Source organism: Coregonus lavaretus (assembly GCF_964263955.1).
Source record: "Coregonus lavaretus genome assembly, chromosome: 26".
Classification (NCBI taxonomy): domain Eukaryota; kingdom Metazoa; phylum Chordata; class Actinopteri; order Salmoniformes; family Salmonidae; genus Coregonus; species Coregonus lavaretus.
In genome coordinates this window covers 44987262-45275619 of record NC_140013.1, presented here as the reverse complement: position 1 = coordinate 45275619, position 288358 = coordinate 44987262, and the positions used below count along the sequence as shown (strand labels likewise).

At 40.6% G+C, this 288358-nt stretch overlaps 1 pseudogene across 1 annotated transcript in view; it reads right to left on the bottom strand.

Moving 5' to 3' along the window:
• Window positions 1-6686, bottom strand: part of LOC311102057 (F-box only protein 40-like) — a 16025-nt pseudogene extending 9339 nt beyond the window's left edge. The window contains exons 1-5 of the transcript in view: window positions 6444-6686; window positions 6005-6107; window positions 5453-5809; window positions 1265-1314; window positions 608-931 (exon numbers count right to left, since the gene is read on the bottom strand). The product of the transcript in view is annotated as an F-box only protein 40-like (transcript). The remainder of the gene's footprint in view (window positions 1-607; window positions 932-1264; window positions 1315-5452; window positions 5810-6004; window positions 6108-6443) is intronic.
• Between the last annotated feature and the right edge of the window lie 281672 nt (window positions 6687-288358).

Sequence of the window (288358 nt, the reverse complement as noted above, 5' to 3'; positions counted from 1 at the left end):
GGATTATGGAACAGCGGGGACTGTGAAGCAACACAAACATAGACACATGCACACACACACAATAACATACGCACTATACACACATGTACACATGGATTTTGTGTTGTAGATATGTGGTAGTAGAGTAGAGGCCTGAGGGCACACACTTGGTGTGTTTTGAAATCTGTTGTGAACTTAAAGTAATGTATTTTAAAACTGCCTTAATTTTGCTGGACCCCTGGAAGAGTAGCTGCTGCCTTGGCAGGAACTATTGGGGCTCCATAATAAATACAAATACAAATACACCACACCACAACACAGAACACCACAACACACCACAGCCACCACACCACACCACAACACAGAACACCACACCACACCACACCACAACACAGAACACCACACCACAACACAGAACACCACACCACACCACAACACACCACAACACAGAACACCACACCACAACACAGAACACCACACCACACCACAACACACCACAACACAGAACACCACACCACAACACAGAACACCACAACACACCACAACACAGAACACCACACCACACCACAACACAGCCACCACAACACACCACAACACACCACAGCCACCACAAAACACCACAACATACCTGTAGATACAAGACTCTGTGTCTGACACTGGGAAGCGGATCCATTGCTGGAGCAGATGACGGTGCTGGCGGGCAGACCTCCAGGTGCTCGGCTAGCTGTTGGCGGAGCATGGTGTGGGACAGCCGTAGTCAACGTTGAGGCAGGGGACCATCTCATTGGGACACAGTAACTGGTGCTCCTTCTCCTTACACGTATGGGAAGGCAGCGCCACAATGCAGACGGCACGTAATGACCAGGCAGGAGACAGAGGGGGCATGGCAGTGCAGGCTGAAACAGCTCTCACAGTGCTGATGGAGCCCCTCGGGGGGCATACTGCCATTCACCTACGGAGGGAGAGAGAGGTGATGTATCAGGCTCGGGGGGCATACTGCCATTCACCTACGGAGGAGAGAGAGGTGATGTATCAGGCTCGGGGGGCATACTGCCATTCACCTACGGAGGGAGAGAGAGGTGATGTATCAGGCTCGGGGGGCATACTGCCATTCACCTACGGAGGGAGAGAGAGGTGATGTATCAGGCTCGGGGGGCATACTGCCATTCACCTACGGAGGGAGAGAGAGGTGATGTATCAGGCTCGGGGGGCATACAGCCATTCACCTACGGAGGGAGAGAGAGGTGATGTATCAGGCTCGGGGGGCATACTGCCATTCACCTACGGAGGGAGAGAGAGGTGATGTATCAGGCTCGGGGGCATACTGCCATTCACCTACGGAGGGAGAGAGAGGTGATGTATCAGGCTCGGGGGGCATACTGCCATTCACCTACGGAGGGAGAGAGAGGTGATGTATCAGGCTCGGGGGGCATACTGCCATTCACCTACGGAGGGAGAGAGAGGTGATGTATCAGGCTCGGGGGCATACTGCCATTCACCTACGGAGGGAGAGAGAGGTGATGTATCAGGCTCGGGGGGGCATACTGCCATTCACCTACGGAGGGAGAGAGAGGTGATGTATCAGGCTCGGGGGGCATACTGCCATTCACCTACGGAGGGAGAGAGAGGTGATGTATCAGGCTCGGGGGGCATACTGCCATTCACCTACGGAGGGAGAGAGAGGTGATGTATCAGGCTCGGGGGCATACTGCCATTCACCTACGGAGGGAGAGAGAGAGTGATGTATCGGCTCGGGGGGCATACTGCATTCACCTACGGAGGGGAGAGAGAGGTGATGTATCAGGCTCGGGGGGCATACTGCCATTCACCTACGGAGGGAGAGAGAGGTGATGTATCAGGCTCGGGGGGCATACTGCCATTCACCTACGGAGGAGAGAGAGGTGATGTATCAGGCTCGGGGGGCATACTGCCATTCACCTACGGAGGGAGAGAGAGGTGATGTATCAGGCTCGGGGGGCATACTGCCATTCACCTACGGAGGGAGAGAGAGGTGATGTATCAGTGTCAGGAATACTGTTTTTTTCGGGGGGGGGGGGGGTTAGGGTTATGTTGTGGGGGGGGGGTTGTGTAATATTTGATAATCATGTTGAATATCCTACAGTGTGGGATTGGTGAACTTTGTAGTTTGATGATGAACTTTGTAGTTTGACACCGAGATCTTATCAAATACACTCACCATATCGACAAATTGTATCAGTTCAGAAGAATTTCACCATCTGAAAAAGTAAATCAATGAAAATAGATCAATGGGAACGTATACTTGGAACCAAAGGCAGAGACCACAGGAGGCTGGTGGCACATTCATTGGGGAGGAGGGGCACGTGGTAATGGGAGGAGCGGAATAGGTGGGAAAGGTATGAACAACATCAAACTCATGGTTTCCATGGTTTCCATGTGTTGGATGCCATTCCATTTGATCCGTTCCAGCCATTATTATGGCCGTCCTCCCCTCAGCAGCCTCCACTGGCAGAGACAATAACAAGCGTTACATTGTATATCCTCACAGAAAACATAAAGTTGCAAACTCTTAATTAAGGCCATAGGCATGACTTTACATCTCCTGAAATAATCCTATTATTCTGTCCACATCTCTTGTGTCCTTGACCACTTTAAACAGTATTAATCTAACTCATAGACATAAACACACATGTTCTTATCATAGTAGCGCAGCAAAAGTACCAAAATACATCCCAGTAATATTTCATATAAAACTGAAACAGATACATAAGCAGAATCACCCCCCACTCACCCTCTGGTTCTCTTTGTGTCCCTCTGTCTCTGTCAGTCTGTGCTACGTTAGTAAGCGCATCTGACTACTGTCTTACCGTTCTGATCAGCTTCTGCAGTGTGTCTGTGTGTTATAAATAGCCGTGCAGAGAGGTTGACAGGCCAGTGTGACAGACAAGGTCAGGTTACTGGCTCCATTACCACCAGACTAGTGTCTGTAGGGTGTTAATTGACCACATATTCTAATCAACAGTCTGTTGAATGGCCTGTTTTAAGCCTTGGTGACGTCAGATTAACTGATTATCAAATGCAGTAGTATCTGTATGCAATAAGTCAGATAAGATTCATTCTCTGTATCAACTTTGAAGTGGTCTTGTATTGTCTTCTTGTTTCATTGTGGAATAAAGTATTTTTGTTTGAGGTCACATGTATTTATACTGTACTTGCTAAATGGACTGATCTCCTACAGCAGTACACCAGCAGATGTCACTAGTGGTGTTTGAATTAGTTGGAACAAGCTGTAATATCCATCCACTAGATGTTCTCACATTCAAACCAAAGCACCTCAACATTATGTCTTTGTGTGGACTTTTTAACACTATGGAAGAGAATGCCAGCTACATACTAAACCGGTCATCAGTGTTTCTAATCTAACTGGGTCACATTCAAACCAAAGCACCTCAACATTATGTCTTTGTGTGGACTTTTTAACACTATGGAAGAGAATGCCAGCTACATACTAAACCGGTCATCAGTGTTTCTAATCTAACTGGGGACATTGTCAGAAATCATTCCCAGAGTCAAGCTGTAAATGGTACAGGAATAATTACATCCTATGAAATATATGAAATAAATATGGGAATCTCAATCATCTGAGACAATATGAGCCCCTCTCTAAATCAGGACGGTATTGCTTCCTTGCCTTATGTACTGTCACAGTAATTTTAAGATAGGGTGAATGGGACAGATAAAATATTGAAGTATTCCTAATGTTTTGTACACAGTATACTGATTCAACTATTCGTTTTCAGTTTCCAATAGCTTTAACCTGTTGCAAAACCTTTATTAGTACATTGGGCCCACGCCAGAGGCAGCTGGTTGAGTCTCTTCTGCAATCAGTATTATGATCTCATCATAATGAGAGTGATTTGTGATTGAAGATAATCTCACTTATATCTCCAAATATCCCATTTTTACAACAATTGAATAGCTGAGACTGGTTGAATTAAAACACATTTTGGGGGAAATTGGTCATACAGATTCAAACGCAATCATTTCTGTCTGGAGCCATATACAGTGGCTTGTGAAAGTATTCACCCCCCTTGGCATTTGTCCTATTTTGTTGCCTTACAACCTGAAATTACAATGGATTTTGGGGGGGTTTGTAGCATTTGATTTATACAACATGCCTACCACTTTGAAGATGCAAACAAGAAATAAGACAAAAAAACAGAAAACTTGAGCGTGCATAACTATTCAGGTTATGGTTGGATGGTTTATATTACAGTCAAGAGAGCCATTGAGATGACTGTCTGTATGCCTCTGGTAGGTCCAGTCCCAGTAGGAAGCCTATAATCTGCAGCACACCCTTTCCCTCTGAGCTCCATGTCCCTCTCACCACTACTGAGAAATCCTGTAACGGCTTGTTATAATGGAGCTGATGAGGGAGAAAAATACTGCTGTTCCCTGCATGCAAGATGTTTATGGACGTATGCATTTAGCTGGCAACATGCAGATGTTTATGGATGTATGCATTTAGCTGGCAACATGCAGATGTTTATGGACGTATGCATTTAGCTGGCAACACGCAGATGTTTATGGACGTATGCATTTAGCTGGCAACATGCAGATGTTTATGGATGTATGCATTTAGCTGGCAACACGCAGATGTTTATGGACGTATGCATTTAGCTGGCAACATGCAGATGTTTATGGACGTATGCATTTAGCTGGCAACACGCAGATGTTTATGGACGTATGCATTTAGCTGGCAACATGCAGATGTTTATGGATGTATGCATTTAGCTGGCAACATGCAGATGTTTATGGACGTATGCATTTAGCTGGCAACACGCAGATGTTTATGGACGTATGCATTTAGCTGGCAACATGCAGATGTTTATGGACGTATGCATTTAGCTGGCAACATGCAGATGTTTATGGACGTATGCATTTAGCTGGCAACATGCAGATGTTTATGGACGTATGCATTTAGCTGGCAACACGCAGATGTTTATGGACGTATGCATTTAGCTGGCAACACGCAGATGTTTATGGACGTATGCATTTAGCTGGCAACATGGAGATGTTTATGGACGTATGCATTTAGCTGGCAACATGCCGATGTTTATGGACTAATGCATTTAGCTGGCAACATGTAGATGTTTTTGGTCATATGCTTTTAGCTGGGAACATGCAGATGTTTATGTAGGCATGCATTTAGCTGGCAACATGCAAATGTTTATGTATGTATGCATTTAGCTGGCAACATGCAGATGTTGATGGGCATATGCATTTAGCTAGAAACACGCAGATGTTTATGGACGTATGCATTTAGCTGGCAACATGCCGGTGTTTATGGACTAATGCATTTAGCTGGCAACATGTAGATGTTTTTGGTCATATGCTTTTAGCTGGGAACATGTAGATGTTTATGGACGTATTTATTTAGCTGGAAACATGCAGATGTTTATGAACATAGTCATCATCTGCAGAAACTGCTCACCCTCTGGTGAGTGAGTCTGGCCATCCATGTTGTTGACTAGCTTCCAGTATTCATCAGTGCCCTTCATCTCATGCAATAGATGCTTAATGACGTTCGATCCCAGGATAAGATCATCACGCTGTCCAGGAACAACTAGGGTGGGCACTTTAACATCAATCCCATAGATCTGCATCTCCAAGTCATAGAAACACTTTGGTGAGGCCTTCTTCCCCCCACAACCCACTAACAGTAACTCTTTAGGAGGCTGATATTGCTGAGGAAGGGCACCTGCTTCCAAAAGTCTCTGCTCAGTAGGTTCACTCAATGTACAGGCCATAGACCCAGTGTCAAGCATGCCCTTAAGCTGCACTTTCCCATCTACAGACACAGAGGTGGAAAACACATCTGAAAAAGCCTCAACCTCTTGTGAACCTAACATAACAATTTTCTCTCCTTCTTTCGCATCAGAGCACAACATCTCATATGTTTTCTCGAGATCATCAGATTTTTCCTGGGGGTAGACAGTTGAACTCCCACATTTCCCCCCTTCACCTGTGGGCGTGTCCGTTTAACGGTTGCTGCTGTGGTGGGTTTCTCTGCTGCTGTGTTGGGCGTCTCTCACCGCCGGGATTGGCATAGCGTTCCCCCTGTTTTGGACAATTTCACTTCCAATGATCTGGGGGAAAAGCACCAGAAGCACAGGGTTCTCATGTCTACAGTACATCACAGTGGAGTGATCTGTTGAGCCACAAACCCTGCATTCCCTACGCCTGAAGGGCTGGGGCGGGGAAAGACGAAGGGCTGGGCGGGGAAAGATGGCGCCCTGGTCTGTGTCTGTGAAACCATAACAGGTGGTATGCTCTTCTCTAAGGTACGTTCAAGCAGGTGAATGAGCCTCTCGATACCTGCACTCTGCCCGTCTTGTTTGGCGCTTGACGTGAGAGAAGTGTCACTGCACGCACCAGCATCGGCCCCGCCTTCAAACAGAGTTGTCTGGGGGATGTACTGTTACTTGCTTTGAGGATACAGCGGTAGAATGACACACGGTGGCCTTTCTGCGGCGTTCATGTTCATAGATTCTCTCCTGTACTTCACTCGCAGTCCATTTCTCAGCAGAGTTGTAGCTGTCAATCTTCTTACATTGTCTCTTAAGACCCTCGTCAGTGACATCTACAGCCTTGTTCAATCGAACCCAATACTCAATAACATCCTCTCCGGGTACAGGTTTAGTATTGTAAAACTCAGCTAAAGGCATGCATGAGTAGGCCAATTCACTGAAATTCTGTTTCAGAATGTAAAATACAATCTCTGGCTTCTCTTTAGGATCAACAGTTGTCTCATTGCGTAAATGTATCTTTACCATGTCTCTTGCTTTGCCAGATAGTCGACTAATCATCTCATCTGATTGTTCCCCCAACAGGACATCCCTTCCTCCTCAAGTATATTCTCATCAACTCCTCCCTATTCATGAATGGAGCATCTCCTCTATATGTCTGATTGCATGATGAACTTCATTTTACTGAGGTCTACATATCCTGCTGACTCTGAGTGATGATCACTTATCTTCTCTGTACCGGTGGCTCGTGAGAGCTGGACCTGCCACTCTGCATTTCCTCCCTAATGGAGCTCCCTGTTTCCAGGGCTAGCTGAGTGACCAGCTCAGCTAAACCATCCACGGGGGCATTTTGATTAACACTAGATGAAGGGCTTTCATCAGTATTTTTTGTGGAGCAAAACATGGGGGAACCTACTGCACCTACATGCTTTACAGGGGTTTGATCAGGGTATGAGAAAAACCTCCCCCTCCCAGCAGTGCATTTGGGTTCATCATCACCATTATAAGATGCCATGTCACTAAACCACTAATGTTATGTTAAAATTTCTGTTGATGAACACACTTCTATATTAGTTAACCATAAACAGCACTCTCAATACATCGTTTTCAGAAAAGAAATAAACAGGAGAGAAAATAGACTGCAGATCCGCTTTTCGCCACAAGGAGGCAGGAGTACCTCGATGTAAACAGTGTCTCTAGAGCAGCAGGACTGCGGTGATTGAGCTGACGTCGATCGACGATGAATCCGGGTCTAGAAGGCCCCAATGTAACCGGCGCTGTACTGCCCCGCTGTAGCTCTGCGTTGTGTGTGATTGATTGGGACTATAGACGTGGACTTCGATGATCAGGCTGTTTTCAATGAATCAGAATTCTCTCTGCATCCAAAGGAAAAGACAAAACATTTGTAGAGCACAAACATGTTCTGTCCATTGTCGCCTCTTTCTACAACACAGACGCACAATACAAATACATCGTTCACACATACAATACCTTAGCTAGCTAGTAACCACATGTTGAATAGAACTGGGATCAGTGGAGGAGCCTAGCCACCCTTCACACATACAATACCTTAGCTAGCTAGTAACCACATGTTGAATTCAGAATGTTAATATCTTCCTAAAAAGTACAATTACAATTGCATCTTAACAATACCATCCACTCGTGAGTAAACTCTAAATATACAACATTATTCATGAACAAAACACTGTGTGTACGACTTTGTGCTTGAAGGAATCTAACTTTTCTGAAGACGACAGAAAAAGCGAGCCTACCTCATAGTGCATCAAAATGATTTGAGGAGGAGCACGCAGGGCAAAACGTAAGGACACACTCTCCTATTCCCAGGATGCAGGCATGCATAATAACACATCAACATGCTATATTAATATATCAACCTGGTGAAATTCACAAAGTACTTTAACAACTGTTACATATGCATTTAGCTGGCAACATGCAGATGTTTATGGACGTACGCTTTTAGCTGGCAACATGCAGATGTTTTTGGACGAATGCATTTAGCTGGCAACTTTTTTATTTTTCATAAATTTCTTTACTTTAGTTTATTTAGTAAATATTTTCTTGACTCTATTTCTTGAACTGCATTGTTGGTTAAGGGATTGTAAGTAAGCATTTCACGGTGAGGTCTACACCTGTTGTATTAGGCGCATGTGACAAATAATATTTGATTTGATTTGTAAACTCATCTCATCATCAAACAAAGTAATTGATAGTACAATGACAGAAAACACAATATTTGTCTTCAGTGATCTTTTAAATCACTAGCCAATACAATCTCCTCCTGTCATTTCTTGTCTGGTTAACTCTAAAAAACATTTTTCAAGTTGCCACCACCCTGTGAAGTTCATCATAATTTATTTAATCTGTAGGCTAATAAACTGCATGGTTTCCCGAGTCGTAGTGGGAGGTCCACACTACATATCGCATGACTCCAAGTTTACTCCGATATGATGGTTGTTATATCAATAATTTGATTCCACCGCCATTCCTTGCATAATTAATTTTACCAACACAAAATGATCCCACCATGCCGAACAAACAAATTATCAGGGGTGCGTGCTTAGTCCCCTCCTGTACTCCCTATTGGCATTCATAAAATTGTACCGAAACTTCCTGTTTCCATCACAGCTGTCGTATGGTTTACTCGCATAAAAAACATTGTCCTAGCTAGTTAAAGATGGAAGATATTACGGTACAGGATATATCTGAATACCGTAGCTAGCTAACCACTGAAAAAGTTGTTACCGTAGAGGAGATATCTGAATACTGTAACTAACTAACCACTGAAACAGTTGTTGCTGTATTAGATATATGAATACTGTAGATCGCTACCATTGTTCTCAAGGACCTATAGTTGTTCTAGCTACCCCTTAATCTCTGTTAACCCAGAACTAAAATCTTGAGTAATTTGGTCAGATGCTCGATACAAAGTCCGTCCACGAGAAATTAGAAAACCCCTGCAGCTGAATCACCAACGTTGGAAAGAATGATTTGCTAGTTGGGGGATCGGCTGAATGATTTGCTAGTTGGGGGACTGTTGGGCTGAATGATTTGCTAGTTGGGGGACCGGCTGAATGATTTGCTAGTTGGGGGACCGGCTGAATGATTTGCTAGTTGGGGGACCGGCTGAATGATTTGCTAGTTGGGGGACTGTTGGGCTGAATGATTTGCTAGTTGGGGGACCGGCTGAATGATTTGCTAGTTGGGGGACTGTTGGGCTGAATGATTTGCTAGTTGGGGGACTGTTGGGCTGAATGATTTGCTAGTTGGGGGACCGGCTGAATGATTTGCTAGTTGCGGGACCGGCTGAATGATTTGGGCTGAATCAGTAGATGAAAACGTAGAGCTCAATAGAAAAAAAAGCTTATGTGTCTAAAATGCTACAGTCATTAGATAAGATTACTTTACATTACATTACATTACGTTACATTACATTAAATTACATTAGAGCACTCAGACAAATCATTGTACAGCCAGGAGGCTGGCTGGTGTTAACTATGATATCAGCCAGGAGGCTGGCTGGTGTTAACTATGATATCAGCAAGAGGCTGGCTGGTGTTAACTATGATATCAGCCAGGAGGCTGGCTGGTGTTAACTATGATATCAGCCAGGAGGCTGGCTGGTGTTAACTATGATATCAGCCAGGAGGCTGGCTGGTGTTAACTATGATATCAGCAAGAGGCTGTCTGGTGTTAACTATGATATCAGCAAGAGGCTGGCTGGTGTTAACTATGATATCAGCCAGGAGGCTGGCTGGTGTTAACTATGATATCAGCCAGGAGGCTGGCTGGTGTTAACTATGATATCAGCCAGGAGGCTGGCTGGTGTTAACTATGATATCAGCCAGGAGGCTGGCTGGTGTTAACTATGATATCAGCAAGAGGCTGGCTGGTGTTAACTATGATATCAGCCAGGAGGCTGGCTGGTGTTAACTATGATATCAGCAAGAGGCTGGCTGGTGTTAACTATGATATCAGCCAGGAGGCTGGTTGGTGTTAACTATGATATCAGCAAGAGGCTGGCTGGTGTTAACTATGATATCAGCAAGAGGCTGGCTGGTGTTAACTATGATATCAGCAGGAGGCTGGCTGGTGTTAACTATGATATCAGCAGGAGGCTGGCTGGTGTTAACTATGATATCAGCAAGAGGCTGGCTGGTGTTAACTATGATATCAGCCAGGAGGCTGGCTGGTGTTAACTATGATATCAGCCAGGAGGCTGGCTGGTGTTAACTATGATATCAGCAAGAGGCTGGCTGGTGTTAACTATGATATCAGCAGGAGGCTGGCTGGTGTTAACTATGATATCAGCCAGGAGGCTGGTTGGTGTTAACTATGATATCAGCCAGGAGGCTGGCTGGTGTTAACTATGATATCAGCAAGAGGCTGGCTGGTGTTAACTATGATATCAGCAAGAGGCTGGCTGGTGTTAACTATGATATCAGCAGGAGGCTGGCTGGTGTTAACTATGATATCAGCAAGAGGCTGGCTGGTGTTAACTATGATATCAGCAAGAGGCTGGCTGGTGTTAACTATGATATCAGCAAGAGGCTGGCTGGTGTTAACTATGATATCAGCCAGGAGGCTGGCTGGTGTTAACTATGATATCAGCCAGGAGGCTGGCTGGTGTTAACTATGATATCAGCAAGAGGCTGGCTGGTGTTAACTATGATATCAGCCAGGAGGCTGGCTGGTGTTAACTATGATATCAGCAAGAGGCTGGCTGGTGTTAACTATGATATCAGCCAGGAGGCTGGCTGGTGTTAACTATGATATCAGCAAGAGGCTGGCTGGTGTTAACTATGATATCAGCAAGAGGCTGGCTGGTGTTAACTATGATATCAGCAAGAGGCTGGCTGGTGTTAACTATGATATCAGCCAGGAGGCTGGCTGGTGTTAACTATGATATCAGCAAGAGGCTGTCTGGTGTTAACTATGATATCAGCCAGGAGGCTGGCTGGTGTTAACTATGATATCAGCAAGAGGCTGGCTGGTGTTAACTATGATATCAGCAAGAGGCTGGCTGGTGTTAACTATGATATCAGCAAGAGGCTGGCTGGTGTTAACTATGATATCAGCAGGAGGCTGGCTGGTGTTAACTATGATATCAGCCAGGAGGCTGGCTGGTGTTAACTATGATATCAGCAAGAGGCTGGCTGGTGTTAACTATGATATCAGCCAGGAGGCTGGCTGGTGTTAACTATGATATCAGCCAGGAGGCTGGCTGGTGTTAACTATGATATCAGCAAGAGGCTGTCTGGTGTTAACTATGATATCAGCCAGGAGGCTGGCTTGTGTTAACTATGATATCAGCAAGAGGATGGCTGGTGTTAACTATGATATCAGCAAGAGGCTGGCTGGTGTTAACTATGATATCAGCCAGGAGGCTGGCTGGTGTTAACTATGATATCAGCCAGGAGGCTGGCTGGTGTTAACTATGATATCAGCAAGAGGCTGGCTGGTGTTAACTATGATATCAGCAAGAGGCTGGCTGGTGTTAACTATGATATCAGCCAGGAGGCTGGCTGGTGTTAACTATGATATCAGCCAGGAGGCTGGCTGGTGTTAACTATGATATCAGCAAGAGGCTGGCTGGTGTTAACTATGATATCAGCAAGAGGCTGGCTGGTGTTAACTATGATATCAGCAAGAGGCTGGCTGGTGTTAACTATGATATCAGCAGGAGGCTGGCTGGTGTTAACTATGATATCAGCCAGGAGGCTGGCTGGTGTTAACTATGATATCAGCAAGAGGCTGGCTGGTGTTAACTATGATATCAGCCAGGAGGCTGGCTGGTGTTAACTATGATATCAGCCAGGAGGCTGGCTGGTGTTAACTATGATATCAGCAGGAGGCTGGCTGGTGTTAACTATGATATCAGCCAGGAGGCTGGCTGGTGTTAACTATGATATCAGCAAGAGGCTGTCTGGTGTTAACTATGATATCAGCAAGAGGCTGGCTGGTGTTAACTATGATATCAACCAGGAGGCTGGCTGGTGTTAACTATGATATCAGCCAGGAGGCTGGCTGGTGTTAACTATGATATCAGCCAGGAGGCTGGCTGGTGTTAACTATGATATCAGCCAGGAGGCTGGCTGGTGTTAACTATGATATCAGCAAGAGGCTGGCTGGTGTTAACTATGATATCAGCCAGGAGGCTGGCTGGTGTTAACTATGATATCAGCAAGAGGCTGGCTGGTGTTAACTATGATATCAGCCAGGAGGCTGGCTGGTGTTAACTATGATATCAGCCAGGAGGCTGGCTGGTGTTAACTATGATATCAGCAAGAGGCTGGCTGGTGTTAACTATGATATCAGCAGGAGGCTGGCTGGTGTTAACTATGATATCAGCAAGAGGCTGGCTGGTGTTAACTATGATATCAGCAAGAGGCTGGCTGGTGTTAACTATGATATCAGCAAGAGGCTGGCTGGTGTTAACTATGATATCAGCCAGGAGGCTGGCTGGTGTTAACTATGATATCAGCCAGGAGGCTGGCTGGTGTTAACTATGATATCAGCAAGAGGCTGGCTGGTGTTAACTATGATATCAGCCAGGAGGCTGGCTGGTGTTAACTATGATATCAGCAAGAGGCTGGCTGGTGTTAACTATGATATCAGCCAGGAGGCTGGCTGGTGTTAACTATGATATCAGCAAGAGGCTGGCTGGTGTTAACTATGATATCAGCAAGAGGCTGGCTGGTGTTAACTATGATATCAGCAAGAGGCTGGCTGGTGTTAACTATGATATCAGCCAGGAGGCTGGCTGGTGTTAACTATGATATCAGCAAGAGGCTGTCTGGTGTTAACTATGATATCAGCCAGGAGGCTGGCTGGTGTTAACTATGATATCAGCAAGAGGCTGGCTGGTGTTAACTATGATATCAGCAAGAGGCTGGCTGGTGTTAACTATGATATCAGCAAGAGGCTGGCTGGTGTTAACTATGATATCAGCAGGAGGCTGGCTGGTGTTAACTATGATATCAGCCAGGAGGCTGGCTGGTGTTAACTATGATATCAGCAAGACGCTGGCTGGTGTTAACTATGATATCAGCCAGGAGGCTGGCTGGTGTTAACTATGATATCAGCCAGGAGGCTGGCTGGTGTTAACTATGATATCAGCAAGAGGCTGTCTGGTGTTAACTATGATATCAGCCAGGAGGCTGGCTTGTGTTAACTATGATATCAGCAAGAGGATGGCTGGTGTTAACTATGATATCAGCAAGAGGCTGGCTGGTGTTAACTATGATATCAGCCAGGAGGCTGGCTGGTGTTAACTATGATATCAGCCAGGAGGCTGGCTGGTGTTAACTATGATATCAGCAAGAGGCTGGCTGGTGTTAACTATGATATCAGCAAGAGGCTGGCTGGTGTTAACTATGATATCAGCCAGGAGGCTGGCTGGTGTTAACTATGATATCAGCCAGGAGGCTGGCTGGTGTTAACTATGATATCAGCAAGAGGCTGGCTGGTGTTAACTATGATATCAGCAAGAGGCTGGCTGGTGTTAACTATGATATCAGCAAGAGGCTGGCTGGTGTTAACTATGATATCAGCAGGAGGCTGGCTGGTGTTAACTATGATATCAGCCAGGAGGCTGGCTGGTGTTAACTATGATATCAGCAAGAGGCTGGCTGGTGTTAACTATGATATCAGCCAGGAGGCTGGCTGGTGTTAACTATGATATCAGCCAGGAGGCTGGCTGGTGTTAACTATGATATCAGCAGGAGGCTGGCTGGTGTTAACTATGATATCAGCCAGGAGGCTGGCTGGTGTTAACTATGATATCAGCAAGAGGCTGTCTGGTGTTAACTATGATATCAGCAAGAGGCTGGCTGGTGTTAACTATGATATCAACCAGGAGGCTGGCTGGTGTTAACTATGATATCAGCCAGGAGGCTGGCTGGTGTTAACTATGATATCAGCCAGGAGGCTGGCTGGTGTTAACTATGATATCAGCCAGGAGGCTGGCTGGTGTTAACTATGATATCAGCAAGAGGCTGGCTGGTGTTAACTATGATATCAGCCAGGAGGCTGGCTGGTGTTAACTATGATATCAGCAAGAGGCTGGCTGGTGTTAACTATGATATCAGCCAGGAGGCTGGTTGGTGTTAACTATGATATCAGCAAGAGGCTGGCTGGTGTTAACTATGATATCAGCAAGAGGCTGGCTGGTGTTAACTATGATATCAGCAGGAGGCTGGCTGGTGTTAACTATGATATCAGCAGGAGGCTGGCTGGTGTTAACTATGATATCAGCAAGAGGCTGGCTGGTGTTAACTATGATATCAGCCAGGAGGCTGGCTGGTGTTAACTATGATATCAGCCAGGAGGCTGGCTGGTGTTAACTATGATATCAGCAAGAGGCTGGCTGGTGTTAACTATGATATCAGCAGGAGGCTGGCTGGTGTTAACTATGATATCAGCCAGGAGGCTGGTTGGTGTTAACTATGATATCAGCCAGGAGGCTGGCTGGTGTTAACTATGATATCAGCAAGAGGCTGGCTGGTGTTAACTATGATATCAGCAAGAGGCTGGCTGGTGTTAACTATGATATCAGCAGGAGGCTGGCTGGTGTTAACTATGATATCAGCAAGAGGCTGGCTGGTGTTAACTATGATATCAGCAAGAGGCTGGCTGGTGTTAACTATGATATCAGCAAGAGGCTGGCTGGTGTTAACTATGATATCAGCCAGGAGGCTGGCTGGTGTTAACTATGATATCAGCCAGGAGGCTGGCTGGTGTTAACTATGATTTCAGCAAGAGGCTGGCTGGTGTTAACTATGATATCAGCCAGGAGGCTGGCTGGTGTTAACTATGATATCAGCAAGAGGCTGGCTGGTGTTAACTATGATATCAGCCAGGAGGCTGGCTGGTGTTAACTATGATATCAGCAAGAGGCTGGCTGGTGTTAACTATGATATCAGCAAGAGGCTGGCTGGTGTTAACTATGATATCAGCAAGAGGCTGGCTGGTGTTAACTATGATATCAGCCAGGAGGCTGGCTGGTGTTAACTATGATATCAGCAAGATGCTGTCTGGTGTTAACTATGATATCAGCCAGGAGGCTGGCTGGTGTTAACTATGATATCAGCAAGAGGCTGGCTGGTGTTAACTATGATATCAGCAAGAGGCTGGCTGGTGTTAACTATGATATCAGCAAGAGGCTGGCTGGTGTTAACTATGATATCAGCAGGAGGCTGGCTGGTGTTAACTATGATATCAGCCAGGAGGCTGGCTGGTGTTAACTATGATATCAGCAAGAGGCTGGCTGGTGTTAACTATGATATCAGCCAGGAGGCTGGCTGGTGTTAACTATGATATCAGCCAGGAGGCTGGCTGGTGTTAACTATGATATCAGCAAGAGGCTGTCTAGTGTTAACTATGATATCAGCCAGGAGGCTGGCTGGTGTTAACTATGATATCAGCAAGAGGCTGGCTGGTGTTAACTATGATATCAGCAAGAGGCTGGCTGGTGTTAACTATGATATCAGCCAGGAGGCTGGCTGGTGTTAACTATGATATCAGCCAGGAGGCTGGCTGGTGTTAACTATGATATCAGCAAGAGGCTGGCTGGTGTTAACTATGATATCAGCAAGAGGCTGGCTGGTGTTAACTATGATATCAGCCAGGAGGCTGGCTGGTGTTAACTATGATATCAGCCAGGAGGCTGGCTGGTGTTAACTATGATATCAGCAAGAGGCTGGCTGGTGTTAACTATGATATCAGCAAGAGGCTGGCTGGTGTTAACTATGATATCAGCAAGAGGCTGGCTGGTGTTAACTATGATATCAGCAGGAGGCTGGCTGGTGTTAACTATGATATCAGCCAGGAGGCTGGCTGGTGTTAACTATGATATCAGCAAGAGGCTGGCTGGTGTTAACTATGATATCAGCCAGGAGGCTGGCTGGTGTTAACTATGATATCAGCCAGGAGGCTGGCTGGTGTTAACTATGATATCAGCAGGAGGCTGGCTGGTGTTAACTATGATATCAGCCAGGAGGCTGGCTGGTGTTAACTATGATATCAGCCAGGAGGCTGGCTGGTGTTAACTATGATATCAGCAAGAGGCTGGCTGGTGTTAACTATGATATCAGCCAGGAGGCTGGCTGGTGTTAACTATGATATCAGCCAGGAGGCTGGCTGGTGTTAACTATGATATCAGCAAGAGGCTGGCTGGTGTTAACTATGATATCAGCAAGAGGCTGGCTGGTGTTAACTATGATATCAGCCAGGAGGCTGGCTGGTGTTAACTATGATATCAGCCAGGAGGCTGGCTGGTGTTAACTATGATATCAGCAAGAGGCTGTCTGGTGTTAACTATGATATCAGCCAGGAGGCTGGCTGGTGTTAACTATGATATCAGCAAGAGGCTGGCTGGTGTTAACTATGATATCAGCAAGAGGCTGGCTGGTGTTAACTATGATATCAGCCAGGAGGCTGGCTGGTGTTAACTATGATATCAGCCAGGAGGCTGGCTGGTGTTAACTATGATATCAGCAAGAGGCTGGCTGGTGTTAACTATGATATCAGCAAGAGGCTGGCTGGTGTTAACTATGATATCAGCCAGGAGGCTGGCTGGTGTTAACTATGATATCAGCCAGGAGGCTGGCTGGTGTTAACTATGATATCAGCAAGAGGCTGGCTGGTGTTAACTATGATATCAGCAAGAGGCTGGCTGGTGTTAACTATGATATCAGCAAGAGGCTGGCTGGTGTTAACTATGATATCAGCAGGAGGCTGGCTGGTGTTAACTATGATATCAGCCAGGAGGCTGGCTGGTGTTAACTATGATATCAGCAAGAGGCTGGCTGGTGTTAACTATGATATCAGCCAGGAGGCTGGCTGGTGTTAACTATGATATCAGCCAGGAGGCTGGCTGGTGTTAACTATGATATCAGCAGGAGGCTGGCTGGTGTTAACTATGATATCAGCCAGGAGGCTGGCTGGTGTTAACTATGATATCAGCCAGGAGGCTGGCTGGTGTTAACTATGATATCAGCAAGAGGCTGGCTGGTGTTAACTATGATATCAGCCAGGAGGCTGGCTGGTGTTAACTATGATATCAGCCAGGAGGCTGGATGGTGTTAACTATGATATCAGCCAGGAGGCTGGCTGGTGTTAACTATAATATCAGCAAGAGGCTGGCTGGTGTTAACTATGATATCAGCCAGGAGGCTGGCTGGTGTTAACTATGATATCAGCAAGAGGCTGGCTGGTGTTAACTATGATATCAGCAGGAGGCTGGCTGGTGTTAACTATGATATCAGCAGGAGGCTGGCTGGTGTTAACTATGATATCAGCAAGAGGCTGGCTGGTGTTAACTATGATATCAGCCAGGAGGCTGGCTGGTGTTAACTATGATATCAGCAAGAGGCTGGCTGGTGTTAACTATGATATCAGCAAGAGGCTGGCTGGTGTTAACTATGATATCAGCCAGGAGGCTGGTTGGTGTTAACTATGATATCAGCCAGGAGGCTGGCTGGTGTTAACTATGATATCAGCAGGAGGCTGGCTGGTGTTAACTATGATATCAGCAAGAGGCTGGCTGGTGTTAACTATGATATCAGCAAGAGGCTGGCTGGTGTTAACTATGATATCAGCAAGAGGCTGGCTGGTGTTAACTATGATATCAGCCAGGAGGCTGGCTGGTGTTAACTATGATATCAGCAGGAGGCTGGCTGGTGTTAACTATGATATCAGCAAGAGGCTGGCTGGTGTTAACTATGATATCAGCAAGAGGCTGGCTGGTGTTAACTATGATATCAGCCAGGAGGCTGGCTGGTGTTAACTATGATATCAGCAGGAGGCTGGCTGGTGTTAACTATGATATCAGCCAGGAGGCTGGCTGGTGTTAACTATGATATCAGCAGGAGGCTGGCTGGTGTTAACTATGATATCAGCAAGAGGCTGGCTGGTGTTAACTATGATATCAGCCAGGAGGCTGGCTGGTGTTAACTATGATATCAGCAAGAGGCTGGCTGGTGTTAACTATGATATCAGCAAGAGGCTGGCTGGTGTTAACTATGATATCAGCAAGAGGCTGGCTGGTGTTAACTATAATATCAGCCAGGAGGCTGGTTGGTGTTAACTATGATATCAGCCAGGAGGCTGGCTGGTGTTAACTATGATATCAGCAGGAGGCTGGCTGGTGTTAACTATGATATCAGCAAGAGGCTGGCTGGTGTTAACTATGATATCAGCAAGAGGCTGGCTGGTGTTAACTATGATATCAGCAAGAGGCTGGCTGGTGTTAACTATGATATCAGCCAGGAGGCTGGCTGGTGTTAACTATGATATCAGCAGGAGGCTGGCTGGTGTTAACTATGATATCAGCAAGAGGCTGGCTGGTGTTAACTATGATATCAGCAAGAGGCTGGCTGGTGTTAACTATGATATCAGCCAGGAGGCTGGCTGGTGTTAACTATGATATCAGCAGGAGGCTGGCTGGTGTTAACTATGATATCAGCCAGGAGGCTGGCTGGTGTTAACTATGATATCAGCAGGAGGCTGGCTGGTGTTAACTATGATATCAGCAAGAGGCTGGCTGGTGTTAACTATGATATCAGCCAGGAGGCTGGCTGGTGTTAACTATGATATCAGCAAGAGGCTGGCTGGTGTTAACTACGATATCAGCAAGAGGCTGGCTGGTGTTAACTATGATATCAGCAAGAGGCTGGCTGGTGTTAACTATGATATCGGTGTACATCGAGATGTGGAGAGAGAGAGGGAGGAAGAGCCCAGCACAGTAAAACCCTGCGGATCACTGTGTTTGTGTCCCAAATTGCACCCTATTCCCTATATAGATACTTTTGATCAGAAGTAGTGCACTATATAGGGTATAGGGTTCGATTTGGGATGCCTTCATTGTGTGTGAGTCCTGTGGGAAATCATGCTGTTGACTCTCCGACAGACAGCAGGGTCTGTTCTTCCAAATGGGTTGAATCAGAATGCAGACACTCAGGTCACTGCTGCAGTATTGATTACCAACGGAAGATCAGACCACTCACTTTCATTCTTTATGTCCCTCCTTCCTTCCCCCTTCCTGTCTCTCTGTCTTTCTCTCTCTCGCACGCACACATGCACACACACACACATGCACACACACACACACACACACACACACACACACACACACACACACACACACACACACACACACACACAAAGCTGACAAGCTTGCAAACACAGTCATGTGTCATCATCTACAAGACATATTAGCACATTAACAGGTTAATGGTTGGCTAGCTTAGCATGTTATCAACATATTAGCACATTAACAGGTTAATGGTTGGCTAGCTTAGCATGTTATCAACATATTAGCACATTAACAGGTCAATGGTTGGCTAGCTTAGCATGTTATCAACATATTAGCACATTAACAGGTTAATGGTTGGCTAGCTTAGCATGTTATCAACATATTAGCACATTAACAGGTTAATGGTTGGCTAGCTTAGCATGTTATCAACATAGTAGCACATGGGCAGGTTACTTGTTGGATAGCCTGGTATGTTTTCAGCATGCTTATTCTGCCCCATAATACAGATTAACAAATACATATTTAAATGACTCTCTGTCAGCATGTTCTTTGCTGACTCTCTCATTAGAGAAAAACAACCACATAGCAACCACATAGCAATAGATTTGAACCAAAGCAGAGGTTATCTAATTTGCCTGACTATAGCTCTGTCTAAACCCTCATTTATGAAGCCTGTATTTTGGGGGCTTGTCTGGTGCTTGGCGCTGTTTGGGACAAAACGCGGTGGGGTGTTTATTGAAGTCCTGAACCCGTTCTCCTCTCATTAAATTGATTTATAAGCTCAATAAGCCGAGCACCGGGGCAGTGTGAAGAACTGAGCTCAATGACATCCATCAACTTAAGCAGGAGCAGCCCAGCCATCCTCCTCCTCAACCCCACCAGATGTAGCCTGGTTCAGTCCCAGGGCTGGTTGACCAGCTGCTCTCACCTCTGGAACTCTGAGTCTCACCTCTGGAACTCTGAGTCTCACCTCTGGAACTCTGAATCTCACCTCTGGAACTCTGAGTCTCACCTCTGGAACTCTGAGTCTCACCTCTGGAACTCTGAGTCTCACCTCTGGAACTCTGAATCTCACCTCTGGAACTCTGAGTCTCACCTCTGGAACTCTGAGTCTCACCTCTGGAACTCTGAGTCTCACCTCTGGAACTCTGAGTCTCACCTCTGGAACTCTGAGTCTCACCTCTGGAACTCTGAGTCTCACCTCTGGAACTCTGAGTCTCACCTCTGGAACTCTGAGTCTCACCTCTGGAACTCTGAATCTCACCTCTGGAATTCTGAGTCTCACCTCTGGAACTCTGAGTCTCACCTCTGGAACTCTGAGTCTCACCTCTGGAACTCTGAGTCTCACCTCTGGAACTCTGAGTCTCACCTCTGGAACTCTGAATCTCACCTCTGGAACTCTGAGTCTCACCTCTGGAACTCTGAGTCTCACCTCTGGAACTCTGAGTCTCACCTCTGGAACTCTGAGTCTCACCTCTGGAACTCTGAGTCTCACCTCTGGAACTCTGAGTCTCACCTCTGGAACTCTGAGTCTCACCTCTGGAACTCTGAATCTCACCTCTGGAATTCTGAGTCTCACCTCTGGAACTCTGAGTCTCACCTCTGGAACTCTGAGTCTCACCTCTGGAACTCTGAGTCTCACCTCTGGAACTCTGAGTCTCACCTCTGGAACTCTGAGTCTCACCTCTGGAACTCCAGAACTCTGGAACCCTTCCACACTGTTCCAGCCATGGAAGTTTGGAATATTTGTGCATCGGAGCATGATGTTTATGGTATATAATCTTCTTAAATTATTTTGGGAGGGGGGAGGGGTAGATCAGATTTAATACTGCAGATAGATTGTGGCTTCCATCAATGCAGTTGTCTGCATCATTTCCAATCCCCCATATATTTGTTTTATTAATATACAGTGTGTATTCAGAAAGTATTCAGACCCCTTGACTTTTTCCACATTTTGATATGTTACAGCCTTATTCTAAAATGGATTAAATAGATTTTTTCCCTTCATCAATCGACACACAATACTCCCTAATGACAGAGCGAAAACAAGTTTCTAGAATTTTTAGCAAATTTAGTAGAAATAAAAAACAGAAATATCTTATTTACATAAGTATTCAGACCCTATGCTATGAGCTCAGGTGCATCCTGTTTCCATTGATCATCCTTGAGATGTTTCTACAACTTGATTGTAGTCCATCTGTGGTAAATTCAATTGATTAGATATGATTGCGAAAGGCACACAACTGTCTATATAAGGTCCCACAGTTGACAATGCATGTCAGAGCAAAAACCAAGCCGTGAGGTTGAAGGAATTGTCCGTAGAGCTCCGAGACAGGATTGTGTCGAGGCACAGATCTTGGGAAGTGTACCAAAAAATGTCTGCAGCATTGAAGGTCCCCAGGAACACAGTGGCCTCCATCATTATTAAATGGAAGAAGTTTGGAACCACCAAGACTCTTCCTAGAGCTGGCCGCCCAGCCAAACTGAGCAGAGGTGAAGGGCCTTGGTCAGGGAGGTGACCAAGAACCTGATGGTCACTCTGACAGAGCTCCAGAGTTCCTCTGTGGAGATCGGAGAACCTTCCAGAAGGACAACCATTACTGCAGCACGCCACCAATCAGGCCTTTATGGTAGAGTGGCCAGACGGAAGCCACACCTCAGTAAAAAGCACATGACAGCCCGCTTGGAGTTTGCCAAAAGGCACCTAAAGACTCTCAGACCATGACAAACAAGATTCTCTGGTCTGATGAAACCAAGATTGAACTCTTTGGCCTGAATACCAAGCGTCACGTCTGGAGGAAACCTGGCACCATCCCTACAGTGAAGCATGGTGGTGGCAGCATCATGCTGTGGGGATGCTTTTCAGCGGCAGGGACTGGGAGACTAGTCAGGATCGAGGCAAAGATGAACGGAGCAAAGTACAGAGACATTCTTGATGAAAACCTGCTCCAGAGCGCTCAGGACCTCAGACTGGGGCGAAGGTTCACCTTCCAACAGGACAACGACCCTAAACACACAGCCAAGATAAGGCAGGAATGGCTTTGGGACAAGTCTCTGAATGTCCTTTGAGTGGCCCAGCCAGAGAACCTGATCGAACATCTCTGGAGAGTCCTGAAAATAGCTGTGCAGCGACGTTCCTCATCCAACCTGACAGAGCTTGAGAGGATCTGCAGAGAAGAATGGGAGAAACTCCCCAAATACAGGTGTGCCAAGCTTGTAGCGTCATACCCAAGAAGGCTCGAGGCTGTAATCGCTGCCAAAGGGGCTTCAACAAAGTACTGACTAAATGGTCTGAATACTAATGTAAATGTGATATTTCAGTTGTCTATTATACATTTGCTAACATTTCTACAAATCTGTTTTCGCTTTGTCATTATGGGATATTGTGTGTAGATTGATGAGGGATATAAACTATTTAATCCATTTTATAATAAGGCTGTAACGTAACAAAATGTGGAAAAAGTCAAGGGATCTGAATACTTTCCGAATGCACTGTATGTATATAAAATATATATATTTAAAAAATATATTTTCATTTATTATTTACCCCTAACCCTACCACCCCTCCCCTAATTGGAGTAAACTAATGGACAACAACACTTAGGCTTCTACTTCCAGCTTATACATACTATATACATTTTACTGACACAGTATATTTTACAATACTTATATTTTGTTTGTTTTTAGTCCCATCCTTCAGCTCCACTCAACCCCTCCCATCTATCTCTGAACACCATCCAGTTTTGATTTATAATTGCCATATATTTTTCAACTGTGCTGTGATGTTTCACAAAAGTTCTGAACCTTTCTATTCTCATAGTTTCTACAGGTTGTAAATTCAAGATACCATTTTTTGCGAAGAGTATTAATGTATTATTGATCGATTGACTATGACATTTTAAATCACACAGCAGTGCTATTTGTAGCATTAGCGCCAGGTAAATGTTGCAATTCTTCAGCCATTCCTGAACCTGTGACCAAAAACAAGCTAAATATGGACAGTACCAAAACAAACGACCAAATGATTCTGTCTCTTCGCAGCGAAATCTGCAGAGCTGGGATGGTTGTATCCCCATATACACTACCGTTAAAAAGTTTGGGGTCACTTAGAAATGTCCTTGTTATCGGAAGAAAAAGCAATTTTTTTGTCCATTAAAATAACATCAAATTGATCAGAAATACAGTGTAGACATTATTAATGTTGTAAATGGCTATTGTAGCTGGAAATTGCAGATTTTTTATGGAATATCTACATAGGCGTACAGAGGCCCATTTTCAGCAACCATTTGTCCTGTGTTCCAATGGCACGTTGTGTTTGCTAATCCAAATGTATCATTTTAAAATGCTTATTGATCATTAGAAAACCCTTTTGCAATTATGTTAGCACAGCTGAAAACTGTTGTGCTGATTAAAGAAGCAATAAAACTGTCCTTCTTGAGACTAGTTGAGTATCTGGTGCATCTGTGATGAGGTGATGTCGAAGGAGTCAGGCGCAGGTAAATCACAGAATAACAGGCTTTATTCCGCAAATACAGAGTTACGTCACAGAGTTGCGTCAAAAACACTCCAGTGCGCAAAACAGGCGCACTGGAAAATACAAGGCACACAGGGAAATATCCCGGCGATACAAAATACACGGAGCTCCACCGAGCTTCACTATCCTCCACAATAAACAATCACACACAAAGACAAGGGGGCAGAGGGAACACTTATACAGGTACTGATGAGGGGATATGAACCAGGTGTGTGTAATAGACAAGACAAAACCAATGGAATGATGAGTTGAGGAGCGGCAGTGGCTAGAAGGCCGGTGACGACGACCGCCGAAGCCTGCCCAAACAAGGAGAGGTGGCAGCTTCGGAGGAAGTCGTGACAGCATCAGCAATTGTGGGTTCGATTACAGTCTCAAAATGGCCAGAAACAAATAACTTTCTTCTGAAATTCGTCAGTCTATTCTTGTTCTGAGAAAATAAAGGCTAATCCATGTGAGAAATTGCCAAGAAACTGAAGATCTCGTACAACACTGTGTACTACTCCCTTCACAGAATAGCGCTAACTGGCTGAAACCAGAATGGAAAGAGGAGTGGGAGGCCCCGGTGCACAACTGAGCAAGAGGACAAATACATTAGAGTGTCTAGTTTGAGAAACAGGCACCTCACAGGTCCTCAACTGGCAGCTTCATTAAATAGTACCCGCAAAACACAAGTCTCAACGTCAACAGTGAAGAGGCGACTCCGGGATGCTGACCTTCTAGGCAGAGTTGCAAAGAAAAAGCCATATCTCAGACTGGCCAAAAAAAATAAAAGATTAAGATGGGCAGTCTGAGATATGTTTTTTTTACTGGTGTATAATCTGACCTGACCAGAACCAAAAGCACAGAATTATAGCCACATTAAAGGAAGCTGCATTCATTACATTTTACATTTTATCCAGAGCGACTTACAAATTGGTGCATTCACCTTATGATAGCCAGTGGGATAACCACTTTACTTTTTTTTTTTTTTGGGAGGGTGGGGTAAGCGGGGGTAGAAGGATTACTTTATCCTATCCCAGGTATTCCTTAAAGAGGTGGGGTTTCAAGTGTCTCTGGAAGGTGGTGAGTGACTCAGCCGTCCTGGCGTCGTGAGGGAGCTTGTTCCACCATTGGGGAGCCTGAGCAGCGAACAGTTTTGACTGGGCTGAGCGGGAACTGTGCTTCCGCAGAGGTAGGGGGAGCCAGCAAGTTGCTTGACTTTTCCAAATAATAATTGTTTCAATTGATATACTTTGCAAAGTATTGCCTCAACATGTACCGCATTGTAACTTTATTAAATACTATACATTAGAGCTTCACAAAATATCATTACGGTTGTATCACATAGTGTATCTAGCCATTACCAGAGGAATCTCTGTAGCAAAGGGTCATGTAATAGTGTCTTCGACATTTGGTTGAGTGATGATATCTTTAAGGTTCCACATAGGGAATTCCTTCTGTCATCAGTTCAAATGGCATTTCTACCATTACACAGTCCTCTCCTCTCCTCCAGACCTCAGTTTTGTAGCTGAAAGATTATTAAAGATACATTTGCCATGGACACAATTATAATTACTTTTCACACGTACAGTACTTTCAGTATTATATATTTATATTTATATTATTTATTTTATATACTGTGTATGATAGTATGAAAATGTATGCACTCACTAACTGTAAGTCGCTCTGGATAAGAGTGTCTGCTAAAATGACTAAAATGTAAATGTAATACTCTGGACAACAGATTTATTTTCACCTCCCAGTGTCAAGCCTGCTGGAAAACAGATGTATTTCCCAGTGTCAAGCCTGCTGGATAACAGATGTATTTCCCAGTGTCAAGCCTGCTGGATAACAGATGTATTTCCCAGTGTCAATCCTACTGGAAAACTGATTATACCACGGTTGCCAAAGAAAACAAGCACACATTTACTGCTAAAAATGACATGTTTTCATTGAGATTTTAATTTTGATGAGTAAATTCATACTATTTTATCCTTCCACTAAACCTGGTTATCAGTTTTATCGGTTAGGTTGCTAGAGAAGCTGACTTGTTGTTCGTTATATTTATTTGATTGCAATGCAGGCTGGCAACGTTCTTATCCCTTATTTGCTAGCTAGCTAGCCAACTATGGCTAACACAGTCGCCTCAACTCTGCAGATAGAACAACATCAAAGTAGCTGAATTTGCGTTTGTTTAAGATGTATTCTAGTGACATTTATTAGGATACATCCATGCTACTATACATACAGTACGTAGTGTCTGTAGAAGGATGACACCCACACAAAGTCAATTTCATTGAGACCCCTTCCCTTTTTCCACATCTTGTTACTTTACAGCCTTATTCTAAAATGGATTAAATAAACTTCATTTCCTCATCAATCTACACACAATACCCCATGATGACAAATAGAAAACAGGTTTTTAGAAAAGTTTCTTATTTACATAAGTATTCAGACCATTTGCTACGAGACACGAAATTGAGCTCAGGTGCATCCTGTTTCCATTGATCATCCTTGAGATGTTCCTACAACTTGATTGGAGTCCACCTGCGGTAAATTTAATTGATTGGACATGATTTGGAAAGGCACACACCTGTCTATATAAGGTCCCACAGTTGAAAGTGCATGTCAGAGCAAAAACCAAGCCATGAGGTCGAAGGAATTGTCCATAGAGCTCCGAGACAGGATTGTGTCGAGGCACAGATCAGGGAAGGGTACCAAAACATTTCTGCAGCATTGAAGGTCCCCAAGAACACAGTGGCCTCCATCATTCTTAAATGGAAGAAGTTTGGAACCACCAAGACTCTTCCTAGAGCTGGCCGCCCAGCCAAACTGAGCAATCGGGGGAGAAGGGCCTTGGTCAGGGAGGTGACCAAGAACCTGATGGTCACTCTGACAGAGCTCCAGAGTTCCTCTGTGGAGAAGGGAGAACCTTCCAGAAGGACAACCATCTCTGCATCGCTCCACCAATCAGGCCTTTATGGTAGAGTGGCCAGACGGAAGCCACACCTCAGTAAAAGGCACATGACAGCCCTCTTGGAGTTTGCCAAAAGGCACCTAAAGGACTCTCAGGCCATGAGAAACAAGATTCTCTGGTCTGATGAAACCAAGATTGAACTCTTTGGCCTGAATGCCAAGCGTCACATCTGGAGGAAACCTGGCACCATCCCTACAGTGAAGCATGGTGGTTCAGCATCATGCTGTTGGGATGTATTTCAGCGGCAGGGACTGGGAGACTAGTCAGGATCGAGGGAAAGATGAAAAGAGCAAAGTACAGAGAGATCCTTGATGACCTGCTCCAGAGCGCTCAGGACCTCAGACTGGGGCGAAGGTTCACCAACAGGACAACGACCCTAAGCACACAGCCAAGACAACGCAGGAGTGGCTTCGGGACAAGTCTCTGAATGTCCTTGAGTGGCCCAGCCAGAGCCCGGACCTGAACCCGATCGAACATCTCTGGAGAGACCTGAAAATAGCTGTGCAGCAACGCTCCCCATCCAACCTGACAGAGCTTGAGAGGATCTGCAGAGAAGAATGGGAGAAACTCCCCAAATACAGGTGTGCCAAGCTTGTAGCGTCATACCCAAGAAGACTCGAGGCTGTAATCGCTGCCAAAGGTGCTTCAACAAAGTACTGATTAAAGTGTCTGAATACTTATCTAAATGTAATATTTGAGTTTATTTTTATTTTTATAAATGTGCAAATAATTCTAAAAACCTGTTTTTGCTTCATCATTATGGGGTATTGTGTGTAGATTGATGAGAAAAAAAACAATTTCATCAATTTTACAATAAGGCTGTGACATAACAAATGTGGAAAAAGTCACGGGGTCTGAATACTTTACGAATGCACTGTATGTATATAAAATGCACTGTGTTTAAAGAAAAGTTTTAAAATGAGACAATGTCATGTTTTATGTTGTTTATAGTTCTGTTGATTGCTGCAATATTACAACCTACATTTAATACAATATTACGACCTACATTTAATACAATATTACTACCTACATTTAATACAATATTACTACCTACATTTAATATAATATTACTACCTACATTTAATACAATATTACTACCTACATTTAATATAATATTACGACCTACATTTAATACAATATTACGACCTACATTTAATATAATATTACTACCTACATTTAATACAATATTACTACCTACATTTAATACAATATTACTACCTACATTTAATATAATATTACTACCTACATTTAATATAATATTACTACCTACATTTAATACAATATTACTACCTACATTTAATATAATATTACTACCTACATTTAATACAATATTACTACCTACATTTAATATAATATTACTACCTACATTTAATATAATATTACTACCTACATTTAATATAATATTACTACCTACATTTAATATAATATTACTACCTACATTTAATACAATATTACTACCTACATTTAATATAATATTACTACCTACATTTAATACAATATTACTACCTACATTTAATATAATATTACTACCTACATTTAATACAATATTACTACCTACATTTAATATAATATTACTACCTACATTTAATACAATATTACTACCTACATTTAATATAATATTACTACCTACATTTAATATAATATTACTACCTACATTTAATATAATATTACTACCTACATTTAATATAATATTACTATCTACATTTAATATAATATTACTACCTACATTTAATACAATATTACTATCTACATTTAATATAATATTACTACCTACATTTAATATAATATTACTACCTACATTTAATATAATATTACTACCTACATTTAATATAATATTACTATCTACATTTAATATAATATTACTACCTACATTTAATATAATATTACTATCTACATTTAATATAATATTACTACCTACATTTAATATAATATTACTACCTATATTTAATATAATATTACTACCTACATTTAATATAATATTACTACCTACATTTAATATAATATTACTATCTACATTTAATATAATATTACTACCTACATTTAATATAATATTACTACCTATATTTAATATAATATTACTATCTACATTTAATATAATATTACTACCTATATTTAATATAATATTACTATCTACATTTAATATAATATTACTACCTATATTTAATATAATATTACTATCTACATTTAATATAATATTACTACCTACATTTAATATAATATTACTACCTACATTTAATATAATATTACTACCTACATTTAATATAATATTACTATCTACATTTAAGATTATATTTTTGTTTGTGGTGGGGTTCAGGCTGCCAGATCTGGGCCAAATGACTCGGGCCTAGTCTGTACCGCCATTCATTTCGGACTCGGGCCGGATCCGGCTGCCAGGGCCAGCAGTTTGAGAATCAGGCCAGATCGTTTGTGCTACCTGGGAAGGACTAACCTAAATATTGACTGTTATAAGACAAAAAACAACAACATTTTAATCAATACCCAGCAGCAGAGTACTATATTTAATATAATGTGAACCTTCTGACTGTCCATGGTTAATTGCATTACTTTGTTTGAACTACTTTGATCTTTGCTTGTGTTTTTCTAACACCACAATCTTACAATTCTAGGAAAACAACTGTCTAGAATGATTTTATATTAGGATGCTCAACAACAACCTTTTGGGCTGTGTTCCAAACGGCACCATATTCCCTTTTATACCATGTACTGCCATTTGGGACACAGACAGGAAGCAGCCTGTTTACAAAACAAAAAGATATTGAGAGCACAATGTCCAAACCAGAATAAAACGGCATGAAACCAGTAAATTATTCTCTGTAGAGAACATGAAAGATGTTCAGAGCATGATGTCCTAACCAGAATAAAACGTCATGAAACTGATTCTCTGTAGAGAACTTGAAAGCAACAGACCCATTAAAAGGTATTGGAAGCCAGAATAGCTCGCCCCCTCTCTCTGAACAGCACATTTTATAACACCATATTTTATTCAAACAAAGCTATTGAAAGCTCAGTGGTAAGATTGAACATTTTGATTTTTATGATCCAATTATATTCCTATGAATTCTAATAGGATTTTTATGATGATTGTCTAATGATACTTATAATGAATATATAAACGGTACATTTCTTAATGAATATAAAACCATAAAGATAACTACGCATACCAAATGGTAAACCTGTTAAAGTAAGAGTGTCCTTTGTCACATGCTCCTCATCTGTTTGACCATCAGGGTTATTGATGGTTAGGATGGAGGTCAGTATACACACTGTGGGCAGCATATGCTCTTCCAGTGCTCTTCAACAGTGGTGGTTGGAGAACCAAATCCCAGAAGGATCTACTTTCATATGGATGTGTCCCAAATGCCACCCTATTCCCCTGTATCCCTCAAACTCAACTCTGGACCTCCAAGCCAGTTCCACTGCATGTCTTTAATTGTTCCCCACTAATCAGGGACTGATTTAGACCTGGGACACCAGGTGGGTGCAATTAATTATCAGGTAGAACAGAAAACCAGCAGGCTCCGGACCTCTTAGGGATAGAGTTGAATAACCCTGACCTACAGTGGGCCATGGTCAGAAGTAGAGCACTATATAGAGAATAGGTTGTGATTTGGGGCACATTAAATCTCTTCTTCTATAGCTCTTCTTTTACATGTTTATATGGTCTATGGTTATATAGTCTAGTGTCTATGGTATATAGTCTAGTGTCTATGGTATATAGTCTAGTGTCTATGGTATATAGTCTAGTGTCTATGGTTATATAGTCTAGTGTCTATGGTATATAGTCTAGTGTCTATGGTATATAGTCTAGTGTCTATGGTATATAGTCTAGTGTCTATGGTATATAGTCTAGTGTCTATGGTATATAGTCTAGTGTCTATGGTTATATAGTCTAGTGTCTATGGTATATGGTCTAGTGTCTATGGTATATAGTCTAGTGTCTATGGTATATAGTCTAGTGTCTATGGTATATAGTCTAGTGTCTATGGTATATAGTCTAGTGTCTATGGTTATATAGTCTAGTGTCTATGGTATATAGTCTAGTGTCTATGGTATATAGTCTAGTGTCTATGGTATATAGTCTAATGTCTATGGTATATAGTCTAGTGTCTATGGTTATATAGTCTAGTGTCTATGGTATATAGTCTAGTGTCTATGGTTATATAGTCTAGTGTCTATGGTGTATAGTCTAGTGTCTATGGTTATATAGTCTAGTGTCTATGGTATATAGTCTAGTGTCTATGGTATATAGTCTAGTGTCTATGGTATATAGTCTAGTGTCTATGGTATATAGTCTAGTGTCTATAGTTATATAGTCTAGTGTCTATGGTATATAGTCTAGTGTCTATGGTTATATAGTCTAGTGTCTATGGTATATAGTCTAGTGTCTATGGTATATAGTCTAGTGTCTATGGTGTATAGTCTAGTGTCTATGGTTATATAGTCTAGTGTCTATGGGTATATAGTCTAGTGTCTATGGGTATATAGTCTAGTGTCTATGGTGTATAGTCTAGTGTCTATGGTATATAGTCTAGTGTCTATGGAATATAGTCTAGTGTCTATGGTATATAATCTAGTGTCTATGGTTATATAGTCTAGTGTCTATGGTATATAGTCTAGTGTCTATGGTTATACAGTCTAGTGTCTATGGTTATATAGTCTAGTGTCTATGGTTATATAGTCTAGTGTCTATGGTATGTAGTCTAGTGTCTATGGTATATAGTCTAGTGTCTATGGTATATAGTCTAGTGTCTATGGTTATATAGTCTAGTGTCTATGGTTATATAGTCTAGTGTCTATGGTTATATAGTCTAGTGTCTATGGTTATATAGTCTAGTGTCTATGGTATGTAGTCTAGTGTCTATGGTATATGGTCTAGTGTCTATGGTATATAGTCTAGTGTCTATGGTATATAGTCTAGTGTCTATGGTATATAGACTAGTGTCTATGGTATATAGTCTAGTGTCTATGGTTATATAGTCTAGTGTCTATGGTATATAGTCTAGTGTCTATGGTATATAGTCTAGTGTCTATGGTATATAGTCTAGTGTCTATGGTATATAGTCTAGTGTCTATGGTATATAGTCTAGTGTCTATGGTATATAGTCTAGTGTCTATGGTATATAGTCTAGTGTCTATGGTATATAGTCTAGTGTCTATGGTTATATAGTCTAGTGTCTATGGTATATAGTCTAGTGTCTATGGTATATAGTCTAGTGTCTATGGTATATAGTCTAGTGTCTATGGTATATAGTCTAGTGTCTATGGTATATAGTCTAGTGTCTATGGTATATAGTCTAGTGTCTATGGTTATATATTCTAGTGTCTATGGTATATAGTCTAGTGTCTATGGTTATATAGTCTAGTGTCTATGGTATATAGTCTAGTGTCTATGGTATATAGTCTAGTGTCTATGGTATATAGTCTAGTGTCTATGGTATATAGTCTAGTGTCTATGGTTATATAGTCTAGTGTCTATGGTATATAGTCTAGTGTCTATGGTATATGGTCTAGTGTCTATGGTATATAGTCTAGTGTCTATGGTATATAGTCTAGTGTCTATAGTTATATAGTCTAGTGTCTATGGTATATAGTCTAGTGTCTATAGTTATATAGTCTAGTGTCTATAGTTATATAGTCTAGTGTCTATGGTTATATAGTCTAGTGTCTATGGTATATAGTCTAGTGTCTATGGTATATAGTCTAGTGTCTATGGTATATAGTCTAGTGTCTATGGTATATAGTCTAGTGTCTATGGTTATATAGTCTAGTGTCTATAGTTATATAGTCTAGTGTCTATGGTATATAGTCTAGTGTCTATGGTTATATAGTCTAGTGTCTATAGTTATATAGTCTAGTGTCTATGGTTATATAGTCTAGTGTCTATGGTATATAGTCTAGTGTCTATGGTTATATAGTCTAGTGTCTATGGTATATGGTCTAGTGTCTATGGTATATAGTCTAGTGTCTATGGTATATAGTCTAGTGTCTATGGTTATATAGTCTAGTGTCTATGGTATATAGTCTAGTGTCTATGGTATATAGTCTAGTGTCTATGGTATATAGTCTAGTGTCTATGGTATATAGTTTAGTGTCTATGGTATATAGTCTAGTGTCTATGGTTATATAGTCTAGTGTCTATGGTTATATAGTCTAGTGTCTATGGTTATATAGTCTAGTGTCTATGGTATATAGTCTAGTGTCTATGGTATATAGTCTAGTGTCTATGGTATATAGTCTAGTGTCTATGGTATATAGTCTAGTGTCTATGGTATATAGTCTAGTGTCTTTGGTATATAGTCTAGTGTCTATGGTATATAGTCTAGTGTCTATGGTATATAGTCTAGTGTCTATGGTATATAGTCTAGTGTCTATGGTTATATAGTCTAGTGTCTATGGTATATAGTCTAGTGTCTATGGTATATAGTCTAGTGTCTATGGTATATAGTCTAGTGTCAATGGTATATAGTCTAGTGTCTATGGTATATAGTCTAGTGTCTATGGTATATAGTCTAGTGTCTATGGTATATAGTCTAGTGTCTATGGTTATATAGTCTAATGTCTATGGTATATAGTCTAGTGTATATGGTATATAGTCTAGTGTCTATGGTATATAGTCTAGTGTCTATGGTATATAGTCTAGTGTCTATAGTTATATAGTCTAGTGTCTATGGTTATATAGTCTAGTGTCTATGGTATATAGTCTAGTGTCTATGGTATATAGTCTAGTGTCTATGGTTATATAGTCTAGTGTCTATAGTTATATAGTCTAGTGTCTATGGTATATAGTCTAGTGTCTATGGTTATATAGTCTAGTGTCTATAGTTATATAGTCTAGTGTCTATGGTTATATAGTCTAGTGTCTATGGTATATAGTCTAGTGTCTATGGTTATATAGTCTAGTGTCTATGGTATATGGTCTAGTGTCTAAGGTATATAGTCTAGTGTCTATGGTATATAGTCTAGTGTCTATGGTTATATAGTCTAGTGTCTATGGTATATAGTCTAGTGTCTATGGTATATAGTCTAGTGTCTATGGTATATAGTCTAGTGTCTATGGTATATAGTTTAGTGTCTATGGTATATAGTCTAGTGTCTATGGTTATATAGTCTAGTGTCTATGGTTATATAGTCTAGTGTCTATGGTTATATAGTCTAGTGTCTATGGTATATAGTCTAGTGTCTATGGTATATAGTCTAGTGTCTATGGTATATAGTCTAGTGTCTATGGTATATAGTCTAGTGTCTATGGTATATAGTCTAGTGTCTTTGGTATATAGTCTAGTGTCTATGGTATATAGTCTAGTGTCTATGGTATATAGTCTAGTGTCTATGGTATATAGTCTAGTGTCTATGGTTATATAGTCTAGTGTCTATGGTATATAGTCTAGTGTCTATGGTATATAGTCTAGTGTCTATGGTATATAGTCTAGTGTCTATGGTATATAGTCTAGTGTCTATGGTATATAGTCTAGTGTCTATGGTATATAGTCTAGTGTCTATGGTATATAGTCTAGTGTCTATGGTTATATAGTCTAGTGTCTATGGTATATAGTCTAGTGTCTATGGTTATATAGTCTAGTGTCTATAGTTATATAGTCTAGTGTCTATGGTATATAGTCTAGTGTCTATGGTTATATAGTCTAGTGTCTATAGTTATATAGTCTAGTGTCTATGGTTATATAGTCTAGTGTCTATGGTATATAGTCTAGTGTCTATGGTTATATAGTCTAGTGTCTATGTTATATGGTCTAGTGTCTAAGGTATATAGTCTAGTGTCTATGGTATATAGTCTAGTGTCTATGGTTATATAGTCTAGTGTCTATGGTATATAGTCTAGTGTCTATGGTATATAGTCTAGTGTCTATGGTATATAGTCTAGTGTCTATGGTATATAGTTTAGTGTCTATGGTATATAGTCTAGTGTCTATGGTTATATAGTCTAGTGTCTATGGTTATATAGTCTAGTGTCTATGGTTATATAGTCTAGTGTCTATGGTATATAGTCTAGTGTCTATGGTATATAGTCTAGTGTCTATGGTATATAGTCTAGTGTCTATGGTATATAGTCTAGTGTCTATGGTATATAGTCTAGTGTCTTTGGTATATAGTCTAGTGTCTATGGTATATAGTCTAGTGTCTATGGTATATAGTCTAGTGTCTATGGTATATAGTCTAGTGTCTATGGTTATATAGTCTAGTGTCTATGGTATATAGTCTAGTGTCTATGGTATATAGTCTAGTGTCTATGGTATATAGTCTAGTGTCTATGGTATATAGTCTAGTGTCTATGGTATATAGTCTAGTGTCTATGGTATATAGTCTAGTGTCTATGGTATATAGTCTAGTGTCTATGGTTATATAGTCTAGTGTCTATGGTATATAGTCTAGTGTCTATGGTATATAGTCTAGTGTCTATGGTATATAGTCTAGTGTCTATGGTATATAGTCTAGTGTCTATGGTATATCGTCTAGTGTGTATGGTTATATAGTCTAGTGTCTATGGTTATATAGTCTAGTGTCTATGGTATATAGTCTAGTGTCTATGGTATATAGTCTAGTGTCTATGGTATATAGTCTAGTGTCTATGGTATATAGTCTAGTGTCTATGGTATATAGTCTAGTGTCTATTGTATATAGTCTAGTGTCTATGGTATATAGTCTAGTGTCTATGGTATATAGTCTAGTGTCTATGGTTATATAGTCTAGTGTCTATGGTATATAGTCTAGTGTCTATGGTTATATAGTCTAGTGTCTATGGTATATAGTCTAGTGTCTATGGTCTATAGTCTAGTGTCTATGGTATATAGTCTAGTGTCTATGGTTATATAGTCTAGTGTCTATGGTATATAGTCTAGTGTCTATGGTATATAGTCTAGTGTCTATGGTATATAGTCTAGTGTCTATGGTATATAGTCTAGTGTCTATGGTTATATAGTCTAGTGTCTATGGCATATAGTCTAGTGTCTATGGTATATAGTCTAGTGTCTATGGTATATAGTCTATTGTCTATGGTATATAGTCTAGTGTCTATGGTTATATAGTCTAGTGTCTATGGTATATAGTCTAGTGTCTATGGTATATAGTCTAGTGTCTATGGTATATAGTCTAGTGTCTATGGTATATAGTCTAGTGTCTATGGTATATAGTCTAGTGTCTATGGTATATAGTCTAGTGTCTATGGTATATAGTCTAGTGTCTATGGTTATATAGTCTAGTGTCTATGGTATATAGTCTAGTGTCTATGGTATATAGTCTAGTGTCTATGGTTATATAGTCTAGTGTCTATAGTTATATAGTCTAGTGTCTATGGTATATAGTCTAGTGTCTATGGTTATATAGTCTAGTGTCTATAGTTATATAGTCTAGTGTCTATGGTTATATAGTCTAGTGTCTATGGTATATAGTCTAGTGTCTATGGTTATATAGTCTAGTGTCTATGGTATATGGTCTAGTGTCTAAGGTATATAGTCTAGTGTCTATGGTATATAGTCTAGTGTCTATGGTTATATAGTCTAGTGTCTATGGTATATAGTCTAGTGTCTATGGTATATAGTCTAGTGTCTATGGTATATAGTCTAGTGTCTATGGTATATAGTTTAGTGTCTATGGTATATAGTCTAGTGTCTATGGTTATATAGTCTAGTGTCTATGGTTATATAGTCTAGTGTCTATGGTTATATAGTCTAGTGTCTATGGTATATAGTCTAGTGTCTATGGTATATAGTCTAGTGTCTATGGTATATAGTCTAGTGTCTATGGTATATAGTCTAGTGTCTATGGTATATAGTCTAGTGTCTTTGGTATATAGTCTAGTGTCTATGGTATATAGTCTAGTGTCTATGGTATATAGTCTAGTGTCTATGGTATATAGTCTAGTGTCTATGGTTATATAGTCTAGTGTCTATGGTATATAGTCTAGTGTCTATGGTATATAGTCTAGTGTCTATGGTATATAGTCTAGTGTCTATGGTATATAGTCTAGTGTCTATGGTATATAGTCTAGTGTCTATGGTATATAGTCTAGTGTCTATGGTATATAGTCTAGTGTCTATGGTTATATAGTCTAGTGTCTATGGTATATAGTCTAGTGTCTATGGTATATAGTCTAGTGTCTATGGTATATAGTCTAGTGTCTATGGTATATAGTCTAGTGTCTATGGTATATCGTCTAGTGTGTATGGTTATATAGTCTAGTGTCTATGGTTATATAGTCTAGTGTCTATGGTATATAGTCTAGTGTCTATGGTATATAGTCTAGTGTCTATGGTATATAGTCTAGTGTCTATGTTATATAGTCTAGTGTCTATGGTATATAGTCTAGTGTCTATTGTATATAGTCTAGTGTCTATGGTATATAGTCTAGTGTCTATGGTATATAGTCTAGTGTCTATGGTTATATAGTCTAGTGTCTATGGTATATAGTCTAGTGTCTATGGTTATATAGTCTAGTGTCTATGGTATATAGTCTAGTGTCTATGGTCTATAGTCTAGTGTCTATGGTATATAGTCTAGTGTCTATGGTTATATAGTCTAGTGTCTATGGTATATAGTCTAGTGTCTATGGTATATAGTCTAGTGTCTATGGTATATAGTCTAGTGTCTATGGTATATAGTCTAGTGTCTATGGTTATATAGTCTAGTGTCTATGGCATATAGTCTAGTGTCTATGGTATATAGTCTAGTGTCTATGGTATATAGTCTATTGTCTATGGTATATAGTCTAGTGTCTATGGTTATATAGTCTAGTGTCTATGGTATATAGTCTAGTGTCTATGGTATATAGTCTAGTGTCTATGGTATATAGTCTAGTGTCTATGGTATATAGTCTAGTGTCTATGGTATATAGTCTAGTGTCTATGGTATATAGTCTAGTGTCTATGGTATATAGTCTAGTGTCTATGGTTATATAGTCTAGTGTCTATGGTATATAGTCTAGTGTCTATGGTATATAGTCTAGTGTCTATGGTATATAGTCTAGTGTCTATGGTTATATAGTCTAGTGTCTATGGTATATAGTCTAGTGTCTATGGTTATATAGTCTAGTGTCTATGGTTATATAGTCTAGTGTCTATGGTATATAGTCTAGTGTCTATGGTTATATAGTCTAGTGTCTATGGTATATAGTCTAGTGTCTATGGTTATATAGTCTAGTGTCTATGGTATATAGTCTAGTGTCTATGGTATATAGTCTAGTGTCTATGGTATATAGTCTAGTGTCTATGGTTATATAGTCTAGTGTCTATGGTATATAGTCTAGTGTCTATGGTATATAGTCTAGTGTCTATGGTATATAGTCTAGTGTCTATGGTATACAGTCTAGTGTCTATGGTTATATAGTCTAGTGTCTATGGTATATAGTCTAGTGTCTATGGTATATAGTCTAGTGTCAATGGTTATATAGTCTAGTGTCTATAGTTATATAGTCTAGTGTCTATGGTTATATAGTCTAGTGTCTATGGTATATAGTCTAGTGTCTATGGTTATATAGTCTAGTGTCTATGGTATATAGTCTAGTGTCTATGGTATATAGTCTAGTGTCTATGGTATATAGTCTAGTGTCTATGGTTATATAGTCTAGTGTCTATGGTATATAGTCTAGTGTCTATGGTATATAGTCTAGTGTCTATGGTATATAGTCTAGTGTCTATGGTATATAGTCTAGTGTCTATGGTTATATAGTCTAGTGTCTATGGTATATAGTCTAGTGTCTATGGTATATAGTCTAGTGTCTATGGTATATAGTCTAGTGTCTATGGTATATAGTCTAGTGTCTATGGTATATAGTCTAGTGTCTATGGTATATAGTCTAGTGTCTATGGTTATATATTCTAGTGTCTATGGTATATAGTCTAGTGTCTATGGTTATATAGTCTAGTGTCTATGGTATATAGTCTAGTGTCTATGGTATATAGTCTAGTGTCTATGGTATATAGTCTAGTGTCTATGGTATATAGTCTAGTGTCTATGGTTATATAGTCTAGTGTCTATGGTATATAGTCTAGTGTCTATGGTATATGGTCTAGTGTCTATGGTATATAGTCTAGTGTCTATGGTATATAGTCTAGTGTCTATAGTTATATAGTCTAGTGTCTATGGTATATAGTCTAGTGTCTATAGTTATATAGTCTAGTGTCTATAGTTATATAGTCTAGTGTCTATGGTTATATAGTCTAGTGTCTATGGTATATAGTCTAGTGTCTATGGTATATAGTCTAGTGTCTATGGTATATAGTCTAGTGTCTATGGTATATAGTCTAGTGTCTATGGTTATATAGTCTAGTGTCTATAGTTATATAGTCTAGTGTCTATGGTATATAGTCTAGTGTCTATGGTTATATAGTCTAGTGTCTATAGTTATATAGTCTAGTGTCTATGGTTATATAGTCTAGTGTCTATGGTATATAGTCTAGTGTCTATGGTTATATAGTCTAGTGTCTATGGTATATGGTCTAGTGTCTATGGTATATAGTCTAGTGTCTATGGTATATAGTCTAGTGTCTATGGTTATATAGTCTAGTGTCTATGGTATATAGTCTAGTGTCTATGGTATATAGTCTAGTGTCTATGGTATATAGTCTAGTGTCTATGGTATATAGTTTAGTGTCTATGGTATATAGTCTAGTGTCTATGGTTATATAGTCTAGTGTCTATGGTTATATAGTCTAGTGTCTATGGTTATATAGTCTAGTGTCTATGGTATATAGTCTAGTGTCTATGGTATATAGTCTAGTGTCTATGGTATATAGTCTAGTGTCTATGGTATATAGTCTAGTGTCTATGGTATATAGTCTAGTGTCTTTGGTATATAGTCTAGTGTCTATGGTATATAGTCTAGTGTCTATGGTATATAGTCTAGTGTCTATGGTATATAGTCTAGTGTCTATGGTTATATAGTCTAGTGTCTATGGTATATAGTCTAGTGTCTATGGTATATAGTCTAGTGTCTATGGTATATAGTCTAGTGTCTATGGTATATAGTCTAGTGTCTATGGTATATAGTCTAGTGTCTATGGTATATAGTCTAGTGTCTATGGTATATAGTCTAGTGTCTATGGTTATATAGTCTAATGTATATGGTATATAGTCTAGTGTCTATGGTATATAGTCTAGTGTCTATGGTATATAGTCTAGTGTCTATGGTATATAGTCTAGTGTCTATAGTTATATAGTCTAGTGTCTATGGTTATATAGTCTAGTGTCTATGGTATATAGTCTAGTGTCTATGGTATATAGTCTAGTGTCTATGGTTATATAGTCTAGTGTCTATAGTTATATAGTCTAGTGTCTATGGTATATAGTCTAGTGTCTATGGTTATATAGTCTAGTGTCTATAGTTATATAGTCTAGTGTCTATGGTTATATAGTCTAGTGTCTATGGTATATAGTCTAGTGTCTATGGTTATATAGTCTAGTGTCTATGGTATATGGTCTAGTGTCTAAGGTATATAGTCTAGTGTCTATGGTATATAGTCTAGTGTCTATGGTTATATAGTCTAGTGTCTATGGTATATAGTCTAGTGTCTATGGTATATAGTCTAGTGTCTATGGTATATAGTCTAGTGTCTATGGTATATAGTTTAGTGTCTATGGTATATAGTCTAGTGTCTATGGTTATATAGTCTAGTGTCTATGGTTATATAGTCTAGTGTCTATGGTTATATAGTCTAGTGTCTATGGTATATAGTCTAGTGTCTATGGTATATAGTCTAGTGTCTATGGTATATAGTCTAGTGTCTATGGTATATAGTCTAGTGTCTATGGTATATAGTCTAGTGTCTTTGGTATATAGTCTAGTGTCTATGGTATATAGTCTAGTGTCTATGGTATATAGTCTAGTGTCTATGGTATATAGTCTAGTGTCTATGGTTATATAGTCTAGTGTCTATGGTATATAGTCTAGTGTCTATGGTATATAGTCTAGTGTCTATGGTATATAGTCTAGTGTCTATGGTATATAGTCTAGTGTCTATGGTATATAGTCTAGTGTCTATGGTATATAGTCTAGTGTCTATGGTATATAGTCTAGTGTCTATGGTTATATAGTCTAGTGTCTATGGTATATAGTCTAGTGTCTATGGTATATAGTCTAGTGTCTATGGTATATAGTCTAGTGTCTATGGTATATAGTCTAGTGTCTATGGTATATCGTCTAGTGTGTATGGTTATATAGTCTAGTGTCTATGGTTATATAGTCTAGTGTCTATGGTATATAGTCTAGTGTCTATGGTATATAGTCTAGTGTCTATGGTATATAGTCTAGTGTCTATGGTATATAGTCTAGTGTCTATGGTATATAGTCTAGTGTCTATTGTATATAGTCTAGTGTCTATGGTATATAGTCTAGTGTCTATGGTATATAGTCTAGTGTCTATGGTTATATAGTCTAGTGTCTATGGTATATAGTCTAGTGTCTATGGTTATATAGTCTAGTGTCTATGGTATATAGTCTAGTGTCTATGGTCTATAGTCTAGTGTCTATGGTATATAGTCTAGTGTCTATGGTTATATAGTCTAGTGTCTATGGTATATAGTCTAGTGTCTATGGTATATAGTCTAGTGTCTATGGTATATAGTCTAGTGTCTATGGTATATAGTCTAGTGTCTATGGTTATATAGTCTAGTGTCTATGGCATATAGTCTAGTGTCTATGGTATATAGTCTAGTGTCTATGGTATATAGTCTATTGTCTATGGTATATAGTCTAGTGTCTATGGTTATATAGTCTAGTGTCTATGGTATATAGTCTAGTGTCTATGGTATATAGTCTAGTGTCTATGGTATATAGTCTAGTGTCTATGGTATATAGTCTAGTGTCTATGGTATATAGTCTAGTGTCTATGGTATATAGTCTAGTGTCTATGGTATATAGTCTAGTGTCTATGGTTATATAGTCTAGTGTCTATGGTATATAGTCTAGTGTCTATGGTATATAGTCTAGTGTCTATGGTATATAGTCTAGTGTCTATGGTTATATAGTCTAGTGTCTATGGTATATAGTCTAGTGTCTATGGTTCTATAGTCTAGTGTCTATGGTTATATAGTCTAGTGTCTATGGTATATAGTCTAGTGTCTATGGTTATATAGTCTAGTGTCTATGGTATATAGTCTAGTGTCTATGGTTATATAGTCTAGTGTCTATGGTATATAGTCTAGTGTCTATGGTATATAGTCTAGTGTCTATGGTATATAGTCTAGTGTCTATGGTTATATAGTCTAGTGTCTATGGTATATAGTCTAGTGTCTATGGTATATAGTCTAGTGTCTATGGTATATTGTCTAGTGTCTATGGTATACAGTCTAGTGTCTATGGTTATATAGTCTAGTGTCTATGGTATATAGTCTAGTGTCTATGGTATATAGTCTAGTGTCAATGGTTATATAGTCTAGTGTCTATAGTTATATAGTCTAGTGTCTATGGTTATATAGTCTAGTGTCTATGGTATATAGTCTAGTGTCTATGGTTATATAGTCTAGTGTCTATGGTATATGGTCTAGTGTCTATGGTATATAGTCTAGTGTCTATGGTATATAGTCTAGTGTCTATGGTTATATAGTCTAGTGTCTATGGTATATAGTCTAGTGTCTATGGTATATAGTCTAGTGTCTATGGTATATAGTCTAGTGTCTATGGTATATAGTCTAGTGTCTATGGTTATATAGTCTAGTGTCTATGGTATATGGTCTAGTGTCTATGGTTATATAGTCTAGTGTCTATGGTTATATAGTCTAGTGTCTATGGTATATAGTCTAGTGTCTATGGTATATAGTCTAGTGTCTATGGTATAGTCTAGTGTCTATGGTATATAGTCTAGTGTCTATGGTGTATAGTCTAGTGTCTATGGTATATAGTCTAGTGTCTATGGTATATAGTCTAGTGTCTATGGTTATATAGTCTAGTGTCTATGGTATATAGTCTAGTGTCTATGGTATATAGTCTAGTGTCTATGGTATATAGTCTAGTGTCTATGGTATATAGTCTAGTGTCTATGGTATATAGTCTAGTGTCTATGGTATATAGTCTAGTGTCTATGGTATATAGTCTAGTGTCTATGGTTATATAGTCTAGTGTCTATGGTATATAGTCTAGTGTCTATGGTTATATAGTCTAGTGTCTATGGTATATAGTCAAGTGTCTATGGTATATAGTCTAGTGTCTATGGTATATAGTCTAGTGTCTATGGTTATATAGTCTAGTGTCTATGTGTATGGTCTAGTGTCTATGGTTATATAGTCTAGTGTCTATGGTTATATAGTCTAGTGTCTATGGTATATAGTCTAGTGTCTATGGTATTTAGTCTAGTGTCTATGGTATATAGTCTAGTGTCTATGGTATATAGTCTAGTGTCTATGGTGTATAGTCTAGTGTCTATGGTATATAGTCTAGTGTCTATGGTATATAGTCTAGTGTCTATGGTATATAGTCTAGTGTCTATGGTTATATAGTCTAGTGTCTATGGTATATAGTCTAGTGTCTATGGTATATAGTCTAGTGTCTATGGTATATAGTCTAGTGTCTATGGTATATAGTCTAGTGTCTATGGTATATAGTCTAGTGTCTATGGTATATAGTCTAGTGTCTATGGTATATGGTCTAGTGTCTATGGTTATATAGTCTAGTGTCTATGGTTATATAGTCTAGTGTCTATGGTATATAGTCTAGTGTCTATGGTATATAGTCTAGTGTCTAATGTATATAGTCTATTGTCTATGGTATATAGTCTAGTGTCTATGGTTATATAGTCTAGTGTCTATGGTATATAGTCTAGTGTCTATGGTATATAGTCTAGTGTCTATGGTATATAGTCTAGTGTCTATGGTATATAGTCTAGTGTCTATGGTATATAGTCTAGTGTCTATGGTATATAGTCTAGTGTCTATGGTTATATAGTCTAGTGTCTATGGTATATAGTCTAGTGTCTATGGTATATAGTCTAGTGTCTATGGTATATAGTCTAGTGTCTATGGTTATATAGTCTAGTGTCTATGGTATATAGTCTAGTGTCTATGGTATATAGTCTAGTGTCTATGGTATATAGTCTAGTGTCTATGGTATATAGTCTAGTGTCTATTGTATATAGTCTAGTGTCTATGGTATATAGTCTAGTGTCTATGGTATATAGTCTAGTGTCTATGGTTATATAGTCTAGTGTCTATGGTATATAGTCTAGTGTCTATGGTTATATAGTCTAGTGTCTATGGTATATAGTCTAGTGTCTATGGTATATAGTCTAGTGTCTATGGTATATAGTCTAGTGTCTATGGTTATATAGTCTAGTGTCTATGGTATATAGTCTAGTGTCTATGGTATATAGTCTAGTGTCTATGGTATATAGTCTAGTGTCTATGGTATATAGTCTAGTGTCTATGGTTATATAGTCTAGTGTCTATGGCATATAGTCTAGTGTCTATGGTATATAGTCTAGTGTCTATGGTATATAGTCTATTGTCTATGGTATATAGTCTAGTGTCTATGGTTATATAGTCTAGTGTCTATGGTATATAGTCTAGTGTCTATGGTATATAGTCTAGTGTCTATGGTATATAGTCTAGTGTCTATGGTATATAGTCTAGTGTCTATGGTATATAGTCTAGTGTCTATGGTATATAGTCTAGTGTCTATGGTATATAGTCTAGTGTCTATGGTTATATAGTCTAGTGTCTATGGTATATAGTCTAGTGTCTATGGTATATAGTCTAGTGTCTATGGTATATAGTCTAGTGTCTATGGTTATATAGTCTAGTGTCTATGGTATATAGTCTAGTGTCTATGGTTATATAGTATATAGTCTAGTGTCTATGGTATATAGTCTAGTGTCTATGGTATATAGTCTAGTGTCTATGGTATATAGTCTAGTGTCTATGGTATATAGTCTAGTGTCTATGGTATATAGTCTAGTGTCTATGGTATATAGTCTAGTGTCTATGGTATATAGTCTAGTGTCTATGGTATATAGTCTAGTGTCTATGGTATATAGTCTAGTGTCTATGGTATATAGTCTAGTGTCTATGGTTATATAGTCTAGTGTCTATGGTATATAGTCTAGTGTCTATGGTATATAGTCTAGTGTCTATGGTATATAGTCTATTGTCTATGGTATATAGTCTAGTGTCTATGGTTATATAGTCTAGTGTCTATGGTATATAGTCTAGTGTCTATGGTATATAGTCTAGTGTCTATGGTATATAGTCTAGTGTCTATGGTATATAGTCTAGTGTCTATGGTATATAGTCTAGTGTCTATGGTATATAGTCTAGTGTCTATGGTATATAGTCTAGTGTCTATGGTATATAGTCTAGTGTCTATGGTATATAGTCTAGTGTCTATGGTATATAGTCTAGTGTCTATGGTATATAGTCTAGTGTCTATGGTATATAGTCTAGTGTCTATGGTATATAGTCTAGTGTCTATGGTATATAGTCTAGTGTCTATGGTATATAGTCTAGTGTCTATGGTTATATAGTCTAGTGTCTATGGTATATAGTCTAGTGTCTATGGTATATAGTCTAGTGTCTATGGTATATAGTCTAGTGTCTATGGTATATAGTCTAGTGTCTATGGTATATAGTCTAGTGTCTATGGTATATAGTCTAGTGTCTATGGTATATAGTCTAGTGTCTATGGTATATAGTCTAGTGTCTATGGTATATAGTCTAGTGTCTATGGTATATAGTCTAGTGTCTATGGTTATATAGTCTAGTGTCTATGGTATATAGTCTAGTGTCTATGGTATATAGTCTAGTGTCTATGGTATATAGTCTAGTGTCTATGGTATATAGTCTAGTGTCTATGGTATATAGTCTAGTGTCTATGGTATATAGTCTAGTGTCTATGGTATATAGTCTAGTGTCTATGGTATATAGTCTAGTGTCTATGGTATATAGTCTAGTGTCTATGGTATATAGTCTAGTGTCTATGGTATATAGTCTAGTGTCTATGGTATATAGTCTAGTGTCTATGGTATATAGTCTAGTGTCTATGGTATATAGTCTAGTGTCTATGGTATATAGTCTAGTGTCTATGGTATATAGTCTAGTGTCTATGGTATATAGTCTAGTGTCTATGGTATATAGTCTAGTGTCTATGGTATATAGTCTAGTGTCTATGGTATATAGTCTAGTGTCTATGGTATATAGTCTAGTGTCTATGGTATATAGTCTAGTGTCTATGGTATATAGTCTAGTGTCTATGGTATATAGTCTAGTGTCTATGGTATATAGTCTAGTGTCTATGGTATATAGTCTAGTGTCTATGGTATATAGTCTAGTGTCTATGGTATATAGTCTAGTGTCTATGGTATATAGTCTAGTGTCTATGGTATATAGTCTAGTGTCTATGGTATATAGTCTAGTGTCTATGGTATATAGTCTAGTGTCTATGGTATATAGTCTAGTGTCTATGGTATATAGTCTAGTGTCTATGGTATATAGTCTAGTGTCTATGGTATATAGTCTAGTGTCTATGGTATATAGTCTAGTGTCTATGGTATATAGTCTAGTGTCTATGGTATATAGTCTAGTGTCTATGGTATATAGTCTAGTGTCTATGGTATATAGTCTAGTGTCTATGGTATATAGTCTAGTGTCTATGGTATATAGTCTAGTGTCTATGGTATATAGTCTAGTGTCTATGGTATATAGTCTAGTGTCTATGGTATATAGTCTAGTGTCTATGGTATATAGTCTAGTGTCTATGGTTATATAGTCTAGTGTCTATGGTATATAGTCTAGTGTCTATGGTATATAGTCTAGTGTCTATGGTATATAGTCTAGTGTCTATGGTATATAGTCTAGTGTCTATGGTATATAGTCTAGTGTCTATGGTATATAGTCTAGTGTCTATGGTATATAGTCTAGTGTCTATGGTATATAGTCTAGTGTCTATGGTATATAGTCTAGTGTCTATGGTATATAGTCTAGTGTCTATGGTATATAGTCTAGTGTCTATGGTATATAGTCTAGTGTCTATGGTATATAGTCTAGTGTCTATGGTATATAGTCTAGTGTCTATGGTATATAGTCTAGTGTCTATGGTATATAGTCTAGTGTCTATGGTATATAGTCTAGTGTCTATGGTATATAGTCTAGTGTCTATGGTATATAGTCTAGTGTCTATGGTATATAGTCTAGTGTCTATGGTATATAGTCTAGTGTCTATGGTATATAGTCTAGTGTCTATGGTATATAGTCTAGTGTCTATGGTATATAGTCTAGTGTCTATGGTATATAGTCTAGTGTCTATGGTATATAGTCTAGTGTCTATGGTATATAGTCTAGTGTCTATGGTATATAGTCTAGTGTCTATGGTATATAGTCTAGTGTCTATGGTATATAGTCTAGTGTCTATGGTATATAGTCTAGTGTCTATGGTATATAGTCTAGTGTCTATGGTATATAGTCTAGTGTCTATGGTATATAGTCTAGTGTCTATGGTATATAGTCTAGTGTCTATGGTATATAGTCTAGTGTCTATGGTATATAGTCTAGTGTCTATGGTATATAGTCTAGTGTCTATGGTATATAGTCTAGTGTCTATGGTATATAGTCTAGTGTCTATGGTATATAGTCTAGTGTCTATGGTATATAGTCTAGTGTCTATGGTATATAGTCTAGTGTCTATGGTATATAGTCTAGTGTCTATGGTATATAGTCTAGTGTCTATGGTATATAGTCTAGTGTCTATGGTATATAGTCTAGTGTCTATGGTATATAGTCTAGTGTCTATGGTATATAGTCTAGTGTCTATGGTATATAGTCTAGTGTCTATGGTATATAGTCTAGTGTCTATGGTATATAGTCTAGTGTCTATGGTATATAGTCTAGTGTCTATGGTATATAGTCTAGTGTCTATGGTATATAGTCTAGTGTCTATGGTATATAGTCTAGTGTCTATGGTATATAGTCTAGTGTCTATGGTATATAGTCTAGTGTCTATGGTATATAGTCTAGTGTCTATGGTATATAGTCTAGTGTCTATGGTTATATAGTCTAGTGTCTATGGTATATAGTCTAGTGTCTATGGTATATAGTCTAGTGTCTATGGTATATAGTCTAGTGTCTATGGTATATAGTCTAGTGTCTATGGTATATAGTCTAGTGTCTATGGTATATAGTCTAGTGTCTATGGTATATAGTCTAGTGTCTATGGTATATAGTCTAGTGTCTATGGTATATAGTCTAGTGTCTATGGTATATAGTCTAGTGTCTATGGTATATAGTCTAGTGTCTATGGTATATAGTCTAGTGTCTATGGTATATAGTCTAGTGTCTATGGTATATAGTCTAGTGTCTATGGTATATAGTCTAGTGTCTATGGTATATAGTCTAGTGTCTATGGTATATAGTCTAGTGTCTATGGTATATAGTCTAGTGTCTATGGTATATAGTCTAGTGTCTATGGTATATAGTCTAGTGTCTATGGTATATAGTCTAGTGTCTATGGTATATAGTCTAGTGTCTATGGTATATAGTCTAGTGTCTATGGTATATAGTCTAGTGTCTATGGTATATAGTCTAGTGTCTATGGTATATAGTCTAGTGTCTATGGTATATAGTCTAGTGTCTATGGTATATAGTCTAGTGTCTATGGTATATAGTCTAGTGTCTATGGTATATAGTCTAGTGTCTATGGTATATAGTCTAGTGTCTATGGTATATAGTCTAGTGTCTATGGTATATAGTCTAGTGTCTATGGTATATAGTCTAGTGTCTATGGTATATAGTCTAGTGTCTATGGTATATAGTCTAGTGTCTATGGTATATAGTCTAGTGTCTATGGTATATAGTCTAGTGTCTATGGTATATAGTCTAGTGTCTATGGTATATAGTCTAGTGTCTATGGTATATAGTCTAGTGTCTATGGTATATAGTCTAGTGTCTATGGTATATAGTCTAGTGTCTATGGTATATAGTCTAGTGTCTATGGTATATAGTCTAGTGTCTATGGTTATATAGTCTAGTGTCTATGGTATATAGTCTAGTGTCTATGGTATATAGTCTAGTGTCTATGGTATATAGTCTAGTGTCTATGGTATATAGTCTAGTGTCTATGGTATATAGTCTAGTGTCTATGGTATATAGTCTAGTGTCTATGGTATATAGTCTAGTGTCTATGGTATATAGTCTAGTGTCTATGGTATATAGTCTAGTGTCTATGGTATATAGTCTAGTGTCTATGGTATATAGTCTAGTGTCTATGGTATATAGTCTAGTGTCTATGGTATATAGTCTAGTGTCTATGGTATATAGTCTAGTGTCTATGGTATATAGTCTAGTGTCTATGGTATATAGTCTAGTGTCTATGGTATATAGTCTAGTGTCTATGGTATATAGTCTAGTGTCTATGGTATATAGTCTAGTGTCTATGGTATATAGTCTAGTGTCTATGGTATATAGTCTAGTGTCTATGGTATATAGTCTAGTGTCTATGGTATATAGTCTAGTGTCTATGGTATATAGTCTAGTGTCTATGGTATATAGTCTAGTGTCTATGGTATATAGTCTAGTGTCTATGGTATATAGTCTAGTGTCTATGGTATATAGTCTAGTGTCTATGGTATATAGTCTAGTGTCTATGGTATATAGTCTAGTGTCTATGGTATATAGTCTAGTGTCTATGGTATATAGTCTAGTGTCTATGGTATATAGTCTAGTGTCTATGGTATATAGTCTAGTGTCTATGGTATATAGTCTAGTGTCTATGGTATATAGTCTAGTGTCTATGGTATATAGTCTAGTGTCTATGGTATATAGTCTAGTGTCTATGGTATATAGTCTAGTGTCTATGGTATATAGTCTAGTGTCTATGGTATATAGTCTAGTGTCTATGGTATATAGTCTAGTGTCTATGGTATATAGTCTAGTGTCTATGGTATATAGTCTAGTGTCTATGGTATATAGTCTAGTGTCTATGGTATATAGTCTAGTGTCTATGGTATATAGTCTAGTGTCTATGGTATATAGTCTAGTGTCTATGGTATATAGTCTAGTGTCTATGGTATATAGTCTAGTGTCTATGGTATATAGTCTAGTGTCTATGGTATATAGTCTAGTGTCTATGGTATATAGTCTAGTGTCTATGGTATATAGTCTAGTGTCTATGGTATATAGTCTAGTGTCTATGGTATATAGTCTAGTGTCTATGGTATATAGTCTAGTGTCTATGGTATATAGTCTAGTGTCTATGGTATATAGTCTAGTGTCTATGGTATATAGTCTAGTGTCTATGGTATATAGTCTAGTGTCTATGGTATATAGTCTAGTGTCTATGGTATATAGTCTAGTGTCTATGGTATATAGTCTAGTGTCTATGGTATATAGTCTAGTGTCTATGGTATATAGTCTAGTGTCTATGGTATATAGTCTAGTGTCTATGGTATATAGTCTAGTGTCTATGGTATATAGTCTAGTGTCTATGGTATATAGTCTAGTGTCTATGGTATATAGTCTAGTGTCTATGGTATATAGTCTAGTGTCTATGGTATATAGTCTAGTGTCTATGGTATATAGTCTAGTGTCTATGGTATATAGTCTAGTGTCTATGGTATATAGTCTAGTGTCTATGGTATATAGTCTAGTGTCTATGGTATATAGTCTAGTGTCTATGGTTATATAGTCTAGTGTCTATGGTATATAGTCTAGTGTCTATGGTATATAGTCTAGTGTCTATGGTATATAGTCTAGTGTCTATGGTATATAGTCTAGTGTCTATGGTATATAGTCTAGTGTCTATGGTATATAGTCTAGTGTCTATGGTTATATAGTCTAGTGTCTATGGTATATAGTCTAGTGTCTATGGTATATAGTCTAGTGTCTATGGTATATAGTCTAGTGTCTATGGTATATAGTCTAGTGTCTATGGTATATAGTCTAGTGTCTATGGTATATAGTCTAGTGTCTATGGTATATAGTCTAGTGTCTATGGTATATAGTCTAGTGTCTATGGTATATAGTCTAGTGTCTATGGTATATAGTCTAGTGTCTATGGTATATAGTCTAGTGTCTATGGTTATATAGTCTAGTGTCTATGGTTATATAGTCTAGTGTCTATGGTATATAGTCTAGTGTCTATGGTTATATAGTCTAGTGTCTATGGTATATAGTCTAGTGTCTATGGTTATATAGTCTAGTGTCTATGGTATATAGTCTAGTGTCTATGGTTATATAGTCTAGTGTCTATGGTATATAGTCTAGTGTCTATGGTATATAGTCTAGTGTCTATGGTATATAGTCTAGTGTCTATGGTATATAGTCTAGTGTCTATGGTTATATAGTCTAGTGTCTATGGTATATAGTCTAGTGTCTATGGTATATAGTCTAGTGTCTATGGTATATAGTCTAGTGTCTATGGTATATAGTCTAGTGTCTATGGTTATATAGTCTAGTGTCTATGGTATATAGTCTAGTGTCTATGGTATATAGTCTAGTGTCTATGGTATATAGTCTAGTGTCTATGGTATATAGTCTAGTGTCTATGGTATATAGTCTAGTGTCTATGGTATATAGTCTAGTGTCTATGGTTATATAGTCTAGTGTCTATGGTTATATAGTCTAGTGTCTATGGTATATAGTCTAGTGTCTATGGTTATATAGTCTAGTGTCTATGGTATATAGTCTAGTGTCTATGGTTATATAGTCTAGTGTCTATGGTATATAGTCTAGTGTCTATGGTTATATAGTCTAGTGTCTATGGTTATATAGTCTAGTGTCTATGGTATATAGTCTAGTGTCTATGGTTATATAGTCTAGTGTCTATGGTATATAGTCTAGTGTCTATGGTATATAGTCTAGTATCTATGGTTATATAGTCTAGTGTCTATGGTTATATAGTCTAGTGTCTATGGTATATAGTCTAGTGTCTATGGTTATATAGTCTAGTGTCTATGGTATATAGTCTAGTGTCTATGGTTATATAGTCTAGTGTCTATGGTATATAGTCTAGTGTCTATGGTATATAGTCTAGTGTCTATGGTATATAGTCTAGTGTCTATGGTATATAGTCTAGTGTCTATGGTTATATAGTCTAGTGTCTATGGTATATAGTCTAGTGTCTATGGTTATATAGTCTAGTGTCTATGGTATATAGTCTAGTGTCTATGGAGTGTCTTTGTTTGTAGGCGGGTAGATGGAGTCATGGTCGGATTTTTCGAAAGGAGGGCGGGAGAGGGCCTTATACCTGTGTCGAAAAGGCGTGTAGCAGTGATCAAGAGTTGAATTTCCGCGAGTTAGACAGTCGATGTGTTGGTAATAATTTGGGTGCACGGTTCCCAAATTACTTTTGTTGTTGCATTGTCGAGAAGGAACCTGCAAGTAAACATTTTGTTGGACGGTGTACAACATGTGTATCCTGTACATACGTGCTTCATTCTATAGCTAGAGGATTCCTGATATCTCCAGGAGTGATAAGTATATATTTTTTGTCTTTATCTGTTCTGATCTAGTGCTGTCTTGTTGCATGGGCCAGCTACTTTAAGTGCTTCCTGTCTTCCCAGTGGTCTACTTGGTGTGTGAACTGCTGACTGCCATTAACTAGCAGATGATTGTTGACACATCAACCAGGATCAAGGGGCGGGGCAATTTGTGACTGTTGTTCGTTTGGTAATCGGTGGCTGTAATGGAGGGGGAGTGGTTTCCCCTCTCCAATCAGCAATTAGTATTAGTACTTCAGCCTCCCCTGGTTTCTCAGCGGTTTTCTGTAAGCGGTGGTCTCGTCACAAAACTAAGGCCGTCGCCGAAACAAAAAACGGTTCTGCAGAGTTGTTCTGAAGAAGGAAAGAGAGGAAGGCTCCACATCTCTCACTTTAGCATCTTATCTAGTTATTTTCACATCTCATTTTGCTCATCTGTAGCTTTTCAGATTCAGATTCAGAGATTCAGAGTGTTTAATAGTCACATGTACAGGGTTGCAGGTGTGATTGCAGGGTACAGTGAAAATCTTAGGCTCTGAGCTTTCCAACTCTCTCTTTCCATTCCTTGCCTCTTTTGACCTCACCCTTTCCAAGTCCCCTCCAACTCACAAGGCTAGGAATCTGCTTGACCTGTTCGCCTACTAATCTCACTGCAACCCCCCTCCCTCCTTTCAAATCCTTCTCCCTCCTGCCTCCTGATTCTGCCTCTTCGACCTTACTCTCTTCCCTTCCCACATCCTATGACGCGCACTGTCCCCTTTCCCCCTGGCCGGCACGGCCCTCCCCTCCAGCTCCGTAGCTGAGTGACTCATTCAGAGCTTAAACAACAGGGCTGCGGGCAGCAGAGCGAAAATTGAGAAAAATGAAACATCTGGAGGACCTATCATCCTTTCATTCCCTCCTCGCTACCTTTTCTTCCTCTGTATTCACTGCTAAAGCCACTTTCTATCATTCTACATTTCAAGCTTCTGCCTCTAACTCCCCGGCTGATGCTATTTGTTGACTGGCAGCTTTTCCTTAGTAATAAAGGCTAAATCAAGCTACATCCTAAGTCCTAAGTTCTATCGCTGATTCTGCTGGTGATCATCTACATTTTGGAAAACAGTTAAGGCGATAAAGTGTGGAAATTCCTCTCCTACCCAAGCAAGTTATACTGAACTCTGACATCATTATTGAAAAAAATTTGATAGGTCATGCTTTTAATCAACATTTTATGTCCGCCGGTTTTTTGTTTGAAAGAAATCTTGGTTTAATAGACCCGGGTCGGTCAGTATACTGCTCGTCTCTCTCCTTCCGCTAGTCGACTTGATAGAGGACCAGACAACCCCCAGTGAATCCTTGTAATCTCTGGAGCCACTGTCTGCTTCTGATGTAATGGAACAACTACTAATGATTGATGTAAAAACATCTTCTGGGGCTGATATGCTTGATCCCTTCTCATTACAGCTTTCTGCTCCATTGATTGCGGAAGCATTAACACATATTTTTAACTGGACAATTATATTGAGTACTATCCCTAGAGTTTGGAAGGCGGCCCATCTGCTTCCTCTACATAAAGGTGGCAACCCGAGTGAAGTAAATAATTATCGTCCCAGGGTTCAGGGTTCAGACCAGATCATTGTACCATCTCTGCTATGTCTATGGTTTTAAATAATGTCATAAATTGTTTAGATACGAAGAAACACTGTGCGGCCCTCTTCATTGACCTGTCCAAGGCATTCGACACTGTGGATCACACCTTACTTATTCAGAAACTCTCAACGATTGGCTTAGATCACGCTGCTTGTAGCTGGTTTGAGAATTATTTAAAAGACAGAACGCAGTGTGCATTTATTGATGGCGTTAAATCAGGATTTTTAGACATAACAAAAGGTGTCCCACAGAATTCGATTCTTGGTCAAGTTCTTTTCACTATTTATATTAACAGCATTGGTCTATCTGTACAAACCTGTAACTTCCATCTGTATGCAGATGACCCTGTTGTATACGCTACTGCCCCTACGGCAGCTCAGACTCTGCTGACTCTTCAGTCTGCTTTTACTACCTTGCAGAAAGCCTCGGTTGACCTGAAGTTGGGACTAAATGCTGGTAAAACCAAGTACATGTTTTTTTCCAAATCATGTAATAATGTAACTGATGATTTGTGCATAAGTACGTTAGATGGCGGCCCCCATTGATCGTGTCCCCGCCTATAAATATCTGGGCATCTGGATTGATGAAAACCTGTCTTTTAAAAACCATGTTGATGAGTTAGTCAAGAAATTAAGAATTAAGTTGGGCTTCTTCTATAGTGATAGGGCTTTCCTTTCATTAAATAGTAGACAACAGATCATTCAGTCAACATTCATTCCTGTTATAGATTATGCCGATATTATATATATATATATATATACATGAATGCAGCTCACCCTGACGACTGGCTGTATCCCCTCTTACTCCAAAATGGCCCGAGTCACTCCCCTCCTCAAGAAACCAACACTCAACTTTTCTGATGTCAAAAACTACTGACCGGTATCCCTTCTTTCTTTTTTTTCCCAAAACACTTGAGCGTGCTGTCTCTGACCAACTCTCTCGCTATCTCTTAGAATTACTTTCTTGACTCTAACCAGTCAGGTTTCAAGACAGGTCACTCAACCGAGACTGCTCTTCTCTGTGTCACGGAGGATCTCCGCGCTGCCAAAGCTGACTCTCTCTCCTCTGTTCTCACCTAGATCTATCCGCTGCATTCGACACCGTGAACCATCAGATTCTTCTCTCCACCCTCTCAGACCTGGGCGTCTCAGGCTCTGCACACTCTTGGATTGCATCTTACCTGGCAGGTCGCTCCTACCAGGTGACGTGGAGAGGATCTGTGTCTGCACCACGTACTCTCACTACTAGTTTCCCCCAGGGCTCAGTTCTAGGCCCTCTCCTATTTCTCTCTATACACCAAGTCACTCGGCTCTGTCATATCCTCACATGGTCTCTCCTATCATTGCTATGCGGATGACACTCATCTCCTCCACTCCACTGGCTTCCAGTCGAAGCTCGCATCCACTACAAGACCATGGTACTTGCCTTCGGAGCAGCAAGAGGAACTGCTATCTTCAGGCTATCCTCAAACCCTAAACCCCAACACGAGTACTCTGTTCTGCCACCTCTGATCTCTTGGCCCATCTTCCGAAAACATCTGAAACCCTCTTCAAAGAGTATCTTAAACTATTGTTTTCTTACCAGCTCTAACCTTGCTGATAGCTACTTTATTGAGAAAAACATTTACTTACTATGACTGTGATACAGTGTTTTCATAAAGTATTCAGACCCCTTGACTTTTCCCACATTTTGTTACAGCCTTATTGTAAACTGGATTAAATTGTTTTTCCCCCTCATCAATCTACACACAATATCCCATAATGAAGAAGTGAAAACAGGTTTTTAGAAATATTAGCAAATTTATAAAATAAACGGAAAAATCACATTTACATAACTATTCAGACCCTTTACTCAGTACTTTGTTGAAGCACCTTTGGCAGCGATTACAGCCTCGAGTCTTCTTGGGTATGAAGTGTTCTAGGCTACTATGACGCTACAAGCTTGGCACACCTGTATTTGGGGAGTTTCTCCCATTCTTCTCTGCAGCTCCTCTCAAGCTCTGTCAGGTTGGATGTGAAGAATACTGCAAAGCTGTTTTCAGGTCTCTCCAGAGATGTTCGATCGTGTTCAAGTCCGGGCTCTGGCTGAGCCACTCAAGGACATTCAGAGACTTGTCCCGAAGCCACTCCTGCATTGTCTTGACTGTGTGCTTAGGGTCGTTGTCCTGTTGGAAGGTGAACCTTCGCCCCAGTCTGAGGTCCTGAGCGCTGTGGAGCAGGTTTTCATCAAGTATCTCTTTGTACTTTGCTCCGTTCATCTTTCTCTCGATTCTGACTAGTCTCCCAGTCCCTGCCACCTAAAAACATCCCCACAGCATGATGCTGCCACCACCATGCTTCACCGTAGGGATGGTGCCAGGTTTCCTCCAGATGTGACGCTTGGCATTCACGCCAAAGAGTTCTTGTTTCTCATGGTCTGATAGTCCTTTAGGTGCCTTTTGCCAACTCCAAGCGGGCTGTCATGTGCCTTTTACTGAGGAGTGGCTTCCGTCTCACCACTCTACCATAAAGGCCTGATTGGTGGAGTGCTGCAGAGATGATTGTCCTTCCGGAAGGTTCTCCCATCTCCACAGAGGAACTCTGGAGCTCTGTCAGAGTGACCATCGGGTTCTTGGTCACCTCCGTGACCAAGGTCCTTCTCTCCCGATTGCTCAGTTTGGCCGGGCGGCCAGCTCTAGGAAGAGACTTGATGGTTCCAAACTTCTTCCATTTAAGAATGATGGAGGCCACTGTGTTCTTGGGGACCTTTAATGCTGCAGACCTTTTTTGGTACCCTTCCCCAGATCTGTGCCTCGACACAATCCTGTCTCGGAGCTCTACGGACAATTCCTTTGACCTCATGGCTTGGTTTTTGCTCTGACATGCACTGTCGACTGTGGGACCTTATATAGACAGGTGTGTGCCTTTCCAAATCATGTCCAATCAATTTAATGTACCACAGGTGGTCTCCAATCAAGTTGTAGAAACGTCTCAAGGATGATCAATGGAAACAGGATGCACCTGAGCTTAATTTCTAGTCTTATTGCGAAGGGTCTGAATACTTATGTAAATAAGCTATTTCAGTTATTTATTTTTAATACATTTGCCAACATTTCGAAAAACCTGTTTTCACTTTGTAATTATGGGGTATTGTGTGTAGATTTATGATTTTTATTTATTTAATCAATTTTAGAATAAGGCTGTAACGTAACAAAATGTTGAAAAAGTAAAGGGGGTCTGAATACTATTCCGAATGCACAGTTTGTGGTTGTCCCACCTAGTTATATATGCACTAACTGCAAGTCGCTCTGGATAAGAGCGTCTGCTAAAATGTAAATGTATACGACTAATGACACTTGAAAACTAGAATATTTCTGCCTTTTGGTATTCACATAAAGAATACAAATGATAAAATAGAGAAAACATTATTGGAAGTTCAAGTTTTATTGTACAATTTACAGGTAGCCTATAGGAATGAATACATATAAATATGTTTGGTAAGAGCTCTCAACCATCGCAACATAAAAAGAACCGCAAGACATTCAATTTAAAATGCAGCCAGAAGCATGAATTAACATGTGGTAAAAACTAGGTTTACATCTAGAATACTATTACTTTACCATCCAGATGGTGTAACCTCACTGCTAGTGATAATGGCCTCCTATTGACCGGCTTTCTGCGTCAGCTACCTGAGACACTGTTACTGTTACTGGTCTGATGGTTACAGGTTTATAGGTTACTAAAGATAGATCTGGGATTATAGATCTGGGATTATAGGTTACTAAAGATAGATCTGGAATTATAGGTTACTAAAGATAGATCTGGGATTATAGATCTGGGATTATAGGTTACTAAAGATAGATCTGGGATTATAGATCTGGGATTATAGGTTACTAAAGATAGATGTGGGATTATAGGTTACTAAAGATAGATATGGGATTATAGGTTACTAAAGATAGATGTGGGATTATAGGTTACTAAAGATAGATGTGGGATTATAGGTTACTAAAGATAGATGTGGGATTGTATTATGCAATGTTTCCAGTTATTCATTCTGTTCTGCCCTCTGCAAGGACTCGAAGGAGTGAAGATTGATTTGATAAATGGCCACGCTGCATTTAAACAGTTGTTGTAGATCAAACATTAAATATGATTTATGAATCATGTCTTTTTTTCAAAGAAAGGGAGAGAGTCGGTGATCCTAATCGCTGTGTATTTACATGGAGTGAAAAACAGAAAAACATGAAGTTATTATTTAATATTGGGTCACTGCAAAACTAAATGTGTTTGACTTGGCTACTGGTCTCCAAACACTTGTTCCTCACATGAAAAAGAAACAGCTCCATTTAACTGCACTGACTTAGAATGGCTGCCGTGTTCTTGTGAGTGAGGGCTGATTAAAGAGGGTTGATGGAACCTGAGCATAGGTGCTTTCTCAGGTGGATTTATTTCCCTCTGATTGAGACGTCAAAGGTGAAGGACCCAGACTAATGGATACAGCTGGTTTGGACATAACACACACACACACACACACACACACACACACACACACACACACACACACACACACAGAGGAATGAACACACACACACACACAGGCATGAACACACATGAACAAACACATACACGCACACACACTCACACAACTGAACACACACACAAAATGGCGGGGGAAATCTGAAAAGTGAGTGGAAAGGAAACATGTTTCACAGCACTAGCAGTCTCCCAAACGTGTGTGTTTGTTTTGTTTTTCTTTAAGCAATGGCTTTTTTCTGGCCACTCTTCCATTGTGACCTGTATGCGCTCGTTGTAAACAGCCCATCTGTAATTAGCCCAGCCAAGTACCTCATCCCCATCTTGTTTTTTACATTGTTATTTATTTTGCTAATTTGAACATCATCTTCTGCACATCTATCACTCCAGTGTTAATACTAAATTGTAAATATTTTGCACTATGGCCTATTTATTGCCTTACCTCCATAACTTACTACATTTGCACACACTGTATATATATTGTCTATTGTGTTATTGACTGTACGTTTTGTTTACTCCATATGTAACTCTGTGTTTATTTTTATTTTTTTTGCACTGCTTTGCTTTATCTTGGCCAGGTCGCAGTTGTAAATGAGAACTTGTTCTCAACTGGCTTACCTGGTTAAATAAAGGTGAAATAAATAAATAAAATAATAATAACAATTAAAATAAAAGCCCAGCTCTGTGGAGTGTACGGCTTAAAGTGGTCCTATTGACAGATTCTCCAATCTCCGCTGTGGTGCTTTGCAGCTCTTTCAGGGTCATCTTTGGACTCTTTGTTGCCACTCTGATTAACGCCCTCCTTGTCTGACCGTGAGTTTTGGTGGGCGGCCCTCTCTTGGCAGGTTTGTTGTGGTGCCATATTCTTTCAATTTTTTTATAATGGATTTAATGGTGCTCCGTGGGATGTTCAAAGTTTCAGATATTTTTTTATAACCCAACCCTGATCTGTACTTCTCCACAACTTTGTCCCTGACCTGTTTGGAATGCTCCTTGGTCTTCATGGTGCCGCTTGCTTGGTGGTGCCCCTTGCTTAGTGGTGTTGCAGACTCTGGGGCCTTTCAGAACAGGTGTATATTTACTGAGATCATGTGACAGATCATGTGACACTTAGATTGCACACAGGTGGACTTTATTTAACTAATTATGTGACTTCTGAAGGTAATTGGTTGCACCAGATCTTATTTAGGGGCTTCATAGCAAAGGGGGTGAATACATAGGCACGCACCATTTTTCCATGAATTATTTGTAATAATTCTTTGAAACAAGTTATTTTTTTCATTTCACTGCACAAATTTGGACTATTTTGTGTATGTCCATTACATGAAATCCAAATAAAAATCAATTTAAATTACAGGTTGTAATGCAACAAAAAAGGAAAAACGCCAAGGGTGATGTACAGTTGAAGTCGGAGGTTTACATACACCTTTGCCAAAAACATTTAAACTCAGTTTTTCACAATTCCTGACATTTAATCCTTGTAAGAATTCCCTGTCTTAGGTCAGTTAGGATCACCACTTTATTTTAAGAATGTGAAATGTCAGAATAATATTAGAGAGAATGATTTATTTCAGCTTTTATTTCTTTCATCACATTCCCAGTGGGTCAGAAGTTTACATACACTCAGTTAGTATTTGGTAGCATTGCTTTTAAATTGTTTAACTTAGGTCAAACGTTTCGGGTAGCCTTCCACAAGCTTCCCACAATAAGTTGGGTGAATTTTGGCCCATTCCTCCTGACAGAGCTGGTGTAACTGAATCACGTTTGTAGGCCTCCTTGCTCACACACACTTTTTCAGTTCTGCCCACAAATGTTCAATAGGATTGAGGTCAGGGCTTTGTGATGGCCACTCCAAAACCTTGACTTTGTTGTCCTTAAGACATTTTGCCACAACTTTGGAAGTATGCTTGGGGTCATTGTCCATTTGGAAGACTCATTTGCGACCAAGCTTTAACTTCATGACTGATGTCTTGAGATGTTGCTTCAATATATCCACATCATTTTCCTTCCTCATGATGCCATCTATTTTGTGAAGTGCACCAGTCCCTCCTGCAGCAAAGCACCCCCACAGCATGATGCTGCCACACCCGTGCTTCACGGTTGGGATGGTGTTCTTCGGCTTGCAAGGTCCCCCTTTTTCCTCCAAACATAACGATGGTCCTTATGGCCAAACAGTTCTATTTTTGTTTCATCAGACCAGAGGACATTTCTCCAAAAAGTATGATCTTTGTCCCCATGTGCAGTTGCAAACCGTAGTCTGGCTTTTTTATGGCGGTTTTGGAGCAGTGGCTTCTTCCTTGCTGAGTGGCCTTTCAGGTTATGTCGATATAGGACTCGTTTACTGTGGATATAGATACTTTTGTACCTGTTTCCACCAGCATCTTCACAAGGTCCTTTGCTGTTGTTCTGGGATTGATTTGCAATTTTCGCAAGTACGTTCATCTCTAGGAGACAGAATGTGTCTCCTTCCTGAGCGGTATGACGGCTGCGTGGTCCCATGGTGTTTATACTTGCGTACTATTGTTTGTACAGATGAACGTGGTACCTTCAGGCGTTTGGAAATTGCTCCCAAGGATGAACCAGACTTGTGGAGGTCTACAATTATTTTTCTGAGGTCTTGGCTGATTTCTTTTGATTTTCCCATGATGTCAAGCAAAGAGGCCCTGAGTTTGAAGGTAGGCCTTGAAATACATCCACAGGTACACCTCCAATTGACTCAAATGATGTCAATTAGCCTATCAGAAGCTTCTAAAGCCATGACATAATTTTCTGGAATTTTCCAAGCTGTTTAAAGGCACAGTCAACTTTGTGTATGTAAACTTGTGACCCACTGGAATTGTGATACAGGGAATTATAAGTGAAATAATCTGTCATTAAATGTTGGAAAAATTACTTTTGTCATGCACAGAGTAGAATTCCTAACCGACTTGCCAAAACTATAGTTTGTTAACACGAAATATCTGGAGTGGTTGAAAAATGAGTTTTAATGACTCCAACCTAAGTGTATGTAAACTTCCGACTTCAACTGTATACTTTTGCAAGGCACTGTATAAATATATATATATATATATATATATATATATATATATATATATATATATATATATATAAATTGATTTTTTTTTAGTTTTTTTTTTACATTTCAGTCATTTAGCAGACGCTCTTAAGTGCATACATTTCCATATATATACATGCACACATATATATATATATAAACACTACCATTCAAAAGTTTGGGGTCACTTAGAAATGTCCTTGTTTTCGAGAGAAAAACTATTTTTTGCTCCATTAAAGTAATACAGTAAATGGCTATTGTAGCTGGAAACAGCTGATTTTTTATGGAATATCTACATAGGCGTACAGAGGCCCATTATCAGCAATCATCAGTCCTGTGTTCCAATGGCACGTTGTGTTTGCTAATCCAAGTTTATCATTTTAAAAGGTTAATTGATCATTAGAAAACATTTACATTTTTGTAGACACTCTTATCCAGAGCGACTTACATGAGCAATTAGGGTTAAGTGCCTTGCTTAAGGGCACATTGACAGAATTTTCACCTAGTCGGTTCGGGGTTTAGAACCAGCAACCTTTCGGTTACTGGCACAACGCTCTTACCCACTAAGCTACCTGCCGCCCCGGAAAACCCTTTTGCAATTATGTTAGCACAGCTGAAAAATGTTGTATATCAGAAATGCAGAAATTGTGGGTTTGATTACAGGCTCAAAATGGCCAGAAAAAAATAACTTTCTTCTGAAACTCATCAGTTTCTTCTTGTTCTGAGAAATGAAGGCTATTCCATGCGAGAAATTGCCAAGAAACTGAAGATCTCATACAACGCTGGGTACTACTCCCTTCACAGAACAGCGCAAACTGTCTGTAACCAGAATAGAAAGCGGAGTGGGAGGCCCCGGTGCACAACTGAGCAAGAGAACAAATACATTAGAGTGTCTAGTTTGAGAAACAGACGCCTCACAAGTCCTCAACTGGCAGCTTCATTAAATAGTACCCGCAAAACACCAGTCTCAACATCAACAGCGAAGCGGCGACTCCGGGATGCTGACCTTCTAGGCAGAGTTGAAAAGAAAAAGCCATATCTCAGACTGGCCAATAAAAATAAAAGATTAAGATGGGCAGTCTGAGATATGACTTTCTCTTTGCAGCTCTGCCTAGAAGCTTTAGACGTTGTGTACGATGCTAAATGGGTGTAAACAAATCAATTCAATGTAAAAAGTTATTTGTTATATAACAGTCAATGTAATACCGTAAATCAGGGGTGTCAAACACATTCCATGGAGGGCCTAGTGTCTGCTAGTTTTTGATTTTTCCTTTCAATTTAGACCTAGTGATATAGAAATTAAAATATATACAGGTTAAAAGTAATGACTAAATGTTCCACCCTTAAATATAGTTGTGAAATGTTATTGTTTTAAGTATGATTAGTACTTTCTTAGTAGTGACTAATTATTACACTCCGAAACTGTGTGAGATGTGTTAGAATCTACTACCTAGTAATGTGTGAGTGTAGGACCAGTAAAGATTATGACATTGTGCTACTATTTAGCAATGTGAGTAAGAGTTAGGCCAGACATCAAAGGACAAGGAGAACTGTCTACAGGCAATTTTCAAGTGGAAAACTACAAGGGAGTTTTGTATGACGTGTGAATAATCCAGGATAAAGAAACACAGTGAAAGAGTGAAGTGAAGAGAGGGTTAATATAATTGAGTAAATTTGGATGGTTAAGATCACTAGGAGAGGGAGAACCCATTTCTGTTGCATGAGACTGTCAGATTACATTTGAGGGGATAAATTCCCCTGTAACGGTATGAGATAATTCTGGGGGACTAGTCAAGACTACCTATACAGGGAGGGGTTATTCCAGGTGTTGTGTGAAACTGTTTTGAATTACTTGTTATATAGAAGAGGTGGCTAAGGGATTTTTAACAGTACCAACCATGGGGGGCAAATCCTCACGAGGTCCCAGAATTTACTGGGGACGAGAAATATATGGAAATACGAGACAAACGGAATGTGTATTATGGACCTAATTGGAGAAAAAAATATGGCTTTACTGGGCGACTTGATGTAATTAAACTGGAATCCATGATTAAACAAATGCATGTAAATTGTGGTACTCAGAAAATGAAAGAAGGGAGAATAATAGACAGGACCGAGTAAGAAAAGAACAGAAGGGAGCAGAGTATTTAACAGCCACACTAGGCGAGATAACGGGTAAGGGTAGAATCCCAGGAAAGAGTGAAGGCTACAACGGGGGGATTAAGTGCTTTAACTGTAACAAGGGGGGTCATTTTGCAAGAGAGTGTAAGGCACCTTGTACTTACTGTAATAAGACAGGGCATCAATCCCGACACTGCAGAAACATAGGAAAAAGCAGACAAGGGGAAGGAAAAAAAAAAGAATAGGAGGGATATGAGAAATCTGGTTGGAGAAAAAGGTCACGTGTACGGGGTTGAGCATATGACGTCAACACATTGTATTTCGGTCAAGCTTCAAGGGGGTAATTAGATTTGAGAAATGTTGAAAAGTAATAATAATAATAATAATAATAATATGCCATTTAGCAGACGCTTTTATCCAAAGCGACTTACAGTCATTATGTTAGATGGAAAGTCAGCAATAGAGGATAGAGATTGTACAGGGTTTCCTGTGTGAAAAAAGTAATATAAATTGGGTGATGAGTAATGTTGAATTGCATTGTTTAAGCAAGAATGGTATTAAATTCATGCTTTCTAGTTATGTGTATGCAAATATGTTATTTGTTTTTGGTGGTGTGTGGATAGAATTTACTAATGCCAGGATTTAGTAAACGAAGCAGAGAGATGTAGTGAGAGCAGTGGAAGGGATACCCCACCCTAAGACGGGGGTACACCAGTTAAGAAGAGATATGGAAGGGCTGACCGCCAGATTTAAGCTGAATACAGGGGAACTAGAGAGGGCAGTCAGACAGATAGTGTTGAAGGACTGGGCGGCAGTAAGGGGAAACTGGGTTCCCGGAAATGGGAACGCGCCGGTGTTAGAGTGGGAAGAGGGAGGGGCTTATGGAGATATATTGGCACAACTCTGTGATAATCTGAGAGAATATTGTCACAGACATGTCGACTTCTCCAAAGTCCACGAGTGTAAGCAGGGAGACAGTGAGACTATTAGTCAATACCTAGAGAGACTGAGAGATGTGTTCAATGCAAACAGTGGATTTATTAAACCATAGGTTTATATTTAACCTCTTAAGGCCCAAGCTGTTTTTTTACATGCATTTTTTATTTCTCTTTGCTATTTGGGCTTATTGGAACCTAATTAGAATAAAAACTAAGTATCATCTTTTGATATGTTGTACTTTTAGAGAAAAATGATGTCCACATATGTGGATTCATGGTCCGAATTGCATTAGGCTAACATTTTCAACACAACTAATTTAAGTATGTATGTATGTATTTAGTGATTTAATTGTTATTTATTTCATTGGGACCATGTACAGCTTTTTAGCTGCATCAGAGCTAGCTTTTTTCCCATTTTACGTGTGTGCATGTTTACAAGCATATTAGCTGTTTCGAGGAGCCTCAGTCCATAAGTACACTTACGTGTACTTCATGTTTAGCGACCTACAAAGTTGCTAGTTTTACACTTTTTTTTTCAAATTTGCATGTCATGACAAATATACAAGGCTTTTATAAATATCTAAATCAGAATAAGCCATGAAATATGACAGAACTTCTACACAATTGTGGACATAAGAGCTAAAAAGTGCTGTCCACGTATGTGACCACTAAGCCCTAGGAGGATAAATAAATGAATGCAACAGGTTTAAATCACTAGATTACCGGAAGGTGGTTATGGGCTTGTTATTTATAGGTTTAGTGAATTTAATGAAACATGGAGTTATCCGATGTGTTCTGAGGGGGGATTTTTTTTTTTTTTTTTTCAGGACTGAGGAAAATCCCCTACAGTATATGTTAAGGGACAGTAGGAGACAACGTATCAATTATTATTTTTTAAAATAGATACCTGGAATAAAATATCACTGCTTACTTATATGAAGTAAGGGATTATATTGACAAATGAGTAAAATATGACATTAAGAAGGGTGACAGGAACACCTAGACAACCAGGTGAGGGGAGTTCCTTACTAATTCAGTTACCTTAATTAATCAATCAAGGACAAGGGAGGAGTGAAATCCCGCAGACACTCGGCCCTCCGAGGAATGAGTTGGACACATGCTGTAAATAATAATAATATGCCAGTTAGCAGACACTTTTATCCAAAGCGACTTACAGTCACATGTACATACATTTTTACATATGGGTGGTCGCAGGGATCGAACCCACTACCCTGGCGTTACAAGTGCCATGCTCTACCAATTGAGCTACAGAGGACCACAAATGGTTTGCCCAATGGGGTAACTTGTTGAGAATGTTCAGAGAATCCATTTTGGCAATGTGTTGGAAGTATTCAATCATGTTGCTGTTTTTCTTCTCCTAAATGGGATTATAAATGTATAGTTTAAAGCAGCATTACTTCCCAATGTTTCCTCCAACTAGTGTATGATGCCGTTTTGAAGCTCTGAGGCTGTACTTTTATCCAATGTAAGAAACACAATTTCAAATTTTGAAACATAAGACAAAAGAGTTGGTGAGTCACAATTAGCAACCTGGTCTCGGAGCATTTCATATTATTCAATATGTAAATCCTTGACTCAACTTAGTATAATATGTTACGTTTGGCATGGTTACGTAAGACAGACGGTTACTTAAAGTGAAAGGAGGGTGGTTGAATGGGTGGGCGTATAACACCAACATCTAGCAACCCAAAGGTTGTGCGTTCAAGTCTCATCACAGATAACATTAGTATTTTAGCAACTTGTCAACTACTTACTACTTATTAGATTCTTTGCAACTACTTAGCATGTTATCTAACCCTTCCCCTAACCCTTTTATCTAACTCTTCAGCTAACCTTAACCCTTTTAGCTAACTCTTCCCCTAACCCTTTAACCTAACTCCTAAACTTAACCCTAACCCCTAGCCTAGCTAACATTAGCGAGCTAGCTATCTTTAGCCACCTAGCTAGAATTTGTAACATATCATACATTTCGCAAAATTCTCAACATGATGTACGTTTTGCAAAATTCGTAAATATTGTACATTTTCAAATTCGTAACACATATGAATTGAAATTTGTAACATATACGAAAAAGGTGATGCATGGCCACAAATGAATACATACCGTACGAAACGTAACATATTATACTAAATGGAGTGTCTTGGGTTTGAGTACAGAATAATAAGAAATGTTCTGAGACAAGGTTGCAAATAATTACTTATTTGCCCTAATATTAGCATATTAGCATATTTTATTGGCGTTGATGAAATACCATCGTTATCGACTACAAGCCAGCTATTCGTATTTTTTGTAACACACAGATATACAAAACATGTGTACAAAACATTAGGAACATGCTCTTTCCTTGACATAGACTAACCAGGTGGATCCAGGTGAAAGCTATAATGCCTTATTGATGTCACTTGTTAAATCAATTTCAATCAGTGTAGATAAAGGGGAGGAGGCAGGTTAAAGAAGGCTTTGTAAGCCGTGAGACATGGATTGTGTAAATGTCAGAGGGTGAATGGGCAAGACAAAGTATTTAAGGTCCTTTGAAATGGGTATGGTAGTAGTATTGAGTGTGTCAAGAACTGCAACGCTGCTGGGTTTTTCACGCTCAATAGTTTCCTGTGTGTATCAAGAATTGTCCACCACCCAAAGGAGATCCAGCCAACTTGACACAACTGTTGGAATCATTGGAGACAACATGGGCCAGCATCCCTGTGGAACGCTTTCGACACCTTGTAGAGTCCATGTAAAGGTAAGACTATCTGGATTAACTATTTCATGCTGACTAAATTGGCTACATTTGTTTAAATTGACAATTCTGTGAACTGTCTTGGGCAAGTTTTACATTTAAACAATGCATGTTATCTTGCTAGCTCATGGTTAAGTTAGCAACATGTACCTGGCTAGGTAGCTATATTAGCCTAGGCATTTAAATGCACGAGAAATTCATAATACAAGTTTAGCATTCTTTGGCTTTTACAAAACAACAGTCTAGTTTGCTAGTTAATTAGCAGCTAACTTAGATGGTGAAGCTAGGCGTTCTTGATAATGTTTGTTTATCTGTGGGTGAGGGGTGCGTAGTCTACTTCAAATATTACTTGACTTGTAGCTAACTTGGTTAGCTGTCTTATTTTGGTCTGGATTTTGAGAGGTTTCAGTGATGGACTGATTTAGCGTCCTCTCTTGAGTCAACAGTGTGCTTACTTTACTGTGTTACTAGTCTCTGGACAGCAGATCATTAGTATAGTTACTAGGCAAGGTTATGGAACCTTTTTTAGTCCTACCTGCTATGGTGGCTTTAAAATTAATTGACATTCACATATTTTGTTTTTGAGGTAGAACTGTCATGTTAACTTATTTGCACCTTCTCTGTTCCAGAACCAATGGGTGTGCCTGAGTCTTATCACCTCTCAACTAGGCTGTTTCGACCTGGAACACTATGTCTGAGTCTCATCACCTCTCAACTAGGCTGTTTCGACCTGGAACACTATGTCTGAGTCTCATCACCTCTCAACTAGGCTGTTTCGACCTGGAACACTATGTCTGAGTCTCATCACCTCTCAACTAGGCTGTTTCAACCTGGAACACTGTTCTGAGTCTCATCACCTCTCCACTAGGTCAGCTGTTTCAACCTGGAACACTATTCTGAGTCTCATCACCTCTCAACTAGGTCAGCTGTTTCAACCTGGAACACTATTCTGAGTCTCATCACCTCTCAACTAGGTCAGCTGTTTCAACCTGGAACACTGTTCTGAGTCTCATCACCTCTCAACCAGGTCAGCTGTTTCAACCTGGAACACTGTTCTGAGTCTCATCACCTCTCAACTAGGTCAGCTGTTTCAACCTGGAACACTGTTCTGAGTCTCATCACCTCTCCACTAGGTCAGCTGTTTCAACCTGGAACACTGTTCTGAGTCTCATCACCTCTCAACTAGGTCAGCTGTTTCAACCTGGAACACTGTTCTGAGTCTCATCACCTCTCAACTAGGTCAGCTGTTTCAACCTGGAACACTGTTCTGAGTCTCATCACCTCTCAACTAGGTCAGCTGTTTCAACCTGGAACACTGTTCTGAGTCTCATCACCTCTCCACTAGGTCAGCTGTTTCAACCTGGAACACTGTTCTGAGTCTCATCACCTCTCAACTAGGTCAGCTGTTTCAACCTGGAACACTGTTCTGAGTCTCATCACCTCTCCACTAGGTCAGCTGTTTCAACCTGGAACACTGTTCTGAGTCTCATCACCTCTCAACCAGGTCAGCTGTTTCAACCTGGAACACTGTTCTGAGTCTCATCACCTCTCAACCAGGTCAGCTGTTTCGACCTGGAACACTATTCTCCTGCTTTGGTCTGGTTCTGTCGTTCCAGGAAGTCCTGAAGAGCAAGAATGTGAAGGGGTTTGTCCCAGCCCAGCTCTATCACCTGACTTAATCAAGTCAGCATGTTAATCAACATAACGAATCACGGCGATAGGGTATGATTTGTAGTCAGATATGAGTGGCACAGTGGGCTAATGCACTGCATAGCTGTGCCTGGTTCGAATCCAGGCTCTGTTGTAGCTGGCCGTGACCGGGAGACCAATGGGGCGGCGCACAATTGGCCCAGCGTCGTGGAGGGAATGGCCGGCAGGGATGTAGCTCAGTTGGTAGAGCATGGTGTTTGCAACGCCAGGGTTGCGGGTTCGATTCCCACGGGGGGCCAGTATTTAAAAAATATTAGTAAGTTGCTCTGGATAAGAGCGTCTGCTAAATGACTAAAATGTAAATGAAGAAAAGCTTCTACACACTCCTCAGATCTGGAGCTGTCCACCCGTTAAGTCATTATTCTGTACTATGGGTACAAGGGGGCAGGATTTCACTTATATATGCATCTGTTGGTCACAGACACCTTAAAAGAGAACCAGTCAGACCACCTTTTATTTATTTATTATTTACCACCTTTTGTCTCATGCAGTGCAACATCTCCTTCGCATAGAGTTGGTCAGGCTGATGGCTGTGGCCTGTGGAATGTTGTCCCACTCCTCTCCAATGGCTGTGGCCTGTGGAATGTTGTCCCACTCCTCTCCAATGGCTGTGGCCTGTGGAATGTTGTCCCACTCCTCTCCAATGGCTGTGGCCTGTGGAATGTTGTCCCACTCCTCTCCAATGGCTGTGGCCTGTGGAATGTTGTCCCACTCCTCTCCAATGGCTGTGGCCTGTGGAATGTTGTCCCACTCCTCTCCAATGGCTGTGGCCTGTGGAATGTTGTCCCACTCCTCTCCAATGGCTGTGGCCTGTGGAATGTTGTCCCACTCCTCTCCAATGGCTGTGTGAAGTTGCTGGCTATAGGCAGGAACTGAAACGCGCTGTCGATCCAGACCATCCCAGATATGTTCAACAGGTGACATGTCTGGTGAGTATACAGACCATGGAAGAAATGGGACATTTTCAGCTTCCATGAATTGTGTACATATCCTTGCGACATGGGGCCATGCATTATATATCTTTTTTTGGGGGGGGTTGCCTGTTTTGCATGTTATTTTGGCATTAATATGTGTCACATATGAGTTTGCAAACAATGTAAAAAAAAATATTATTTTTTTTTTTTATAATTATTGAGTTAATAAAGCCGCATACAAACATGGACTCTTTTTTGCTTTCTTGAGTAAAGCAGCTCCAAAATGCAGGTGTTTCAGCCTAGCTCAGTGCTTTCTGTGGTGGTGGGGCAGCCAGCTCAGTGCTTTATGTGGTGGGTTCAGCCTAGCTCAGTGCTTTCTGTGGTGGTGGGGCAGCCAGCTCAGTGCTTTCTGTGGTGGTTTCAGCCTAGCTCAGTGCTTTCTGTGGTGGTGGGGCAGCCAGCTCAGTGCTTTCTGTGGTGGTGGGGCAGCCAGCTCAGTGCTTTCTGTGGTGGTGGGGCAGCAAGCTCAGTGCTTTCTGTGGTGGTAGGGCAGCCAGCTCAGTGCTTTCTGTGGTGGTTTTTCAGCCTAGCTCAGTGCTTTCTGTGGTGGAGGGGCAGCCAGCGGAACATACAGAGCGTAGGGGTTGGTCATGTTCTCTAGTTGCACCGTGATTGGATGCAAATAGTCCGGGTAGCCATGATTAGCTGTTCAGGAGTCTCATGGCATGGGGGTAGAAGCTGTTGAGAAGCCTTTTGGACCTAGACTTGGTGCTCCGGTACCGCTTGCCGTGCGGTAGCAGAGAGAACAGTCTATGACTAGGGTGGCTGGAGTCTTTGACAATAGAGGCCGAGCAGTTGCCATACCAGGCAGTGATGCAACCAGTTAGGATGCTCTCGATGGTGCAGCTGTAGAACTTTTTGAGGATCTGAGGACCAATGCCAAATCTTTTCAGTCTCCTGAGGGGGAATAGGCTTTGTCGTGCCCTCTTCATGACTGTCTTGTTGTGTTTGGACCATTATAGTTCGTTGGTGATGTGGACACCAAGGAACTTGAAGCTCTCAACCTGTTCCACTACAGCCCCGTTGATGAGAATATGGGCGTGCTCACTCCTATTTGCACTTACCCACCACCCCCACCGCCTTTTTACGCTGCTGCTACTCTGTTAATTATTTATGCATAGTCACTTTAACTCTACCCACATGTACATATTACCTCAACTACCTCAACTAGCCGGTGCCCCCTCACATTGACTCTGCACCGGTACCCCCCTGTATACAGTGGGGGAAAAAAGTATTTAGTCAGCTACCAATTGTGCAAGTTCTCCCAATTAAAAAGATGAGAGAGGCCTGTAATTTTCATCATAGGTACACGTCAACTATGACAGACAAAATGAGAAAAAAAATCCAGAAAATCACATTGTAGGATATTTAATGAATTTATTTGCAAATTATGGTGGAAAATAAGTATTTGGTCAATAACAAAAGTTTCTCAATACTTTGTTATATACCCTTTGTTGGCAATGACACAGGTCAAACGTTTTCTGCAAGTCTTCACAAGGTTTTCACACACTGTTGCTGGTATTTTGGCCCATTCCTCCATGCAGATCTCCTCTAGAGCAGTGATGTTTTGGGGCTGTCGCTGGGCAACACGGACTTTCAACTCCCTCCAAAGATTTTCTATGGGGTTGAGATCTGGAGACTGGCTAGGCCACTCCAGGACCTTGAAATGCTTCTTACGAAGCCACTCCTTCGTTGCCCGGGCGGTGTGTTTGGGATCATTGTCATGCTGAAAGACCCAGCCACGTTTCATCTTCAATGCCCTTGCTGATGGAAGGAGGTTTTCACTCAAAATCTCACGATACATGGCCCCATTCATTCTTTCCTTTACACGGATCAGTCGTCCTGGTCCCTTTGCAGAAAAACAGCCCCAAAGCATGATGTTTCCACCCCCATGCTTCACAGTAGGTATGGTGTTCTTTGGATGCAACTCAGCATTCTTTGTCCTCCAAACACGACGAGTTGAGTTTTTACCAAAAAGTTCTATTTTGGTTTCATCTGACCATATGACATTCTCCCAATCCTCTTCTGGATCATCCAAATGCACTCTAGCAAACTTCAGACGGGCCTGGACATGTACTGGCTTAAGCAGGGGGACACGTCTGGCACTGCAGGATTTGAGTCCCTGGCGGCGTAGTGTGTTACTGATGGTAGGCTTTGTTACTTTGGTCCCAGCTCTCTGCAGGTCATTCACTAGGTCCCCCCGTGTGGTTCTGGGATTTTTGCTCACCGTTCTTGTGATCATTTTGAGCCCCAGATCGAGGGAGATTATCAGTGGTCTTGTATATCTTCCATTTCCTAATAATTGCTCCCACAGTTGATTTCTTCAAACCAAGCTTCTTACCTATTGCAGATTCAGTCTTCCCAGCCTGGTGCAGGTCTACAATTTTGTTTCTGGTGTCCTTTGACAGCTCTTTGGTCTTGGCCATAGTGGAGTTTGGAGTGTGACTGTTTGAGGTTGTGGACAGGTGTCTTTTATACTGATAACAAGTTCAAACAGGTGCCATTAATACAGGTAACGAGTGGAGGACAGAGGAGCCTCTTAAAGAAGAAGTTATAGGTCTGTGAGAGCCAGAAATCTTGCTTGTTTGTAGGTGACCAAATACTTATTTTTCACCATAATTTGCAAATAAATTCATAAAAAATCCTACAATGTGATATTCTGGATTTTTTTTCCTCAATTTGTCTGTCATAGTTGACTTGTACCTATGATGAAAATTACAGGCCTCATCTTTTTAAGTGGGAGAACTTGCACAATTGGTGGCTGACTAAATACTTTTTTTCCCCACTGTATATAGCCTCCCTACTGTTATTTTATTTTACTTCTGCTCTTTTTTTCTCAACACTTTTGTTGTTGTTGTTGTTTTATTAGACTTTTTATAAAAAAATTAATGCATTGTTGGTTAAGGGCTGTAAGTAAGCATTTCACGGTAATGTTCACACCTGTTGTATTCGGCGCATGTGGCAAATCAAATTTGATTCGATTCGACCTTGTTTCTTTCAGAGTTCCCAGTTGTCTTGAAATCACCATAAATCCAGAGAATGCCAGACTTTGATGACAAATTTTGCCCACGAAGGACCGCCGGACCGCCGGACCGCCACGCCACCCTGTTCAAATGAGCACAGCATAACAAGGTGAGTCCAAAAATGCATGCTGGGATAAGGAGATCTGTAAACTCTAGCTAAAAATGTAATACTAAGTGTATGTTGTGTAGTAAGCTGTTAGTAGCCCATGTGCCTCACTCCAATAATTTGGTCTATTTTCCCCTCTTAATTTTGCCTACTGTTCTGACTTGGTGGTGCACATGCAGCCTATAACCTGTTTTAGAGAAATGTAATCATTGAATATTGTAAGAGCTTTCATCGTCTGCTTATATGCCCCCTTTATTTATCCTACGGTTCTGACTTGGTGTACAGGGAGAATACTGTAAGAACGGCCCATGTTCTGAATTCTGTCGCTGTACATTTCAAAAGTGCTGAACAAATAGTTATATTGACTACGTCCGTCCTAGCTCGCTCATTAATGTCTTAATCGAAATTACGGATTTCCTCTTATCCGCTCGTCGTCCCCTTATGCCATAGTTTGTACATCTCAATTGTCAGTAGAAACCACATTTGTTTAAGCAAGTCAGCCATATCAGCTATGTTTTTTTAAAAGGCAGTAAATGAGGCTGAATGAACTGTTTCGCTGCCAGATAAGGCTCCGCTGATAGCCAGGTGTAGCAGTGGTAAGGTGTTGGGACTGCTGTTGGGAAAGCGTTATGTAGGCTCTAACAGTTTGTGGACACCGTTGTCACCGTTCTAGTTCAATGAATGTATTGTTTAGTGTTGCATCCCCCCCAATAGTTTTTTGTTTGCCCCACCAATATTTACATGCTAAAATCGCCACTGCATAGGCGCAGCACACCAGTTACATGTGATTGGAGGAATATCGCTGGGGTTGGGTAAAGACAGCGAGACTGACGAGGACTAGCTAACAAGCCGAGTGTTGCCAGCAAAGCCATTGTCACAAGGATCGACGGCCATCTTCACCGGCTAACGTCACCTAGCTAAATACAGTACAGTCAACTATAGCTAATTGTTTTGTTTTTTTTGCTAGCAAGGTACTGACAAAATGGTCGGAAAATCCTTGCTAGCTAGCTAGATACCGTTGCCTCATCTGACGATGTTGAAATGCACCCTGTAAATAGTTAGCTATCTCCAATCTAGCTGTCTTATTTTCTGGCTATGATGACGGATGATTGATTGTATTGTAACGAACCTGTACGGCCACCGAAACTCACACATAGTTTGTTAACTAGCATAAACCATCCAGGAAGATAATCACGTTGTCATTATTTGGATGAACAAAGTGCACACCGGCATCAACCCGACGCAGACAGGCGCTTCTCCAAACTGACTCACCCAGCATTCCCCAGAATCATCACATACAGCAACACATTTGCATAACACCGTGTGATAGGCTGAAATACATTCAAATGTGTACACACATCACAGTATGCTACAAGAAGCAAAATAAAGATGTCCTTTCATTGAATTGGCCCCATACTAACAGAGTATATTATTAATGTGTCTTGTGTTATGTAGAATCTATCTGTGAAAATCTAAAGAAACTAACAGTAACTATGGTGAAATAAGGAAGAAATTCATGGTAATTGACACGGTAACTGGGGGACAGAGCATTGCTTTCAATTACAGTGCCAAGGCATCATAGGTACACATGAACTATGGTGACGCTACACATGAAATAACAGGTAGGGTACATCAGTTCTATTTAAGTACAGTGCTGAAATAACTGGGTAATGGAAACTAGACGGAAACAAGACAGCAACGAAAAGGTAACTTCCCAGCTACAAGCAACAACCCAAAAGGTAGGTTTTTATATAGCATAAAATGATTTACACTACTGGTCAAAAGTTTTAGAACACCTACTCATTCAAGGGTTTTTCTTTATTTTTACTATTTTCTACATTATAGAATAATATTGAAGTCATCAACACTATGAATTAACACATATAGAATCATGTAGTAACTAACAAAGTGTTAAACAAATCAAAATATATTTTATATTTTATTATTCAAATAGCCACCCTTTGCCTTGATGACAGCTTTGGACACTCTTGGCATTCTCTCAAGCAGCTTGACCTGGAATGCTTTTGGAATACTCTGCGGTCCGACTCATCCCAAACCATCTCAATTTGGTTGAGGTCGGGGGATTGTGGAGGCCATGTCATCTGATGCAGCATTCCATCACTCTCCTTCTTGGTCAAATAGCCCTTAGACAGTCTGGAGGTGTGTTGGGTCATTGTCCTGTTGAAAAACAAATGATAGTCCCACTAAGCCCAAACCAGATGGGATGGCGTATCGCTGCAGAATGCTGTGGTAGCCATGCTGGTTAAGTGTGCCTTGAATTCTAAATCAATCACAGACAGTATCACCAGCAAAGCACTCCCACACATAACACCTCCTCCATGCTTTACGGTGGGAAATACACATGCAGAGATCATCCATTCACCCACACCGCGTCTCACAAAGAAATCTCCAATTTGGACTCCAGACCAAAGGACAAATTTCCCTCTGTCTAATGTTCATTGCTCTTCTTCCTATTCGTGTCCTTTAGTAGTGGTTTCTTTGCAGCAATTTGACCATGAAGCCCTGATTCACACAGTCTCGTCTGAACAGTTGATGTTGAGATGTGTCTGTTACTTGAATTCTGTGAAGCATTTATTTGGGCTGCAATTTCAAAGGCTGGTAACCTCTGCAGCAGAGGTAACTCTGGGTCTTCCATTCCTGTGGCAGTCCTCATGAGAGCCAGTTTCATCATAGCGCTTTATGTTTTTTGCGACTGCAGTTGAAGAAACGTTCACAGTTCTTGACATTTTCCGTATTGACTGACCTTCATGTCTTAAAGTAATGACGGACTGTTGTATTTCTTTGCTTATTTGAGCTGTTCTTGTTATCTTCTGTATACCTTGTCACAACACAACTGATTGTCTCAAACGCATTAAGAAGGAAAGAAATTCCACAAATTAACTTTTAACAAGGCCCACTTGTTAATTGAAATGCATTCCATGTGACTACCTCATGAAGCTGGTTGAGAGAATGCCAAGAGTGTGCAAAGCTGTCATCAAGGCAAAGGGTGGCTATTTGAAGAATCTCAAAATTAAAACATATATTTTTAAATATATACCAACACTTTGTTGGTTTCTACACTTTGTTGGTTACTATATGTGTTATTTCATAGTTTTGATGTCTTCACTATTATTCTACAATGTAGGAAATAGTATAAATGTGTCCAAACTTTTGACTGGTACTGTATACAGTACAATAAATGTCAATAGAAAAACAGGACAAACGAAACAAAATGCAGATAATTTGCTGTTTTTCCAGCTTCAGTTTGAAGTGATTGTGTTAGCTGTGTAGTTGGCAAGCTACTCTGAACAGTGTCCTGACGAGAGAGCACATTTTCTTTGACTGTGACGAGGTGTGAATGAAGGAGTCAGGCACAGGGGGTAAAATACCGAAGTCCAGAGTTTATTCTGTTTACATAAATCAAACGCCCCAAGTGTCAAACGAAACAATTACAAGGGAAAACATCCACCTTGGCATAAACACAGTGAATAGTAGCTCCACCGAGCCACACGCTCTCACAACAAAACAATCACTCACAAAGACAAGGGGAACAGAGGGAACACTTATACGCATACTAATTAGAGGAATGAGCACCAGGTGTGTGTGATTGACAAGACATGACAAGTGGAGTGATGAGAATGGGATCGGCAGTAGCTAGTACTCCGGTGACGACGAACGCCAAAGCCTGCCCAAACCAGGAGGGGGGGGGGGCAGCCTCAGCGGAAGTCGTGACAGTAACCCCCCCCCCGACGTGCGGCTCGGGGACGGCCAGGAGGACGCGGAGCAGGGCGAGTCGGATGGCGACGGTGGTAATCCCTCAACAGGGAGGTGTTCTAAAACCTTTGACCATTAGTGTAGTTTATCTTAAATGAAACTATTTCCATGAATGTTCAAAGTACATTATTATATTATTATTTATAATAGCTTCTATTATTGTTATTTATCCTCAGTAACGAATATAGTTTTATATTGTTCCTACATAACAACCAGATCATTCATCAATCTGTATATACAGTGCATTTAGAAAGTATTCAGACCCTTTGACCTTATTCTAAAATGGATAAAATCCATTTTTCCTCATCAATCTAAACACAATACCTCATAATGACAAAGTGAAAACAGGTTTTTAGAATTTTTGCATGTAAATTGTATAAAACATTTAAAACAGAGATACCTTATTTACAAAAGTATTCAGACCCTTTGCTATGAGGAGCATCCTGTGTTTCCATTGATCATCCTTGAGATGTTTCTACAACTTGATTGGAGTCTACCTGTGATAGATTTAATTGATTGGACATATTTGGAAAGGCACACGCCTGTCTATATAAGGTCCCACAGTTGACATTGCATGGCAAAAACCAAGTCATGAGGTCGAAGGAATTGTCCGTAGAGCTCCGAGACAGGATTGTGTCGAGGCACAGACCTGGGGAAGGGTACCAAAACATTTCTGCAGCACCTGTTTTGGCTTTGTCACTATGGGGTAATTGTATGTAGATTGATGAGTAAAAAGTTGTGGAAAAAGTCAAGGGGGTCTGAATACTTTCCGAATGCACTGTACCTATCAGGTGCTCTTACTGGGTAATTACTGTGTTCTTACCTAGTTGTTGACATTATTTACATGATAATTCACAGCTACAAACTTAACTATTACGCGTTCTTACACATTATGTTCTGTCACAGCTTTATTCATTATGTTCTGTCACAGCTTTATTCATTATGTTCTGTCACAGCTTTATTCATTATGTTATGTCACAGCTTTATTCATTATGTTCTGTTACAGCTTTATTCATTATGTTCTGTCACAGCTTTATTCATTATGTTATGTCACAGCTTTATTCATTATGTTCTGTTACAGCTTTATTCATTATGTTATGTTACAGCCTTATTCATTATGTTCTGTTACAGCTTTATTCATTATGTTATGTTACAGCTTTATTCATTATGTTATGTCACAGCTTTATTCATTATGTTCTGTTACAGCCGTATTCATTGCAGTTATTACCGCGTTCTAACACATTATGTTCTGTTACAGCTTTATTCATTATGTTCTGTTACAGCTTTATTCATTATGTTCTGTTACAGCTTTATTCATTATGTTCTGTTACAGCTTTATTCATTATGTTCTGTTACAGCTTTATTCATTATGTTATGTTACAGCTTTATTCATTATGTTCTGTCACAGCTTTATTCATTATGTTCTGTTACAGCTTTATTCATTATGTTCTGTTACAGCTTTATTCATTATGTTCTGTTACAGCTTTATTCATTATGTTATGTCACAGCTTTATTCATTATGTTATGTCACAGCTTTATTCATTATGTTCTGTTACAGCCTTATTCATTATGTTCTGTTACAGCTTTATTCATTATGTTCTGTTACAGCTTTATTCATTATGTTCTGTTACAGCTTTATTCATTATGTTCTGTTACAGCTTTATTCATTATGTTCTGTTACAGCTTTATTCATTATGTTCTGTTACAGCTTTATTCATTGCAGTTATTATTTCCCTGATGGTTCGCTGGTGTTTCTATGTAATTTCCGAATATTACCCCCTTATTTCGACACTGTCAACTACAGTGCTACCGCGGTTAGGGCCCCCAGACACTAGGGGAATTTACTATTGACAGTAAGAATAGTGGAATTCACCAGGTGCCCAATGCTACCGCGGTTAGGGCCCCCAGACACTAGGGGAATTTACTATTGACAGTTAGAATAGTAGAATTCACCAGGTGCCCAGTGCTACCGCGGTTAGGGCCCCCAGACACTAGGGGAATTTACTATTGACAGTAAGAATAGTGGAATTCACCAGGTGCCCAGTGCTACCGCGGTTAGGGCCCCCAGACACTAGGGGAATTTACTATTGACAGTTAGAATAGTAGAATTCACCAGGTGCCCAGTGCTACCGCGGTTAGGGCCCCCAGACACTAGGGGAATTTACTATTGACAGTTAGAATAGTAGAATTCACCAGGTGCCCAGTGCTACCGCGGTTAGGGCCCCCCAGACACTAGGGGAATTTACTATTGACAGTAAGAATAGTAGAATTCACCAGGTGCAATTTTGAAATTTGGTTGTGCATCAGCAGTTTGTCTCTTGTTATGTCAGTCACTGACAGTCACTCAAGTAGCCATGTCAGCTAACAATTTTTTGATTGGTAGTTAGTCTAGCCAACTATCTAAACTACATTGTAGTAATCATGGCCGAATACTGACCGGGCACGCAGGAAATGAGCAAATGTGCTAATTTTTTCTCTCTGCCCCATTGCAAAATGTGTAGAATAGCAGAAAACTTTATTTAAAAACTGCAACATTTTCTCTACACCCAATGTCAAAATGTGTAGAATTTCATGAAATTAACTTTAAAACGTAATTTTTTCTCTCCACCATCAAGATGGGGGGGGGGGGACTAAAATGTATGGCCGAGAGGTGGGGCCCCCCAAAAGGCTAGAGCCGGTCCTGGCTGTGTGCTATGAAAGGGACACATCTGCAGGCTTCCATACATTTCTAGAACCTTTTTAGAATTCTAAAGAACTGTAGATGCCACGTCCAGAACCCCACATTTACCCCAAATGTTCTTTATCGGGCAAGAGTTCTCCATGGAAACTTAAGAGCTGAGTTAGAACAATTTAAGAACCTTCATTATTTCTGTGTATGCATAATACATGGTTCATACATTGCAGCCACATCCAAGGTGTCATTGCTTGGAGTATAGAAAGGTATTTCAGAGTAGTGCTGTCTTGGAGTATAGAAGGGTATTTCAGCGTTGTGCTGTCTTGGAGTATAGAAGGGTATTTCAGGATAGTGCTGTCTTGGAGTATAGAAAGGTATTTCAGGGTAGTGCTGTCTTGGAGTATAGAAGGGTATTTCAGCGTTGTGCTGTCTTGGAGTATAGAAGGGTATTTCAGGATAGTGCTGTCTTGGAGTATAGAAAGGTATTTCAGCGTTGTGCTGTCTTGGAGTATAGAAGGGTATTCCAGCGTTGTGCTGTCTTGGAATATTGAAGGGTATTTCAGCGCTGTGCTGTCTTGGAGTATAGAAGGGTATTTCAGCGTTGTGCTGTCTTGGAGTATAGAAGGGTATTTCAGCGCTGTGCTGTCTTGGAGTATAGAAGGGTATTTCAGCGTTGTGCTGTCTTGGAGTATAGAAGGGTATTTCAGCGTTGTGCTGTCTTGGAGTATAGAAGGGTATTTCAGCGTTGTGCTGTCTTGGAGTATAGAAGGGTATTTCAGCGTTGTGCTGTCTTGGAGTATAGAAGGGTATTTCAGCGTTGTGCTGTCTTGGAGTATAGAAGGGTATTTCAGCGTTGTGCTGTCTTGGAGTATAGAAGGGTATTTCAGGGTAGTGCTGTCTTTGAGTATAGAAAGGTATTTCAGCGTTGTGCTGTCTTGGAGTATAGAAAGGTATTTCAGGGTAGTGCTGTCTTTGAGTATAGAAGGGTATTTCAGGATAGTGCTGTCTTGGAGTATAGACGGGTATTTCAGGGTAGTGCTCTCTTGGAGTATAGAGTACAATAGCGTGCAGATTAGGGCTGTCTAAGAGATTTCAAAGCCAGGTTTTACACTGTGGTAACAACAGAGAGACTTCACATGGATGACAAGCTTGGAGTTTGCTTCACGTCATATTGGCCGCCATTTTGTTTTTTATTCTTGAGTTCTCTTTCGTTTCTTTACTTCTCTAGAAGTTAACGGACGTGTTACTTCCATGATATAGAAGTCTTCTTCTCTTCTGTTAACGTTACTTCCATGATATAGAAGTTAACGATCGTGTTACTTCCATGGGTAGAGTTAAAGTGACTATGCATAAATAATTAACAGAGTAGCAGCAGCGTAAAAGAGGGGGATGGGGTGGGGGGTGTTGGCAGCGCTCCTAGTGGCCGGGGACTTTAATGCAGGGAAACTTAAATCCGTTCTACCTCATTTCTACCAGCATGTTAAATGTGCAACCAGAGGAAAAAAAACTCTAGACCACATTTACTCCACACACAGAGACGCGTACAAAGCTCTCCCTCGCCCTCCATTTGGCAATTCTGACCATAACTCTATCCTCCTGATTCCTGCTTATAAGCAAAAACTACCCGCCCTCCAAGACACCTACAGCACCCGGCTATGACAGAGCCTGATCACCGACAACGATGAGACACCCTATAGGGAGGAGGTCAGAGACCTGGCCGTGTGGTGCCAGGATAACAACCTCTCCCTCAACGTGATCAAGACAAAGGAGCTGATTGTGGACTACAGGAAAAAGAAGAGGACTGAGCACGCCCCCAATCTCATCGACGGGGCTGTAGTGGAACAGGTTGAGAGCCTCAAGTTCCTTGGTGTCCACATTACCAACAATCTATCATGGTCCAAACACACCAAGACAGTCGTGAAGAGTGCACGGCAAAGCCTATTCCCCCTCAGGAGACTAAAAAGATTTGGCATGGGTCGTCAGATCCTCGAAAAGTTCTACAGCTGCACCATCAAGAGCATCCTGACTGGTTGCATCACCGCCTGGTATGGCAACTGCTCGGCCTCCGACCGTAAGGCACTACGGGACCGCAGGGGAGAAGGTGGAATGCTTCAAATTCCGTAGCGTACACATCACCGACAAACTGAAATGGTCCACCCACGCAGACAGTGTGGTGAAGAAGGCGCAACAGAGCCTCTTCAACCTCAGGAGGCTGAAGAAATGTGGCTTATCACCTAAAACCCTCACAAACTTTTACAGATGCACAATTGAGAGCATCCTGTCGGGCTGTATCACCGCCTGGTACGGCAACTGCACCGCCCACAACTGCAGGGGTGGACCATAGTCTGCCGAACGCATTACCGGGGGCAAACTACCCGCCCTCCAAGACACATACAGCACCCGATGTCACAGGAAGGCCAAAAAGATCATCAAGGACATCAACCACCCGAGCCACTGCCTGTTCACCCCGCTATCATCCAGAAGGCGAGGTCAGTACAGGTGCATCAAAGCTGGGACCGAGAGAATGAAAAACAGCTTCTATCTCAAGGCCATCAGACTGTTAAATAGCCATCACTGGCACATTAGAGGCTGCTGCTGCCTATTGAAATCACTGGCCACTTTAAGAAATGCAACACTAGTCACTTTAATAATGTTTACATATCTTGCACTACTCATCTCATATGTATATACTGTATTCTATAATATTCTTCTGTATCTTAGTCCATGCTGCTCTGTCATTGCTTGTCCATATCTGTATATATTCTTAAATTCCATTCCTTACTAGATTTGTGTGTATTGGGTATATGTTGTGACATTGTTAGATATTACTTGTTAGATATTACTGCACTGTCAGAGCTAGAAGAACAAGCATTTCACTACACCCACAATAACATCTGCTAAACACGTGTATGTGACAAATAAAATTTGATTTGATTTGATTTAAAGCAGGATGCACCAGTGACTCTGTTAATATGGAAGTGGTCTGCTAGCACAGACTGGAATATGTTCCGGATTCTTCCGATAGCATTGAGGCCGCAGGGCCAGACGGATTACCAGGATGTGTACTCCAAGCATGTGCTGACCAACTGGCAAGTGTCTTCACTGACATTTTCAACCTCTCCCTGACTGAGTCTGTAATACCACCATGTTTAAAGCAGACCACCATAGTCCCCGTGCCCAAGAACACTAAGATATCCTGCCTAAATGACTACCGCCCCGTAGCACTCACGTCTGTATCCATGAAGTGCTTTAAAAGGCAGGTCATGGCTCACATCAACACCATTATCCCAGAAACCCTAGACCCCACTCCAATTTGAATACCGCCCCAACAGATCCACAGATGATGCAATCTCTATTGCACTCCATACTGCCCTTTCCCACCTGGACAAGAGGAACACCTACGTGAGAATGCTATTCATTGACTACAGCTCAGCATTCAACACCATAGTGCCCACAAAGCTCATCACTAAGCTCAGGACCCTGGGACTAAACACCTCCCTCTGCAACTGGACCCTGGACTTCCTGACGGGCCGCCCCCAGGTGGTAAGGGTACGTAAAAACACATCTGCTACGCTGATCCTCAACACGGGGGCCCCTCAGGGGTGCGTAATCAGTACCCTCCTGTACTCCCTGTTCACTAATGACTGCATGGCCAGGCACAACTCAAACACCATCATTAAGTTTGCTGACGACAGAACAGTCGTAGGCCTGATCACCGACAATGTTGAGATTGCCTATAGGGAGGAGGTCAGAGACCTGGCCGTGTGGTGCCAGGATAACAACCTCTCCCTCAACGTGATCAAGACAAAGGAGATGATCGTGGACTACAGAAAAAAAAAAGAGGACAGAGCACGCCCCCATTCTCATCGACGGGGCTGTAGTGGAACAGGTTGAGAGCTTCAAGTTCCTTGGTGTCCACATCACCAGCAATTTATCTATCATTGATGAAGACAATTACATTGATGGAAGTTACAATCTATCTGCAATATTAAGCTGATCTACCCCCAAAGAAAAAAGAAAAAAAGAAAAATCTATTACGGTCCAAACACACCAAGACAGTCGTGAAGAGTGCACGACAAAGCCTATTCCCCCTCAGGAGACTGAAAATGTTTTGCATTGGTCCTCAGATCCTCAAAAATGTCTACAGCTGCACCATCGAGAGCATCCTGACTGGTTGCATCACCGCCTGGTATGGCAACTGCTCGGCCTCCGACCGCAAGGCACTACAGAGGGAAGTGCGTACGCCCCAGTATATCACTGGGGCCAAGCTTTCTGCCATCCAGGACCTCTATACCAGGCGGTGTCAGAGGAAGGCCGTAAAAATTGTCAAAGACTCCAGCCACCCTAGTCATAGACTGTTCTCTCTGCTACCGCATGGCAAGCGGTACCGGAGCCCCAAGTCTAGGTCCAAAAGGCTTCTTAACAGCTTCTACCCCCAAGCCATAAGACTCCCGAACAGCTAATCATGACTATTTGCATTGCCCCCCCACCCCCTCTTTTACGCTGCTGCTACTCTGTTAATTATCTATGCATAGTCACTTTAACTCTACCCACATGTACATATTACCTCAATTACCTTGACTAACCAGTGCCCCCGCACATTGACTCTGTACCGGTACCCCCTGTATCCAGGCTCTGTCATAGCCGGCCGCGACCGGGAGACCCATGGGGTGGCGCACAATTGGCCCAGCGTCGTCCAGGGTAGGGGAGGGAATGGCCGGCAGGGATGTAGCTCAGTTGGTAGAGCATGGCGTTTGCAACGCCAGGGTTGTGGGTTCGATTCCCACGGGGGGCCAGTATGAAAAGTAAAATAAAAAAAGATAATGTAAGTCGCTCTGGATAAGAGCATCTGCTAAAAATGTAAAAGAAGAAGAAGAAAATATATAGCCTCCCTACTGTTATTTCACATCTGTCAGGTCTCTGTCAGGTCTCAGTCAAATGTACCGTCCTGGTCAACAGTTGAAGGGTGTCAAACCACCACACGCTGTTAACAGATCATGAAGGTTGAAGAAGATGGTCAAGATCTTGTACAATGCATTAGTAACACTATTGGCAACGTTTTAGGGTAACACTCAGCATGACATTCACTTTTATATTACATTATTCCAGGCTAAGTACAAAGGAATAACCTCTGTAAGTACGGTACTGTACGGTAACTCCCATGCTAACTATCCAGGGATGACTTTATACCATCTGACTTTCCCTGGTTAAATAAAGGAGAAAAAAACAACACAAAAACAAAGGTCTCACTTTCTCAAACTGAACATAGAAGTGATATTTCCTCCATGGTGTTAGATAGTGCTGTAGTCTAGCTCCATTAGCACTGCTCCTCTGGGGTCTAGGCTTTATTCCTCCCCAGAAAGACATGCTGCGTCCCAAATCCTGGAGCGCCAAGCCTAGGTCCAAAAGGCTTCCCAACAGCTTCTACCTCCAAGCCATAAGACTCCTGAACAGCTAATCATTGCTACCCGGACTATTTGCACTGCCCCCCCCACCCCATCCCCCTCTTTTACGCAGCTGCTACTCTGTTTATTATCTATGCATAGTCACTTTAACTCTACCCACATGTACATATTACCTCAATTACCTCGACTAGCCGGTGCCCCCGCACATTGACTCTGTACCGGTACCCCCCCTGTATATATAGCCTCCCTACTGTTATTTCCCATTGACTCTGTACCGGTACCCCCTGTATATAGCCTCCCTACTGTTATTTCACATTGACTCTGTACCGGTACCCCCTGTATAGAGCCTCCCTACTGTTATTTTATTTTACTGCTGCTCTTTAAATATTTGCTATTTTTATTTTTTACTTATCTATTTTTTGTTTTTCTTAAAACTTCATTGTTGGTTAAGGGCTTGTAAGTAAGCATTTCACTGTTGTATTCGGCGCATGTGGCAAATAAAATTTGATTTGATTTGATATTGTTATTTAAATAAGTTATGAGTGCATATTTATTTCCCTGTATGTATGAATAATTTATCAGTAGAATAGCATCATTATAAAACAGGAATGTTTATGACAGCTGCAGACAGGGCTATTGACAGCTCTGAGAGAAGGTGATCCATCAAAAGTCTCTTTATTGTCATCTACAGGGATGGTAACACGGAGGAGAGGAAGCTGATTTGTGATGGCTTCCTTGCCGATTTATCTGGCCATGGATGCCAGCATAACTGAGTGTCCCAAATGGTGTCCTATTCCCTATATAGTGCACTACTTTTGACAAGAGCCATGTGGGTCACAGTAGTGCACTGTTAAGGGAACTATTTTCTTGCTCATTGAAGTGGCACCAACAGATTGTCTGCAAACACAATTAAAGCGCTGCTTGTTTAGTATTGTGGCGTATATCTGATTAATGTATGAATTGGAGAGGCAGCACTGCACTACAGAGGTGCTAACGGTGCTGTCTTAAAGGGTATAGAGGAGACACGTGTGCGTCTGTGTGTAAGGAGAAGTCTGTGTGTAAGGAGACGTATGTATGTGTGTGTTTGTGTGTAATACATGCTTATACACGTTTGCGTGGTGTGTTTTATGAAACCAACTATACCTGGGTCTTATTCCTAGCTACATGATCTGGAACCTGACTCATCATGTCTAGGGGTCTGGAACCTGACTCATCATGTCTAGGGGTCTGGAACCTGACTCATTATGTCTAGGGGTCTGGAACCTGACTCATTATGTCTAGGGGTCTGGAACCTGACTCATTATGTCTAGGGGTCTGGAACCTGACTCATCATGTCTAGGGGTCTGGAACCTGACTCATTATGTCTAGGGGTCTGGAACCTGACTCATTATGTCTAGGGGTCTGGAACCTGACTCATCATGTCTAGGGGTCTGGAACCTGACTCATTATGTCTAGGGGTCTGGAACCTGACTCATTATGTCTAGGGGTCTGGAACCTGACTCATTATGTCTAGGGGTCTGGAACCTGACTCATTATGTCTAGGGGTCTGGAACCTGACTCATTATGTCTAGGGGTCTGGAACCTGACTCATCATGTCTAGGGGTCTGGAACCTGACTCATTATGTCTAGGGGTCTGGAACCTGACTCATTATGTCTAGGGGTCTGGAACCTGACTCATCATGTCTAGGGGTCTGGAACCTGACTCATTATGTCTAGGGGTCTGGAACCTGACTCATTATGTCTAGGGGTCTGGAACCTGACTCATTATGTCTAGGGGTCTGGAACCTGACTCATTATGTCTAGGGGTCTGGAACCTGACTCATTATGTCTAGGGGTCTGGAACCTGACTCATCATGTCTAGGGGTCTGGAACCTGACTCATTATGTCTAGGGGTCTGGAACCTGACTCATCATGTCTAGGGGTCTGGAACCTGACTCATTATGTCTAGGGGTCTGGAACCTGACTCATCATGTCTAGGGGTCTGGAACCTGACTCATTATGTCTAGGGGTCTGGAACCTGACTCATTATGTCTAGGGGTCTGGAACCGGACTCATCATGTCTAGGGGTCTGGAACCTGACTCATTATGTCTAGGGGTCTGGAACCTGACTCATTATGTCTAGGGGTCTGGAACCTGACTCATCATGTCTAGGGGTCTGGAACCTGACTCATTATGTCTAGGGGTCTGGAACCTGACTCATTATGTCTAGGGGTCTGGAACCGGACTCATCATGTCTAGGGGTCTGGAACCTGACTCATCATGTCTAGGGGTCTGGAACCTGACTCATCATGTCTAGGGGTCTGGAACCTGACTCATTATGTCTAGGGGTCTGTAACCTGACTCATTATGTCTAGGGGTCTGGAACCTGACTCATTATGTCTAGGGGTCTGGAACCTGACTCATCATGTCTAGGGGTCTGGAACCTGACTCATTATGTCTAGGGTTCTGTAACCTGACTCATTATGTCTAGGGGTCTGGAACCTGACTCATTATGTCTAGGGGTCTGGAACCTGACTCATCATGTCTAGGGGTCTGGAACCTGACTCATCATGTCTAGGGGTCTGTAACCTGACTCATTATGTCTAGGGGTCTGGAACCTGACTCATTATGTCTAGGGGTCTGGAACCTGACTCATAATGTCTAGGGGTCTGGAACCTGACTCATTATGTCTAGGGGTCTGTAACCTGACTCATTATGTCTAGGGGTCTGGAACCTGACTCATTATGTCTAGGGGTCTGGAACCTGACTCATTATGTCTAGGGGTCTGGAACCTGACTCATTATGTCTAGGGGTCTGGAACCTGACTCATTATGTCTAGGGGTCTGGAACCTGACTCATTATGTCTAGGGGTCTGGAACCTGACTCATTATGTCTAGGGGTCTGGAACCTGACTCATTATGTCTAGGGGTCTGGAACCTGTTTCATTATGTCTAGGGGTCTGGAACCTGACTCATCATGTCTAGGGGTCTGGAACCTGACTCATTATGTCTAGGGGTCTGGAACCTGACTCATTATGTCTAGGGGTCTGGAACCTGACTCATTATGTCTAGGGGTCTGGAACCTGACTCATTATGTCTAGGGGTCTGGAACCTGACTCATTATGTCTAGGGGTCTGGAACCTGACTCATTATGTCTAGGGGTCTGGAACCTGACTCATTATGTCTAGGGGTCTGGAACCTGACTCATTATTTCTAGGGGTCTGGAACCTGACTCATCATGTCTAGGGGTCTGGAACCTGACTCATTATGTCTAGGGGTCTGGAACCTGACTCATCATGTCTAGGGGTCTGAAACCTGACTCATTATGTCTAGGGGTCTGGAACCTGACTCATTATGTCTAGGGGTCTGGAACCTGACTCATTATGTCTAGGGGTCTGGAACCTGACTCATTATGTCTAGGGGTCTGGAACCTGACTCATCATGTCTAGGGGTCTGGAACCTGACTCATTATGTCTAGGGGTCTGGAACCTGACTCATTATGTCTAGGGGTCTGGAACCTGACTCATTATGTCTAGGGGTCTGGAACCTGACTCATTATGTCTAGGGGTCTGGAACCTGACTCATTATGTCTAGGGGTCTGGAACCTGACTCATCATGTCTAGGGGTCTGGAACCTGACTCATTATGTCTAGGGGTCTGGAACCTGACTCATTATGTCTAGGGATCTGGAACCTGACTCATTATGTCTAGGGGTCTGTAACCTGACTCATTATGTCTAGGGGTCTGGAACCTGACTCATTATGTCTAGGGGTCTGGAACCTGACTCATTATGTCTAGGGGTCTGTAACCTGACTCATTATGTCTAGGGGTCTGGAACCTGACTCATTATGTCTAGGGGTCTGGAACCTGACTCATTATGTCTAGGGGTCTGGAACCTGACTCATTATGTCTAGGGGTCTGGAACCTGACTCATTATGTCTAGGGGTCTGGAACCGGACTCATTATGTCTAGGGGTCTGGAACCTGACTCATCATGTCTAGGGGTCTGGAACCTGACTCATCATGTCTAGGGGTCTGGAACCTGACTCATTATGTCTAGGGGTCTGGAACCTGACTCATTATGTCTAGGGGTCTGGAACCTGACTCATTATGTCTAGGGGTCTGGAACCTGACTCATTATGTCTAGGGGTCTGGAACCTGACTCATTATGTCTAGGGGTCTGGAACCTGTTTCATTATGTCTAGGGGTCTGGAACCTGACTCATCATGTCTAGGGGTCTGGAACCTGACTCATTATGTCTAGGGGTCTGGAACCTGACTCATTATGTCTAGGGGTCTGGAACCTGACTCATTATGTCTAGGGGTCTGGAACCTGACTCATTATGTCTAGGGGTCTGGAACCTGACTCATTATGTCTAGGGGTCTGGAACCTGACTCATTATGTCTAGGGGTCTGGAACCTGACTCATTATGTCTAGGGGTCTGGAACCTGACTCATTATTTCTAGGGGTCTGGAACCTGACTCATCATGTCTAGGGGTCTGGAACCTGACTCATTATGTCTAGGGGTCTGGAACCTGACTCATCATGTCTAGGGGTCTGAAACCTGACTCATTATGTCTAGGGGTCTGGAACCTGACTCATTATGTCTAGGGGTCTGGAACCTGACTCATTATGTCTAGGGGTCTGGAACCTGACTCATTATGTCTAGGGGTCTGGAACCTGACTCATCATGTCTAAGGGTCTGGAACCTGACTCATTATGTCTAGGGGTCTGGAACCTGACTCATTATGTCTAGGGGTCTGGAACCTGACTCATTATGTCTAGGGGTCTGGAACCTGACTCATTATGTCTAGGGGTCTGGAACCTGACTCATTATGTCTAGGGGTCTGGAACCTGACTCATCATGTCTAGGGGTCTGGAACCTGACTCATTATGTCTAGGGGTCTGGAACCTGACTCATTATGTCTAGGGATCTGGAACCTGACTCATTATGTCTAGGGGTCTGTAACCTGACTCATTATGTCTAGGGGTCTGGAACCTGACTCATTATGTCTAGGGGTCTGGAACCTGACTCATTATGTCTAGGGGTCTGTAACCTGACTCATTATGTCTAGGGGTCTGGAACCTGACTCATTATGTCTAGGGGTCTGGAACCTGACTCATTATGTCTAGGGGTCTGGAACCTGACTCATTATGTCTAGGGGTCTGGAACCTGACTCATTATGTCTAGGGGTCTGGAACCGGACTCATTATGTCTAGGGGTCTGGAACCTGACTCATCATGTCTAGGGGTCTGGAACCTGACTCATCATGTCTAGGGGTCTGGAACCTGACTCATTATGTCTAGGGGTCTGGAACCTGACTCATTATGTCTAGGGGTCTGGAACCTGACTCATTATGTCTAGGGGTCTGGAACCTGACTCATTATGTCTAGGGGTCTGGAACCTGTTTCATTATGTCTAGGGGTCTGGAACCTGACTCATCATGTCTAGGGGTCTGGAACCTGACTCATTATGTCTAGGGGTCTGGAACCTGACTCATTATGTCTAGGGGTCTGGAACCTGACTCATTATGTCTAGGGGTCATGAACCTGACTCATTATGTCTAGGGGTCTGGAACCTGACTCATTATGTCTAGGGGTCTGGAACCTGACTCATTATTTCTAGGGGTCTGGAACCTGACTCATCATGTCTAGGGGTCTGGAACCTGACTCATTATGTCTAGGGGTCTTAGTCCTGGTTACATGGTCTGGAACCTGACTTTTGTTCCACTCCTCTTTGCAGATCTTCTCCAAGTCATTAAGGTTTCGAGCCTGATGTTTGGCAACTCGAACCTTCAGCTCCCTCCACAACTGTTCAATGGGATTAAGGTCTGGAGACTGGCTAGGCCACTCCAGGACCTTAATGTGCCTCTCCTTTGTTGCCTTGGCTGTGTTTTTTGGGTCATTGTCATGCTGGAATACCCATCCACGACCCATTTTCAATGCCCTGGCTGAGAGAAGGAGGTTCTCACCCAAGATTTGACGGTACATGGCCCCGTCCATCGTCCCTTTGATGTGGTGAAGTTGTCGTGTCCCCTTAGCAGAAAAACACCCCCAAAGCATAATGTTTCCACCTCCATGTTTGACGGTGGGGATGGTGTTCTTGGGGTCATAGGCAGCATTCCTCCTCCTCCAAACACGGCGAGTTGAGTTGATGCCAAAGAGCTCCATTTTGGTCTCATCTGACCACAACACTTTCACCCAGTTCTCCTCTGAATCATTCAGATGTTCATTGGCAAACTTCAGACGGGCCTGTACATGTGCTTTCTTGAGCAGGGGGACCTTGCGGGCGCTGCAGGATTTCAGTCCTTCACGGCGTAGTGTGTTATCAATTGTTTTCTTGGTGACTATGGTCCCAGCTGCCTTGAGATCATTGACAAGATCCTCCTGTGTAGTTCTGGGCTGATTCCTCACCATTCTTATGATCATTGCAACTCCAGAACCAGCAGGGGATCAAATACTTTTTTCCCTCACTGTATTCATGGTGACAAAATAAATACATACAAAAACCACACTACAAAAAGGCATGCCTAACTAAAGAGGTTAGGTCAAACAAACGGCTGGCTGAGAGGCCTCTCACACTGAGTCACAATCATCTTGATCGCTCGGACATGAGGAATTATCAAGGCTTCCTGGCAGAACACAGCTCTTGACACGGTTGGTGCTGCCGTCTGGGGTGGAGTGTGAAAGTGTCTAGGGTGTTTGTCTGTCCTCACACTAACCTTCCCCCCACATACAGTATAACACATATACAGCGCTAATGTTGAATAAAACAGTGCTTTATTACTGTTAAACCTTCCTCTGTGTTCAGTGTTCCTGGTTATCACCATGTTACTGTTAAACCTTCCTCTGTGTTCGTCTTCCTGGAGAAAACTGAGGATGGATCAACAACATTGTAGTTACTCCACAACACTAAACTAAATGACAGAGTGAAAAGAAGCTTGTACAGAATTAAAATGTTCAAAAACATGCATCCTGTTTGCAACAAGGCACGTAAGTAATATTGCAAAACGTGTCAAAGAAATTAACTTTTTGTCCTGGATACACAGTGTTATGTTTGGGGCAAACACAACACATCACTGAGAACCACTCTCCATATTTTCTAGCATAGTGGTGGCTGCATCATGTTATGGGTATGCTTGTCATCGGCAAGGACTAGGGAATTTTTTAGGATAAACAGAATAGAGGCAAAATCCTAGAGGAAAACCTGGTTCAATCTGCTTTCCAACAGACCCTGGGAGACTAATCACCTAAAACACAAGGCCAAATCTACACTGAAGTTGCTTACCAAGACAACATTGAATGTTCCTGAGTGGCCTAGTTGCAGTTTTGTCTTAAATCAGCTTGAAAATCAATGGCAAGACTTGAAAATGGCTGTCTAGCAATGATCAACAACCAACTTGACAGAGCTTGAAGAATTATAAAAAGAATAATGTGCAAATATTGTACAGTCCAGGTGTGTAAAGCTCTTAGAGACTTAATCAGAAAGACTCACAGCTGTAGTTGCTGCCAAAGGTGCTTCTACAAAGTATTGACTCAGGGGTGTGAATACTTACTGTATGTAAATTAGATATTTCTGTTTCTGAAGGCTCTGTATATGTGACATTTGGTCTGGTAAGGCCTTTCTGTTTGCCCTTGACCTACATTCTGGTCGTATTCATACACTGCACACTCGCACTCAAACAGTTATACTTAGTTTTGAAACAGAAAGAAGAATGTGAATTTCTTAATGTGTTTCATGCACATCTTCTCTCTCAGTAGTTTCTCTGGGATGTGAGTGTGCATGGGACAGAGAGACAAGGAGAGATAAAGAATCCCACAGTGCTTCTCTTTGATGTCTGTCAGCAATTTGGGTGTACTGACACATATATTGACCGCCTGAGCACCTGCAAGTTTCTCTCTCTCCCTCCTTCTCTCCCTCCTGCTGTTCTGCATTTCATTTCTTCCCTGTGGTTTCCATTCCATCTATTGATCAGAGTGAGAGGAACTGGCAGTGCTACAGGTTACAGAGAGCTCCATTCCATCTATTGATCAGAGCGAGAGGAACTGGCAGTGCTACAGGTTACAGAGAGCTCCATTCCATCTATTGATCAGAGCGAGAGGAACTGGCAGTGCTACAGGTTACAGAGAGCTCCATTCCATCTATTGATCAGAGTGAGAGGAACTGGCAGTGCTACAGGTTACAGAGAGCTCCATTCCATCTATTGATCAGAGTGAGAGGAACTGGCAGTGCTACAGGTTACAGAGAGCTCCATTCCATCTATTGATCAGAGTGAGAGGAACTGGCAGTGCTACAGGTTACAGAGAGCTCCATTCCATCTATTGATCAGAGCGAGAGGAGCTGGCAGTGCTACAGGTTACAGAGAGCTCCATTCCATCTATTGATCAGAGCGAGAGGAGCTGGCAGTGCTACAGGTTACAGAGAGCTCCATTCCATCTATTGATCAGAGCGAGAGGAACTGGCAGTGCTACAGGTTACAGAGAGCTCCATTCCATCTATTGATCAGAGCGAGAGGAGCTGGCAGTGCTACAGGTTACAGAGAGCTCCATTCCATCTATTGATCAGAGCGAGAGGAGCTGGCAGTGCTACAGGTTACAGAGAGCTCCATTCCATCTATTGATCAGAGCGAGAGGAACTGGCAGTGCTACAGGTTACAGAGAGCTCCATTCCATCTATTGATCAGAGCGAGAGGAGCTGGCAGTGCTACAGGTTACAGAGAGCTCCATTCCATCTATTGATCAGAGCGAGAGGAGCTGGCAGTGCTACAGGTTACAGAGAGCTCCATTAAAAACAACACACATTATGGTGTGTAATCTACTGTATGGACTGGTTGTGTTTGATGATTACAGCACTGATACTCTATACTGGAACATGTATCGCCCTCCAGGTTCCCTTGGAGAGTTCATCAATGAGCTTGACGCCTTGATAAGTTCCTTTCAAATCAAATCAAATTTTATTGGTCACATGCGCCGAATACAACAGGTGCAGACATTACAGTGAAATGCTTACTTACAGCCCTTAACCAACAGTGCATTTATTTTAAACAAAAAAAGTAAGAATAAAACAACAACAAAAAAAGTGTTGAGAAAAAAAGAGCAGAAGTAAAATAAAGTGACAGTAGGGAGGCTATATATATACAGGGGGGGTACCGTTGCAGAGTCAATGTGCGGGGGCACCGGCTAGTTGAGGTAGTTGAGGTAATATGTAGTTACTTTCCTGAGGATGGCTCACCCCTCACAGTTCTGGGTGACTTCAACCTCCCTACGTCTGCCTTTGACTCATTTATCTCTGCCTCCTTCTTTCCACTCCTCTCCTCTTTTGACCTCACCCTCTCACCGTCCCCCCCTACTCACAAGGCAGGCAATACGCTTGACCTAGATGCTGTTCTTCTACTAATCTCACTGCAACTCCCCTCCATGTCTCCGACCACTACTTTGTATCTTTTTCTCTCTCGCTCTCCTCCAACACTACTCACTCTGCCCCTACTCAGATGGTAATGCGCCGTCGCAACCTTCGTTCTCTCTCTCCCGCTACTCTCTCCTCTTCCATTCTATCATCTCTTCCCTCTGCTAAATCCTTCTCCCTCCAATCTCCTGATTCTGCCTCCTCAACCCTCCTCTCCTCCCTTTCTGCATCCTTTGACTCTCTATGTCCCCTATCCTCCCGGCCGGCTCGGTCCTCCCCTCCTGCTCCGTGGCTTGACGACTCATTGCGAGCTCACAGAACAGGGCTCCAGGCAGCCGAGCGGAAATGGAGGAAAACTAGAATCTGTCTCCGCTCCACGTGCTCTCACCACTGGTGTCCCCCAGGGCTCAGTTCTAGGCCCTCTCCTATTCTCGCTATACACCAAGTCACTTGGCTCTATCATATCCTCACATGGCCTCTCCTATCATTGCTACGCAGACGACATACAACTAATCTTCTCCTTTCCCCCTTCTGATAACCAGGTGGTGAATCGCATCTCTGCATGTCTGGCAGACATATCAGTGTGGATGTCGGATCACCACCTCAAGCTGAACCTCGGCAAGAAGGAGCTGCTCTTCCTCCCGGGGAAGGACTGCCCGCTCCATGATCTCGCCATCACGGTTGACAACTCCGTTGTGTCCTCCTCCCAGAGTGCGAAGAGCCTTGGCGTGACCCTGGACAACACCCTGTCATTCTCCGCTAACATCAAGGTGGTGACCCGATCCTGTAGGTTCATGCTCTACAACATTCGGAGAGTACGACCCTGCCTTACACAGGAAGCGGCACAGGTCCTAATCCAGGCACTTGTCATCTCCCGTCTGGATTACTGCAACTCGCTGTTGTCTGGGCTCCCTGCCTGTGCCATTAAACCCCTACAACTCATCCAGAATGCCGCAGCCCGTCTGGTGTTCAACCTTCCCAAGTTCTCTCACGTCACCCCGCTTCTCCGCACACTCCACTGGCTTCCAGTTGAAGCTTGCATATGCTACAATACCATGGTGCTTGCCTACGGAGCTGTGAGGGGAACGGCACCTCCGTACCTTCAGGCTCTGATCAGTCCCTACACCCAAACGAGGGCATTGCGTTCATCCACCTCTGGCCTGCTGGCCCCCCTACCTCTGCGGAAGCATAGTTCTCGCTCAGCCCAGTCAAAACTGTTCACTGCTCTGGCACCCCAATGGTGGAACAAGCTCCCTCAATACGCCAGGACAGCGGAGTCACTCACCACCTTCCGGAGACACTTGAAACCCCACCTCTTTAAGGAATACCTGGGATAGGATGAAGTAATCCTTCTACCCCCCCTTACCCCACCCCAAAGAAAAATTTTTTAAAAAATGTGTAAAGTGGTTATCCCACTGGCTATAAGGTGAATGCACCAATTTGTAAGTCGCTCTGGATAAGAGCGTCTGCAAAATGGCGTAAATGTAATGTAATGGATTATTACTGTTGGAGACAAATTCCCATTGTCTTTATATGTGCTATGTTTATAATTTTGCTCCATTTAGATGGTATTATTATGAAATATTATCTATGATAATGTGATTATGAATTCACTATGAAAGTAAAGAATTAATAACTTATGAATTGATGTATTATGTTTACGTGCGGAAGTGGCAGCATGGTTGCTCACCTAGGCACACACCCCTTTTTCCCAGGTACCCTTTCCCTGGGTATGGGCATGGTAACCCCTGGGAGCTGTTAGTATGGGCATGGTAACCCCTGGGGGCTGTTAGTATGGGCATGGTAACCCCTGGGGGCTGTTAGTATGGGCATGGTAACCCCTGGGAGCTGTTAGTATGGGCATGGTAACCCCTGGGGGTGTTAGTATGGGCATGGTAACCCCTGGGGGCTGTTAGTATGGGCATGGTAACCCCTGGGGGCTGTTAGTATGGGCATGGTAACCCCTGGGGGCTGTTAGTATGGGCATGGTAACCCCTGGGGGTGTTAGTATGGGCATGGTAACCCCTGGGGGTGTTAGTATGGGCATGGTAACCCCTGGGGGCTGTTAGTATGGGCATGGTAAACCCTGGGAGCTGTTAGTATGGGCATGGTAACCCCTGGGAGCTGTTAGTATGGGCATGGTAACCCCTGGGAGCTGTTAGTATGGGCATGGTAACCCCTGGGAGCTGTTAGTATGGGCATGGTAACCCCTGGGGGCTGTTAGTATGGGCATGGTAACCCCGGGGGGCTGTTAGTATGGGCATGGTAACCCCTGGGAGCTGTTAGTATGGGCATGGTAACCCCGGGGGGCTCTTAGTATGGGCATGGTAACCCCTGGGAGCTGTTAGTATGGGCATGGTAACCCCTGGGAGCTGTTAGTATGGGCATGGTAACCCCTGGGAGCTGTTAGTATGGGCATGGTAACCCCTGGGGGTGTTAGTATGGGCATGGTAAGCCCTGGGAGCTGTTATTATGGGCATGGTAACCCCTGGGGGCTGTTAGTATGGGCATGGTAAACCCTGGGAGCTGTTAGTATGGGCATGGTAACCCCTGGGGGTGTTAGTATGGGCATGGTAACCCCTGGGAGCTGTTAGTATGGGCATGGTAACCCCTGGGGGTGTTAGTATGGGCATGGTAAACCCTGGGAGCTGTTAGTATGGGCATGGTAACCCCTGGGGGCTGTTAGTATGGGCATGGTAACCCCTGGGAGCTGTTAGTATGGGCATGGTAACCCCTGGGGGCTGTTAGTATGGGCATGGTAACCCCTGGGGGTGTTAGTATGGGCATGGTAACCCCTGGGGTTGTTAGTATGGGCATGGTAACCCCTGGGGGCTGTTAGTATGGGCATGGTAACCCCTGGGGGTGTTAGTATGGGCATGGTAACCCCTGGGAGCTGTTAGTATGGGCATGGTAACCCCTGGGAGCCTTTAGTATGGGCATGGTAACCCCTGGGAGCTGTTAGTATGGGCATGGTAACCCCTGGGGGCTGTTAGTATGGGCATGGTAACCCCGGGGGGCTGTTAGTATGGGCATGGTAACCCCTGGGAGCTGTTAGTATTGGGCATGGTAACCCCTGGGAGCTGTTAGTATGGGCATGGTAACCCCTGGGAGCTGTTAATATGGGCATGGTAACCCCTGGGGGTGTTAGTATGGGCATGGTAAGCCCTGGGAGCTGTTATTATGGGCATGGTAACCCCTGGGGACTGTTAGTATGGGCATGGTAAACCCTGGGAGCTGTTAGTATGGGCATGGTAACCCCTGGGGGTGTTAGTATGGGCATGGTAACCCCTGGGAGCTGTTAGTATGGGCATGGTAACCCCTGGGGGTGTTAGTATGGGCATGGTAACCTCTGGGAGCTGTTAGTATGGGCATGGTAACCCCTGGGAGCCTTTAGTATGGGCATGGTAACCCCTGGGAGCTGTTAGTATGGGCATGGTAACCCCTGGGGGCTGTTAGTATGGGCATGGTAACCCCGGGGGGCTGTTAGTATGGGCATGGTAACCCCTGGGAGCTGTTAGTATTGGGCATGGTAACCCCTGGGAGCTGTTAGTATGGGCATGGTAACCCCTGGGAGCTGTTAGTATGGGCATGGTAACCCCTGGGGGTGTTAGTATGGGCATGGTAAGCCCTGGGAGCTGTTATTATGGGCATGGTAACCCCTGGGGGCTGTTAGTATGGGCATGGTAAACCCTGGGAGCTGTTAGTATGGGCATGGTAACCCCTGGGGGTGTTAGTATGGGCATGGTAACCCCTGGGAGCTGTTAGTATGGGCATGGTAACCCCTGGGGGTGTTAGTATGGGCATGGTAACCCCTGGGGGTGTTAGTATGGGCATGGTAAACCCTGGGGGCTGTTAGTATGGGCATGGTAACCCCTGGGGGTGTTAGTATGGGCATGGTAACCCCTGGGGGTGTTAGTATGGGCATGGTAAACCCTGGGAATAGTGGCAAACAGTTTTTGACCGCACCCGTATTTGATGCATTTGCCACCTGATTGCTTTTTTTTATCTAAATCTCAGTTTTATTTTAATAAATGTTTATTATGAGTTTTTCACAGGAGGAGCTTCGGATTATTTTTGACGTCTTATTGGTGGATATCAGTGAGGGTGTGTCTGATATTAAAGACAGTGTTTATACCCCTAACATGTATTATGGCCATTTAAAACAACACACTGTATCATTTGGGGTACTGTACTTAATGGACTGCGTGTGTTTGATGATTTTAGCACAGCTGATCTTCATGGTTAGCTCTGTATATGTGGCACAGCTGATCTTCATGGTTAGCTCTGTATATGTGATCCTCATGGTTAGCTCTGTATATGTGGCACAGCTGATCCTCATGGTTAGCTCTGTATATGTGGTACAGCTGATCCTCATGGTTAGCTCTGTATATGTGGCACAGCTGATCCTCATGGTTAGCTCTGTATATGTGGTACAGCTGATCCTCATGGTTAGCTCTGTATATGTGATCCTCATGGTTAGCTCTGTATATGTGGCACAGCTGATCCTCATGGTTAGCTCTGTATATGTGGTACAGCTGATCCTTATGGTTAGCTCTGTATATGTGGCACAGCTGATCCTCATGGTTAGCTCTGTATATGTGGTACAGCTGATCCTCACGGTTAGCTCTGTATATGTGGCACAGCTGATCCTCATGGTTAGCTCTGTATATGTGGCACAGCTGATCCTCATGGTTAGCTCTGTATATGTGGCACAGCTGATCCTCATGGTTAGCTCTGTATATGTGGCACAGCTGATCCTTATGGTTAGCTCTGTATATGTGGCACAGCTGATCCTCATGGTTAGCTCTGTATATGTGGCACAGCTGATCCTCATGGTTAGCTCTGTATATGTGGCACAGCTGATCCTTATGGTTAGCTCTGTATATGTGGCACAGCTGATCCTCATGGTTAGATCTGTATATGTGGCACAGCTGATCCTTATGGTTAGCTCTGTATATGTGGCACAGCTGATCCTCATGGTTAGCTCTGTATATGTGGCACAGCTGATCCTCATGGTTAGCTCTGTATATGTGATCCTCATGGTTAGCTCTGTATATGTGGCACAGCTGATCCTCATGGTTAGCTCTGTATATGTGGCACAGCTGATCCTCATGGTTAGCTCTGTATATGTGGTACAGCTGATCCTCATGGTTAGCTCTGTATATGTGATCCTCATGGTTAGCTCTGTATATGTGGCACAGCTGATCCTTATGGTTAGCTCTGTATATGTGGCACAGCTGATCCTCATGGTTAGCTCTGTATATGTGGCACAGCTGATCCTCATGGTTAGCTCTGTATATGTGGCACAGCTGATCCTTATGGTTAGCTCTGTATATGTGATCCTCATGGTTAGCTCTGTATATGTGGCACAGCTGATCCTCATGGTTAGCTCTGTATATGTGGTACAGCTGATCCTCATAGTTAGCTCTGTATATGTGGCACAGCTGATCCTCATGGTTAGCTCTGTATATGTGATCCTCATGGTTAGCTCTGTATATGTGATCCTCATGGTTAGCTCTGTATATGTGGCACAGCTGATCCTCATGGTTAGCTCTGTATATGTGGCACAGCTGATCCTCATGGTTAGCTCTGTATATGTGGCACAGCTGATCCTCATGGTTAGCTCTGTATATGTGGCACAGCTGATCCTCATGGTTAGCTCTGTATATGTGGTACAGCTGATCCTCATGGTTAGCTCTGTATATGTGGCACAGCTGATCCTCATGGTTAGCTCTGTATATGTGGTACAGCTGATCCTCATGGTTAGCTCTGTATATGTGGCACAGCTGATCCTCATGGTTAGCTCTGTATATGTGGCACAGCTGATCCTCATGGTTAGCTCTGTATATGTGATCCTCATGGTTAGCTCTGTATATGTGGTACAGCTGATCCTCATGGTTAGCTCCTTATGGTTAGCTCTGTATATGTGGCACAGCTGATCCTCATGGTTAGCTCTGTATATGTGGCACAGCTGATCCTCATGGTTAGCTCTGTATATGTGATCCTCATGGTTAGCTCTGTATATGTGGTACAGCTGATCCTCATGGTTAGCTCCTTATGGTTAGCTCTGTATATGTGGCACAGCTGATCCTCATGGTTAGCTCTGTATATGTGGCACAGCTGATCCTCATGGTTAGCTCTGTATATGTGGCACAGCTGATCCTTATGGTTAGCTCCTTATGGTTAGCTCTGTATATGTGGCACAGCTGATCCTCATGGTTAGCTCTGTATATGTGGCACAGCTGATCCTCATGGTTAGCTCTGTATATGTGGCACAGCTGATCCTCATGGTTAGCTCTGTATATGTGATCCTCATGGTTAGCTCTGTATATGTGGCACAGCTGATCCTCATGGTTAGCTCTGTATATGTGGCACAGCTGATCCTCATGGTTAGCTCTGTATATGTGGCACAGCTGATCCTCATGGTTAGCTCTGTATATGTGGTACAGCTGATCCTCATGGTTAGCTCTGTATATGTGGCACAGCTGATCCTCATGGTTAGCTCTGTATATGTGGCACAGCTGATCCTCGTGGTTAGCTCTGTATATGTGGCACAGCTGATCCTCATGGTTAGCTCTGTATATGAGGCACAGCTGATCCTCATGGTTAGCTCTGTATATGTGGCACAGCTGATCCTCATGGTTAGCTCCTTATGGTTAGCTCTGTATATGTGGTACAGCTGATCCTCATGGTTAGCTCTGTATATGTGGTACAGCTGATCCTCATGGTTAGCTCTGTATATGTGATCCTCATGGTTAGCTCTGTATATGTGGCACAGCTGATCCTTATGGTTAGCTCTGTATATGTGGCACAGCTGATCCTCATGGTTAGCTCTGTATATGTGGCACAGCTGATCCTCATGGTTAGCTCTGTATATGTGGCACAGCTGATCCTTATGGTTAGCTCTGTATATGTGATCCTCATGGTTAGCTCTGTATATGTGGCACAGCTGATCCTCATGGTTAGCTCTGTATATGTGGTACAGCTGATCCTCATAGTTAGCTCTGTATATGTGGCACAGCTGATCCTCATGGTTAGCTCTGTATATGTGATCCTCATGGTTAGCTCTGTATATGTGATCCTCATGGTTAGCTCTGTATATGTGGCACAGCTGATCCTCATGGTTAGCTCTGTATATGTGGTACAGCTGATCCTCATGGTTAGCTCTGTATATGTGGCACAGCTGATCCTTATGGTTAGCTCCTTATGGTTAGCTCTGTATATGTGGTACAGCTGATCCTCATGGTTAGCTCTGTATATGTGGCACAGCTGATCCTCATGGTTAGCTCTGTATATGTGGTACAGCTGATCCTCATGGTTAGCTCTGTATATGTGGCACAGCTGATCCTCATGGTTAGCTCTGTATATGTGATCCTCATGGTTAGCTCTGTATATGTGGCACAGCTGATCCTCATGGTTAGCTCTGTATATGTGGCACAGCTGATCCTCATGGTTAGCTCTGTATATGTGGCACAGCTGATCCTCATGGTTAGCTCTGTATATGTGGCACAGCTGATCCTCATGGTTAGCTCTGTATATGTGGCACAGCTGATCCTCATGGTTAGCTCTGTATATGTGATCCTCATGGTTAGCTCTGTATATGTGGTACAGCTGATCCTCATGGTTAGCTCTGTATATGTGGCACAGCTGATCCTCATGGTTAGCTCTGTATATGTGGCACAGCTGATCCTCATGGTTAGCTCTGTATATGTGGCACAGCTGATCCTCATGGTTAGCTCTGTATATGTGGTACAGCTGATCCTCATGGTTAGCTCTGTATATGTGGCACAGCTGATCCTCATGGTTAGCTCTGTATATGTGGTACAGCTGATCCTCATGGTTAGCTCTGTATATGTGGCACAGCTGATCCTCATGGTTAGCTCTGTATATGTGGCACAGCTGATCCTCATGGTTAGCTCTGTATATGTGATCCTCATGGTTAGCTCTGTATATGTGGTACAGCTGATCCTCATGGTTAGCTCCTTATGGTTAGCTCTGTATATGTGGCACAGCTGATCCTCATGGTTAGCTCTGTATATGTGGCACAGCTGATCCTCATGGTTAGCTCTGTATATGTGATCCTCATGGTTAGCTCTGTATATGTGGTACAGCTGATCCTCATGGTTAGCTCCTTATGGTTAGCTCTGTATATGTGGCACAGCTGATCCTCATGGTTAGCTCTGTATATGTGGCACAGCTGATCCTCATGGTTAGCTCTGTATATGTGGCACAGCTGATCCTTATGGTTAGCTCCTTATGGTTAGCTCTGTATATGTGGCACAGCTGATCCTCATGGTTAGCTCTGTATATGTGGCACAGCTGATCCTCATGGTTAGCTCTGTATATGTGGCACAGCTGATCCTCATGGTTAGCTCTGTATATGTGATCCTCATGGTTAGCTCTGTATATGTGGCACAGCTGATCCTCATGGTTAGCTCTGTATATGTGGCACAGCTGATCCTCATGGTTAGCTCTGTATATGTGGCACAGCTGATCCTCATGGTTAGCTCTGTATATGTGGTACAGCTGATCCTCATGGTTAGCTCTGTATATGTGGCACAGCTGATCCTCATGGTTAGCTCTGTATATGTGGCACAGCTGATCCTCGTGGTTAGCTCTGTATATGTGGCACAGCTGATCCTCATGGTTAGCTCTGTATATGTGGCACAGCTGATCCTCATGGTTAGCTCTGTATATGTGGCACAGCTGATCCTCATGGTTAGCTCCTTATGGTTAGCTCTGTATATGTGGTACAGCTGATCCTCATGGTTAGCTCTGTATATGTGGTACAGCTGATCCTCATGGTTAGCTCTGTATATGTGGTACAGCTGATCCTTATGGTTAGCTCTGTATATGTGGCACAGCTGATCCTCATGGTTAGCTCCTTATGGTTAGCTCTGTATATGTGGCACAGCTGATCCTCATGGTTAGCTCCTTATGGTTAGCTCTGTATATGTGATCCTCATGGTTAGCTCTGTATATGTGGCACAGCTGATCCTCATGGTTAGCTCTGTATATGTGGCACAGCTGATCCTCATGGTTAGCTCTGTATATGTGGCACAGCTGATCCTCATGGTTAGCTCTGTATATGTGATCCTCATGGTTAGCTCTGTATATGTGGCACAGCTGATCCTCATGGTTAGCTCTGTATATGTGGTACAGCTGATCCTCATGGTTAGCTCTGTATATGTGATCCTCATGGTTAGCTCTGTATATGTGGCACAGCTGATCCTCATGGTTAGCTCTGTATATGTGGCACAGCTGATCCTCATGGTTAGCTCTGTATATGTGATCCTCATGGTTAGCTCTGTATATGTGATCCTCATGGTTAGCTCTGTATATGTGGCACAGCTGATCCTCATGGTTAGCTCTGTATATGTGGCACAGCTGATCCTCATGGTTAGCTCTGTATATGTGGCACAGCTGATCCTCATGGTTAGCTCTGTATATGTGGCACAGCTGATCCTCATGGTTAGCTCTGTATATGTGGCACAGCTGATCCTCATGGTTAGCTCTGTATATGTGGCACAGCTGATCCTCATGGTTAGCTCTGTATATGTGGCACAGCTGATCCTCATGGTTAGCTCTGTATATGTGGCACAGCTGATCCTCTTGGTTAGCTCTGTATATGTGGCACAGCTGATCCTCATGGTTAGCTCTGTATATGTGGCACAGCTGATCCTCATGGTTAGCTCTGTATATGTGGTACAGCTGATCCTCATGGTTAGCTCTGTATATGTGGCACAGCTGATCCTTTTGGTTAGCTCTGTATATGTGGCACAGCTGATCCTCATGGTTAGCTCTGTATATGTGGCACAGCTGATCCTCATGGTTAGCTCTGTATATGTGGTACAGCTGATCCACATGGTTAGCTCTGTATATGTGGCACAGCTGATCCTCATGGTTAGCTCTGTATATGTGGCACAGCTGATCCTCATGGTTAGCTCTGTATATGTGATCCTCATGGTTAGCTCTGTATATGTGGCACAGCTGATCCTCATGGTTAGCTCTATATATGTGGCACAGCTGATTCTCATGGTTAGCTCCTTATGGTTAGCTCTGTATATGTGGTACAGCTGATTCTCATGGTTAGCTCCTTATGGTTAGCTCTGTATATGTGGCACAGCTGATCCTCATGGTTAGCTCTGTATATGTGGCACAGCTGATCCTCATGGTTAGCTCTGTATATGTGGTACAGCTGATCCACATGGTTAGCTCTGTATATGTGGCACAGCTGATCCACATGGTTAGATCTGTATATGTGGCACAGCTGATCCTCATGGTTAGCTCTGTATATGTGGCACAGCTGATCCTCATGGTTAGCTCTGTATATGTGGCACAGCTGATCCTCATGGTTAGCTCTGTATATGTGATCCTCATGGTTAGCTCTGTATATGTGGCACAGCTGATCCTCATGGTTAGCTCTGTATATGTGGCACAGCTGATCCACATGGTTAGCTCTGTATATGTGGCACAGCTGATCCTCATGGTTAGCTCTGTATATGTGGCACAGCTGATCCTTATGGTTAGCTCCTTATGGTTAGCTCTGTATATGTGGCACAGCTGATCCTCATGGTTAGCTCTGTATATGTGGCACAGCTGATCCTTATGGTTAGCTCCTTATGGTTAGCTCTGTATATGTGGCACAGCTGATCCTCATGGTTAGCTCTGTATATGTGGCACAGCTGATCCTCATGGTTAGCTCTGTATATGTGATCCTCATGGTTAGCTCTGTATATGTGGCACAGCTGATCCTCATGGTTAGCTCTGTATATGTGGTACAGCTGATCCTCATGGTTAGCTCTGTATATGTGGCACAGATGATCCTCATGGTTAGCTCTGTATATGTGATCCTCATGGTTAGCTCTGTATATGTGGCACAGCTGATCCTCATGGTTAGCTCTGTATATGTGGCACAGCTGATCCTTATGGTTAGCTCCTTAAGGTTAGCTCTGTATATGTGGCACAGCTGATCCTCATGGTTAGCTCTGTATATGTGGCACAGCTGATCCTCATGGTTAGCTCTGTATATGTGGTACAGCTGATCCTCATGGTTAGCTCTGTATATGTGGCACAGCTGATCCTCATGGTTAGCTCTGTATATGTGGTACAGCTGATCCTCATGGTTAGCTCTGTATATGTGGCACAGCTGATCCTTATGGTTAGCTCTGTATATGTGATCCTCATGGTTAGCTCTGTATATGTGGCACAGCTGATCCTCATGGTTAGCTCTGTATATGTGGCACAGCTGATCCTTATGGTTAGCTCTGTATATGTGGCACAGCTGATCCTCATGGTTAGCTCTGTATATGTGGCACAGCTGATCCACATGGTTAGCTCTGTATATGTGGCACAGCTGATCCTTATGGTTAGCTCTGTATATGTGGCACAGCTGATCCTCACGGTTAGCTCTGTATATGTGGCACAGCTGATCGTTATGGTTAGCTCCTTATGGTTAGCTCTGTATATGTGGCACAGCTGATCGTTATGGTTAGCTCCTTATGGTTAGCTCTGTATATGTGGCACAGCTGATCCTCATGGTTAGCTCTGTATATGTGGTACAGCTGATCCTCATGGTTAGCTCTGTATATGTGATCCTCATGGTTAGCTCTGTATATGTGGCACAGCTGATCCTCATGGTTAGCTCTGTATATGTGGCACAGCTGATCCTTATGGTTAGCTCCTTATGGTTAGCTCTGTATATGTGGCACAGCTGATCCTCATGGTTAGCTCTGTATATGTGGCACATCTGATCCTCATGGTTAGCTCTGTATATGTGGCACAGCTGATCCTTATGGTTAGCTCGTTATGGTTAGCTCTGTATATGTGGCACAGCTGATCCTCATGGTTAGCTCTGTATATGTGGCACAGCTGATCCTCATGGTTAGCTCTGTATATGTGGCACAGCTGATCCTCATGGTTAGCTCTGTATATGTGGCACAGCTGATCCACATGGTTAGCTCTGTATATGTGGCACAGCTGATCCTTATGGTTAGCTCTGTATATGTGGCACAGCTGATCCTCATGGTTAGCTCTGTATATGTGGCACAGCTGATCCTCATGGTTAGCTCTGTATATGTGGCACAGCTGATCCTCATGGTTAGCTCTGTATATGTGGCACAGCTGATCCTTATGGTTAGCTCCTTATGGTTAGCTCTGTATATGTGGCACAGCTGATCCTCATGGTTAGCTCTGTATATGTGGCACAGCTGATCCTCATGGTTAGCTCTGTATATGTGGCACAGCTGATCCTTATGGTTAGCTCCTTATGGTTAGCTCTGTATATGTGGCACAGCTGATCCTCATGGTTAGCTCTGTATATGTGGTACAGCTGATCCTCATGGTTAGCTCTGTATATGTGGCACAGCTGATCCTCATGGTTAGCTCTGTATATGTGGCACAGCTGATCCTCATGGTTAGCTCTGTATATGTGATCCTCATGGTTAGCTCTGTATATGTGGCACAGCTGATCCTCATGGTTAGCTCTGTATATGTGGCACAGCTGATCCACATGGTTAGCTCTGTATATGTGGCACAGCTGATCCTTATGGTTAGCTCCTTATGGTTAGCTCTGTATATGTGGCACAGCTGATCCTCATGGTTAGCTCTGTATATGTGGCACAGCTGATCCTCATGGTTAGCTCCTTATGGTTAGCTCTGTATATGTGGCACAGCTGATCCTCATGGTTAGCTCTGTATATGTGGCACAGCTGATCCTCATGGTTAGCTCTGTATATGTGGCACAGCTGATCCTCATGGTTAGCTCTGTATATGTGGCACAGCTGATCCTCATGGTTAGCTCTGTATATGTGGTACAGCTGATCCTCATGGTTAGCTCTGTATATGTGGCACAGCTGATCCTCATGGTTAGCTCTGTATATGTGGCACAGCTGATCCTCATGGTTAGCTCTGTATATGTGGCACAGCTGATCCTCATGGTTAGCTCTGTATATGTGGTACAGCTGATCCTCATGGTTAGCTCTGTATATGTGGTACAGCTGATCCTCATGGTTAGCTCTGTATATGTGGCACAGCTGATCCTCGTGGTTAGCTCTGTATATGTGGCACAGCTGATCCTCATGGTTAGCTCTGTATATGTGGCACAGCTGATCCTCATGGTTAGCTCTGTATATGTGGCACAGCTGATCCTCATGGTTAGCTCTGTATATGTGATCCTCATGGTTAGCTCTGTATATGTGGCACAGCTGATCCTCATGGTTAGCTCTGTATATGTGGCACAGCTGATCCTCATGGTTAGCTCTGTATATGTGGCACAGCTGATCCTCATGGTTAGCTCTGTATATGTGGCACAGCTGATCCTCATGGTTAGCTCTGTATATGTGGCACAGCTGATCCTCATGGTTAGCTCTGTATATGTGATCCTCATGGTTAGCTCTGTATATGTGGCACAGCTGATCCTCATGGTTAGCTCTGTATATGTGGCACAGCTGATCCTCATGGTTAGCTCTGTATATGTGATCCTCATGGTTAGCTCTGTATATGTGGCACAGCTGATCCTCATGGTTAGCTCTGTATATGTGGTACAGCTGATCCTCATGGTTAGCTCTGTATATGTGGCACAGCTGATCCTCATGGTTAGCTCTGTATATGTGGCACAGCTGATCCTTATGGTTAGCTCTGTATATGTGATCCTCATGGTTAGCTCTGTGTATGTGATCCTCATGGTTAGCTCTGTATATGTGGCACAGCTGATCCTCATGGTTAGCTCTGTATATGTGGCACAGCTGATCCTCATGGTTAGCTCTGTATATGTGATCCTCATGGTTAGCTCTGTATATGTGATCCTCATGGTTAGCTCTGTATATGTGGCACAGCTGATCCTCATGGTTAGCTCTGTATATGTGGCACAGCTGATCCTCATGGTTAGCTCTGTATATGTGGCACAGCTGATCCTCATGGTTAGCTCTGTATATGTGGCACAGCTGATCCTCATGGTTAGCTCTGTATATGTGATCCTCATGGTTAGCTCTGTATATGTGGCACAGCTGATCCTCATGGTTAGCTCTGTATATGTGGCACAGCTGATCCTCATGGTTAGCTCTGTATATGTGGCACAGCTGATCCTCATGGTTAGCTCTGTATATGTGGCACAGCTGATCCTCATGGTTAGCTCTGTATATGTGGTACAGCTGATCCTCATGGTTAGCTCTGTATATGTGATCCTCATGGTTAGCTCTGTATATGTTGCACAGCTGATCCTCATGGTTAGCTCTGTATATGTGGCACAGCTGATCCTCATAGTTAGCTCTGTATATGTGGCACAGCTGATCCTCATGGTTAGCTCTGTATATGTGGTACAGCTGATCCTCATGGTTAGATCTGTGTATGTGGTACAGCTGATCCTCATGGTTAGCTCTGTATATGTGATCCTCATGGTTAGCTCTGTATATGTGGCACAGCTGATCCTCATGGTTAGCTCTGTATATGTGATCCTCATGGTTAGCTCTGTATATGTGGTACAGCTGATCCTCATGGTTAGCTCTGTATATGTGGCACAGCTGATCCTCATGGTTAGCTCTGTATATGTGATCCTCATGGTTAGCTCTGTATATGTGATCCTCATGGTTAGCTCTGTATATGTGATCCTCATGGTTAGCTCTGTATATGTGGTACAGCTGATCCTCATGGTTAGCTCTGTATATGTGGTACAGCTGATCCTCATGGTTAGCTCTGTATATGTGGTACAGCTGATCCTCATGGTTAGCTCTGTATATGTGGTACAGCTGATCCTCATGGTTAGCTCTGTATATGTGGTACAGCTGATCCTCATGGTTAGCTCTGTATATGTGGCACAGCTGATCCTCATGGTTAGCTCTGTGTATGTGGTACAGCTGATCCTCATGGTTAGCTCTGTATATGTGGTACAGCTGATCCTCATGGTTAGCTCTGTATATGTGGCACAGCTGATCCTCATGGTTAGCTCTGTATATGTGGCACAGCTGATCCTCATGGTTAGCTCTGTATATGTGGTACAGCTGATCCTCATGGTTAGCTCTGTATATGTGATCCTCATGGTTAGCTCTGTATATGTGGCACAGCTGATCCTCATGGTTAGCTCTGTATATTGGACTTTACATTTGAGTCATTTAGCAGATGCTCTTATCCTTATCCCCAGATGTTGTGTTAAATGCTCTACAACAACGCTTTCTTAGTGTCCAACAAGCTTTCTCTGCCCTTAACCTTGTTCTGAACACCTCCAAAACAAAGGTAATGTGGTTTGATAAGAAGAATGCCCCTCTCCCCACCGGTGTGATCACTACCTCTGAGGGTTTAGAGCTTGAGGTAGTCACCTCATACAAATACTTGGGAGTATGGCTAGACGGTACACTGTCCTTCTCGCAGCACATATCAAAGCTGCAGGCTAAGGTTAAATCTAGACTTGGTTTCCTTTGTCGTCATCTCTCCTCTTTCACCCCAGCTGCCAAACTAACCCTGAATCAGATGACTATCCTACCTATGCTAGATTACGGAGACGTAATTTATAGATCGGCAGGTAACATTTATTTAACTAGGCAAGTCAGTTAAGAACAAATTCTTATTTACAATGACGGCCTACCAAAAGGCAAAAGGCCTCCTGCGGGGACGTCCTATATATAGGACAAAACACACATCACGACAAGAGAGAGACACCACAACACTACATAAAGAGAGACACCACAACACTACATAAAGAGAGACACCACAACACTACATAAAGAGAGACACCACAACACTACATAAAGAGAGACACCACAACACTACATAAAGAGAGACACCACAACACTACATAAAGAGAGACACCACAACACTACATAAAGAGAGACACCACAACACTACATAAATAGAGACACCACAACACTACATAAATAGAGACACCACAACACTACATAAAGAGAGACACCACAACACTACATAAAGAGAGACACCACAAAACTACATAAAGAGAGACACCACAACACTACATAAAGAGAGACACCACAACACGACATAGAGAGAGACACCACAACACTACATAAAGAGAGACACCACAACACTACATAAAGAGAGACACCACAACACTACATAAAGAGAGACACCACAACACTACATAAAGAGAGACACCACAACACTACATAAAGAGAGACACCACAACACTACATAAAGAGAGACGCCACAACACTACATAAAGAGAGACACCACAACACTACATAAAGAGAGACACCACAACACTACATAAAGAGAGACACCACAACACTACATCAAGAGAGACACCACAACACTACATAAAGAGAGACACCACAACACTACATAAAGAGAGACACCACAACACTACATAAAGAGAGACACCACAACACTACATAAAGAGAGACACCACAACACTACATAAAGAGAGACGCCACAACACTACATAAAGAGAGACGCCACAACACTACATAAAGAGAGACACCACAACACTACATAAAGAGAGACACCACAACACTACATAAAGAGAGACACAACAACACTACATAAAGAGAGACACCACAACACTACATAAAGAGAGACACCACAACACTACATAAAGAGAGACACCACAACACTACAGAAAGAGAGACACCACAACACTACATAAAGAGAGACACCACAACACTACATAAAGAGAGACACCACAACACTACATAAAGAGAGACACCACAACACTACATAAAGAGAGACACAACAACACTACATAAAGAGAGACACCACAACACTACATAAAGAGAGACACCACAACACTACATAAAGAGAGACACCACAACACTACATAAAGAGAGACACCACAACACTACATAAAGAGAGACACCACAACACTACATAAAGAGAGACACCACAACACTACATAAAGAGAGACACCACAACACTACATAAAGAGAGACACCACAACACTACATAAAGAGAGACACAACAACACTACATAAAGAGAGACACCACAACACTACATAAAGAGAGACACCACAACACTACATAAAGAGAGACACCACAACACTACATAAAGAGAGACACCACAACACTACATAAAGAGAGACACCACAACACTACATAAAGAGAGACACCACAACACTACATAAAGAGAGACACCACAACACTACATAAAGAGAGACACCACAACACTACATAAAGAGAGACACCACAACACTACATAAAGAGAGACACCACAACACTACATAAAGAGAGACACCACAACACTACATAAAGAGAGACACTACAACACTACATAAAGAGAGACACCACAACACTACATAAAGAGAGACACCACAACACTACATAAAGAGAGACACCACAACACTACATAAAGAGAGACACCACAACACTACATAAAGAGAGACGCCACAACACTACATAAAGAGAGACGCCACAACAATACATAAAGAGAGACACCACAACACTACATAAATAGAGACACCACAACACTACATAAAGAGAGACACCACAACACTACATAAAGAGAGACACCACAACACTACATAAAGAGAGACGCCACAACACTACATAAAGAGAGACACCACAACACTACATAAATAGAGACACCACAACACTACATAAAGAGAGACACCACAACACTACATAAAGAGAGACACCACAACACTACATAAAGAGAGACGCCACAACACTACATAAAGAGATACACCACAACACTACATAAAGAGAGACACCACAACACTACATAAAGAGAGACACCACAACACTACATAAAGAGAGACGCCACAACACTACATAAAGAGAGACACCACAACACTACATAAAGAGAGACACCACAACACTACATAAAGAGAGACGCCACAACACTACATAAAGAGAGACACCACAACACTACATAAAGAGAGACACCACAACACTACATAAAGAGAGACACCACAACACTACATAAAGAGAGACACCACAACACTACATAAAGAGACACCACAACACTACATAAAGAGAGACACCACAACACTACATAAAGAGAGACACCACAACACTACATAAAGAGAGACACCACAACACTACATAAAGAGAGACACCACAACACTACATAAAGAGAGACACCACAACACTACATAAAGAGAGACGCCACAACACTACATAAAGAGAGACACCACAACACTACATAAATAGAGACACCACAACACTACATAAAGAGAGACACCACAACACTACATAAAGAGAGACACCACAACACTACATAAAGAGAGACGCCACAACACTACATAAAGAGATACACCACAACACTACATAAAGAGAGACACCACAACACTACATAAAGAGAGACGCCACAACACTACATAAAGAGAGACACCACAACACTACATAAAGAGAGACACCACAACACTACATAAAGAGAGACGCCACAACACTACATAAATAAGAGACGCCAAAACACTACATAAAGAGAGACACCACAACACTACATAAAGAGAGACACCACAACACTACATAAAGAGAGACACCACAACACTACATAAAGAGAGACACCACAACACTACATAAAGAGAGACACCACACCACTACATAAAGAGAGACACCACAACACTACATAAAGAGAGACACCACAACACTACATAAAGAGACACCACAACACTACATAAAGAGAGACACCACAACACTACATAAAGAGAGACGCCACAACACTACATAAAGAGAGACACCACAACACTACATAAAGAGAGACACCACAACACTACATAAAGAGAGACACCACAACACTACATAAAGAGACACCACAACACTACATAAAGAGAGACACCACAACACTACATAAAGAGAGACACCACAACACTACATAAAGACAGACACCACAACACTACATAAAGAGAGACACCACAACACTACATAAAGAGAGACACCACAACACTACATAAAGAGAGACACCACAACACTACATAAAGAGAGACACCACAACACTACATAAATAGAGACACCACAACACTACATAAAGAGACACCACAACACTACATAAAGAGAGACACCACAACACTACATAAAGAGACTCCACAACACTACATAAAGAGAGATGCCACAACACTACATAAAGAGAGACACCACAACACTACATAAAGAGAGACACCACAACACTACATAAAGAGAGACGCCACAACACTACATAAAGAGAGACACCACAACACTACATAAAGAGAGACACCACAACACTACATAAAGAGAGAGACCACAACACTACATAAAGAGAGACCACAACACTACATAAAGAGAGACACCACACCACTACATAAAGAGAGACACCACAACACTACACAAAGAGAGACACCACAACACTACATAAAGAGAGACACCACAACACTACATAAAGAGAGACACCACAACACTACATAAAGAGAGACACCACAACACTACATAAAGAGAGACACCACAACACTACATAAAGAGAGACATCACAACACTACATAAAGAGAGACACCACAACACTACATAAAGAGAGACACCACAACACTACATAAAGAGAGACACCACAACACTACATAAAGAGAGACACCACAACACTACATAAAGAGAGACACCACAACACTACATAAAGAGAGACACCACAACACTACATAAAGAGAGACACCACAACACTACATAAAGAGAGACGCCACAACACTACATAAAGAGAGACGCCACAACAATACATAAAGAGAGACACCACAACACTACATAAATAGAGACACCACAACACTACATAAAGAGAGACACCACAACACTACATAAAGAGAGACACCACAACACTACATAAAGAGAGACGCCAAAACACTACATAAAGAGAGACACCACAACACTACATAAATAGAGACACCACAACACTACATAAAGAGAGACACCACAACACTACATAAAGAGAGACACCACAACACTACATAAAGAGAGACGCCACAACACTACATAAAGAGATACACCACAACACTCCATAAAGAGAGACACCACAACACTACATAAAGAGAGACGCCACAACACTACATAAAGAGAGACACCACAACACTACATAAAGAGAGACACCACAACACTACATAAAGAGAGACGCCACAACACTACATAAAGAGAGACACCACAACACTACATAAAGAGAGACACCACACCACTACATAAAGAGAGACACCACAACACTACATAAAGAGAGACACCACAACACTACATAAAGAGACACCACAACACTACATAAAGAGAGACACCACAACACTACATAAAGAGAGACGCCACAACACTACATAAAGAGAGACACCACAACACTACATAAAGAGAGACACCACAACACTACATAAAGAGAGACACCACAACACTACATAAAGAGACACCACAACACTACATAAAGAGAGACACCACAACACTACATAAAGAGAGACACCACAACACTACATAAAGAGAGACACCACAACACTACATAAAGAGAGACACCACAACACTACATAAAGAGAGACGCCACAACACTACATAAAGAGAGACACCACAACACTACATAAATAGAGACACCACAACACTACATAAAGAGAGACACCACAACACTACATAAAGAGAGACACCACAACACTACATAAAGAGAGACGCCACAACACTACATAAAGAGATACACCACAACACTACATAAAGAGAGACACCACAACACTACATAAAGAGAGACACCACAACACTACATAAAGAGACACCACAACACTACATGAAGAGAGACACCACAACACTACATAAAGAGAGACGCCACAACACTACATAAAGAGAGACACCACAACACTACATAAAGAGAGACACCACAACACTACATAAAGAGAGACACCACAACACTACATAAAGAGACACCACAACACTACATAAAGAGAGACACCACAACACTACATAAAGAGAGACACCACAACACTACATAAAGAGAGACACCACAACACTACATAAAGAGAGACACCACAACACTACATAAAGAGAGACACCACAACACTACATAAAGAGAGACACCACAACACTACATAAAGAGAGACACCACAACACTACATAAATAGAGACACCACAACACTACATAAAGAGACACCACAACACTACATAAAGAGACTCCACAACACTACATAAAGAGAGAGACCACAACACTACATAAAGAGAGACCACAACACTACATAAAGAGAGACACCACACCACTACATAAAGAGAGACACCACAACACTACACAAAGAGAGACACCACAACACTACATAAAGAGAGACACCACAACACTACATAAAGAGAGAGACCACAACACTACATAAAGAGAGACACCACAACACTACATAAAGAGAGACACCACAACACTACATAAAGAGAGACATCACAACACTACATAAAGAGAGACACCACAACACTACATAAAGAGAGACACCACAACACTACATAAAGAGAGACACCACAACACTACATAAAGAGAGACACCACAACACTACATAAAGAGAGACACCACAACACTACATAAAGAGAGACACCACAACACTACATAAAGAGAGACACCACAACACTACATAAAGAGAGACGCCACAACACTACATAAAGAGAGACGCCACAACAATACATAAAGAGAGACACCACAACACTACATAAATAGAGACACCACAACACTACATAAAGAGAGACACCACAACACTACATAAAGAGAGACACCACAACACTACATAAAGAGAGACGCCAAAACACTACATAAAGAGAGACACCACAACACTACATAAATAGAGACACCACAACACTACATAAAGAGAGACACCACAACACTACATAAAGAGAGACACCACAACACTACATAAAGAGAGACGCCACAACACTACATAAAGAGATACACCACAACACTACATAAAGAGAGACACCACAACACTACATAAAGAGAGACGCCACAACACTACATAAAGAGAGACACCACAACACTACATAAAGAGAGACACCACAACACTACATAAAGAGACACCACAACACTACATAAAGAGAGACACCACAACACTACATAAAGAGAGACGCCACAACACTACATAAAGAGAGACACCACAACACTACATAAAGAGAGACACCACAACACTACATAAAGAGAGACACCACAACACTACATAAAGAGACACCACAACACTACATAAAGAGAGACACCACAACACTACATAAAGAGAGACACCACAACACTACATAAAGAGAGACACCACAACACTACATAAAGAGAGACACCACAACACTACATAAAGAGAGACGCCACAACACTACATAAAGAGAGACACCACAACACTACATAAATAGAGACACCACAACACTACATAAAGAGAGACACCACAACACTACATAAAGAGAGACACCACAACACTACATAAAGAGAGACGCCACAACACTACATAAAGAGATACACCACAACACTACATAAAGAGAGACACCACAACACTACATAAAGAGAGACACCACAACACTACATAAAGAGACACCACAACACTACATGAAGAGAGACACCACAACACTACATAAAGAGAGACGCCACAACACTACATAAAGAGAGACACCACAACACTACATAAAGAGAGACACCACAACACTACATAAAGAGAGACACCACAACACTACATAAAGAGACACCACAACACTACATAAAGAGAGACACCACAACACTACATAAAGAGAGACACCACAACACTACATAAAGAGAGACACCACAACACTACATAAAGAGAGACACCACAACACTACATAAAGAGAGACACCACAACACTACATAAAGAGAGACACCACAACACTACATAAAGAGAGACACCACAACACTACATAAAGAGAGACACCACAACACTACATAAAGAGAGACACCACAACACTACATAAAGAGAGACGCCACAACACTACATAAAGAGAGACGCCACAACAATACATAAAGAGAGACACCACAACACTACATAAATAGAGACACCACAACACTACATAAAGAGAGACACCACAACACTACATAAAGAGAGACACCACAACACTACATAAAGAGAGACGCCAAAACACTACATAAAGAGAGACACCACAACACTACATAAATAGAGACACCACAACACTACATAAAGAGAGACACCACAACACTACATAAAGAGAGACACCACAACACTACATAAAGAGAGACGCCACAACACTACATAAAGAGATACACCACAACACTCCATAAAGAGAGACACCACAACACTACATAAAGAGAGACGCCACAACACTACATAAAGAGAGACACCACAACACTACATAAAGAGAGACACCACAACACTACATAAAGAGAGACGCCACAACACTACATAAAGAGAGACACCACAACACTACATAAAGAGAGACACCACACCACTACATAAAGAGAGACACCACAACACTACATAAAGAGAGACACCACAACACTACATAAAGAGACACCACAACACTACATAAAGAGAGACACCACAACACTACATAAAGAGAGACGCCACAACACTACATAAAGAGAGACACCACAACACTACATAAAGAGAGACACCACAACACTACATAAAGAGAGACACCACAACACTACATAAAGAGACACCACAATACTACATAAAGAGAGACACCACAACACTACATAAAGAGAGACACCACAACACTACATAAAGAGAGACACCACAACACTACATAAAGAGAGACACCACAACACTACATAAAGAGAGACGCCACAACACTACATAAAGAGAGACACCACAACACTACATAAATAGAGACACCACAACACTACATAAAGAGAGACACCACAACACTACATAAAGAGAGACACCACAACACTACATAAAGAGAGACGCCACAACACTACATAAAGAGATACACCACAACACTACATAAAGAGAGACACCACAACACTACATAAAGAGAGACACCACAACACTACATAAAGAGACACCACAACACTACATGAAGAGAGACACCACAACACTACATAAAGAGAGACGCCACAACACTACATAAAGAGAGACACCACAACACTACATAAAGAGAGACACCACAACACTACATAAAGAGAGACACCACAACACTACATAAAGAGACACCACAACACTACATAAAGAGAGACACCACAACACTACATAAAGAGAGACACCACAACACTACATAAAGAGAGACACCACAACACTACATAAAGAGAGACACCACAACACTACATAAAGAGAGACACCACAACACTACATAAAGAGAGACACCACAACACTACATAAAGAGAGACACCACAACACTACATAAATAGAGACACCACAACACTACATAAAGAGACACCACAACACTACATAAAGAGACTCCACAACACTACATAAAGAGAGAGACCACAACACTACATAAAGAGAGACCACAACACTACATAAAGAGAGACACCACACCACTACATAAAGAGAGACACCACAACACTACACAAAGAGAGACACCACAACACTACATAAAGAGAGACACCACAACACTACATAAAGAGAGAGACCACAACACTACATAAAGAGAGACACCACAACACTACATAAAGAGAGACACCACAACACTACATAAAGAGAGACATCACAACACTACATAAAGAGAGACACCACAACACTACATAAAGAGAGACACCACAACACTACATAAAGAGAGACACCACAACACTACATAAAGAGAGACACCACAACACTACATAAAGAGAGACACCACAACACTACATAAAGAGAGACACCACAACACTACATAAAGAGAGACACCACAACACTACATAAAGAGAGACGCCACAACACTACATAAAGAGAGACGCCACAACAATACATAAAGAGAGACACCACAACACTACATAAATAGAGACACCACAACACTACATAAAGAGAGACACCACAACACTACATAAAGAGAGACACCACAACACTACATAAAGAGAGACGCCAAAACACTACATAAAGAGAGACACCACAACACTACATAAATAGAGACACCACAACACTACATAAAGAGAGACACCACAACACTACATAAAGAGAGACACCACAACACTACATAAAGAGAGACGCCACAACACTACATAAAGAGATACACCACAACACTACATAAAGAGAGACACCACAACACTACATAAAGAGAGACGCCACAACACTACATAAAGAGAGACACCACAACACTACATAAAGAGAGACACCACAACACTACATAAAGAGACACCACAACACTACATAAAGAGAGACACCACAACACTACATAAAGAGAGACGCCACAACACTACATAAAGAGAGACACCACAACACTACATAAAGAGAGACACCACAACACTACATAAAGAGAGACACCACAACACTACATAAAGAGACACCACAACACTACATAAAGAGAGACACCACAACACTACATAAAGAGAGACACCACAACACTACATAAAGAGAGACACCACAACACTACATAAAGAGAGACACCACAACACTACATAAAGAGAGACGCCACAACACTACATAAAGAGAGACACCACAACACTACATAAATAGAGACACCACAACACTACATAAAGAGAGACACCACAACACTACATAAAGAGAGACACCACAACACTACATAAAGAGAGACGCCACAACACTACATAAAGAGATACACCACAACACTACATAAAGAGAGACACCACAACACTACATAAAGAGAGACACCACAACACTACATAAAGAGACACCACAACACTACATGAAGAGAGACACCACAACACTACATAAAGAGAGACGCCACAACACTACATAAAGAGAGACACCACAACACTACATAAAGAGAGACACCACAACACTACATAAAGAGAGACACCACAACACTACATAAAGAGACACCACAACACTACATAAAGAGAGACACCACAACACTACATAAAGAGAGACACCACAACACTACATAAAGAGAGACACCACAACACTACATAAAGAGAGACACCACAACACTACATAAAGAGAGACACCACAACACTACATAAAGAGAGACACCACAACACTACATAAAGAGACACCACAACACTACATAAAGAGAGACACCACAACACTACATAAAGAGAGACACCACAACACTACATAAAGAGAGACACCACAACACTACATAAAGAGAGACACCACAACACTACATAAAGAGAGACACCACAACACTACATAAAGAGAGACACCACAACACTACATAAAGAGAGACGCCACAACACTACATAAAGAGAGACACCACAACACTACATAAATAGAGACACCACAACACTACATAAAGAGAGACGCCACAACACTACATAAAGAGATACACCACAACACTACATAAAGAGAGACACCACAACACTTCATAAAGAGAGACACCACAACACTACATAAAGAGAGACACCACAGCACTACATAAAGAGAGACGCCAAAACACTACATAAAGAGAGACACCACAACACTACATAAAGAGAGACGCCAAAACACTACATAAAGAGAGACACCACAACACTACATAAAGAGAGACACCACAACACTACATAAAGAGAGACACCACAACACTACATAAAGAGAGACACCACAACACTACATAAAGAGAGACACCACACCACTACATAAAGAGAGACACCACAACACTACATAAAGAGAGACACCACAACACTACATAAAGAGACACCACAACACTACATAAAGAGAGACACCACAACACTACATAAAGAGAGACGCCACAACACTACATAAAGAGAGACACCACAACACTACATAAAGAGAGACACCACAACACTACATAAAGAGAGACACCACAACACTACATAAAGAGACACCACAACACTACATAAAGAGAGACACCACAACACTACATAAAGAGAGACACCACAACACTACATAAAGAGAGACACCACAACACTACATAAAGAGAGACACCACAACACTACATAAAGAGAGACACCACAACACTACATAAAGAGAGACACCACAACACTACATAAAGAGAGACACCACAACACTACATAAATAGAGACACCACAACACTACATAAAGAGACACCACAACACTACATAAAGAGAGACACCACAACACTACATAAAGAGACTCCACAACACTACATAAAGAGAGACGCCACAACACTACATAAAGTGAGACACCACAACACTACATAAAGAGACACCACAACACTACATAAAGAGAGACACCACAACACTACATAAAGAGAGACACCACAACACTACATAAAGAGAGACACCACAACACTACATAAAGAGAGACACAACAACACTACATAAAGAGAGACACCACAACACTACATAAAGAGAGACACCACAACACTACATAAAGAGAGACACCACAACACTACATAAAGAGAGACACCACAACACTACATAAAGAGAGACACCACAACACTACATAAAGAGAGACACCACAACACTACATAAAGAGAGACACCACAACACTACATAAAGAGAGACACCACAACACTACATAAAGAGAGACCTAAGACAACAACACAGCAAGGCAGCAACACCACATGACAACATCATGGTAGCAACACCACATGACAACATCATGGTAGCAACACCACATGACAACATCATGGTAGCAACACAACATGACAACACAGCATGGTAGGAGCACAAGACATGGTACAGACATTATTGGGCACAGACAACAGCACAAAGGGCAAGAAGGTAGAGACAACAATACATCACGTGAAGCAGCCACAACTGGCAGTAAGAGTATCCATGATTGAGTCATTGAATGAAGAGATGGAGATGAAACTGTCCAGTTTGAGTGTTTTTTGCAGCTCGTTCCAGTCGCTAGCTGCAGCGAACTGAAAAGAGGAGCGACCCAGGGATGTATGTGCTTTGGGGACCTTTAACAGAATGTGACTGGCAGAACGGGTGTTGTATGTGGAGGATGAGGGCTGCAGTAGGTATCTCAGATAGGGGGGAGTGAGGCCTAAGAGGGTTTTGTAAATAAGCATCAACCAGTGGGTCTTGCGACGGGTGTACAGAGATGACCAGTTTACAGAGGAGTATAGAGTGCAGTTATGTGTCCTATAAGGAGCATTGGTGACAAATCTGATGGCTTTAGACCATATGGTTCGAGAGAAAATAGCTTAATTAATGAAAAAAGCATCTAATAAACAATTTGTTTATTTTCAATTAAATCTAAAACTCTTCCAACTATTTTTTATTTTTTTGTACAACTGCCACCAGTTTGGCCCCAAAACATTGAAAAAATTTAAAAAGTAACATATATATACAGTGGGGAGAACAAGTATTTGATACACTGCCGATTTTGCAGGTTTTCCTACTTACAAAGTATGTAGAGGTCTGTACTTTTTATCATAGGTACACTTCAACTGTGAGAGACGGAATCTAAAACAAAAATCCAGAAAATCACATTGTATGATTTTTAAGTAATTAATTTGCATTTTATTACATGACATAAGTATTTGATCACCTACCAACCAGTAAGAATTCCGGCTCTCACAGACCTGTTAGTTTTTCTTTAAGAAGCCCTCCTGTTCTCCACTCATTACCTGTATTAACTGCACCTGTTTGAACTTGTTACCTGTATAAAAGACACCTGTCCACACACTCAATCAAACAGACTCCAACCTCTCCACAATGGCCAAGACCATAGAGCTGTGTAAGGACATCAGGGATAAAATTGTAGACCTGCACAAGGCTGGGATGGGCTACAGGACAATCGGAAGCAGCTTGGTGAGAAGGCAACAACTGTTGGCGCAATTATTAGAAAATGGAAGAAGTTCAAGATGACGGTCAATCACCCTCGGTCTGGGGCTCCATGCAAGATCTCACCTCGTGGGGCATCAATGATCATGAGGAAGGTGAGGGATCAGCCCAGAACTACACGGCAGGACCTGGTCAATGACCTGAAGAGAGCTGGGACCACAGTCTGAAAGAAAACCTTTAGTAACACACTACGCCGTCATGGAATAAAATCCTGCAGTGCACACAAGGTCCCCCTGCTCAAGCCAGCGCATGTCCAGGCCCGTCTGAAGTTTGCCAATGACCATCTGGATGATCCAGAGGAGGAATGGGAGAAGGTCATGTGGTCTGATGAGACAAAAATAGAGCTTTTTGGTCTAAACTTCACTCGCCGTGTTTGGAGGAAGAAGAAGGATGAGTACAACCCCAAGAACAACATCCCAACCGTGAAGCATGGAGGTGAAAACATCATTCTTTGGGGATGCTTTTCTGCAAAGGGGACAGGACGACTGCACCGTATTGAGGGGAGGATGGATGGGGCCATGTATCGCGAGATCTTGGCATTGAAGAGCATTGAAGATGGGTCGTGGCTGGGTCTTCCAGCATGACAACGACCCGAAACACACAGCCAGGGCAACGAAGGAGTGGCTCCGTAAGAAGTATCTCAAGGTCCTGGAGTGGCCTAGCCAGTCTCCAGACCTGAACCCAATAGAAAATCTTTGGAGGGAGCTGAAAGTTGGTATTGCCCAGCGACAGCCCCGAAACCTGAAGGATCTGGAGAAGGTCTGTATGGAGGAGTGGGCCAAAATCCCTGCTGCAGTGTGTGCAAACCTGGTCAAGACCTACAGGAAACGTATGATCTCTGTAATTGCAAACAAAGGTTTCTGTACCAAATATTAAGTTCTGCTTTTTCTGATGTATCAAATACTTATGTCATGCAATAAAATGCAAATTAATTACTTAAAAATCATACAATGTGATTTTCGGGATTTTTGTTTTAGATTCCGTCTCTCACAGTTGAAGTGTACCTACGATAAAAATGACAGACCTCTACATGCTTTGTAAGTAAAAGTTTGTGAGAGTTTTAGGTGCCAAGCAACATTTCTTCAGCCTCCTGAGGTTGAAGAGGCCTTCTTCACCACACTGTCTGTGTGGGTGGACCATTTAATTTTGTCAGTGATGTGTACGCCAAGGAACTTGAAGCTTTCCACCTTCTCCACTGCGGTCCCGTCGATGTGGATAGGGGGGTGCACCCTCTGCTGTTTCCTGAAATCCACAATCATCTCCTTTATTTTGTTGACGTTGAGTGAGAGGTTATTTTCCTGGCACCACACTCCCAGAGCCCTCACCTCCTCCCTGTAGGCTGTCTTGTCATTGTTGGTAATCAAGCCTACTACTGTTGTGTCGTCTGCAAACTTGATGATTGAGTTGGAGGCGTGCATGGCCACGCAGTCATGGTTGAACAGGGAGTACAGGAGGGGGCTGAGCATGCACCCAGTGTTGAGGATCAGTGAAGTGGAGGTGTTGTTTCCTACCTTCACCACCTGGGGGCGGCCCGTCAGGAAGTCCAGGACCCAGTTGCACAGGGCGGGGTTCAAACCCAGGGCCCCAAGCTTATTGATGAGCTTGGAGGGTACTATGGTGTTGAATGCTGAGCTATAGTCAATGAACAGCATTCTTACATTGGTATTCCTCTTGTCCAGATGGGATAGGGCAGTGTGCAGTGTGATGGCGATTGAATCTTCTGTGGATCTATTGGGGCGGTAAGCAGATTAAAGTGGGTCAAGGGTGACAGGTAAGGTAGAGGTGATATGATCCTTGACTAGTCTCTCAAAGCACTTCATGATGACAGAAGTTAGTGCTACGGGGCGATAGTCATTTGATGGTTTATATTTAATATAATGTTTTACAGCTTTGTCATTCTATTTCTTATTTGATTGTTTTATAAATTGTACATGTGATAAGGCCACAAAGAGGGCCAGAGATAATTAGACACCAATGATAATCTGAAGTACCCTAAAAGGCCACTAGATGTCATCTGATAAAAATCCTACATATTCCTTGAAAGTTACCAACATTCTGGTAGTTTACTCGTAAACTTCGAACGTTTCCAGTAATATACCCTCCCTTTGCAACCCTAATCGTCACTAAGACTATGGTTGTGTCAAAAAAGTCACCACTTTTGTGGAAATTGGGTATTATTTCGGACACCTTCTGCTGTGACAGCTATATTTGTCTACAACCTCTAGTGAATAGCATGGTTTGGTTACCATGGTTACCACCTTGGATTCCAGCAATAAATACTGTACCTTATTTCTGTAAATAAAAATGTCAAACCATGGTTACCGCCTTGGATTCCAGCAATAAATACTGTACCTTATTTCTGTAAATAAAAATGTTACGGCAAGTTGGAAATAAATACAAATAAATGCCTTGTTTCACTAAGGAAATGCTTTACACTTGGGGGACAAAGTAGATCTCTCATTGTTATTTCAATGACACTATATTAAAAAAAGGTCAAATTTAAACCCACCTATGTTAATAGGTGTTCTGCATGAGCTAACCTGGGATGTATTGGGTTGGAGGCGAGCTGCGAGCGATTCAGGGGCTGGATTGAATGGAAACGTATCATGTTTTGGATGCGTCCCTTTTATTGTGATGCCTAACAAAGCCTGCAGAATAAAACTATTACTTTCGGTGTTTTCTGAAGTTGTAAAAAAACTTGGTGGTGAGACTTTCCTCGAAGTAGCTTCTTACATTAAGGGCAAAAGGAAAATAATATGACATGTTATTGATTCATCAATGGCCTGTGAATTCACCTATAAGGTACTAAATGTACAAATGCAATCTTGGGACAATAGAAATCAAATCAAATCAAATGTTATTGGTCACATACACGTGTTTAGCAGATGTTATAGCGGGTGTAGCGAAATGCTTGTGCTTCTAGCTCCGACAGTGCAGTAATATCTAACAATTTCACAACATATACCCAATACACACAAATCTAAGTAAGGAATGAATTAAGAATATATACATATATGGATGCACGATGTCACTTCCTAAGAAGTTTATGCAAGTAAAGTAAGTCAACCAATAGGTTCATTCAATAAGGAATCATAGCTTTTACTTCACCTGGTCAGTCTATAACATGGAAAGAGCAGGTGATCCTAATGTTTTGTACACTCAGTGTACTTCCTGTTCTGTACAGGAGAGAAGAACATCACCTTTGCTGAGACACGCTACATCGATCAAACGGCATCCTGTTCCCTTCATGGTGCAATGCTTTGACCAGAGCTCTGGGTCTAAAGGGAACAGGGTGCTATTTGAGACGTTACTTTGACCAGAGCTCTGCCTGCTAAAGGGAACAGGGTGCTATTTGAGACGTTACTTTGACCAGAGCTCTGCCTGCTAAAGGGAACAGGGTGCTATTTGAGACGTTACTTTGACCAGAGCTCTGGGGCCAAAGGGAACAGGGTGCTATTTGAGACGTTACTTTGACCAGAGCTCTGCCTGCTAAAGGGAACAGGGTGCTATTTGAGACGTTACTTTGACCAGAGCTCTGGGGCCAAAGGGAACTGGGTGCTTTTAGAGACGCAGCCTTATTGATATGACCCCATGTTTCTTGTAGTATCCCAAGTCTTCCTGCCCCAAATTCAACAACAATGGAGAAGGAGACGGGATTACCCCACGGGATTATAATGAAATGACATGTGAAAAGATACATTTATAACTGTATGATGTATGACATTGTGGTGTAGTTTAGTGTCTGTTCTAACAAACCTCATTCCCATGTTACTATTACTGCTGACCCACGTAGGGATGATTTGATCCTCATGGGGATTCCATCAGTCTGGAAGGAGAGTCAGACCACACAACCTGGGCATCATTGACAGGAGTTTATAATGGTTGACACTTCCTTCTGCACTATGACATATTGAGATAGCAAGACATTGATGGATGTTGACAACATGCTATACATTTTTTAAGTAGTTTATACTAGCAACTAATTCAACACAATTATCAAGCAGTCAGCGTTCAAGATGCAGATTTAGAATCAATGCGTTTTCAATTTAGTATTGACTTTATCTGCAAAAGGGGAAGAGGAAAAATGTGAATTCAGAAGCTAGAACTAGTACAGCCAAACTCCATAGCCTAATCCCACAGGTAAACTCCACAGCCTAATCCCACAGGTAAACTCCACAGTTTATCCCCAGAGGTAAACTCCACAGCCTAATCCCACAGGGACTCCACAGTTTAACCCCACAGGTAAACTCCACAGCCTAACCCCACAGGTAAACTCCACAGCCTAACAACACAAGTAAACTCCATAGCCTAATCCCACATGTAAACTCCACAGTTTAATCCCACAGGTAAACTCCACAGCCTAATCCCACAGGGACTCCACAGCCTAACCCCACAGGTAAACTCCACAGCCTAACCCCACAGGTAAACTCCACAGCTTAACCTCACAGGTAAACTCCACAGCCTAACAACACAAGTAAACTCCATAGCCTAACAACACAAGTAAACTCCATAGCCTAACAACACAAGTAAACTCCATAGCCTAATCCCACAGGTAAACTCCAGAGCCTAATCCCACATGTAAACTCCACAGCTTAATCCCACAGGTAAACTCATCATCGACGTCTTGCTGCCAGACAAGCTAAACAAGTTCTTTGCCCGCTTTGAGGATAACACAGTGCCACCGACGCAGCCAGCTACCACGTACTGTGGGCTCTCCTTCTCTGTGGCCGACGTGAGTAAGACATTTAAACGTGTTAACCCTCGCAAGGCTGCCGGCCCTGATGGTATTCCTAGCCGCGTCCTCAGAGAATGCGCAGACCAGCTGGCTGGTGTGTTTACGGACATATTCAATCTCTCCCTTTCCCAGTCTGCTGTCCCCACATGCTTCCTGTACCCAAGAATGCAAAGATAACTGAAATAAATTACTATTTATTTTATTTCATTTTTATTTAACCTTTATTTAATCAGGTAAGCAAGTTGAGAACAAGTTCTCATTTAGAACTGTGACCTGGCCAAGATAAAGCAAAGCAGTGCTGTAAAAACAACAACACAGAGTTAGGCCACTTACAATATTGATTGTGATAAACTCATGAGGAAAAAAGGGACCCTTACACTCACAAGTCGAACACTGTGGATAGACCAAGCTACACCGATCACGCTAGCTGTGGCTGTAAGACAGTGTGGTCCTCTGTGGCTGTGAGACAGTGTGGTCCTCTGTGGCTGTGAGACAGTGTGGTCCTCTGTGGCTGTAAGACAGTGTGGTCCTCTGTGGCTGTGAGACAGTGTGGTCCTCTGTGGCTGTGAGACAGTGTGGTCCTCTGTGGCTGTAAGACAGTGTGGTCCTCTGTGGCTGTGAGACAGTGTGGTCCTCTGTGGCTGTGAGACAGTGTGGTCCTCTGTGGCTGTAAGACAGTGTGGTCCTCTGTGGCTGTAAGACAGTGTGGTCCTCTGTGGCTGTGAGACAGTGTGGTCCTCTGTGGCTGTGAGACAGTGTGGTCCTCTGTGGCTGTAAGACAGTGTGGTCCTCTGTGGCTGTGAGACAGTGTGGTCCTCTGTGGCTGTGAGACAGTGTGGTCCTCTGTGGCTTTAAGACAGTGTGGTCCTCTGTGGCTGTAAGACAGTGTGGTCCTCTGTGTCTGTGAGACAGTGTGGTCCTCTGTGGCTGTAAGACAGTGTGGTCCTCTGTGGCTGTAAGACAGTGTGGTCCTCTGTGGCTGTGAGACAGTGTGGTCCTCTGTGGCTGTAAGACAGTGTCGTCCTCTGTGGCTGTGAGACAGTGTGGTCCTCTGTGGCTGTGAGACAGTGTGGTCCTCTGTGGCTGTGAGACAGTGTGGTCCTCTGTGGCTGTGAGACAGTGTGGTCCTCTGTGGCTGTGAGACAGTGTGGTCCTCTGTGGCTGTGAGACAGTGTGGTCCTCTGTGGCTGTAAGACAGTGTGGTCCTCTGTGGCTGTAAGACAGTGTGGTCCTCTGTGGCTGTGAGACAGTGTGGTCCTCTGTGGCTGTGAGACAGTGTGGTCCTCTGTGGCTGTGAGACAGTGTGGTCCTCTGTGGCTGTAAGACAGTGTGGTCCTCTGTGGCTGTAAGACAGTGTGGTCCTCTGTGGCTGTGAGACAGTGTGGTCCTCTGTGGCTGTGAGACAGTGTGGTCCTCTGTGGCTGTGAGACAGTGTGGACCTCTGTGGCTGTAAGACAGTGTGGTCCTCTGTGGCTGTAAGACAGTGTGGTCCTCTGTGTCTGTAAGACAGTGTGGTCCTCTGTGGCTGTAAGACAGTGTGGTCCTCTGTGGCTGTGAGACAGTGTGGTCCTCTGTGGCTTTAAGACCATTTCTCTGCCTTTTACTCAACCTGTTTCCTTTCCTTAAACGTGTTGCTACAATGTGGCTGTTTGTGGCTGGTTGTTGCTACAATGTGGCTTTCTGTGGCTGGTTGTTGCTACAATGTGGCTGTCTGTGGCTGGTTGTTGCTACAATGTGGCTGTCTGTGGCTGGTTGTTGCTACAATGTGGCTGTCTGTGGCTGGTTGTTGCTACAATGTGGCTTTCTGTGGCTGGTTGTTGCTACAATGTGGCTTTCTGTGGCTGGTTGTTGCTACAATGTGGCTGTCTGTGGCTGGTTGTTGCTACAATGTGGCTGTCTGTGGCTGGTTGTTGCTACAATGTGGCTGTCTGTGGCTGGTTGTTGCTACAATGTGGCTGTCTGTGGCTGGTTGTTGCTACAATGTGGCTTTCTGTGGCTGGTTGTTGCTACAATGTGGCTTTCTGTGGCTGGTTGTTGCTACAATGTGGCTGTCTGTGGCTGGTTGTTGCTACAATGTGGCTTTCTGTGGCTGGTTGTTGCTACAATGTGGCTGTCTGTGGCTGGTTGTTGCTACAATGTGGCTGTCTGTGGCTGGTTGTCCTAGGGGAGTTGGGCAGAAAAGTTTCCAATTAGTTTTTGCCCAGCAGGCATAGTAAACACTGCTCCTTGGGGACTGTCTAGAGACAGATTATTTGTGGAGCAGCACATATGATGTGTATTCTGTGTTATCTGAGTCTATGCCTGTGTACCACATGGCACCCTGTTCCCTATACAGTGCACTACTTTTCAACAAGGCCCTGGCTAAAAGTAGTGCACTGTATAGGGAACAGGGTGCCAATTGGGACGCAACATCTGTATTTAGCACCTTATTCCCTCAACACTAAACGCCACTGTCCCTCAGATAAAACCACCCCTGATGGGAGCGGGTTGCCATGCTGCTGCTGCGGAGGAGGAGGAGGAGGAGGAGGAGGAGGAGGAGGAGGAGGGGGAGGAGGAGGAGGAGGGGGGGAGGAGGGGGAGGAGGAGGAGGAGGGGGGGAGGAGGAGGAGGAGGGGGAGGAGGAGGAGGAGGGGGGAGGAGGAGGAGGAGGAGGGGGAGGAGGAGGAGAGGAGGGGGAGGAGGAGGCGGAGGAGGAGGAGGAGGAGGAGGAGGGGGAGGAGGAGGAGGAGGAGGAGGAGGAGGAGGGGGAGGAGGAGGAGGAGGGGGGGAGGAGGGGGAGGAGGAGGAGGAGGGGGGAGGAGGAGGAGGAGGAGGAGGAGGAGGGGGAGGAGGAGGAGGAGGGGGGAGGAGGAGGAGGAGGAGGGGGAGGAGGAGGAGGAGGAGGGGGGAGGAGGAGGAGAGGAGGAGGAGGGGGAGGAGGAGGAGGAGGAGGGGGAGGAGGAGGAGGAGGAGGAGGAGGAGGGGGAGGAGGAGGAGGAGGGGGGGAGGAGGGGGAGGAGGAGGAGGAGGGGGAGGAGGAGGAGGAGGGGGGAGGAGGAGGAGGAGGAGGAGGAGGAGGGGGAGGAGGAGGAGAGGAGGAGGAGGGGGAGGAGGAGGCGGAGGAGGGGGAGGAGGAGGAGGAGGGGGGAGGAGGAGGAGGAGGAGGAGGAGGGGGAGGAGGAGGAGAGGAGGAGGAGGGGGAGGAGGAGGGGGAGGAGGAGGCGGAGGAGGAGGAGGGGGAGGAGGAGGAGGAGGAGGAGGGGGAGGAGGGGGAGGAGGAGGAGGAGGAGGAGGAGGAGGAGGAGGACGATGAGGAGCTGCTCTATACTGCAGGGACAACACATCATGTTTCACAGCTTTGATGAACGACCTCTGACAAGATAGTGGAACGTCACCATGTCTTCTCCCACAATGAGCACAGCATTCAGTCAGATTTACCCAGACTAGTCATGTGAAAGGTTATGTGAGTTCCATTGAAGTCCAACAGTCTCTTTCTGGAAAACCTTGTCTGAAGTCCATCAGTCTCTGCTTGTAATAACAGTATGGGGGGTGCTTATATTTCTCCTGTTAAACACAAGTTTGTAATGGGAACGTGTTTCATGCATGTCCCAACTCCAGATGACCCACCCGCAGGGAGTGGGGTCACCGACATGGTCACCATTGTCCAGCCCCAACTTGGGGTTAAGTGCCTTGTTCAAGGGCACAGCGACATATTTTTCGCCTCAAACCAGCAATTAAGAGCTTCATGTTGACGTCCATGTCACGGCGCTGAGGCCACTTAGAAACTCACGAGGAAGAAAGGGACCCTTAAACTCACAAGTCGAACACTGTGGATAGACCAAGCTACACTGATCACGCTACAGTTCTGTTCCACCAATGGCTACAGGATATTGATGCGTTTGCACACACCATTCTGTATTGGATTTTTAAGGACAGGTGTTTTAGATAAAGAACAGATAATAAGGACAGGTGTTTTAGATAAAGAACAGATATTAAGGGCATGATATACAGTGGGGGAAAAAAGTATTTAGTCAGCCACCAATTGTGCAAGTTCTCCCACTTAAAAAGATGAGAGAGGCCTGTAATTTTCATCATAGGTACACGTCAACTATGACAGACAAATTGAGGAAATAAAATCCAGAAAATCCCATTGTAGGATTTTTAATGAATTTATTTGCAAATTATGGTGGAAAATAAGTATTTGGTCACCTACAAACAAGCAAGATTTCTGGCTCTCACAGACCTGTAACTTCTTCTTTCAGAGGCTCCTCTGTCCTCCACTCGTTACCTGTATTAATGGCACCTGTTTGAACTTGTTATCAGTATAAAATACACCTGTCCACAACCTCAAACAGTCACACTCCAAACTTCACAATGGCCAAGACCAAAGAGCTGTCAAAGGACACCAAAAACAAAATTGTAGACCTGCACCAGGCTGGGAAGACTGAATCTGCAATAGGTAAGCAGCTTGGTTTGAAGAAATCAACTGTGGGAGCAATTATTAGGAAATGGAAGACATACAAGACCACTGATAATCTCCCTCGATCTGGGGCTCCACGCAAGATCTCACCCCGTGGGGTCAAAATGATCACAAGAACGGTGAGCAAAAATCCCAGAACCACACGGGGGGACCTAGTGAATGACCTGCAGAGAGCTGGGACCAAAGTAACAAAGCCAACCATCAGTAACACACTACGCCGCCAGGGACTCAAATCCTGCAGTGCGAGACGTGTCCCCCTGCTTAAGCCAGTACATGTCCAGGCCCGTCTGAAGTGCATTTGGATGATCCAGAAGAGGATTGGGAGAATGTCATATGGTCAGATGAAACCAAAATATAACTTTTTGGTAAAAACTCAACTCGTCATGTTTGGAGGACAAAGAATGCTGAGTTGCATCCAAAGAACACCATACCTACTGTGAAGCATGGGGTTGGAAACATCATGCTTTGGGGCTGTTTTTCTGCAAAGGGACCAGGACGACTGATCCGTGTAAAAGGAAAGAATGAATGGGGCCATGTATCGTGAGATTTTGAGTGAAACCCTCCTTCCATCAGCAAGGGCATTGAAGATGAAACGTGGCTGGGTCTTTCAGCATGACAATGATCCCAAACACACCGCCCGGGCAACGAAGGAGTGGCTTCGTAAGAAGCATTTCAAGGTCCTGGAGTGGCCTAGCCAGTCTCCAGATCTCAACCCCATAGAAAATCTTTGGAGGGAGTTGAAAGTCTGTGTTGCCCAGCGACAGCCCCAAAACATCACTGCTCTAGAGGAGATCTGCATGGAGGAATGGGCCAAAATACCAGCAACAGTGTGTGAAAACCTTGTGAAGACTTACAGAAAACGTTTGACCTGTGTCATTGCCAACAAAGGGTATATAACAAAGTATTGAGAAACTTTTGTTATTGACCAAATACTTATTTTCCACCATCATATGCCAATAAATTCATTAAAAATCCTACAATGTGATTTTCTGGAATTTTTTTTCTCATTTTGTCTGTCATAGTTGACGTGTACCTATGATGACAATTACAGGCCTCTCTCATCTTTTTAAGTGGGAGAACTTGCACAATTGGTGGCTGACTAAATACTTTTTTTCCCCACTGTATATGTAGTGTAGATATAATATAAGACAGTAATACAGATATGTAGCGTAGATATACAGTACCAGTCAAAAGTTTGGACACACCTACTCATTCAAGGCTTTTTCTTTATTTTTACTATTTTCTACATTGTAGAATAATAGTGAAGACATCAAAACTATGCAATAACACATATGGAATCATGTAGTAACCAAAGAAGTGTTAAACAAATATTTGAGATTTGAGATTTTTCAAAGTAGCCACCATTTGCCTTGATGACAGCTTTGCACACTCTTGGCATTCTCTCAACCAGGTGTGCCTTGTTAAAAGTTAATTTGTGGAATTTCTTTCCTTCTTAATGTGTTTGAGCCAATCAGTTGTGTTGTGACAAGGTAGAAGATAGCCCTATTTGGTAAAAGACCAAGTCCATATTATGGCAAGAACAGCTCAAATAAGCAAAGAGAAACAGTCCATCAGTACTTTAAGACATGAAGGTCAGTCAATCCGAAAAATGTCAAGAACTTTGAACGTTAATTAAAGTGCAGTCGCAAAAACCATCAAGCGCTATGATGAAACTGGCTCTCATGAGGACCGCCACAGGAAAGGAAGACCCAGAGTTACCTCTGCTGCAGAGGATAAGTTCATTAGAGTTACCAGCCTCAGAAATTGCAGTCCAAATAAATGTTTCACAGAGTTCAAGTAACAGACACATCTCAACATCAACTGTTCAGAGGGCACTGCGTGAATCAGGCCTTCATAGTCGAATTGCTGCAAAGAAACCACTACTAAAGGACACCAATAAGAAGAAGAGACTTGCTTGGGCCAAGAAACACGAGCAATGGACATTAGACCTGTGGAAATCTGTCCTTTGGTCTGATGAGTCCAAATGTGAGATTTTGGGTTCCAACCGCCGTATCTTTGTGAGATGTAGAGTAGGTGAACAGATGATCTCTGCATGTGTGGTTATTTTCCCCCAACCCCACCACCCCTCCCCCAACCCCACCACCCCTCCCCTAACCCCACCATCCCTCCCCTAATTGGAGTAAACTAATGGACAACAACACTTTGGCCTCTACTTGCAGCTTATACATACTATATGCATTTTACGGATACAGTATATTTGAATTTATTATGGATCCCCATTAGCTGATGCACTCTTCCTGGAGTCCAGCAAAAGAAATGCAGTTCATGCAATTTTATAAAACATTACAATACATTCACAGATTTCACAACACACTGTGTGCCCTCAGGCCCCTACTCCACTACCACCACATATCTACAGTACAAACTCCATGTGTGTGTATAGTGCGTATGTTATTGTGTGTGTATGTGTGTGTCTGTGCCTATGTTTGTGTTGCTTCACAGTCCCCGCTGTTCCATAAGGTGTATTTATATCTGTTTTTTAAATCTAATTTTACTGCTTGCATCAGTTACCTGATGTGGAATAGAGTTTCATGTAGTCATGGCTCTATGTAGTACTGTGCGCCTCCCATAGTCTGTTCTGGACTTGGGGACTGTGAAGAGACCTCTGGTGGCATGTCTTGTGGGGTATGCATGGGTGTCTGAGCTGTGTGCCAGTAGTTCAAACAGACAGCTTGGTGCATTCAGAATGTAAATACCTCTCACAAATAGAGTGATGAAGTCAATCTCTCCTCCACTTTGAGCCAGGAGACATGCATATTATTAATATTATCTCTCTGTGTACATCCAAGGGCCAGCCGTGCTGCCCTGTTCTGAGCCAATTGTTGACATTCATTATCTTTTGTTTGTTTTTAGTCCCATCCTTCAGCTACCTTCAACCCCTCCCATCTATCTCTGACGACCATCCAGTTTTGATTTCTATTTGCCACATATTTTTCAACTGTGCTGTGATTTTTGACAAAAGTTCTGAACCTATATACATTTTACGGACACAGTATATTTGACATTAGATATCTTATTTTTTTGTTAGTTTTAGTCCCACCCTTCAGCTCCCCTCAACCCCTCCCATCTACTGTATCTCTGAACACCATCCAGTTCTGTAGAGTAGCCTTTGTAGCAGGATTAATGCTTTAACAAAAGTGATTTAAAAATGAAAGGTTTCCAAACACCATTCTATATTAGATTTCTATTCTCAATGATTTCATAGGGTTCTGTGCAGTAGACAATAAGGAAGGAGAGGTGTATGGAGTAAAGATAGCCCATTGAATAGTGGAGCAGCAGACAGTCCAAGTCCATCTCAAAGCCATTATGGTACTGCGGTGTAGACTTCATAGCAGGGATGGGATTATTGCTTTCAACTCTGTGCTCCAGAGAGACAAAACAGTAGGCAAGAAATGAGCTTCCAACCATTAGCTAAATCATTCATGAAGCCAGACCACTACATTTAGAGATAGAGCATAAGATCAGTCCCCATCCCATCCCTCAATCACACACACAAAACATGTTTCCATCTACAGTTTTTACGCGAGTAAAGTCATACCGTATGACATATTTCTTTTTTTACGACAGCTGTAATGGAAAGTGTCGGTAAAATGATATAAACGTTGACAGATAATTTGTTCGTTCAACATGGTGGGATCGTTTTGTGTAGTTAAAATTTATTATGGCACAGTAGTTGTGGAAACAATTTCTTGTGCAATTGCTGATAGAATCATTTCCACCAGATGCATCAAACTCTATGCGTTCTGGTGGAGGTCATTCATTGCCAATGGAGCAGTCCGCAACGCTATGTTGCACTAGGCAGCGGTACGTTCAGTGTACCGCATGCATTCAATATTTTCAGATTAATCTTGAGAGGCTTCCTAGAGAAAAACATGTAGATGTTCATGAGAGTCTCATCTTTCCGTAGACGGGTTATATTAGTGTTTGGGCCAAACCGTTCGCGTGGCCAGCTTCCACCGCAAATGTGTAAGGCGGCCATTGGCGGATGCAATGGATTGAAAACATATCTCTAGCTTAAAGGGATACTGGATTTTGCCAATGAGGCACTTTATCTACTTCCCCAGAGTCAGATGAACTCGTGGACACCATTTTTATGTCTCTGTGTCCAGTATGAAGGAAGTTAAAGGTAGTTTTGCCAGCCAATGCTAACTAGTGTTAGGTAGTTTCGCCAAGTTTTAGCCCCTTTCTATTTCAGGGGAGTTTGCTCATTCATTTTTATTTCCATGATGTTCTAATGTTGTTTCCAGAGCTAACTTGACATCAAATCCTTTAGGTATGTCCAGTGATGTTTTGTTGTTGCCTCCAGAGCTAACTTGATGTCAAATCCTTCAGGAATGTCCAGTGATGTTTTGTTGTTGCCTCCAGAGCTAACTTGACATCAAATCCTTTAGGTATGTCCAGTGATGTTTTGTTGTTGCCTCCAGAGCTAACTTGACATCAAATCCTTTAGGTATGTCCAGTGATGTTTTGTTGTTGCCTCTAGAGCTAACTTGACATCAAATCCTTTAGGTATGTATGTTCAGTGATGTTTTGTTGTTGCCTCCAGAGCTAACTTGACATCAAATATTTTAGGTATGTCCAGTGATGTTTTGTTGTTGCCTCCAGAGCTAACTTGACATCAAATCCTTTAGGTATGTATGTTCAGTGATGTTTTGTTGCTGCCTCCAGAGCTAAATTGAAATCAAATCATTTAGGTATGTCCAGTGAGGTTTTGTTTTCTCCATAGCTAACTTGACATCAAATCCTTTAGGTATGTCCAGTGATGTTTTGTTGTTGCCTCCAGAGCTAACTTGATGTCAAATCCTTCAGGAATGTCCAGTAATGTTTTGTTGTTGCCTCCAGAGCTAACTTGACATCAAATCCTTTAGGTAAGTCCAGTGATGTTTTGTTGTTCCCTCCAGAGCTAACTTGACGTCAAATCCTTCAGGAATGTCCAGTGATGTTTTGTTGTTGCCTCCATAGCTAACTTGACATCAAATCCTTTAGGTATGTCCAGTGATGTTTTGTTGTTGCCTCCAGAGCTAACTTGACGTCAAATCCTTCAGGAATGTCCAGTGATGTTTTGTTGTTGCCTCCAGAGCTAACTTGAAATCAAATATTTTAGGTATGTCCAGTGATGTTTTGTTGTTGCCTCCAGAGCTTACTTGACATCAAATATTTTAGGTATGTCCAGTGATGTTTTGTTGTTGCCTCCAGAGCTAACTTGACGTCAAATCCTTCAGGAATGTCCAGTGATGTTTTGTTGTTGCCTCCATAGCTAACTAGACATCAAATCCTTTAGGTATGTCCAGTGATGTTTTGTTGTTGCCTCCATAGCTAACTTGACATCAAATATTTTAGGTATGTCCAGTGATGTTTTGTTGTTGCCTCCAGAGCTAACTTGACATCAAATCCTTTAGGTATGTATGTTCAGTGATGTTTTGTTGCTGCCTCCAGAGCTAAATTGAAATCAAATCATTTAGGTATGTCCAGTGAGGTTTTGTTTTCTCCATAGCTAACTTGACATCAAATCCTTTAGGTATGTCCAGTGATGTTTTGTTGTTGCCTCCAGAGCTAACTTGACGTCAAATCCTTTAGGTATGTCCAGTGATGTTTTGTTGTTGCCTCCAGAGTTAACTTGATGTCAAATCCTTCAGGAATGTCCAGTGATGTTTTGTTGTTGCCTCCAGAGCTAACTTGACATCAAATCCTTTAGGTAAGTCCAGTGATGTTTTGTTGTTCCCTCCAGAGCTAACTTGACGTCAAATCCTTCAGGAATGTCCAATGATGTTTTGTTGTTGCCTCCATAGCTAACTTGACATCAAATCCTTTAGGTATGTCCAGTGATGTTTTGTTGTTGCCTCCAGAGCTAACTTGACGTCAAATCCTTCAGGAATGTCCAGTGATGTTTTGTTGTTGCCTCCATAGCTAACTAGACATCAAATCCTTTAGGTATGTCCAGTGATGTTTTGTTGTTGCCTCCAGAGCTTACTTGACATCAAATATTTTAGGTATGTCCAGTGATGTTTTGTTGTTGCCTCCAGAGCTAACTTGACTTCAAATCCTTCAGGAATGTCCAGTGATGTTTTGTTGTTGCCTCCAGAGCTAACTTGACATCAAATATTTTAGGTATGTCCAGTGATGTTTTGTTGTTGCCTCCAGAGCTAACCTGACGTCAAATCCTTCAGGAATGTCCAAATGTTTTGTTGTTGCCTCCATAGCTAACTTGACATCAAATATTTTAGATATGTCCAGTGATGTTTTGTTGTTGCCTCCATAGCTAACTTGACATCAAATATTTTAGGTATGTCCAGTGATGTTTTGTTGTTGCCTCCAGAGCTAACTTGACATCAAATCCTTTAGGTATGTCCAGTGATGTTTTGTTGTTGCCTCCAGAGCTAACTTGACATCAAATCCTTCAGGAATGTCCAGTGATGTTTTGTTGTTGCCTCCAGAGCTAACTTGACATCAAATATTTTAGGTATGTCCAGTGATGTTTTGTTGTTGCCTCCAGAGCTAACTTGACATCAAAACCTTTAGGTATGTCCAGTGATGTTTTGTTGTTGCCTCCAGAGCTAACTTGACATCAAATATTTTAGGTATGTCCAGTGATGTTTTGTTGTTGCCTCCAGAGCTAACTTGACATCAAAACCTTTAGGTATGTCCAGTGATGTTTTGTTGTTCCCTCCAGAGCTAACTTGACATCAAATCCTTTAGGTATATCCAGTGATGTTTTGTTGTTGCCTCCAGAGCTAACTTGACATCAAATCCTTCATGAATGTCCAGTGATGTTTTGTTGTTGCCTCCATAGCTAACTTGACGTCAAATCCTTCAGGAATGTCCAGTGATGTTTTGTTGTTGCCTCCAGAGCTAACTTGACATCAAATCCTTTAGGTATATCCAGTGATGTTTTGTTGTTGCCTCCAGAGCTAACTTGACGTCAAATCCTTCAGGAATGTCCAGTGATGTTTTGTTGTTGCCTCCATAGCTAACTTGATGTCAAATCCTTCAGGAATGTCCAGTGATGTTTTGTTGTTGCCTCCAGAGCTAACTTGACGTCAAATCCTTTAGGTATGTCCAGTGATGTTTTGTTGTTGCCTCCAGAGCTAACTTGACGTCAAATCCTTTAGGTATGTCCAGTGATGTTTTGTTGTTGCCTCCAGAGTTAACTTGATGTCAAATCCTTCAGGAATGTCCAGTGATGTTTTGTTGTTGCCTCCAGAGCTAACTTGACATCAAATCCTTTAGGTAAGTCCAGTGATGTTTTGTTGTTCCCTCCAGAGCTAACTTGACGTCAAATCCTTCAGGAATGTCCAATGATGTTTTGTTGTTGCCTCCATAGCTAACTTGACATCAAATCCTTTAGGTATGTCCAGTGATGTTTTGTTGTTGCCTCCAGAGCTAACTTGACGTCAAATCCTTCAGGAATGTCCAGTGATGTTTTGTTGTTGCCTCCATAGCTAACTAGACATCAAATCCTTTAGGTATGTCCAGTGATGTTTTGTTGTTGCCTCCAGAGCTTACTTGACATCAAATATTTTAGGTATGTCCAGTGATGTTTTGTTGTTGCCTCCAGAGCTAACTTGACTTCAAATCCTTCAGGAATGTCCAGTGATGTTTTGTTGTTGCCTCCAGAGCTAACTTGACATCAAATATTTTAGGTATGTCCAGTGATGTTTTGTTGTTGCCTCCAGAGCTAACCTGACGTCAAATCCTTCAGGAATGTCCAAATGTTTTGTTGTTGCCTCCATAGCTAACTTGACATCAAATATTTTAGATATGTCCAGTGATGTTTTGTTGTTGCCTCCATAGCTAACTTGACATCAAATATTTTAGGTATGTCCAGTGATGTTTTGTTGTTGCCTCCAGAGCTAACTTGACATCAAATCCTTTAGGTATGTCCAGTGATGTTTTGTTGTTGCCTCCAGAGCTAACTTGACATCAAATCCTTCAGGAATGTCCAGTGATGTTTTGTTGTTGCCTCCAGAGCTAACTTGACATCAAATATTTTAGGTATGTCCAGTGATGTTTTGTTGTTGCCTCCAGAGCTAACTTGACATCAAAACCTTTAGGTATGTCCAGTGATGTTTTGTTGTTGCCTCCAGAGCTAACTTGACATCAAATATTTTAGGTATGTCCAGTGATGTTTTGTTGTTGCCTCCAGAGCTAACTTGACATCAAAACCTTTAGGTATGTCCAGTGATGTTTTGTTGTTCCCTCCAGAGCTAACTTGACATCAAATCCTTTAGGTATATCCAGTGATGTTTTGTTGTTGCCTCCAGAGCTAACTTGACATCAAATCCTTCATGAATGTCCAGTGATGTTTTGTTGTTGCCTCCATAGCTAACTTGACGTCAAATCCTTCAGGAATGTCCAGTGATGTTTTGTTGTTGCCTCCAGAGCTAACTTGACATCAAATCCTTTAGGTATATCCAGTGATGTTTTGTTGTTGCCTCCAGAGCTAACTTGACGTCAAATCCTTCAGGAATGTCCAGTGATGTTTTGTTGTTGCCTCCATAGCTAACTTGATGTCAAATCCTTCAGGAATGTCCAGTGATGTTTTGTTGTTGCCTCCAGAGCTAACTTGACGTCAAATCCTTTAGGTATGTCCAGTGATGTTTTGTTGTTGCCTCCAGAGCTAAGTTGACATCAACACCTTTAGGTATTTCCAGTGATGTTTTTTTGTTGCCTCCAGAGCTAACTTGACATCAAATCCTTTAGGTATGTCCAGTGATAACTCCCGAGTGGCGCAGTGGTCTAAGGCACTGCATAGCAGTGCTAGCTGTGCCACTAGAGATCCTGGTTTGAATCCAGGCTCTGTCGTAGCCGACCGGGAGACCCATGGGGCGGCGCACAATTGTCCTAGCGTCGTCCAGGGTAGGGGAGTGAATGGCCGGCAGGGATGTAGCTCAGTTGGTAGAGCATGGCATTTGCAACGCCAGGGTTGTGGGTTTGATTCCCATGGGGGGCCAGTATGAAAAAATAAAATACAATTGTATGCACTCACTAACTGTAAGTCGCTCTGGAGAAGAGCGTTTGCTAAATGACTGTAATGTAAATGATGTTTTTTTTGTTGCCTCCGGAGCTAACTTGACATCAAATAATTTAGGTATGTCAAGTGATGTTTTGTTGCTGCCTCCAGAGCTAACATGAATTCAAATCATTAAGGTATGTCCAGTGATGTTTTGTTGTTGCCTCTTGAGCTAACTTGACATCAAATCCTTTAGGTATGTCCAGTGATGTTCTGTTGTTGCCTCCAGAGCTAACTTGACATCAAATCCTTTAGGTATGTCCAGTGATGTTTTGTTGTTGCCTCCAGAGCTAACTTGACATCAAAACCTTTAGGTATGTCCAGTGATGGTTTGTTTTCTCCAGAGCTAACTTGACATCAAATCCTTTAGGTATGTATGTTCAGTGATGTTTTGTAGCTGCCTCCAGATCTAACTTGAAATCAAATCATTTAGGTATGTCCAGTGATGTTTTGTTTTCACCAGAGCTAACTTGACATCAAATCCTTTAGGTATGTCCAGTGATGTTTTGTTGTTGCCTCCAGTGCTAACTTGACATCAAATCCTTTAGGTATGTCCAGTGATGTTTTGTTGTTGCCTCCAGAGCTTACTTGACATCAAATATTTTAGGTATGTCCAGTGATGTTTTGTTGTTGCCTCCAGTGCTAACTTGACATCAAATCCTTTAGGAATGTCCAGTGATGTTTTGTTGTTGCCTCCAGAGCTAACTTGACATCAAATATTTTAGGTATGTCCAGTGATGTTTTGTTGTTGCCTCCAGAGCTAACCTGACGTCAAATCCTTCAGGAATGTCCAAATGTTTTGTTGTTGCCTCCATAGCTAACTTGACATCAAATATTTTAGATATGTCCAGTGATGTTTTGTTGTTGCCTCCATAGCTAACTTGACATCAAATATTTTAGGTATGTCCAGTGATGTTTTGTTGTTGCCTCCAGAGCTAACTTGACATCAAATCCTTTAGGTATGTCCAGTGATGTTTTGTTGTTGCCTCCAGAGCTAACTTGACATCAAATCCTTCAGGAATGTCCAGTGATGTTTTGTTGTTGCCTCCAGAGCTAACTTGACATCAAATATTTTAGGTATGTCCAGTGATGTTTTGTTGTTGCCTCCAGAGCTAACTTGACATCAAAACCTTTAGGTATGTCCAGTGATGTTTTGTTGTTGCCTCCAGAGCTAACTTGACATCAAATATTTTAGGTATGTCCAGTGATGTTTTGTTGTTGCCTCCAGAGCTAACTTGACATCAAAACCTTTAGGTATGTCCAGTGATGTTTTGTTGTTCCCTCCAGAGCTAACTTGACATCAAATCCTTTAGGTATATCCAGTGATGTTTTGTTGTTGCCTCCAGAGCTAACTTGACATCAAATCCTTCATGAATGTCCAGTGATGTTTTGTTGTTGCCTCCATAGCTAACTTGACGTCAAATCCTTCAGGAATGTCCAGTGATGTTTTGTTGTTGCCTCCAGAGCTAACTTGACATCAAATCCTTTAGGTATATCCAGTGATGTTTTGTTGTTGCCTCCAGAGCTAACTTGACGTCAAATCCTTCAGGAATGTCCAGTGATGTTTTGTTGTTGCCTCCATAGCTAACTTGATGTCAAATCCTTCAGGAATGTCCAGTGATGTTTTGTTGTTGCCTCCAGAGCTAACTTGACGTCAAATCCTTTAGGTATGTCCAGTGATGTTTTGTTGTTGCCTCCAGAGCTAAGTTGACATCAACACCTTTAGGTATTTCCAGTGATGTTTTTTTGTTGCCTCCAGAGCTAACTTGACATCAAATCCTTTAGGTATGTCCAGTGATAACTCCCGAGTGGCGCAGTGGTCTAAGGCACTGCATAGCAGTGCTAGCTGTGCCACTAGAGATCCTGGTTTGAATCCAGGCTCTGTCGTAGCCGACCGGGAGACCCATGGGGCGGCGCACAATTGTCCTAGCGTCGTCCAGGGTAGGGGAGTGAATGGCCGGCAGGGATGTAGCTCAGTTGGTAGAGCATGGCATTTGCAACGCCAGGGTTGTGGGTTTGATTCCCATGGGGGGCCAGTATGAAAAAATAAAATACAATTGTATGCACTCACTAACTGTAAGTCGCTCTGGAGAAGAGCATTTGCTAAATGACTGTAATGTAAATGATGTTTTTTTTGTTGCCTCCGGAGCTAACTTGACATCAAATAATTTAGGTATGTCAAGTGATGTTTTGTTGCTGCCTCCAGAGCTAACATGAATTCAAATCATTAAGGTATGTCCAGTGATGTTTTGTTGTTGCCTCCAGAGCTAACCTGACGTCAAATCCTTCAGGAATGTCCAAATGTTTTGTTGTTGCCTCCATAGCTAACTTGACATCAAATATTTTAGATATGTCCAGTGATGTTTTGTTGTTGCCTCCATAGCTAACTTGACATCAAATATTTTAGGTATGTCCAGTGATGTTTTGTTGTTGCCTCCAGAGCTAACTTGACATCAAATCCTTTAGGTATGTCCAGTGATGTTTTGTTGTTGCCTCCAGAGCTAACTTGACATCAAATCCTTCAGGAATGTCCAGTGATGTTTTGTTGTTGCCTCCAGAGCTAACTTGACATCAAATATTTTAGGTATGTCCAGTGATGTTTTGTTGTTGCCTCCAGAGCTAACTTGACATCAAAACCTTTAGGTATGTCCAGTGATGTTTTGTTGTTGCCTCCAGAGCTAACTTGACATCAAATATTTTAGGTATGTCCAGTGATGTTTTGTTGTTGCCTCCAGAGCTAACTTGACATCAAAACCTTTAGGTATGTCCAGTGATGTTTTGTTGTTCCCTCCAGAGCTAACTTGACATCAAATCCTTTAGGTATATCCAGTGATGTTTTGTTGTTGCCTCCAGAGCTAACTTGACATCAAATCCTTCATGAATGTCCAGTGATGTTTTGTTGTTGCCTCCATAGCTAACTTGACGTCAAATCCTTCAGGAATGTCCAGTGATGTTTTGTTGTTGCCTCCAGAGCTAACTTGACATCAAATCCTTTAGGTATATCCAGTGATGTTTTGTTGTTGCCTCCAGAGCTAACTTGACGTCAAATCCTTCAGGAATGTCCAGTGATGTTTTGTTGTTGCCTCCATAGCTAACTTGATGTCAAATCCTTCAGGAATGTCCAGTGATGTTTTGTTGTTGCCTCCAGAGCTAACTTGACGTCAAATCCTTTAGGTATGTCCAGTGATGTTTTGTTGTTGCCTCCAGAGCTAAGTTGACATCAACACCTTTAGGTATTTCCAGTGATGTTTTTTTGTTGCCTCCAGAGCTAACTTGACATCAAATCCTTTAGGTATGTCCAGTGATAACTCCCGAGTGGCGCAGTGGTCTAAGGCACTGCATAGCAGTGCTAGCTGTGCCACTAGAGATCCTGGTTTGAATCCAGGCTCTGTCGTAGCCGACCGGGAGACCCATGGGGCGGCGCACAATTGTCCTAGCGTCGTCCAGGGTAGGGGAGTGAATGGCCGGCAGGGATGTAGCTCAGTTGGTAGAGCATGGCATTTGCAACGCCAGGGTTGTGGGTTTGATTCCCATGGGGGGCCAGTATGAAAAAATAAAATACAATTGTATGCACTCACTAACTGTAAGTCGCTCTGGAGAAGAGCGTTTGCTAAATGACTGTAATGTAAATGATGTTTTTTTTGTTGCCTCCGGAGCTAACTTGACATCAAATAATTTAGGTATGTCAAGTGATGTTTTGTTGCTGCCTCCAGAGCTAACATGAATTCAAATCATTAAGGTATGTCCAGTGATGTTTTGTTGTTGCCTCTTGAGCTAACTTGACATCAAATCCTTTAGGTATGTCCAGTGATGTTCTGTTGTTGCCTCCAGAGCTAACTTGACATCAAATCCTTTAGGTATGTCCAGTGATGTTTTGTTGTTGCCTCCAGAGCTAACTTGACATCAAAACCTTTAGGTATGTCCAGTGATGGTTTGTTTTCTCCAGAGCTAACTTGACATCAAATCCTTTAGGTATGTATGTTCAGTGATGTTTTGTAGCTGCCTCCAGATCTAACTTGAAATCAAATCATTTAGGTATGTCCAGTGATGTTTTGTTTTCACCAGAGCTAACTTGACATCAAATCCTTTAGGTATGTCCAGTGATGTTTTGTTGTTGCCTCCAGTGCTAACTTGACATCAAATCCTTTAGGTATGTCCAGTGATGTTTTGTTGTTGCCTCCAGAGCTTACTTGACATCAAATATTTTAGGTATGTCCAGTGATGTTTTGTTGTTGCCTCCAGTGCTAACTTGACATCAAATCCTTTAGGAATGTCCAGTGATGTTTTGTTGTTGCCTCCAGAGCTAACTTGACATCAAATATTTTAGGTATGTCCAGTGATGTTTTGTTGTTGCCTCCAGAGCTAACCTGACGTCAAATCCTTCAGGAATGTCCAAATGTTTTGTTGTTGCCTCCATAGCTAACTTGACATCAAATATTTTAGATATGTCCAGTGATGTTTTGTTGTTGCCTCCATAGCTAACTTGACATCAAATATTTTAGGTATGTCCAGTGATGTTTTGTTGTTGCCTCCAGAGCTAACTTGACATCAAATCCTTTAGGTATGTCCAGTGATGTTTTGTTGTTGCCTCCAGAGCTAACTTGACATCAAATCCTTCAGGAATGTCCAGTGATGTTTTGTTGTTGCCTCCAGAGCTAACTTGACATCAAATATTTTAGGTATGTCCAGTGATGTTTTGTTGTTGCCTCCAGAGCTAACTTGACATCAAAACCTTTAGGTATGTCCAGTGATGTTTTGTTGTTGCCTCCAGAGCTAACTTGACATCAAATATTTTAGGTATGTCCAGTGATGTTTTGTTGTTGCCTCCAGAGCTAACTTGACATCAAAACCTTTAGGTATGTCCAGTGATGTTTTGTTGTTCCCTCCAGAGCTAACTTGACATCAAATCCTTTAGGTATATCCAGTGATGTTTTGTTGTTGCCTCCAGAGCTAACTTGACATCAAATCCTTCATGAATGTCCAGTGATGTTTTGTTGTTGCCTCCATAGCTAACTTGACGTCAAATCCTTCAGGAATGTCCAGTGATGTTTTGTTGTTGCCTCCAGAGCTAACTTGACATCAAATCCTTTAGGTATATCCAGTGATGTTTTGTTGTTGCCTCCAGAGCTAACTTGACGTCAAATCCTTCAGGAATGTCCAGTGATGTTTTGTTGTTGCCTCCATAGCTAACTTGATGTCAAATCCTTCAGGAATGTCCAGTGATGTTTTGTTGTTGCCTCCAGAGCTAACTTGACGTCAAATCCTTTAGGTATGTCCAGTGATGTTTTGTTGTTGCCTCCAGAGCTAAGTTGACATCAACACCTTTAGGTATTTCCAGTGATGTTTTTTTGTTGCCTCCAGAGCTAACTTGACATCAAATCCTTTAGGTATGTCCAGTGATAACTCCCGAGTGGCGCAGTGGTCTAAGGCACTGCATAGCAGTGCTAGCTGTGCCACTAGAGATCCTGGTTTGAATCCAGGCTCTGTCGTAGCCGACCGGGAGACCCATGGGGCGGCGCACAATTGTCCTAGCGTCGTCCAGGGTAGGGGAGTGAATGGCCGGCAGGGATGTAGCTCAGTTGGTAGAGCATGGCATTTGCAACGCCAGGGTTGTGGGTTTGATTCCCATGGGGGGCCAGTATGAAAAAATAAAATACAATTGTATGCACTCACTAACTGTAAGTCGCTCTGGAGAAGAGCGTTTGCTAAATGACTGTAATGTAAATGATGTTTTTTTTGTTGCCTCCGGAGCTAACTTGACATCAAATAATTTAGGTATGTCAAGTGATGTTTTGTTGCTGCCTCCAGAGCTAACATGAATTCAAATCATTAAGGTATGTCCAGTGATGTTTTGTTGTTGCCTCTTGAGCTAACTTGACATCAAATCCTTTAGGTATGTCCAGTGATGTTCTGTTGTTGCCTCCAGAGCTAACTTGACATCAAATCCTTTAGGTATGTCCAGTGATGTTTTGTTGTTGCCTCCAGAGCTAACTTGACATCAAAACCTTTAGGTATGTCCAGTGATGGTTTGTTTTCTCCAGAGCTAACTTGACATCAAATCCTTTAGGTATGTATGTTCAGTGATGTTTTGTAGCTGCCTCCAGATCTAACTTGAAATCAAATCATTTAGGTATGTCCAGTGATGTTTTGTTTTCACCAGAGCTAACTTGACATCAAATCCTTTAGGTATGTCCAGTGATGTTTTGTTGTTGCCTCCAGTGCTAACTTGACATCAAATCCTTTAGGTATGTCCAGTGATGTTTTGTTGTTGCCTCCAGAGCTAACTTGACGTCAAATCCTTCAGGAATGTCCAGTGATGTTTTGTTGTTGCCTCCAGAGCTAACTTGACATCAAATCCTTTAGGTATGTCCAGTGATGTTTTGTTGTTGCCTCCATAGCTAACTTGACATCAAATATTTTAGGTATGTCCAGTGATGTTTTGTTGTTGCCTCCAGAGCTAACTTGACATCAAATCCTTTAGGTATGTCCAGTGATGTTTTGTTGTTGCCTCCAGAGCTAACTTGACGTCAAATCCTTCAGGAATGTCCAGTGATGTTTTATTGTTGCCTCCAGAGCTAACTTGACATCAAATATTTTAGGTATGTGCAGTGATGTTTTGTTGTTGCCTCCAGAGCTAACTTGACATCAAAACCTTTAGGTATGTCCAGAGCTAACTTGACATCAAAACCTTTAGGAATGTCCATTTATGTTTTGTTGTTGCCTCCAGAGCTAACTTGACGTCAAATCCTTCAGGAATGTCCAGTGATGTTTTGTTGTTGCCTCCAGAGCTAACTTGACGTCAAATCCTTCAGGAATGTCCAGTGATGTTTTATTTTTGCCTCCATAGACATTTACATTTTAGTCATTTAGCAGATGCTCTTATCCAGAGCGACTTACAGTTAGTGAATACATATTATTATGATTTTTTATACTGGCCCCCCTTGGGAATCAAACCCACAACCCTGGCATTGCAAACGCCATGCTCTATCAACTGAGCTACATCCCTGCCGGCCATTCCCTCCCCTACCCTGGGCCAATTGTGCGCCGCCCATGAGTCTCCCGGTCTCGGCCGGCTGCGACAGAGCCTGGATTCGAACCAGGATTTCTAGTGGCACAGTTAGCACTGCGATGCAGTGCCTTAGACCACTGCGCCACTCAGGAGTACTCAGGAATGTCCAGTGATGTTTTGTTGTTGCCTCCATAGCTAACTTGACTTCAAATATTTTAGGTATGTCCATTGTGCCCTGGTACTCCTCATTTGGCCTTGTAAGGGTGAGTGACTGAAGGAAACAGGGAGTGAGTGATTGAGTGAGTGAAGGAAAGAGGGAGTGAGTGATTGAATGAGTGAGTGAGTGAAGGAAAGAGGGAGTGAGTGATTGAATGAGTGAGTGAGTGAGTGAAAGACAGAGGGAGTGAGTTATTGAGTGAGTGAAGGAAAGAGGGAATGTATGAGAATATAATAAGGGATATATTGATTAGGGTGCCAGCTTCCGGCAGGGCAGGCGGAGGGGCTCAGCTTCCGGCAGGGCAGGCGGATGGGCAGATTCCAGGTCCAGAGCCAGACCCCATCACCCGGTACAAAAACCGGGGCCTCACTGCGGAGGAGGTCAGCGTTGGCCTTCTGGTGACGCACGGCGTGATGGAGGTGAACGTGAGCAGCGTTCCACGTCTCCTCCGCACGCCGAAACCAGTCATCCACCGCAGGAGCTTCGGTCTGGCTCTGATGCCATGGTGCCAGAACCGGCTGATAACCTAAAACACATTGAAATGGTGTTAGGTTAGTGGAGTTCTGGGCATATTCCGCCCATTACAAGAACACCGACCACTCCCCCGGCCGGTCCTGGCAGTAGGACCGCAGGACCCTACCCCCATCTTGATTCACCCGTTCCACCTGCCCATCAGACTCGGGGTGAAACCCAGAGGTCAGGCTGACCGAGACATCCAGACGTTCCATGAACGCCTTCAGTGAGGAAGTCAATACTCAGGTGGGACCATGGCCGTTGTGGAACTGGTAAGGGCTGTAACTTACCCGTTGGGAGGTGCCTAGGTGCCTTACTCTGGGCGCACACCGAGCAGGAGGAGACATACACCCTCACGTCCTTAGCAATGCAGGAGGCCGGGAGTATGGGGGCGTTGTCTCTGGGCCTCTCCTCTGTGTTGTACAGCTGTGACAGTGCATCTGCCTTTATGTTCTTCGTACCCGGGATGTAGGACAGTGTAAAATCGAACCAGGTGAAGAATAGGGCCCACCTGGCCTGGCGATGGTTCAGCCTCCTCGCTGCCTGGATGTACTCATCCGTCCAGATGAGGAAAAGGTGTTTCGCCCCCTCGAGCCAATGCCTCCACACTGTCAGGGCTCTGACTACAGCCAACAGCTCCCGATCACCAACACCGTAGTTCTGCTCCGCCGACTGAGCTTCTTGGAGAAGAAGGCACAGGGGCGGAGCTTGGGTGGTGTAACCGAGCGTTGAGACAGGACAGCGCCTATGCCTACCTCGTACGCATCCACCTCCACTACAAACGGTAGTGATGGATCGGAATGGGCCAGTACCGGGGCTGAGGTGAACAGAACCCTCAATTTACTGAAAGCCCTGTCAGCCTCAGCAGACCAGCGGAGCCGAGACGACCCACCCTTCAACAGAGAGGTGATGGGAGCTGCGACCTTGCCAAAGCCCCGGATAAACCTCCGATAGTAGTTGGCAAAGCCAATAAAGCACTGCACCTCCTTAACCGTGGTTGGAGTCGGCCAATTACACACTGATGAAATGTGATCTCCCTCCATCTCCACACCTGAGGTGGTAATGCGGTATCCGAGGAAGGAGACGGACTGTTGAAAAGCAGACACTTCTCTGCCTTGGCATAAAGGTCAAAGTGCTGGGCCAACAGTCGGGCCAGTACTTTGCGAACCAGGGACACATGCTCGGCGCACTTAGCGGAAATACACCAGAATGTCATCGATGTAGACCACTACACAGTGACCAACTATGTCCCGAAACATCTCGTTCACAAAGGACTGGAAAACTGAGGGAGCATTCATCATGTGGTCCTCTGTAGCTCAGCTGGTAGAGCACGGCGCTTGTAACGCTAAGGTAGTGGGTTCGATCCCCGGGACCACCCATACACAAAAAAATGTATGCACGCATGACTGTAAGTCGCTTTGGATAAAAGCGTCTGCTAAATGGCATATTATTATTATTATTATTATTATTATCAAACCGTAGGGCCTCATCAGGTTATCGTAATGCCCCGTGGCTGTGCTGAATGCTGTCTTCCACTTGTCCCCCTCTCGGATACGCACCAGGTTGTACGCACTCCGGAGATCTAATTTAGTGAAAAAGCGTACCCTATGCATTGACTCGATCACAGATGTAATGAGGGGTAGAGGATAACTATAACGTATTGTCCCCTTGTTCAGTGCTCGGTAATCAATGCACGGGCGCAGACCTCCGTCTTTCTTCTTCACAAAAAAGAAACTTGAGGAGGCAGGCGAAGTGGAGGGACGTATGAACCCCTGGCACAGGGACTCGGAGACGTATGTCTCCATCGCCTCCGTTTCAGCCTGCGACCCGGGATATACATGACTGCTGGGAGGCACAGCGTCTACCCGGAGGTTTATCGTGCAATCCCCCGCCCGATGAGGTGGTATTTTGGTCACCTGCATTTTGGAAAACGCGTGCACCAAATCGAGGTATTCGGAGGGAATGCACACGGTGGAGGTAGTGTCTGGACTTTCCACCTTATGCCTTGGCATAAAGGTCAAAGTGCTGGGCCAACAGTCGGGCCAGTACTTTGCGAACCAGGGACACATGCTCGGCGCACTTAGCGGAAATACACCAGAATGTCATCGATGTAGACCACTACACAGTGACCAACTATGTCCCGAAACATCTCGTTCACAAAGGACTGGAAAACTGAGGGAGCATTCATCATGTGGTCCTCTGTAGCTCAGCTGGTAGAGCACGGCGCTTGTAACGCTAAGGTAGTGGGTTCGATCCCCGGGACCACCCATACACAAAAAAATGTATGCACGCATGACTGTAAGTCGCTTTGGATAAAAGCGTCTGCTAAATGGCATATTATTATTATTATTATTATTATTATCAAACCGTAGGGCCTCATCAGGTTATCGTAATGCCCCGTGGCTGTGCTGAATGCTGTCTTCCACTTGTCCCCCTCTCGGATACGCACCAGGTTGTACGCACTCCGGAGATCTAATTTAGTGAAAAAGCGTACCCTATGCATTGACTCGATCACAGATGTAATGAGGGGTAGAGGATAACTATAACGTATTGTCCCCTTGTTCAGTGCTCGGTAATCAATGCACGGGCGCAGACCTCCGTCTTTCTTCTTCACAAAAAAGAAACTTGAGGAGGCAGGCGAAGTGGAGGGACGTATGAACCCCTGGCACAGGGACTCGGAGACGTATGTCTCCATCGCCTCCGTTTCAGCCTGCGACCCGGGATATACATGACTGCTGGGAGGCACAGCGTCTACCCGGAGGTTTATCGTGCAATCCCCCGCCCGATGAGGTGGTATTTTGGTCACCTGCATTTTGGAAAACGCGTGCACCAAATCGAGGTATTCGGAGGGAATGCACACGGTGGAGGTAGTGTCTGGACTTTCCACCGTGGTTGCACCAACGTAAACAGCCAGACACCTCCCCTGACACTCTCGCAACCACCCTGTGAGAACCCTCTGTGGCCATGAAAAGTTGAGGTTGTGTAGTGCTAACCAGGGAAGACCCAACTCAACAGGGAAATCGGGGGACAAAATAATACAAAATGTGACGTGCTCTCTATGGGTCTTGTGCGTAACCATGGTGACTGGTGCTGTAACCTCCCTAGCGAACCCTGACCCTAATGGTCGACTGTCAATACTTTGATGGGCAGTGGAGTGGATAGGGGAACTAATGGAATACCTAGACTATGCGCTAACGACCTATCCATAAAGTTCCCAGCTGCGCCTGAATCGACCAGCGCCTTGCACTGGGGAACTACTGTGTGTTCAGGGAAGGTGACGTGTATGGTGCAGTGTGCAGCAGAGGGCTCTGACCGAGTGTGGGTTTGCCCTACCTGGGGTGACGTGAGAGTGCCCTGCCTGCCACCTCCAGACCCGGAAGAACCCTGACGACAGTGTGCAGCAGAGGGCTCTGACCGAGTCTGGGTTTGCCCTACCTGGGGAGACGCGAGAGTGCCCTGCCTGCCGCCTCCAGACCCGGAAGAACCCTGACGACAGTGTGCAGCAGAGGGCTCTGACCGAGTCTGGGTTTGCCCTACCTGGGGAGACGCGAGAGTGCCCTGCCTGCCGCCTCCAGACCCGGAAGAACCCTGATGACAGCGTGCAGTATAATTTTCCCTTACGAAAACCCCCTACAAAAATGTCCATGAATTATCATCCGCATAAAAATGCAATTTACCTGTTGCTGCAGGATTATTTTGCTTGCTGTACAAAACTGCCTCAAATGAAGATCAAATATCTGTATGTGTGTAATGTGTATAATATTTAAGGTTTCCTTCCTCAGTAGCCTTTATAATCAGAGAGAGTGAGGAGATAGACAGATATTATGTTGATTTAATAAATGTTATATTGATTTAATAGATATTATATTGATTTAATAGATATTATATTGATTTAATTGATATTATATTGATTTAATTGACATTATATTGATAATAATATATATTGTTTTATGGGCTCTTGCTGCACTCCTCCTCTATTCATCACTATGGCCCTGTGCACCCAGCCATCACCCTCATCTCCCCCCTGCCTCCGCCGCCAGGGAGACCCTTCCCTCCTCTCCTCTCCTCTCCTCTCTCCCACTCCTCTTCTCTTCCCCCTCCCCTCCCCTCCCCTCTCCTCTCCTCTCCTCTCCTCTCCTCTCCTCTCCTCTCCTCTCCTCTCCTCTCCTCTCCTCTCCTCTCCTCTCCTCTCCTCTCCTCTCCTCTCCTCTCCTCTCCTCTCCTCTCCTCTCCTCTCCTCTCCTCTCCTCTCCTCTCCTCTCCTCTCCTCTCCTCTCCTCTCTCTCCCCCCAGCAGCAGAAGCCCTACAGCCATTCAGCCTCACATGTCTGAATAACAAGCTGTCTGCTCCACTCAGAACCCAGCAAACAGATACCATACTTACACACACACATATACACACACGCCAAAGACACACACACATGCACAACAACCCCACACACGAGTACACAGACACTTGTGTGATCACATACACAAAAACGTATGCACGCACACCAACACACACACACACACACACACACACACACACACACACACACACACACACCCACTAGAGCGTGCATTTATTCTCTCACGCACGCGCACACACAGCTCGGTCACAGCTCATGCTCAACCACATGCACTAGTCAGTATTACTCACCAGAAGGAAATATGGGGAAGACGGATAACTCTAGTCAGTACACTGGCCATATCTCAACAGGCAGTCATTACACTGGCCATATCTCAACAGGCAGTCATTACACTGGCCATATCTCAACAGGCAGTCATTACACTGGCCTTATCTCAACAGGCAGTCATTACACTGGCCTTATCTCAACAGGCAGTCAGTACACTGGCCATATCTCAACAGGCAGTCATTACACTGGCCTTATCTCAACAGGCAGTCATTACACTGGCCATATCTCAACAGGCAGTTATTACACTGGCCATATCTCAACAGGCAGTCAGTACACTGGCCATATCTCAACAGACAGTCATTACACTGGCCTTATCTCAACAGGCAGTCAGTACACTGGCCATATCTCAACAGGCAGTCAGTACACTGGCCATATCTCAACAGGCAGTCATTACACTGGCCTTATCTCAACAGGCAGTCAGTACACTGGCCATATCTCAACAGGCAGTTATTAATCAATCAATCAATTTTATTTTATATAGCCTTTCGTACATCAGCTAATATCTCGAAGTGCTGTACAGAAACCCAGCCTAAAACCCCAAACAGCTAGTAATGCAGGTGTAGAAGCACGGTGGCTAGGAAAAACTCCCTAGAAAGGCCAAAACCTAGGAAGAAACCTAGAGAGGAACCAGGCTATGAGGGGTGGCCAGTCCTCTTCTGGCTGTGCCGGGTGGAGATTATAACAGAACCATGCCAAGATGTTCAAAAATGTTCATAAGTGACAAGCATGGTCAAATAATAATCAGGAATAAATCTCAGTTGGCTTTTCATAGCCGATCATTAAGAGTTGAAAACAGCAGGTCTGGGACAGGTAGGGGTTCCATAACCGCAGGCAGAACAGTTGAAACTGGAATAGCAGCAAGGCCAGGCGGACTGGGGACAGCAAGGAGTCACCACGGCCGGTAGTCCCGACGTATGGTCCTAGGGCTCAGGTCTCTCAGTTGGCTTTTCATAGCCGATCATTAAGAGTTGAAAACAGCAGGTCTGGGACAGGTAGGGGTTTCGTAACCGCAGGCAGAACAGTTGAAACTGGAATAGCAGCAAGGCCAGGCGGACTGGGGACAGCAAGGTGTCAGCATGCCCGGTAGTCCTGACGTATGGTCCTAGGGCTCAGGTTCTCAGAGAGAAAGAGAGAACGAGAGAATTAGAGAGAGCATACTTAAATTCACACAGGACACTGGATAAGACAGGAGAAGTACTCCAGGTATAACCAACTAACCCCAGCCCCCCGACACATAAACTACTGCAGCATAAATACTGGAGGCTGAGACAGGAGCGGTCCGGAGACACTGTGGCCCCATCCGAAGAAACCCCCGGACAGGGCCAAACAGGAAGGATATAACCCCACCCACTCTGCCAAAGCACAGCCCCCGCACCACTAGAGGGATATCCTCAACCACCAACTTACAATCCTGAGACAAGGCCGAGTATAGCCCACAGAGGTCTCCACCACAGCACAAACCAAGGGGGGGCGCCAACCCAGACAGGAAGATCACGTCAGTAACTCAACCCACTCAAGTGACGCACCCCTCCTAGGGACGGCATGAAAGAGCACCAGCAAGCCAGTGACTCAGCCCCTGTAACAGGGTTAGAGGCAGAGAACCCCAGTGGAGAGAGGGGAACCGGCCTGGCAGAGACAGCAAGGGCTGTTCGTTGCTCCAGAGCCTTTCCGTTCACCTTCACACTCCTGGGCCAGACTACACTCAATCATATGACCTACTGAAGAGATAAGTCTTCAGTAAAGACTTAAAGGTTGAGACCGAGTCTGCGTCTCTCACATGGGTAGGCAGACTGTTCCATAAAAATGGAGATCTATAGGAGAAAGCCCTGCCTCCCGCTGTTTGCTTAGAAATTCTAGGGACAATTAGGAGGCCTGCGTCTTGTGACCGTAGCGTACGTATTGGTATGTACGGCAGGACCAACTCGGAAAGATAGGTAGGAGCAAGCCCATGTAACGCTTTATAGGTTAACAGTAAAACCTTGAAATCAGCCCTTGCCTTAACAGGAAGCCAGTGTAGGGAAGCTAGCACTGGAGTAATATGATCAAATTTCTTGGTTCTAGTCAGGATTCTAGCAGCCGTATTTAGCACTAACTGAAGTTTATTTAGTGCTTTATCCGGGTAGCCGGAAAGTAGAGCATTGCAGTAGTCTAACCTAGAAGTAACAAATGCATGGATTAATTTTTCTGCATCATTTTTGGACAGAAATTTTCTGATTTTTGCAATGTTACGTAGATGGAAAAAAGCTGTCCTTGAAACAGTCTTGATATGTTCGTCAAAAGAGAGATCAGGGTCAAGAGTAACGCCGAGGTCCTTCACAGTTTTATTTGAGACGACTTTACAACCATCAAGATGAATTGTCAGATTTAACAGAAGATCTCTTTGTTTCTTGGGACCTAGAACAAGCATCTCTGTTTTGTCCGAGTTTAAAAGTAGAAAGTTTTCAGCCATCCACTTCCTTATGTCTGAAACACAGGCTTCTAGCGAGGGCAATTTTGGGGCTTCACCATGTTTCATTGAAATGTACAGCTGTGTGTCATCCGCATAGCAGTGAAAGTTAACATTATGTTTTCGAATAACATCCCCAAGAGGTAAAATATATAGTGAAAACAATAGTGGTCCTAAAACGGAACCTTGAGGAACACCGAAATGTACAGTTGATTTGTCGGAGGACAGACCATTCACAGAGACAAACTGATATCTTTCCGACAGGTAAGATCTAAACCAGGCCAGAACTTGTCCGTGTAGACCAATTTGGGTTTCCAGTCTCCAAAAGAATGTGGTGATCGATGGTGTCAAAGGCAGCACTAAGGTCTAGTAGCACGAGGACAGATGCAGAGCCTCGGTCTGACGCCATTAAAAGGTCATTTACCACCTTCACAAGTGCAGTCTCAGTGCTATGATGGGGTCTAAAACCAGACTGAAGCATTTCGTATACATTGTTTGTCTTCAGAAAGGCAGTGAGTTGCTGCGCAACAGCTTTTTCTAAAATTTTTGAGAGGAATGGAAGATTCGATATAGGCCGATAGTTTTTTATATTTTCCGGGTCAAGGTTTGGCTTTTTCAAGAGAGGCTTTATCACTGCCACTTTTAGTGAGTTTGGTACACATCCGGTGGATAGAGAGCTGTTTATTATGTTCAACATAGGAGGGCCAAGCACAGGAAGCAGCTCCTTCAGCAGTTTAGTAGGAATAGGATCCAGTATGCAGCTTGAAGGTTTAGAGGCCATGATTATTTATCCCAGGCCCTCGCAGAGCTGTGCAGATCCAGGACAGCTAAGCCCTGGAGGAATACGCAGATTCAAAGAGGAGTCCGTAATTTGCTTTCTAATGGTCATGATCTTTTCCTCAAAGAAGTTCATGAATTTATTACTGCTGAAGTGAAAGCCATCCTCTCTTGGGGAATGCTGCTTTTTAGTTAGCTTTGCAACAGTATCAAAAAGAAATTTTGGATTGTTCTTATTTTCCTCGATTAAGTTGGAAAAGTAGGATGATCGAGCAGCAGTGAGGGCTCTTCGGTACTGCACGGTACTGTCTTTCCAAGCTAGTCGGAAGACTTCCAGTTTGGTGTGGCGCCATTTCCGTTCCAATTTCCTGGAAGCTTGCTTCAAAGCTCGGGTATTTTCTGTATACCAGGGAGCTAGTTTCTTATGACAAATGTTTTTCGTTTTTAGGGGTGCAACTGCATCTAGGGTATTGCGCAAGGTTAAATTGAGTTCCTCAGTTAAGTGGTTAACTGATTTTTGTCCTCTGACGTCCTTGGGTAGGCAGAAGGAGTCTGGAAGGGCATCAAGGAATTTTTGTGTTGTCTGAGAATTTATAGCACGACTTTTGATGCTCCTTGGTTGGGGTCTGAACAGATTATTTGTTGCGATTGCAAACGTAATAAAATGGTGGTCCGATAGTCCAGGATTTTGTGGAAAAACATTAAGATCTACAACATTTATTCCATGGGACAAAACTAGGTCCAGAGTATGACTGTGGCAGTGAGTAGGTCCAGAGACATGTTGGACAAAACCCACTGAGTCGATGATGGCTCCGAAATACTTTTGGAGTGGGTCTGTGGACTTCTCCATGTGAATATTAAAATCACCAAAAATTAGAATATGATCTGCTATGACTACAAGGTCTGATAGGAATTCAGGAAACTCAGAGAGGAACGCTGTATATGGCGCAGGAGGCCTGTAAACAGTAGCTATAAAAAGTGATTGAGTAGGCTGCATAGATTTCATGACTAGAAGCTCAAAAGACGAAAACGCCATTTTTTTTTTTGTAAATTGAAATTTGCTATCGTAAATGTTAGCAACACCTCCGCCTTTGCGGGATGCACGGGGAATATGGTCACTAGTGTAACCAGGAGGTGAGGCCTCATTTAACACAGCAAATTCATCAGGCTTAAGCCATGTTTCAGTCAGGCCAATCACATCAAGATTATGATCAGTGATTAGTTCATTGACTATGACTGCCTTTGAAGTGAGGGATCTAACATTAAGTAACCCTATTTTGAGATGTGAGGTATCACGATCTCTTTCAATAATGGCAGGAATGGAGGAGGTCTTTATCCTAATAAGATTGCTGGGGCGAACACCGCCATGTTTAGTTTTGCCCAACCTAGGTCGAGGCACAGACACAGTCTCAATGGGTATGGCTGAGCTGACTACACTGACTGTGCTATTGGCAGACTCCACTAAGCTGGCAGGTTGGCTAACAGCCTGCTGCCTGGCCTGCACCCTATTTCACTGTGGGGCTAGAGGAGTTAGAGCCCTATCTATGTTGGTAGATAAGATGAGAGCACCCCTCCAGCTAGGATGGAGTCCGTCACTCCTCAGCAGGTCAGGCTTGGTCCTGTTTGTGGGTGAGTCCCAGAAAGAGGGCCAATTATCTACAAATTTTATCTTTTGGGAGGGGCAGAAAACAGTTTTCAACCAGCGATTGAGTGCTGAGACTCTGCTGTAGAGCTCGTCACTCCCCCTAACTGGGAGGGGGCCAGAGACAATTACTCGATGCCGACACATCTTTCTAGCTGATTTACACGCTGAAGCTATGTTGCACTTGGTGACCTCTGACTGTTTCATCCTAACATCGTTGGTGCCGACGTGGATAACAATATCTCTATACTCTCTACACTCGCCAGTTTTAGCTTTAGCCAGCACCATCTTTAGATTAGCCTTAACGTCGGTAGCCCTGCCCCCTGGTAAACAGTGTATGATCGCTGGGTGATTCGTTTTAAGTCTAATACTGCGGGTAATGGAGTCGCCAATGACTAGGGTTTTCAATTTGTCAGAGCTAATGGTGGGAGCCTTCGGCGTCTCAGACCCCGTAACGGGAGGATTAGAGACAAGAGAAGACTCAGACTCAGACTCCGACTCGCTACATAATGGGGAAAACCGGTTGAAGGTTTCTGTCGGCTGAATGAGCGACACCGGTTGAGCATTCCAACAGTATTTCCCTCCAGAAGCCATGAGAAAGTTGTCCGGCTGCGGGGACTGTGCGGGGGGATTTATACTAACGTTACTGTCTGTACTTACTGGTGGCACAGACGCTGTTTCTTCCTTTCCTACACTGAAATTACCCTTGCCTAACGATTGCGTCTGAAGCTGGGCTTGTAGCACAGCTATTCTCGCCGTAAGGCGATCGTTCTCCTGTATATTATGAGTACAGCGACTGCAATTAGAAGACATCATGTTAATGTTACTACTTAGCTTCGGCTGTTGAAGATGTTGACGAACCATGTCCAGATAAAGCGTCCGGAGTGAAAAAGTTGAATGAGGGAAAAAAGTTGCGATGGAAAAAAGGAAAATAAAGTAAAGTTGGCAGCAAAAACGCACAGGAAAATGACTCTTCTGTCTCGGGATAAAACGTCCGGGGTGAAAAAGTTTAACGAAAAAAGATGAGTGAGGACAAAACTAAAAAGTTGGTAAATTTGTTGAACACAGAGATTGATTAAACGTTTATTAAAAGTAAAACGTGAATAGTTTGGCAGGTAGCCAAGTAGCAACAAACAGCACAGCAGCACGGAGACAATGCGGAAGCGAGACGGAAGTCCACTGGCCATATCTCAACAGGCAGTCATTACACTGGCCATATCTCAACAGGCAGTCATTACACTGGCCATATCTCAACAGGCAGTCATTACACTGGCCTTATCTCAACAGGCAGTTATTACACTGGCCTTATCTCAACAGGCAGTCATTACACTGGCCTTATCTCAACAGGCAGTCATTACACTGGCCTTATCTCAACAGGCAGTCATTACACTGGCCTTATCTCAACAGGCAGTCATTATACTGGCCTTATCTCAACAGGCAGTCATTACACTGGCCATATCTCAACAGGCAGTCATTACACTGGCCATATCTCAACAGGCAGTCATTACACTGGCCTAATCTCAACAGGCAGTCATTACACTGGCCTTATCTCAACAGGCAGTCATTATACTGGCCTTATCTCAACAGGCAGTCAGTACACTGGCCTTATCTCAACAGGCAGTCATTACACTGGCCTTATCTCAACAGGCAGTCATTACACTGGCCTTATCTCAACAGGCAGTCATTACACTGGCCTTATCTCAACAGGCAGTCATTACACTGGCCTTATCTCAACAGGCAGTCATTACACTGGCCTTATCTCAACAGGCAGTCAGTACACTGGCCTTATCTCAACAGGCAGTCATTACACTGGCCATATCTCAACAGGCAGTCATTACACTGGCCATATCTCAACAGGCAGTCATTACACTGGCCTTATCTCAACAGGCAGTCATTACACTGGCCTTATCTCAACAGGCAGTCATTACACTGGCCTCATCTCAACAGGCAGTCATTACACTGGCCATATCTCAACAGGCAGTCATTACACTGGCCTTATCTCAACAGGCAGTCAGTACACTGGCCTTATCTCAACAGGCAGTCATTACACTGGCCTTATCTCAACAGGCAGTCAGTACACTGGCCTTATCTCAACAGGCAGTCATTACACTGGCCATATCGCAACAGGCAGTCATTACACTGGCCATATCTCAACAGGCAGTCATTACACTGGCCTTATCTCAACAGGCAGTCAGTACACTGGCCTTATCTCAACAGGCAGTCATTACACTGGCCATATCTCAACAGGCAGTCATTACACTGGCCTTATCTCAACAGGCAGTCATTACACTGGCCTTATCTCAACAGGCAGTCATTACACTGGCCATATCTCAACAGGCAGTCAGTACACTGGCCATATCTCAACAGGCAGTCATTACACTGGCCATATCTCAACAGGCAGTCATTACACTGGCCTTATCTCAACAGGCAGTCATTACACTGGCCTTATCTCAACAGGCAGTCATTACACTGGCCATATCTCAACAGGCAGTCATTACACTGGCCATATCTCAACAGGCAGTCATTACACTGGCCTTATCTCAACAGGCAGTCAGTACACTGGCCTTATCTCAACAGGCAGTCATTACACTGGCCTTATCTCAACAGGCAGTCAGTACACTGGCCTTATCTCAACAGGCAGTCATTACACTGGCCATATCGCAACAGGCAGTCATTACACTGGCCATATCTCAACAGGCAGTCATTACACTGGCCTTATCTCAACAGGCAGTCATTACACTGGCCATATCTCAACAGGCAGTCATTACACTGGCCTTATCTCAACAGGCAGTCATTACACTGGCCATATCTCAACAGGCAGTCATTACACTGGCCATATCTCAACAGGCAGTCATTACACTGGCCATATCTCAACAGGCAGTCATTACACTGGCCTTATCTCAACAGCAGTCATTACACTGTCCTTATCTCAACAGGCAGTCATTACACTGGCCATATCTCAACAGGCAGTCATTACACTGGCCATATCTCAACAGGCAGTCATTACACTGGCCATATCTCAACAGGCAGTCATTACACTGGCCTTATCTCAACAGGCAGTCATTACACTGGCCTTATCTCAACAGGCAGTCATTACACTGGCCATATCTCAACAGACAGTCATTACACTGGCCATATCTCAACAGGCAGTCATTACACTGGCCTTATCTCAACAGGCAGTCATTACACTGGCCTTATCTCAACAGGCAGTCATTACACTGGCCTTATCTCAATAGGCAGTTATTACACTGGCCATATCTCAACAGGCAGTCATTACACTGGCCATATCTCAACAGGCAGTCATTACACTGGCCATATCTCAACAGGCAGTCATAACACTGGCCATATCTCAACAGGCAGTCATTACACTGGCCATATCTCAACAGGCAGTCATTACACTGGCCATATCTCAACAGGCAGTCATTACACTGGCCATATCTCAACAGGCAGTCATTACACTGGCCATATCTCAACAGGCAGTCATTACACTGGCCATATCTCAACAGGCAGTCATTACACATTACAGAAGCCATGGATTACAGGCAACATCCGCACCGAGCTAAAGGCTAAAGCTGCCACTTTCAAGGAGCGGGACAATAATTTGGATGCTTAAAACATGGCCAGTATATGCCCTCAGACGAACCATCAAACAGGCAAAGTGTCAATACAGGAATAAGATTGAATCCTACTACACCGGCTCTGACACTCTGCAAAATATTACGGACTGCAAAGGAAACCCAGCCGCGAGCTTCCCAGTGACGCAAGTCTACCAGACGTGCTAAATGCCTTTAATGCTCACTTCGAGGCATGCAACACTGAAGCATACATGAGAGAACCAGCTGTTCCGGACGACTGTGAAATTACACTCTCCATAGCCGATGTGAGCAAGACCTTTAAACAGGTCACCATTCACAAGGCCACGGGGCCAGACGGATTACCAGGACGTGTACTCAGAGCATGGGCTGACCAACTGGCAAGTGTCTTCACTGACATTTTCAACCTCTCCCTGACCGAATCTGTAATACCTACATGTTTCAACCAAACCACCGTAGTCCCTGTGCCCAAGAAAAGCAAAGGTAACCTGCAAAAATGACTACCGCCCCGTAGCACTCACGTCGGTAGCCATGAAGTACTTTGAAAGGCTGGTCATGGCTCACATCAACACCATCATCCCGGAAACCCTAGACCCACTCCAATTTGCATACCGCCCCAACAGATCCACAGATGACGCAATATAAATCACACTGCCCTTTCCCACCTGGACAAAAGGAACACCAATGTGAGAATGCTATTAATTGACTACAGCTCAGCGTTCAACACCATAGTGCCCACAAAGCTCATCACTAAGCTAAGGACCCTGGGACTAAACAACTCCCTCTGCAACTGGATCCTGGACTTCCTGACAGGATGCCCCCAGGTGGTAAGGGTAGGCAACAACACATCTACCACACTGATCCTCAACACGGGGGCCCCTCAGGGGTGCGTGCTTAGCCCCTCCTGTACACCCTGTTCACCCATGACTGGGTGGCCAAGCACGACTCCAACACCATCATTACGTTTGCTGACGACACAACAGAGGTAGGCCTGATCACCGACAATGATGAGACAGCCTATAGGGAGGAGGTCAGAGACCTGGCAGTGAGCAAGACAAAGGAGCAGATTATGGACTTCAGGAAAAGGGGGTCGAACACGCCCCCATTCACATCGACGGGGCTGTAGTGGAGCGGGTCGAGAGTTTCAAGTTCCTTGGAGTCCACATCACCAACAAACTATCATGGTTCAAACACACCAAGAAAGTCGTGAAAAGGGCACGACAACACCTTTTCCCCCTCAGGAGACTGAAAAGATTTGGCATGGGTCCCCAGATCCTCAAAAAGTTCTACAGCTGCACCATCCTGACCGGTTGCATCACCGCCTGGTATGGTAACTGCTTGCCATCCGACAGTAAGGAGTGTAGTGTAGCGTAAAGCCCAGTACATCACCGAGTCCAACAGTCTTGAAGGAGTTCCCATAAATGCTGAGCACTTGCTGGCTGCTTTTCTTTCACTCTGCGCTCCAACTCATCCCAAACCATCACAATTGGGTTGAGGTCAGGTGATTATGGAGGCCAGGTCATCTGATGCAGCACTCTCCTTCTTGGTCAAATAGCCCTTACACAACCTGGAGGTGTGTTTTGTGTCATTGTCTTGTTGAAAAACAAATAACAGTCCCACTAAGCGCAAACCAGATGGGATGGCGTATCGCTGCAGAATGCTGTGGTAGCCGCGCTGGGTAAGTGTGCCTTGATTTCTAAATTAATCACATAGTGTGTCACCTGCAAGGTACCCCCACACCATCACACCTCCTCCTCCATGCTTCACGGTGGGAACCACACATGGGGAGATCATCTGTTCACATACTCTGCGTCTCACAAAGACACAGCGGTTGGAACCAAAAATCTCACATTTGGACTCATCAGACCAGAGGACAGATTTCCACCGGTCCATTGCTCGTGTTTCTTGGCCCAAGCAAGTCTCTTCTTCTTATTGGTGTCCTTCAGTAGTGGTTTCTTTGTAGCAATTCGACCATGAATCCCTGATTCACGCAGTCTCCTCTGAACAGTTGATGTTGAGATGTGTCTGTAACTATTGATTTGGGCTGCAATCTGAGGTGCAGTTATCTCTAATGAACTTATCCTCTGCAGCAGAGGTAACTCTGGGTCTTCCTTTCCTGTGGCGGTCCTCATGAGAGCCAGTTTCATCATAGCGCTTGATGGTTTTTGCGACTGCACTTGAAGAAACTTTCAAAGTTCTTGAAATGTTCTGGATTTACTGACCTGCATGTCTTAAAGTAATGATGGACTGTCATTTCTCTTTGCTTATTTGAGCTGTTCATGGTCTTTTACCAAACCGGGCTATCTTCTGTATACCCCCCCTACCTTGTCACAACACAACTGATTGTCTCAAATGCATTAAGAAGGAAAGAAATTCCACAAATTAACTTTTAACAAGGCACACCTGTTAATTGAAATGTATTCCAGGTGACAACCTCATGAAGCTGGTTGAGAGAATGCCAAGAGTGTGCAAAGCTGTCATCAAGGCAAAGGGTGGCTACTTTGAAGAATTTGTTTAACACTTTTTTGGTTACAACATGATTCCATGTGTGTTTTTTCATAGTTTTGATGTATTCACTATTATTCTACAATGTAGAAAATTGCAAAAATAAAGAAAAACCCTTGATTGAGTAGGTGTGTTTGACTGGAAGTTTATATACTAGGCGGTGTCAGAGGAAGGCCCAAACAATTGTTATTTTATTGTGTAACATTGTATTTATTTTTTTACTTCAGTTTATTTAGTAAATATTTTCTTAACACTATTTCTTGAACTGTATTTTTGGTTATGGGCTTGTAAGTAAGTATTTCAGGTTAAGGTCTACACCTGTTGTATTCGGCGCGTGTGACAAATAAAAATAGGTTTGTTTTGATTTGGAACAGGCAGGCATTACAATGCCCATATCTCAACAGTCATTAAACTGGCCATAACACAACAGTCATTATACTGGCAATAACTCAACAGTCATTATACTGGCAATAACTCAACAGTCATTATACTGGCCATAACTCAACAGTCATTATATTGGCCATATCTCAACAGTCATTATACTGGCCATAACTCAACAGTCATTATGCTGGCCATATCTCAACAGTCATTATACTGGCCATAACTCAACAGTCATTATACTGGCCATAACTCAACAGTCATTATACTGGCCATAACTCAACCGGCAGTCATTATACTGGCCATAACACAACAGTCATTATGCTGGCCAGAGCTCAAAAGTCATTATACTGGCCATAGCTCAACAGGCAGTCATTATACTGGACATAATACAACAGGCAATCATTATACTGGCCATAGCTCAAAAGTCATCATACTGGCCATAACTCAACAGTCATTATACTGGCCATAACTCAACAGTCATTATAATGGCCATAGCTCAACAGTCATTATACTGGCCATAGCTCAACAGTCATTATACTGGCCATAACTCAACAGTCATTATACTGGCCATAGCTCAACAGTCATTATACTGGCCATAGCTCAACAGTCATTATACTGGCCATAGCTCAACAGTCATTATACTGGCCATAGCTCAACAGTTATTATACTGGCCGTAGATCAACAGTCATTATACTGGCCATAGCTCAACAGGCAGTCATTATACTGGCCATAAGTCAACAGTCATTATACTGGCCATAAGTCAACAGTCATTATACTGGCCATAGCTCAACAGTCATCATACTGGCCATATCTCAACAGTCATTATACTGGCCATAACTCAACAGTCATTATGCTGGCCATATCTCAACAGTCATTATACTGGCCATAACTCAACAGTCATTATACTGGCCATAACTCAACAGTCATTATAATGGCCATAACTCAACAGGCAGTCATTATACTGGCCATAACACAACAGTCATTATGCTGGCCAGAGCTCAAAAGTCATTATACTGGCCATATCTCAACAGTCATTATACTGGCCATAGCTCAACAGTCATTATACTGGCCATAGCTCAACAGTCATTACACTGGCCATAACTCAACAGTCATTATACTGGCCATAGCTCAACAGTCATTATACTGGCCATAGCTCAATAGGCAGTCATTATACTGGCCATAAGTCAACAGTCATTATACTGGCCATAGCTCAACAGGCAGTCATTATACTTGCCATAAGTCAACAGTCATTATACTGGCCATAAGTCAACAGTCATTATACTGGCCATATCTCAACAGTCATTATACTGGCCATAACTCAACAGTCATTATGCTGGCCATATCTCAACAGTCATTATACTGGCCATAACTCAACAGTCATTATACTGGCCATAACTCAACAGTCATTATACTGGCCATAACTCAACAGGCAGTCATTATACTGGCCATAACACAACAGTCATTATACTGGCCATAGCTCAACAGTCATTATACTGGCCATAGCTCAACAGGCAGTCATTATACTGGGCATAAGTCAACAGTCATTATACTGGCCATAGCTCAAACAGTCATTATACTGGCCATAGCTCAACAGTCATTACACTGGCCATAACTCAACAGTCATTATACTGGCCATAGCTTAACAGTCATTATACTGGCCATAGCTCAACAGGCAGTCATTATACTGGCCATAAGTCAACAGTCATTATACTGGCCATAGCTCAACAGGCAGTCATTATACTGGTCATAAGTCAACAGTCATTATACTGGCCATAAGTCAACAGTCATTATACTGGCCATATCTCAACAGTCATTATACTGGCCATAACTCGACAGTCATTATGCTGGCCATATCTCAACAGTCATTATACTGGCCATAACTCAACAGTCATTATACTGGCCATAGCTCGACAGTCATTATACTGGCCATAACTCAACAGGCAGTCATTATACTGGCCATAACACAACAGTCATTATGCTGGCCAGAGCTCAAAAGTCATTATACTGGCCATATCTCAACAGTCATTATACTGGCCATAACTCAACAGTCATTATACTGGCCATAACTCAACAGGCAGTCATTATAGTGGCCATAACACAACAGTCATTATGCTGGCCATAACTCAACAGTCATTATACTGGCCATATCTCAACAGTCATTATACTGGCCATAACTCAACAGTCATTATACTGGCCATAGCTCAACAGTCATTATACTGGCCATAGCTCAACAGGCAGTCATTATACTGGCCATAAGTCAACAGTCATTATATTGGCCATAAGTCAACAGTCATTATACTGGCCATAGCTCAACAGTCATTATACTGGCCATAGCTCAACAGTCATTACACTGGCCATAACTCAACAGTCATTATACTGGCCATAGCTCAACAGTCATTATACTGGCAATAGCTCAACAGGCAGTCATTATACTGGCCATAAGTCAACAGTCATTATACTAGCCATAGCTCAACAGGCAGTCATTATACTGGCCATAAGTCAACAGTCATTATACTGGCCATAACTCAACAGTCATTATACTGGCCATTTCTCAACAGTCATTATACTGGCCATAGATCAACAGTTATTATACTGGACATAACTCAACAGTCATTATACTGGCCATAGCTCAACAGTCATTATACTGGCCATAGCTCAACAGGCAGTCATTATACTGGCCATGACACAACAGTCATTACACTTGCCATAGCTCAACAGTCATTATACTGGCCATAGCTCAACAGTCATTATACTGGCCATAACTCAACAGTCATTATACTGGCCATAACTCAACAGTCATTATACTGGCCTATAACTCAACAGTCATTATACTGGCCATAACTCAACAGTCATTATACTGGCCATAGCTCAACAGTCATTATACTGGCCATAACTCAACAGTCATTATACTGGCAATAACTCAACAGTCATTGTACTGGCCATAGCTCAACAGTCATTATACTGGCCATAGCTCAACAGTCATTATACTGGCCATAGCTCAACAGTCATTATACTGGCCGTAGATCAACAGTTATTATACTGACGACCATAACTCAACAGTCATTGTACTGGCCATAGTTCAACAGTCATTATACTGGCCATAGCTCAACAGTCATTATACTGGCCATAGCTCAACAGTCATTATACTGGCCATAGCTCAACAGTCATTATACTGGCCATAGCTCAACAGTCATTGTACTGGCCGTAGATCAACATTTATTATACTGACGACCATAACTCAACAGTCATTATACTGGCCATAGCTCAACAGGCAGTCATTATACTTGCCATAAGTCAACAGTCATTATACTGGCCATAAGTCAACAGTCATTATACTGGCCATATCTCAACAGTCATTATACTGGCCATAACTCAACAGTCATTATGCTGGCCATATCTCAACAGTCATTATACTGGCCATAACTCAACAGTCATTATACTGGCCATAACTCAACAGTCATTATACTGGCCATAACTCAACAGGCAGTCATTATACTGGCCATAACACAACAGTCATTATACTGGCCATAGCTCAACAGTCATTATACTGGCCATAGCTCAACAGGCAGTCATTATACTGGGCATAAGTCAACAGTCATTATACTGGCCATAGCTCAAACAGTCATTATACTGGCCATAGCTCAACAGTCATTACACTGGCCATAACTCAACAGTCATTATACTGGCCATAGCTTAACAGTCATTATACTGGCCATAGCTCAACAGGCAGTCATTATACTGGCCATAAGTCAACAGTCATTATACTGGCCATAGCTCAACAGGCAGTCATTATACTGGTCATAAGTCAACAGTCATTATACTGGCCATAAGTCAACAGTCATTATACTGGCCATATCTCAACAGTCATTATACTGGCCATAACTCGACAGTCATTATGCTGGCCATATCTCAACAGTCATTATACTGGCCATAACTCAACAGTCATTATACTGGCCATAGCTCGACAGTCATTATACTGGCCATAACTCAACAGGCAGTCATTATACTGGCCATAACACAACAGTCATTATGCTGGCCAGAGCTCAAAAGTCATTATACTGGCCATATCTCAACAGTCATTATACTGGCCATAACTCAACAGTCATTATACTGGCCATAACTCAACAGGCAGTCATTATAGTGGCCATAACACAACAGTCATTATGCTGGCCATAACTCAACAGTCATTATACTGGCCATATCTCAACAGTCATTATACTGGCCATAACTCAACAGTCATTATACTGGCCATAGCTCAACAGTCATTATACTGGCCATAGCTCAACAGGCAGTCATTATACTGGCCATAAGTCAACAGTCATTATATTGGCCATAAGTCAACAGTCATTATACTGGCCATAGCTCAACAGTCATTATACTGGCCATAGCTCAACAGTCATTACACTGGCCATAACTCAACAGTCATTATACTGGCCATAGCTCAACAGTCATTATACTGGCAATAGCTCAACAGGCAGTCATTATACTGGCCATAAGTCAACAGTCATTATACTAGCCATAGCTCAACAGGCAGTCATTATACTGGCCATAAGTCAACAGTCATTATACTGGCCATAACTCAACAGTCATTATACTGGCCATTTCTCAACAGTCATTATACTGGCCATAGATCAACAGTTATTATACTGGACATAACTCAACAGTCATTATACTGGCCATAGCTCAACAGTCATTATACTGGCCATAGCTCAACAGGCAGTCATTATACTGGCCATGACACAACAGTCATTACACTTGCCATAGCTCAACAGTCATTATACTGGCCATAGCTCAACAGTCATTATACTGGCCATAACTCAACAGTCATTATACTGGCCATAACTCAACAGTCATTATACTGGCCTATAACTCAACAGTCATTATACTGGCCATAACTCAACAGTCATTATACTGGCCATAGCTCAACAGTCATTATACTGGCCATAACTCAACAGTCATTATACTGGCAATAACTCAACAGTCATTGTACTGGCCATAGCTCAACAGTCATTATACTGGCCATAGCTCAACAGTCATTATACTGGCCATAGCTCAACAGTCATTATACTGGCCGTAGATCAACAGTTATTATACTGACGACCATAACTCAACAGTCATTGTACTGGCCATAGTTCAACAGTCATTATACTGGCCATAGCTCAACAGTCATTATACTGGCCATAGCTCAACAGTCATTATACTGGCCATAGCTCAACAGTCATTGTACTGGCCGTAGATCAACATTTATTATACTGACGACCATAACTCAACAGTCATTGTACTGGCCATAGCTCAACAGTCATTATACTGGCCATAGCTCAACAGTCATTACACTGGCCATAACTCAACAGTCATTATATTGGCCATAGCTCAACAGTCATTATACTGGCCATAACTCAACAGTCATTATACTGGCCATAACTCAACAGTCATTGTACTGGCCATAACTCAACAGTCATTATACTGGCCATAACTCAACAGTCATTATACTGGCCATAGCTCAACAGGCAGTCATTATACTGGCCATAGCTCAACAGGCAGTCATTATACTGGCCATAAGTCAACAGTCATTATATTGGCCATAAGTCAACAGTCATTATACTGGCCATAGCTCAACAGTCATTATACTGGCCATAGCTCAACAGTCATTATACTGGCCATAACTCAACAGTCATTATACTGGCCATAACTCAACAGTCATTATATACTGGCCATAACTAAACAGTCATTATACTGGCCATAACTCAACAGTCATTATATACTGGCCATAGCTCAACAGTCATTATACTGGCCATAGCTCAACAGTCATTATACTGGCCGTAGATCAACAGTCATTATACTGGCCATAACTCAACAGGCTTTATACTGGCCATAGCTCAACAGTCATTATACTGGCCATAGCTCAACAATCATTATACTGGCCATAACTCAACAGTCATTATACTGGCCATAGCTCAACAGTCATTATACTGGCCATAGCTCAACAGTCATTATACTGGCCGTAGATCAACAGTCATTATACAGGCCATAGCTCAACAGTCATTATACTGGCCATAGCTCAACAGTCATTATACTGGCCGTAGATCAACAGTTATTATACTGACGACCATAACTCAACAGTCATTATACTGGCCATAGCTCAACAGTCATTATACTGGCCATAGCTCAACAGTCATTATACTGGCCATAGCTCAACAATCATTATACTGGCCATAACTCAACAGTCATTATACTGGCCATAGCTCAACAGTCATTATACTGGCCATAACTCAACAGTCATTATACTGGCCATAACTCAACAGTCATTGTACTGGCCATAGCTCAACAGTCATTATACTGACCATAACTCAACAGTCATTATACTGGCCATAACTCAACAGTCATTATACTGGCCATAGATCAAGAGTTATTATTTTGACGACCATAACTCAACAGTCATTATACTGGCCGTAGATCAACAGTTATTATACTGACGACCATAAATCAACAGTAATTGTACTGGCCATAGTTCAACAGTCATTATACTGGCCATAGCTCAACAGTCATTATACTGGCCATAGCTCAACAGTCATTATACTGGCCATAACTCAACAGTCATTATACTGGCCATAACTCAACAGTCATTATACTGGCCATAGCTCAACAGTCATTGTACTGGCCGTAGATCAACATTTATTATACTGACGACCATAACTCAACAGTCATTGTACTGGCCATAGCTCAACAGTCATTATACTGGCCATAGCTCAACAGTCATTATACTGGCCATAACTCAACAGTCATTATACTGGCCATAGCTCAACAGTCATTATACTGGCCTTAACTCAACAGTCATTATACTGGCCATAACTCAACAGTCATTGTACTGGCCATAACTCAACAGTCATTATACTGGCCATAGCTCAACAGTCATTATACTGGCCATAGCTCAACAGTCATTATACTGGCCGTAGATCAACAGTTATTATACTGACGACCATAACTCAACAGTCATTGTACTGGCCATAGCTCAACAGTCATTGTACTGGCCATAGCTCAACAGTCATTATACTGGCCGTAGATCAACAGTCATTATACTGGCCGTAGATCAACAGTCATTGTACTGGCCATAGCTCAACAGTCATTATACTGGCCATAGCTCAACAGTCATTATACTGGCCATAGCTCAACAGTCATTATACTGGCCATAGCTCAACAGTCATTATACTGGCCATAGCTCAACAGTCATTATACTGGCCATAGCTCAACAGTCATTATACTGGCCATAGCTCAACAGTCATTATACTGGCCATAGCTCGACAGTCATTATACTGGCCATAGCTCAACAATCATTATACTGGCCATAGCTCAACAGTCATTATACTGGCCATAACTCAACAGTCATTATACTGGCCATAGCTCAACAGTCATTATACTGGCCATAGCTCAACAGTCATTATACTGGCCATATATCAACAGTCATCTAGCCATAATTACATAAAAATGATTTTTGTCATTTTCAATTCAGCAGCTCAGAAAGGGGTTGCGTCTGTGTTTCTTATAACATCTACAATGGCTGTCTCAGGAGAGAGACAGACATGATTATATCATATGCTCATACGGCTGTCTCCAGAGAGAAATGGACATGATCGTTCCTGTAACCAAGAAAGCAAAGGTAACTGAACTAAATGACTATCGCCCCGTAGCACTCACCTCTGTCATTATGAAGTGCTTTGAGAGACTAGTCAAGGATCATATCACCTCTACCTTACCTGACACCCTAGACCCACTTCAATTTGCTTACCGCCCCAAGATCCACAGACGATGCAATCGCCATCACACTGCACACTGCCCTATCCCATCTGGACAAGAGGAATACCTATGTAAGAATGCTGTTCATTGACTATAGCTCAGCATTGAACACCATAGCCAGGAAAATAACTTCTCACTCAACATCAGCAAAACTAAGGAGATGATCGTGAGCATCAGAGGGTGCACCCCCCTATCCACATCGACGGGACCGCAGTGGAGAAGGTGGAAAGCTTCAAGTTCCTCAGCTTACACATCACTGACTAAATGAAATGGTCCACCCACGCAGACAGTGTGGTGAAGAAGGCTCAATAGAGCCTCTTCAACCTCAGGAGGCTAAAGAAATTTGGCTTGGCACCTAAAACACTCACAAACTTTTACAGATGCACAATTGAGAGCATCCTGTCGGGCTGTATCACCGCCTGGTAAGGAAACTGCACCGCCCACAACCGCAGGGCTCGCCAGAGGGTGGTGCGGTCTGCCTAACGCATTACCGGGGGCAAACTACCCGCCCTCCAGGACACATACAGCACCCGATGTCACAGGAAGGCCAAAAAGATCATCAAGGACATCAACCACCCGAGCCACTGCCTGTTCACCCCGCTACCATCCAGAAGGCGAGGTCAGTACAGGTGCATCAAAGCTGGGACCGAAAGACTGAACAACAGCTTCTATCTCAAGGCCATCAGACTGTTATACAGCCATCACTAGCACATTAGAGGCTGCTGCTGCCTATTGAAATCACTGGCCACTTTAAGAAATGGAACACTAGTCACTTTAATAATGTTTACATATCTTGCACTACTCATCTCATATGTATATACTGTATTCTATAATATTCTACTGTATCTTAGTCCATGCCGCTCTGTCATTGCTCATCCATATATGTATATATTCTTAAATTCCATTCCTTACTTAGATTTTTATGTATTGGGTTTATGTTGTGAAATTGTTAGATATTAATTGTTAGATATTACTGCACTGTCGGAGCTAGAAGCACAAGCAATTCGCTACACCCGCAATAACATCTGCTAAACACGTGTATGTGACCAATAACATCTGCTAAACACGTGTATGTGACCAATAACATCTGCTAAACACGTGTATGTGACCAATAACATCTGCTAAACACGTGTATGTGACCAATAACATCTGCTAAACACGTGTGTGTGACCAATAACATCTGCTAAACACGTGTATGTGACCAATAACATCTGCTAAACACGTGTATGTAACCAATAACATCTGCTAAACACGTGTATGTGACCAATAACATCTGCTAAACACGTGTATGTGACCAATAACATCTGCTAAACACGTGTATGTGACCAATAACATCTGCTAAACACGTGTATGTGACCAATAACATCTGCTAAACACGTGTATGTGACCAATAACATCTGCTAAACACGTGTATGTGACCAATAACATTTGATTTGATTTGATTATAACAACTGCTCATATGGCTGTCTCCAGAGAGACGTGAGCTAGGTCTGTCTTCCTTCAGTTTCCCCAGATCAGATCTGTGTACAGGAACAAGTGTTGCCTCGTCTATTATTCAACAAAACAAAGTGACAGACACCTGGGGGGTGATATTGGTCCACCCTATCGTGTCATGTAGTAGCTTGCTTCTTCGTGCTAATTAACATCAGGTCTAAATAATTTAATAGCTTTAACTCTATCACTATTCTGCTTCAGCTCTGTTTTTACTGAAAGGATTTCCCTCAAAATGTAAGGACATCCTTCAGCAAGCCATCTTCATTGCATTTTTAATTGCGGCATTGATAAAATAAAATAAAAACTTTCTCTTGAACGCCATTCAGGGTCTAAAAAAAGGACAATCTAATGTGTATGAATATTCATGTCATGTTTATGAATATTCATAGCAAGGCTTGGCCCTTTAAAAGAGGAGAAAGCGATGCCTTTACTGATGATAAGCTGTCAAAGTGGAAAAGAGAAGGTTCTGTAGCTTATTGTGTAACCGTTTCTTCTGCTACATGGTTTCTGCTACATGTTTAAACTAAACTTTATGACATATCTATATATATATACACTACCAGTCAAAAGTTTGGACACACCAACTCATTCAAGGGTTTTTCTTTATTTTTACTATTTTTTACATTGTAGAATAATTGTGAAGACATCAAAACTATAAAAGAACACATATGGAATCATGTAGTAATGAAAGAAGACACACCTGTTAATTGAAATGCATGCCAGGTTGACTACCTCATGAAGCTGGTTGAGAGAATGCCAAGAGTGTGCAAAGCTGTCATCAAGGCAAAGGGTGGCTACTTTGAAGAATCTCAAATATAAAATATATTTTCATATGTTTAACACTTTTTTGGTTACTACATGATTCCATATCTGTTTTTCATAGTTTTGATGTCTTCACTATTATTCTACAATGTAGAAAATAGTAAAAATAAAGAAAAACCCTTGAATGAGTAGGTGTGTCCAAACTTTTGACTGTTAATGTATGTATTCAGTGATGAGTATGAAAAATGTATGCACTCACTAACTGTAAGTTGCTCTGGATAAGAGTGTCTGCTAAATGACTAACATGTAAAATGAGTTTATCTTTTATGTTTGTGTTAATGAGAGATATGCTCTCAGTGGGTAGTTGGTGAGTGTTAGATGTATTATTAAACGGTTTACCTCTGATATGCTCTCAGTGGGTAGTTAGTGAGTGTTAGATGTATTATTAAACAGTTTACCTCTGATATGCTCTCAGTGGGTAGTTAGTGAGTGTTAGATGTATTATTAAACAGTTTACCTCTGATATGCTCTCAGTGGGTCATTCGTGAATGTTAGATGTATTATTAAACAATTTACCTCTGATATGCTCTCAGTGGGTAGTTAGTGAGTGTTAAATGTATTAAACAGTTTACCTCTGATATGCTCTCAGTGGGTCGTTAGTGAATGTTAGATGTTTTATTAAACAGTTTACCTCTGATATGCTCTCAGTGGGTAGTTAGTGAGTGTTAGATGTATTATTAAACAGTTTACCTCTGATATGCTCTCAGTGGGTCGTTAGTGAATGTTAGATGTATTGTTAAACAGTTTACCTCTGATATGCTCTCAGTGGGTCGTTAGTGAATGTTAGATGTATTATTAAACAGTTTACCTCTGATATGCTCTCAGTGGGTCGTTAGTGAGTGTTAGATGTATTATTAAACGGTTTACTTCTGATATGCTCTCAGTGGGTAGTGAGTGAGTGTTAGATGTATTATTAAACAGTTTACCTCTGATATGCTCTCAGTGGGTCGTTAGTGAGTGTTAGATGTATTATTAAACGGTTTACCTCTGATATGCTCTCAGTGGGTAGTGAGTGAGTGTTAGATGTATTATTAAACAGTTTACCTCTGATATGCTCTCAGTGGGTCGTTAGTGAGTGTTAGATGTATTATTAAACAGTTTACCTCTGATATGCTCTCAGTGGGTCGTTAGTGAGTGTTAGATGTATTATTAAACGGTTTACCTCTGATATGCTCTCAGTGGGTAATTAGTGAGTGTTAAATGTATTAAACAGTTTTCCTCTGATATGCTCTCAGTGGGTAGTTAGTGAATGTTAGATGTATTATTAAACAGTTTACCTCTGATATGCTCTCAGTGGGTAGTTAGTGAGTGTTTGATGCATTATTAAACAGTTTACCTCTGATATGCTATCAGTGGGTCGTTAGTGAGTGTTAGATGTATTATTAAACAGTTTACCTCTGATATGCTCTCAGTGGGTAGTTAGTGAGTGTTAGATGTATTATTAAACAGTTTACCTCTGATATGCTCTCAGTGGGTAGTTAGTGAGTGTTAGATGTATTATTAAACAGTTTACCTCTGATATGCTCTCAGTGGGTAGTTAGTGAGTGTTAGATGTATTATTAAACAGTTTACCTCTGATATGCTCTCAGTGGGTAGTTAGTGAGTGTTAGATGTATTATTAAACAGTTTACCTCTGATATGCTCTCAGTGGGTCATTAGTGAGTGTTAGACATATTATTAAACAGTTTATCTCTGATATGCTCTCAGTGGGTAGTTAGTGAGTGTTAGATGTATTATTAAACGGTTTACCTCTGATATGCTCTCAGTGGGTAGTTAGTGAGTGTTAGATGTATTATTAAACAGTTTACCTCTGATATGCTCTCAGTGGGTCGTTAGTGAGTGTTAGATGTATTATTAAACGGTTTACCTCTGATATACTCTCAGTGGGTCGTTAGTGAATGTTAGATGTTTTATTAAACAGTTTACCTCTGATATGCTCTCAGTGGGTAGTTAGTGAGTGTTAGATGTATTATTAAACTGTTTACCTCTGATATGCTCTCAGTGGGTAGTTAGTGAGTGTTAGATGTATTTTTAAACAGTTTACCTCTGATATGCTCTCAGTGGGTCGTTAGTGAATGTTAGATGTATTATTAAACAGTTTACCTCTGATATGCTCTCAGTGGGTCGTTAGTGAATGTTAGATGTATTATTAAACAGTTTACCTCTGATATGCTCTCAGTGGGTCGTTAGTGAGTGTTAGATGTATTATTAAACGGTTTACTTCTGATATGCTCTCAGTGGGTAGTGAGTGAGTGTTAGATGTATTATTAAACAGTTTACCTCTGATATGCTCTCAGTGGGTCGTTAGTGAGTGTTAGATGTATTATTAAACAGTTTACCTCTGATATGCTCTCAGTGGGTCGTTAGTGAGTGTTAGATGTATTATTAAACGGTTTACCTCTGATATGCTCTCAGTGGGTAATTAGTGAGTGTTAAATGTATTAAACAGTTTTCCTCTGATATGCTCTCAGTGGGTAGTTAGTGAATGTTAGATGTATTATTAAACAGTTTACCTCTGATATGCTCTCTTTGGGTAGTTAGTGAGTGTTAGATGCATTATTAAACAGTTTACCTCTGATATGCTCTCAGTGGGTCGTTAGTGAGTGTTAGATGTATTATTAAACAGTTTACCTCTGATATGCTCTCAGTGGGTCGTTAGTGAATGTTAGATGTATTATTAAACAGTTTACCTCTGATATGCTCTCAGTGGGTAGTGAGTGAGTGTTAGATGTATTATTAAACAGTTTACCTCTGATATGCTCTCAGTGGGTCGTTAGTGAGTGTTAGATGTATTATTAAACGGTTTACCTCTGATATGCTCTCAGTGGGTAGTGAGTGAGTGTTAGATGTATTATTAAACAGTTTAACTACCCACAGTTTACCTCTGATATGCTCTCAGTGGGTCGTTAGTGAGTGTTAGATGTATTATTAAACGGTTTACCTCTGATATGCTCTCAGTGGGTAATTAGTGAGTGTTAAATGTATTAAACAGTTTTCCTCTGATATGCTCTCAGTGGGTAGTTAGTGAATGTTAGATGTATTATTAAACAGTTTACCTCTGATATGCTCTCAGTGGGTAGTTAGTGAGTGTTAGATGTATTATTAAACGGTTTACCTCTGATATGCTCTCAGTGGGTAGTTAGTGAGTGTTAGATGTATTATTAAACAGTTTACCTCTGATATGCTCTCAGTGGGTAGTTAGTGAGTGTTAGATGTATTATTAAACGGTTTACCTCTGATATGCTCTCAGTGGGTCGTTAGTGAATGTTAGATGTTTTATTAAACAGTTTACCTCTGATATGCTCTCAGTGGGTAGTTAGTGAGTGTTAGATGTATTATTAAACTGTTTACCTCTGATATGCTCTCAGTGGGTAGTTAGTGAGTGTTAGATGTATTATTAAACAGTTTACCTCTGATATGCTCTCAGTGGGTCGTTAGTGAATGTTAGATGTATTATTAAACAGTTTACCTCTGATATGCTCTCAGTGGGTCGTTAGTGAATGTTAGATGTATTATTAAACAGTTTACCTCTGATATGCTCTCAGTGGGTCGTTAGTGAGTGTTAGATGTATTATTAAACAGTTTACCTCTGATATGCTCTCAGTGGGTCGTTAGTGAGTGTTAGATGTATTATTAAACAGTTTACCTCTGATATGCTCTCAGTGGGTCGTTAGTGAGTGTTAGATGTATTATTAAACGGTTTACCTCTGATATGCTCTCAGTGGGTAATTAGTGAGTGTTACATGTATTAAACAGTTTTCCTCTGATATGCTCTCAGTGGGTAGTTAGTGAATGTTAGATGTATTATTAAACAGTTTACCTCTGATATGCTCTCAGTTGGTAGTTAGTGAGTGTTAGATGCATTATTAAACAGTTTACCTCTGATATGCTCTCAGTGGGTCGTTAGTGAGTGTTAGATGTATTATTAAACAGTTTACCTCTGATATGCTCTCAGTGGGTAGTTAGTGAGTGTTAGATGTATTATTAAACAGTTTACCTCTGATATGCTCTCAGTGGGTAGTTAGTGAGTGTTAGATGTATTATTAAACAGTTTACCTCTGATATGTTCTCAGTGGGTCGTTAGTGAGTGTTAAATCTATTAAACAGTTTACCTCTGATATGCTCTCAGTGGGTCATTAGTGAGTGTTAGACATATTATTAAACAGTTTACCTCTGATATGCTCTCAGTGGGTAGTTAGTGAGTGTTAGATGTATTATTAAACGGTTTACCTCTGATATGCTCTCAGTGGGTAGTTAGTGAGTGTTAGATGTATTATTAAACAGTTTACCTCTGATATGCTCTCAGTGGGTCGTTAGTGAGTGTTAGATGTATTATTAAACGGTTTACCTCTGATATGCTCTCAGTGGGTCGTTAGTGAGTGTTAGATGTATTATTAAACAGTTTACCTCTGATATGCTCTCAGTGGGTAATTAGTGAGTGTTAGACGTATTATTAAACAGTTTACCTCTGACATGCTCTCAGTGGTAGTTAGTGAGTGTTAGATGTATTATTAAACAGTTCAACTACCCACAGTTTACCTCTGATATGCTCTCAGTGGGTCGTTAGTGAGTGTTAGATGTATTATTAAACGGTTTACCTCTGATATGCTCTCAGTGGGTAATTAGTGAGTGTTAAATGTATTAAACAGTTTTCCTCTGATATGCTCTCAGTGGGTAGTTAGTGAATGTTAGATGTATTATTAAACAGTTTACCTCTGATATGCTCTCAGTGGGTAGTTAGTGAGTGTTAGATGTATTATTAAACGGTTTACCTCTGATATGCTCTCAGTGGGTAGTTAGTGAGTGTTAGATGTATTATTAAACAGTTTACCTCTGATATGCTCTCAGTGGGTAGTTAGTGAGTGTTAGATGTATTATTAAACGGTTTACCTCTGATATGCTCTCAGTGGGTCGTTATTGAATGTTAGATGTTTTATTAAACAGTTTACCTCTGATATGCTCTCAGTGGGTAGTTAGTGAGTGTTAGATGTATTATTAAACTGTTTACCTCTGATATGCTCTCAGTGGGTAGTTAGTGAGTGTTAGATGTATTATTAAACAGTTTACCTCTGATATGCTCTCAGTGGGTCGTTAGTGAATGTTAGATGTATTATTAAACAGTTTACCTCTGATATGCTCTCAGTGGGTCGTTAGTGAATGTTAGATGTATTATTAAACAGTTTACCTCTGATATGCTCTCAGTGGGTCGTTAGTGAGTGTTAGATGTATTATTAAACAGTTTACCTCTGATATGCTCTCAGTGGGTCGTTAGTGAGTGTTAGATGTATTATTAAACAGTTTACCTCTGATATGCTCTCAGTGGGTCGTTAGTGAGTGTTAGATGTATTATTAAACGGTTTACCTCTGATATGCTCTCAGTGGGTAATTAGTGAGTGTTACATGTATTAAACAGTTTTCCTCTGATATGCTCTCAGTGGGTAGTTAGTGAATGTTAGATGTATTATTAAACAGTTTACCTCTGATATGCTCTCAGTTGGTAGTTAGTGAGTGTTAGATGCATTATTAAACAGTTTACCTCTGATATGCTCTCAGTGGGTCGTTAGTGAGTGTTAGATGTATTATTAAACAGTTTACCTCTGATATGCTCTCAGTGGGTAGTTAGTGAGTGTTAGATGTATTATTAAACAGTTTACCTCTGATATGCTCTCAGTGGGTAGTTAGTGAGTGTTAGATGTATTATTAAACAGTTTACCTCTGATATGTTCTCAGTGGGTCGTTAGTGAGTGTTAAATCTATTAAACAGTTTACCTCTGATATGCTCTCAGTGGGTCATTAGTGAGTGTTAGACATATTATTAAACAGTTTACCTCTGATATGCTCTCAGTGGGTAGTTAGTGAGTGTTAGATGTATTATTAAACGGTTTACCTCTGATATGCTCTCAGTGGGTAGTTAGTGAGTGTTAGATGTATTATTAAACAGTTTACCTCTGATATGCTCTCAGTGGGTCGTTAGTGAGTGTTAGATGTATTATTAAACGGTTTACCTCTGATATGCTCTCAGTGGGTCGTTAGTGAGTGTTAGATGTATTATTAAACAGTTTACCTCTGATATGCTCTCAGTGGGTAATTAGTGAGTGTTAGACGTATTATTAAACAGTTTACCTCTGACATGCTCTCAGTGGTAGTTAGTGAGTGTTAGATGTATTATTAAAAATTTCACCTCTGATATGCTCTCAGTGGGTAATTAGTGAGTGTTAAATCTATTAAACAGTTTACCTCTGATATGCTCTCAGTGGGTCATTAGTGGGTCACCTCTTTAAGGAACACCTGGGATAGGATAAAGTAATCCTTCTACCCCCCCCAAAAAAAAAAAAAGTCTAATTGTAAAGTGGTTATCCCACTGGCTATAGGGTGAATGCACCAATTTGTAGTCGCTCTGGATAAGAGCGTCTGCTAAATGACGTAAATGTGCCCTTGAGCAAGGCACTTAACCCTAATTGCTCCTGTAAGTCGCTCTGGATAAGAGCGTCTGCTAAATGACTAAAATGTAAAATGTAAAATGTAGTGAGTGTTAGATGTATTATTAAACGGTTTACCTCTGATATGCTCTCAGTGGGTAATTAGTGAGTGTTAGATGTATTATTAAACGGTTTACCTCTGATATGCTCTCAGTGGGTCGTTAGTGAGTGTTAGATGTATTATTAAACGGTTTACCTCTGATATGCTCTCAGTGGGTAATTAGTGAGTGTTAGACGTATTATTAAACAGTTTACCTCTGATATGCTCTCAGTGGGTAGTTAGTGAGTGTTAAGCCCTATGTGAACGGATTACTTTTACTGGGGGAGGCCTGGTAATGTAATTATGTGCAGAAGAACGAAACCCACATCTGTCATTTTTGTCCCGTCCCAATCTGCCATGTCAGATGGCAAGAGTGTTTTGGCAAACTTCAAAGTCCTCTGATAATACTAGTCCCATGCGAATCGACATTCCTGTGTTTTGAGAGAAATGTCTGAGTTTTACAGGTGTTGCTCACGGTTTGAGCAAGAAAACAATAACTGATTTGATAAATTGAACGAAGTGCTGCTCATAGCCTATATATGAAGGGCTGCTCATAGCCTATATATGAAGGGCTGCTCACAGCCTATATATGAAGGGCTGCTCATAGTCTATATATGAAGGGCTGCTCATAGCCTATATATGAAGGGCTGCTCATAGCCTATATATGAAGGGCTGCTCACAGCCTATATATGAAGGGCTGCTCATAGTCTATATATGAAGGGTTGCTCATAGCCTATATATGAAGGGCTGCCCATAGCCTATATATGAAGGGCTGCCCATAGCCTATATATGAAGGGCTGCCCGTAGCCTATACATTGGGGAGAACACATATTTGATACACTGCCGATTTTGCAGGTTTTCCTACTTACAAAGCATGTAGAGGTCTGTAATTTTATCATAGGTACACTTCAACTGTGAGAGACGGAATCTAAAACAAAAATCCAGCAAATCACATTGTATGATTTTAAAGTAATTAATTTGCATTTTATTGCATGACATAAGTACATGATCACCTACCAACCAGTAAGAATTCCGGCTCTCACAGACCTGTTAGTTTTTCTTTAAGAAGCCCTCCTGTTCTCCACTCATTACCTGAAATAACTGCACCTGTTTGAACTCGTTACCTGTATAAAAGACACCTGTCCACACACTCAATAAAACAGACTCCAACCTCTCCACAATGGCCAAGACCAGAGAGCTGTGTAAGGACATCAGGGATAAAATTGTAGACCTGCACAAGGCTGGGATGGGCTACAGGACAATAGGCAAGCAGCTTGGTGAGAAGGTAACAACTGTTGGTGCAATTATTAGAAAATGGAAGAAGTTCAAGATGACAATCAATCACCCTCGGTCTGGGGCTCCATGCAAGATCTCACCTCGTGGGGCATCAATGATCATGAGGAAGGTGAGGGATCAGCCCAGAACTACACGGCAGGACCTGGTCAATGACCTGAAGAGAGCTGGGACCACAGTCTCAAAGAAAACCATTAGTAACACACTACGCCGTCATGGATTAAAATCCTGCAGCGCACGCAAGGTCCCCCTGCTCAAGCCAGCGCATGTCCAGGCCCGTCTGAAGTTTGCCAATGATCATCTGGATGATCCAGAGGAGGAATGGGAGAAGGTCATGTGGTCTGATGAGACAAAAATATAGCTTTTTGGTCTAAACTCCACTCGCCGTGTTTGGAGGAAGAAGAAGGATGAGTACAACCCCAAGAACACTATCCCAACCGTGAAGCATGGAGGTGGAAACATCATTCTTTGGGGATGTGTTTCTGCAAAGGGGACAGGACGACTGCACCGTATTGAGGGGAGGATGGATGGGGCCATGTATCGTGAGATCTTGGCCAACAACCTCCTTCCCTCAGTAAGAGCATTGAAGATGGGTCGTGGCTGGGTCTTCCAGCATGACAACGACCCGAAACGCACAGCCAGGGCAACTCAGGAGTGGCTCCGTAAGAAGCATCTCAAGGTCCTGGAGTGGCCTAGCCAGTCTCCAGACCTGACCCCAATAGAAAATCTTTGGAGGGAGCTGAAAGTCCGTATTGCCCAGCGACAGCCCCGAAACCTGAAGGATCTGGAGAAGGTCTGTATGGAGGAGTGGGCCAAAATCCCTGCTGCAGTGTGTGCAAACCTGGTCAAGACCTACAGGAAACGTATGATCTCTGTAATTGCAAACAAAGGTTTCTGTACCAAATATTAAGTTCTGCTTTTCTGATGTATCAAATACTTATGTCATGCAATAAAATACAAATTAATTACTTACAAATCATACAATGTGATTTTCTGGATTTTTGTTTTTGATTCCGTCTCTCACAGTTGAAGTGTACCTATGATAAAAATTACAGACCTCTACATGCTTTGTAAGTAAGAAAACCTGCAAAATCGTCAGTGTATCAAATACTTGTTCTCCCCACTGTATATAATATTTAAACATATCAAGCTTCCTAGTAAAGGCCTCAAGTTTTTCCACCATGTCCACGACTGTTTTCCCCCTTCCTTGTAACTGCAGATTGAACCCGTTTAAGGAACAGAATATGTCAGCCATGTGTGTAGCTTGCAGTTAACGCTTCAATGTTTCTTCGTCGGGCCTCTTTCTGGGGCGAGAAGGACACTTTGACAGATCCATGCTTAGATTCATAATGACGTCGGAGATTGAATTCGTTGCAAACAGCGACATTTTCATTGCAAATAAGACCCACTGGCTTGGCATTAGGAAAATATGGTAAGATGAACGCATATCTCTCTGATCATTCTTTCCTGAAACTTCGATTTTCATTATCCACCTTTTTTAAAATACTTTTTTGAGAGCGACATTTTCCCTCGCTATCAAGCTAATTGTTCTGAACAAATGTTGAAGTTAAAAAGTAGTACAGTAGGCTACGGAGAACTGTTTTCTCCACCAATCAACGCACAGAGAAATAGACAAAAATTATAATTGAATAGAGACATGGTGATTTTATGAGCATAATCAGATCAAAATGATTATGTTCTTGTCACTGAATGTATTAATGATTATTCAGATATGATAAAAATTTTGTTTAATTTGTAGAGTTGGCAAATTATATGTGCAAATATGGTATGCTAATTAGGTTCTGGCCCGCTGACTAATAGCTGAGAACAAATTTGGCCCGAGGCCAACACTAGTCGAGAACCATGGTGTAGATTAATTAAATTATACTATGGTATAGATTAACTACATTATACTATGGTATAGATTAACTACAATATACTATGGTGTAGATTAACTACATTATACTAAGGTATAGATTAACTACATTATACTATAGTATAGATTAACTACATTATACTATGGTATAGATTAACTACATTATACTATGGTATAGATTAACTACAATATACTATAGTATAGATTAACTACAATATACTATAGTATAGATTAACTACAATATACTATGGTATAGATTAACTACATTATACTATGGTGTAGATTAACTACATTATACTATAGTATAAATTAATTACAATATACTATGGTATAGATTAACTACATTATACTAAGGTATAGATTAACTACATTATACTATGGTGTAGATTAACTACATTATACTATGGTATAGATTAACTACATTATACTATGGTATAGATTAACTACATTATACTATAGTATAGATTAACTACAATATACTATGGTATAGATTAACTGCATTATACTATTGTATAGATTAACTACATTATACTATGGTGTAGATTAACTACATTATACTATTGTATAGATTAACTACAATATACTATGGTGTAGATTAACTACATTATACTATGGTGTAGATTAACTACTATATACTATAGTATATATTAACTACATTATACTATTGTATAGATTAACTACATTATACTATGGTATAGATTAACTACATTATACTATTGTATAGATTAACTACATTATACTATGGTATAGATTAACTACATTATACTATGGTATAGATTAACTACAATATACTATGGTATAGATTAACTACATTATACTATGGTATAGATTAACTACAATATACTATGGTGTAGATTAACTACATTATACTATGGTATAGATTAATTACATTATACTATGGTATAGATTAACTACAATATACTATGGTATAGATTAACTACATTATACTATGGTATAGATTAACTACAATATACTATGGTGTAGATTAACTACATTATACTATGGTGTAGATTAACTACATTATACTATAGTATAAATTAATTACAATATACTATGGTATAGATTAACTACATTATACTAAGGTATAGATTAACTACATTATACTATAGTATAGATTAACTACATTATACTATGGTATAGATTAACTACATTATACTATGGTATAGATTAACTACAATATACTATAGTATAGATTAACTACAATATACTATAGTATAGATTAACTACATTATACTATGGTGTAGATTAACTACATTATACTATAGTATAAATTAATTACAATATACTATGGTATAGATTAACTACATTATACTAAGGTATAGATTAACTACATTATACTATGGTGTAGATTAACTACATTATACTATATTATAGATTAACTACATTATACTATGGTATAGATTAACTACATTATACTATGGTATAGATTAACTACATTATACTATAGTATAGATTAACTACAATATACTATGGTATAGATTAACTACAATATACTATAGTATAGATTAACTACATTATACTATGGTGTAGATTAACTACATTATACTATGGTGTAGATTAACTACTATATACTATAGTATAGATTAACTACATTATACTATTGTATAGATTAACTACATTATACTATGGTATAGATTAACTACATTATACTATTGTATAGATTAACTACATTATACTATGGTGTAAATTAATTACATTATACTATGGTGTAAATTAATTACATTATACTATGGTGTAAATTAATTACATTATACTATGGTATAGATTAACTACAATATACTATGGTGTAAATTAATTACATTATACTATGGTATAGATTAACTACATTATACTATGGTATAGATTAACTACATTATACTATGGTATAGATTAACTACAATATACTATGGTATAGATTAACTACAATATACTATAGTATAGATTAACTACATTATACTATGGTGTAAATTAATTACATTATACTATGGTGTAAATTAACTACAATATACTATGGTGTAGATTAACTACATTATACTATGGTATAGATTAACTACATTATACTATGGTATAGATTAACTACAATATACTATGGTATAGATTAACTACAATATACTATGGTATAGATTAACTACAATATACTATGGTATAGATTAACTACAATATACTATGGTATAGATTAACTACAATATACTATAGTATAGATTAACTACATTATACTATGGTGTAGATTAACTACATTATACTATTGTATAGATTAACTACAATGTACTATGGTGTAGATTAACTACATTATACTATGGTGTAGATTAACCACTATATACTATAGTATAGATTAACTACATTATACTATTGTATAGATTAACTACATTATACTATGGTATAGATTAACTACATTATACTATTGTATAGATTAACTACATTATACTATGGTATAGATTAACTACATTATACTATGGTATAGATTAACTACAATATACTATGGTATAGATTAACTACATTATACTATGGTATAGATTAACTACAATATACTATGGTGTAGATTAACTACATTATACTATGGTATAGATTAATTACATTATACTATGGTATAGATTAACTACATTATACTATTGTATAGATTAACTACATTATACTATGGTATAGATTAACTACATTATACTATGGTATAGATTAACTACAATATACTATGGTATAGATTAACTACATTATACTATGGTATAGATTAACTACAATATACTATGGTGTAGATTAACTACATTATACTATGGTTTAGATTAACTACATTATACTATGGTATAGATTAACTACAATATACTATGGTGTAGATTAACTACATTATACTATGGTGTAGATTAACTACATTATACTATAGTATAAATTAATTACAATATACTATGGTATAGATTAACTACATTATACTAAGGTATAGATTAACTACATTATACTATAGTATAGATTAACTACATTATACTATGGTATAGATTAACTACATTATACTATGGTATAGATTAACTACAATATACTATAGTATAGATTAACTACAATATACTATAGTATAGATTAACTACATTATACTATGGTATAGATTAACTACATTATACTATGGTGTAGATTAACTACATTATACTATAGTATAAATTAATTACAATATACTATGGTATAGATTAACTACATTATACTAAGGTATAGATTAACTACATTATACTATGGTGTAGATTAACTACATTATACTATATTATAGATTAACTACATTATACTATGGTATAGATTAACTACATTATACTATGGTATAGATTAACTACATTATACTATAGTATAGATTAACTACAATATACTATGGTATAGATTAACTACAATATACTATAGTATAGATTAACTACATTATACTATGCTGTAGATTAACTACATTATACTATGGTGTAGATTAACTACTATATACTATAGTATAGATTAACTACATTATACTATTGTATAGATTAACTACATTATACTATGGTATAGATTAACTACATTATACTATTGTATAGATTAACTACATTATACTATGGTGTAAATTAATTACATTATACTATGGTGTAAATTAATTACATTATACTATGGTGTAAATTAATTACATTATACTATGGTATAGATTAACTACAATATACTATGGTGTAAATTAATTACATTATACTATGGTATAGATTAACTACATTATACTATGGTATAGATTAACTACATTATACTATGGTATAGATTAACTACAATATACTATGGTATAGATTAACTACAATATACTATAGTATAGATTAACTACATTATACTATGGTGTAAATTAATTACATTATACTATGGTGTAAATTAACTACAATATACTATGGTGTAGATTAACTACATTATACTATGGTATAGATTAACTACATTATACTATGGTATAGATTAACTACAATATACTATGGTATAGATTAACTACAATATACTATGGTATAGATTAACTACAATATACTATGGTATAGATTAACTACAATATACTATGGTATAGATTAACTACAATATACTATAGTATAGATTAACTACATTATACTATGGTGTAGATTAACTACATTATACTATTGTATAGATTAACTACAATATACTATGGTGTAGATTAACTACATTATACTATGGTGTAGATTAACTACTATATACTATAGTATAGATTAACTACATTATACTATTGTATAGATTAACTACATTATACTATGGAATAGATTAACTACATTATACTATTGTATAGATTAACTACATTATACTATGGTATAGATTAACTACATTATACTATGGTATAGATTAACTACAATATACTATGGTATAGATTAACTACATTATACTGTGGTATAGATTAACTACAATATACTATGGTGTAGATTAACTACATTATACTATGGTATAGATTAATTACATTATACTATGGTATAGATTAACTACAATATACTATGGTATAGATTAACTACATTATACTATGGTATAGATTAACTACAATATACTATGGTGTAGATTAACTACATTATACTATGGTGTAGATTAACTACATTATACTATAGTATAAATTAATTACAATATACTATGGTATAGATTAACTACATTATACTAAGGTATAGATTAACTACATTATACTATAGTATAGATTAACTACATTATACTATGGTATAGATTAACTACATTATACTATGGTATAGATTAACTACAATATACTATAGTATAGATTAACTACAATATACTATAGTATAGATTGACTACAATATACTATGGTATAGATTAACTACATTATACTATGGTGTAGATTAACTACATTATACTATAGTATAAATTAATTACAATATACTATGGTATAGATTAACTACATTATACTAAGGTATAGATTAACTACATTATACTATGGTGTAGATTAACTACATTATACTATATTATAGATTAACTACATTATACTATGGTATAGATTAACTACATTATACTATGGTATAGATTAACTACATTATACTATAGTATAGATTAACTACAATATACTATGGTATAGATTAACTACAATATACTATAGTATAGATTAACTACATTATACTATGGTGTAGATTAACTACATTATACTATGGTGTAGATTAACTACTATATACTATAGTATAGATTAACTACATTATACTATTGTATAGATTAACTACATTATACTATGGTATAGATTAACTACATTATACTATTGTATAGATTAACTACATTATACTATGGTGTAAATTAATTACATTATACTATGGTGTAAATTAATTACATTATACTATGGTGTAAATTAATTACATTATACTATGGTATAGATTAACTACAATATACTATGGTGTAAATTAATTACATTATACTATGGTATAGATTAACTACATTATACTATGGTATAGATTAACTACAATATACTATGGTATAGATTAACTACAATATACTATAGTATAGATTAACTACATTATACTATGGTGTAAATTAATTACATTATACTATGGTGTAAATTAACTACAATATACTATGGTGTAGATTAACTACATTATACTATGGTGTAGATTAACTACATTATACTATGGTATAGATTAACTACATTATACTATGGTATAGATTAACTACAATATACTATGGTATAGATTAACTACAATATACTATAGTATAGATTAACTACATTATACTATGGTGTAGATTAACTACATTATACTATGGTGTAGATTAACTACTATATACTATAGTATAGATTAACTACATTATACTATTGTATAGATTAACTACATTATACTATGGTATAGATTAACTACATTATACTATTGTATAGATTAACTACATTATACTATGGTGTAAATTAATTACATTATACTATGGTGTAAATTAATTACATTATACTATGGTGTAAATTAATTACATTATACTATTGTATAGATTAACTACAATATACTATGGTATAGATTAACTACAATATACTATGGTGTAAATTAATTACATTATACTATGGTGTAGATTAACTAAATTATACTATGGTATAGATTAACTACATTATACTATGGTGTAGATTAACTACATTATACAATGGTGTAGATTAACTACATTATACTATGGTATAGATTAACTACATTATACTATGGTATAGATTAACTACATTATACTATGGTATAGATTAACTACATTATACTATGGTATAGATTAACTACATTATACTACATTATACTACAGTATAGATTAACTACATTATACTATGGTATAGATTAACTACATTATACTATTGTATAGATTAACTACATTATACTATGGTATAGATTAACTACATTATACTATGGTATAGATTAACTACATTATACTATGGTGTAGATTAACTACATTATACAATGGTGTAGATTAACTACATTATACTATGGTATAGATTAACTACAATACAATATAGTATAGATTAACTACAATATACTATGGTGTAGATTAACTACATTATACTATGGTATAGATTAACTACATTATACTATGGTATAGATTAACTACAATATACTATGGTATAGATTAACTACAATATACTATGGTATAGATTAACTACATTATACTATGGTGTAGATTAACTACAATATACTATGGTGTAGATTAACTACAATATACTATGGTATAGATTAACTACAATATACTATGGTATAGATTAACTACAATATACTATGGTATAGATTAACTACAATATACTATTGTATAGATTAACTACAATATACTATGGTGTAGATTAACTACATTATACTATGGTGTAGATTAACTACTATATACTATAGTATATATTAACTACATTATACTATTGTATAGATTAACTACATTATTCTATGGTATAGATTAACTACATTATACTATTGTATAGATTAACTACATTATACTATGGTGTAAATTAATTACATTATACTATGGTGTAAATTAATTACATTATACTATGGTGTAAATTAATTACATTATACTATGGTGTAAATTTATTACATTATACTATTGTATAGATTAACTACAATATACTATGGTATAGATTAACTACAATATACTATGGTGTAAATTAATTACATTATACTATGGTGTAGATTAACTACATTATACTATGGTATAGATTAACTATATTATACTATGGTGTAGATTAACTACATTATACAATGGTGTAGATTAACTACATTATACTATGGTATAGATTAACTACATTATACTATAGTATAGATTAACTACATTATACTATGGTATAGATTAACTACATTATACTATTGTATAGATTAGCTACATAATACTATGGTATATATTAACTACATTATACTATGGTATAGATTAACTACATTATACTATAGTATAGATTAACTACATTATACTATGGTATAGATTAACTACATTATACTATTGTATAGATTAACTACATTATACTATGATATAGATTAACCACATTATACTATGGTATAGACTAACTACATTATACTATGGTATAGATTAACTACAATATACTATGGTGTAGATTAACTACATTATACTATGGTATAGATTAACTACAATATACTACGGTATAGATTAATTACAATATACTATGGTATAGATTAACTACAATATACTATGGTATAGATTAACTACAATATACTATAGTATAGATTAACCACATTATACTATGGTGTAGATTAACTACATTATACTATGGTATAGATTAACTACAATATACTATGGTATAGATTAACTACAATATACTATGGTATAGATTAACTACATTATACTATGGTGTAGATTAACTACAATATACTATGGTGTAGATTAACTACAATATACTATGGTATAGATTAACTACAATATACTATGGTATAGATTAACTACAATATACTATGGTATAGCTTAACTACAATATACTAATGTATAGATTAACTACAATATACTATTGTATAGATTAACTACTATATACTATAGTATAGATTAACTACATTATACTATTGTATAGATTAACTACATTATACTATGGTGTAAATTAATTACATTATACTATGGTGTAAATTAATTACATTATACTATGGTGTAAATTAATTACATTATACTATTGTATAGATTAACTACAATATACTATGGTATAGATTAACTACAATATACTATGGTGTAAATTAATTACATTATACTATGGTGTAGATTAACTACATTATACTATGGTATAGATTAACTACATTATACTATGGTGTAGATTAACTACATTATACTATGGTGTAGATTAACTACATTATACTATGGTATAGATTAACTACATTATACTATAGTATAGATTAACTACATTATACTATGGTATAGATTAACTACATTATACTATTGTATAGATTAACTACATTATACTATGGTATAGATTAACTACAATATACTATGGTGTAGATTAACTCAATTATACTATGGTATAGATTAACTACATTATACTATGGTGTAAATTAATTACATTATACTATGGTGTAGATTAATTACATTATACTATGGTATAGATTAACTACATTATACTATGGTATAGATTAACTACATTATACTATGGTGTAGATTAACTACATTATACTATGGTATAGATTAACTACAATATACTATGGTATAGATTAACTACAATATACTATGGTATAGATTAACTACAATATACTATAGTATAGATTAACTACATTATACTATGGTGTAGATTAACTACATTATACTATGGTATAGATTAACTACAATATACTATGGTGTAAATTAATTACATTATACTATGGTGTAGATTAACTACATTATACTATGGTATAGATTAACTACATTATACTATGGTGTAGATTAACTACATTATACTATGGTGTAGATTAACTACATTATACTATGGTATAGATTAACTACATTATACTATAGTATAGATTAACTACATTATACTATGGTATAGATTAACTACATTATACTATTGTATAGATTAACTACATTATACTATGGTATAGATTAACTACAATATACTATGGTGTAGATTAACTGCATTATACTATGGTATAGATTATCTACATTATACTATTGTATAGATTAACTACATTATACTATGGTATAGATTAACTACAATATACTATGGTGTAGATTAACTACATTATACTATAGTATAGATTAACTACATTATACTATGGTATAGATTAACTACATTATACTATTGTATAGATTAACTACATTATACTATGGTATAGATTAACTACAATATACTATGGTGTAGATTAACTACATTATACTATGGTATAGATTAACTACATTATACTATTGTATAGATTAACTACATTATACTATGGTATAGATTAACTACAATATACTATGGTGTAGATTAACTACATTATACTATGGTATAGATTAACTACATTATACTAATGTGTAAATTAATTACATTATACTATGGTGTAGATTAATTACATTATACTATGGTATAGATTAACTACATTATACTATGGTATAGATTAACTACATTATACTATGGTGTAGATTAACTACATTATACTATGGTATAGATTAACTACAATATACTATGGTATAGATTAACTACAATATACTATGGTATAGATTAACTACAATATACTATAGTATAGATTAACTACATTATACTATGGTGTAGATTAACTACATTATACTATGGTATAGATTAACTACAATATACTATGGTGTAAATTAATTACATTATACTATGGTGTAGATTAACTACATTATACTATGGTATAGATTAACTACATTATACTATGGTGTAGATTAACTACATTATACTATGGTGTAGATTAACTACATTATACTATGGTATAGATTAACTACATTATACTATAGTATAGATTAACTACATTATACTATGGTATAGATTAACTACATTATACTATTGTATAGATTAACTACATTATACTATGGTATAGATTAACTACAATATACTATGGTGTAGATTAACTACATTATACTATGGTATAGATTAACTACATTATACTATGGTGTAAATTAATTACATTATACTATGGTGTAGATTAATTACATTATACTATGGTATAGATTAACTACATTATACTATGGTATAGATTAACTACATTATACTATGGTGTAGATTAACTACATTATACTATGGTATAGATTAACTACAATATACTATAGTATAGATTAACTACATTATACTATGGTGTAGATTAACTACATTATACTATGGTATAGATTAACTACAATATACTATGGTATAGATTAACTACAATATACTATGGTATAGATTAACTACAATATACTATGGTATAGATTAACTACATTATACTATGGTATAGATTAACTACATTATACTATGGTATAGATTAACTACAATATACTATGGTATAGATTAACTACAATATACTATGGTATAGATTAACTACAATATAATATGGTATAAATTAACTACATTATACGATGGTATAGATTAACTACAATTTACTATGGTGTAGATTAACTACATTATACTATGGTGTAGATTAACTACAATATAATATGGTATAAATTAACTACATTATACGATGGTATAGATTAACTACAATATACTATGGTGTAGATTAACTACATTATACTATGGTATAGATTAACTACAATATACTATGGTATAGATTAACTATATTATACTATAGTATAGATTAACTACAATATACTATGGTATAGATTAACTACATTATACTATGGTATAGATTAACTACAATATACTATGGTGTAGATTAACTACATTATACTATGGTATAGATTAACTACAATATACTATGGTGTAGATTAACTATATTATACTATGGTGTATATTAACTACAATATACTATAGTATAGATTAACTACAATATACTATGGTGTAGATTAACTACATTATACTAAGGTATAGATTAACTACAATATACTATGGTATAGATTAACTACATTATACTATGGTATAGATTAACTACAATACACTATAGTATAGAATAACTACAATATACTATAGTATAGATTAACTACAATATACTATGGTGTAGATTAACTACATTATACTAAGGTATAGATTAACTACATTATACTATGGTATAGATTAACTACATTATACTATGGTATAGATTAACTACAATACACTATAGTATAGATTAACTACAATATACTATAGTATAGATTAACTACAATATACTATGGTGTAGATTAACTACATTATACTAAGGTATAGATTAACTACAATATACTATGGTATAGATTAACTACATTATACTATGGTATAGATTAACTACAATACACTATAGTATAGATTAACTACAATATACTATAGTATAGATTAACTACAATATACTATGGTGTAGATTAACTACATTATACTAAGGTATAGATTAACTACAATATACTATGGTATAGATTAACTACAATATAATATGGTATAAATTATCTACAATATACTATGGTATAGATTAACTACAATATACTATGGTATAGATTAACTACAATACAATATAGTATAGATTAACTACAATATACTATGGTGTAGATTAACTACATTATACTATGGTATAGATTAACTACATTATACTATGGTATAGATTAACTACAATATACTATGGTGTAGATTAACTACATTATACTATGGTATAGATTAACTACATTATAATATGGTATAAATTAACTACATTATACGATGGTATAGATTAACTATATTATACTATGGTATAGATTAACTACAATATACTATGGTATAGATTAACTACATTATACTATGGTGTATATTAACTACAATATACTATAGTATAGATTAACTACAATATACTATGGTGTAGATTAACTACATTATACTAAGGTATAGATTAACTACAATATACTATGGTATAGATTAACTACATTATACTATGGTATAGATTAACTACAATACACTATAGTATAGATTAACTACAATATACTATAGTATAGATTAACTACAATATACTATGGTGTAGATTAACTACATTATACTAAGGTATAGATTAACTACAATATACTATGGTATAGATTAACTACATTATACTATGGTGTAGATTAACTACATTATACTATAGTATAAATTAATTACAATATACTATGGTATAGATTAACTACATTATACTAAGGTATAGATTAACTACATTATACTATGGTGTAGATTAACTACATTATACTATAGTATAGATTAACTACATTATACTATGGTATAGATTAACTACATTATACTATGGTATAGATTAACTACATTATACTATAGTATCGATTAACTACAATATACTATGGTATAGATTAACTACAATATACTATAGTATAGATTAACTACATTATACTATGGTGTAGATTAACTACTATATACTATAGTATACATTAACTACATTATACTATTGTATAGATTAACTACATTATACTATGGTATAGATTAACTACATTATACTATTGTATAGATTAACTACATTATACTATGGTGTAAATTAATTACATTATACTATGGTGTAAATTAATTACATTACACTATGGTGTAAATTAATTACATTATACTATGGTATAGATTAACTACAATATACTATGGTGTAAATTAATTACATTATACTATGGTATAGATTAACTACATTATACTATGGTATAGATTAACTACATTATACTATGGTATAGATTAACTACAATATACTATGGTATAGATTAACTGCAATATACTATAGTATAGATTAACTACATTATACTATGGTGTAAATTAATTACATTATACTATGGTGTAAATTAACTACAATATACTATGGTGTAGATTAACTACATTATACTATGGTGTAGATTAACTACATTATACTATGGTATAGATTAACTACAATATACTATGGTATAGATTAACTACAATATACTATGGTATAGATTAACTACAATATACTATGGTATAGATTAACTACATTATACTATGGTGTAGATTAACTACATTATACTATTGTATAGATTAACTACAAGATACTATGGTATAGATTAACTACATTATACTATTGTATAGATTAACTACATTATACTATGGTGTAAATTAATTACATTATACTATGGTGTAAATTAATTACATTATACTATGGTGTAAATTAATTACATTATACTATGGTATAGATTAACTACAATATACTATGGTGTAAATTAATTACATTATACTATGGTATAGATTAACTACAATATACTATGGTATAGATTAACTACAATATACTATAGTATAGATTAACTACATTATACTATGGTGTAAATTAATTACATTATACTATGGTATAGATTAACTACAATATACTATGGTATAGATTAACTACAATATACTATAGTATAGATTAACTACATTATACTATGGTGTAAATTAATTACATTATACTATGGTGTAAATTAATTACATTATACTATGGTGTAAATTAACTACAATATACTATGGTGTAGATTAACTACATTATACTATGGTGTAGATTAACTACATTATACTATGGTATAGATTAACTACATTATACTATTGTATAGATTAACAACATTATACTATGGTGTAAATTAATTACATTATACTATGGTGTAAATTAATTACATTATACTATGGTGTAAATTAATTACATTATACTATTGTATAGATTAACTACAATATACTATGGTATAGATTAACTACAATATACTATGGTGTAAATTAATTACATTATACTATGGTGTAGATTAACTACATTATACTATGGTATAGATTAACTACATTATACTATGGTGTAGATTAACTACAATATACTATGGTGTAGATTAACTACATTATACTATGGTATAGATTAACTACATTATACTATAGTATAGATTAACTACATTATACTATGGTATAGATTAACTACATTATACTATTGTATAGATTAACTACATTATACTATGGTATAGATTAACTACATTATACTATGGTATAGATTAACTACATTATACTATAGTATAGATTAACTACATTATACTATGGTATAGATTAACTACATTATACTATTGTATAGATTAACTACATTATACTATGGTATAGATTAACTACATTATACTATGGTATAGATTAACTACATTATACTATGGTATAGATTAACTACATTATACTATGGTATAGATTAACTACAATATACTATGGTGTAGATTAACTACATTATACTATGGTATAGATTAACTACAATATACTATGGTATAGATTAACTACAATATACTATGGTATAGATTAACTACAATATACTATGGCATAGATTAACTACAATATACTATAGTATAGATTAACTACATTATACTATGGTGTAGATTAACTAAATTATACTATGGTATAGATTAACTACAATATACTATGGTATAGATTAACTACAATATACTATGGTATAGATTAACTACATTATACTATGGTGTAGATTAACTACAATATACTATGGTGTAGATTAACTACAATATACTATGGTATAGATTAACTACAATATACTATGGTATAGATTAACTACAATATACTATGGTATAGATTAACTACAATATACTATTGTATAGATTAACTACAATATACTATGGTGTAGATTAACTACATTATACTATGGTGTAGATTAACTACTATATACTATAGTATAGATTAACTACATTATACTATTGTATAGATTAACTACATTATACTATGGTATAGATTAACTACATTATACTATTGTATAGATTAACTACATTATACTATGGTGTAAATTAATTACATTATACTATGGTGTAAATTAATTACATTATACTATGGTGTAAATTAATTGCATTATACTATTGTATAGATTAACTACATTATACTATGGTATAGATTAACTACAATATACTATGGTGTAGATTAACTACATTATACTATGGTATAGATTAACTACATTATACTATGGTGTAAATTAATTACATTATACTATGGTGTAGATTAATTACATTATACTATGGTATAGATTAACTACATTATACTATGGTATAGATTAACTACATTATACTATGGTGTAGATTAACTACATTATACTATGGTATAGATTAACTACAATATACTATGGTGTAGATTAACTACAATATACTATGGTATAGATTAACTACAATATAGTATGGTATAGATTAACTACAATATAATATGGTATAAATTAACTACATTATACGATGGTATAGATTAACTACAATATACTATGGTGTAGATTAACTACATTATACTATGGTATAGATTAACTACAATATACTATGGTATAGATTAACTACAATATACTATGGTATAGATTAACTATATTATACTATGGTATAGATTAACTACAATATACTATGGTATAGATTAACTACATTATACTATGGTATAGATTAACTACAATATACTATGGTGTAGATTAACTACATTATACTATGGTATAGATTAACTACAATATACTATGGTGTAGATTAACTACATTATACTATGGTGTATATTAACTACAATATACTATAGTATAGATTAACTACAATATACTATGGTGTAGATTAACTACATTATACTAAGGTATAGATTAACTACAATATACTATGGTATAGATTAACTACATTATACTATGGTATAGATTAACTACAATACACTATAGTATAGATTAACTACAATATACTATAGTATAGATTAACTACAATATACTATGGTGTAGATTAACTACATTATACTAAGGTATAGATTAACTACATTATACTATGGTATAGATTAACTACATTATACTAGGGTATAGATTAACTACAATACACTATAGTATAGATTAACTACAATATACTATAGTATAGATTAACTACAATATACTATGGTGTAGATTAACTACATTATACTAAGGTATAGATTAACTACAATATACTATGGTATAGATTAACTACATTATACTATGGTATAGATTAACTACAATACAATATAGTATAGATTAACTACAATATACTATAGTATAGATTAACTACAATATACTATGGTGTAGATTAACTACATTATACTAAGGTATAGATTAACTACAATATACTATGGTATAGATTAACTACATTATACTATGGTATAGATTAACTACAATACACTATAGTATAGATTAACTACAATATACTATAGTATAGATTAACTACAATATACTATGGTGTAGATTAACTACATTATACTAAGGTATAGATTAACTACAATATACTATGGTATAGATTAACTACAATATAATATGGTATAAATTATCTACAATATACTATGGTATAGATTAACTACAATATACTATGGTATAGATTAACTACAATACAATATAGTATAGATTAACTACAATATACTATGGTGTAGATTAACTACATTATACTATGGTATAGATTAACTACATTATACTATGGTATAGATTAACTACAATATACTATGGTGTAGATTAACTACATTATACTATGGTATAGATTAACTACATTATAATATGGTATAAATTAACTACATTATACGATGGTATAGATTAACTATATTATACTATGGTATAGATTAACTACAATATACTATGGTATAGATTAACTACATTATACTATGGTGTATATTAACTACAATATACTATAGTATAGATTAACTACAATATACTATGGTGTAGATTAACTACATTATACTAAGGTATAGATTAACTACAATATACTATGGTATAGATTAACTACATTATACTATGGTATAGATTAACTACAATACACTATAGTATAGATTAACTACAATATACTATAGTATAGATTAACTACAATATACTATGGTGTAGATTAACTACATTATACTAAGGTATAGATTAACTACATTATACTATAGTATAGATTAACTACATTATACTATGGTATAGATTAACTACGTTATACTATGGTATAGATTAACTACAATATACTATAGTATAGATTAACTACAATATACTATAGTATAGATTAACTACAATATACTATGGTATAGATTAACTACATTATACTATGGTGTAGATTAACTACATTATACTATAGTATAAATTAATTACAATATACTATGGTATAGATTAACTACATTATACTAAGGTATAGATTAACTACATTATACTATGGTGTAGATTAACTACATTATACTATAGTATAGATTAACTACATTATACTATGGTATAGATTAACTACATTATACTATGGTATAGATTAACTACATTATACTATAGTATCGATTAACTACAATATACTATGGTATAGATTAACTACAATATACTATAGTATAGATTAACTACATTATACTATGGTGTAGATTAACTACTATATACTATAGTATACATTAACTACATTATACTATTGTATAGATTAACTACATTATACTATGGTATAGATTAACTACATTATACTATTGTATAGATTAACTACATTAAACTATGGTGTAAATTAATTACATTATACTATGGTGTAAATTAATTACATTACACTATGGTGTAAATTAATTACATTATACTATGGTATAGATTAACTACAATATACTATGGTGTAAATTAATTACATTATACTATGGTATAGATTAACTACATTATACTATGGTATAGATTAACTACATTATACTATGGTATAGATTAACTACAATATACTATGGTATAGATTAACTGCAATATACTATAGTATAGATTAACTACATTATACTATGGTGTAAATTAATTACATTATACTATGGTGTAAATTAACTACAATATACTATGGTGTAGATTAACTACATTATACTATGGTGTAGATTAACTACATTATACTATGGTATAGATTAACTACAATATACTATGGTATAGATTAACTACAATATACTATGGTATAGATTAACTACAATATACTATGGTATAGATTAACTACATTATACTATGGTGTAGATTAACTACATTATACTATTGTATAGATTAACTACAATATACTATGGTATAGATTAACTACATTATACTATTGTATAGATTAACTACATTATACTATGGTGTAAATTAATTACATTATACTATGGTGTAAATTAATTACATTATACTATGGTGTAAATTAATTACATTATACTATGGTATAGATTAACTACAATATACTATGGTGTAAATTAATTACATTATACTATGGTATAGATTAACTACAATATACTATGGTATAGATTAACTACAATATACTATAGTATAGATTAACTACATTATACTATGGTGTAAATTAATTACATTATACTATGGTATAGATTAACTACAATATACTATGGTATAGATTAACTACAATATACTATAGTATAGATTAACTACATTATACTATGGTGTAAATTAATTACATTATACTATGGTGTAAATTAATTACATTATACTATGGTGTAAATTAACTACAATATACTATGGTGTAGATTAACTACATTATACTATGGTGTAGATTAACTACATTATACTATGGTATAGATTAACTACATTATACTATTGTATAGATTAACAACATTATACTATGGTGTAAATTAATTACATTATACTATGGTGTAAATTAATTACATTATACTATGGTGTAAATTAATTACATTATACTATTGTATAGATTAACTACAATATACTATGGTATAGATTAACTACAATATACTATGGTGTAAATTAATTACATTATACTATGGTGTAGATTAACTACATTATACTATGGTATAGATTAACTACATTATACTATGGTGTAGATTAACTACAATATACTATGGTGTAGATTAACTACATTATACTATGGTATAGATTAACTACATTATACTATAGTATAGATTAACTACATTATACTATGGTATAGATTAACTACATTATACTATTGTATAGATTAACTACATTATACTATGGTATAGATTAACTACATTATACTATGGTATAGATTAACTACATTATACTATAGTATAGATTAACTACATTATACTATGGTATAGATTAACTACATTATACTATTGTATAGATTAACTACATTATACTATGGTATAGATTAACTACATTATACTATGGTATAGATTAACTACATTATACTATGGTATAGATTAACTACATTATACTATGGTATAGATTAACTACAATATACTATGGTGTAGATTAACTACATTATACTATGGTATAGATTAACTACAATATACTATGGTATAGATTAACTACAATATACTATGGTATAGATTAACTACAATATACTATGGCATAGATTAACTACAATATACTATAGTATAGATTAACTACATTATACTATGGTGTAGATTAACTAAATTATACTATGGTATAGATTAACTACAATATACTATGGTATAGATTAACTACAATATACTATGGTATAGATTAACTACATTATACTATGGTGTAGATTAACTACAATATACTATGGTGTAGATTAACTACAATATACTATGGTATAGATTAACTACAATATACTATGGTATAGATTAACTACAATATACTATGGTATAGATTAACTACAATATACTATTGTATAGATTAACTACAATATACTATGGTGTAGATTAACTACATTATACTATGGTGTAGATTAACTACTATATACTATAGTATAGATTAACTACATTATACTATTGTATAGATTAACTACATTATACTATGGTATAGATTAACTACATTATACTATTGTATAGATTAACTACATTATACTATGGTGTAAATTAATTACATTATACTATGGTGTAAATTAATTACATTATACTATGGTGTAAATTAATTGCATTATACTATTGTATAGATTAACTACATTATACTATGGTATAGATTAACTACAATATACTATGGTGTAGATTAACTACATTATACTATGGTATAGATTAACTACATTATACTATGGTGTAAATTAATTACATTATACTATGGTGTAGATTAATTACATTATACTATGGTATAGATTAACTACATTATACTATGGTATAGATTAACTACATTATACTATGGTGTAGATTAACTACATTATACTATGGTATAGATTAACTACAATATACTATGGTGTAGATTAACTACAATATACTATGGTATAGATTAACTACAATATAGTATGGTATAGATTAACTACAATATAATATGGTATAAATTAACTACATTATACGATGGTATAGATTAACTACAATATACTATGGTGTAGATTAACTACATTATACTATGGTATAGATTAACTACAATATACTATGGTATAGATTAACTACAATATACTATGGTATAGATTAACTATATTATACTATGGTATAGATTAACTACAATATACTATGGTATAGATTAACTACATTATACTATGGTATAGATTAACTACAATATACTATGGTGTAGATTAACTACATTATACTATGGTATAGATTAACTACAATATACTATGGTGTAGATTAACTACATTATACTATGGTGTATATTAACTACAATATACTATAGTATAGATTAACTACAATATACTATGGTGTAGATTAACTACATTATACTAAGGTATAGATTAACTACAATATACTATGGTATAGATTAACTACATTATACTATGGTATAGATTAACTACAATACACTATAGTATAGATTAACTACAATATACTATAGTATAGATTAACTACAATATACTATGGTGTAGATTAACTACATTATACTAAGGTATAGATTAACTACATTATACTATGGTATAGATTAACTACATTATACTAGGGTATAGATTAACTACAATACACTATAGTATAGATTAACTACAATATACTATAGTATAGATTAACTACAATATACTATGGTGTAGATTAACTACATTATACTAAGGTATAGATTAACTACAATATACTATGGTATAGATTAACTACATTATACTATGGTATAGATTAACTACAATACAATATAGTATAGATTAACTACAATATACTATAGTATAGATTAACTACAATATACTATGGTGTAGATTAACTACATTATACTAAGGTATAGATTAACTACAATATACTATGGTATAGATTAACTACAATATAATATGGTATAAATTATCTACAATATACTATGGTATAGATTAACTACAATATACTATGGTATAGATTAACTACAATACAATATAGTATAGATTAACTACAATATACTATGGTGTAGATTAACTACATTATACTATGGTATAGATTAACTACATTATACTATGGTATAGATTAACTACAATATACTATGGTGTAGATTAACTACATTATACTATGGTATAGATTAACTACATTATACTATGGTGTAAATTAATTACATTATACTATGGTGTAGATTAATTACATTATACTATGGTATAGATTAACTACATTATACTATGGTATAGATTAACTACATTATACTATGGTGTAGATTAACTACATTATACTATGGTATAGATTAACTACAATATACTATGGTATAGATTAACTACAATATACTATGGTATAGATTAACTACAATATACTATAGTATAGATTAACTACATTATACTATGGTGTAGATTAACTACATTATACTATGGTATAGATTAACTACAATATACTATGGTATAGATTAACTACAATATACTATGGTATAGATTAACTACAATATACTATGGTATAGATTAACTACATTATACTATGGTATAGATTAACTACATTATACTATGGTATAGATTAACTACAATATACTATGGTATAGATTAACTACAATATACTATGGTATAGATTAACTACAATATAATATGGTATAAATTAACTACATTATACGATGGTATAGATTAACTACAATATACTATGGTGTAGATTAACTACATTATACTATGGTGTAGATTAACTACAATATACTATGGTATAGATTAACTACAATATACTATGGTATAGATTAACTACAATATAATATGGTATAAATTAACTACATTATACGATGGTATAGATTAACTACAAAATACTATGGTGTAGATTAACTACATTATACTATGGTATAGATTAACTACAATATACTATGGTATAGATTAACTACAATATACTATGGTATAGATTAACTACAATATACTATGGTGTAGATTAACTACATTATACTAAGGTATAGATTAACTACAATATACTATGGTATAGATTAACTACATTATACTATGGTATAGATTAACTACAATACACTATAGTATAGATTAACTACAATATACTATAGTATAGATTAACTACAATATACTATGGTGTAGATTAACTACATTATACTAAGGTATAGATTAACTACAATATACTATGGTATAGATTAACTACAATATAATATGGTATAAATTATCTACAATATACTATGGTATAGATTAACTACAATATACTATGGTATAGATTAACTACAATACAATATAGTATAGATTAACTACAATATACTATGGTGTGGATTAACTACATTATACTATGGTATAGATTAACTACAATATACTATGGTGTAGATTAACTACATTATACTATGGTATAGATTAACTACATTATACTATGGTGTAAATCAATTACATTATACTATGGTGTAGATTAATTACATTATACTATGGTATAGATTAACTACATTATACTATGGTATAGATTAACTACATTATACTATGGTGTAGATTAACTACATTATACTATGGTATAGATTAACTACAATATACTATGGTATAGATTAACTACAATATACTATGGTATAGATTAACTACAATATACTATGGTATAGATTAACTACATTATACTATGGTATAGATTAACTACATTATACTATGGTATAGATTAACTACAATATACTATGGTATAGATTAACTACAATATACTATGGTATAGATTAACTACAATATAATATGGTATAAATTAACTACATTATACGATGGTATAGATTAACTACAATATACTATGGTGTAGATTAACTACATTATACTATGGTGTAGATTAACTACAATATACTATGGTATAGATTAACTACAATATACTATGGTATAGATTAACTACAATATAATATGGTATAAATTAACTACATTATACGATGGTATAGATTAACTACAATATACTATGGTGTAGATTAACTACATTATACTATGGTATAGATTAACTACAATATACTATGGTATAGATTAAATACAATATACTATGGTGTGGATTAACTACATTATACTATGGTATAGATTAACTACAATATACTATGGTATAGATTAACTACAATATAATATGGTATAAATTAACTACATTATACGATGGTATAGATTAACTACAATATACTATGGTGTAGATTAACTACATTATACTATGGTATAGATTAACTACAATATACTATGGTATAGATTAAATACAATATACTATGGTGTGGATTAACTACATTATACTATGGTATAGATTAACTACAATATACTATGGTGTAGATTAACTACATTATACTATGGTATAGATTAACTACATTATACTATGGTGTAAATCAATTACATTATACTATGGTGTAGATTAATTACATTATACTATGGTATAGATTAACTACATTATACTATGGTATAGATTAACTACATTATACTATGGTGTAGATTAACTACATTATACTATGGTATAGATTAACTACAATATACTATGGTATAGATTAACTACAATATACTATGGTATAGATTACCTACATTATACTATGGTATAGATTAACTACAATATACTATGGTATAGATTAACTACAATATACTATGGTATAGATTAACTACAATATAATATGGTATAAATTAACTACATTATACGATGGTATAGATTAACTACAATATACTATGGTGTAGATTAACTACATTATACTATGGTGTAGATTAACTACAATATACTATGGTATAGATTAACTACAATATACTATGGTATAGATTAACTACAATATAATATGGTATAAATTAACTACATTATACGATGGTATAGATTAACTACAATATACTATGGTGTAGATTAACTACATTATACTATGGTATAGATTAACTACAATATACTATGGTATAGATTAAATACAATATACTATGGTATAGATTAACTATATTATACTATGGTATAGATTAACTACAATATACTAAGGTATAGATTAACTACAATATACTATGGTATAGATTAACTACATTATACTATGGTATAGATTAACTACAATACACTATAGTATAGATTAACTACAATATACTATAGTATAGATTAACTACAATATACTATGGTGTAGATTAACTACATTATACTAAGGTATAGATTAACTACATTATACTATGGTATAGATTAACTACATTATACTATGGTATAGATTAACTACAATACACTATAGTATAGATTAACTACAATATACTATAGTATAGATTAACTACAATATACTATGGTGTAGATTAACTACATTATACTAAGGTATAGATTAACTACAATATACTATGGTATAGATTAAATACATTATACTATGGTATAGATTAACTACAATACACTATAGTATAGATTAACTACAATATACTATAGTATAGATTAACTACAATATACTATGGTGTAGATTAACTACATTATACTAAGGTATAGATTAACTACAATATACTATGGTATAGATTAACTACAATATAATATGGTATAAATTATCTACAATATACTATGGTATAGATTAACTACAATATACTATGGTATAGATTAACTACAATACAATATAGTATAGATTAACTACAATATACTATGGTGTAGATTAACTACATTATACTATGGTGTAGATTAACTACAATATACTATGGTATAGATTAACTACAATATACTATGGTATAGATTAACTACAATACAATATAGTATAGATTAACTACAATATACTATGGTATAGATTAACTACAATATAATATGGTATAAATTAACTACATTATACGATGGTATAGATTAACTACAATATACTATGGTGTAGATTAACTACATTATACTATGGTATAGATTAACTACAATATACTATGGTATAGATTAAATACAATATACTATGGTGTGGATTAACTACATTATACTATGGTATAGATTAACTACAATATACTATGGTGTAGATTAACTACATTATACTATGGTATAGATTAACTACATTATACTATGGTGTAAATCAATTACATTATACTATGGTGTAGATTAATTACATTATACTATGGTATAGATTAACTACATTATACTATGGTATAGATTAACTACATTATACTATGGTGTAGATTAACTACATTATACTATGGTATAGATTAACTACAATATACTATGGTATAGATTAACTACAATATACTATGGTATAGATTACCTACATTATACTATGGTATAGATTAACTACAATATACTATGGTATAGATTAACTACAATATACTATGGTATAGATTAACTACAATATAATATGGTATAAATTAACTACATTATACGATGGTATAGATTAACTACAATATACTATGGTGTAGATTAACTACATTATACTATGGTGTAGATTAACTACAATATACTATGGTATAGATTAACTACAATATACTATGGTATAGATTAACTACAATATAATATGGTATAAATTAACTACATTATACGATGGTATAGATTAACTGCAATATACTATGGTGTAGATTAACTACATTATACTATGGTATAGATTAACTACAATATACTATGGTATAGATTAAATACAATATACTATGGTATAGATTAACTATATTATACTATGGTATAGATTAACTACAATATACTAAGGTATAGATTAACTACAATATACTATGGTATAGATTAACTACATTATACTATGGTATAGATTAACTACAATACACTATAGTATAGATTAACTACAATATACTATAGTATAGATTAACTACAATATACTATGGTGTAGATTAACTACATTATACTAAGGTATAGATTAACTACATTATACTATGGTATAGATTAACTACATTATACTATGGTATAGATTAACTACAATACACTATAGTATAGATTAACTACAATATACTATAGTATAGATTAACTACAATATACTATGGTGTAGATTAACTACATTATACTAAGGTATAGATTAACTACAATATACTATGGTATAGATTAAATACATTATACTATGGTATAGATTAACTACAATACACTATAGTATAGATTAACTACAATATACTATAGTATAGATTAACTACAATATACTATGGTGTAGATTAACTACATTATACTAAGGTATAGATTAACTACAATATACTATGGTATAGATTAACTACAATATAATATGGTATAAATTATCTACAATATACTATGGTATAGATTAACTACAATATACTATGGTATAGATTAACTACAATACAATATAGTATAGATTAACTACAATATACTATGGTGTAGATTAACTACATTATACTATGGTGTAGATTAACTACAATATACTATGGTATAGATTAACTACAATATACTATGGTATAGATTAACTACAATACAATATAGTATAGATTAACTACAATATACTATGGTATAGATTAACTACATTATATTATGGTATAGATTAACTACAATATACTATGGTATAGATTAACTACAATATACTATGGTATAGATTAACTACAATACAATATAGTATAGATTAACTACAATATACTATGGTATAGATTAACTACATTATACTATGGTATAGATTAACTACATTATACTATGGTATATATTAACTACATGATACTATGGTGTAGATTAACTACATTATACTATGGTGTAGATTAACTACATTATACTATTTTATAGATTAACTACAATATACTATGGTGTAGATTAACTACATTATACTATGGTGTAGATTAACTACAATATACTATGGTATAGATTAACTACAATATACTATGGTATAGATTAACTACAATACAATATAGTATAGATTAACTACAATATACTATGGTGTAGATTAACTACATTATACTATGGTGTAGATTAACTACAATATACTATGGTATAGATTAACTACAATATACTATGGTATAGATTAACTACAATACAATATAGTATAGATTAACTACAATATACTATGGTATAGATTAACTACATTATACTATGGTATAGATTAACTACAATATACTATGGTGTAGATTAACTACATTATACTATGGTATAGATTAACTACATTATACTATGGTATATATTAACTACATTATAATATGGTATAAATTAACTACATTATACGATGGTATAGATTAACTATATTATACTATGGTATAGATTAACTACAATATACTATGGTGTAGATTAACTACATTATACTATGGTGTATATTAACTACAATATACTATAGTATAGATTAACTACAATATACTATGGTGTAGATTAACTACATTATACTAAGGTATAGATTAACTACATTATACTATGGTATAGATTAACTACATTATACTATGGTATAGATTAACTACATTATACTATTTTATAGATTAACTACAATATACTATGGTGTAGATTAACTACATTATACTATGGTATAGATTAACTACATTATACTAGGGTGTAGATTAACTACATTATACTATGGTATAGATTAACTACATTATACTATGGTGTAGATTAACTACAATATACTATGATATAGATTAACTATAATATACTATGGTATATATTAACTATAATATACTATGGTATAGATTAAATACATTATACTATGGTATAGATTAACTACAATATACTATGGTGTAGATTAACTACATTATACTAAGGTATAGATTAACTACATTATACTATGGTGTAGATTAACTACATTATACTATGGTATAGATTAACTACATTATACTATGGTATAGATTAACTACATGATACTATGGTGTAGATTAACTACATTATACTATGGTGTAGATTAACTACATTATACTATTTTATAGATTAACTACAATATACTATGGTGTAGATTAACTACATTATACTATGGTGTAGATTAACTACAATATACTATGGTATAGATTAACTACAATATACTATGGTATAGATTAACTACAATACAATATAGTATAGATTAACTACAATATACTATGGTGTAGATTAACTACATTATACTATGGTGTAGATTAACTACAATATACTATGGTATAGATTAACTACAATATACTATGGTATAGATTAACTACAATACAATATAGTATAGATTAACCACAATATACTATGGTATAGATTAACTACTTTATACTATGGTATAGATTAACTACAATATACTATGGTGTAGATTAACTACATTATACTATGGTATAGATTAACTACATTATACTATGGTATATATTAACTACATTATAATATGGTATAAATTAACTACATTATACGATGGTATAGATTAACTATATTATACTATGGTATAGATTAACTACAATATACTATGGTGTAGATTAACTACATTATACTATGGTGTATATTAACTACAATATACTATAGTATAGATTAACTACAATATACTATGGTGTAGATTAACTACATTATACTAAGGTATAGATTAACTACATTATACTATGGTATAGATTAACTACATTATACTATGGTATAGATTAACTACATTATACTATGGTATAGATTAACTACAATGTACTATGGTATAGATTAACTACAATTCACTATAGTATAGATTAACTACAATATACTATGGTGTAGATTAACTACATTATACTATGGTATAGATTAACTACAATATAATATGGTGTAGATTAACTACATTATACTAAGGTATAGATTAACTACATTATACTATGGTGTAGATTAACTACATTATACTATGGTATAGATTAACTACACGATACTATGGTGTAGATTAACTACATTATACTATGGTGTAGATTAACTACATTATACTATTTTATAGATTAACTACAATATACTATGGTGTAGATTAACTACATTATACTATGGTGTAGATTAACTACAATATACTATGGTATAGATTAACTACAATACAATATAGTATAGATTAACTACAATATACTATGGTATAGATTAACTACATTATACTATGGTATAGATTAACTACACGATACTATGGTGTAGATTAACTACATTATACTATGGTGTAGATTAACTACATTATACTATTTTATAGATTAACTACAATATACTATGGTGTAGATTAACTACATTATACTATGGTGTAGATTAACTACAATATACTATGGTATAGATTAACTACAATATGCTATGGTATAGATTAACTACAATACAATATAGTATAGATTAACTACAATATACTATGGTATAGATTAACTACATTATACTATGGTATAGATTAACTACATTATACTATGGTATATATTAACTACATGATACTATGGTGTAGATTAACTACATTATACTATGGTGTAGATTAACTACATTATACTATTTTATAGATTAACTACAATATACTATGGTGTAGATTAACTACATTATACTATGGTGTAGATTAACTACAATATACTATGGTATAGATTAACTACAATATACTATGGTATAGATTAACTACAATACAATATAGTATAGATTAACTACAATATACTATGGTGTAGATTAACTACATTATACTATGGTGTAGATTAACTACAATATACTATGGTATAGATTAACTACAATATACTATGGTATAGATTAACTACAATACAATATAGTATAGATTAACTACAATATACTATGGTATAGATTAACTACATTATACTATGGTATAGATTAACTACAATATACTATGGTGTAGATTAACTACATTATACTATGGTATAGATTAACTACATTATACTATGGTATATATTAACTACATTATAATATGGTATAAATTAACTACATTATACGATGGTATAGATTAACTATATTATACTATGGTATAGATTAACTACAATATACTATGGTGTAGATTAACTACATTATACTATGGTGTATATTAACTACAATATACTATAGTATAGATTAACTACAATATACTATGGTGTAGATTAACTACATTATACTAAGGTATAGATTAACTACATTATACTATGGTATAGATTAACTACATTATACTATGGTATAGATTAACTACATTATACTATTTTATAGATTAACTACAATATACTATGGTGTAGATTAACTACATTATACTATGGTATAGATTAACTACATTATACTAGGGTGTAGATTAACTACATTATACTATGGTATAGATTAACTACATTATACTATGGTGTAGATTAACTACAATATACTATGATATAGATTAACTATAATATACTATGGTATATATTAACTATAATATACTATGGTATAGATTAAATACATTATACTATGGTATAGATTAACTACAATATACTATGGTGTAGATTAACTACATTATACTAAGGTATAGATTAACTACATTATACTATGGTGTAGATTAACTACATTATACTATGGTATAGATTAACTACATTATACTATGGTATAGATTAACTACATGATACTATGGTGTAGATTAACTACATTATACTATGGTGTAGATTAACTACATTATACTATTTTATAGATTAACTACAATATACTATGGTGTAGATTAACTACATTATACTATGGTGTAGATTAACTACAATATACTATGGTATAGATTAACTACAATATACTATGGTATAGATTAACTACAATACAATATAGTATAGATTAACTACAATATACTATGGTGTAGATTAACTACATTATACTATGGTGTAGATTAACTACAATATACTATGGTATAGATTAACTACAATATACTATGGTATAGATTAACTACAATACAATATAGTATAGATTAACCACAATATACTATGGTATAGATTAACTACTTTATACTATGGTATAGATTAACTACAATATACTATGGTGTAGATTAACCACATTATACTATGGTATAGATTAACTACATTATACTATGGTATATATTAACTACATTATAATATGGTATAAATTAACTACATTATACGATGGTATAGATTAACTATATTATACTATGGTATAGATTAACTACAATATACTATGGTGTAGATTAACTACATTATACTATGGTGTATATTAACTACAATATACTATAGTATAGATTAACTACAATATACTATGGTGTAGATTAACTACATTATACTAAGGTATAGATTAACTACATTATACTATGGTATAGATTAACTACATTATACTATGGTATAGATTAACTACATTATACTATGGTATAGATTAACTACAATGTACTATGGTATAGATTAACTACAATTCACTATAGTATAGATTAACTACAATATACTATGGTGTAGATTAACTACATTATACTATGGTATAGATTAACTACAATATAATATGGTGTAGATTAACTACATTATACTAAGGTATAGATTAACTACATTATACTATGGTGTAGATTAACTACATTATACTATGGTATAGATTAACTACATTATACTATGGTATAGATTAACTACACGATACTATGGTGTAGATTAACTACATTATACTATGGTGTAGATTAACTACATTATACTATTTTATAGATTAACTACAATATACTATGGTGTAGATTAACTACATTATACTATGGTGTAGATTAACTACAATATACTATGGTATAGATTAACTACAATACAATATAGTATAGATTAACTACAATATACTATGGTATAGATTAACTACATTATACTATGGTATAGATTAACTACACGATACTATGGTGTAGATTAACTACATTATACTATGGTGTAGATTAACTACATTATACTATTTTATAGATTAACTACAATATACTATGGTGTAGATTAACTACATTATACTATGGTGTAGATTAACTACAATATACTATGGTATAGATTAACTACAATACAATATAGTATAGATTAACTACAATATACTATGGTGTAGATTAACTACATTATACTATGGTGTAGATTAACTACAATATACTATGGTATAGATTAACTACAATATACTATGGTATAGATTAACTACAATACAATATAGTATAGATTAACTACAATATACTATGGTATAGATTAACTACATTATACTATGGTATAGATTAACTACAATATACTATGGTGTAGATTAACTACATTATACTATGGTATAGATTAACTACATTATACTATGGTATATATTAACTACATTATAATATGGTATAAATTAACTACATTATACGATGGTATAGATTAACTATATTATACTACAGTATAGATTAACTACAATATACTATGGTGTAGATTAACTACATTATACTATGGTGTATATTAACTACAATATACTATAGTATAGATTAACTACAATATATTATGGTGTAGATTAACTACATTATACTAAGGTATAGATTAACTACATTATACTATGGTATAGATTAACTACATTATACTATGGTATAGATTAACTACATTATACTATTTTATAGATTAACTACAATATACTATGGTGTAGATTAACTACATTATACTATGGTATAGATTAACTACATTATACTAGGGTGTAGATTAACTACATTATACTATGGTATAGATTAACTACATTATACTATGGTGTAGATTAACTACAATATACTATGGTATAGATTAACTATAATATACTATGGTATATATTAACTATAATATACTATGGTATAGATTAAATACATTATACTATGGTGTAGATTAACTAAACTATACTATGGTGTAGATTAACTACATTATACTATGGTATAGATTAACTACAATATACTATGGTATAGATTAACTACAATACAATATAGTATAGATTAACTACAATATACTATGGTATAGATTAACTACATTATACTATGGTATAGATTAACTACAATATACTATGGTGTAGATTAACTACATTATACTATGGTATAGATTAACTACATTATACTATGGTATATATTAACTACATTATAATATGGTATAAATTAACTACATTATACGATGGTATAGATTAACTATATTATACTATAGTATAGATTAACTACAATATACTATGGTGTAGATTAACTACATTATACTATGGTGTATATTAACTACAATATACTATAGTATAGATTAACTACAATATACTATGGTGTAGATTAACTACATTATACTAAGGTATAGATTAACTACATTATACTATGGTATAGATTAACTACATTATACTATGGTATAGATTAACTACATTATACTATTTTATAGATTAACTACAATATACTATGGTGTAGATTAACTACATTATACTATGGTATAGATTAACTACATTATACTAGGGTGTAGATTAACTACATTATACTATGGTATAGATTAACTACATTATACTATGGTGTAGATTAACTACAATATACTATGGTATAGATTAACTATAATATACTATGGTATATATTAACTATAATATACTATGGTATAGATTAAATACATTATACTATGGTGTAGATTAACTAAACTATACTATGGTGTAGATTAACTACATTATACTATGGTATAGATTAACTACATTATACTATAGTATAGATTAACTACATTATTGTCAGTGGGTGCTGTAGGTGTGTGTGGTGCAGGAATCAGATGCAGGACGCAGAAAGATAAGTCCAATAGACTTTAGTAAACAGCACACTCAAATTCACGAGTCAAACGCCCAGAGGCGAGAAAGTCCGCACACAGGCGAAAACCAAAAGGCGCACAAAACAGTGCATAAATAACCTCCTAAACACAGAGGAGGAAAATATTAAATGCACAAGGCAAACAGTAGCGCACAAAACACGACAGCGAAACAATAACACACAAACACAGACACACACAACGAGAACTAAATAGAACACTAACGAGGACTAACTAGACACAGGTGTACAACATCAAGACCAAACCAAACGAACATGAAACATAGATCGGTGGCAGCTAGTACTCCGGAGACGACGACCGCCGAAGCCTGCCCGAACCAGGAGGAGGAGCAGCCTCGGCCGAAACCGTGACAGTACCCCCCCCCTTGACGCGCGGCTCCAGCCGTGCGCCGACCCCGGCCTCGGGGACGACCAGGAGGACGCGGAGCAGGGCGCGCGGGATGGTCCCGGTGGAACTCCGACAGGAGAGATGGGTCTAGGATGTCCCTCCGCGGCACCCAGCACCGCTCCTCCGGGCCGTACCCCTCCCACTCCACGAGATACTGGAGACCCCCCATTCGGCGTCTGGAGTCCAAGATGGACCAAACGGTGTACGCCGGAGCCCCCTCGATGTCCAATGGGGGCGGAGGAGTCTCTCCTATCTCATTGTCCTGGAGTGGACCAGCTACCACCGGCCTGAGAAGAGACACATGGAACGAGGGGTTAATATTCTTATATTCAACAGGTAGATGTAACCTATAACACACCTCGTTCAATCTTCTCAGGACTTTAAAGGGCCCCACAAACCGCCGACCCAGCTTCCGGCAGGGCAGGCGGAGGGGCAGGTTTCTGGTAGAGAGCCAGACTCGATCTCCGGGTGCGTACACCGGCCCCTCACTGCGGTGGAGATCAGCGCTCTCCTTGTGACGAAGGACGGCCCGCTGCAGGTGGACGTGGGCAGCATTCCACGTCTCTTCCGAGCGCCTCATCCAATCATCCACCGCAGGGGCCTCGATCTGGCTCTGCTGCCACGGTGCCAGAACCGGCTGGTAACCTAATACACATTGAAAAGGGGTTAGGTTAGTAGAGGAGTGGCGGAGAGAGTTCTGGGCCATCTCGGCCCAGGGAATGTAACGCGCCCACTCCTCAGGCCGGTCCTGGCAATACGACCTCAGAAACCTACCCACATCCTGGTTGACACGTTCCACCTGCCCGTTACTCTCCGGGTGGTACCCCGAGGTAAGGCTAACCGAGACCCCCAAACGCTCCATAAACGCTCTCCACACACGGGAGGTAAACTGGGGGCCTCGATCAGACACTATATCCTCGGGGACCCCGTAATGCCGGAAGACGTGGGTAAATAGGGCCTCAGCGGTCTGTAGGGCAGTAGGAAGACCCGACATAGGGAGAAGACGACAGGCCTTAGAGAACCGGTCCACAACGACCAGGATGGTGGTATTCCCCTGAGAGAGGGGAAGGTCTGTTACAAAATCCACCGAGAGGTGGGACCATGGTCGTTGTGGAACGGGTAGGGGCTGTAACTTACCCCTGGGCAGATGTCGGGGCGCCTTACACTGGGCGCACACCGAGCAGGAGGAGACGTAAACCCTCACATCCCTAGCCAAAGTAGGCCACCAGTATTTAGTGCTAAGGCAATGCACTGTCCGGCCAATACCCGGATGTCCTGAGGAGGGTGACGTGTGAGCCCAGTAGATGAGTCGATCCCGAATCTCGAGCGGAACGTACCTCCGACCCTCAGGACATTGTGGAGGGCTGGGGTCGGTACGCAACGCTCGCTCGATCTCGGCATCGACCTCCCACACCACCGGTGCCACAAGGCAAGACTCCGGTAGTATGGGAGTAGGCTCAACGGACCTCTCCTCTGTGTCATACCGCCGGGACAGTGCATCTGCCTTGCCATTCTGGGACCCAGGGATGTACGTGATTTTAAATACGAACCTGGTGAGAAACATACTCCATCGAGCCTGGCGAGGGTTCAGTCTCCTCGCTGCCCAGATGTACTCCAGGTTCCGATGGTCAGTCAAAATGAGGAAAGGGTGTTGAGCCCCCTCAAGCCAATGCCTCCACACCTTAAGGGCCTGAACTACAGCTAACAGCTCCCTGTCCCCAACGTCATAGTTACGCTCCGCCGGGCTGAGATTTTTGGAGTAAAAAGCACAGGGGCGGAGTTTAGGTGGCGAGCCGGACCGTTGAGAGAGCACGGCCCCTATACCAGCCTCAGACGCGTCCACCTCAACCTGAAAGGGAATTGTGGGATCCGGATGCGCCAGCACCGGAGCCGACGTAAACAGGTCCTTCAGTCTCCCAAAGGCCCTGTCCGCATCAGCTGACCACTGCAGGCGCACCGGACCCCCTTTCAGAAGGGACGTGATGGGAGCTGCCACCTGTCCAAAACCCCGGATAAACCTCCGGTAGTAATTCGCAAAGCCCAAGAACTGCTGCACCTCTTTTACAGTGGTTGGAGTTTGCCAATTACGCACAGCGGACACACGATCCACCTCCATACTCACCCCTGACGCGGACAACCGATAACCCAAAAAGGAGACCGATTCCTGGAAAAACAGACATTTCTCTGCCTTGACATATAGGTCGTGCTCCAACAGCCTCCTCAATACACGTCGCACCAGGGTTACATGCTCGGCTCGGGTAGACGAGTACACCAGAATATCATCAATGTACACGACCACCCCTTGCCCCTGCATATCCCGGAAAATGTCATCTACGAAGGATTGAAAGACTGATGGAGCATTCATCAACCCATATGGCATGACAAGATATTCGAAATGACCTGACGTGGTACTAAACGCTGTTTTCCATTCATCGCCCTCCCTAATGCGCACCAAGTTATACGCGCTCCTGAGATCCAATTTTGTGAAAAACCGCGCCCCATGCAATGACTCCGTCATGGTCGCAATCAGAGGGAGTGGATAACTGTATTTCACAGTAATCTGATTGAGACCACGGTAATCAATGCACGGGCGCAACCCTCCATCTTTCTTTTTCACAAAAAAGAAACTCGAAGAGGCGGGGGAAGTGGAAGGCCGAATGTATCCCTGTCTCAAAGATTCGGCTATGTAGGTCTCCATAGCTTTACTCTCCTCTTGAGACAAAGGATACACATGGCTCCGTGGGAGCGCTGCTCCTGCCTGGAGATCAATCGCACAATCCCCCTGTCTATGGGGAGGCAACTGCGTCGCCCTAGTTTTGCTAAACACAAGAGCTAAATCCCCATATTCAGGCGGAATGTGCAATGCGGGCACTTGGTTTGGACTTTCCACCGAAGTCGCCCCCACGGAAACACCCAGACATCGCCCCTCACACTGAGCAGACCACCCATCGAGATCCCTCTGTTGCCACGAAATAGCAGGGTTATGGGTGCTTAACCAGGGAATCCCCAGCACCACTGGGTACGCAGGAGAGTCGATCAGATACAGCTGTATAGTCTCTTCATGACCCCCCTGTGCACACATCCTAAGTGGCGCTGTGACTTCCCTGATCAACCCCGACCCCAACGGACGGCTATCTAAGGCATGAACGGGAAAAGGTTTGTCAACGGGTAGGAGAGGGATCCCTAACTCTAAACAAAACTTTCGATCAACAAAATTCCCAGCTGCGCCTGAATCTACTAGCGCCTTATGCTGGGAATGAGGTGCAACCTGTGGAAAACCAACAGGTATACAAAAGTGCGCAACAGAAAGCTCTGGGTAGGTGGGGCGTCTACTCACCTGGGAGGCCCCCCCAGTGCGTGGCCTGTTGTCTTCTCCCCCGGAGAACCCTCCCCAGCACCTGGCCGCAGTGTGCCCTCCACGACCGCACTTGGTGCAGGAGACAGGCCCCCTCGGGCTCCTCCTACTCCGGTCTCTAGCGCCGGCACCCCCGAGCTCCATAGGGCTCGGCTCGGAGGTGCCGGAGGGCAGAATGGACGGACCCCCCTCGGGACGTCCACGGGTGGCCAGCAGGGTGTCTAAACGAATGGACATATCAACCAACTGGTCGAAAGTCAGATGGGTATCCCTGCAGGCCAACTCTCGTTGAACATCCTCCCGGAGGCTACACCGAAAATGGTCAATGAGAGCCCGTTCATTCCACCCTGCATCTGCCGCTAGAGTCCGGTACTCCAAAGCAAACGCCTGTGCGCTCCTCCTCCCCTGTCTCAAGTGGAGATGGTGTTGGCGTCCATCTTCCTCCACTCAGCGTTAGCCCACTCCAACGCCTTTCCCGAGAGACAGGAGATGAGGGCGGAAACGCTCTCGTGTCCCGAGGGCACCGGGTGTACAGTGGCCAGGTAGAGCTCCACCTGCAGGAGGAACCCCTGACACCCGGCAGCTGTTCCGTCATACGCCCTCGGGAGCGAGAGCCGAATCCTCCTGGGTTCCGGACCTGGGGCTGGTGGACCGGCCGATGGGGTGGACAGGGTAGGTGGAGGTGTGGGTACCCTGCTGGCTTCCCATCGGTGCAGGGTGTTGATCACGTCCTGTAGAGCGGTCTCCAGTTGTCTTATCTGGCCCTCCTGCCAATGGATATGCTCCTCGAGCGACACAGGTGTCACAGCCGATCCTGCTGATTCCATAATGGTGTGTAATTCTGTCAGTGGGTGCTGTAGGTGGGTGTGGTGCAGGAATCAGATGCAGGACGCAGAAAGATAAGTCCAATAGACTTTAGTAAACAGCACACTCAAATTCACGAGTCAAACGCCCGGAGGCGAGAAAGTCCGCACACAGGCGAAAACCAAAAGGCGCACAAAACAGTGCGTAAATAACCTCCTAAACACAGAGGAGGAAAATATGAAATGCACAAGGCAAACAGTAGCGCACAAAACACGACAGCGAAACAATAACACACAAACACAGACACACACAACGAGAACTAAATAGAACACTAACGAGGACTAACTAGACACAGGTGCACAACATCAAGACCAAACCAAACGAACATGAAACATAGATCGGTGGCAGCTAGTACTCCGGAGACGACGACCGCCGAAGCCTGCCCGAACCAGGAGGAGGAGCAGCCTCGGCCGAAACCGTGACAATTATACTATGGTATATATTAACTACAATATACTATGGTATATATTAACTACAATATACTATGGTATAGATTAACTACATTATACTATGGTGTAGATTAACTACAATATACTATGGTATAGATTAACTACAATATACTATGTTATAGATTAACTACATTATACTATGGTATAGATTAACTACATTATACTATGGTGTTGATTAACTACTATATACTATGGTATAGATTAACTTCATTATGCTATGGTGTAGATTAACTACAATATACTATGGTATAGATTAACTACAATATACTATGGTATATATTAACTACAATATACTATGGTATAGATTAACTACATTATACTATGGTGTAGATTAACTACATTATACTATGGTGTAGATTAACTACATTATACTATGGTATAGATTAACTACATTATACTATGGTATAGATTAACTACATTATACTATGGTATAGATTAACTACAATATACTATGGTATAGATTAACTACATTATACTATGGTATAGATTAACTACATTATACTATGTTGTAGATTAACTACATTATACTATGGTATAGATTAACTACAATATACTATGGTATAGATTAACTACAATATACTATGGTGTAGATTAACTACAATATACTATGGTATAGATTAACTACATTATACTATGGTATAGATTAACTACATTATACTATGGTATAGATTAACTACATTATACTATGGTATAGATTAACTACATTATACTATGGTGTAGATTAACTACATTATACTATGGTGTAGATTAACTACATTATACTATGGTATAGATTAACTACAATATACTATGGTGTATATTAACTACAATATACTATGGTATAGATTAACTACATTATACTATAGTATAGATTAACTTCATTATACTATGGTATAGATTAACTACATTATACTATGGTATAGATTAACTACATTATACTATGGTATAGATTAACTACAATATACTATGGTGTAGATTAACTACATTATACTATGGTATAGATTAACTACATTATACTATGGTATAGATTAACTACATTATACTATGGTATAGATTAACTACAATATACTATGGTGTAGATTAACTACAATATACTATGGTATAGATTAACTACAATATACTATGGTGTAGATTAACTGCAATGGTTAGATTCAGTCTTATGTAGCAACATTTGAAATTGTGTTTTTTTTACATTGGATAAAAGTAGAGACTCAGAGCTAGAAAATGGTATTTCATACATTACAGTTAAGGAACAATGGGAAAGTAAGGCAAGGTTCCCCACTTTTGAGAAAATGGCCCTTGAATGTTTTGTTAAACCTACTGGAGAGCTCTTCTTCATATACACCCATTCAGCATCGTTCACACCCTCTTAAGCCTTAGCCCCACCCATCTCTTTAAGGATTCACATGTGAGGCCATGTGCTAAAAAGAGTGAGTACGGTAGTGTACTAAACAACCAAAGATTTCAAGCTCAATTTTGGTCACATCTGACCACAACACGTTCACCCAGTTCTCCTCTGAATCATTCAGATGTTCATTGGCAAACTTCAGACGAGCATGTATATATGCTTTTTTGAGCAGGGGGACCTTGCGGGCGCTGCAGGATTTCAGTCTTTCACAGCGTAGTGTGTTACCAATTGTTTTCTTGGTGACTATGGTCCCAGCTGCCTTGAGATCATTGACAAGATCCTCCCGTGTAGTTCTGGGCTGATTCCTCACCGTTCTCATGATCATTGCAACTCCACGAGGTGAGATCTTGCATGGAGCCCCAGGCCGAGGGAGATTGACAGTTCTTTTGTGTTTCTTCAATTTGTGAATAGTCGCACCAACTGTTGTCACCTTCTCACCAAGCTGCTTGGCGATGGTCTTGTAGCCCATTCCAGCCTTGTGTAGGTCAACAATCTTGTCCTTGACATCCTTGGAGAGCTCTTTGGTCTTGGCCATGGTGGAGAGTTTGGAATCTGATTGATTGATTGCTTCTGTGGACAGGTGTCTTTTATACAGGTAACAAACTGAGATTAGGAGCACTCCCTTTAAGAGTGTGCTCCTAATCTCAGCTCGTTACCTGTATAAAAGACACCTGGGAGCCAGAAATCTTTCTGACTGAGAGGGGGTCAAATACTTATTTCCCTCATTAAAATGCAAATCAATTTATAACATTTTTGACATGCGTTTTTCTGGATTATTTTGTTGTTATTCTGTCTCTCACTGTTCAAATAAAACTACCATTAAAATTATAGACTGATAATTTCTTTGTCAGTGGGCAAACTTCAGCAGGGGATCAAATACTTTTTTCCCTCACTGTATGTAAATCTGGCAAACCAGGCAACTAAAAGCAACTTTCTAATCAATGTTTTGGTTCGTTTCTAGCTTTTTAGCTAGCTAGCTAATGTTAAATGTTAGCTGGCTAGACAGTTCAAATAATGACCATATCATAGCTGACAACATCTTAAATTTAGCACATTTTTATTATTCATTATTACAGGAAAATAAACTCACAACAATATCATTATTTACAAGTTAATGGTGAGCTAATTACAGAAAATAGCTTACGGTTGTGAGTGTGACTAAATAAAAGCAGGCCATTCTACCAGAGAATTTTTCGAACTTGGACACTGTCTCATTGGCCTACCGTTATATCCTAATTTGACTTTGGTGCAGGTCATGTTGTTGTTCACATTACCGTCTCTGGCAAACACACACTGTATCAAATAAAATCTATGTTTATTTGTCACATTCACAGGATACAGAAGGTGTAAATGGTACAGTGAAATGGTTACTTGCATAGTGGAGTCTTTTGTTTAGACAAAGCTAGCTAGCTAACCAATTAACCATAATCCCAACTCATAACGCTAAAACCATGCATGAATCTGCAGGTAGCTAAAGCTAACCAACTAGGTTCAATGTTAGCTAGCTAGCTAACATTAGGCTATAACTAGCAATGCAAATGGCTTTCTGCGATACGAATGATATTACTACACAGATCATACACGTAACGTTAGCTAGTGAGCCAGCCAGCTAACATTAGCTAGCTAGCTAACAGTACGCTTTAACTTGCAATGACTTTGACAAAATTATATAATATAATATCTTCCTCTACTTTCTTCACTGTCTCAGCAAATCTTATTTGCCACATGCACTGAATACAACAAGTGTATACCTTACAGTGAAATGCTTACCTACAAGCCCTTAACAAAAAATGCAGTTTTAATAAAATAAAAAAGTAAGTAAAAAAGTAAAGTAAAAAATAGATAATAAAAAAATAAAAAAAGCAAATAATTAAAGAGCAGCAGTAAAATAAAATAACAGTAGGGAGGCTATATACAGGGGGTACCGGTACAAAGTCAATGTATGTACATGTGGGTGGAGTTAAAGTGACTATGCATAGATAATAAAGCAGTGTAAAATAGGGGGTGGGTAGACAAATAGTCCGGGTAGCCATTTAATTAGCTGTTCAAGAGTCTTATGGCTTGGGGGTAGAAGCTGTTTAGAAGCCTCTTGGACCTAGACTTGGTGCTCCGGTACCGCTTGCCGTGTGGTAGCAGAGAGAACAGTGTATGACTAGGTTGGCTGGAGTCTTTGACAATTTTTAGGGCCTTCCTCTGAAACCGCCTGGTATAGAGGTCCTGGATGGCAGAAAGCTTGGCCCCAGTGATGTATTGGGCCGTACGCATTAATCAAATCAAATCAAATGTTATTTGTCACATACACGTGTTTAGCAGATGTTATAGTGGGTGTAGCGAAATGCTTGTGCTTCTAGCTCCGACAGTGCAGTAATATCTAACAATTTCACAACATACAATACACACAAAAAACTAAGTAATGGGATTTAAGAATATATACATATATGGACAAGCAATGACAGAGCGGCATGGACTAAGATACAGAAGAATATTATAGAATAGAATACAGTATATACATATGAGATGAGTAGTGCAAGATATGTAAACATTATTAAAGTGACTAGTGTTCCATTTCTTAAAGTGGCCAGTGATTTCAATAGGCAGCAGCAGCCTCTAATGTGCTAGTGATGGCTATTTAACAGTCTGATGGCCTTGAGATAGAAGCTGTTTTTCATTCTCTCGGTCCCAGCTTTGATGCACCTGTACTGACCTCGCCTTCTGGATGATAGCGGGGTGAACAGGCAGTGGCTTGGGTGGTTGATGTCCTTGATGATCTTTTTGGCCTTCCTGTGACATCGGGTGCTGTATGTGTCTTGGAGGGCAGGTAGTTTGCCCCCGGTAATGCGTTCGGCAGAACGCACCACCCTCTGGAGAGCCCTGCAGTTGTGGGAGGTGCAGTTGCCGTACCAGGCGGTGATACAGCCCGACAGGATGCTCTCAATTGTGCATCTGTAAAAGTTTGTGAGGGTTTTAGGTGATAAGCCAAATTTCTTCAGCCTCCTGAGGTTGAAGAGGCTCTGTTGCGCCTTCTTCACCACACTGTCTGCGTGGGTGGACCATTTCAGTTTGTCGGTGATGTGTACGCTAAGGAATTTGAAGCGTTCCACCTTCTCCCCTGCGGTCCCGTAGTGCCTTACGGTCGGAGGCCGAGCAGTTGCCATACCAGGCGGTGATGCAACCAGTCAGGATGCTCTCGATGGTGCAGCTGTAGAACTTTTTGAGGATCTGAGGACCCATGCCAAATCTTTTTAGTCTCCTGAGGGGGAATAGGCTTTGCCGTGCCATCTTCACGACTGTCTTGGTGTGTTTGGACCATGATAGATTGTTGGTAATGCGGACACCAAAGAACTTGAAGCTCTCAACCTGTTCCACTACAGCCCCGTCGATGAGATTGGGGGTGTGCTCAGTCCTCTTTTTTTTCCTGTAGTCCACAAACATCTCCTTTGTCTTGATCACATTGAGGGAGAAGTTTTTATCCTGGCACCACTCGGCCAGATCTCTGACCTCCTCCCTATAGGCTGTCTCGTCGTTGTCGGTGATCAGGCCTATCACTGTTGTGTAGTCGGCAAACTTAATGATGGTGTTGGAATCGTGCCTGGCCATGCAGTCATGGACGAACAGGGAGTACAGGAGGGGACTGAGCACGCACGCCTGAAGGGCCCCCATGTTGAAGATCAGCGTGGCAGATGTGTTGTTACCTACCCTTACCACCTGGGGGCGGCCCATCAGGAAGTCCAGGATCCAATTGCAGAGGGAGGTGTTTAGTGATGAGTTTTGAATGCAGTATGGTGTTGAACACTGAGCTGTAGTCAATTAATAGCATTCTCAAGTAGGTGTTCCTCTTGTCCAGGTGGGAAAGGGCAGTGTGAAGTGCAATAGAGATTGCATCATCTGTGGATCTGTTGGGGCGGAATGCAAATTGGAGTTGGTCTAGGGTTTCTGTGATAATGGTGTTGATGTGAGCCATGACCAGCCTTTCAAAGTACTTCATGGCTACAGACGTCAGTGCTACGGGTCGGTAGTCATTTAGGCATGTTGCCTTAGTGTCCTTGGGCACAGGGACTATGGTGGTCTGCATGAAACATGTTGGTATTACAGACTCAGTCAGGGACATGTTGAAAATGTCAGTGAAGACACTTGCCATTTGGTTCTGCCTGGCCCTGCGGCCTTGTGAATGTTGACCTGTTTAAAGGTCTTACTCACATTGGATACGGAGAGCATGATCACATAGTCATCCGGAACAGCTGGTGCTCTCATGCATGCTTCAGTGTTACTTGCTTCGAAGCGAGCATAGAAGTGATTTAGCTCGTCTGGTAGGCTCGTGTCACTGGGCAGCTCGCGGCTGTGCTTCCCTTTTGTAGTCCGTAATAGTTTGCAAGCCCTGCCACATCCGATGAGCGTCGGAGCCTGTGTAGTACGATTCAATCTTAGTCCTGTATTGACTCTTTGCCTGTTTGATGGTTCGTCGGATGGCATTGCAGGATTTCTTAAATGGCATCCGATTTAGAGTCCCGCTCCTTGAAAGTGGCAGCTCTACCCTTTAGCTCAGTGCGGATGTTGCCTGTAATCCATGGCTTCTGGTTAGGTATGTACATACGGTCACTGTGGGGACAACGTCATCGATGCACTTATTGATGAAGCCAGTGACTGATGTGGTGTACTCCTCAATGCCATCGGAAGAATCCCGGAACATATTCCAGTCTGTGCTAGCAAAACAGTCCTGTAGCTTAGCATCTGCTTCATCTGACCACTTTTTTATTAACCGAGACACTGGTGCTTTCTGCTTTAGTTTTTGCTTTTAAGCAGGAATCAGGAGGATAGAGTTATGGTCAGATTTGCCAAATGGAGGGCGAGGGAGAGCTTTGTACGTGTCTCTGTGTGTGGAGTAAAGGTTTTCTAGAGTTTTTATTCCTCTAATCGCACATTTAACATGCTGGTAGAAATTAGGTAGAATGGATTTAAGTTTCCTTGCATTAAAGTCCCCGACCACTAGGAGTGCTGCCTCTGGATGAGCATTTTCCTGTTTACTTATGGCTGTATACAGCTCATTGAGTGCAGACGTAGTGCCAACATCGGTTTGTGGTGGTAAATAGACAGCTATGAAAAATATAGATGAAAACTCTCTCGGTAAATAGTGTGACACAGTGGTCTAAGGCACTGCATCACAGTGCTAGCTGTGCCACTAGAGATCCTGGTTCGAATCCAGGCTCTGTCGTAGCCGGCCGTGACTGGGAGTCCCATGGGGCGGTGCACAATTGGCCCGGCGTCGTCCAGGTTAGGGGAGGGAATGGCCGGCAGGGATGTAGCTCAGTTGGTAGAGCATGGCGTTTGCAACGCCAGGGTTGTGGGTTCGTTTCCCAGTATGAAAATGTATGCACTCACTAACTGTAAGTCGCTCTGGGTAAGAGTGTCTGCTAAATGACTAAAATGTAAATGACTAAAATGTAAATGTCTAGAGCTTATCATGAGATTCTCAGGCGAGCAAAACTTAGAGACTTCCTTAGTGTAAGGTTTTATGCACTAGCTGTTGTTTACAAATATACACAGACCGCCACCCCTTCACTTACCGGAGTCAGCCGTTCTATCCTGCCGATGTAGTGTATATCCCGCCAGCTGTATGTTATCCATGTCGTCATTCAGCCACGACTCGGTGAAGTATAAAATATTACAGTTTTATACTTCACCGGAAACCCTGGAAACCTCCACCTGCCTCTCTCGCACAGGACATTTCTGATCCCCAGCCCCATGGGCACCCCTACAATTAACACGTACCACTACTTTCCACAATGCTACACATTCCTTTGTCTCATGCCCTTCTGCACACTTCTCACACCTAGGAACCTCCCTCCTACACAATGCTGCCACATGCCCATAAGCTTGACACCTGTAACAACGTAATGCATTCAGCACAGTAGCTCGTACGGGATAACTTACATATCCTCACTTTGTCGGGCAAAGACTCAACATCAAAACTCAAAAAAAGACAACGACTCTTCTGTTTCACCACTCACACCACCCTGTCTGCAGCGCTCCAAACGACGAGCATCTTCCCTTTCAGTTGGTCAGCCTGTCTGCAAACGACGAGCATCACTAACACCGGGAATCTTCTCCTTCAGTTGCTTTCACATTTACCGCTACCACAGTAATCACGCCTTTCAATGGCGCCCTTTTCTTGAGAGCAAAACAATTCACATCTCTTGTCCCCATTCGTTCAACATGGAGCTCCCTCTGACCAGCAGAAACACAAACAATTATCACAAGACCACTTCTGGTTACCCTCACTGATTCCACAGCACCCAACTCTGTTTTCACCCAACTTGATCACGCAGGTCGCCCGCCTACGAAACTGGGGAAGATGCAGAGTGGAATGTTTACATTTTCTACGCCGCTGGCTGGACGGCGTTCGCGCTTGTTGGATGCATCTCCGCCTTGTCGTTTGTCATTATCCGACTGGACAGTGTTGCCCGGAGCTCCACCATCTGATAGCGCCGTCGAAGGAGCACAGCATGAGGAGAAAGGCAATCAATAATAGTCGCATGTCACGAACTGTGGAAGCCAAAGACAGCGACCTCCCGCAAAGCAGTCTACACTCCCAACGAGAGGCCCGGAGCGGATACAAACAAAGAATAGTTTCGGTGTCCTGGAGCCTGATCTTCCTGCACCTTCGTCGCTGGGGGTACCTGTGTCTGCGGCCGCAGTGCCTACTACTACGATTTCGAAGACAGCGTCAGCAACCTTCCGTCCCTGCTCTGGATCGAGCGGGGCTTTTCCATCTGTCGGAGGCCTGCATCCTGTGGGAGTGGGCACATTTCCTCTTCCTTCTCGGCAGCCGTGATTTTGGGCAGCTCCATGGTAAGAAATGTGACTGTTCCTGGTGTCCTATCCCGGAGCTCGAGTAAATTACATTACTAAGCTGCTCCCAAATGTACTACGTCAGGACATGGAAGTCGATTCTATCGTAGTCCATGTGGGTTTTAATGACATTATGAAGGGCAGCTCTGAACAGTTGAAACTGGATTTTAAAGAGCTGATTAACTCTCTGCTAGTCACTAACAGAAAACCCATCATATCTGGCCATGTGCCCTCTCTGAATCATGGCATTGAATGCTTTAGCAGGATTATTGCTCTTCACAACTGGCTACGTGATTATTGCAGCTCAATGGGTGTAACTTTTGTAGGCAATTTCGATACCTTTTGAAGAAAAAAAACAGATTTCATAAGGAGGATGGAATCCACCCAAATCATTTGGGTTCCTGGATCCTTTCACAGCATTATAAGGCTGTGTTGAGACAATGACTTATCAGTGACCCAAGCCCAGCTCAGCTAATCCCTACCATTGTGACGCAGAGTTGTCAAAATGCTTCAGCAAATGTATATTACACCAGGGGCGTGGGTAGACACAATGTAAGTAACCTAATGTATGTCCCTCTAACTGCCCTGAATGCCTCTGCTGATCCTACAGCTATTGGATGCCGTAATCATGTGCCTAAGAACCATATTTATACTGTTAGCACTGAGCCAGTGTGCCCTAGGAGGAACTCCACTGTGTGCAGCTCACCCTGCACTAACATAAAGCACATGAGCACATCTACAGCTGCTAAGCTTCCCAGTAAAGCAATGAAAACAATCAAGCATCCCAGAAAAGTGCTAAAAACAGCCCATGTTAACATATGCAGCTTAAGAAACAAGGTTCATGAAATCAATAATTTGCTAGTAACAGATGGCATTCATATTATGACAGTCTCTGAAACTCACTTAGATAATACCTTTGATGATACAGTGGTAGCAATACAAGGTTATAACATTTACAGAAAAGATAGAAATGCCAATGGTGGAGGTGTTGCTTTTTATATTCAGAACCACATTCCTGTGAAGATTAGAGAGGATCTCATGTTAAATACTGTTGAAGTAATATAGCTACAGGTTAATCTGCCTCACCTAAAGCCCATTCTGGTGGGAAGCTGCTATAGACCACCAAGTGCTAACAGTCAGTATCTGGATAACATGCGTGAAATGCTTTATAATGTATGTGATATCAATAGAGAGGTATACTTTCTGGGTGATTTAAATATTGACTGGCTTTCATCAGGCTGCCCACTCAAGAGAAAGCTTCAAACTGAAACCAGTGCCTGCAACCTGGTTCAGGTTATCAGTCGACCTACCAGGGTAGTTACAAACAGTACAGGAATTAAATCATCAACATGTATTGATCATATCTTTACTAATGCTGCAGAGATTTGTTTGAAAGCAGTATCCAGATCCATCGGATGTAGTGATCACAATATAGTAGCCATATCTAGGAAAACCAAAGTTCCAAAGGCTGGGGCTAATATTGTGTATAAGAGGTCATACAATAAGTTTAGTAGTGATTCCTATGTTGTTGATGTATATAATATATGTTGGTCCGTGGTGTGTAATGAGGAGCAAACAGACACTGCACTTGACACATTTATGAAATTGCTTATTCCAGTTACTAATAAGCATGAACCCATTAAGAAAATCACTTTAAAAACGGTTAAATCCCCATTGTATTGTATGGTTGAGAGGGATGAGGCAAAAATGAATGGCAAATAAGTCTGTCTGCACAACCGATTGGCAAACGTATTGCAAATTGAGAAATCATGTGACTAAACTGAATAAAAAGAAGAAGAAACTACACTATGAAACAAAGATAAATAATATGAAGAATGATAGTAAAAATCTTTGGAGCACCTTAAATGAAATTTTGGGAAAAAAGGCAAACTCAGCTCCATCATTCATTTAATCAGATGGCTCATTCATCACAAAACCAACTGATATTGCCAACTACTTTAATGATTTTTTCGTTGGCAAGATTAGAAAACTTAGGCATGACATGCCTGCATCAATTGCTGACACCACACATCCAAGTATTTCTGACCAAATTATGAAAGACAAACATAATTTTTAATTATGGAAAGTGAGTGTGGAAGAGGTGAAAAACGTATTGTTGTCTATCAACAATGACAAGCCACCGGGGTCTGACAACTTGGATGGAAAATTACTGAGGATAATAGCGGACAATATTGCCACTCCTATTTGCCATCTCTTCAATCTAAGCCTACTAGAAAGTGTGTGCCCCCAGGCCTGGAGGGAAGCAAAAGTTATTCCGCTACCTAAGAATAGTAAAGCCCCCTTTACTGGCTCAAATAGCCGACCAATTAGCCTGTTACCAACCCTTAGTAAATTGTGTTTGACCAGATACAATGCTATTTTATAGTAAACAAATTGACAACAGACTTCCAGCATGCTTATATGGAAGGACATTCAACAAGCACAGCACTTACACAAATGACTGATGATTGGCTGAGAGAAATTGATAATAAAAAGATTGTGCGGGCTGTTTTTTTAGACTTCAGTGCAACCTTTGACACTATCGATCATAGTCTGCTGCTGGAAAAACATATGTGTTATGGCTTTACTCCACCTGCTATATTGTAGATAAAGAGTTACCTGTCTAACAGAACACAGAGGGTTTTCCTTAATGGAAGCCTCTCCAACATAATCCAGGTAGAATCAGGAATTCCCCAGGGCAGCTGTCTAGGCCCATTACTTTTTTCAATCTTTACTAATGATATGCCACTGGCTTTGAGTAAGGCCAGAGTGTCTATGTATGCGGATGACTCAATACTATGCTCGGGGCAGCAGGTAGCTTAGTGGTTAAGAGCATTGTGCCAGTAACCGAAAGGTTGCAGGTTCTAATCCCCGAGCCGACTAGGTGAAAAATCTGTCGATGTGCCCTTGAGCAAGGCACTTAACCCTAGTCGCTCTGGATAAGAGTGTCTGCTAAAATTTAAATGTCAGCGACTGAAATGACTGCAACACAAAAAGTTGCAGTTAGTTTCAGAGTGGGTGGCAAGGATTATTCCTGAATGTTTCTCAAACTAAAAGCATTGTAGTTGGAGCAAATAATTCACTAAACTCCAAACCTCAATTAAATAATGTTGAGGTGACTAAACTGCTTGGAGTAACCCTGGATTGTAAACTGTCATGGTCAAAACATATTGATACAACAGTAGCTAAGATGGGGAGAAGTATGTCCATAATAAAGCGCTACTCTACCTTCTTAACAGCACTATCAATAAGGCAGGTCCTACAGGCCTTAGTTTTGTCGCCCCTGGACTACTGTTCAGCGTGTGGTCAGGTGCCACAAAGAGGGACTTAGGAAAATTGCAATTGGCTCAGAACAGGGCAGCACGGCTGGCCCTTGGATGTACACAGAGAGCAAACATTAATAATATGCATGTCAATCTCTCCTGGCTCAGAGTGGAAGAGAGATTGACTTCATCACTACTTGTATTTATGAGAGGTATTGACATGTTGAATGCATCGAGCTGTCTGTTTGAACTACTGGCACACAGCTCGGACACCCATGCATAGCCCACAAGACATGCCACCAGAGGTCTCTTTACAGTCCCCAAGTCCAGAACAGACTATGGGAGGCGCACAGTACTACATAGAGCCATGACTACATGGAACTCTATTCCACATCAGGTAACTGATGCAAGCAGTAAAATTAGATTTAAAAAACAGATTAAAATATACCTTATGGAACAGCGGGGACTGTGAAGAGACACACACAGGCACAGACACATGCACACACACACACATGATAAAATATGCACTCTACACACACGTACACATGGATTTTGTGTTGTACATATGTGGTAGAAGAGTAGAGACCTGAGGGCACACATTTAATATGTTGGGAAATCTGTTATCAATGTATTGTAATGTTTTTTTAAATGTATAACTGCCTTAATTTGCTGGACCCCAGGAAGAGTAGCTGCTGCTTTGCAGGAACTAATGGGGATCCATAATAAATACAGATCCATAATAAATACAAATACAAATACAAATTATACTATGGTGCATGCCTTAAAGCAGATTTCACAGTCTTCTTGCTCAATCAGAGTTAATTCCAACAATTAGTGTCAAACAGATGGGTACTACATTCCCTATTCCAAATAACTCCATGAAAACACATTCTCTGGCCAGATTACTGTATATCTCTCTGTCTTTTAGGTTTGGCATACAGTAGGTTCTATTGGATTTGTTTCTCTCCCTAAGATCATGTTTTGTGAATACCATTAAGATAACACCAAGTGTAAGGCATGGAGCAAGCCTTCTCCAGCTTGTAAACAGTTCTATCCCGGATGAAGTGCGAGCGTCGTACACGCCATTTGACCATGAGAGAACAGTGGGCGGTCGGTCACTGAGTGCATCTCATCTCATCTGTGGAGACTGATTTATGTCAGGGGGGGGGTTCAGTATTCTCCTGGAGGCCGCCACTATGTGATGCGTCACAAACTGCACCCTGTTCCCTATATAGTGCACTACCCCATAGGGCTCTGATCAAAAGTTGTGCGCTATAAAGGGAGCCAATTTGGGATACCTATTATCTCATCACAGTAAATCCTCAGGAGAAAATGTAATTTGACAATGTTCCCCCGGGAATGGGGCTGGCCTCTATGGCAACCAGCATGGAGGAGAGTGGCTGTGTGGCAACACATATCACTGATCCACGATAACGACGTCATATCACTCAACGCACCAAGCCTTTCATCTCAATATGACAACTGAAAGTAACTTGGATTCATAAATAAAACATGAAAACAAGCTGAGGGTCTTAGTACCTCTTTTCACTGTCATTCCATAGTGAAGGTTACTGACACCTCTTTTCACTGTCATTCCATAGTGAAGGTTACTGACACCTCTTTTCACTGTCATTCCATGGTGATGGTTACTGACTGCAGAACACGTTGAAATATATACTATCTCCCTTATCCTCCTTGACTCTTTATAGATATGTGGTTGGGAAAAAGCAGCAGCAGTGTGCAGTGTCTTCTACCAAAAGCCATTTTTATTGTACAAAACAATGATGAAGAAAATAGTTCCAGGGTGTGTGTGAGGGAATGTTGGGGCGTGTGAGGGCGTGTGTGGGAATGTTAGGGTGTGTGAGGGCGTGTGAGGGAATATTAGGGCGGGTGAGGGCGTGTGAGGGCATGTGAGGGCGTGTTAGGGCATGTGAGGGAGTGTGAGGGCGTGTTAGGGCGTGTTAGGGTGTGTCAGGGCGTGTGAGGGCGTGTGAGGGCGTGAGGGCGTGAGGGCGTATGAGGGTGTGTGAGGGTGTGTGAGGGTGTGTGAGGGCGGGTGAGGGCGTGTTAGGGTGTGTGAGGGAGTGTGAGGGTGTGTTAGGGCGTGTGAGGGCGTGTGAGGGAGTGTTAGGGCGTGTGAGGGCGTGTGAGGGAGTGTGAGGGAGTGTGAGGGTGTGTGAGGGCGTGTGAGGGCGTGTTAGGGCGTGTTAGGGTGTGTCAGGGCGTGTGAGGGCGTGTGAGGGCGTGAGGGCGTGAGGGCGTATGAGGGTGTGTGAGGGTGTGTGAGGGTAGTGAGGGCGTGTGAGGGCGTGTTAGGGTGTGTGAGGGAGTGTGAGGGCGTGTTAGGGCGTGAGGGCGTGAGGGCATATGAGGGTGTGTGAGGGTGTGTGAGGGTGTGTGAGGGCGTGTGAGGGAGTGTGAGGGAGTGTGAGGGAGTGTGAGGGCGTGTTAGGGCGTGTGAGGGCGTGAGGGCGTGAGGGCGTATGAGGGTGTGTGAGGGTGTGTTAGGGTGTGTCAGGGCGTGTGAGGGCGTGTGAGGGCGTGAGGGCGTGAGGGCGTATGAGGGTATGTGAGGGCGTGTGAGGGAGTGTGAGGGAGTGTGAGGGCGTGTTAGGGTGTGTGAGGGCGTGTGAGGGCGTGTGAGGGCGTGAGGGCGTGAGGGCGTGTGAGGGAGTGTGAGGGAGTGTGAGGGCGTGTTAGGGTGTGTGAGGGCGTGTGAGGGCGTGTGAGGGAGTGTGAGGGCGTGAGGGCGTGAGGGCGTATGAGGGCGTATGAGGGTGTGTGAGGGCGTGTGAGGGCGTGTTAGGGTGTGTGAGGGAGTGTGAGGGAGTGTGAGGGAGTGTGAGGGCGTGTGAGGGCGTGAGGGCTTGTGAGGGAGTGTGAGGGCGTGTGCGGGCGTGTGAGGGAGTGTGAGGGCGTGTGAGGGCGTGAGGGCTTGTGAGGGAGTGTGAGGGCGTGTGAGGGAGTGTTAGGGTGTGTGAGGGCGTGTGAGGGAGTGTGAGGGAGTGTGAGGGCGTGTTAGGGTGTGTGAGGGCGTGTGAGGGCGTGTGAGGGAGTGTGAGGGCGTGAGGGCGTGAGGGCGTATGAGGGTGTGTGAGGGTGTGTGAGGGTGTGTGAGGGCGTGAGGGCGTGAGGGCGTATGAGGGCGTATGAGGGTGTGTGAGGGTGTGTGAGGGCGTGTTAGGGTGTGTGAGGGAGTGTGAGGGCGTGTTAGGGCGTGTGAGGGCGTGTGAGGGAGTGTGAGGGTGTTTGAGGGCGTCTTAGGGCGTGTGAGGGCGTGTTAGGCCGTGTGAGGGCTTGTAAGGGAGTGTGCGGGCGTGTGAGGGAGTGTGAGGGCATTTGCGGGAGTTTGAGGGCTTGTGAGGGCGTGTGAGGGAGTGAGGGCATATGAGGGTGTGTGAGGGTGTGTGAGGGCGTGTGAGGGTGTGTGAGGGCGTGTGAGGAAGTGTGAAGGCGTGTTTGGGCGTGTGAGGGCGTGTGAGGGAGTGTGAGGGTGTGTTAGGGCGTGTGAGGGCGTGTGAGGGAGTGTGAGGGTGTGTTAGGGCGTGTGAGGGCATGTGAGGGCGTGTGAGGGCATGTGAGGGCGTGTGAGGGCGTATGAAGGAGTGTGAGGGCGTGTGAGGAAGTGTGAGGGAGTGTGAGGGACTGTTAGGGCGTGTGAGGGCGTGTGAGGGCGTGTGAGGGCGTGTGAGGGCGTGTGAGGGAGTGTGAGGGCGTATGAGGGTGAGTGAAGGGTGTGTGAGGGCGTGTGAGGGCATGTGAGGGCGTGTTAGGGCGTATGAGGGAGTGTGAGGGCGTGTGAGGGCGTGTGAGGGCATGTGAGGCCGTTTGAGGGGGTGCGAAGAAGTGTGAGGGCGTGTTAGGGCGTGTGAGGGCATGTGAGGGCGTGTGAGGGCATGTGAGGGCGTGTGAGGGCGTGAGGGCGTGTGATTGAGTTTGAGGGCTTGTTAGGGCGTGTGAGAGCGTGTGAGGGAGTATGAGGGAGTGTGAGGGCGTGTTAGGGCGTGTGAGGGCGTGTGAGGGAGTGTAAGGGCGTGTTAGGGCGTGTGAGGGCGTGTGAGGGAGTGTGAGGGCGTGTTAGGGCGTGTGAGGGCATGTGAGGGCGTGTGAGGGCGTGAGGGCGTGTGAGGGTGTGTGAGGGTGTCTGTGGGCATGTGAGTGTATGTTAGGGCGTGTGAGGGTGTGTGAGGGCGTGTGAGGGCGTGCATGTGTGTGGAAGTCACACTGAGAGCATATGTTTGATATTTCAGAATGAATGGTGGCAGCCTGAGTTGGCAGCTTCAGATCCTGTTGAATCTGCTTTATTGGCGTTATTTGCCTAAGCACACAGCTCTGCTCTACTCCACACAGCTCTGCTCTACACCTGTGAAGGCAGCGTGTCATTGACTGTTGCCATCTAATAAACATGGGATTGGACTGGATGCATGTCAAGGCGTGTTGGGCTCTCTCTCTCTCTCTCTCTCTCTCTCTCTCTCTCTCTCTCTCCCTCCCTCCCTCCCTCCCTCTCTCTCTCTCTCTCTCTCTCTCTGCGTGACCTTCCCTCTGTCGCTGCTTAACCTAATCAATTATGGTTCAAAACAGAAGCCAGGAGTGAGAGGGAGACCTTGTCAGATCCCCCAGGAGCCGGTGAATAATTCCCTTTGAGCCCCAGAAATAACATATTCCAAGGCAGGGAGGAGAAAGGGACAGAGTGAGCAGGGAGGGACAATGTAAAGCTTGTCGAGCAGCAGAGAGGTGAGTAGGAAAGGAGAACAGAAGAGGTTCGATGGATCTGAGAGAAAGAACAGCATGTTGAAAACGTCTTGGATTGAGACCTTTGTCTCCTTGGTTTGGAATAAAATCCTATTCATAAAGCCAGAGGAGGTAGTGCATGGGTTATAAATCAAATCAAATCAAATCAAATTTTATTGGTCACATGCGCCGAATACAACAGGTGCAGACATTACAGTGAAATGCTTACTTACAGCCCTTAACCAACAGTGCATTTATTTTAAACAAAAAAGTAAGAATAAAACAACAACAAAAAAAGTGTTGAGAAAAAAAGAGCAGAAGTAAAATAAAGTGACAGTAGGGAGGCTATATATACAGGGGGGTACCGTTGCAGAGTCAATGTGCGGGGGCACCGGCTAGTTGAAGTAGTTGAGGTAATATGTACATGTGGGTAGAGTTAAAGTGACTATGCATAAATACTTAACAGAGTAGCAGCAGCGTAAAAAGGATGGGGTGGGGGGGCAGTGCAAATAGTCCGGGTAGCCATGATTAGCTGTTCAGGAGTCTTATGGCTTGGGGGTAGAAGCTGTTGAGAAGTCTTTTGGACCTAGACTTGGCACTCCGGTACCGCTTGCCGTGCGGTAGCAGAGAGAACAGTCTATGACTAGGGTGGCTGGAGTCTTTGACAATTTTGAGGGCCTTCCTCTGACACCGCCTGGTATAGAGGTCCTGGATGGCAGGAAGCTTTGCCCCAGTGATGTACTGGGCCGTACGCACTACCCTCTGTAGTGCCTTGCGGTCAGAGGCCAAGCAGTTGCCATACCAGGCGGTGATGCAACCAGTCAGGATGGTCTCGATGGTGCAGCTGTAGAACAAGTTCAAACAGGTAAAGAAGAAGTTACAGGTCTGTGAGAGCCAGAAATCTTGCTTGTTTGTAGGTGACCAAATACTTATTTTCCACCATAATTTGCAAATAAATTCATTAAAAATCCTACAATGTGATTTTCTGGATTTTGTTCTTCTCAATTTGTCTGTCATAGTTGACGTGTACCTATGATGGAAATGTCAGGTCTCTCTCATCTTTTTAAGTGGGAGAACTTGCACAATTGGTGGCTGACTAAATACTTTTTCCCCCACTGTATATCTGACCATTGTATCCAACCATAGTATGTGACTATCGTATCCGACTATCGTATCAGACTATCATATCTGACTATTATATCTGACTATTATATCTGACTATTATATCTGACTATTGTATCAGACTATTGTATCTGTCTATTATATCTGACTATTATATCTGACTATTATATCTGACTATTGTATCTGACTATTATATCTGACTATTGTATCTGACTATTATATCTGACTATTATATCTGACTATTGTATCAGACTATTATATCTGACTATTATATCTGACTATTGTATCTGACTATTATATCTGACTATTGTATCTGACTATTATATCTGACTATTATATCTGACTATTATATCTGACTATTGTATCTGACTATTATATCTGACTATTATATCTGACTATTGTATCTGATTATTATATCTGACTATTATATCTGACTATTGTATCTGACTATTGTATCCGGCTATTGTATCCGGCTATTGTATCCGGCTATTGTATCCGACTATGGTGGACCGTGCACAGAGATCCACACAGATAGGGTTTTTCAGTATCTGCGGTGATGCAACCAGTCAGGATGCTCTCGATGGTGCAGCTGTAGAATTTTTTGAGGATCTGAGGACCCATGCCAAATCTTTTTAGTCTCCTGAGGGGGAATAGGCTTTGTCGTGCCCTCTTCACGACTGTCTTGGTGTGTTTGGACCATGATAGTTCGTTGGTGATGTGGACACCAAGGAACTTGAAGCTCTCAACCTGTTCCACTACAGCCCCGTCGATGAGAATGGGGGCGTGCTCAGTTATAGTTGGGTCAGATGCAGTAGATGTCTTATTAAAACATTGACAGACTTATTTCTTTAACTGTTATCTCTCTCAAACCGTTATGAATCATTATCTAGAACTACAAGCCTTTGACAGCTGTCATTCACAAGTACTAGCTGACAGCTCAACACATCTAAATGTATATTCTTATGACAGCTCAACACATCTAAATGTCCACCACCGTTCAAAAGTTTGGGGTCACTTAGAAATGTCCTTGTTTTCGAAAGATAAGCAATTTTTTGTCCATTAATATAACAGAAATACAGTGTAGACATTGTTAATGTTGTAAATGGCTATTGTAGCTGGAAACTGATGAGTTTTTATGGAATATCTACAAAGGCGTACAGAGGCCCATTATCAGCAACCATCAGTCCTGTGTTCCAATGGCACGTTGTGTTTGCTAATCCAAGTTTATCATTTTAAAAGGCTAATTGAGCATTAGAAAACCCTTTTGCAATTATGTTAGCACAGCTGAAAACTGTTGTGCTGATTAAAGAAGCAATAAAACTGGCCTTCTTGAGACTAGTTGAGTATCTGGAGCATCAGCAATTGTGGGTTCGATAACAGGCTCAAATTGGCCAGAAACAAATAACTTTCTTCTGAAACTTGTCAGTCTATTCTTGTTCTGAGAAATGAAGGCTATTCCATGCGAGAAATTACCAAGAAACGGAAGATCTCGTACAACGCTGTGTACTACTCCCTTCACAGAACAACTAAATCTAAATGTATATTCTTACAACAGCTCAACACATCTAAATGTATACTCTTACGACTGCTCAACACATCTAAATGCAGTGGTGGAAAAAGTACCCAATTGTCATACAGTGGGGAAAAAAGTATTTAGTCAGCCACCAATTGTGCAAGTTCTCCCACTTAAAAAGATGAGAGAGGCCTGCAATTTTCATCATAGGTACACGTCAACTATGACAGACAAATTGAGATTTTTTTTCTCCAGAAAATCACATTGTAGGATTTTTTATGAATTTATTTGCAAATTATGGTGGAAAATAAGTATTTGGTCACCTACAAACAAGCAAGATTTCTGGCTCTCACAGACCTGTAACTTCTTCTTTAAGAGGCTCCTCTGTCATACACTCGTTACCTGTATTAATGGCACCTGTTTGAACTTGTTATCAGTATAAAAGACACCTGTCCACAACCTCAAACAGTCACACTCCAAACTCCATTATGGCCAAGACCAAAGAGCTGTCAAAGGACACCAGAAACAAAATTGTAGACCTGCACCAGGCTGGGAAGACTAAATCTGCAATGGGTAAGCAGCTTGGTTTGAAGAAATCAACTGTGGGAGCAATTATTAGGAAATGGAAGACATACAAGACCACTGATAATCTCCCTCGATCTGGGGCTCCACGCAAGATCTCACCCCGTGGGGTCAAAATGATCACAAGAACGGTGAGCAAAAATCCCAGAACCACACGGGGGGACCTAGTGAATGACCTGCAGAGAGCTGAGACCAAAGTAACAAAGCCTACCATCAGTAACACACTACGCCGCCAGGGACTCAAATCCTGCAGTGCCAGACGTGTCCCCCTGCTTAAGCCAGTACATGTCCAGGCCCGTCTGAAGTTTGCTAGAGTGCATTTGGATGATCCAGAAGAGGATTGGGAGAATGTCATATGGTCAGATGAAACCAAAATAGAACTTTTTGGTAAAAACTCAACTCGTCGTGTTTGGAGGACAAAGAATGCTGAGTTGCATCCAAAGAACACCATACCTACTGTGAAGCATGGGGGTGGACACATCATGCTTTGGGGCTGTTTTTCTGCAAAGGGACCAGGACGACTGATCTGTGTAAAGGAAAGAATGAATGGGGCCATGTATCGTGAGATTTTGAGTGAAAACCTCCTTCCATCAGCAAGGGCATTGAAGATGAAACGTGGCTGGGTCTTTCAGCATGACAATGATCCCAAACACACCGCCCGGGCAACGAAGGAGTGGCTTCGTAAGAAGCATTTCAAGGTCCTGGAGTGGCCTAGCCAGTCTCCTGATCTCAACCCCATAGAAAATCTTTGGAGGGAGTTGAAAGTCCGTGTTGCCCAGCGACAGCCCCAAAACATCACTGCTCTAGAGGAGATCTGCATGGAGGAATGGGCCAAAATACCAGCAACACTGTGTGAAAACCTTGTGAAGACTGACAGAAAACGTTTGACCTGTGTCATTGCCAACAAAGGGTATATTACAAAGTATTGAGAAACATTTGTTATTGACCAAATACTTATTTTCCACCATAATTTGCAAATAAATTCATTAAAAATCCTACAATGTGATTTTCTGGAGAAAAAAAAATCTAATTTTGTCTGTCATAGTTGACGTGTACCTATGATGAAAATTACAGGCCTCTCTCATCTTTTTAAGTGGGAGAACTTGCACAATTGGTGGCTGAATAAATACTTTTTTTCCCCACTGTAAATGCCCACATCAGATTCAAGCTTCTGGGAAAAAGCCGCATCGATCATGACGAAGGTCTGCGTATTCAACGAGGAAGGAAGAAGAAGCAGGGATGTTCTCGAGCGGCTTGTCAACACCACTGTGTTTTTGCGGCGCAATAATTGGCTTTTAGAGGACAAGACGAGAGGGAAAGTTCCACTAACAAATGCAACTACAAGGAGCTTGAGGTGGTAATTGCACCTTACGATGCTTTACTTGCTGAACATATGGAACTTTCGACTGTCTTTTCTGGGATGTCGAAATCAATTCCGAATGATTTGATTTGCTTCCATCGCATCATCCATTAAAAGTTAGATTAAAGAGAGAGGTTGACGCAGCGCATTGTTTCCGCACGCTCAAGTAGGCTTTCCACTTTCCTCCGGTATTTTCTTTTGCAAAGATGATAACACATAATCACTCCGGACAGACACAAGCAAACACTCATGACGTAAATGTTGCAGCAGCCTAGACTACATCTAAACATTAGAGATCTGACATGCTGTATGGGAGGAAAATGAGACTATTTTTCAGTTTGATCAACTCGAGGCTACTAATAAGAGCAGATGTATACAGCCTGTCCATCTGGTCAGGGTAACAAATTGGTCATGTTATGTATTTGTAGTCCATTTGTGTGTCAGGAGAAAATGTGAATGTGATCAAATGTGGCTTATATTCAAACTTGGGCTGGCTAGGCTGCCTACACGTTTTCAATCCAAAATCATTAACTGGAATTAATCAATCAACATAATAGTGATGACAGATGTGATGTAATGTTTTATAAGGCCTGCAGTTGCATAGGTCTGCCTGATGTAATGTTTTATAAGGCCTGCAGTTGCATAGGTCTGCGTGATGTAATGTTTTATATGGTCTACAGTTGCATAGGTCTGCGTGATGTAATGTTTTATATGGTCTACAGTTGCATAGGTCTGCGTGATGTAATGTTTTATAAGGCCTGCAGTTGCATAGGTCTGCGTGATGTAATGTTTTATAAGGCCTGCAGTTGCATAGGTCTGCGTGATGTAATGTTTTATAAGGCCTGCAGTTGCATAGGTCTGCGTGATGTAATGTTTTATATGGTCTACAGTTGCATAGGTCTGCGTGATGTAATGTTTTATATGGTCTACAGTTGCATAGGTCTGCGTGATGTAATGTTTTATAAGGCCTGCAGTTGCAGAGGCCTGCGTGATGTAATGTTTTATAAGGCCTGCAGTTGCATAGGTCTGCGTGATGTAATGTTTTATAAGGCCTGCAGTTGCAGAGGCCTGCGTGATGTTATGTTTTATATGGTCTACAGTTGCATAGGTCTGCGTGATGTAATGTTTTATATGGTCTACAGTTGCATAGGTCTGCGTGATGTAATGTTTTATATGGTCTACAGTTGCATAGGTCTGCCTGATGTAATGTTTTATAAGGCCTGCAGTTGCAGAGGCCTGCGTGATGTTATGTTTTATATGGTCTACAGTTGCATAGGTCTGCGTGATGTAATGTTTTATATGGTCTACAGTTGCATAGGTCTGCGTGATGTAATGTTTTATAAGGCCTGCAGTTGCATAGGCCTGCGTGATGTAATGTTTTATAAGGCCTGCAGTTGCATAGGTCTGCGTGATGTAAACATGCATAAAGATCAGCCCTGTGAGTTCTATTGTCTATCAGTTGTTGTCTCTGTGTCTGGGTAGAGGAAATCCCCCTCCTAATCTAGTATAATTCATATGAACAAGTATAAGGTTGCTGCAGTTTGAGGTGATGACAGCTCCACTCCACTACCAGTGTCAACTCCCTCCTGACATGAACTGAAGCCACGTCTCACGTGCCCTGCTCATCCACTGGCACATTGAATGTTTCCTCTCCAAGCACTGTGAGTATCCCTATCCATTTTCTCTCGTTACTGTATGTAGAGTCAATCACATACACATACACAATCACATTATTACACATCAATGATTTTACTCCTTGCTTGGACTATCTCCGTCTCAGCTCTTTGGTCTAACTGTGTAGCGTGTTGTGTTATTGTTTTTTTGTCTTCTCAGTCAATTCCTGTCCTGCACTGAAGTCAAGCCTCTGAACACCTCAACTCTTGCCTCATACCCTCATTCAATCACTGCTGTGATCCCTTCCTAACACTGTGTAAGTAGCCCTCTCATTGGCAAAAAAAAACACACTGATTTCTTTCCACAGGGCCGTGGGGTGAGACAGGGATGCAGCTTAAGCCCAAACCCTCCTCAACATATATATCAACGAATTGGCGAGGGCACTAGAACAGTCTGCAGCACCCGGCCTCACCCTACTAGAATCTGAAGTCAAATGTCTACTGTTTGCTGATGATCTGGTGCTTCTGTCCCCAACCAAGGAGGGCCTACAGCAGCACCTAGATATTCTGCACAGATTATGTCAGACCTGGGCCCTGACAGTAAATATCAGTAAGACAAAAACAATGGTGTTCCAAAAAAGGTCCAGTAGCCAAGACAACAAATACAAATTCCATCTAGACAACGTTGCCCTAGAGCACACAAAGAATTAAGCCTACCTCGGCCTAAACATCAGCGCCACAGGTAGCTTCCACAAAGCTTCCTAATCCAAGATGGCGTAGTAGTGCAGTCCTGTTTTTGTCATGTGTCTGTAAATAGCCTGTAAATACCCTGTTTTTTTTTGTATTTTTCGTACATATTTCCCTATCAGACTTTCCATCCTTCTACAAAATATACTTTCCTGCAACCCGCCTCACTCAATGTGGAACGGATTCTATTATTGACTTACCTTTTATCTAGAATCTCCAGTTGAAACTAGCTAGCCAGCTAACTAGCTACTTGCTATTAGCCACAGTTAGCGGTATTTCACCCAGAACATTGGATTTTTCTGCGGGAATAATTTAATCACTGGACATTAATCACCGGATCGCAACTAGCTAGCCGCAACCGAATGGATGTTGCTGTCTGGCTAATCACCACTGCCCCCGATGCAAGCACCAGTTATCCTCGAGCTAGCCTAGAGCCAGGCTCATATCTACCTCTAGGTCTACCGGACGGGAGTAGCCAGCTAACTAGCTACTTGCTATCAGCTACCGTTAGCGGTTTTTCACCATTGTCCGTGGCCTGCACCACCCACCAGCCAGCTCTAGTCTGGACTATTATTCGGCCAGTCTGCACTGTCTGCACAGCGCGTTATCGACCCAGAACATATCAGTTTTTCTGCCGGAATCACTGAATCACTGGACCTTTAACTCCGGATTCATCGCTACCAGCTAGCTGCAACAAAATGGACGTTGTGGTCTGGCTAATCATCCTGAGCTAGGCCCATCTCCCGGCTATCTACCTCTCTGTCAACCGGATGGGACCACCTAGTGTTGACACGGAGCCCCGCCGATCCTAGACGACTGGTCTGCCGACGAAATCGTCTGATGTGGTTACAACTTTTACTGTACCTGAGTAACATTTTAAGAAAATAAGTCACCCAGTAAAGCTGTCATCAAAGCAAAGGGTGGCCATTTGAAGAATCTCAAATGTAAAATGTTGTGGTTACTATATGATTCCATATGTTTTATTTCATAGTTTTGATGTCTTCACTATTATTCTACAATGTAGAAAATAGTAAAAATAAAGAAAAACCCTTGAATGAGTAGGTGTATAGCCTTGGAATGCTAACCATACCTAAACTGTACTTAGATAGCCTCTGTGGGTCCAAACCTTTCACTGGTACTGTAGGCCAATCGTTTTTTACATTTTCCAGGTCAAGGTTTTGCTTTTTCAAGAGAGGCTTTATTACTGCCACTTTTAATGAGTTTGGTACACATCCAGTGGATAGGGAGCCGTTTATTATGTTCAACATAGGATGGCCAAGCACATGAAGTAGCTCTTGCAGTAGTTTAGTTGGAATAGGGTCCAGTATGCAGCTTGAGGGTAAAGAGGCCATGACAATTTTCATGAACGTGTCAAGAGATATAGGATTAAAAAACTTGAGTGTCTCCATTAATCCTAGGTCCTGGCAGTTCTGTGCAGACTCAGGACAACTGAACTTTTGAGAAATATGCAGATTCAAAGAGGAGTCCATAATTTGCTTTCTAATGATCATGATCTTTTCATCAAATAAGTTAATCAATTTATCACAGAGGTGTTCGATTGGGTTCAAGTCCGGGCTCTGGCTGGGCCACTCAAGGACATTCAGAGACTTGTCCCGAAGCCACTCCTGCATTGTCTTGGCTGTGTGCTTAGGGTCGTTGTCCTGTTGGAAGGTGAACCTTCACCCCAGTCTGAGGTCCTGAGTGCTCTGGAGCAGGTTTTCACCAAGGATCTCTCTATACTTTGCTCCGTTCATCTTTCCCTCAATCCTGACAAGTCTCCCAGTCCCTGCCGCTGAAAAACATCCCCACAGCATGATGCTGCCACCCCAATGCTTCACCGTAGGGATGGTGCCAGGTTTTCTCCAGATGTGACACTTGGCATTCAGGCCAAAGATTTCAATCTTGGTTTCATCAGACCAGAGAATCTTGTTTCTCATGGTCTGATAGTCCTTTAGGTGCCTTTTGGCAAACTCCAAGTGGGCTGTCATGTGCCTTTTACTGAGGAGTGGCTTCCATCTGGCCACTCTACCATAAAGGCCTGATTGGAGGAGTGCTGCAGAGATGGTTGTCCTTCTGGAAGGCTCTCCCATCTCCACAGACAAACTCTGGAGCTCTGTCAGAGTGACCATTGGGTTCTTGGTCACCTCCCTGACCAAGGCTCTTCTCCCCGATTGCTCAGTTTGGCCGGGCGGCCAGCTCTAGGAAGAGTCTAGGTGGTTCCAAACTTCTTCCATTTAAGAATGATGGAAGCCACTGTGTTCTTGGGGACCTTCAATGCTGCAGACATTTTTTGGTACTCTTCTCCAGATCTATGCCTCGACACAATCCTGTCTCGGCGCTCTAGGGACATTTCCTTCGACATCATGGCTTGGTTTTTGCTCTGACAGTCAACTGTGGGACCTTAAATAGACAGGTGTGTGCCTTTCCAAATCATGACCGGTCAATTGAATTTACCAAAGGGGGACTCCAATCAAGTTGTAGAAACATCTCAAGGATAATCAGTGGAAACAGGTTGCACCTGAGCTCAATTTTGAGTCTCAAAACAAAGGGTCTGAATACTTATGTAAATGAGTTTTATTGTTATTTTTATTTTATATACATTTGCAAACATTTCTAAAAACCTGTTTTCGCTTCGTCATTATGGGGTATTGTGTGTAGATTGATGAGGGGAAAATTAATTTAATCCATTTTAGAATAAGGCTGTAACGTAACAAAATGTGGAAAAAGAGAAGGGGTCTGAATACTTTCCGAATGCTCTGTATATGTCTAGTAACTTTGTGATTATTACAATAGCAACATTGTTGTTACATAGGACTTTGAAAATTGCTTTATAATTGCATAATAATGGAGTTATTACATGGAACAATCACTATTCCTCTTCTATAGAGTAGTTACTAAAACTCTCAAATGCAATTACCAAAGTATAATGTAACAACATGCTAATTAAATGTTTCTCCACATTAATTACAGTTGTATTACACAGGCACAAGAACAGTTTAATGGTGTTTACTGAGAATGCTGACAGTACCAAAATAGGTTTATTAAGTGTGGAAAGGAAACTAAATATCCCCAAACTGCTTTGAATCAACTACAGCCAAGGTAGGTGGAAAAACATCTGAATTTTGTATTCTGAGTAAAATACTTGCTTTTTGCAATGTTTGGAAATGGCTTTGAATTACTCTGCAGTATTGTCAGGTATCATAATAAATTGCAGCGAACTATAGTCTGCACAACACAAAGCATAGTTAAAACTATAGTTATCCCAGGTCTGCACAACACAAAGCATAGTTAAAACTATAGTTATCCCAGGTCTGCACAACACAAAGCGATAGTTAAAACTATAGTTATCCCAGGTCTGCACAACACAAAGCGATAGTTAAAACTATAGTTATCCCAGGTCTGCACAACACAAAGCGATAGTTAAAACTATAGTTATCCCAGGTCTGCACAACACAAAGCGATAGTTAAAACTATAGTTATCCCAGGTCTGCACAACACAAAGCGATAGTTAAAACTATAGTTATCCCAGGTCTGCACAACACAAAGCGATAGTTAAAACTATAGTTATCCCAGGTCTGCACAACACAAAGCGATAGTTAAAACTATAGTTATCCCAGGTCTGCACAACACAAAGCGATAGTTACCATAGCGATAGTTATCCCAGGTCTGCACAACACAAAGCGATAGTTACCATAGCGATAGTTATCCCAGGTCTGCACAACACAAAGCGATAGTTACCATAGCGATAGTTATCCCATCAAATCAAATGGTATTTGTCACATGCGTGTAAACAACAGTGAAATGCTGACTTACTTCCTTCCCAACAACGCAGAGAGAAAAAAAGAGAAATAATGATAACTTGGCTATATACATTATATTATTGGTTATTGATCCCTCTGCTGGGATCTCTTGATTGGGCCAATACTGACTGACATCATTATGCCCACCTGCAGGCCTTAACATTAATACTTGGGATCTCTCTTCTCTTCTTTTAAAGAGGTAGATCAGCTTTAATATTGCAGATAGATTGTGGCTTCCATCAATGTAATTGTCTGCATCATTTCCAATTCCCCATATATATATATATATACACACAGTACCAGTCAAAAGTTTGGACACACCTACTCATTCAAGGCTTTTTCTTTATTTTACATTGTAGAATAATAGTGAAGACATCAAAACTATGAAATAACACATATGGAATCATGTATGTTATATTTAAGATTATTCAAAGTAGCCACCCTTTGCCTTGATGACAGCTTTGCACAATCTTGGCATTCTCTTAACCAGCTTCATGAGGTAGTCACCTGGAACGCATTTCAATTAACAGGTGTGCATTGTTAAAAGTTAATTTGTGGAATTTCTTTCCTTCTTAATGCGTTTCAGCCAATCCATTGTGTTGTGACAAGGTAGGGGGGGTATACAGAAGATTGCCCTATTTGGTAAAATACCATGTCCATATTTTGGCAAGAACAGCTCAAATAAGCTAAGAGAAATAACAGTCCATCATTACTTTAAGACATGAAGGTCAGTCAATACGGAAAATGTCAAGAACTTTGAAAGTTTCTTCAAGTGCAGTCGCAAACACCATCAAGCGCTATGATGAAACAGGCTCTCATGAGGACCGCCACAGGAAATAAAGACCCAGAGTTACCTCTGCTGCAGAGGATAAGTTCATCAAAGTTACCATCCTCAGAAATTGCAGCTCAAATAAATGCTTCACAGAGTTCAAGTAACAGACACATCTCAACATCAACTGTTCAAAGGGGACTGTGTGAATCAGGCCTTCATAGTCAAATTTGCTGCAAAGAAACCACTACTAAAAAACACCAATAAGAAGAAGAGACTTGCTTGGGCCAAGAAACACGAGCAATGAACATTAGACCGGTGGAAATCTGTCCTTTGGTCTAATGAGTCCGAATTTGAAATTTTTGGTTCCAACCGCCATCTCTTTGTGAGACACAGTGTGGGTGAACGGATGATCTCCGCATGTGTATTTCCCACCGTAAAGCATGGAGGAGGAGGTGTTATGGTGTGGGGGTGCTTTGCTGGTGACACTGTCTGTGATTTATTTAGAATTCAAGGCACACATAACCAGCATGGCTACATGGGCTTAGTGGGACTATCATTTGTTTTTCAACAGGACAATGACCCAAAACACCCCTCCAGGCTGTGTAAGGGATATTTGACCAAGAAGGAGAGTGATGGAGTGATGGTTTGGGATGAGTCGGACCGCAGAGTGAAGGAAAAGCAGCCAACAAGTGCTCAGTATATGTGGGAACTCCTTCAAGACTGTTGGAAAAGCATTCTAGGTTAAGCTGGTTGAGAGAATGCCAAGAGTGTGCAAAGCTGTCATCAAGGCAAAGGGTGGCTATTTGAAGAATCTCAAATATAAAATATATGTTGGTTTGTTTAACACTTTTTTGGTTTCTAAATGATTCCATATGTGTTATTTCATAGTTTTGATGTCTTCACTATTATTCTACAATGTAGAAAATAGTAAAAATAAAGAAAATCCCTTGAATCAGTAGGTGTGTCCAAAATTTGACTGGTACTGTATATATATATATATATAAAAGCTTGCATATCTTAATTTATTTCCACAATTAACTAATAATATGCATAATAATAGTTCATACGAAGGATTGTTACGTATAACCATAATTAGTATTTGACTTTCTTCTAATGCTGTCTTTTATCTATTTATAAAAACTATAGATAGAAAGTCAAATACTAATTATTTTACATTGTTATATTATTATACCCTCCTTTAGGGTTCATACCTGATATGTATGTGCGGACAATTATTTTAGTTAATTTAAGTTTATTTACCGGAGGGCTGTCCTATTTCGGTTCTTTGGATACCAGTACCAAGTCCATGTGCAGGTGTACGAGGTAATTAAGTTAGATATGTACATATAGGTAGGGATAAAGTGACTAGACAACGGGATAGATAATAAACAGAAACAGCAGCATATGTGAGGAGTCAAAAGACAAAAAAAAAGGGTCAATGCAGATATTCCGGCTGGTCAGGGTCTTGTTGGTTCCAGACTAACAATGGTCCAGTGTTTTTCCAGTGCTACAGTCAATATGCTGATAGAATTCAGGCAGCCTTTTTCTCAAAATTGCTTTGTTAAAATCCCCGGCTACAATAAATGCAGCCTCAGGATATGTGGTTTCCAGTTTGCATAAAGTCCAGTGAAGTTCTTTGAGGGCCGTCGTAGTATCGGCTTGAGGGGGGATATACACGGCCGTGACTATAACCAAAGAGAATTCTCTTGGGAGATAATACGGTCGGCATTTGATTCAAATCAAATCAAATCAAATTGTATTTGTCAAATTCGCCAAATACAACAGGTAGAGACCTTACTGTGAAATATTTACTTACAAGCCCTTAACCAACAATGCAGTTTTAGCCATGATTAGCTGATCAGGAGTCTTATGGCTTGGGGGAAGAAGCTGTTAAGAAGCCTTTTGGACCTAGACTTGGTGCTCTGGTACCGCTTGCCGTGCGGTAGCAGAGAGAACAGCCTATGACTAGGGTGACTGGAGTCTTTTACTATTTTTTGGGCCTTCCTCTGACACCGCCTGGTATAGAGGTGCTGGATGGCAGGAAGCTTGGCCCCAGTGATGTACTGGGCCGTACGCACTACCCTCAGGTAGCTTAGTGGTTAAGAGCGTTGTGCCAGTAACCGAAAGGTTCCAATCCCAGAGCCAACTAGGTGAAAAATCTGTCGATGTGCCCTTAAGCAAGGCACTTAACCCTAATTAATCATGTAAGTCGCTCTGGATAACAGCATGCATTGAGTACACGTCCTGGTAATCTGTCTGGCCCTGCAGCCTTGTGAATGTTGAACTGCTTAAAAGTCTTACTCACGTCGGCTATGGAGAGCATGATCACATAGTCATCCGGAACAGCTGATGCTCTCATGCATGCTTCAGTGTTGCTTACCTCGAAGCGAGCATAGAAGTGATTTAGCTCATCTGGTAGGCTTGTGTCACTGGGTAGCTCGCAGCTGTGCTTCCCTTTGTAGTCTGTAATAGTTTGCAAGCCCTGCCACATCCGAGGAGCGTCGGTGCCGGTGTAGTACGATTCAATCTTAGTCCTGTATTGACTCTTTGACTCACTTATTGATGAAGCTAGTGACTGATGTGGTGTACTCCTCAATGCCATTGGAAGAATCCCGGAACATGTTCCAGTCTGTGCTAGCAAAACAGTCCTGTAGCTTAGCATCTGCTTCATCTAACCACTTCCTTATTAACCGAGTCACTGGTGCTTTCTGCTTTAGTTTTTGCTTATAATCAGGAATCAGGAGGATAGAGTTTTGGTCAGATTTGCCAAATAGAGGGCGAGGGAGAGCTTTGTAAGCGTCTCTGTGTGTGGAGTAAAGATGGTCTAGAGTTTTTTTTCCTCTGGTTGCACATTTAACATGCTGGAAGAAGTTAGGTAGAACGGATGTAAGTTTCCTTGCATTAAAGTCCCCTGCCACTAGGAGCGCTGCCTCTAGATTGTGAGGAATTCTAGGTCAGGTGAACAAAATGACTTGAGTTCCTGTATGTTGTTACAATTACACCATGAGTCGTTAGTCATGAAGCATACCCCCCACCCTTCTTCTTCCCGGAGAGATGTTTATTCCTGTCGGCGCGTTGTACTGAGAACCCAGTTGGCTGTATGGACGGGGACAGTATGTCCCGAGAGAGCCATGTTTCTGTGAAACAGAGTATGTTACAATCCCTGATGTCTCTCTGGAAAGCAAACCTTGCCCTGATCTCGTCAACTTTGTTGTCTAGGGACTGGACATTAGCGAGTAATATACTCGGAAGCGATGGGTGGTGTGCGCGCCTCCTAAGTCTGACTAGCTCCGGCTCCTACGGTGGCATTGTTTTGGGTTGGCCTCTGGAAATAGTTCAAATGCCCTGGGTGGTGCGAACAAAGGATCCGCTTCGGGAAAGTCGTATTCCTGGTAAATTGACGCCACTCTGATATCCAATAGTTATTCCCGGCTGTATGTAATAACACTTAAGATTTTCTGGGCTAACAATATAAGAAATAATATATTTAAAAAACAAAATACTGCAAAGTTTCCTAAAGACTAGAAGCGAGGCAGCCTTATTATTATTATTTCTGTCGGCGCGCGTCGACACCTGTTGTATTCGGCGAATGTGACAAATGACATTTGATTTGATTTGATTTGGAATCCCGGAACATATTCCAGTCTGTGCTAGCAAAACAGTCCTGTAGCTTAGTATCCACTTCATCGGACCACTTCCTTATTGAGCACGTCACTGGTACTTCCTGTTTAAGGTTTTCGTTGTAAGCTGAAATTTAGGAGGATAGAGTTATGGTCAGATTTGCCAAATGGAGAGAGAGGGAGATCTTTGTATGTGTTTCTGTGTGTGGACTAAAGGTGATCTAGAGTTTTGTCGCCTCTAGTTGTACAGGTGACATCCTGGTAGAAATTAGGTCAAACTGATTTTATGTTTCCCTGCATTTTAAACAACCGGCCACTAGGAGCGCCGCCTCTGGATAAGCGTTTTCCTGTCTGCTTATGGCCCTATACAGCTCGTTGAGTGCGGTCTTAGTGCCAGCATCGGTTTGTTGTGGTAAATAGACAGCTACGAAAAATATACAGTTGAAGTCGGAAGTTTACATACACCTTAGCCAAATACATTTAAACTCAGTTTTTCACAATTCCTGAAATGTAATCACAGTACAAATTCCCTGTCTTAGGTCAGTTAGGATAATCACTTTATTTTAAGAATGTGAAATGTCAGAATAATAGTAGAGAGTGATTTATTTAAGCTTTTAGTTATTTTATCACATTCACCGTGGGTCAGAAGTTTACATACACTCAATTAGAATTTGGTAGCATTGCCTTTAAATTGTTTAACTTGGGTCAAACGTTTTGGGTAGCCTTCCACAAGCTTTCCACAATAAGTTGGGTGAATTCTGGCCCATTCCTCCTGACAAAGCTGGTCTAACTGAGTCAGGTTTGTAGGCCTCCTTGCTCGCACACGCTTTTTCAGTACTGACCACAAATTATCTATAGGCTTGAGGTCAGGGCTTTGTGATGGCCACTCCAATACCTTGACTTTGTTGTCCTTAAGCCATTTTGCCACAACTTTGGAAGTAAGCTTGGGGTCATTGTCCATTTGGAAGACCCATTTGCGACCAAGCTTTAACTTCCTGACTGATGTCTTGAGATGTTGCTTCAATATATCCACATAATTTTCCTTCCTCATGATGCCATCTATTTTGTGAAGTGCACCAGTCCCTCCTGCAGCAAAGCACCCCCACAGCATGATGCTGCCACCCCCGTGCTTCACGGTTGGGATGGTGTTCTTCGGCTTGCAAGCTTTCCCCTCTTTCCTCAGAACATAACGATGGTCATTATGGCCAAACAGTTCTATTTTTGTTCATCAGACCAGAGGACATTTCTCCAAAAAGTACGATCTTTGTCCCCGTGTGCAGTTGCAAACCGTAGTCTGGCTTTTTTATGGCGGTTTTGGAGCAGTGGCTTCTTCCTTGCTTAGCAGCCTTTCAGGTTATTTTGATATAGGACTCGTTTTACTGTGGATATAGATACTTTTGTACCTGTTTCCTCCAGCATCTTCACAAGGTCCTTTGCTGTTGTTCTGGGATTGATTTGCACTTTTCGCACCAAAGTACGTTCATCTCTAGGAGACAGAACGCGTCTCCTTCCTGAGTGGTATGACGGCTGCGTGGTCCCATGGTGTTTATACTTGCGTACTATTGTTTGTACAGATGAACGTGGTACCTTCAGGCGTTTGGAAATTGCTCCCAAGGATGAACCAGACTTGTGGAGGTCTACAATTTTATTTCTGAGGTCTTGGCTGATTTCTTTTGATTTTCCCATGATGTCAAGCAAAGAGGCACTGAGTTTGAAGGTAGTCCTTGAAATACATCCACAGGTACACCTCCAATTGACTCAAATGATGTCAATTAGCCTATCAGAAGCTTCTAAAGCCATGACATCATTTTCTGGAATTTTCCAAGCTGTTTAAAGGCACAGTCAACTTAGTGTATGTAAACTTCTGACCCACTGGAATTGTGATACAGTGAATTATAAGTGAAATAATCTGTCTGTAAACAATTGTTGGAAATATTACTTGTGTCATGCACAAAGTAGATGTCCTAACAGACTTGCCAAAACTATAGTTTGTTATCAAAAAATGTGTGGTGGTTGAAAAACGAGTTTTAATGACTCCAACCTAAGTGTTGGTAAATAGTCTGCAGCTTATAATGAGGTATTCTACCTCACAAACACACAATTAAAGGCATTTGTTCACTGTATTAAAAGACAGAGATGTCAAAAAAAGTTCCATTGTTTTATGGGATCATGAAGCACACACTTAGTCAATGTCCCAAATCACTGATAATAGAGTCAGTGAGTTGAGTGTTAGGTTGTTGGGATTAACAGGGCTGGTTCATTCAAAGTGTTCACAGACAGGGAACTTCAAATGACTTCAGACTGATTCATCTTTCTTTGGCTAAAGAGTCCATGTCTGAAATCTCATCAACAGACTTCACTCTGGAGTCTGGGAGAGAAGTCAGCAACCACAACTAATAATGATGGATGACTAAGTCACAGTGTCTAAGTCCCTGCTGGAAACCATCAGCACTATGAAAACCCACTATGTTCATCTGTGACGCTTCAACAGTAAAACAGAATTTCAAAATGGGGCCTAGTCAAAAATAAGGCACTACATAGGGAATAGGGCAGACCATGTGTTTGGTGAAGGCAGAACATCAGACCATGTGTTTGGTGAAGGCAGAACATCAGACCATGTATTTAGTGAAGGCAGAACATCAGACCATGTGTTTAGTGAAGGCAGAACATCAGACCATGTGTTTGGTGAAGGCAGAACATCAGACCATGTGTTTGGTGAAGGCAGAACATCAGACCATGTGTTTGGTGAAGGCAGAACATCAGACCATGTCTTTGGTGAAGGCAGAACATCAGACCATGTGTTTAGTGAAGGCAGAACATCAGACCATGTGTCTGGTGAAGGCAGAACATCAGACCATGTGTTTAGTGAAGGCAGAACATCAGACCATATATTTGGTGAAGGCAGAACATCAGACCATGTGTCTGGTGAAGGCAGAACATCAGACCATGTGTTTGGTGAAGGCAGAACATCAGACCATGTATTTAGTGAAGGCAGAACATCAGACCATGTGTTTGGTGAAGGCAGAACATCAGACCATGTGTTTGGTGAAGGCAGAACATCAGACCATGTGTTTGGTGAAGGCAGAACATCAGACCATGTCTTTGGTGAAGGCAGAACATCAGACCATGTGTTTAGTGAAGGCAGAACATCAGACCATGTGTCTGGTGAAGGCAGAACATCAGACCATGTGTTTAGTGAAGGCAGAACACCAGACCATATATTTGGTGAAGGCAGAACATCAGACCATGTGTCTGGTGAAGGCAGAACATCAGACCATGTGTCTGGTGAAGGCAGAACATCAGACCATGTGTTTAGTGAAGGCAGAACATCAGACCATGTGTTTAGTGAAGGCAGAACATCAGACCATGTGTTTGGTGAAGGCAGAACATCAGACCATGTGTTTGGTGAAGGCAGAACATCAGACCATGTGTTTAGTGAAGGCAGAACATCAGACCATGTGTCTGGTGAAGGCAGAACATCAGACCATGTGTTTAGTGAAGGCAGAACATCAGACCATGTGTTTGGTGAAGGCAGAACATTTGTTTAAGGGCATACATAACATACAGGTGGATTTGATCATCCTAGATTTGTATCATCCACAGATGATGCTGATGAAGTCTAACTAGTACCGTAGCATCTGTACAGGAAACACTAGTCGATGTCTGGCCACTTCAAACACAACATCAATTAGGTCAATGACGTGTGTTCTACCACACAACTGATGGCCTGGGAATGACATGGACAAGCATCTCAACATTGGACCGCTTACAGTATGAGATCTGAAAAACGTTTAAACCGTCACTTGAAGGAGGTGTTCTTATAATTAACCTTACAGCTACGGACAAGGTTTGGAAATGAATGGTAAAATTGAAATCTGAATTGTAAACTTTGGGAATGTTTGCCTACTTATCTGCTGTCAGATTTGTAATAAACAAGTCCTACTTTACTGTGTTGCTGTCTGAATTGTATTAACAGTTCCAAGACAATTTCAAATACATTTTCTCATTTGCATATACTATTTTATGTTTTAGGAAACAAGCTTAATATTTTACTAGAGCTGGGTATCTCTCTCTGTGAACGTTGTGTGGGCCCATCCTGGGTGCTGGGTTTATCTCTCTGTGAACGTTGTGTGGGCCCATCCTGGGTGCTGGGTATCTCTCTGAACGTTGTGTGGGCCCATCCTGGGAGCTGGGTATCTATTATGTGAAGGTTATGTGGGCCCATCCTGGATGCTGGGTATCTCTCTTTTTGTGAACGTTGTGTGGGCCCATCCTGGGTGCTGGGTATCTATTCTGTGAAGGTTATGTGGGCCCATCCTGGGAGCTGGGTATCTATTATGTGAAGGTTATGTGGGCCCATCCTGGGTGCTGGGTATCTATTCTGTGAAGGTTATGTGGGCCCATCCTGGGTGCTGGGTATCTCTCTCTGTGAAGGTTATGTGGGCCCATCCTGGGTGCTGGGTATCTATTCTGTGAAGGTTATGTGGGCCCATCCTGGGTGCTGGGTATCTATTCTGTGAAGGTTATGTGGGCCCATCCTGGGTGCTGGGTATCTATTCTGTGAAGGTTATGTGGGCCCATCCTGGGTGCTGGGTGTAACTGAAACAGCCCACACCAATGTGTTTGTTTCCAGGACATCAATCAATGTCATTTCCTAACGACTGATTCAATAACCCATCTTGATGATGACACTGGAAGGACGGGCCATGTTTGATCCCAAACTACTTTTGACCAGAGCTAATCGAATAAGAACCCAAAGTAATGCATCATATAGGGAATAAGCAGCCATGTGGTGTGATTCCAGAGACACTGTAGCAGCAGTACAGGGTCAGGGCTGTATCAGTCAGCAGTACAGGGTCAGGGCTGTATCAGTCAGCAGTACAGGGTCTGGGCTGTATCAGTCAGCAGTACAGGGTCTGGGCTGTATCAGTCAGCAGTACAGGGTCAGGGCTGTATCAGTCAGCAGTACAGGGTCAGGGCTGTATCAGTCAGCAGTACAGGGTCAGGGCTGTATCAGTCAGCAGTACAGGGTCAGGGCTGTATCAGTCAGCAGTACAGGGTCAGGGCTGTATCAGTCAGCAGTACAGGGTCAGGGCTGTATCAGTCAGCAGTACAGGGTCAGGGCTGTATCAGTCAGCAGTACAGGGTCAGGGCTGTATCAGTCAGCAGTACAGGGTCAGGGCTGTATCAGTCAGCAGTACAGGGTCGGGGCTGTATCAGTCAGCAGTACAGGGTCAGGGCTGTATCAGTCAGCAGTACAGGGTCAGGGCTGTATCAGTCAGCAGTACAGGGTCAGGGCTGTATCAGTCAGCAGTACAGGGTCAGGGCTGTATCAGTCAGCAGTACAGGGTCAGGGCTGTATCAGTCAGCAGTACAGGGTCAGGGCTGTATCAGTCAGCAGTACAGGGTCAGGGCTGTATCAGTCAGCAGTACAGGGTCAGGGCTGTATCAGTCAGCAGTACAGGGTCAGGGCTGTACCAGTCAGCAGTACAGGGTCAGGGCTGTATCAGTCAGCAGTACAGGGTCAGGGCTGTATCAGTCAGCAGTACAGGGTCAGGGCTGTATCAGTCAGCAGTACAGGGTCAGGGCTGTATCAGTCAGCAGTACAGGGTCAGGGCTGTATCAGTCAGCAGTACAGGGTCAGGGCTGTATCAGTCGGCAGTACAGGGTCAGGGCTGTATCAGTCAGCAGTACAGGGTCAGGGCTGTATCAGTCAGCAGTTCAGGGTCAGGGCTGTATCAGTCAGCAGTACAGGGTCAGGGCTGTATCAGTCAGCACTACAGGGTCTGGGCTGTATCAGTCAGCAGTACAGGGTCAGGGCTTTATCAGTCAGCAGTACAGGGTCAGGGCTGTATCAGTCAGCAGTACAGGGTCAGGGCTGGATAAGTCAGCAGTACGGGGTCTGGGCTGTATCAGTCAGCAGTACAGGGTCAGGGCTTTATCAGTCAGCAGTACAGGGTCAGGGCTGTATCAGTCAGCAGTACAGGGTCAGGGCTGTATCAGTCAGCAGTACAGGGTCAGGGCTGTATCAGTCAGCAGTACAGGGTCAGGGCTGTATCAGTCAGCAGTACAGGGTCTGGGCTGTATCAGTCAGCAGTACAGGGTCAGGGCTGTATCAGTCAGCAGTACAGGGTCTGGGCTGTATCAGTCAGCAGTACAGGGTCAGGGCTGTATCAGTCAGCAGTACAGGGTCAGGGCTGTATCAGTCAGCAGTACAGGGTCAGGGCTGTATCAGTCAGCAGTACAGCGTCAGGGCTGTATCAGTCAGCAGTACAGGGTCAGGGCTGTATCAGTCAGCAGTACAGGGTCAGGGCTGTATCAGTCAGCAGTACAGGGTCAGGGCTGTATCAGTCAGCAGTACAGGTTCAGGGCTGTATCAGTCAGCAGTACAGGGTCAGGGCTGTATCAGTCAGCAGTACAGGGTCAGGGCTGTATCAGTCAGCAGTACAGGGTCAGGGCTGTATCAGTCAGCAGTACAGGGTCAGGGCTGTATCAGTCAGCAGTACAGGGTCAGGGCTGTGTCAGTCAGCAGTAGGCTGTGTCAGTCAGCATTACAGGGTCAGGGCTGTATCAGTCGGCAGTACAGGGTCAGGGCTGTATCAGTCAGCAGTACAGGGTCAGGGCTGTATCAGTCAGCAGTACAGGGTCAGGGCTGTATCAGTCAGCAGTACAGGGTCAGGGCTGTATCAGTCAGCAGTACAGGGTCAGGGCTGTATCAGTCAGCAGTACAGGGTCAGGGCTGTATCAGTCAGCAGTACAGGGTCAGGGCTGTATCAGTCAGCAGTACAGGGTCAGGGCTGTATCAGTCAGCAGTACAGGGTCAGGGCTGTTTCAGTCAGCAGTACAGGGTCAGGGCTGTATCAGTCAGCAGTACAGGGTCAGGAATGTATCAGTCAGCAGTAAGCTGTATCAGTCAGCAGTACAGGGTCAGGGCTGTATCAGTCAGCAGTACAGGGTCAGGGCTGTATCAGTCAGCAGTACAGGGTCAGGGCTGTATCAGTCAGCAGTACAGGGTCAGGGCTGTATCAGTCAGCAGTACAGGGTCAGGGCTGTATCAGTCAGCAGTACAGGGTCAGGGCTGTATCAGTCAGCAGTACAGGGTCAGGGCTGTTTCAGTCAGCAGTACAGGGTCAGGGCTGTATCAGTCAGCAGTACAGGGTCAGGGCTGTATCAGTCAGCAGTACAGGGTCAGGGCTGTATCAGTCAGCAGTACAGGGTCAGGGCTGTATCAGTCAGCAGTACAGGGTCAGGGCTGTATCAGTCAGCAGTACAGGGTCAGGGCTGTATCAGTCAGCAGTACAGGGTCAGGGCTGTATCAGTCAGCAGTACAGGGTCAGGGCTGTATCAGTCAGCAGTACAGGGTCAGGGCTGTATCAGTCAGCAGTACAGGGTCAGGGCTGTATCAGTCAGCAGTACAGGGTCTGGGCTGTATCAGTCAGCAGTACAGGGTCAGGGCTGTATCAGTCAGCAGTACAGGGTCAGGGCTGTATCAGTCAGCAGTACAGGGTCAGGGCTGTATCAGTCAGCAGTACAGGGTCAGGGCTGTATCAGTCAGCAGTACAGGGTCAGGGCTGTATCAGTCAGCAGTACAGGGTCAGGGCTGTATCAGTCAGCAGTACAGGGTCAGGGCTGTATCAGTCAGCAGTACAGGGTCAGGGCTGTATCAGTCAGCAGTACAGGGTCAGGGCTGTATCAGTCAGCAGTACAGGGTCAGGAATGTATCAGTCAGCAGTAGGCTGTATCAGTCAGCAGTACAGGGTCAGGGCTGTATCAGTCAGCAGTACAGGGTCAGGGCTGTATCAGTCAGCAGTACAGGGTCAGGGCTGTATCAGTCAGCAGTACAGGGTCAGGGCTGTATCAGTCAGCAGTACAGGGTCAGGGCTGTATCAGTCAGCAGTACAGGGTCAGGGCTGTATCAGTCAGCAGTACAGGGTCAGGGCTGTATCATTCAGCAGTACAGGGTCAGGGCTGTATCAGTCAGCAGTACAAGGTCAGGGCTGTACTAGGGAGTTTTTTAGGATAAAAAGAAACAGAATAGAGCTAAGCACAACATCCTAGAGGATTCAATTCAAGTTGTAACAAAATATGGAATAACTAAAGGAAAATAGTAAAAATAAATAAAAACCGATGAATGAGTCCAAACTTTTGACTGGAAATGATGTGTGATATACAGTAATAGTCAAACATTTGGACCCACCTACTCATTCAAGGGTTTTTCTTTATTTTTACTATTTTCTACATTGTAGAATAATAGTGAAGACATCAAAAACGATGAAATAACACATATGGAATCACGTAGTAACCAAAAAAGTGTTAAACAAAATATTTTAGATTTTAGATTCTTCAAAGTTGCCACCCTTTGCCTTGATGACAGCTTTGCACACTCTTGGCATTCTCTCAACCAGCTTCACTTGGAATGCTTTTCCAACAGTCTTGAAGGAGTTCCCACATATGCTGAGCACTTGTTGGCTGATTTTCCTTCACTCTGAGGTCCAACTCATCCCAAACTATGACACTCGAAATTGAGCTCAGGTGCATCCTGTTTCCATTGATCATCCTTGAGATGTTCATACAACTGTGGTAAATTAAAATGATTGAACATGATTTTGAAAGACATACACGTGTCTATATAAGGTCCCACAGTTGACAGTGCATGTCATAGCAAAAACCAAGCCATGAGGTGAAAGGAATTGTCCGTAGAGCTCCGAGACAGTATTGAAGGTCCCCAAGAACACATTGGCCACCATTCTTCTTAAATGGAAGAAGTTTGGAACCACCAATACGCTTCCTAGAGCTGGCCGCCGGACCAAACTGAGCAATCGGGGGAGAAGGGCCTTGGTCAGGGAGGTGACAGCGCTCCAGAGTTCCTCTGTGGAGATGTGAGAAACTTCCAGAACGACAACAATCTCTGCAGCACTCCACCAATCAGGCCTTTATGGTAGAGTGCCCAGACGGAAGCGACTCCTCAGTAAAAAGCATATGACATCCTGTTTGAAGTTTGCCAAAAGCCACCTAAAGACTCTCAGACCATGAGAAACAAGATTCTCTGGTCTGATGAAACCAACTCTTTGGCCTGAATGCCAAGCTTCATGTCTGGAGGAAAACCTGGCACAATCCCTACGGTGAAGCATGGTGGTGGCAGCATCATGCTGTGGGGATGTTTTTCAGCGGCAGGGACTGGGAGACTAGTCAGGATCGAGGGAAAGATGAACGGAGCAAAGTACAGAGAGATTCTTGATGAAAACCTGCTCCAGAGCACTCAGGACCTCTGACTGGGGCGAAGGTTCACCTTCCAACAGGACAAAGACCCTAAGCACACAGCCAAGACAATGCAGGAGTGGCTTCGGGACAAGTCTCTGAATGTCCTTGAGTGGCCCAGCCAGAGACCGGACTTGAACCCGTTCGAACATCTCTGGAGAGACCTGAAAATAGCTGTGCAGCAACGCTCCCCATCCAATCTGACAGATCTTGAGAGGATCTCCAGAAAAGAATGGGAGAAACTCCCCAAATACAGGTGTGCCAAGCTTGTACCGTCATACCCAAGAAGACTCTAGGCTGTAATCGCTGCCAAAGGAGTTAAACAAAGTACTGAGTAAAGGGTCTGAATACTTATGTAAATGTGATATTTCCGGGGGGGGGGGTTGCTAAAAATAAATTAAACCTGTTTTTGCTTTGTCATTATGGGGTATCATGTGTAGATTGATGAGGGGGAAAAAACAATTTCATCCATTTTAGAATAAGGCTGTAACTTAACAAAATGTGGAAAAAGTCAAGCGGTCTGAATACTTTCCGAATGCACTGTACATCTCTCAGATGGGCCCTGACACACGGATAATCCAATAGGATTCAACCTTGGCGGCAGTTCTAGATGTAACAGGTGGGTAAATATGTTTGGGACCGGCTGTCATTATTTGGAGGGCAGGTAGTGGAGGAGCGGTGGAGGGAGCTAGCTGAGGCCCCAGGGGATGCCAGATGGAGCTGAGGTGTTGAGGTGTCACCGCTGATTTAGCAGGTAATGAATTACGCCTGGACAAATGGGCTCTGCCACGCAGGAGATGGGGTGTCTTCCCACCAACACAGGAGAGGAGAGGAGAGGACAGGAGATTGAGGAGAAGAGAATAAAGAGAGGAGATTGAGGAGAAGAAAGGAGATTGAGGAGAGGAAAGGAGATTGAGGAGAGGAGATTGAAGAGAGGAGATTGAGGAGAGGAAAGGAGATTGAGGAGAGGAGATTGAGGAGAGGAGAGTAGATTGAGGAGAGGAGATTGAGGACAGGAGATTGAGGAGAGGACAGGAGATTGAGGAGAGGAGATTGAGGAAAGGAGATTGAGGAGAGGAGATTGAGGAGAGGACAGGTGATTGAGGAGAGGAGATTGAGGAGAGGACAGGTGATTGAGGAGAGGAGATTGAGGAGAGGACAGGAGATTGAGGAGAGGAGATTGAGGAGAGGACAGGTGATTGAGGAGAGGAGATTGAGGAGAGGACAGTAGATGAAGCAGAGGAGAGGACAGTAGATTGAGGAGAGGAGATTGAGGAGAGGACAGGAGATTGAGGAGAGGAGATTGAGGAGAGGACAGGAGATTGAGGAGAGGAGATTGAGGAGAGGACAGGAGATTGAGGAGAGGAGATTGAGGAGAGGACAGGAGATTGAGGATAGGAGATTGAGGAGAGGACAGGAGATTGAGGAGAGGAGAGGACAGTAGATGAGTCTAAACTCACGTCAGTGTGTTTATATCTCACTGTACGTCACTGCTGGCCAATTCATTTGAAGTATTAATTGCATGCCTTCTGAACAGAGTGACATCCTCCTAGTTTTAGAATAGTACATATTTAGTGTTCATACCACAGGTATTAAGAAAATATTAGAAGCCAAATCTAGTGAATTAAAAACAGCATATTTCAGTTGGCCCATGTGACAGACATATCCTTCCTTATCCAACCTCTATTATCAAACTTAATTGATATACAGTAATTGAAAATCCTCAATTTCCAATTTCTTGATCCAATCAAGGGCACTAGCTTGACATTGCCCTTTCATGTCCAGACTAAATGATATGATACTACAGGATCAAACCAAGTACAGCATTTAACCTTCCACATCTGTACCGCCTCTTGTTCTTAGGAACCAGCTGGTTTGTTATGACATTAGACTAATGGTATCTCTCTGTGTGTGTTTCTGTTGACTAGTCCTGGTCGAGCTGTGAGTCCTTGCTCTGTGTGAGTGATAAGGAGGAGAGGGTCAAAACAACCTGCAGTGGTGCTGAACACTATAGGGCCAAAACGGAGCGACGTCAGGAAGTCATATACACTGAGTGTACAAAATATTAAGAACACCTTCCTGCTATTGAGTTATACCCCCATTGCGCTCAGAACAGCCTCAATTTGTCGGGGCATGGACTCTACAAGGTGTCGAAAGCATTCCACAGGGAAGCTGGCCCATGTTGACTCCAATGCTTCCCACAGTTGTGTCAAGTTGGCTGGATGTCCTTTGGGTGGTGGACCATTCTTGATACACACGGGAAACTGTTGAGTGTGAAAAACCCAGCTGTGTTGCAGTTCTTGACAGACTCAAACCGGTGCACCTGGCACCTACTACCATACCCTGTTCAAAGGAACTTTAATATTTTGTCTTGCCCATTCACCCTCTGAATGGCACACATACACAATCCATGTCTCAATTGTCTCAAAACTTTAAAATCCTTTTTTCAATTGACGACGCCACCCTCATGCATAAATACTCCCAGCTGCTCCAGATGTTGGTGCTGTCATCAATGGAAAGCAGCAATCATAATATATCACCTCTATCTAGTCAGAATCTGCTGGGAAATATCAAGTCCCTTCTCTTTCTCAGACAGCCATGATGACTACCTTTATTAAATCAAATCAAATGTTATTTTATTTGTCACAGTTATGAAAATATTTACTAAATAAACTGAAGTAAAAAATATAAAATATAAAGTAACACAATAAAACAACAATACCGAGGCTATATACAGGCTATATACAGCTATATACAGGCTATATACAGGCTATATACAGGCTATATACAGGCTATATACAGCTATATACAGGCTATATACAGCTATATACAGGCTATATACAGGCTATATACAGGCTATATACAGCTATATACAGCTATATACAGGCTATATACAGGCTATATACAGGCTATATACAGGATATATACAGGCTATATACAGCTATATACAGGCTATATACAGGCTATATACAGCTATATACAGGCTATATACAGGCTATATACAGGATATATACAGGCTATATACAGGCTATATACAGGCTATATACAGCTATATACAGGCTATATACAGCTATATACAGGATATATACAGGCTATATACAGGCTATATACAGGCTATATACAGGCTATATACAGGCTATATACAGCTATATACAGGATATATACAGGCTATATACAGGCTATATACAGGCTATATACAGCTATATACAGGCTATATACAGGCTATATACAGGCTATATACAGGCTATATACAGCTATATACAGCTATATACAGGCTATATACAGGCTATATACAGCTATATACAGACTATATACAGCTATATACAGGCTATATACAGCTATATACAGGCTATATACAGCTATATACAGGCTATATACAGGCTATATACAGGCTATATACAGCTATATACAGACTATATACAGGCTATATACAGGCTATATACAGGCTATATACAGGATATATACAGGCTATATACAGGCTATATACAGCTATATACAGGCTATATACAGGATATATACAGGCTATATACAGGCTATATACAGGCTATATACAGGCTATATACAGGCTATATACAGGATATATACAGGCTATATACAGGCTATATACAGGCTATATACAGGCTATATACAGCTATATACAGGCTATATACAGCTATATACAGGATATATACAGGCTATATACAGGCTATATACAGGCTATATACAGGCTATATACAGGCTATATACAGCTATATACAGGATATATACAGGCTATATACAGGCTATATACAGGCTATATACAGCTATATACAGGCTATATACAGGCTATATACAGGCTATATACAGGCTATATACAGCTATATACAGCTATATACAGGCTATATACAGGCTATATACAGGCTATATACAGCTATATACAGCTATATACAGGCTATATACAGGCTATATACAGCTATATACAGACTATATACAGCTATATACAGGCTATATACAGCTATATACAGGCTATATACAGCTATATACAGGCTATATACAGGCTATATACAGGCTATATACAGCTATATACAGACTATATACAGGCTATATACAGGCTATATACAGGATATATACAGGCTATATACAGGCTATATACAGCTATATACAGGCTATATACAGGATATATACAGGCTATATACAGGCTATATACAGGCTATATACAGGCTATATACAGGCTATATACAGGCTATATACAGCTATATACAGCTATATACAGGCTATATACAGGCTATATACAGGATATATACAGGCTATATACAGCTATATACAGGCTATATACAGGCTATATACAGCTATATACAGGCTATATACAGCTATATACAGGCTATATACAGCTATATACAGGCTATATACAGGCTATATACAGGCTATATACAGCAATATACAGGCTATATACAGCTATATACAGCTATATACAGGCTATATACAGGATATATACAGGATATATACAGGCTATATACAGGCTATATACAGGCTATATACAGGCTATATACAGGCTATATACAGCTATATACAGCTATATACAGGCTATATACAGGCTATATACAGGATATATACAGGATATATACAGGCTATATACAGGCTATATACAGGCTATATACAGCTATATACAGGCTATATACAGGCTATATACAGCTATATACAGGCTATATACAGGCTATATACAGGCTATATACAGGCTATATACAGCTATATACAGGCTATATACAGGCTATATCCAGGATATATACAGGCTATATACAGGATATATACAGGCTATATACAGGCTATATACAGGCTATATACAGCTATATACAGACAATATACAGCTATATACAGGCTATATACAGGCTATATACAGGCTATATACAGGATATATATACAGGCTCTATACAGGCTATATACAGGCTATATACAGGCTATATACAGCTATATACAGGCTATATACAGGCTTTATACAGGCTATATACAACTATATACAGGCTATATACAGCTATGTACAGGCTATGTACAGGCTATGTACAGGCTATGTACAGGCTATATACAGCTATATACATGCTATATACAGGCTATATACAGCTATATACAGGCTATATACAGGCTATATACAGGCTATATACAGCTATATACAGGCTTTATACAGCTATATACAGACTATATACAGGCTATATACAGGCTATATACAGGCTATATACAGCTATATACAGACTATATACAGCTATATACAGGCTATATACAGCTATATACAGGCTATATACAGGCTATATACAGGCTATATACAGGCTATATACAGGCTATATACAGGCTATATACAGGCTATATACATGCTATATACAGGCTATATACAGCTATATACAGGCTATATACAGGCTATATACAGCTATATACAGGCTATATACAGGCTATATACAGCTATATACAGACTATATACAGGCTATATACAGCTATATACAGGCTATATACAGGCTATATACAGGCTATATACAGGCTATATACAGCTATATACAGGCTATATACAGGCTATAGACAGGCTATATACAGGCTATATACAGGCTATATACAGCTATATACAGGCTATATACAGCCATATACAGGCTATATACAGCTATATACAGGCTATATACAGCTATATACAGGCTATATACAGCTATATACAGGCTATATACAGCTATATACAGGCTATATACAGCTATATACAGGCTATATACAGCTATATACAGGCTATATACAGGCTATATACAGGCTATTTACAGGCTATATACAGGCTATATACAGGCTATATACAGGCTATATACAGGCTATATACAGCTATATACAGGCTATATACAGGCTATATACAGGCTATATACGGCTATATACAGGCTATATACAGGCTATATACAGGCTATATACAGGCTATATACAGGCTATATACAGGCTATATACAGGCTATATACAGGCTATATACAGGGGGTACAGGTACCGAGTCAATGTGCAGGGGCACAGGTTAGTGGAGGTAATGTGTGGGGGTACAGGTTAGTGGAGGTAATGTGTGGGGGTACAGGTTAGTGGAGGTAATGTGTGGGGGTACAGGTTAGTGCATTGTGGTGGCAGCCTCATGCTGTGGGGATGTTTTTCAGCGGCTGGGAGCAAAGTACAGAGAGATCCTGCTCCAGAGCGCTCAGGACCTCAGACTGGGGTGAAGGTTCACCTTCCAACAGGACATCGACCCTAAGCACACAGCCAAGACAACGCAGGAGTGGCTTCGGGACAAGTCTCTGAATGTCCTTGAGTGGCCCAGCCAGAGCCTTGACTTGAATCCGATCTAATATCTCTGGAGAGACCTGAAAATAGCTGTGCAGCAATGCTCCCCATCCAATCTGACAGAGCTTGAGAGGATCTGCAGAGAAGAATGGGAGAAACTCCCCAAATACAGGTGTGCCAAGCTTGTAGCGTCATACCCAAGAAGACTCGAGGCTGTAATCACTGCCAGAGGTGCTTCAACAAAGTACTGAGTAAATACTTATGTAAATGTTCAATTTCCGTTTTTAATTTGTAATAAATTAGCAAACATTTTTGCTAAAAATAAATTAAACCTGTTTTTGCTTTGTCATTATGGGGTATTGTGTGTAGATTGATGAGGGGGAAAAACAATTTAATCCATTTTAGAATAAGGCTGTAACGTAACAAAATGTGGAAAAAGTAAAGGGGTTGGAATACTTTCCGAATGCACTGTAGATATCCACACATGCCCGCACATGCACGCGCATATCCACACATGCACGCGCATATCCACACATGCACGCTCAAATCCACACATGCACGCTCATGCACAGGCATGTAGATGCACACAACCGCTTGGATCTAAACAACAGGTTCAAATGATCTGCTGTCACGTCTATTGACACGCCTGACAGTCACTGTAATCCAATACCAGACTCCAACTTCAACTTGAAGAACATCTTCTGAAACTGAATCATGACAATTATACTCTTGTCTATAGACAGGAGACAATACCATATTCTAGTTAAGAGAGTAGCTGTGATCTATTCACCTGATGAAGTAGTACAGGATATTTACTTGATGAAGTAGTACAGGATATTTACCTGATGAAGTAGTACAGGATATTCAGATCTCCCTGATGAAGTAGTACAGGATATTTACCTGATGAAGTAGTACAGGATATTCAGATCTCCCTGATGAAGTAGTACAGGATATTTACCTGATGAAGTAGTACATGATATTCAGATCTCCCTGATGAAGTAGTACAGGATATTCAGATCTCCCTGATGAAGTAGTACAGGATATTCAGATCTCCCTGATGAAGTAGTACAGTATATTCAGATCTCCCTGATGAAGTAGTACAGTATATTCAGATCTCCCTGATGAAGTAGTACAGGATATTCAGATCTCCCTGATGAAGTAGTACAGGATATTCAGATCTCCCTGATGAAGTAGTACAGGATATTCAGATCTCCCTGATGAAGTAGTACAGGATATTCAGATCTCCCTGATGAAGTAGTACAGTATATTCAGATCTCCCTGATGAAGTAGTACAGGATATTCAGATCTCCCTGATGAAGTAGTACAGGATATTCAGATCTCCCTGATGAAGTAGTACAGGATATTCAGATCTCCCTCACTGCTTCAGAAATTGAACAAGGTGTGTTTGTGTGCTGTAGCAATGCACCACACAGGGTCCTCAGACTGTAATTAAGATAAATTAACATCTGTCTCTTCCTGGAAGGGCTTCTGTTAGTTCAAATGGCCAGCGGGATTGCCGTTTTTCTTCTAAGAGCTTTTCATAGGAGATTAGGCTTGCTTCCCAAATGGCACCCTATTCCTTAATTAGTACACTACATTTGATCTGGGCCCAGGACTATGTAGGGAATAGGGTGCTGTTTGGGATGCTGCCTAGGAATCAGCAGGCTATGAGATCATCACATGCCATCTGTAAGCCACAGATGTCACTGAGACTTGTGACTATTTAGAGGTAAGGGCTGCTTCTCCCTCCCTCCCTCCCTCCCAGTCCCCCAAATAGATAAGAAGTTGGAAGACGTGCTGAACCAGACTGGCAGACTGTCACTAAATACGGATGGTTATGCCACGCTGATCACAGTCTATCAGGTGGAGGAGCAAGGGGTCTAATCGCAGGGACACCTAACACTTCAATAAGAAGTCAGTGCCCTTAGCCGTGGTATATTGGCCATATACCACAAACCCCTGAGGTGCCTTATTGCTATTATGAACTGGTTACCAACGTAATTAGAGCAGTAAAAAGAAATGCTTTGTCATACCCGTGATATATGGTCTGAAATACCATGGCTGTCAGCCAATCAGCATTCAGGGTTCGAACCACCCAGTTTACAATCCATAATATAACATGTTTACCCTTTTCTTTTATCACATGAAAAAAATCACGTGAAAAACGAATGTGTTTTCGGACATTTGTGATCACGTGTGAACATATCACGGGAAAAATGTCAGCTGTAAATGTCTACTACACATTGACATGTAAAGGGCTGTCAAACAATTCAAAAATGTAATTGAGTTCATCGCAGGATTTGCTGTGATTAATCACAATTAATTGCACATTCTAAATGTTCTCAAATTGAGCTGTAATTGAAGATTATTTATAGAAAAAGATTATTTATGTACAAAGTAACAAAGGTTCTTTAACCTCCATTTTTGGACGTTGTTTTTAGCTGTTTAGATTATGTATGTTTAGATTATGTACAGTATTTGGAATGTTTTCAGACAATGCGATAAAAACTAACTGTGCACTAAAAGACACAAAAAGTTTACTTGAGTTAACTGATTAAGTCAGTTAATTTGAAAATGTTAAACAGGATAAATATGGACAGAAAGCTAACGTCACTGTTCTGTTCACTGGGCTTCTTTCAATGGTCAGCAGTAATACTCCAAATGGATGGCTCAGAAATAAGAAATAATTATATTTTAATTGAATTATTATACTCAGGTAGGCTAAGTTACCTTTTTACAGAATGGCATTACATAATTTGAGATTCCACATGTGGAAACATTGCTACTGCAACATGTTAACACCACCTTTTTCACATGTTAGACTAATAACACCACCACACGTGAACTTGCATTTCCACGTGAAAGTTAGATATTCAAATGTGGAGTTTTCTAACATGTGAAACTGTAGTTTGATTTTCACGTCATTGTTTTTCACATGGGTAATCCACGTGTGAAAGTGATAATTTCACATGTACTTTTCTAACATGAAACTGCAAATGTGATTTTTACATGTGATTATTTTTAAATGTGAAAATGCAATTCCACATTTGAACGTGAGATTTTTCACAGAGTTTTTCACGTGAAACTGCATATGCAATTTTCACATGTGAAACCGCAAATTTCACATGTTTTTCTTCTCATGTAAAAAGGCGGTGTTAACATGTGAATTCTAAATGTAACACTTGTTAACATGTGAATTCTAAATTTAACACTTGTTCACATGTGAATTCTAAATGTAACACTTGAAAATATGGTGTCGTGAAATTTTTGCTCAACATGTGAAAACAGCTATTTCACCTGTGAATTTGTTATTACACATGTCGTTTTGTAAGGGACGCGTTATCTAATCCATAACTACAGATACTTGCTTTTGTTGCTGTTACATGGGTTGTCAGGTAAATTTACAGCAATACAGAAAACGTGTTCAATGAAGACTACAGGAGAACAGTGGTCATAAAGCCAAAGTGCACATAAAGAGTAGGCTACCAGAGAACAATATCGATATCAGTCCCTACAATCTAGGCTACTAAAATTTCACTGCACAAGGTAGAAACCAGAATAAAACCTTTTGAAATGTCATAGATTCCCCATGGCTCACACAGACATGAAAGACACCTTAAAAACGACGGCCTTCCTTCCAAAAGACTGCATCAGTCCTAGTGAGGCTCTGATAAGGAGGAGCAGTGACCCTGGAATGGATAAAAATTAAGGAGAGAGAGAGAGCGCGAGAGAGAGAGAGCGCGAGAGAGAGAGAGAGAGAGAGAGAGAGAGAGAGAGAGAGAGAGAGAGAGAGAGAGAGAGAGAGAGAGAGAGAGAGAGAGAGAGAGAATATGTTAATGTTAATATTTATTGTTGATTTCACTTTTGTTTACTATCTACTTCACTTGCTTTGGCAATGTTAACACACGTTTCCCATGCCAATAAAGCCCTTAAATTGAAATTGAATTGAGAGACACATGGAGAGAGAGAGAGGGAGAGAGAAGAAGAATTTGAAAACAAACCCAATTTTGATAAACTCCCTTATCTACTGGGTGAAAAACCACAGTGTGCCATCACAGCTGCAAGATTTGTGACCTGTTGCCACAAGAAAAGGGCAACCAGTGAAGAACAAACACCATTGTAAATACAACCCATATTTATGTTAATTTATTTTCCCATTTGTACTTTAACTATTTTCACATTGTTACAACACTGTATATATACATAATATGACATTTGAAATGTCTTTATTCTTTTGAAACTTCTGAGTGTAATGTTTACTGTTAATATTTATTGTTTATTTCACTTTTGTTTACTATCTACTTCACTTGCTTTGGCAACGTTAACACACGTTTCCCATGCCAATAAAGCCCTTAAATTGAATTGAATTGAATTGAGAGAGAGCTCAATGACAGTGCTTCTGCATTTTTCAGCATGTTTTTAAAAAATATATAGATTCAGAGTTAGATAAACTTGGATGTTTTGAAAGGGACATATACAGGATGCTACCCTCCACAACATAACCTTCACTCCAAACCAAAACTCCAAATCAGCAACCTGATTTTGGACGGAATTACCTGGAATTACCTGGAAGGCTTTCTACTACCAAGGATGACTATTCCCAAACTATACAGCAAATGCTCTGGCAAACAAACAGAAACCTGAAAACACCATCCAACCTGGAACTGAGTGAGTCATGTTTAGTCTGAAGCTATTTTTTTACTTTCAAAAACCAAGAAGAAAAATACTTTACAATGATATATTTTACTTTATAAGGACTCCATGCTAAGGCTACCAAGCTTGCTAGGACAAAGAGATACAACTTCAAATAGCACTGACGTGTGAAGTGAGAGTTGTCAAAGCCCTTGAGCCCAACAATGGCAGGAGAGTCGCACAGTCTACCCCAACTAAATGGAGAGGCCTTAGAAGCACCCCTCCCGCTGTTCAGAGGTAATTAAAATACAGTACCCTCTGTATGTAAAGAATGATAAGACATGAAAGGAGAACAAAATGAAGCTCCTTATGGGAAATCGAGACATACTTTTTGCTGACTTTTATAAAAATGGGAACATAAGAAACCTTATCTTCCACACAGACCATCCCCTGGCATGGCACAGTGCTATATTAACAGACCATCCCCTGGCATGGCACAGTGCTATAGTAACAGACCATCCCCTGGCACAGTGCTATATTAACAGACCATCCCCTGGCATGGCACAGTGCTATACTAGCACGCTACCCCTCTGCTAAGGTGGGGGGGGGGGGGGGGGTGTTAGCAATGGGTGGAAACTCAGGATACTGGACAACGAGGACTCTGAGTCTGCTAATATAAATCTCTATAAGTCTGAAACAGTCTTGGTACAGGGCAGTTTCAGCTAGACTTTCACCTAATCAAAGAAATAGCTCAGCAGGAGAAGCTCTCCCTTGAGAATGATACAGCAGGTGATTACACTCCAGTCAGCACAGACCCAGACAACAGTCCAGCACAACAACACCTCCTTAACTAGACCTGGAGAGCTGCAGGTGGAGAGAGACATGTCTGCACTCTGGACTGTGGTGAGACAACATCAACAGGAGAAAGAGCAGGAGCAGGAGAAGAACAGAGCACTAGAGGAGAGGATCAGAGTGCTGGAGGAGAAGGTGAGAACGATGACGGGTGACAGAGAACAACCCATTAAAGAGCTGGCCACCCCCGCAGAGAAGCCAGCAGAACAGTACACCCTAGACCCTGACCATAGCCTCGACATCGCAGCAGAACAGCCCACCTCAGATCCTGACCAAAGTCTCGACATCACACCCAGACAAACAAATGAAGAACCCCAAGCCCAGGGGGTCCCAACCCCTCTGAGCAACCCCCCAGTCAGACACCCTGATAGCCCTCATGACGACCCCCCCACACCCACTGAGGACATACACAAGCCACAGATTGTACTCCTTATGGACTCAAACGGGAAATACATACAAGAAAATTAACTTTTTCCAAAACACACAGTGTCTAAACTCTGGTGTCCAAACACCCAGCGTGCCCTAGACCTTCTGTCTGAGGACCGACTAGGATCACCCAGCCACATAATAATACACACAGGCACAAACAACCTGAGAACACAGCAGGAAAGGGTGGCCACATCACTCAAGGGAGTGATAGAAAAAGCTTATTCTACTTTTCCCAACGCACAAGTGGTTATCTCAACCATGTTACCACGAAAATACTTCCACCCTGCTACCATACAGCGGGTAAACACAAGTATTTCCCGTGACTGTGCATCAAAACCAAATGTCTACCTGGCCCACCACTCCACCCTGGACGTGAACAGCCTTTATGACCAGGTCCACCTATACAAGGCAGCAGTGCCCACCTTCGCCCGGACCCTAAAGGATATTGCCCTCAACCGCAGACCCAACACCTCACACAGGAGCAACAGATCAACAGACACCCCGCCCAGACCAGCGAGACACTCTCCCAGACCTGCGGGACCCCCCCCAGGACCTACACATAGAGGACCCCCGCAGAGAGGACCTACATCCAGACCACAGCACCATCAACCACATCTACACCCCCACCCCCACCAATTAACTCCCCCCCAAGTCAACCATGCCCACCCCCCATTTAGGCCCCCTCAGATCAGACCAATGCCCCTCCTACCCACCCCAAGCCCCCCACTCCCACAAAGAGGGCCTCAACATGAAAGGACGAGAGTTTACATTTCACTGCACGTTGTCGTCAATGTTCTTTTGGGTCTGGAGGTGGCAGGCAGGGCACTCTCGCATCACCCCAGGTATCGAACACCCACACTCGTTCAGAGCCCTCTGCTGCACACTGTACCCTACACATCCACTTCCCTGATTACACGGTAGTTCCCCAGTGTAAGGCGTTAGTCGATTCAGGCGCAGCTGGGAACTTTATGGACAGGTCATTTGAACATAGTCTAGGCATTACATTGGTTCCCCTATCCATTCCACTCCCCATCAGAGCAGTTGATACCATTAGGGTCCGGGTTTGATTGGGAGGTTACAGCACCAGTCACTATGGTTACCCACGAGACTCATCGCGAGCAAGTCACTTTTTTTTTAATTGAGTCTCCTGCTTTCCCTGTTGTGTTAGGTATCCCCTGGTTAGCACTCCACAACCCCACCTTTTCATGGCCGCAGAGGGTTTTCACAGGGTGGTCATGACACTGTCAGGGGTAGGTGTCCCGGTGTTTCCGTTGGTGCAACCACGCTGCATAGTACAGACTGTACCTCCACCGTGCGCATTCCCCCCAAATACCTTGATTTGGCGCACACGTTTTCCAAAACGCAGGCGACCAAATTACCACCTCATCGGGCGGGGGATTGCGCGATAAACCTCCGGGTAGACGCTGTGCCTCCCTGGAGTCATGTATATCCCCTGTCACAGGCGGAGACGGAGGCGATGGAGACATACGTCACCGAGTCCCTGTGCCAGGGGTTCATACGTCCCTCCACTTCGCCCGCCTCCTCAAGTTTCTTTTTTGTGAAGAAGAAAGATGGCAGTCTGCACCCTTGCATTGATTATCGAGCACTGAACAAGGAGACGATACAATTTAGTTATCCTCTCCCCCTCATTCCTTCAGTGATCCACTCAATGCATGGGGCGCGCTTCTTCACAAAATTAGATCTCCGGAGTGCGTACAACCTGGTGCGTGTCCGAGAGGGGGATGAGTGGAAGACAGCATTCAGCACAACCACGGGGCATTATGAATACCTGGTGATGCCCTATGGTTTGATGAATGCTCCCTCAGTTTTCCAGTCCTTTGTGAACGAGGTGTTTCGGGACATGCTTAGTCGCGGTGTAGTGGTCTGCATCAATGACATTCTGGTGTATTCCGCTACACGCGCCGAGCCTGTGTCCTTGGTTCGTAAAGTGCTGGGCCGACTGTTGGAACATGACCTTTATGCCAAGGCAGAAAAGTGTCTGTTTTTCCAACAGTCTGTCTCATTCCTCGGATAAAGCATTACCACCACAGGTGTGGAGATGGAGGGAGATCGCATTTCAGCCGTGCGTAATTGGCCGACTCCAACCACGGTAAAGGAGGTGCAGTGCTTTATTGGCTTTACCAATTACTATCGGAGGTTTATCCAGGGCTTTGGCAAGGTCGCAGCTCCCATTACATCTCTGTTGAAGGGTGGGCCGTCCCGGCTCCGCTGGTCTGCTGAGGCTGACAGGGCCTTCAGTAACCTGAGGGAACTGTTCACCTCGGCCCCGGTACTGGCCCACCCCGATCCATCACTACCGTTCGTAGTGGAGGTGGATGCGTCCGAGGTAGGGATAGGCGTGGTCCTATCTCAATGCTCGGGCATGCCACCCAAGCTCTGCCCCTGTGCCTTCTTCTCCAAGAAGCTCAGCCCGGTGGAGCAGAACTACGACGTTGGTGATCGGGAGTTATTGGCTGTTGTCCGAGCACTGACCGTGTGGAGGCACTGGCTCGAGGGGGCGAAACACCCTTTCCTCGTCTGGACGGACCACCGTAACCTGGAGTACATCCAGGCAGCGAGGAGGCTGAACCCTCGCCAGGCCAGGTGGGCCCTATTCTTCACCTTGTTTGATTTCACACTATCGTACATCCCGGGTGCGAAGAATGTAAAGGCAGATGCACTGTCACAGCTGTACGACACAGAGGAGAGGCCCAGAGACAACACCCCCATACTCCAAGCCTCCCGCATTGTGGCGCCTGTAGTATGGGTGATGGACGCGGATATAGAGCAGGTGTTACGCACAGAGCCATCTCCACCTCATTATCCAGCTGGGCTTCAGTAAGTGCCTGCTCTTGTCCGTGACCGTCTGATCTACTGGGCACACACGCCCCCCTCCTCTGGTCACCCAGGTATCGGTCGTACAGTGCGCTGCCTGCGCCCAGAGTAAGGCACCTAGGCACCTCCCAGCTGGTAAATTACAGCCTTTACTAGTTCCACAATGGCCATGGTCTCACCTGAGTATTGATTTCCTTACTGATCTTCCCCTCTCTCAAGTTAACACCACCATCCTGGTCGTTGTGGACTGCTTTTCCAAAGCCTGCCGCCTCCTTCCTCTGCCCGGTCTCCCCACGGCCCTGCAGACTTCGGAGGAAATGTTTACACACGTCTTCCGGCACTACGGGGTACCAGAGGACATAGTGTCTGACCGGGGTCCCCAGTTAACATCAAAGGTCTGGAAGGTGTTCATGGAATGTCTGGGGGTCTCGGTCAGCCTGACCTCTGGGTTCCACCCCGAGTCTAATGGGCAGGTGGAACGGGTGAATCAGGATCTGGGTAGGTTCCTGCGGTCCTACTGCCAGGACCGGCCGGGGGAGGGGTCGGTGTTCTTGCCATGGGCCGAATATGCCCAGAACTCTCCCCGTCACTCCTCCACTAACCAAATGCCATTCCAATGTGTTTCAGGTTACCAACCGGTTCTGGCACCGTGGCACCAGAGCCAGACCGAGGCTCCAGCGGTGGATGACTGGTTTCGGCGCACAGAGGAGACGTGGAACGCTGTTCACGTCCACCTCCAACGCGCTGTGCGTCGTCAGAAGGCCAATGGTGACCGCCGCCACAGTGAGGCCCCGGTCTTCGTACCGGGTGATCGGGTCTGGCTCTCGACCCGGATTCTGCCCCTCTGTCTGCCCTTCCGGAAGCTGAGCCCACGGTTTGTGGGGCCATTCAAAGTCCTGAGGAGGATAAACGAGGTTACCTATAGGTTATTACTCCCCATAATTATCGTATTAACCCCTCGTTCCATGTGCCTCTCCGCAGGAGTCTGAGGTGCGGGAGGTCCCTCCGCCTCCTCTGGACATCGAGGGGGCCCCGGCGTACTCCGTCCGTTCCATCATGGATTCGAGGCGTCGGGTGTGGGGCCTTCAGTACATCTTGGAGTGGGAGGGGTACGGTCCGGAGGAACGGTGCTGGGTCCCGGTGAGGGATGTCCTTGATCCCTCTCTGTTGAGGGATTTCCACCATCGCCATCCGGCTCGCCCTGCTCCGCATCTTCCTGGCCATCCCCGAGGCCGGTGTCGGCGCGCTGCTGGACCTCTCCTGGTTCGGGCAGGCTTCGGCGTTCGTCGTCACCGGCCTTCTAGCCACTGCCGCTCCTCATCTCATCATTCCATTTGTTTTGTCTTGTCTATTACACACACCTCATTAGTATGTGTATAAGTGTTCCCTCTGCCCCCTTGTCCTTGTGGGTGATTGTTTATTGTGAGGAGAGTGTAGCTCATTTGAGCTCCGTGTATTTTGTATTGCTGGGGTATATTTCCCCGTGTGCACTGGACTGTTTGATGCGTTTCTGCGTAACTCTGTATTCCGGAATAAACTCTGTATTCTGTGATTTACCCTCCTGCGCTTGACTCCTTCAAATCACCCATCACACATATTCAGTTTAGAAACCAACAACAACATTATACCATGCAGCTCAAAACCATATTCAGTTTAGAAACCAACAACAACATTATACCATGCAGCTGAACTTCATATTCAGTTTAGAAACCAACAACAACATTATACCATGCAGCTCAAAACCATATTCAGTTTAGAAACCAACAACAACATTATACCATGCAGCTGAACTTCATATTCAGTTTAGAAACCAACAACAACATTATACCATGCAGCTCAAAACCATATTCAGTTTAGAAACCAACAACAACATTATACCATGCAGCTGAACTTCATATTCAGTTTAGAAACCAACAACAACATTATACCATGCAGCTCAAAACCATATTCAGTTTAGAAAAGCATTTAGTTTGTCACTAATTTAATAAATGAATAGGCTGCAATGGACTACTGCATTATAGCACACCTTTGGGATTCAATGTGAACAAACAGCAATCAAGGAAAAATAACTGGGAGGAAACTGTAAACACTGACATATAATTTACATATAAATCCCACAGTTCAATGTAACAATTGATAGCCTACAATAGTCATCCCCATTCAATAAAATCAATAAAACAAATTAGGAGCCAGTTGAGAGTACTTACTGTATGTGATGTAATGCACAATACATTAGGAACGGGAGTGTGTTGTTATGAACATGCTGTATAATACATTAGGAATGGGAGTGTGATGTATAGACGTTGATCATAGTGTCCTCCTCTTCCTCCTCAGCGGATACTAAAACATTCAGACATTCCCTTTGAGGAGTATAGTATGATATGAGTTAATGCAGATGTGATGAGACATGCATGAAGGTCTCTACAGGAATACAAATATATTATTTAATTTGCTCTCTTGAGTTGGAACAGTGGGACAGTGAGTGATATCATGCAATATTCTGAAAGGCTGTAAATACGTCGCTTCCATCCCTTCCTTGATGCCAACTGGCTTCCTATTCACTATGTGGTGACCCTTAGGGGCCCTTAGGGTATGGTCAAAAATATAATATATATAGGGAATAGGGTGTCCTTTTTTAGGGAATAGGGTGTCCTTTTGGACGCAGCCCCTGTCTCTTTGTGTTGGGTGCATTACAGCATGAAGAGCACACTCAGTACTATCTATTAATATACAGTAGCTAGCTACCCCATTATGGAACATCAGGTACTATCTATTAATACAGCTAGCTACCCCATTATGGAACATCAGGTACTATATATTAATATAGCACATTAGGTCCCTTGATACCAATTGAGCAACGTTTCCATGCCCTATAGAATGTGGGCTGTTCTGGAGGCAAAGGGGGGTTCGACTCGGTACTAGATGGGTGTAACTAATAAAGGATTCACTATTTTGTGGGTTTTCTATGTACGGAGAAAACCAAAAGTACTTTTGGTCATATTTGGTTGTCCTTTCTGGCTTAACTTGGAAAGAACCTCCTGTCATACTTCTACCCCGATCACATGATGACGGTATTCTGATCTCATTAAAACCATATTCATTTCTGTTCTTTTGATGTGTTGAGGGAACATCCGAGTTACTGCTGAAGTATTTGGTTATTTGGGAAGGGAAACAATCTCTCTTACTTGTCTATGTCAATATGTAAATGTGATCTATGTGTTTTAGTTTTGTAACTCTTTAAGCCCAATGATGCGTTTTTTTTGCAACCCATACAATTCTACCTCAAGTCTGGCTCATAATGTTTGTTTCTCAATGACTTTTTTTCTACATAATCACCACATATTAGAGAAGACAGGAAGAAATATGCATGGGTGGCTACCAACATATGCTTGTGTAAGGGGACCAGTGGGGTCTCAGATGAGTGGACAGGTTTCTACTCTAGTGTTTCAGAGGCTACTGATGCATCGGTAATCATAGTGACACACAACAATACTACTCAGAGATGCATCTGGGTCTATTGAGATGCACTATGTTGTGTTTGACATCATATTTTAGTTTCAAATCAAATCAAATCAAATCAAATCAAATTTTATTGGTCACATGCGCCGAATACAACAGGTGCAGACATTACAGTGAAATGCTTACTTACAGCCCTTAACCAACAGTGCATTTATTTTAAACAAAAAAGTAAGAATAAAACAACAACAAAAAAGTGTTGAGAAAAAAAAGAGCAGAAGTAAAAAATAAAGTGACAGTAGGGAGGCTATATATACAATAGAATAAAGTGACAGTAGGGAGGCTATATATACAGGGGGGTAGTTTACAGGATGCAAATTAGGCAGCGTTGCATTTTTACAACTGTGGGTCTCACAGGGTTAATGTCATGTTTTCCCTTCCTGATGTGACCGGGGTAGACAGGGTTAATGTCATGTTTTCCTGATGTGACCGGTGTAGAGGATGGGTTGGGGGGCAGGGGTTGTTGATGATGGGGAATACAGGAGGACAGGTAAGGGGGCAGGGGATGTTGATGAGGGGGGTGAAGTGCTAGTGTTAGTTCATGAAAGGCATTTCAAAATGTATAATATGGGAACTATTCAGATTTTGTGTAAAACGCATTACATGAAATTCAACACTCGTTATACTGACACTTACCTGTTGTGATTTGTAAGGCAAAAGAGAGAGTCGTTTTGTGCCAACATGGTAATGTAGGAGAAATGTAGGGATAACATATTTACCTGACACCACCTGTTATGGGCTATATTCCACCCGAGTGGCGCAGTGGTCTAAGGCACTGCATCGCAGTGCTAGCTGTGCCACTAGAGCTCCTGGTTCGAATCCAGGCTCTGTCGTAGCCGGCCGCGACCGGGAGACCCATGGGGCGGCGCACAATTGTCCCAGGTTAGGGGAGGGAATGGCCGGAAGGGCTGTAGCTCAGTTGGTAGAGCATTTCGATTCGCACGGGGGGCCAGTATGAAAAATATAAAAATTATGTATGCACTCACTAACTGTAAGTCGCTCTGGATAAGAGCTTCTGCTGAATGACTAAACTGTAAATGCAGTGCCGGCTTCCTGACACAGAGGGTATTTAAATCAGTGTGTTTCATCCCTTCAAGAGTTCGCCAGAGAAGTGGAACAGCCATGGATAGTAATAAAGTCAAGTTTGGGCCAATTTATTTTTTGCAACAATTTAAGTGCAAAGTGACACTGAGCCAGAGTGTATTTTCTCGTAAAATATTTCCCCCTTTTTTTCTTTGGTCTTGAGCACATGAATGCAGTCGCAACCAATATTCAAATCAAGCCTACACCTATTGGAAATCACTGCCTACCTATCTCCTTCCTCGGCCGTGAGACACGGTAGCCTCTTTGTCATCTATTTGTTAAGGCATCAATCCACATATCCCTTGACATGACATCCAAACTGCTGGACAATTTACACAATGTATTCTACTAGCTAGTATCTCAACTAGGCTACAATAGTTTACGATCAAACCGTATGCTTCAACTAGGCTACTCCATAGAGGTAGGAAACCATCACATTCAGGGCTGTGTATCTATCCAGTGTGAACTTCACAGACACAAGCTGCTTGGTGGTGATGGAACTGGGGTAGATGATTGGGGATGGGAGGAGAGGGATGGGAGCTCAGTCCTTCTAGCTCTAGAACGGGGCTGGACGTTCTGCAGAACAGAAGCTGCTCAGACAAACAGTCAGTCAGACGGACCCCGTTCGGTAACGGGCGGAAAGGTTTGCCGAAGCGAAGGCAAAGGTGAAGTCCTCCAGAAACAAACGGACACCGGATAAATCGACACGAGACACAACAGAGGGTGCCTAGGATGTACAATTTACGTCGTCGTCTCATCGTTTAGAGAGAAACGGAGGAGCGGAAAGGACCCTCTGCCATTCGTTGGTTCGGGGGCGACGGAGACTGCTTGTTTACCGTTAGATTATCTTGGACGTAGTGAATAAAACGTGATATTACGAAGGAAAAACCTGCCTGTTCCGTGCATTTGGCGGTGAGTATTGAGACTTGTTTGAAATGTTTTGATGGTGTTTTTTGAGGGATGAGAGTGGGGTTTACAGCTGTGAGGTTATAGGAGCGGGGAGTTTCAACGCAACGCGCTCCTCTGGGAGAGACAAGTTCATGATGCACTCAAACTGCTGAAGACTTCAGATAGCCTGTTACATAATAATAATAATAATAATGTTTTATTACAATAAGTATAATATAAGTCTTTAATAACAGGTTTCTTCTAAATAAGAGATTATTTTCTCACTATCACTGTTTTTACAACAAAAGGCAAGCTATTGCGTCATGCCGTCTATTGCGTTACAATGGTAGATAATTTGACAGTTATTACTCTGCAGTGATTAGTTGAAAGTTGATGGGCTAAAGACCCACATTGTGCATTTAGCCCTATCTCAGATGAGATAGTTAGAGCCTTGTGTCTCTGCCTCTGTTTTTGCACTTGGCCAAAACCATAATGAACACCGTTGTTTCAGATTCTCCTCAATTTGTAGTTGCTGCATTAGCAATATAATGATTTATTACAGCCAAAACCCACATATTGGTGAGCAGTAGTAAGACTGGACACACAAGAGTTGCTTGGCTTTTGTTGTTCATTGCTTGCTTCCAGCATTTACACAGAGAGAGAGAGAGAGAGAGAGAGAGAGGATGTGTGTTTGTGTGTGTGTGTGTCTGTGTGTGTGTGTGTGTGTGTGTGTGTGTGTGTGTCTGTGTGTGTGTGTGTGTGTGTGTGACCATTCACTGAAAGCTGGATTCAGTCCCTTCAGTGGATGTCTTGCTCTTAAGTGCTCCAGACAGTTTAGAGTGGCCATTTCCCTACAGGGCAGGTGGATTACAATGCTCACTTTTCCCTCTGTAGTGTAGGTTGCATTGAAATACTTGATGAATGTAGAATTGAGTCCAGAGAAGCATGGTGCTGTTATTCTATTCGTGACATACCCTGGACTACACCCTGGACGACACCCTGGACGACACCCTGGACGACACCCTGGACGACACCCTGGACTACACCCTGGACTACACCCTGGACGACACCCTGGACTACACACTCGTATTTTGATAACAAAGAGTCTAAAATGGTCAATGAGTTCTGGAACTTGATGGACAGTTAGCTACAAAACGACAGTTCAGACCCACTGCAGTTGAGTAAATCCCTATAATGTATCTTCCTTGGCAGTTGAACCTCTTGGCAGTTTGCTCTGTCCCCATTCATGCTGCTCTCAGCTCCCTCCTACCATTTGGGTTGATAAGGCTGTAAGGTTTCTGTGAACTCATATGTCGTTATCAGCATCATTTAGATGCTCGGTATCATTTTGATGCTCACAGTCCTGCGTTGAAACATCCTTAGATTCTCAGACTGTTGTCAGACAGAGAGGTTTTTTGGAGGGGTCCATGTTGTGCATGTGGTCTGAATACGGAATGGATTTTATGCGCCTTTGAAAGTACCTTTGTGTTGTCACAGAACGTACGTTATGACCTAGGGGATAGGGTGCCATTTGGGATGCACACTGAGACGGGATAGGTTATTTTGAGACTATAGAGGTTATCACCATCATTTCCATTTCTGTTTATTTGTTAGGGAGTAAATCCGGCTGACTCAGCAGATGCTCTTTGCAAATAACTTTACAGTATTTAAATCCACTTTTCTTCTTGCCTTTTTGTGTTTTAGGGAAATTTGATAATTCAATTATGGTCTCAAACACGCTCCGGGGTCCAGTCAATTACTACAGTGGTGAAGCTCAAATTTGAGGAAATTGTCAATATTATCTAGTCTTCCTTTGGTGTAGATTGGTGTCAATATTATCTAGTCTTCCTTTGGTGTAGATTGGTGTCAATATTATCTAGTCTTCCTTTGGTGTAGATTGCCCTCCAAAGTGGAGTGAGTTTAGAGGAATGTTAAGTCGATTCCTGTAACATGGCTCAGAATGTCTTAGAATTGAGTGTGATTGACTTGATGGCGTAAAGCAGCGGTCTCCAACAGGTCGATCGCGAGCTGCAGTATTCTGTCTGTGTGGTGCGCGTGTTTGTCTAACACTCCATGTGTAGCCAGCCAGTTGATGTGATAACCTTCTTGTGGGTTGGCAGAAATACTTTCCCCAAAACCTTCTCAATTAAATGTTAACTGCAAAGTAGGCTTACCTGGCAGAAGTATATCATGAGGAAGTATATCATGAGGAAGTATATCATGAGGAAGTATATCATGAGGAAGTATATCATGAGGAAGTATATCATGAGGAAGTATATCATTTGTATCTATTATTTGTCATTTGCAAACCTTGCCATGGAATGAGCAGCAGCAGTACAGAAGCATCACTAGACCAGAACATCAGACTGCACATTCCTCACTCTATAGATGTGCAGTTAAAGGGCCAGATACACAATTAAAGGGCCAGATACACCATTAAAGGGCCAGATACACCATTAAAGGGCCAGATACACCATTAAAGGGCCAGACACACCATTAAAGGGCCAGATACCCCATTAAAGGGCCAGATACCCCATTAAAGGGCCAGATACACAATTAAAGGGCCAGATACACCATTAAAGGGCCAGATACACATCTAAAGGGCCAGATACACAATTAAAGGGCCAGATGCACAATTAAAGGGCCATATGCACAATTAAAGGGCCAGATACACAATTAAAGGGCCAGATACACAATTAATGGGCCAGATGCACAATTAAAGGGCCAGATACACAATTAAAGGGCCAGATGCACCATTAAAGGGCCAGATACACCATTAAAGGGCCAGATACACCATTAAAGGGCCAGATACCCCATTAAAGGGCCAGATACCCCATTAAAGGGCCAGATACACAATTAGAGGGCCAGATACACCATTAAAGGGCCAGATACACCATTAAAGTGCCAGATACACCATTAAAGGGCCAGATACACCATTAAAGGGCCAGATACACAATTAAAGGGCCAGATACACAATTAAAGGGCCAGATACACAACTAAAGGGCCAGATACACAATTAAAGGGCCAGATGCACAATTAAAGGGCCATATGCACAATTAAAGGGCCAGATACACAATTAAAGGGCCAGATACACAATTAATGGGCCAGATGCACAATTAAAGGGCCAGATACACAATTAAAGGGCCAAATGCTCAATTAAAGGGCCAGATGCACAATTAAAGGGGAATTACACTAAAAAATCAAAATGTGTTATTTCTTCCAGACCATAAAATAATTGTCTTCTGATGTGATTTCAGCATTGACATGGACACAGAACATCCAATTGCGTTGTTTGTCTATGAACAACTGTAATTTTGAGAGTGAAAAACAAAAATGATCTAAAACCAGGAAAAATCTAACAGAAATAACATAATTTGGGAGAAAAAAATCCTGATTTTATAGGGCCCCCCTTAAAGTTGTTTCTGAACCATTCTTTTACCAAGTCTATTGACAGAAAATATAGTTCGCTACTTTATTTTGTACACTAGGGAATAGTTGCAGGGGAGAGGAGAACAGAAGAATGGGCCTATTTGAAAGCTTGAAAAAATAGTAGCTCGCAACCTGTTTCATTTTTTAATGCTAGAAAGGTTGGTGACCCCTGATGTAAAGCATCATAGCCTAGTGTATCTATTAATATAACCCACACATAGCCTAGTGTATCTACTAATATAACCCACACATAGCCTAGTGTATACACTAATATAACCCACACATAGCCTAGTGTATACACTAATATAACCCACACATAGCCTAGTGTATCTATTAATATAACCCACACATAGCCTAGTGTATCTACTAATATAACCCACACATAGCCTAGTGTATCTATTAATATAACCCACACATAGCCTAGTGTATCTACTAATATAACCCACACATTGTAACACTCTGGCTCCGGGACTTTTGTGTTTGAGCCAGGGTGTATTGTGTTTTGTTGGGTTTTGGGTGATTTTCTATGTTGGTAGTTCTGTTGTGTGTGTTTCTAGGTTTGGTCATTGACTCCCAATCGGAGGTAACGAGTGTCAGCTGTCGGCTCGTTATCTCTGATTGGGAGCCATATTTATTCTGTATGTTTTCTTGTGGGCATTGTGGGTTATTGTTCCGTGTTTCAGTCGTTGTACTGTGGACTTCACGAGTCGTCTTTTGTTTTGTATTTCGGTGCTTTTCCCAATTAAAGTCATGTTCGTTCAACGCGCTGCGCTTTGGTCTCCTTCACTCCTAGACGATCGTGACAGAATAACCCACCAAAGAAAGACCAAGCAGCGTGTCCAGGAGCA